The sequence below is a fragment of the Gopherus flavomarginatus genome, chromosome 2, assembly GCF_025201925.1.
Source record: "Gopherus flavomarginatus isolate rGopFla2 chromosome 2, rGopFla2.mat.asm, whole genome shotgun sequence".
Lineage (NCBI taxonomy): Eukaryota > Metazoa > Chordata > Testudines > Testudinidae > Gopherus > Gopherus flavomarginatus.
Genome location: NC_066618.1, coordinates 89,067,457 through 89,304,464, shown reverse-complemented (window position 1 = coordinate 89,304,464; position 237,008 = coordinate 89,067,457). Strand labels below are relative to the sequence as shown.

At 42.3% G+C, this 237,008-nt stretch overlaps 3 protein-coding genes across 16 annotated transcripts; 2 read left to right on the top strand and 1 right to left on the bottom strand.

The window, feature by feature from the left end:
- The first annotated feature begins 30,941 nt into the window (after positions 1 to 30,941).
- Positions 30,942 to 156,783, top strand: LRRFIP2 (LRR binding FLII interacting protein 2). Of its 12 annotated transcripts, XM_050937975.1 has the most exons (29): positions 30,942 to 31,395; positions 42,843 to 42,996; positions 66,513 to 66,599; positions 68,217 to 68,267; positions 72,463 to 72,516; positions 72,612 to 72,656; positions 82,039 to 82,107; positions 85,954 to 85,995; positions 87,673 to 87,735; positions 89,931 to 90,005; positions 92,599 to 92,649; positions 92,738 to 92,782; positions 97,633 to 97,680; positions 97,780 to 97,836; positions 104,611 to 104,679; positions 107,188 to 107,301; positions 109,857 to 109,901; positions 110,730 to 110,843; positions 111,348 to 111,419; positions 127,114 to 127,284; positions 127,876 to 127,968; positions 135,334 to 135,426; positions 139,595 to 139,696; positions 140,000 to 140,132; positions 141,744 to 141,793; positions 143,378 to 143,498; positions 146,363 to 146,442; positions 150,433 to 150,537; positions 156,481 to 156,783. In XM_050937975.1, the coding sequence occupies exons 2-29, from the start codon at positions 42,907 to 42,909 to the stop codon at positions 156,592 to 156,594; spliced, it is 2,253 nt and encodes a 750-aa protein (XP_050793932.1). In that variant the 5' UTR covers positions 30,942 to 31,395; positions 42,843 to 42,906; the 3' UTR covers positions 156,595 to 156,783. The 12 variants fall into 12 exon arrangements, with proteins under 12 accessions (XP_050793932.1, XP_050793933.1, XP_050793934.1 ...); XM_050937976.1 differs by lacking the exon at positions 97,780 to 97,836; XM_050937977.1 differs by lacking the exons at positions 68,217 to 68,267; positions 72,463 to 72,516.
- Positions 156,784 to 157,545: 762 nt separating this feature from the next.
- On the bottom strand, positions 157,546 to 195,153 carry MLH1 (mutL homolog 1). Of its 2 annotated transcripts, XM_050937973.1 has the most exons (19): positions 194,811 to 195,153; positions 192,822 to 192,912; positions 192,589 to 192,687; positions 190,620 to 190,693; positions 186,944 to 187,016; positions 185,342 to 185,433; positions 184,531 to 184,573; positions 181,753 to 181,841; positions 177,184 to 177,296; positions 175,417 to 175,510; positions 174,024 to 174,177; positions 172,259 to 172,620; positions 169,343 to 169,491; positions 165,152 to 165,260; positions 161,876 to 161,939; positions 160,788 to 160,952; positions 160,504 to 160,596; positions 159,746 to 159,859; positions 157,546 to 158,117 (listed from the first exon to the last, which is right to left on the bottom strand). In XM_050937973.1, the coding sequence occupies exons 1-19, from the start codon at positions 194,924 to 194,926 to the stop codon at positions 157,950 to 157,952; spliced, it is 2,262 nt and encodes a 753-aa protein (XP_050793930.1). In that variant the 5' UTR covers positions 194,927 to 195,153; the 3' UTR covers positions 157,546 to 157,949. The 2 variants fall into 2 exon arrangements, with proteins under 2 accessions (XP_050793930.1, XP_050793931.1); XM_050937974.1 differs by lacking the exons at positions 190,620 to 190,693; positions 192,589 to 192,687; positions 192,822 to 192,912; positions 194,811 to 195,153 and adding an exon at positions 187,509 to 187,616.
- A 10,622-nt stretch (positions 195,154 to 205,775) lies between these two features.
- On the top strand, positions 205,776 to 225,245 carry LOC127043861 (uncharacterized). Of its 2 annotated transcripts, XR_007772336.1 has the most exons (3): positions 205,776 to 206,330; positions 207,023 to 207,577; positions 225,233 to 225,245. XR_007772336.1 is itself a non-coding variant. In XM_050938083.1 (2 exons), the coding sequence occupies exons 1-2, from the start codon at positions 205,841 to 205,843 to the stop codon at positions 207,421 to 207,423; spliced, it is 891 nt and encodes a 296-aa protein (XP_050794040.1). In that variant the 5' UTR covers positions 205,776 to 205,840; the 3' UTR covers positions 207,424 to 207,611. The 2 variants fall into 2 exon arrangements, 1 of the variants encoding a protein (XP_050794040.1); XM_050938083.1 differs by lacking the exon at positions 225,233 to 225,245 and having other exon boundaries at positions 207,023 to 207,611.
- Positions 225,246 to 237,008: the final 11,763 nt, after the last annotated feature.

The window sequence follows — 237,008 nt, the reverse complement described above, 5'->3', positions numbered from 1 at the left end:
GTGTTCTGCAAGGCTGAGGTTATGGGGCAAGTGATCCTGCTTTTCCAAAATTTCAGCCCGTGAATGTCGACAGAAGCAATCTATGTAGAAGTCCAGTCTGTTGTTTTGACCTTCAGGAGGAGTCCATGCAGAATCCTTCTTTTTGTAGTGCTGGTAGGGAGGATTCTGTGGGTTAGTATGTTATTCAGAGGTGTGTTGGAAATATTTTTTGAGCCTGAGACGTCGAAAGTAAGATTCTAGGTCACCGCAGAACTGTATCATGTTTGTGGGTTTGGAGGGGAAAAAGGAGATGCCCTGAGATAGGATAGACTCTTCTGCCAGGCTAAGAGTATAGCTGGAAAGATTAACAATATTGTTAGGTGGGTTAAGCGAACTACTGTTGTGGCTCCTTGTGGCATGTAGCAGTTTAGATAGCTTAGTGTCCTTTTTCCTTTGTAGAGAAACAAAATTTGTGTTGTAAATGGCTTGTCTAGTTTTTGTAAAGTCTATTCATAAGGAAGTTTGTGTGGAAGGTTGTTTTTTTATGAGAGTATCCAGTTTTGAGAGCTCATTCTTAATCTTTCCCTGTTTGCAGTATAGGATGTTGATCAGGTGGTTTTGCAGTTTCTTTGAGAGTGTGTGGCACAGTCTCTCAGCATAGTCTGTGTGATATGTAGATTGTAATGGATTTTTTACCTTTAGTCCTTTCGGTACGATGTCCATCTGTTTGCATTTGGAAAGGAAGATGATGTCTGTAGGTATCTATATGAGTTTTTTCATGAAGTTGATGGATTTCCGCTCCATACAGCTAAATTCAATGCCTTGCATAATGACAAGTTTCAGAGTAGCAGCCGTGTTAGTCTGTATCTGTAAAAAGAACAGGAGTACTTGTGGCACCTTAGAGACTAACGAATTTATTTGAGCATAAGCTTTCATGGGCTACAGCCCACAATAGCTCATCTTAATTAATTAGCCTCTTAGAGTTGGTAGGGGAACTCCCACCTTTTCATGTTCTCTGTATGTATATATATATCTCCTCACTATATGTTCCATTCTGTGCATCCGATGAAGTGGGCTGTAGTCCACAAAAGCTTATGCTCAAATAAATTTGTTAGTCTCTAAAGTGCCACAAGTACTCCTGTTCTTTTTGTGGAAACAGACTAACACGGCTGTTACTCTGAAACCTGTCATTTAAATCACAGTGACTATAAATGATAGCATGCAGTGTTATATCCTTGTCAATCCAACAGGATACTGGTAATATCTTTTATTGAACTGACTTCTGTTGGTGAGAGAGACAAGCTTTTGAGCTACACACATAGCTCTTCTTCACATCTGAAACTTCAGAAACAAGTGTTACTGCTATGTTAATGGGCCATTTCACTTTGAATGGTCCCTTGAAATGTGTTAACTATTTATGCTAAACAATCTGTTCCATCTTATTCAGCTGTGACACTCTGAGTATATTTCCCAGATCCGAAGAAGAGCTGTGTGTAAGCTGTGTAAGGCCACGTCCAGACTAGAAATTAAAATCGATTTTAGATACGCAACTTCAGCTACGTGAATAACGTAGCTGAAGTCGAATTTCTAAAATCGAGGTACTCACCAGTCTGGACGGCGCTGCATCGATGTCCGCGGCTCTCCGTGTCGATTCCGGAACTCCGTTCGGATTGATGGAGTTCCGGAATCGATGTAAGCGCGCTCGGGGATCGATACACCGCGTCCAGACTAGACGCGATATATCGATCCCCGAGCAATCGATTTTAACCCGCCGATGCCGCGGGTTAGTCTGGACGAGGGCTAAGTCTCTTATTGGATCAGCTTCTGTTGGTGACAAAGATATAACGTCACCCAACTTGTCTCTCTAATATTCATGGACGTGAAGATAAGGGGGTGTGCTTGCAGAATTAGGGCCTAGATGTGCAGCTCCAGGTTTCATAATTGTCCTACTACTGCTGATAAGCTCATAACCACAGCATTCTTCTCATTTGCATACAGTTAAGAGGTAATCAATTTTTACAAAGAAAACGGAAACAGATTTGGAAATTTTAAGTCTAAACAAATACTTTACTGGTTTGGAATCTTAGGGTAAAATTTTCAAAAGTGCCTAATTGATTTAGGAGGCCACATCTCATTTTCAAAAGTCACTGTGGCCCATAGCCTAGAAGGTATTTAGATTTGAATCAATGGGAGTTAGGCACTTAAATCACTGAGGAACTTCTCAAATGTTACCCTTGAACTTTAGGAAACTGGCTAATTCCCAGTTCCCTAGGAACAAGTTAATTTCCAGGTTTGTGGGTGCACGGTGGCAGGAAGGTTTCCCTAATTCCAGTGGAGTGCATTCCAACTTGGCTTATCTTCCTGCTTCTAGAATCACAACCTCCCTCCCCTGGCTTTTGCTCCAATTGCAGCCCAACTCCACTTGCTGCTGAGTACCCACCCTGGCCTTGGAAATCTGTAGGTTGTGTTGGAAACTCAGGGTGGAGATAGGATAAAGAACTGGGATGGAAGCCAGCAGCAGGGTGAGGTGAGTAGCGAGCATGAGGCTGACACGTACAAGTTAGGAAAGGACATATCAGGGAGGTGAAAGAGGTCTCTTTTGCTTAGGAGAGAGAAATGAGACCCCTGTTTACTTGTAACTCATTAAGAATGTGACTTGTGCTTGGAAATTAGAGAAATTCACAAAGATACTAGTCAACCTTTAAATTGTGTTGTTGAGTGTGGATACTGCAACCTACATATTTTAGGTGTAAACTACACTGCAGTCTATATTAAGTGTAGCCCGTATACAATGTAGCTTATGTTGCAATTTATACTTTAACATAGTCAGGCTGGAACAGTCCAGATTGGTGCTCCGATAGTTCATATGCATATGCTTGTGTGTGTTGGAGCTAGAGAATCTGGGGGAAAATAGTGCTTCAAATCTCTCCAAGTGTAGGTAATGATCTTCATTTTTCTCCAGTGCCATGGGGCCAGCTCCTTTAGATTGGCATTTCTATCTCTACATTGCTATGTAGAACATGGAGAGCAGGGAACAGAATATCAGTTACAAGGAGGAGAGCAAAAGCTGACGTAGTGTCTTTAAAGCAGCATGATGAATACTACTGGCAGAATTATGAGTTACTTGCTCTCTCCTGTATAAGATGTCCTAAATATTTAGAGGATTTTGGAGGTAGAGAGTGGATTTAGTAGGATTGAAGGTTACAGAATAGAGAGTAAGAAGAATGAGATACTAAGAGCAAATGGAGAACAAGAAGTTATTTCCTGTATTGAGAAACTTGTTGCTGCAAAAAGTAGCACAGTGATTCATTGAAAGAAACTGTTTCTGAGTCAGTGTTGTACTGCTGCCCCAGTATTGTGATAGAGTGGTTATTAAAATATATTCTATGGCACTTTTCACAAGAGTAGGTATATTATCTGGCCATATTCCAGTTTGGATAATTACTTCATATTCTTTCAACTGGATAGTAGCCATCATTTTCTGTTCTTAATTGGAGTGTTCCTGTACACAGCTGAAGAGCTGCATGTTCCATGACAGAGAGGTTGTGTTTGAGTGAAGGGTGAAGTAATCCCTGTATGCTGCCTTGGATTAAAGATACTACATAAATGCCATCAATATTATAATTACTGTACTCTGAAGTTAATATAAAATGTATTTTTATACACAGCAACATGTCTAGTGTGTTACTTGAGCAATATAAAGTAATCCCACATAAAGCAATGATGTATAAAATACCTGAAAATATTCTATATTTGTGAAAAATAATACATATTGTCATGTCAATAGCCTTTCACGTAAAAGGCAGTACATTCTGCAGTGCCTGACTTACCGGTAGTTAAAGGATACTGCACTATGCACTAACAAAGGACTTGATCCAACGCCTACTGAAGTCAATAGGGAGTTGGCTCAGGCCAAATTCAGTATTTTCATGCTTTTCTAGGAGTTAGATTGTGAATTCCTTACCTCACTTCACAAATAGCTCCATTGAAATTACACTGTTTAATGTGGGCAAGGAGTTCACAATAAGTTTGTATCTCTCTCATCTACAGTATTTAACACAGTTAACGTAGGCCATTACAGCAGCATTTATATTTGCCTTAAAATAGCTCTAGTAAAGGCAAATACAGCTTTTACATTTATTGCTTCATCTGTGAAAGATAAATTAAAAAATCTCTGCAAGCAGTACTGCTCATGTCAGTTAATTAAGGGTACAATTCTGGTCCCATTCAAATCGGTCACAATTTGCCATGTACTTCAGTGGGAGCAGAATTGGACCACTAATGTACAAGTGACTCCCTTACTTTGGACTACATGGGAAAGTATGTTCCTAGTTCAGCAAAGTATTTAAGTATTTGCCAAACTTTAAACACAGTAATCCTATTTTGGGATACTCCTGTGCTTAAAGTTAGGCATGTGCTAACGTTAGTCTCTAGCTACACTTGCCTTTCTATAGCTGAATACTGAAAGAATTACTATTTCATTTACTACCTTGGCAACTAATGTAGGCAAAGAATTCACACAGGTGGCTTCCTGCCAGTCTAATTTGATTTTAAAAACACTATCTTGAACTTGAAACAACTTTCTGGAAGTCACAAGAAAGCCACTCATTGGGAGATTGATATAAATTATTAATATGGCTTTCAGCACTGTTTTCCAAACCCACAACTCCAATTACTTTCTGAAAAATGTATGAGTTTGCTAAAGGCTAGATCTTTCAAACCAATCTTCTGTTACAAATATGAAGTGACATAAGAAAAAGCAACACAGAATATGCAGCATTTCTGATAATTTTTTTATGCTATGAAAGTTTTTGGAGAAGATTTGCCATCAATAATATTTTAATTTTCATATCTCTTATTCTGAATGTTGTCAAAATAACTTCATCTCTTACAAAGTATCTCTAGTTTTTCTGCTGGATAATGTTAAAAATTGAAGTAATTACTCCAGGAAACAGGAAAAAAATGACAGTCCAAGACAACAAAAACAGAAACTAGATACTAAAATAGACTGTCCTAACAAAAAACAAACATTGACTGTTGACACCTTGCTTATATTGCAATCAATATTCTTTTCACACTTTGATAACTACAGTTCATGGAATGTTATACTTATTCTATACTCACAGTTCTAACTCCCAATCAGTGTACAATCAGTCATGCAGCTACTAAAACTGGGTTACTGTACCATATGTACATGCACAGAGGAGACAGCTATTTTCTGTTATTTTTTGGGGGCACTTTCTGCTTAGTAATATTGTACTTTGATGTGGTGGTGTTGTCATAAACAGATAGCTAAGGGTTAATGTCTCTTTCACCTGAAGCACCTGACCAGAGGACCAATCAGGAAACTGGATTTTTTCAACTTTGGGTGGAGGGAATTTAGTGTCTGAGTCTTTTGTCTGTCTGCCTGCTTTCTCTGAGCTTTGGAGAAGCAGTTTCTACTTTCTAGTCTTCTGTTTCTAAGTGTAAGGACAAAGAGATCAGATAGTAAGTTATATGGTTTCTTTCTTTGGTATTTGCATGAATATAAGTGCTGGAGTGCTTTGATTTGTATTCTTTTTGAATAAGGCTGTTTATTCAATATTCTTTTAAGCAATCGACCCTGTATTGTATCATCTTAATACAGAGAGACCAATTGTATGTATTTTTCTTTCTTTTTATATAAAGCTTTCTTTTAAGACCTGTTGAAGTTTTTCTTTACTTCAGGGAAATTGAGTCTGTACTCACCAGGGAATTGGTGGGAGGAAGAAATCAGGGGAGATCTGTGTGTTGGATTTGTTAGCCTGATTTTGCATTCCCTCTGGGTGAAGAGGAAAGTACTTTTTGTTCCAGGATTGGGAACGGAGAGGGGAAGTCACTCTGTGTAGTTTCACAGAGCTTGTGTCTGTGTATCTCTCCAGGAGCACCTGGAGGGGGGAAGGGAAAAAGGATTATTTCCCTTTGTTGTGAGACTCAAGGGATTTGGGTCTTGGGGTCCCCAGGGAAGGTTTTTCAGAGGGACCAGAGTGCCCCAAAACACTCTAATTTTTTGGGTGGTGGCAGCAGGTACCAGGTCCAAGCTGGTAACTAAGCTTGGAGGTTTTCATGCTAACCCCCATATTTTGGACGCTAAGGTCCAAATCTGGGACTAAGGTTATGATATGGTGTAGCAGTGGTGGGATATAGACAGAATCCAGAAGCCAGTAGGAATATTATATTTTTCTTTTCTCTGCTAAGGGCTTTTTAGCAGAGAGAAACAGTTGGTTTTAAAAGGGAACCAGAGAGAATTTTTTTTTTCTGCTCTCTCTGGCAGTTTGTGGCTTGCATGTTAAGCGAGAAGCCATTAAGAGACTGTTGAGGGTCTTTTGTCACACAATAGCACTCCCATTGAGAGTCATTACCAGCACTATATGAATGCAAATAAAGTGGTTTTTCAGGTTTACTTAACATTGAAAATTAGCTAAAGGCACTGTTGCTAGGCAGACTTCAGGAGGCAACAGAGAACCTGCAGTTCAGAAGATAAACACCGGAGGGCACCCCAACACAAGAAAACAGGAACCATGACTTCTAAGGCAAAAATTGAGGCCGAAGAACAAATCAAAGAAGCTGAACACAGGCGACAGATGGAGATGAAAGAAAAGGAAAAAAGCATGAAACTGGCAGCCTTCCAAAGAGAACAGGCAGCCCAAGAGGCAGCACACAAAAGAAAACTAGAAGAAGAAGAGGTGGCCTACCGAAGGAAACAAGCAGAAGAAGAGTTGGCCCACCGACGAGAAATGGAAAAACAACAAAAAGAGAATGAAGAGAAGGAAAAACAGAGAAAACATGAACTGGAGTTGGCAAAAGCTGGGCTGCCTGTGCCAGCCAACCCTAACAACCCGGCGCCAAATATTGCTCCACAGCACAGGAAATTTCCCACCTACAAGGCAGGTGATGACACCGAGGCCTTCTTGGAAAATTTTGAAAGAGCCTGTCTTGGGTACAGCATTCCCGAAGACCAGTACATGGTAGAATTAAGGTCACAGCTCAGTGGACCTTTAGCAGAGGTGGCAGCTGAAATGCCTAAGCAGCAAATGAATGACTATAAACTTTTTCAAACCAAGGCCAGATACAGGATGGGGATAACCCCAGATCATGCCCGTCGGCGCTTCAGAACCCAAAAGTGGAAACCAGAGGTGTCATTTCCCAAACACGCCTACTACATTGCAAAAAACTATGAGGCCTGGATAACAGGAAACAACATTCAAACCTTGGAAGAACTGCACCTCCTCATACAAATGGAGCAGTTCTTGGATGGTGTTCCTGAAGACATCACACGGTACATACAAGATGGAAATCCCAAAGATATCGCTGAGGCGGGGGAGATTGGAGCCAAATGGATGGAACTGGCAGAAAGCAAAAAAGCTACTGTCAAGGGGAACGATTACCCCAGGGGGCACACAGACCATAAACCCTACAACCGAGGACAGCCAAAGACCCCACATACAACCCAAGTCAAGCCACAGACGCCCTACTCTTCCACCTCACCAGTCTCCAGTAACTCACCTCGGCCCAGTGACCCATCAGATGGAAGATGCTTTAAGTGTAATGAACTGGGACATATCAAGGCCAACTGTCCCAAGAACACCATGCAAGTGCAATTCATTACACCACCATCACACCAAAGATCCCCAGGCCCGGATGCCTCTCAAATACCCTTGGAGCGAAGGGAAAATTTGAGAGTGGGCGGAAAGAAGGTTACTGCGTGGAGAGACACGGGGGCACAAGTGTCAGCTATCCACCAATCCTTCGTTGACCCCAAATTCATCAACCCAAAGGCCAAAGTTACAATTTACCCCTTCATGTCACAAGCTGTAGACTTGCCTACAGCTCAACTGCCTGTCCAGTACAAAGGCTGGTCAGGAATGTGGACTTTTGCCGTCTATGACAATTATCCTATCCCCATGCTACTGGGGGAAGACTTGGCCAACCAGGTGAGGCGGGCCAAGAGAGTGGGAATGGTTACACGTAGCCAAACCAGGCAAGCTTCCAGACCCATTCCTGTTCCTGAGCCGTCCACAGAGGCCCCGTCTGTGTTACCAGAGACCCAGACAGAGGTAGTGGACCCGGATTCCATGCCTACCACTGAAACAGCCACAGCATCTCCAGTCCCAGGCCCGGAACTGGAACAGCAACCAGCACCAGCAAGTGCAACCACATCTTCAAACTCAACGCCAGAGGGCGCCAGCGAGCCAGAACTGGCAGAAGCAAAAGACAGCCATACCCAAAAGGCTCAGCCAGAGCCTGAAATACCCTCAGGTGCACCAGCGGAGAGCGGTTCACCAGCAACGGAAACAACCCCATCACCTACATCGCTTCCAGAGGGACCAAGCCCAAGTCCACAGTCTGAGGAAGAACTGGTGACCCCAGCCTCAAGGGAACAGTTCCAGGCTGAGCAGGAAGCGGATGACAGCCTTCAGAAAGCTTGGGCGGCGGCACGGAGCACCCCACCGCCTCTCAGCTCTTCTAATCGATCCCGGTTTGTTATAAACCAAGGACTTTTATACAAGGAAATTCTTTCTGGTGGACACCGTGAAGAATGGCAGCCGCAAAAACAGTTGGTGGTTCCAACTAAGTACCGGGGGAAGCTCTTAAGCTTAGCCCATGATCATCCCAGTGGCCATGCTGGGGTGAACAGAACCAAGGACCGGTTGGGGAAGTCCTTCCACTGGGAGGGGATGGGCAAGGACGTTGCCAAGTATGTCCGGTCTTGTGAGGTATGCCAAAGAGTGGGAAAGCCTCAAGACCAGGTCAAGGCCCCTCTCCAGCCACTCCCCATAATTGAGGTCCCATTTCAGCGAGTAGCTGTGGATATTCTGGGCCCTTTCCCAAAAAAGACGCCCAGAGGAAAGCAGTACGTACTGACTTTAGTGGACTTTGCTACCCGATGGCCGGAAGCAGTAGCTCTAGGCAACACCCGGGCTAACACTGTGTGCCTGGCCTTAACAGACATCTTTGCCAGGGTAGGTTGGCCCTCCGACATCCTTACAGATTCAGGGTCTAATTTCCTGGCAGGGACCATGGAAAAACTGTGGGAAACTCATGGGGTGAATCACTTGGTTGCCACCCCGTACCACCATCAAACCAATGGCCTGGTGGAAAGGTTCAATGGAACTTTGGGGGCCATGATACGAAAATTCATCAACGAATTCTCCAATAATTGGGACCTAGTGTTGCAGCAGTTGCTGTTTGCCTACAGGGCTGTACCACATCCCAGTTTAGGGTTTTCACCGTTTGAACTTGTGTATGGTCACGAGGTTAAGGGGCCATTACAGTTGGTGAAGCAGCAATGGGAGGGGTTTACGCCTTCTCCAGGAACTAACATTCTGGACTTTGTAAGCAACCTACAAAGCACCCTCCGACACTCTTTAGCCCTTGCTAGAGAGAACCTAAAGGATGCTCAAGAAAAGCAAAAGGCCTGGTATGACAGACATGCCAGAGATCGGTCCTTCAAGGTAGCAGACCAGGTTATGGTCTTGAAGGCGCAACAGGCCCATAAGATGGAAGCATCATGGGAAGGGCCATTCACGGTCCAAGAGCGCCTGGGAGCTGTAAACTACCTCATAGCATTTCCCAATTCCTCACTAAAGCCTAAAGTGTACCATGTTAATTCTCTCAAGCCTTTCTATTCCAGAGACTTACAGGTTTGTCAGTTTACAGTCCAGGGAGATGATGCTGAGTGGCCTGACGGTGTCTACTACGACGGGAAAAAAGACGGTGGCGTGGAAGAGGTGAACCTCTCAACCACCCTGGAACGTCTGCAGCGGCAACAAATCAAGGAGCTGTGCACTAGCTTCGCCCCATTGTTCTCAGCCACCCCAGGACGGACTGAACGGGCATACCACTCCATTGATACAGGTAATGCTCACCCAATCAGAACCCCACCCTACCGAGTGTCTCCTCATGCCCAAGCTGCTATAGAACGGGAGATCCAGAACATGCTACAGATGGGTATAATCCGCCCATCTACCAGTGCATGGGCATCTCCAGTGGTTCTGGTACCCAAACCAGATGGGGAAATACGCTTTTGCGTGGACTACCGTAAGCTAAATGCTGTAACTCGTCCGGACAACTATCCAATGCCACGTACCGATGAGCTATTGGAGAAGTTGGGACGTGCCCAGTTCATCTCTACAATAGACTTAACCAAGGGGTACTGGCAAGTACCGCTAGATGAACCTGCCAAGGAGAGGTCAGCATTCGTCACCCATGCGGGGGTGTATAAATTCAATGTCCTTCCTTTCGGCCTTCGAAATGCACCCGCCACCTTCCAGAGGCTGGTAGATGGTCTACTAGCTGGACTGGGAGAATTTGCAGTTGCCTACCTCGATGATGTGGCCATTTTTTCAGACTCCTGGCCCGAACACCTGCTACACCTGGAAAAGGTCTTTGAGCGCATCAGGCAGGCCGGACTAACTGTTAAGGCCAAAAAGTGTCAAATAGGCCAAAACAGAGTGACTTACCTGGGGCACCAGGTGGGTCGAGGAACCATAAACCCCCTACAGGCCAAGGTGGATGCTATCCAAAAGTGGCCTGTCCCACAGTCCAAGAAGCAGGTCCAATCCTTCTTAGGCTTGGCTGGATACTACAGGCGATTTGTACCACATTACAGCCAAATCGCTGCCCCATTGACCGACCTGACCAAAAAGACCCAGCCAAATGCCGTTAAGTGGACTGATGAGTGTCAAAAGGCCTTTACCCAACTTAAGGCAACGCTCATGTCTGACCCTGTGCTCAGGGCCCCGGATTTTGACAAACCATTCCTGGTAACCACAGATGCATCTGAGCGTGGTATAGGAGCAGTGCTCATGCAGGAAGCAACCGATCACAACTTCCATCCTGTCGTGTTTCTCAGCAAGAAACTGTCTGAGAGGGAAAGTCACTGGTCAGTCAGTAAAAAGGAATGCTATGCCATTGTGTACGCCATGGAAAAGCTACGCCCATATGTTTGGGGACGGCGGTTCCAACTACATACTGACCATGCTGCACTAAAGTGGCTTCATACTGCCAAGGGGAACAACAACAAACTTCTTCGTTGAAGTTTAGCTCTCCAAGATTTTGATTTTAAAATTCAACACATCACAGGAGCTTCTAACAAAGTAGCTGATGCACTCTCCCGTGAGAGTTTCCCAGAATTCAGTAGTTAAAAAGTGTTCTTAAAATGTAGAAGTCTGTTAGTTATATACTTAGGAGTATATGTAAAGGTGTATGTGTTGTATTAATCTGTTTATTTTCAAGTTCTAGAAGGAAATCGCCGCCAGTGAGCTTCCCCACTGTCTGCAATTTGGGGGGCGTGTCATAAACAGATAGCTAAGGGTTAATGTCTCTTTCACCTGAAGCACCTGACCAGAGGACCAATCAGGAAACCGGATTTTTTCAACTTTGGGTGGAGGGAATTGAGTGTCTGAGTCTTTTGTCTGTCTGCCTGCTTTCTCTGAGCTTTGGAGAAGCAGTTTCTACTTTCTAGTCTTCTGTTTCTAAGTGTAAGGACAAAGAGATCAGATAGTAAGTTATATGGTTTCTTTTCTTTGGTATTTGCATGAATATAAGTGCTGGAGTGCTTTGATTTGTATTCTTTTTGAATAAGGCTGCTTATTCAATATTCTTTTAAGCAATCGACCCTGTATTGTATCATCTTAATACAGAGAGACCAATTGTATGTATTTTTCTTTCTTTTTATATAAAGCTTTCTTTTAAGACCTGTTGAAGTTTTTCTTTACTTCAGGGAAATTGAGTCTGTACTCACCAGGGAATTGGTGGGAGGAAGAAATCAGGGGAGATCTGTGTGTTGGATTTGTTAGCCTGATTTTGCATTCCCTCTGGGTGAAGAGGAAAGTACTTTTTGTTCCAGGATTGGGAACGGAGAGGGGAAGTCACTCTGTGTAGTTTCACAGAGCTTGTGTCTGTGTATCTCTCCAGGAGCACCTGGAGGGGGGAAGGGAAAAAGGATTATTTCCCTTTGTTGTGAGACTCAAGGGATTTGGGTCTTGGGGTCCCCAGGGAAGGTTTTTCAGAGGGACCAGAGTGCCCCAAAACACTCTAATTTTTTGGGTGGTGGCAGCAGGTACCAGGTCCAAGCTGGTAACTAAGCTTGGAGGTTTTCATGCTAACCCCCATATTTTGGACGCTAAGGTCCAAATCTGGGACTAAGGTTATGATAGGTGTACATCAGAAACAACTGCCTAAAATGTCTTATTGTTGTTATAAAGTAGAATTTCTAGAAACAAGGAAAACCTGCGTATTTACAGGGCTTCATCAGAATGCAGATGTCAATTAAGTCAATAGCAAAACTGTGTTCACAAGTGTGATTTGTTACACCAAGCAACTAGTAAACAAAAGTGAGGAATTTGAGAATGGGGGAAGGATTTTGAATCTTAGATTAGGTGGTATTTAGGAAAAAGACAGTTTGGTTAAATAGAAAATTTCCTTGCTGAGTAGGTTGTGGATCCTCTGGTCCTGAATCTTCACCACTTTGCAGTTTGTGTAGTCCTTTATATCTGTGTAAGTGAGTACAAAGTGAACATAGAACACTACACTTCTGACTTGGCAGTATTTAACTCCTCTACAAAAAGGGTATAAATGACCATGCAAGCTGCAAGGCTGTGGAAAATAAGACCCTCTGCATTCCAGCCATTTGGAAAGTAATTTGGTTTTTACTTCAGCATGAAGGCTATCTATGGCAAAAGGAATTCTAACATTGAAATTAAAACAGTTATGGCACTAATTGTACATGAAGCACACAAAATGAGAAACAGAATAGCAAGGAAATTGGGGAATTTCTTTTATATAATACTGTGGCTCAAAGATACATGCAAGCAAGATATGAAGGAATTTCAAATCCATCCTCACAGATGGGAAATTTTGTCAAGTGACTGTAACAAGTGGTGCCATTTCCTCCATCAGGACATCAAAGTCCATAACAGGAGTTTGTCTTACAACTTGAAGAGAAAAGAGTTGTAGGAAGCAAGCGGTTCCCAACCAAGATATATACATTTGCAATTCAGTCACATGAGACACTGCAAACTTTACATCATAGGCTGCAATTCCCACTGTCTCTCACAGACGAAAGGATGCCAACACCTCGTGGTGGCTGAGAAAGCTTTACTACTACAAAAAAAAGGGATTTTTATCATCAAAGCTAAAAGAAGACAGCATTTGTATTTTAGTTGGTTTTTTTAATATTATATCTAGGTGTTGTGACTGTAAACTACCACCAGATGCTGGTCTTTTAAAATAATGTAATTGTCTTACCTTGTCACTATTATAAATGCAAAATTATGTAAATGGAAACATAAGAATTTAAATATACTAATGGAATAAACTGTAAAAATATAGTAATTCAGCTCCCTTGTGAGTGTATATAGAGTGCACTGCTACCATATAATATTTAGCAATAACCTATAGCATACATTTCTGTACAATAAGGCTGACAATGTTTGCTGTGGAAACCACACCTTTACAATTTTATAATATATATTTAAATTCTCACCCAGAGTGCTGCATTAACATAGACTTGGGAAAGGGGGTGGGATGGATTTGCAGTGAATTTCCTTTTTTAAAAAAAGGAAAAATCAAAGAACAAAAAGGCTTAATTAATACCTATTTAAATAAAGGTCAGTAAGGGACCTGTGAGAAAAAAAAGGCTGCATTTGTGAAGATGTTCAGAGAACACCATATCTAAAAAGAATAGTGGAAGTTGCTAAGCATGCTGGAGATGATCCTAAGAACTACGAGAATATAGGCACCATCACTGGTTGCGAAGTAGATTGAAACGGGAGAAGAACTGTCAGGGAATTGCTCCCCCATACTGGAGAGGCATACTCCCTAACGTTTCTCAGACTTGGATAAATAGTGTACCCACCTCCTCCTTGATTAGTGCAGTTAGGACTCTCCTCTCCTGTTTCAATCTATCTTAATCACTGGAGCTGCATGTAGGAACTGAGGTGTGGATGGTCATGCCTAATGGTTACAGTCAGGGGGGGCCTAGAACCATGTTCAAGGTCAGATGCCAAGCCAAAGGTCAGAGCTAGAGACAGAGTCAGGTGCCAAACCAGAATCAGCATCAGGAGTAGGGTGTAGGAGCAAGGACCTAAAGTGAGCAGGAAAGCAGGAACTGAAAACTGACAGGGAAAAGGAGAACAGGAACAAGCTGGGAGGCAGAGCTCAGGAGTCCATAAGAGCAGCAAGCCAGGGTTTCCTCTAGTCCCTCTGGTCAAACTACTTCCTGTGCCTCTTTTTGGTTTCAGTAAAACTTCTCAGCCAATAAGTAGGGCTGGATGTCCCACCCACTCAGGAACTTCGTGGGCAGCCCTTTACAAGCTAGAGCTTTGCTGCCCCTCTTCTCCAGTCATACAGGTATGCTGATGGGTGGTGGCTGTGGTCAGAGCACTGACTGTGGGCTGGGTTGGAGGCCTGTGATGCTTCACACTGCATTGTCCCCCCGGCACTTTCTTGGACCCTGGGTCACCACCATAAAGAACAAAGCATATGGTGCCATAAGGCGCGCACCTCCTTTACTTCTGCAATGAAGTTAGCCAGTAATTAGATTCTACCTTAGCTAATAGCGAGGGTCTCTTGAGCAATTTGTTGCCAATATCTAATAGTTATGTATGTCTACAGGGGTAAGCAAGGGACCTGCGTCCAAAAGGACAAAGAACTTGTTGAATGGGTACAACTAGTGGGATTAGAATAGGTGGAGCTACACCAATGCCTAGAGATACTAAGCTTTGTACACAGAGATAGTAGGCTTTTCCTGTTGGGATGAGCTAGGAGACATGAAGTGAGCCCAAGGAGTGACTCTATGTAACTAAAGGGGCAATTCATTTAAAATGCCATTAGCACTCAGAGAGCACAGGGGCACTACCTGACTTTTAGCAAACAAGAGATGCACTTTTAACTCAGCTTCCCTATGTTCTTGCACAGGTGTTCAGGGAATGGACACAGGAATGGATGCTTGGGAAAATGTCTTTGGGAAAGTTGGGTCACAGCATCAGGCAGAACCCCAAGCTGGGAGTTATTCTTGTTAGTTTCTGATTACGCTGACTTCTTTTTATTCCTTGCTATAAATACTATCTCTTTAAAAGAAGATATTACTGCGACCTTTTTTCTATTACATTATTCCACGCTGACTTATTCCATACATTTAAACATCCCAATTGCTGAAGCTACAAAAGTATACTAACTGCTAGAGGTAGTGAGCTCAGTACATTGGGAGGAGCTAAAAAACTATCTTAGCCAAAGGAATTGTACAAATTAAATTAAAGGACAGTACATTTAAAACCACATCAGAGAAAATGCCAGTCTAAGCAGAATTCACTGCTGCAGAAAGTCAGAGTCATATTATGGCTGGATTTTAAAAAGATAGATATTTTTGACACAACAACATATGTAACTATTCAACTAAAATATGGGTAATCAAACTTTACATTTCAGGGTATAAAATCATCATGGGGGGGGACAGGAAGTATTTCCTCCTCTTACATCATTGTACAATTAGGAAGGTGCATTAAGGAGGATTTTCAGCTTCCTTTGAAGCATCAGGTATGAGACACTGATGGATGCAGACTAGATGAATGATTTATTTTCCTATATGTTGCAGTATACAGAATCTATTGTCAGCCCGCGCCACTTCCCACAGCCCCCATTGGGCTGGAGCGGCAAACCGCAGCCAGTGGGAGCTGCGACCGGCCGAACCTGCCAACGCGGCAGGTAAACAAACTAGTCCGGCCGCCACAGGCTTTCCCTGAACAAGTGGTGGACCGGCTTTGAAAACCACTGCACTAGAGGGTTTACAATCTGGTCCTTTAACTCTCTGCACATCTCTCATATTTACCCATCTGTAAAATACTTAACTAGTAGGGGTCCTACAACAATAAGGGCCTCAATCCTGCACTAAGCTCCAAGTATGAGAACCGTGGCAGACGCAAAGCACCCCCAGCAGATGCTTGGATCCACTGATGTGGAGCTCACTATAGGATTGGGACATAATTCATTAATGTCTGTAGTGTGCTTTGAGATGGTAGGTGTTATTTAAAGCACAAAATATTATTAATAAGCAACTAAGTAATGATACCCTGAAACTGTGATGCTGGGTAACTGTACCTATAGTCCTCCTCCATGGTCCACCCAGGGCAGCCACTTTTGGCTCACAGCCATCATCTCTCCTGGACCAAGAGACACATCTCTCTCCCTCCTGACCAAGGTTTTCCTAGGGTACACAGCTCCTGCTTTACACTTTGATATCCCCAGCAAGCCAGACTGCCTAAAGAGGCCAGCATCTGCACTTTGGTCATTGCCCTCAGAGAGAAAGCAATGTATTGCCTGCAGTTATAAGATACCACACAGCCCTTTCTAAGCAAGCATATTTATTCTTAAAGTAAAAGCATTACAGAGAAAACACACAGAATGCTTACCAGATGTCCCTGCAGCTCCATCTTCAGGCTCTGGTGGGTATCACTCCTTCAAGACCCATAACTAGATTTTCCCCTAGGTTACAAATTCATCCATTTTAGCTCCAGAATATATTGCAAGCAGATCAGCTGTTTTTTTTATAAGCTTGGGCCCTTGATCTTGCCCTTCTGTATCAGGTAATCAGCAGACAATGACCTTCTCCTCAGGGAATAGCCTTAAAAGGCTGGGTTTTTGCATAACTGCAGTTGGGGAATTTGCATTAACCTCCACCTAGGAATTCTCCAGGAAATCCATTTAACACTTATTAGCTTAAAAGTCTATACTTCTCTGGCACATTTTCAATATAGTCTTTTAAACTCCCAGGTCTCACATCTGTCACCTCTCCCTTCTAGAGGTTACATACAATAATACATAAACTTAATACAATAAGGTCTTTCAAGGATATTGCAGGAAATTGCCACATCTCTCACACACAGCTTCCTCAACGATCTTAGCACCCTGTTTAGTATGGACTTGGTGAAGGGGAGGTGATGTGGGTTCTAGAGATACCAGAGAGAAGGGAAGTCCTATTAGATCTTTTCACTTATGGACTCATTGCATAAGTGGTTCTCTGCTTATTCCAATCACAATGACAAAGTGGAGGAATAGTACAATACCCACATATGTACCCTACAATCACACCTAGCACTTGGGTTTGTTGGTGAGTTGCCCACCTAAGCAGATGGCTTTTAAATTTTCTGTTGTAATCCTAATGTTGGCTATGCTGATTTTCCCTCCTTTGCCTGCTCGCCCTCCTTCCCTCATCCTCTACCATCACCCCCCCGTCCCTGCCACAGGACCAAAAGGAAATGTTGGTTGTTTTTATTTTAAGTGACATTTAGTGTAGCGCCTTACATTATCACCTATACCCCCATTAAAACCACTATAAATCTCAAAACATTTTATATCAGTTGTAATGGTTATAATTTTGTACACTTCTGGGGATCTCTCATGCAGCCATTTCAAACTGGCATGAGACACTATCAAGATAGTATTACCATTCCATTCCCATTTCATTTCTCATTAGTTACTAGCATACTGAGTGCAGAAAAAACAATGAAGGCCAGAGAAAAATGCTGCAACCAGTCAATATTTCATAATCACAGTAGTATAAATATGCCTTTTATCACTTGTAAGGAGAGCACAACTTCCTTTTGGCTGAACTCAGATATAGGAACAGAAAATGCTTTTCTAACTGTTAGTTTGAATATATAAGCTGTCCGCTGTCACATTGCTATACAAGAACTCAAATTCTTGATTTTAAGAATATATTTTCTAACCTTCTATACTGAAAATGTTTCATGTAGTATTTTTCTTTTCCTGCTTGCCTTCCCCATGAGTGGTCTCACTGAGCAAAATTTGGCCCTTTATGCATTCATTCCTTTTATTATTCAGAAATCGATACTTAATTGTATACAGGTCCTCTCAGAGGTCCAGAGAGGCCTGGGCCACTTCCAGCTTTTGAGGCCCATAGCCATAATAAAAATAAAAAATGACACGTTAAAACAAAATAAGGCGCCAAAAAAAGAGTGAGACATAATTTGAATATTTTTTTACTTAACTAATGCTTTTCTAGCCTTTTTCTGTGCAAATGCTCTAATTATTGAGGAAAAAATCTAGCTTTCGTGCAATGTCACTGTTGATATTAAGCATGGCGAGCCCATAGTTGAACGATGATCGTTCTTAACCTACTTCAACACGTTGAAGGTGCATTCACCTGAAGCCACTGATGCAAGCAAACTGACAAAAATTGGAGGCCCCCTTTGAGCTTGAGGCCCAGGCCAAATGGCCCTTCTGGCCCCCCCTCTGATTGTATAGTTAAGTAGTACATGTTCAGCATCAGTGAAACAGGCACTTTTTTTTAGAACATAAAGAGAAGTAGTATTGGAAAATTACAAGCACCTTCTTTACAAGGTGCTTGAGATACATATATAGGGCCAAGGAATGCCCTCAGCACATTAACATCTGTGCAAATCACATGTATGCATGTGAGGACAGAATTTAGTCCTTAGAATATTATGTGCAGTATTCGAGAGCCAGCATAAATAATTTAAAGACAGATTCTCCATTCCCTATATCTTATATCATCATTTACACCTGGACTAAATGAGTGCAAAGAATGAGAAATAACTAAATAAGATGGAAGGCAGCAAAGGCCAGGTCTTGGATTCTGGAAATCGTGCAAAGTAAGGCAATGAATTTTAGTAAAAACCTAGATAAAATAAGGAACAACTAAAAAGAAGGGTGATCTGGTGGGGATCCCTTAAGCAAAGCCATAAGAATACACTTACTGAGACTACATTGATGTAAAATTACGAACAGTAATGACTGGAAATTAAAAAGCACTCTCAGGTCTGTCTTGAATTCAAAGGGACTTTTGATATTCACTTTGATGGAAGCAGCAGCAGACTCAAATCAGCAAGAGTTTAAGGTGCTCATAACCTACTCAAATCAGTCCAAAGGAAAGGAAAGTCTTAGGCCTGCCTCCACAAAGCACTGGAACGCCTAATTTTTAGGCACCTAGGAAATTACTGAAACAACAATGTAATTCATAGAGACTGAATTAGGTAACTAGGATACCTATAAAATGAATGAGGAGAGATAAGACCCTTAGAATGACAGGCACAAAAACAAGCATGCAAGATGAGGAGCTGCTTAAGCTAGCCTTTGTGAGTTACTACATCATAACCCTTACCCCTCTCACTGAGTTAGGCACCTAAGTCCAGGCTGCAGCAAGGTGCCCATCTCTGTTTGTGATCCATAAACAGGAACCCCTCTCTTGGAGTCAGACAGCTTAACTGCCTAAGGCATTTCTTGTAACAGGTGTTGGGGGGGGGGCCATGGGTTTATCCACCTTACAATTTTTAGCACACTGGTTAGAGTATTCACATGGGATGAGACCCAACTTCGATTCCCTCTTCAGGCAGAGGAGGAGAAAGAATTTGGAAAGGGGTCACCTCACCTTACAGGAGAGTGGTCTAAACTCTGAGTTAGTGGATATTCTGATGTGAGGATGGGCTCCCTCAGTTTCACCTGCTGAAGTTGTTCCACTGTGGCTTCATATTTAAAAAGTCATTGGGCTAGAGAGCAAGTGCAAGAAAGATTCTGAGCTGGATGTTGAGGTCATTCACCTGAGAGGTGGACGATCTGGGGTCCGTCCCCCTGCTCCAATGACTAGACTATTTAATTATTTCCACACCACAGAAGTGCTTCAGTAGGAGAGATTGAGAGAGGTCTCATAGCTTAGGGGCTACAGCACCCTCCTAACAAACATCAGTGTCCCCCATTTAAATACTTTCTCCCCCTCTACCTAAGAGAGGAATTGAACTTGGATTTCCCACATTCGGGGGGGCTTACCACCAGGCTGAAAGTTGGGAGTGGGGAGAGGGGTGCTGCTGCTACTAGCTCCTCCTCCAGCCAGATTTTGAATAAAACCAATTCTGGTAGATTGCCTCTGAGCATGCCTATTGGATCACACCCTACAGGCAAGACAGGTGTTTGCCTGCCTATCTTTCCCTGGTTTGTGGATCACATTGGGGCTTAGGCAGGAGATAGGAGTCTGGACACCTAGAATGAGGCAGCACTGCACATTTCCAGATGCACAAACTTAGGCACCTCAGGAACCTTTACTCTGAAAATGTAGCTGTCAAGGGAGTTTAGGCTCCTACAGAGTTCAGCAGCCGCCAAGCAAGAATTTTATGGATCAAAGCGTACCTTAAACTGGGACTTAGGTGCCAAAGTCTAGAGGGTATGTACCTAAGTATTTTTATGGCTCTGGCCCACAGGATGGATATCAGCAAGGACTTTTTCCCTCAAACATTTATTTAATGTGCAATAGTTTTCCAAAAGACTATAGAAACAAGTAGAATAAATGTATATATGAAAAACTGAAATGTATCTAAAGCTATTTATGTCATCTAATAATATATCATCAGCTGATTAGTAGTTTAGAAAAAGAATCTTCCTTTGTAGCTATTTGGTCCCTATTAATCCTCTCAATTTCAGGGTTGTCCTTCTTATAGGAACTTTCTCCCAGCAAGCCTTTCTGGGGATTGGTCCTTTAAAGCTGGCAGACACAAGCAGCTGCATCCCTAAAGTGGCTATTTTGCAACTAGCAACTCCTTACTGCATTCTCCCTTTCTTTCAGCTGGTATTTTTAACTCTAATTATGTTTTGCTTTTTGTATTTCTGAGGAGATATCACATTCTCATAGCACTGAAAATCTATCAAAGTTGGTGAACCATTGATCATCCCCATCCACCCTGTCCTACACAGAGTGTCCCTAATCTCAGTTCAAATGTTGAAAATATGGATATTTAAAATATATATCATAAATATATTGGAGTAAAGTAACAGAAATAAAGGGAGCACAGTTAACAGTTATGGCAGCCATACTGTAACATACACATACTTAATAGCCATCTTAAGTCAATCTGCCCCCGAAGCTCTCATATTTAAAGCAGGAATTACTGCCTGCTTTTTAAGTTGCTATGTTGGGATCATACTTTAGAAGCAACCCAGCTAAACGTCCTCTCCACAATATACAAAAGTAGGAAACACACAACAGCAGGCTTGATTGTTCTAAAAATGAACCTAGATGTCTCTTGTTATCAGGAGTTGGCAACTCTGGCATTACCTCCAGGAAATGAGACAACCGTTTGAACAGGAAGCCTTCATCTTACTTATGTTGATCAGCTGACAATTCAAATTATTTATAGCAGATTTTGAAACAAGGAAAGCAGTAAGGGGTAGTCAATGGAATACTATCACATCTTCCAAGAAGGAGTAACCACAGAGAGTGTACACATAATTGCTTAAAACATTGTTTGTCACTAGACATTATGCCTCTTTTTAAAAGGTTTGTAGTATTTAAGATTCATATGCTCTGTTTATTTAAATACTTAGGGATTATTTTTGCTACTTTGAAAGATACTTTAAATCAGTGATAGTTTAACCTTTTTCGGTTGATCTGAAGCAAAGACTAAAAATATTGCTCTCAACCCTACTTAAAGTTCAGATTCTCAGGTGGTGTAAATCAATATGGCAACATTCAAAATAGTAAAGCCATGCTGATATGACAAATGAGGATCTGACTCAAAGTGTAGTTCTACTCTGAAAACTAACTGTAAAAATAGCATTGTAGGGCTCTATGTTTAGTGTGTCTCAATTATTTTTATATCAGATGTGTTCTGTTTACAAGTAAAATGTTTTTACAGCTGCCAGACCTTTAAAAATCAGACTGGGCTCTAAGTCAAGCAGAGTTCTTTCCTTTTCATGCATCATCACCTGTAATAAAGGTTCTGCAGACCAAAATACATCCTAATTACACCTGTGTATTCTCTTTGTTTAAAAATTATGGCTTCAATGACAGATGTGAAACTCCATTGCCATTAACAGAGTTGCGTAAATAACCATATGGGCTTTTAGCTGGAAGTTGATAAACAAGTCTACACCAGAAATTTAATCCAACGTAGTCTCTTATTTGTGCTGGTTTTGCAGTGCTAGCCACAGTAAAAAGCATTAAAAATGTACCACTAAAGTTAGAAGATCTTTGAACAAGAAAGCAAGTTTGAATAAGAGTGTCATTTTTGCATAGCCACTGTCCAGAGCAGAATCATACTAAACATAGTAAAACCTCACTGTATATGTTGAGTCAGATCTGCTGACTTGTGTTGGCTTTAAGAATAAAAATCAGTAGAAATATTGTCACACAACTATAAAAAAACTAAGCTCCTTTTTCTTGCACCATCAAACTTTTTTACTGAAAGTTTCAATCAGTTACACATATGCAACTTCAATGAAGGCAATGGAATTGCAGAGGTGTCAGTGAGGCCATACATTTAAAAACAATGGTAATACATGCATTTAATTTAGGACATAATTTGGCTTACAGAACTCTTATTAATGCTGATGCATACTATGGAAAAAATGCACTTTACCACTCAAAACCCAGACTCTGTTTACATGGCTGGCACTTAGAAAAAACATCTTACAGACTAAACATTTGATACATGAATAATTGGGAAGATAGGCACGCAACCCCACATGCAATTAAAACAAGTCATTCTTTAGAGCAAAACTACACTTTAAGCAGAGGAATGTAAAAACTTGCCCTAACATTTTTTGTACTTTCCAGTTTAGAGGTGGAGAATTCTACAAACAGATACAACTTGAAATAAACACACACATTCATTGGATACAAAAGTTCCTGGGGCACTATAATTCAATACTCAGTTCAGTTAAAAGGAAACTGTCAACTTGAAAGCTAGTCAATAAAAATTGCTTAAAGTATTTTCAGGTACTAGACATATTTTTGAGTCCCTCTACCAAAACTTCTTGTATTTTGATTATACTTTCCTAGTTTTCTAATAATTCTTCTCTTCCCTGTAGTTGGGGTAAGCCCCTCAATAAACAGTTACAATGACTATGCATATTTCACAACAATGTAAATAAATTGAAAAAATAAATGTTTTTTCTTTTGTTTACCATTATAGGTTAACATATTATAGGTTAACATAGCATATTAACTTCAGTAGGTAAAATTTTACAGAGAAATTTATCTTAAGTTAAAAGTCCCTGTAAATATAAATGGAATGGGGAAAAGTGTTAGGAATAACCATGTGTATCACTTTTTTTTCTCTTGACCTCTAAATGTTGACATTTGTTTACTGTTACAATAGTGACAATCCCTAGCATTTAAAAATCACGGTTCAGGTTCCCAAAATCAAAAGACTAGATTAAAAAGTGAGATCATAAAATAATTGTTTTGGGGTCTTTTTATTTGACTTCTGGTGTTTGAGTCTTTAGGGGTCATGTTTTCCAGCAATTCTCTGAAAGTAAGGACAGAAACATCCTAATTAAAAAAAAAAGTTGCAATTCTTAGCTTCACATAATTTCAAGAGCTGTGACGGTCAGAAAATACCAAATGTTGCAGGACATGTATTAAAACAATGTGTTGACAATTCTGCTGTTGTCTTAGACCTTGGCCTATGTACCCTATTAGTAAATTTTACCTTCTAAAGCCCATCTTGCAAGGACTTTAACATATGCTTAACTTCTAACGTGTGAGTATCCAGTTGAAATCAACAGAATTACTCACATGCTTAAACTCCTACATACCTCTTAGTAGGAGCAGGGCATTTAATTGTAATGACCTGATTTTTCTGGTGTGCTGATTCTTCACAGTTTCAATTGGCTTTATTGATAATGTGAAAATCACTCCCAGAAGCATTTGAACGTGTACCAATGGTTCTAGCATGAAGAATGGCCAAGAGTGTTAGGAAGATGCAACTGATTTAGCCTCTGGGAGTTTTCAGCTTTTAATATTTCTCACAAGAAAAATGCATTTCAATCCTTGACAGATTTAAAAGTTAAATATTTTACTGTAGCCTTGCTCATATAATTTAACACTAAATGCATAAATGAAGTATCTACCTTACCTCCAGGGAATCTGCTGTAAATTAATGTCAGATGTATGCACTGTGAGAAGGAGACAAAGCACACATGACAAGAAACAACATGTAGCAGTCAGGTTGAGTAACCTGGACAATTTATTTAATGGGAAATCAACATATCCTCTTGTCTAAAGTGAGTTTTACACCTTTAAAAACTATGATTTATTTTGTTTTTAAAGTGAAATACATTAGACAACCAGATTCACTGCTGGAGCATGTGAGAGAAGATCCACTAAAATCAAAGGGCAATACATTAAGTTGGTTGAGAGTATTTTGTTAAGCAAAAAGTGTGTGCATTTCAGACTTATTTCTTGAGGAGAATTGTAGAGCAGTAGTTCATTTGTGAGATACAAAAAGGAGGGATTAAAGAAACAGTAGATCTCTCTTACGTGTGTGCTGATTATTAGTTTACTTACAAGTGCTCTGTAGGTACACCATCACTGGGTGGAAGTAATGTATATTATTTGGGCATATAAAATATCATAAGACTAAAATATAGTCATTATATTACACTGGGCTTACATTCATTTATGGGGCTAACGCTATCTCTAATAACAAGATCCACTAGACTTGCAATACATTCTAAAACTCACTTGTACTGAGAAGCCAGGTTAAACTGAGTTGTAATAAAATTCCTACATAAGTGTGATTATGGTCTGAAAAGCAACTATGAAATAAAAATCATGTACATACTCAACAGATCTGTGTGTTTAGACAAATCTGCTTCATTCTGAGAAAAAAATAAGCTGTTACTGCTTTTCACTCCTGCTAGTCCTGCAGACTTATTTGAGACGTATTCCTTAAAGAGATTTGTTACGGAACAGTAAGCTGGATTCTACTTTGACTCATGTATCATCAATAAAATTGTTAATCAAGTAGCAATTACAAAATCTCTTACTGTTGACACACAATGTAGAAAGAACGGCTTTGGACTTTCAGATACCAGGCTGCATACTTCTTCCAGTATTTGGTCTATGATTTTATTTTATATCTATAATATCTTTATCACAGCTTTTCACCTTGTGTGTAATCGCCTCCAACAGTTACTTCATACTCTCCAATGATTAGGATCCTACCAAATTCACAGTCCACTTTGTTCAATTTCACAGTTATAGGGTTTTAAAAATAGCAAATTTCATGATTTCAGCTATTTAAATCTGAAATGTTGTTGTAATTGTAGGAGTCCTGACCCAAAAAGGAGTTGGGGGGAGGTGTTGCAAGGTTATTGTAGCGGGGGGTTGTGGTACTGCTAGCCTTACTTCTGCGCTGCTGCTGGCATTGGCGCTGCCTTCAGAGCTGGGCAGCTGGAGAGCGGCAGCTGCTGGTTGGGAGCCCAGCTCTGAAGTCAGAGCTGATGCTAGCAGCAGTGCAGAAGTAAGAATGGCATAGTATAGTATTGCCTCCCTTACTTCTGTGCTGCTGCCTGCAGAGCTGGGCTTTCAGTAAGCAGCCGCCACTCTCTGGCCGCCCAGCTGTGAAGGCAGTGCAGAAGTAATACCGTGACATCCCCTCCTGCCCCAAAATAACTTGTGACCTGCCCTGCAACTCCCATTTTGGTCAGAATCCCCAGTTTGAGAAATGCTGGTCTCTCCTGTGAAATGTGTGTATTTTTACCCTATATTATACAGAAGACCAGATTTCACAGTCCATGATGTGTTTTTCATGGCCATGAATTTGGTAGGGTCCAACCAATGATCTATCCAGAAGGTTTTAGTAAGAATGTACTCTCCTGTCTGTATCCATCTGTTCTATCTTGTCTTAGATATAAGCTCTTTGGGGGAAGGACTATCTTCTTCTCTGTTTGTACAGCACATAGCACAATAGGGTCCTGATCTATGAGTAGGCCTCCTAGGTACTATGATAAGAGATTTTCAACACACTCCTCCATGATAGTCAGTGTGACTGCTATGCTATACCAGAACATATTTTTATTAAAATAATCTCAGCCCTGAGGAACTTCCAGTGTAAAAAGTGATATAGATAAAATGTGCTGGGTGACTCAGGGGAGAGAGCAAACTCTGTATTTTCCTATTCCCCATTCCTTACTGCTTCCCTTGTTTTACTCGTGTAATGTTGTATGAGAAGGCATTTGATGTGGCTTACTGTTTGTGGGTGGGTATGATGAAATAAGTGGTTAGAAGAGTTAATATAAAAAGAAAAGGAGGCCTGACAGACTGGATTGTAAGTTTGTTTCATGCATAGTGGAAGAAGAAGGCAGAGACGAGTGGGAGGACACAAAAAGGAGAAATGAATGGAGTTACATCAGGGATGAATTTAACCAATAATAGTGAATGTGTGACATCACAGTAACTTTCTCATCAATAAATTATAACATCAGAACTCAGAGCTAAAGCTTCACTGCAAGAAGATAAAAGCCAAAGTGAGGAGGACAGAGAACCCTCATCCAAAAACAAGTATTTTGATTAATAGGAAACAAGCCCCAAGCAAATGTATTTCTTTGTATGCTCTCTCTATTCAAAATTGCTTCACTGTGAAAATCTCTTTTTAAAACTTGTATACATGGGACCAGAACTTTATTGCAGGAAGCAGACACCAAGTAATAACTGAAATTGTTCCCACTAATCAAATTACAAGATTCCTACAGAATATGTTGTGCAGCGTGATCTTCTGTTAAAGCAGAATGCAGATTTCACTCTTTAAATGCTTAAACAGAGCAAAGCAGTTCAGTATAGCTTCCTCCCACAGGCAGTTCTTAGGGTCACAGCTAGGCTCTTCACATACATGTAGCGGTAGAAGTTCATATGGATTTTTTTTTTCCAAATTAGCTTTTTTTAACTTAAAATTTCTCCACTGGCAGTAGCAAAAGTAAGAGTGCTAGCATAGATGAGCCACCACCGTGTTATCTGGTGCTGTTCAGAACAGGCCTATATGACGTGATAGTTCAAAACACCAGCAGCAGCTGGCAGTTGGTCTACATTCAAATTCTCCCCAGTGGAGTTGAAACAATGGTACAGGAAAGTAGGAAATTTAAAAAAAAATGTTTAGTGTAGACAAGGCCTTAACTGGGCATGCGTTCACCTTGAAAATCTCTAATTTAAAAAAAAAAAGGGGGGGTGAGGGGAATTGATATGCTGTTTGACCTGCGAGTTTATTTCCAGTATTTTTCTTTCTTGAGTTTTTTACTAAATGAGATGACAAAAGACATTTAGAATATGGCACACTCTCTCTCTCTCAAAAAAAAAAATCCTTCCAGTATCTAGAATTCTTTCTGTGAAAAAGTCAACATATTTTAGAAAGTGTTCAGAATTTTGCTGAATCCCATTTCTTCTGTTTGGAATCACAGGGTCACACAGCTCCATACTCCTATCTCTCTAGAGATCCATCTTTCAAATTACCACAAAAATACAGGCAATATTAAACACAACATACAATTAAGCATGAGCATCCAGCAGTTTTTAGTGGGGGAAAATTGATAATAATTCAATAATATTGGAAGCTAGTTCAATGGCAATTTGAGAGGCTTTACAGACTCAAAGACCATTCTCTGTACAGTATTTTCAGCCTTTTCAAAACAGAGATTCAAACATGATATTTTCATTTGCATGCTTCTAATGAAATGTTTGTTAGAAAAGTGGCTATTCAGCCACCTATCAGTGAAATTGTATTATGAATTGGTATTGTTGCATGTCATACTGCTGCAGAATGTTTGCATACGATACTGTGTATTGCTTCTCAGAAAAGTAAACAATTGCCCCTTTTAAACCACAAAAATGCATGCCTGCTCTCAAGTGGACACACTTTTGACTGCATCATTAAAGAAAAATGTGCTGCCTATGATATGAAGAGAACAACATTACACAAATCCCAATACTTCATCATAAAAAAATGTACAAACACAAACGAAAACTTTTTTTCCCCTACATCTAGCAGTACATCGCCAGAGAAGCCATCCCACACAGAGCTAGAACATTTCAGAAGATTCCACATAGCCAGTCTAAACAGACCTAGAAAGAACTCATTAAAAATGATATTCTAGAAGTTAGAAGGTTGCTCTCACCAGCTAAACCAAACCAAAATACTCTTAATATTTTTATGAAGACTCCCACTAAACAATCATCAATTCCACAAAATCAGTAGGTGAATTTTTTTTACAGGAATCAACTTAAAAAAAGAGATTACGTATAATTTTCAGGACCAATCACTTTCTCTCTTGCTTTTACTTTGTGTTTGAGAGGACCTTTTTCCCCATGCATCAACATTTCTGCTTCACCCTGTAGTGAGATCACCATCTATTACCACAAAAACTAACATATTACAAATAAAGCATGATGATTGCACTGCATGATCAAGTGAGGAATGAGGGTGGGACAGGATCAGGCCATTTTTTTTCTTTAAAACTGATTATCTTTAATTATCAAAGAAAAAGGATGAAACATTAGTGAAACTTCTAAGGAGGTTACTCTTTAAGTATGTGTAAAAATTGTCTCCTTTGTAACAAAGTCTATCTTTCTGAATTAAGATTGTAACAGCTGATGGTAGATTTAAGGGTTGGCAAATATTGACTTTGTCACTGTCAAAGTTCCTTCACCCTGGCCCCTTCCTCATTCTACTCTTGTGTGGTGGTGTTTTTTTCTTTTTTTTCCCAGTGGTACAGGATTATGTTTCCACTGAGCGCTTTAGAGGTATTTGTAACTGAGGCCTTATCATTAGGACTGCCACTTAATTTACTTACCAATTCCTCACTTTTTCACCCATGTCTTTTTTCCATGCTGTCACTTACACATGGAATGCTGTCACAGAACTGATCCATTAAAGACCATTACCCTTTCTCCAGATCTCTCCTTACATCTTTCTGATGCCTATGAGAAATCGGCCAGTTAATGATAAGATGAAGGGCAGATGAGGATAGTAGATACTTAACCTATTTACAATAACAAAAACAGCTTGTATGTGTGTATGGACTTCATCTAAAGCCCATTAAAAGGGATGGAAAGATTCCCATTAACTTCAATGGGTGTTGGATCAGGCCCTATGTGTATATAAAAATGGTATATATTTGTGTTCCTTTTCCTCCTATCACCTACATGCCATAGTAGACAAGTAAACTCTTTGGGACATAGGTTTGTATAGTACCTAGAACATTAGCGCTCCACTTCACTCTTGTCTGGGGCTTCTGCAAACTGTTATATGATGTAAATACAAATGAGGGGCCTATACCCGGTATACACCAGCACTGTGACCCAAGAACCTCTGGATGCCACCTGGCAGAGGGCAATGGGGTGTCTAACCGTACAGGAACCCCCTGGATTCACTAAAAGAATGTCATGTAAGGTATCTACTGAAAGCCTGTGTCACATAACTATGGTGAGATGTATTATGGAGAATATTAGAGGACTTATGTTTATATACTACAAATTATGTTATCTAGGTGTGTAGGTCAAAACAGTAGAGTGACTTGAGCCAAACTCCTCCAGACAGACGCTGGGGGACCAATATATCATACAACAAGAGCCTATTAGCATGCTAAGTCAAATGCTAATGAAGAGCTGGTGAAGACTTGAGAAGGAAACTAATAGAATGAGGTAAACAGCAGGGAAGGGGGGACCCTACCTTGAGGTGAACATCAAAGGTCTGTTCTATTGGGGGGGCGCAAAGAGGCACTGGCATCCTTCACTTAGGAAGTAAACTGACAGTAGATGTGCTTAATGAGAAAGGGATCTCAACCAGGCTTGGCTGAAAATGCTGGCATGAACTTTGAGACAAGCTTCTATAGACAGGAGGATAACATGTTGGTTAAGCTTAGGTTTTAGAAAACATGTTATGATGATGATTTATATGTAACAATTTGTTCCCATCTCTTATTTTTTTTAATTTTGTTTATAGTTGAACTTAAGTGTTATGCCTTAAAGTGTAAACTGTGATACACTGTTCCTCAGAGAATAGAGGATTTGGGATTTTTGTTGGTATCAAGTGATCAGGAGCTATACACTACAGGGAGCTACACTGAAGGGACTCAGGGCTGGGGTGCACCTTTTGTCAACCAGCAAGGCAAAAACAGGGCCTGGTCCCTACAAGAGTGCTTGACAGTCTGGGTGTGGTAGGGAGCTAACCCTCAGCCAGCACAATCAAGATTCCCTCATACTGGAGGCAGGGAATAACAAGGTGACTCTCAGCACTGGCTGCCCTGAGAAATGTCACAAACATCCCAAAAACTGGCAGTGCTCTTGAGCAGGGCTGCTATTTAGAAGAAAAAGAATTCAAGGTTTGGGCAGTGAAAGAGGGAAGTGGGTACTGAAAACACCAGGACTGAATCAATTTTGCAGGGCGAGGTGAGGGGATACAGCCTTAAATAAAGCTGGGGGTACATTGTTCCGCCGGGATATTATGATAATCCAGATTAATTTATTCAACCTCGTATGACCGCCAAAGGCAGAAAAATTTACGAACCTACCTCTGCCTGCCACAGTTTTGACTCACATAGTCTATCGCTGATACTAATGACTAAGTCGGGGCTTGGCGCAGCCGGCATGTAACAGAGCCCTGCCGGGTTGGCGGATCCTACTGTCCCTTTCAGGGCGCTTGTGCAACCTCAGCTGGCTGATGAGTGGCGGGGACGAGGACATTCTGACAAGTTGCTGCCATGAGTGTCACTCTCCTTCGTTACGGGCGCGGAGGGAAAACACACACAGCTGGCCCCACGCTGGGTGTGCCTCCTCCCAGAACCGCCGGCCTCCGCCCAGCCCCCACTTCTTCCCGTGCGGGCTGGACACAGGAAAAGAGAGAGACACGCTCCCCTCCCGCACCGTACTGAACGACAGATAACTGGCCGTTGTCATAGAGGCCACGGCGATTCACGCTGCCAATAGTCTCCTCCACGGCTGAGCAGCAACACCTCGGCCGGCTCCTAGTGCCCTTAGCCGCCAACAGGAGCAGAGTCCGAGTGACACACTGCACCCACCTCCGCAATGGCAAGCAGTAAAGCATGTCCCTCGCCCTGCTACTTGTGCGCATGCGTCTGCGCCTTGTAGCGGTAGTGGCACCGCCCCGCCCCCGTGGATAGTAGTGAGGGGAGCGCGGCGCGCATGCGCGCGGTAGAACACCCAGAACCCGCTTCAGCCGCTACAACCGCAGCGCCGGTGTTCTACCGCTGGCGCAGCCCTGCAACCGCCACCTCGCGCTCCCCCTGCCCATGGAACCCTGAGACCGATTTGAAAATAACCGCTGTTCCTGTGGCCTGGCGATGTGCCTGTAACCGTCGGCGCGGGGGGCTGGGCATCGCCGCTCTCTCTTGTCTCTCGCTCGGGAAGAACAGCTCCTTACCAGGGGCCTGGGGTGCCCCGCCCGGCAGCACCGTGCTTACCCAGGGCGGCTCCTCGGTGTGCGCTCCGGCCCTCCCGCTTCCCCTGGAGCTCCTGGGAGCAATAGCCTGGGCTGGAGCCCGGACTAGCGCGGCGCTCGGCTCGCGGGTTGGGTATCAGGCGGCCCCCGGCCTTTTCTTCTCCCGGCGCTGCGGACCTGCCGTGGACTGTCCTAGGTAAGGGACCTGGAGCTCGTGACCCTGCCGGTCACAGAGAGGAATGCGGGGGGAGGGGAACCCGGAGCTCCCTCTCCTGTGGCGGAGGCGAAGGGATGGGGGCAGAGGGACCTGGACCCCTGACTCTGCGGGCGGAGAAGGGTGGTAATTGAAGACCTGAGAGGAAAAAGAAGGCAAATATTCAAATACCCCCGCTGCAGCCTGCAATAAATTATAATATTTATGTATTATAGATGTATATGGTATGTGTATTTGTATAGAGGGTGTTGGTAGATGTATCCTGCTTAGGTCTCATGTACTTATCTGTATTTATTGTGTGAGATCCCCAAGTGCTCTTCAGAGCCACATGCCCACTGATGGTTTCACAGGTGCGGTGGGAGGGGGCAGTGTCCTGTCCATGAGATACTGTCCTCAGTGTTGAGGTGCTGCGATTAAATTACTACTACTGTTTACATTTATTTCTCTCTCTGATAAACTGAGTAGGGAAGCCCTCTGTGCAGCACCGCTGAGATGGGTATTTCTGTGCACTTTACCACCACGCCCTGATTCATGGTTTCCCTTAGGGTGGGCACAAAGGGCTATTGCAGGGGTTCAGACAGTCTTCTCTGTTGTTCTTTGGGATCTCAGCTTTCATTTAAAAAGGAGTGCCATTTAGCTGTTATGGAAAACCTTAAAAATGTGACCACAGTGTAACTGATGCAGTGTCTGCCTGTATTTGCAGAGAGCTGGAATGAAAGGTCTGTTGTAAGGCTGCCCCATTCATTTAAATGATGATAGTTAGCATTGTTGACATTTCAAGTATTTCACGAAGTTTGAGAGGAGATCTGCACAATCTAATCTGATTGAGCAATTATTTTGGGTAGGCCTTTAACAACACGTGGTTGGGTTGAAGAGGAGCATATGCTTGTCTTCATTTTCCTAGGGGAGCAGGGCTTAGTTTCCAGCATTTTGGGAGGCTGTCTTAAATCTCTAACTCTCCTGTGAGGAGGTAAGTTAAATCACTTCCTAGCTGCTATTTTTATTTTTTACTGTCTACTGTACCTCTAAATAAAAAATTAAAATACCTTTTGAGCTAGCAGTTGAAGAGCAGTGGTAACAATATTATCTCCCTAATGCTTCACTGGCTAGTTGCATCATGTCAGAACTGATTAAAGGTGCTATAGAAATACAAGGTATCACTTGGGCCTTGTATCATTGTTTCTTCATTTCAGAAAGAGAATGCAGAATTAACAGGAATTGAGAGAAGCTCACTGATAGTGCCAGGTCTGATAATATTCTTGAGCTGGATCTAGGAGTAGTTAAGTATGAGGACTGAGGGAAGTTCTGTGACAGGTGCATCAGGCAAAATAGTGGTAGTGTCCATTCTAGAGCAATCTGGAATTGCTTCAAAGGAAAGAATTCATTTTCATCATGATTCTCTTTAGCCAATATATAGAAGATGACGTAGTGTTTTAATGTGAATTTTGGAAAATGTGATTCAGATAGGAAGCCAAGTCACTGAGATTTGGGTATGACAAAGGTCTTAAAAATAAACAGCAAAAACAGAACTCACAATTAATGTACAACTTGTGTCTGAACATTGCTAGATACAGACTCTTGAGAAGCTTGTAATTTGATAGGACACATTGCTGAACAGGTATTTTTTATAAGCAGAACCTCTGGAGAAGGAGAAAAACACAAAGGAGGTTTGATATAGTGGCTGATACTTGTAGTAAATGTTTAGTGTGGTGCAATTTGTTAAATAATAGTGCCACAATTCAAGCTTTGGTTTCTGTTGCCAAGCACAGGAAATTTTGGGGGAAAGTAAAGTAATCTAGTTGATTAATTTGAAGAATGTTGTTTTTAGTGGTTACAAAATTACACTTTAATGACTCCTAAAGAAAGGAATTCATACCTCTATTGTACAGTATTTACTGCAACATATATAAAATCCTCTTGAAACTAGATAACAGGTTAGTGTAAATGTATGTAATGGATAGTTAGTCTCTTTAAAACGCCCTTTAAAAATATAGATAATCATGTGCATTCAGTGTGATAAAATATTTCATATTAGTAGTGGTGCCTAGGTACTAGAGTGATAGGCAATTTTAAAATAACTTAGTTTTTGCTCTCGTGTATTAGGCATATATTGTATAATTAATGAAATAGTAGGGAAGTATGCGGGTGTGCTATACATACCAAACCCAAGATCCAACATTGTCTATGTTAAAAGATGCTGACAAATTCAAGTTATACTATTTTAAAAATATTTCATTTCCTAAGTGTCATTTTACAGAATGAACTACTGTGAGATTAAGTACTTCAGTTATCAAATGTTGAGGCTCTTAGTGTTTGTTTCTAATACATACTATTGTATAGTCAGATTCAGAATGTGAGCTGTTCATCATGCATTTTGTTTGTGGGTTTTTGTTCTTTGTTTTTTTTAATTTATTAGAAAATAGAGCCTTGGTCTGTAATAGCAATATGTATCTTCAGTGAATGAATCTTTCCCTTATGTCATTTGGTGAGAAGATAATTATTTTTAAAATGTGTGTGTGAAAAGATGGAGATGTTGTTATAATGCGGTTCACTTAGTTATGAAATAAAAATCTGATCTCGTATTAAATCTCACTTTGCTGTAAGAATGTAATTTTATTTTTGGTTTGGTTTTATGCATTTGTTTCAGTTTTCCCACTGTCTATCCCAAGCTGTAGTGCCTGTCCATAATTTAATACACAAACCTATTACCTTGAGCTAAGTCTGGTGTTGCTTTTAGAGTTCCAGAGCATTGGCAGTTCTGTTCTCCTGTATCTCCAGCATGTTTAGCTACTTTGGGTAGCACTGACTTTTGAAATTCCAGCTATTTTCTTCTGCTGCATCTCCCATCAAACCACAGATGCCTCAAATAGTGCCATGGTATTTTTTTTTGGGTTGAGTGGCACGAACAGCTTCAGAGCTCCAGGAATAAATCTAAGAGCCCGAAGTAAAAGATAAACTGTGATCTGCTGCTATGTTAATACCTTGTGGAGTATTGGTGCCTATAAAGTGCAACTCAGCAAGCCTCTCTCAAAGTATTTGTGCTTTGTAATCACATCTTATTTTATAAAGGATTTCACTGGGTGAAGTGATCCTCTATACCTTGTCTGGCATGACAGTGGCCACCTAGGTACCAATTCTTTAAGACGTCAATTACCGTACACCTCTCAGCACAAGAATACATTACTGCTGCTGTGTCTATGCCAGCATATTCATGCCTTTGTGGAGCTGTAAGATAACTGGCATATCAGGTTTGCTCGACAGTATGAGGGTGTCAGAGTACTAACTAATCAGTAACCACAAGTTAGAATCCAGCAAACAGCTCCAATAGGAGCTGGAGTTTCAGGTGTGGGCTGTGAATATTTTTAAGCCAGTTTTCCAAGGTTGAGTTTTTTAGGTCAGTGATGTAGATTCAACCTTATTCAGCCAAACACTCCACCTTTGTAGTCTCAACACCTACTGACCAATATTGTTGAGGCATTGTGACTTCCATACCCTTATCTAGACACCAGGCACTGGGCAAGCTTTAATCGGTGTATATCAGGTTTTATTAAGGCAACAAATCTACCACTATGAGCATATTTCATCTTGTCATTTGTTGTGTTATCCAGCACATACCAAGTATCCTTGGGTTCCTGATCAGCTGTCCAAAGACTAGCCTGGTTTCTCAGAGACTGGCATAGCACAAGGAAGCACTGGTACATAGATCTGAGCACAGAGTCTTGTGGTAGGAAACATGATTTAGGACAAGTGGTCTCAGGACCAGTGAGAGTGATGTATTAGACCTTCTTCCAGTGGGGCACATTGACCGTGAATTTCTTAGCCATTGACTTGAACGATGGGCTGAGGGGTCTCCTGCACTTTGTAACAAGAAAAGAAAGTATTAATTGGTGGTGATGTCTTCATCCTTTGTGGAAAGAGGCTCCGGTGGGCTTTTAACAGAGACCTCTGGTAGCTAAGTCCTGGAAAAGCTCAGGCACGTCAAATGTTAAGTGATCCTCATAGCACAATGCTAGCCCACAAAACGGATTTGTGTTTGTTTGTGTTTATAGCTCGCCATGCTTATACCATCATGCTGAGAATCTGGCTTTGGATCATCCCCAAAGTGTACCTCATTCTGTCCCAGTGCAGGTGCCCTCTCAGTAACAGTTTGATTACTGACAGGGTTAAAATTATTAGGTATGGTATATCCAGCCACGTGGCTTGAGTCCTGGCTGCATGAAAGCAATCTAGCAGAAGGACATGCAGCTTCAAGTGGGGGAAAAGTTGCAGTGTGGTACAGACAGCTCTCAGGGACCCCTTTATGTACCCCATTCTAAAGTTGTTTGACTCCATCTCTTCTTTTAGTCTTTTTCAAGGCACAGTAGCCAGCATTGCCACTTGGAGCATGCACTGCTAGCACTGAGCACAAGACCAGTGTGCATAGATGCTGGCTTCCATCTCTCACAATTTCTCTAACAATAGATACTGAGCTGTTTTCATTATTTCCACCTTGTATTTGGAATTGATTTTTTTCCCCCATAGGGCTCTAACCATGTGACAAATCACAATTCCAAATTCCAACCATGTTCCATTAAAATCAAGGAAACTAATCAGAGTAAGGTACCGTACTACTTGATGTAAAGATATCACATCTGTTCCTTTTGAGATTGCTGGATGAATGGCACTTTAGATATTGGGGGAAACCCTGAGCCACCACAGATCACTTATGATTCTCTGCTCCTACCCCGTCTGTTAATTATTTAAATTGTATTCATCCCATTTAGATTTGTCTGACAGGCCTTCTGAGACCCCCATGAAAACTTATAGCACTCTACAAGTAAAATATAATACTAGTAAAATGCACAGTATTGCAGCTCTACCACATAAATACAAGAATTAAATGTGAATCAGATTAATTTAACTGTGTAGTTCTTTGTCACAGAATAAGCAAAGAGCTATTGTTGGTTTATTTAAAAAAAAAAAGTCTCTACGCTTGATATTCTTTCTCCTCCTCTCAAGCCAAACTCACTGTTAGCATGTGTGGCTTGGACCTCACTGAAGTCAATAATTACACAGTTTACACCGGTGGTGAATTTGGTCCTATTATCTGTCATAGTATCAGAACAGGATTTTTCCTTTTAATTTTCAAGTTATCCCCTCTCCCTCCCTGCAACAATGGCAATGGCATTGTCTTATCTCCATGAGGATGTCTGTATGCGTAAACCAGAGTTACACTTTGATAAGCAACTTTGTATCTATATAGTATTTCCCATCTCCACTAGGGAAATACTGCAAATTAACTCTGGTTTACCTCCACTGGGGGTAGCAACTTTGAGAATCCTAGTGTAGATCAACCACCAGTTAACATCACATTTTAAGCACCAGAATAGTTAACCAAGCCCAGAGAAGGTCTAGTCAACAGGTACTTGAAATGCGGGTAGCTGCCTACACAAGGTTTCTGAAGATTGTTGTCACTGGTGGAACTGGACTAGTATAAGCAGTGGTGAGAAATCTTTGCAAGATTTCCCTTGTCTAGATAAGGCCAGAGAGTCAGTGGCAGAGTTGGGAACAGAACTCCACCAGTCCTGGCTCCCACACCTGTGCTTAAACTGTATTCAGCAGGATGGTTAAAAATTGATTCTTTTTTTTGTTAAAAGAAAAAAATTAAAAATTTGATTGTTTTACTTTTTAAAAACTGTCTAAAATGAAATATGAATTTAAAACAAACTGATATGGACTAAATTTATTATCTCTTAAAACTTTTAAATATAAATATGCTAAAACCATGACCCTCTGTTAAAAACTTTGAGTTAAAGGTTGCTTTTCTATATAAAGAAAGAATCAAGGGAAAATTTAACTTTTGAGGTTAAGCTTTATAAATATGGCACAATAGGACAGCCTAAGTAATTTAAGAGGCTCTCATTTTCAAAAGAGCAGGAACTTAAGCTCCAAGCACTTTCACTTAAGCATATTTGACAGTGTTCTTAGGCTGACCTGAAAAAATCAATTTAATTCACTTACAGTTAATCCATCTGTTTCATAAATCATTGTTATAAATATGAAACATATTTTGATCATGTTTTGTATTCAAAACATTTTAAGGTGATTTCGTTTAATTCCAGTTAAATCCTAATGCAGCTTGACACAAATGAGAAAAAAGTTTTCTAGTAATTAGGCAATGTATCATTCACCATTTTCTAACATATTAAAAGTATACAGTTAATAAGATGCTGAAAATATTAAGCTATACAATTGCTTAAATAAACATATCACTATAGCGTACCTCCTAGGTAGCAAAAAGATTTACTAAAGGCTCTGTTCAGTTGTAAATCAGCATGTTTTAATGATATCAACCAATAAGAATTCATCTTTCTTTAGAAAATAACTGAAGTACAAATGGAAAATTTGATTAAAATTAGTTTAAATCAAGAATTTCCACTTGGTGATTTAAATTGCTTGATTTAAATCAATCCACTCTGTCTTGCTTAGTTGACTTGCTTTGTTTGTTGTCACACTACTTTGGAACATCCCACACACTAGTTATTCTGCAAGAGTGGAAAGCTGGTGCATATGGTATCTGCGGAGAGAGAAAAAATACTTGCCTTGTAGTTCTTCTTCTTTAAAGCTATCATCGGAGTGTTACTCACCTTCTTCCCATCATAGTTTAGGCATCTTCTTATGAGGTAATGTTCTTTTACGTTTATGTGTCATACAGCGAAATGTGAGGTAATACACCTAGGAGCAAAGAATGTAGGTCACACAGGATCAGGGAACTATATTTTTGAAAGTAGTGACTCCAAAAGAAACTGTATGGGTCATGGTGGATAATCAACTGAACATGTGCTTCCTGTGTGGTGGGGTGGCTAAGAGAGCAAATGTGATCCTTGGATTTATAAGTGAGGGAAATATCACTGAAGTAGGGAGATGCTTTTACCACAAATACAGCATTGGTGAGATCACTGCTGCAATACTGTGCCGATTTCTGGTGTTGACACTTTAAAAATGATGTTGACAGTCAGAAAAAGTTCAGAAAAGACTTCCAAGAACATTTGAGTTCTGGAAAACCTGTGCTGCAGTAATAGACTAAAGAAGGTCAGTCTGTTTAGTTGAACCAGAGAAAGGAGACTTGATCACAGTCTAAGTACATGGAGAGAAGATTTCTGATGGTATAGGATCTTCAATTTAGTAGACAAAGTCATAACAAGATTCTGTGTCAGGAGAATGAAGCTAGATAAATTCAGATGGGGAATAAGGCAAACATTTCGAATAGTGAGGATAATTAACTATTGAAACCACTTAGGGATGTGGTGGGTTCTCTTTAGAGTTTTTAAATCAAGACTGAATGTCAAAAAGGCATGTGTTAGTGCAACCAAAAGTTATGGGCGTAAAGCAGGAATCATTTGGTGAAATTCTGTCATAGCTGTTATACAGGAAATGATTATAGTGGTTCTCTCTGGTCTTAAAATGTATGAATTTATGTATATAATTTTTTTTTGTTTATCCATAGAGGTGCTTGGTTATACAGACTCTCTCTGTATACATTCAAAACTAAGGTGTCAATGTAGGTTTCATATGAACATGTCTTTCTCAAAAAAAACCCCAAAATAAAATCAACACCACACCCAAACCTAGACAGGTGAAAGCATCAGTAGGCTGTACAGATCATGCACACCCTATGGTTCAAATGTTCTGCTTCCTGTTGTGTGGAGACCTTAGCAGTTCAAACGCTTGAACTGCTAGGCTTGCACTGGAAGCTTCATATGATGTGAAGAATGTGAAAATAGCACAGCTCTGCTCTCCAAGAATGAATGGTTCAACTTCTTTAAGATACTACTTTTTTGTGTCTTCTGCTTGGTACTTGAGATCCATATTGTTGCTGGTGGTTGTTATCCCAAAGCAAGAACTGTACTCGTATGGTATCCTGAAAATCCAGTGCTATATAGTGGGGTTTCTGTTGATCTTTTAGCACTCACGTTTGGATGAGACATTAAACAAAAATCACTCTGTTCAGATGGCATTTAAAGACCCTGTGGCATTCTTTGAAAAGAGTTAAGGCAAGTGATGGTTTTTCTGTTTATAGAATTCTCTCACTATCTAAATGCCTTGCCTGTATGTGGTGCCAACTCTGTACGCATAGATCCAGGCATCAGAACAGGTGGCACTGTTGGAGGTGATTAGTGGTGTGGCCTAAAATATGATGTTTGTATCCTGAGGGAACATCATGAAGAGAGCTTTTGCAGTATAGTCTGGAATCAGAAGATCATAGTATTTGGGACTGAGAGTAGGGTTCTTCCCCAGAGAAGTGGGGTGGAAGGTGTTTTTAGGTTGAGTGTTTATCATAAACAGATAAGAAAAGTTAATAGCACAGAAGTACTTTATATCTCTTTGACTGTAAAGGGTTAACAAGTTCAGTAAGCCTGGCTGTCACCTGACCTGACCAGAGGACCAATCAGAGGACAGGATACTTTCAAATCTTGAGGGAGGGAAGTTTTTGTGCTGTGCTGTTAGTTGTGGTTGTTGTTCACTGTGGGGCTCAGAGGGACCAGACGTGCAACCAGGTTTCTCTCCAATCTCCTTGATACAGGTTCGTATAGATTCCAAATAGTGAGTACGAGGTAGATAAAGTGAGTTAGGCTTATGTTTGTTTTCTTTATTTGCAATTGTGCATTCGGCTGGAAGAAGTTTTAATTGTGCATTTGGCTGGAAGAAGTTCCAATTTGTATTTTTGCTGAAAGGATTTTAATTTGTACTTGAATACTTAGGCTGGGAGGGTATTCCCAGTGTCTATAGCTGAAAAACCCTGTACCTAATTCATCTTAAATTTACAAAGATAATTTTTACTGTTTTTTCTTTCTTTAATTAAAAGCTTTTCTTGTTTAAGAACCTAATTGTTTGTTTATTCTGATGAGACTCCAGGGGGCTGGGTCTGGATTCACCAGGGAATTGGTGGGGAGAAAGGAGGGAAGAGGGAGAGAGAGGCTGATGACTCTCTGTGCCAGGATTACTTTCTCTCAGGATGAGTCTGGGAGGGGGAAGGAGAAGGAGGGAGGAAGTTGAATTGTCCTCTCTGTTTTGTGATTCAAGGAGTTTGAATCACACAGTGATCTTCCAGGGTAACCCAGGGAGGGGAAGCCTGGGAGAGGCAACGGTGAGGGAAAGGATTTACTTTCCTTGTATTAAGATCCAGAGGGTCTGGGTCTTGGGGGTCCCCGGGCAAGGTTTTGGGGGGACCAGAGTGTACCAGGCACTGGAATTCCTGGTTGGTGGCAGCGTTACAGGTACTGAGCTGGTAGTTGAGCTTAGAGGAATTCATGCTGGTACCCCATGTTTTGGACGCTAAGGTTCAGAGTGGGGAATTATACCATGACAAGTGTATACATGTAGATATATCAGGAGAGAATGTAAAGGAATAGAAAAAGAAATGAACAAAGTGATAACATGAAATAGTTGTAGGGAGAAGTTGATATTTGTGTTACCCTCTTATATGCCAAGCTAGTTATCTTTGAGGGGGCATTTGATGATACTTTTTCTGTTACTGGAATAGAAAAATGGTGTCTTGGCAAACTCTCTTCTCAGTAAATTACACCTCTACCCCGATATAATACAAATTCGGATATAAAGCGGTAAAGCAGTGCTCCAGGGGGACGGGGCTGCTCGTTCTGGAGGATCAAAGCAAATTCGATATAACACAGTTTCACCTATAACACGGTAAGAGTTTTTGGCTCCCGAGGACAGCGTTCTATTGGGATAGAAGTGTACATTCTAATGTTAAAGGCTTTGTGTGTTAGCTATTGAATGTGCTACCACTTCTATCTATATAATCACGGTGCTACTAGTATCTATTTTGTACAGCTGTTTTGAGAAACCTTGAGTGTGAATGTTGTTGTGCTATGTAGTTATCCTCCTTCTCCTTGCCCCTCTCACCCCCGCAAGGTTTTGTGAAAGCATTGTGGAAGTAAAAGCTCTATATGGGAGAGTATTAACATTTAATAAAGATTTTTCTTTCTGTTTTTGTTAAAATGGCAGAAGCATTTCAGGGCACGGAATAAATGGGGCAGAAAAGTTAAACATGTTGCCATTACAGATAAGGGTTCTTCTGTTGGTTGAGAGGAGCAGTTTGCTGTATTTGCTTTCCTGGCACTTGCAATCTTTATTTTGACAGATTGATCCCTCCCAGGTCACCCTATTTAAAACCTGAATATAGGTTTGAAGGTGGAATGCAGCTTTGCCAGTCAGCCTAGTAATGCCTATAATAAATGCTGTATATATAAAGTAGTCATTCAGGTGTTCTGAATTCTAAATGCATCAGAGCATTAAAGGGAAATTTCATTACATCTTTCATGTAATTTCAGTAAATCTGAATAACAGGAATTTTTAAAACAAAATGAATCTGTGCAAGTTCTATAGTCATGGTGTATACTATAGGATACTATTTATGCTGTGTACGGTACCATACAATAAAAAGTAAGTTTAAAATTCCTTCTCTAATCCTGCAACTCATAGAAGCAAAGCAGCTAAGAAATGTAATGCTCCACCCTCTTGAGCAAAGTTCATGTTATTTTATATTTCCCTATTACAATGATTTTATGATAGCTTTGACGTTTAACTTAAGGTCATCTCAGCAGTTCTAATAAAAAATATTTACTAAAGAACTTACAATTAAATATTTTGTGAGCCATTACTTCGCATATTAAATTTCTCCCACTTCAGAGCAAACTTTTTGACCAAAAAATCTTAAACTTTAAATATATAATTAGTAGGTGTCTGAGCTTTCCTCCCTTTAATCCCCATCCCAAACCCCGCCCCTCTGTCTGCTTGAAACAAAACAAGTGTTCTCTTTCTCTTACATCATCAGAGCAGCCATGATATCTGTCTTCTCATTCTGCCTTCTGGCTGCAATGAGGGGTGTGTGTATGTCTACTGGCCTACTTCTAGCCTGTTGTGAAGGGGGCACTTTTCTACTTTAGTCCCTAACCGTTTTTCACCACCTCCACCTCAGTGAATAGCTTCAATATTTGGATCTACTGTTGCTTATGACTCTTCCTAGCAGCAGTAGAATGACATTAATGTTTGTGAGAGCTTAAATACTGCCTATGGCATTCTGAATAGTAGTAGTGAAAAGTGACAAGATACTAACAATGGCAAGTTGCTGCTTGGCAAAACTGTGTGCATCAGCAAAGGTATTGGAGCTTCCTGCAGACTTAAGAATTCTGTAGAATGCAAACAGAATGTAGTCTTTATGACCATAAGGGCAGGATATTTTTCTAAAATGAAAGCTGAGATTCTGCAAGACCTGTGGTGACTTTCTGGTGAAATTCCCCTGTTCTTCTCCTTCCTCGGAAAAAAGCCAGAGAAATCTTACCATGGCAGGTAGACTTCTTAAGTGCTGAGTGTGTTACATATAAAGAATCAACAAATAAATCTGATAATATTTATGCTTTTTGTTTCAGATCTGAAAGTTGAGTTTTGACCAGTTCATTCTTGCAAAAGAAATCTAGAAACTAAAGAATAAAAATGGGGACTCCTGGATCGGGGAGGAAAAGAACTCCAGTAAAAGATAGATTCTCTGCAGAAGATGAAGCCTTGAGTCACATTGCCAGAGAGGTCTGTAAAAATTAAATTTATCTAACATATAAAGTACAAATGAAAATTGTTTAACTCAGAATGCAGCCATAAAAATTAACTGTTTAATGCATAGTTCTTAAAGTGGTAAGAATAACTAGTTGCAGGTATTTGACAATTGTTATAAAAATAGAAGTATTTAAATACGTAGTACCTTAAATAAAATGTTACAGTAATATATATTAGCTTAGTTTAAAAGTGTATTGTAGATCTTACTCATTTATTCTAAAGTAATTGGTTACATATTTTCCAAAGAAATGGCTGTTAGTCCAAAAATGTTTTGAAAATCTATATTCATCTCTCCTGTGATTTATACCATGCTTTAGGTTGTTTATGTTGAATTCTAGTGGATATTGCACATGAAATTCTGGGTTATAACTTTCAGGGGAAGTTCATAATTTTCAAAATTATTCAGGAATATAAATTAGGTTTAAAATTTTCTGGACCACAGTTGTTATCTGAAAATACCTTCATTCGTAGATGACTGGGAGGTACATATTTGCCAGAGGCAAGCAACTGGAAATTTGTAGGAGTCTTAAGAAAAAATTGATGCAGGGAGGAATTTGGTCCTACTAAGCATCAGATATTGGAGGTATATAAATAGAAGACTAGGATTTACTGACTGAAAATGGATCTAGTATGAAAGGAACTGGGATTTACTGGAAGGCAAAGACCCTAGTGCTCATAGTGCAGAAGGGAATAGAGAAAGATTGAGCCAGATTTTGAATTTAGTTACACCCATGCAATCCTGTTGACTTTAGTGGGTTTGCAGTGGTAATCTGAGGGCAGAATTTGATTATCTTTATACTGTGAAACCATAGTAAACAGAGGACATCTCCATTTAATCACATTTCATAAGATAAAATAGTTACAAAATCACAGTTTTTGACAATATAGTAGCAGTTCCTCACTATCAAATAGAGCCATGAAAGAGCTGAAGTAAAATAATGCTCCTAAACTTGTAGGGTAGTGAATGAGCATAATAGGAAAGCTCACAGTGATCTCTATATTTAGGTTGTCCAACACTTTCCGCTACAAAAGTTTCTGGCGACCTTGTTAAGAAAAGTTCTAATGCCTTCATTGTTCACAACAGACCTTAGAAATTTGGCAGAGAGAGTGTTTTGGAATCAGAAAATGCCTTTTCTTGGCCTCATGAAATTCAATTCAGGTTTGAGAGAGACTTTTTAAAATTGCTGTTTTCCCCTTTGTCCCTTGTCGTCACCATGTTAAAATAACTGAACATGAGCATTCTAAAAGGTTATGCTATTATCAAAGCAGCAGGAGGAAACTGACTAGGAATACCAGGAGAAGGCAACCTTTCTGGGAGGAGGGTAAAAAGAGCTAAGCTAGCCAGGCTCCTTAGACCTAGCACAGGGCCCTGGTACCCATTACCCCTTCTCGGGGGGCATCATGTGGAGAAGGATTCCACACTCTCCCCCCCTACCCCCAAGTGCTTGAGTTTGGCCAACAGTTTCCATGTGATTCATGTGCCACCTGAGATTCATATAGTCATAGAAATGTAGGAGTTGAAAGGATTACGTCCAATTCCCTTTGCTGAAGCAGGACCAGGTAAACCTAGACCATGGTTGATAGGTGTTTGTCCAACCTGTTCTTAAAAACCTCCAGTGATTGGCACTCTACCACCTCCCGTGGAAGCCTGTTCCAGAGCTCAACTACCCTAATATCTAACCTAACTATCCCATGCTGCAGATTAAGATCATTACTTCTTGATCTACCTTCAGTGGATATAGAGAACAAGTGATCTCCATCCTCTTTATAACAGCCCTTAACATGTTTAAAGACTGTTGTCGGGTCCCCCCTCAGTCTCTTTTCTCAAGACTAAACATTCCCAGGTTTTTGTTGTTAGGTATTTTTTTTGCAAACCCTCCCAGCTTGGGGTCATCTGCAAATATTATAAGCGCACATGCCACCGCATTGTCCAAGTCATTAGTGAAAATGTTGAATAGTACCAGACCCAAAACTAACCCTTGTGGGACCCCATTGCTTACACCTTCCCAGCAAATCATTGATAATTACTGTTTTGAGTATAGTCTTTCAACTGGCTAAGCACCCACCTTATTAATTTTATCTAGATTGCATTTCCCTAGTTTGCTTATGAGAATGTCATGTGGAACTGCACTAAAATCATGATATACTTAATCTTATTTAGGTGCCTAAATAAGAGCTGACTTCTTTTAGAGATCTGGCCCCATATGTGGAAAAACTGGTCCCACTTTGCAAACAGCTAGAGAAGATGTTCCTTTCTCTTAAGCTGTCCTGTGGTTTTGGAGGTGAGGTTCTGCACTCTTTCCCCACTGTCAGCTTGAAGTTGTGAGCACGGTTGGTCTATGGCAAATTCGCTGCCAAATTCTGTGGGACCCTGAATTTGATAGAATATTAATTCAGTTATTTTGGATTGCACTGGAGCTTCCAATTTCTATCTTATGGATTCTGTAGTGAAGATCACATCATTCTGTTTTTGTGACATTACAGTGTGTGGTCATGAAAATGGCTTACATGTGCCTGCCAATATCACAGGCTATAAGCAGAGGCATTTAGAAAGAAGACTAAATGCACGCCTTTTTAATTCAGTTGGGCTTGCAGGGATATAAGTCTACTGCTTCCCCTATTCACTAGGCCAGTAACCCTGTCAAAGAAGGAAATGAGCTTGATTTGGCATGATTTGTTTTTGACAAATCCATGGTGACTGTTCCTTGTAATCCTGTATTTGCTAAGGTGTTTGACAGCTGTTTAATAATTTATTCCAATATCTTTCCAAGTATTGAAGTTGGGACCTCACCTGTCCTCCATGAGCGCTCAAAAATAGTTGCTAACGGTTGTGAGATTTCTTCAGCTAATTCCTTAAGTGTCCTAGCATTCATTTCATAAAACCCTGCTGTCTTGAATATGTCCAAATAATCTAAATATTCTTTAACATTTTTTCTCTTCTGGCCTGTGTTCCTTCCCCCTTGTTAATATTAATTATGTTGAATATCTGGTCACTATTAAGCTTTTAATTGAAAACTGAAGCAAAACAGGCATTAAACACCTCAACCTTCTTGATGTCATCAGTGAGGCTAAGATTTTGTCATGGATTTATTTTATTTATTTTTTTAGTAAAAGTCACAGATAGGTCATAGGCAATAAAGAAAATTCAGGGAAGCCCATGACCTGTCCCTGGCTTTTACTAAAAATATCCATGACAAAATGAGGAGCTGCGGGGTCCCCACACAGACCCTGGCAGCTGTGGGTACCCTGTGAGGACCAGCTGTGGGAACTTCCTGGGGGCTCAGAGCTCCAGGGTCCCGTGCCACCAGCAGCTCAGAGCTGTGGGGTGCCTGCTGCTCGCACAGCTGGGAGCTTTGGGAAGGGACCCCGATGAATTCCATCACTTTGGCAGTCTCCATGACAAAATCGTAGCCTTACTTATAACTGATGACTAGGTCTGTCAATTGATCACAGTTAACGCCTGTGAGAGGGAGGCATCAGCAGTGGGGAGACTGAAACCCCAACCTGTAGCTCCATTGAGGGAGTGGGGGCACACAAAGCCTCAGCAGGCAACGGGGGAGGAGGCACAAAGCCCCGGCCAGCAGGTTGGCCAGAGAGAAGCCCCAGCGTATGTTTTAAAATATAAAAACATTCTAAATATTTAAATAAATGATGTTTTATTAATGTTTAACACTGTGATTAAAACTTTAATCACAATTAATTTTTTTTAATCACTTGACAGCCCTAGTTGTTAACTCTTTCCCTGCTAAGTAGAGGGCCTATACTTTACTTTGCCTTTTCTTGTCCCTAATGTATTTAAAAAACCTCTTCTTACTGCCTTTTCTTTCTCTTGCTAAGGGTAACACAGTTTGTTCCTTAGCCTTTCAGATTTTGTCCCTACATTCTTGTGCTATTCTTTTATACTCCTCATTAGCTTTTGTTCACGTTTATACTTTTTTAGAATTCCTTTTTGATTTTTAGGTCATTAAGAGCTCCTGTTGGAGCAACATTGACCTCTTCCTATTCTTCCTGTCTTTTCTTTGCATTGGAATAGTTTGCAGTTGTGCCTTTAATATTCTTGCCATGAGAAACTGCCAGCTCACCTGAACTCTTTTTTCCCTTAAATTTTTCTTCCATGGGACCCTACCTACCAGTTCTCTGTGTCTGTCAGTCTGCCTGTTTGAAGTCCATTATCCTTATTCTGCTGCTCTTACTCCTTCCTTTTCTTAGCATCATGGAAATCTATCATTTCATGGTCACTTTCACCCAAATTGCCTTCCACCTTCAGATTTGTTACCAATTCCTCCTTGTTAGTCACAATCAAGGCTGAAATGGCAATCCCTTTGGTTTCTTCCTCCACTTTCTGAAACAAAAAGTTGTCCCCAATACAGTCCAAGAACTTTTTGGAAATTTTATGTTCTGCTGTTGTTACCAGGTGATGTGTTTTGGATATTTCTGTTTGTCCTAGAAATGCCACCACCGCCTCTTCCTTCCTTGTTTGGTGCTCTGGAGTAGATCCCAATCATGACATACGTATACATATACATATAAATTTTTTTTTTACCTTTTTTATTTTTACCCAGAGACTTTCAACTGGTCTGCCTCTCACTTCCTTCTGGACCTCCAAACAGATGCATTTTACATCAAGAATATATACACCACCTTCTTACTTTTTATCCTGTCTGTCCTTCCTGATCAAGCCATAACCATCTATGCCAATATTCAAGTCACAGAACTTATCCCACCAAGTTTCGGTGATGCCAATTAAATTATAATTTATTTTACAGACTGATGCTCCAGTTCTTGTTTATTACCCATACTTCTTGCATTCATGTATAGACATCTAAGATGTTAAGCAGTTTCCCCCACTGACTTCCTTTTTATTACTCCTGTGACCGTATTATAATTTTCAACGTCACCCCAAACAACTATCCCTCTGTGAAGACCACTTTTTTATGCATACCTGTGGACTTTTGTCCCTGCCCACTTTGAACCTAGTTTAAAGCCCTGCTGACTAAGTTGGCAAGTCAGTGTGCGAAGATGCTCTTCCCCTTCTCGGTCAGGTGGACCTCATCTGTTTTCAGCAAACCTCTTTTTCCCGGAACAGTGGTCCATAGTTGAGGAAGCAGAAGTCCTGCTTTCACACCATCTCCAGGATACCTGTGACCCTTCCTGCTTCATGTCAAGGGCATGAAAGGGCAAAGCGCACCAACTACCATTCAGTTCCTTTCACTACCTCCTAATTCTTCCAGATCTCCCAGATTCAAATACTGTCTCTTGTTTGAGGGGGCCATGCTTTTAAAATGATGGTCAACTAAATGCCTAGCCTGCTTATAGGAGTTGTAAATCCTGTAGGCTTGACTACAGGTATATCTCACAGGCAAGTCCACGAAGCTGGCATCAGCTCCTAGATCTCAGGACGCCACTGTACATGACTTCCCAGTGTTGAAGTGATCAAGTGCTGGCTCGTGGACTCACGGGGCTTCATCTTCAGCTCTGACTTCTAAAATGACCAAACATAATAAAAGAACATCAAAGAAGGTAGAGGCCACGAGGAGTTCTTCCCTGTACTTCTTTACTTTCAAGACTTTGCAGTCCCATGTGGTTCCTGCCAATGCTGAATCCAAATGAGTTATCCGAAGTAGCTCCACAGAAAACTTTAACTGAAGAACTTAACTCTGTTAACCTCCAGCTCTTTAACGTTGGCACCAACGAAGGCTTTTTCAGCACCACAGACAACAGTAGTAATCTCTAGATATTCACCATGATGTCATGGCACAGTCTCTGTTGTTGATCCCTTGGTGCCATACTGCACTGACAGTCGTCCTAGTGCTGCACAAACCAGAATCTCCCTTGCTGTCCACATCTGTATTGCTGGTGGCACCAGGAGACACTCTGTCTATAGTGAAAAGGTGTTACCAGCAATGCCCACATGTATGGCACCAACTATGGAGTTGGCATGCTCCTTTTTCATTGTCCTCTTGGGTGGCTTCACATGATGGCTAGGGAATGGAACATTCCCATACGTACTCTCCCAGAAGGTCATCTCCACCTTCCTCAGTCCACTAAACAGGACATGGGCCATGGTTCCTGACACCATGGCCACCAGGCTCCGACCCTTTAATGCCCATACTAGGTGCCTTGATCTGCTCAGGGAAGATAGAACTACCCAGACAGGCCTTGTTACTCTAAGGCTTCTCCTTTTACAGCCATGGCGATGTCAGGTTGCAACCACCTGCTCAGACTTCCTCTGGCATGTCCTCATATTTAGGTAATGTCACAGTTCTTCTGGTTAATCTCTTTGGGCCCACTATGATTTCCTTATGCCCTAGTGATGCCGTGGTTCCCCTAAGTACCCTTAAACAATTTTAGGTGATTTCAGGACCTCCAGAAGACAGTCTCTAACTCCTTACAAATCCCAATGGAGGAGGTCAGGAATCTATCCATAAACTAATCAATAGCTTACGGTCTGCTTCTTCAGGGAAGATGGCCCTTCTCATGGACAAGGCCGTTATGGACCTTACACGAGTGATCTTACCGATAGTGTTTCCCACATCCAGCAAAGTGGATGAAAAATATCAAGTTCCATCTTACGGGGCTGAGTTCTCTTATATGCAGCCAGTATCATCGTCATTAACAGTGGCAGCTGCTAGTCAAAAGCTGTCAGGACAAAACCACTTCACAACACAGTGAACTTTCCAGACTTATTTATTGACCGTAAGTCGTACTCTTCTGCTAGCTTGCAGTTCTGTGTTGTTAATTACAAGGTCATAATGGCTAGGTATGACTCCCTTAATTATGAAAAGTTCACATCTTTGCCAACAGAGGCTGCCTCATGCAAAGGAGGAGTAACCGACACCAGCTTCCTGGCCTCACTGGAGTTACTGTTCAGTAACTACATCAGTAGTTATATAATGGACCTTATGGCTGCAAGGATCATTGGGCTTTCCTCATGAGGTACAATCTACAGTGTAAGCCTTTTGAGGGTTTGGAGTTACTCAGCTCTAAAACAGATTCATAGATTCTAGGACTGGAAGGGATCTCGAGAGGTCATCGAGTCCAGTCCCCTGCCCTCATGGCAGGGACCAAATACTATCTAGACCATCTCGGATAGACATTTATCTAAGCTACTCTGAAATATCTCCAGAGACGGAGATTCCACAACCTCCCTAAGCAATTTATTCCAGTGTTTAACCACCCTGACAGTTAGGAACTTTTCCCTAATGTCCAGTCTAAACCTCCCTTGCTGCAGTTTAAGCCCATTGCTTCTTGTTCTATCCTTAGGGGCTAAGGTGAACAAGTTTTCTCCTTCCTCATGACACCCTTTTGGATACCTGAACCTGCTATCATGTCCCCTCTGTCTTCTCTTTTCCAAACTAAAGAAACCCAATTCTTTCAGCCTTCCTTCATAGATCATGTTCTCTAGACCTTTAATCATTCTTGTTGCTCTTCTCTGGACCCTCTCCAATTTGTCCACATCTTTGTTGAAATGCAGTGCCTAGAACTGGACACAATAGTCCAGTTGAGGCCTAACCAGCGCAGAGTAGAGTGTAAGAATGACTTCTCGTGTCTTGCTCACAACATACCTGTTAATGCATCCCAGAATCACGTTTGCTTTTTTTCATATTTAGCTTGCAGTCCACTATAACCCCTAGATCCCTTTCTGCCATACTCCTTCCTAGACAGTCTCTTCCTATTTTATGTGTGTGAAACAGATTTTTCCTTCCTAAGTGGAGCACTTTGCATTTGTCTTTGTTAAACTTCATCCTGTTTACCTCAGACCATTTCTCCAATTTGTCCAGATCATTTTGAATTATGACCCTGTCCTCCAAAGCAGTTGTGCAGGACACTTGCTCGTGGATTCGGATGCCACTGTAAAGATGTGGAAATTGTGTGTGAGAGATGCTCAGATACTATGGTGAACATGAGGAAATGAAAAATCCTGTGTGTACTGTATGTTTTGGTTGGTGTACTGTAAATAAGACTGGACACCAACTGAAAGTGAGGATAAAAATATTGAACAGCTGCTCCATTTTCCAAACCAATCTCTATGCTGTGTGCTGAAGAGATGAGAGGGCTGGTGGGGAAAAATAAAATATAATGATGCAGTTAAAGGCTATCATATTGTGTGCATGCAAGGGGGAAGGATTAAGGTTGCATGGGCAACCTAAATTCTGGGATATCTTAACTTTTGAGTGCTTGACTTTGCCACTGAAATGCTTTCTTACCATGACTTTTTATGTAACTAGATCATATTAGTGCATGTGAACAGGAAGTACTAGAATGAATATGTAACTACCATTTTCAGAATTTTTTCCAAAATTGGTTAAACTTAATTTTAGAACACATTTCAGTATTAAGTTAGAGACTGTCAACTTACAGCCTTAAAAAAAAAAAAAAAAAAAAAAAAAAAAAAAGTTGTTTTAGCTATAGCTTCCAATGACTTTGCTGATAATTGTGGTTTTTCAGTCATATTTTCATGTTCTGTAAAAACCTTTGTTCTATTTTGCTGGATGAAAGATCTGCACAAACATGGGAAACTGACTTCTGCACAGAGAACAGTGAAACTAACTTATTAAAAATGGTGTAGAAGTAATTTGTGTAGTAAGTGAAGGCCCTGATAAAGGCCTGAGGCCTGAACTAAAATAATGGCCAAGACTTTGCTAACATAAAGCAAAGTGAAGCTGTGAGCCAGAGGCAGGCTCTGCTCACAGAAGCTGGCAAGGAAAGGGCTGATGCTGCAAGAAGAGACGTACCTAAAAGGTACTGAACACTAGAGATCAGAACATTCACATACTTGCACATTCCACACAGATAACAAGGAACAGACTGACCCATCCCAATGACAGGGGCAAAAGGGTAAAATGATGGATAGAGTTGTTTTGATCGAACCAACATGTACAAGGTGAGAGGTGGCACCTTACTGCGTAGAGGGGTTGTACCTTGCTACGTAGAAGGATTGTACCTCAATACGTCAGGAGTGATGTGTAACTTGTTTGTACCTGTGTATAAAAATGTATCCCTGGGGTGATGTCTTTGTCCGGCCGAGGAGGCAGTGGAAAGTCCCGCCACTGACTGAGCCGAGTCCATTGCCAAGAGGCACTTTCTCGTAGTATGCCCTGAGTTAGGCTAAGAAACCTACAGGGAACTGCAATTGTGTCCGAGCGCAATAAACCTGGCCGACGTGCCTTCGTACCTTACTAGACTCTGTGGTCATTGGGGGTTCTCTTCGGGTCTGCTGTGTCAGCTGTCTGCGCAGAGCTGGGGCAGCACACACAGGGAACACACGCACGCAGCCGAGTGATACCAACAAGGAGAGAGCAGAGCAGAGCACCACACCGGTAGTGCTTCTGACAACAACACACCTCTGACAACAATTTGTATTAAAATCTTGTATGATAGTGCCTTCTGCTGTCAGGTGGTTTAGCCCCTTTATTCATGCAGAACTATCAGGCTCTTATATAGTGCTTCAGAGAAAATACCATAGCCATCTTCATGCCCAGTATACAGGCTGTCATAGTCCATCTGTTAGCCAACTTAATTGAATGCAAGAAGACTGAGTTACTTTTTTAGCCCTTTCAAGGAGAACATTATTTTCCTACAGTATAATAGAACCAATTCAGCTTCAATAAAATTAGGTTATTTAAATGGATTGAAAACTTCTTTGAAAGTAACCATGTACTTATTTCTGAAATCTCTGCATGTTCTCTTTTGGTGCTTTAAGAGTCAAACTGTCTCACTAACCACAGCATGGTAGTTTTGATACTGTCCCTGACTGTTATCTAGGACTAGTTGGATATGGGCCCACTACAGAGTTTTCAAAAGGTGACTCAGTTGCCAAAGGGGAACCCATTGAATTGTCTAAGTACTTACTTGTTTCTGGTGAGACTTTCTATTCATACTTAAAGTACATCTTCCTTTTAGCTCATGTTATCCTATGCTTTGTATTGACATTATTAGAATGACTCTTCCCTAATTTCTGTGCAATCCATCTGTTAAATAAAAAACGTCGATCTACCGATTTTTCCGCAATGTCCATCTACAGTGTGCTTGGCACCAGATAGGATGTGGAGGTGTCCTCTTCAGCGCAAGGAGCAGCTTACATTCTGAGAAGGACCAACAAACAGACATTTGGTGATGAAAAGATGAAATTACAAATTGTTGGAATGATCAGCTTTTATCTATCTAGAGGACATCTTCCCGTCTCATTATTTTTTGCTACCTGATAAGCAGGACTACATACATTTTTTTTTTTTTGTCTTTCTAGGTTGCTAAGAATAGAGAGGACCCCTCCCCCCCCACCCCTCCCCCCAAGTAGAGCTTCGCTAATATGTGGGTTAAAAGTTGTTTTGTGCAATGGCCAGCATAGTTTAATGGTGGCAATGAAGGTCACAGTGCTTAAATACAGAGTACAAAATTTGATGTATAGGTACCCCAAAGGTCAAAGTTAGTTACTTGCTAATCGTGGGTCATTGATAGACTAGTCACTTTGATTTGTTAGTTTATAGTCAACTTTACATTCTGCTACTCATATATTAGAATAGTGCTACAGTGTCTGCAGATGCAGTGTAATGTTTACAGTCAAACCAGTTGTTTTAATTGAAATAACTTCAATATTTTTAAGTTATTAGGTTTTGTGAGAAATGTATTAAAATATATCGCCCATGATATTTGGCACTATAAGAACTTGAATGTGATTTTCAAAGTTCATTACAAAAGTGGATAATGCTATCCCCATTTTGCAGAAGGTAAAACTGGTACAACAAGATTAACTTGTGCAAGATTACACAATGAACCAAGACTACAGTGCTGATTGTTTGAGCCAAGTAGTCAACTTGTCTGTCTTCAGTTTTATAGGGGAGGTTAGTTGCACAGATTAAATGTCAAGGTAACATCAAATTACTTAGGATGCTTAAAATCTTACTGAAAATTAGAACTTTATGTTTTTATATCTCTTGAATTTTGGATATAATTTTTGTGGAAAAATCACTTTTTGGTCAGATTTTGACCTTTTTTAATAAGGAAAACTGGGCATTCTGGATATGAGAGTGTACATTTCCTAATTTTCTATCTTTAATAGTACAGTCTTTTGTCAGACTTTTTTAAATATGCACAGGCCCTCTTTAGATCTATTGATAGACTGATTACTGGTAATTGTTTGAATCCATTTGATTTCTCTAATGTGTGCAAGTCTGTGTTTGTTTGCATGCTGTGTTTACCGATAATTTACACAGTAGGGCTTTAAGTAAAAAAGTAACTGGCTGGATTATAAGATTTCCTGTACCTTTTTTCCTGCTTTGAAAAGTGTCTTGTCAATGCAGAGCTGGCACTGATATGAAACCATTTCAACTGAGTATGTAAAACATGTGAAATGTAGTCTTGGTGAGAGTTAATTAAAATCAAGGCATGGTATTTTTATATGGCAGGCAGTATAAATTAGTTACAATTAATTTGCCTCCTATTCCTTCACCATTTGATTACTATTTTTATCTTTAGCTGTAGTATAATCAAACTCTAAAAACATAATTATGCACCTATTCTTTTCTTTGGTTTTCATAAACTAATCTGGAAATAGTGACTCATCTGCAGTTGTCATGTAAATCTCACAGATTACAACATAAGGAATTTTTATAAAATGAGTGTTGTCATGACCAAAGCCAATAGATATTCCTTCACAACTATAGCACTTACTAGATTTTGAAAAGGCATTCTTTCAACTTTAACTAGTAGACTAAGTACTACGTTATTGGACTCAGCTTGTCTCCTTTCACCCTCTAACCCTGTGACTACCTGTTGTGAGGAATTTTCATCCTACTTGAGAACACTGAATAAATTTGTGACAGCCCTTCATCCAGGGTTCAATCCTTTAACACAGGGGTAGGCAACCTATAGCATGGGTGCCAAAGTCAGCGGGTGAGCTGATTTTCAGTGGCGCTCATACTGCCTGGGTCTTGGCCACCATTCCGGGGGGCTCTGCATGTTAATTTAATTTTAAGTGAAGCTTCTTAAACATTTTAAAAGCCTTGTTTACTTTACATACAATAGTTTAGTTATATATTATAGACTTATAGAAAGAGACCTTCTAAAAACGTTAAAATGTATTACAGGCACACACAACCTTAAATTAGAGTGAATAAATGAAGACTCGGCACACCACTGCTGAAAGGTTTCCGACCCCTGCTTTAGCATCTATGTACAACCCTTAAGGAAATAATACAATGGTATGGGCTGCACTATCAATAATAAATTGAAGAAGGACCGATTGGAGCCTGAATAAAAAGTAGCTGGTTTAAAATGAAGCCTAGAAAAGCCTAAGTGAAGTAAGAGGAGGCAGGTTCCTCAGTGAGATGGAAAATGCTACCACCCTCCTCAGTCAAGAGCAAATGTCTTTTGTGAGTTATGCTGGACTTGTTAAGGACTATAAAGAAAGCAGCAGTCACTGGAAGGGCCTCTCTTTAGCTCCAGCAAACAAGAAGGCTCAGTACGTGCCTGTGAGACCAAATCAAAACAGCCACAGTGGTTAGCATTCATTCCCTGTTGGCTGGACTATTGCATCTTTTTCTACTTTGATCTAGATAAGAAACTTAAAGAAGCTGCAACTAATGCACAACACAGCTGCCTGTCTCCTTAGCTAAATGTTTGACATCAGTGCTCCACAACCTGTGCTACATCTCTTGGATTTTTTAAAATAAGAAAACAATAGGAAAATGCAAAAAGAAAATGGTGGATAGGCAGTATTTATGGACAACCATAATAAATATGATTGATAAAAATAGATTGCCATGGCCATATGTGAAATAATGAGACACACAACCTTTTTATATATGGTGAAAATTTACTGCAAATTTAGCATTCACTTTAGCTAATATCATAGAACCATAGGGTTAGAAGGGACTGCAAGCTACCACATTTAGTTTAGCCCCCTGCCAAGTTGCAGAATTTGTTGTGTCTAAACCAGTGGTGGGCAACCTGCAGTTTTGGGACCACATGCTGCCCATGAGGGTAATCTTATTGCGGGCAACAAGACATTTTGCAGAGGTTCACCATCCACAGATGCAGCTTCCTTCAGCTCCCATTGGCCGAGAATGGCAAACCACGGCCACTGGAGCTTGTTGGCTGGCATTCCATCCCTTTGATCATCTTTGTCACTCACTTCTGGATCCTTTTCAGTTTCTCTAGATCCTTTCTATGCATTGTTGACCAAAATTGTACAACCATACTCCAGCTGAGGCCTAAACAGCACCAAATAGAGCAGTACTATCACCTCTTGTGACTTGCATGCTATGCCTCTGTTAATGAAACCTAAAATTACATTTGCTTTTTTTGCAGCAGTGTTGCATTGCTGACTAATGTTGAGATTGTGATCCACCACAGCTCCAAGATCCTTCTCAGCAGTTATGCTGCCCAGCCAGTTTTTCCCCATTCTGTGTTTGTGTGTTTGTTTTTTCTTCCCTAAGTATAGAACCTTACATTTTCCTTTGCTGAATTTTCATTTTGTTATCTATAGCCCAGTTTTCCAATTTATGAGGATCCCTCTGAATTTTAGCTCTATCCTTCAAAGTATTGCCACCCCCTCTCCCCCTACCACACGAGCTTCCTGCTGAACGCTTCTTGCTGTGGTCTGCAATATTCCATTGATTTAATGCCTCACTGAGGTCTCCATCAATAAAGCCGTTTGCTGCATGTGGTGCAATACATTACCATTGATGTTGAGGAAGAAAAAATGCCATGAGTACTAGTTCCTCTAGTGAACTACTTGGGTTTTTTAATTGATCACAGAGTCCCCCAGACTAGAGAGCTATATACATCATCCAGTGTGAGTTGCTGATAAAGAGGCAACTGAAGCGGATCGTACTCTAAATCATTGATTCTCAACGAGGGGTACATGTACCCCTGGGGGCACATACAGGTCTTCCGGGGAGAGGGAGTACATCAAGTCATCTAGATATTAGCCTAGTTTTACAATAGGCTACATAAAAAGCAGTAGTGAAGTTATTACTAACTAAAATTTCATACAGACAATGACTTGTTTATACTGCTCTATATACTATACACTGAAATGTAAGCACAATATTTATATTCCAATTGATCTGTTTTCTAATTATATGGTAAAAATGAGAACATAAGAAACTTTTCAGTAATACTGTGCTGTGACACTTCGTATTTTTGTTTGATTTTTGTAAGCAAGTAGTTTTTAAGTGAGGTGAAACCTGGGGGTATGCAGGACAAGTCAGACTCCTGAAAGGGTACAGTAGTCTGGAAAGGTCGAGAATCGCTGCTTTAAATAGTCCCAGTAGTGAAAGGTACAGGAAGTCTGTTCTCTCTGTGAAAGCTTGCAAGGGGGAATACCATTGCAGGGCTATAGTACTTAATTTTTGCCAGGGCTCTCAGCTTGGCTCCAGGTCAGTTCCCCACATAGGCACAGGAGCAGGGTGCAGAGATTAGAGGCAAAGGGAGCACAGTGCCCAGGTTAGGCGTGCAGAAGGGGGTTGAAGGTGCCCTCTGGATGCCCAGACAGTGCTTAATTTTTGTTGGGGCTGAGCCCCAGCACTTCTTTGAATACAAATAAGCACTTTGGAGCTATCCACCAGCCCTGAATTACTTAGTCTTAGATGTCTTCCTCAGGACAGCTGATTTTCTTTGAAATATTACTGTGTAAAAACTATTAAATCATTCACTGTTTCTGGCTTCAGTGAAGTGCGTTTCTCATTGTGTGACAAGAGACTAAGAAGGCTCCCTCAGAAGGTTCATTGGACGCAAAGATGGAATGCACAAACTGTGCAACTTGACTGTGAAGGGGAAATTTGTGCTTGAATTGTCTCCACCACTCCAGCAGTTGCACATCTTCATTCTTTGATAGCCTCAGAATAATATACTTTGACACTTTGTCACTTCCACGGTTGCTTTCCAAATCCTCAAACTGTGTATGTGACCATTTTGTCTCCATTGGTGATGGTGTCTGTGTAGCTGACGAAAGAAGCATAAGATTGTGATAACTTCTTTTCTCTCCTCTTCAGTGAAAACTTTCATCCCCTTCATTTGTTGGTGCAGGAAAATCGCTGATCTCTTCGTAGGCTTGATTTCAAACTTTTTAGTGAGACATGGCAAAGTTTTGAATTTGTGTAGATTTAGACTATTTACATCAGTGGTAGAGGATGGAGATACTTTTTCAGCCTTTCGTACCAAATGGGCACGACATGGAGAGTGGGCTTTGACTGCTCTAGCACATCTGATGCTTCCTTGAAGAGCTGCAGGAACTCTTATTAAGATGTTTAAGGTCTTTGTGGTCAATGCTATCAATGAGCTGAATATCCCCCTTTTCTGTAAAAACATCCTATGTTCTGTCCCACTGCTTCTCGATTGTCTTAAGTTTGAGTAGCTTGCTGTTCGATCATGTCTCTAGATTTTCTTTCAGAGACTTCTGTAGTCTGCTTTGAAGTCCAGATCTTCTGAAGTAAGTAATGAGGTTTTGGGTTGTGTGTATCAGTTGGTTTATTGCTTCCTCTTTCTGGTTTCCCGGTTTGGTAATGTGCTCAAGTATGGTATTATAATGTGTGCTGAATGAGAGAGCTATACCGACTTACCTTGCAGAAGCAGCTGCCTCCCTTGCCAACTGACCTGATACAGCAGGGGTAGGCAACCTATGGCACGCGTGCTGAAGGTGGCACGCGAGCTTATTTTCAATGGCACTCACACTGCCCAGGTCCCGGTCACCAGTCGGGGGGGGTGGGGGGAGGCTCTGCATTTTAATTTAATTTTAAATGAAGCTTCTTAAACATTTTAAAAACGTTAAAATGTATTACTGGCACGCGAACCTTAAATCACAGTGAATAAATGAAGACTTGGTACATCACTTCTGAAAGTTTGCCAGCCCCTGTGATACGGCAATACTGAAGTTACGTGAAGTTTCCTAAATTGCTTGGCTGCTTAAACTGTGGCAATAGGAGAATGGGGATTTTTGCAGCCTGCCTTCATCTATCATCTCCCCTTTCTATGTATATGGTGGCTGGGGATGGAGCGAATATTTAGCCTCTATGGGGAGGCAGACTTTGCTGGGTGTGTTGGTCTATATCACACATCTCTCTTTTTGGGGGAGGAGGACTTCGTGTCTCTTGGAAGTATACGCAGGAATTTCATTATATTCACATCCAATCCACTATGTGCAAACATGGTGAACAATATAACTGTATCCGTGAATATAGAGCAGATATCCATGGATTTGCAGGGCTCTAGCTATTGTCCAGGGATTTCTGGGAGCTAGGGATCAAGTTCCCGTGCTTCCACTTTCTCCGTCCCATAATGTAATGCTTTCCCCATTTTTTTTTTTTAAACTCCCACAGTCCCATGTACCTTTTTTCGGTCTCAGTCTCTTTGGCAGAAACATGGGCCCAGTATTGCTCAGTGCAATTATCATGAGCATTGCTAATACAGGACATACACTTCTTGTACATTTGAAGAACTTGAAGGAGTACTACTACAATAGGGAGTGTGATGAGGAAGATGCAGAGCGAGATTCCTTCAGGCATTCATGGAGCAGCTCCAGTTGGTGGATTGCTGCATCTGGGCCCGAGAAATGAGCACTGATTGGTGGGATTGCATCATAATTCATATTTGAGAAGACCAGCAGTAGCTGCAAAATTTTCAGATGCAAAAACCCACTTTCTGGATCTGTGCACCAAACTTATCTCACACCTTCAGCTCAGACACATCAAAATGAGCTGCATTGATTTTGGAGAAATGAGTGGCAATCACACTCTGGAAGTTTGTAATACCAGATTGCTATCGGTCAGTGGGGGAATCAGTTTGGAGTTGGGGCATGTGTCATCCAAGCATGTAGGGCCATTAAGTGCCTCCTGCCACACAGGGTTATGACTCTCGGTAATGTACAGAGAATAGTGGATAGATTTGCAGGAATGGAGTTCTCAAACCATGATGGAGAAATAGATGGTGCACACATCCCTATTCTGGCACTAGCATACCTTACTATTCAATACATCAACAAAGGGATTTTTTTTCATAGTTATGCCGGCAATAGTGATTCACCAAGGATGCTTCACTGATATTAATGTGGGCTAGTTAGGGAAGGGACATGATGCTTGTATATTTAAGGATACATGGCTTTTCAAAGAGCTGCATGCAGGAATAGTCTTCCCCAACTGGCGTGTTACCGTTTGTAATGTTGGAAATGCCAATAGTGGCTCTGGGGGACCCAGCCTACTCCTTGCTCGCCTGGCTCATGAAACCATACATTGGCCACCTTGACAGTACCAAAGAAAGATTCAACTATTGGCTTAACAGGTGCGAAAGAGCTGTGCTTTTGGTACATTGAAGGGTCGCTGGCATGATTTACTCAGATGAGATCCAGTTTAGTATCAACCAGCTGGTTTATTGGAATAGACTAAAGAGTGTTTCTTTACTCTGTCAAGCTTCCATCATAAGAGGTAGCAGCTTGTTGGCATCTGCTGCTGTTTGTTTCCTGTCCACTCCTGCTGGGACTAGTTATGATGGTCTCTTTAGCTGCTGGGACTCTGCCCCTCCACCCCTTTCTCCATCTCTTTGCTGGATTCTTGAAGCTTCTGAAGGAAGAGAGGGAGGGAGTCTCTTCACTACACCAGGCTGGGAGTTCGTCACCAGCAGCTGCCTGGCATAGCTGTAGCTTCTCTTATGTTCTGTTAGCAGCCTTTTCCAGAGCACAGTGTGTATTAAAAAATTCAAACAGAGACTAATTCCAAAACTTGTTCTAAAATTTAACTACAAAATTTATTTGAGCACAACTCAGATTAGGTATTCACTCTTGTGTGCCATTAAAATATGCAAAAATGCAAAAGACCAAAGGGTTACCTGTACTTAAGAGACTTTTAAAGGTCAATTCAAAAATCAGGCTTCAACCTATTTTTTTTATTTACTGATACCTGTAACAGTGACTTTTGTAATTGAGTAGAAAAAAATTTATTCCCTGTTTTTCTACATTGTTCACTTTATGCATTTGACAACACACAGCGTATAGGCAGTTTCTTTTGTTTATATTATTTTTTCCACACAGTAATAGGAGCGTTTAAAAAAAGAAGGAAATTGTTGCGTGTAAAAGCACAAAATTGGCAGAGGGATTCAAAGGCAAGTGAAATATCTGGAACTACAGTACTTCTAACACCTTTTTAAGATGATGTGATTTACAGTAGGCAATGTCCCTTTTTTGATTTCCAATTTCACTAGAAAAATCAAAGCATTTCCAGTTCATGTGATATTCCAATTCTTTCTGCTTAGATCCATGCAGATAAATATGTATTCTTAGAAATAACATGAGACACATAGCCAAATACAAGATATGAAAAATACTTTTTAAAAAAGAACATATCCCCATTTTCCTTTGCGGATGATTTCTTATATTAGCTTTCAGATGTTAAAAAGAGAGCCTTAAACATTTGCTTACATTTCTACACCACAGACTTACTTTGTTAGAACATTAATCCTTTAACTGTCTTTCTTAATAATGTTTCTGGATCACCATAATCTTGTGTGGGCCTATGTGGTTATAGGGTATTAAAGCGTGTTTGTGGATCACCTTTTAAAGCAAGAATAAGAGTTTCTTAATTAATCTAGTTATTTCGATGATTTGCGATTCATCCAGTTTCCTCAATGGTTTCCTGATGCTGATAAGTAAGGATAAGATTTTGTCACAGAGATCACAGATTCCGTGACAGAGAGCCTTCGTAACATTTTCTGCTTCAGGGGCCTTGAAGCTGTTTAGTTTCTCCCCGGGTGTCAGCCCCTACCCCTTATTTTTAGTAAAAACCCGGGTCATGGGCATCCATTAATTTATTTGTTTGCCCACAACCTGTCCAATTCTTTTTCTAAAAATAAGGGTGACAAAATCTTTACCTTACTGATGAGTTAAAGGGACAAATAATAAAAGTGCAGAACAAAATAATCCTTATGATAAGAAAATTGTTGAAGTGGTTGCAGATAGCCTGACCTGGTATACCAAAAGTAAACATGTTTGTTTTCAACTTCTAGAAAATTGGTGCAGAGAAATTAGACATTGAAAAGAAGTTGCCCTAGAGTAATCTTTCGTTGGTTTTATTTGGGAAACCATCCTATATAGTAGACTCTCTGTTTCTGTGTTGCATAACATTTTGGCTTTTGTTGTGTTTTTTTTTTTATATGTATGTATATTATGCTAGAACAAGACTCCACTGTGTCTTCGTTGCTCTCAGTTTATTTGCCACCTGCTGAAAGTCATCTACAAACACTGATGAGATTAGTATTCTTTCAAACTGTTTTTCATTATGACACAATAAAATGAGACATTAGATTGGTCTGATCTTAATAATAGGATTGCTCCAGTCCTTCCTTGCAGGCTTTTATCAGCAATTTAAATAGTTAACAATGCTGGCATTAAAATTTGGCTTCAGAACGGTCACACTCTTAGCATAGGGGTAGTTCATACTTAAGTTAGAACTGTTGTTTTGAGGCTGCCAGCAGACCAAGGCAGACTTCAATTTTATAGCCATAATGGCTAGAGACTTTTTTATAAAAGCTTACGCCAGGTCTACGTGAAATCTTGAGTTTGCCATAAGCTGAGGTGTGAATCTAGCCTGCTGTGAACTGACACTGTGAACCCTGCTGGTGTGCATTAACAATTTGCATTTGTTAATGCACATTAGCAGGGTCCGCAGGAACAGTTAGTCTTCAGCAGGCTAGTGCAGGGTAGATTCACATCCTGACTTGCCGTAAACTAAATGTTCATGTAGATAAGTCCTAAGATTTTGGATCACAAGGTGCAGCCAGTAGACAAAAGTAAAAGCTCCATTGAGCATACACTCAGCTTCAATGTTTAGTCATTTTGTAATAAATAGTTTACAGAACAAAATATCCTTGCTTTTTCATTGCCTGAATCATTGTGAACATTGCTTTGTTGTGTTTATCCCTTCACTTGCTGTCAGCCCCATTAGGCTGTTCCATGCTTTCTTTTTCACAATGGCTTTTGAGTTTGTGGATTCTAGTGGTGACATGACCACGGCCTTCAAGAGTATAGGCTTTTAAACTTGATTTCCTTGCGGTATCACCATGTTGGTCACTGACAATATTCAGTGATTGAATTAAAATCATAATTCTGACAAATGTTTATTCATTTTGCCTTCACTGCTAAAACCTGAAAGGATTGGGAGGTCTGCTTTAAACTCTTTATGATAGAGTTGGTTCTGAAGACCCATTTCACTAATACTGGTTTGAGGGTTTAGTACTAATGAGCTCTTTAACTCTTAATGAGCTTTTTAACTGTTACCCACTCAACAAAAGTGGCTGTGAATGTTTAACAAATGGAGTATTTATGTCTAAAAACCCTCTTAGATGCAGGAAACATCACCAGGAAAATGCATGATGAAATCGAAGACATTCTCTATTTGACCTTCCTGAAAAGGAACCAGGAGAAGTCTATCTGTTCAGTTTTGGTCTCTTTGCTGTCCCTTAAACAGTCTGAATTTTCATTGAGCTGTTTCATTCCATCTGGCTGCTATCTTGGTATTTCTTTCTCCAGTATAGGATTTATCTTTGTTCATCCTAGAGTCAGCAGGTTTCTGAAAGGCATTGTTCATATAGTTCTTCTGACACATGAGCCACATCCAATTCTGTCATGGGATTTGACTTTGCAGTAATGAGGCTTACGGAGCCTTCATCTGAACTCCTGTCTGACTTTTCTTTGAACTGTCACACTGTGAAAATGGTGTTCTTTCCAGCTTTATCGTCTGCATGGACGGTTAGTGAGATCCAAGCCTTGATGGCTGACCCTTACCCTCACCACAGTGTTCCCTTTCACAGTTTCATAAAGATAAAGTGGTCCTGTGTCCCCATCTTAAACTCCTTATTAAAGTGATCTAACTTCCATCTCAGACTATAAATTTATATTTTTCTCTAAACCTCATTGACATCCTGAGGATGTCAGGCGACACACTCTCTAGAATTGAAGAGAAGGCCCTTTAATTATATAAGTATTATCAATTTGCAAGTCTCCTTAAGAATTTCTGGCATGTGGATCCAGGGGTTAGTCTATCTCTTCAGAAGTTTGTCTGAACGGATTTAAGTAAACATACTAAGAAGAAGGAACAGTTATTCCCCTTGTAACTATAATTCTTCAGGTAACTGTAATTCTTCAGATTATAATTCATACTCACCCACCTTCTCCATTTCTTCAGAATCTTGATTCTTGAATTAGTGTGGAAGGAACTGAGTGGCCTTTGTGGCCTTGCCCCCTTTTCAATCTTCAGATTTTGGCAAGTCACATCAGAGTGTTTGCGCACATGATTTCATCAGCTGAAATTTATAAATTAGTGCTCTAGGGAACTGTCTTCTAAAAATGAGTTTCCATATAGGCAGTCGTCTCGAACCACGGTTACAGCTCTCTCCCGGTGAAGTCAGTATCTTGGAGAATCCATCCTCTAAATTTGCCACATGGATTTACAGCATTAAGAAGCTCTGAGAATAAGTTGCATGAACATAGAATATCTGGTATCTACAACTTTTAGACTAGTTGATTCAATAATAATCCATAAGATTTGAGATGTGTTGGGTGGTAGTACTGTCGCTGGGTTTCTGGCAGATGTCAGTTTCAGATGTAGAAGGAAGCTTGGAGTTGAGGGCACTGGGAAAGTTGATGGATACTTTCATGTATACCACTTTATACATCTGAACCCACATGGAGTAAAGGTCACCTAAACTCCATTTCCCAAAAATAACCCTGTCCTGCTCAGATCATATAGCTGCACTCAGCAACGTTCTCTCTTGGTGTTTCCTTTATAAATCACTTTTCTGATGTTTATAACCCACCCATAAAGAGAGGTGCACCATTTTTTTCTCACTTTGGCATTCTGAAAAGTTACATTTTGAGCCCTTAGCTTGGATACATTGTCAATTACACATTTAATCTTTATTAAAACATATATACGTCCCCTCTTTATTTAAAAGTGTATATAATTATCAAGCTTGCCGTGACTCTGTAAAGGTTTATCCAATAACAATTTACATCTTGTTTTTACACTTGCCTACATTTAGAAGAAGTTTAAAGTTTGACATTTAGGACAAAATGTTTAATGAACACAAAACTCATATTAATGTTAAAACCACACAAATTAGTGTGAAATGAGATTGTCCTGCATCTGATTACTGTTACAAATAGAGTGTCTTATCAGCAAAATAGTGACTACTGCATGGTAACTACTGGTATTTTTATGCCATTTGCAGGGCAAAGAGCTAACTGTTATACTGTAAAATCCCTTGGAAACTTTGAAGTTTTTTTAATTTTAAAGAGTAACTTTAATGTTAAATGGTATGGGAGAGGTGGGGAAAATTAGAGTGGGAATAAAATGTTAACCACAGATGAATTTAATTTGAGGCATTTCATATTTACCATTCCCTTCATGGAATGAATGATAGCTTTTATTATTCAGCTTTAAATTGTTAGTTATTTGTTAAATGCTACATTTTAATATATGAAGAAACTTAATTTTTATTACTAGAAATCCTAACCATATCATTAGTTGTCTGATGCAATTAGTTACTTATTTTCAGTTACTAATAAGTAATTAACTGTACATTAAACAATTAATGATATGTCTGGGATTTCTAGTGATGATAAACCTGGCATACAATACATGGCTTAATTATTAAAAAAAAAATTAAGAATAATTTTTTTCATGTTACTGTCTAACAATGTAAGAAATTTGAACTTGATTTCTACTCCTAAGCCTCTAGCTTCCTGAAGATCAATACATCATTCATTGACCCTTCTGGTTAAATCAGAAGTGGCATTAAGTGTCTGAAAAAAGACCCCGTTACTCATCTAGAATCATGCTACAGTGTATTGTCCATAAGGGTAAAGAATGAAATGGGGATTTAATTTAGGGCTCCAGCAGGGACACTCATCTTGTGCCTTTTCCTCCACTAATTTTACATTTTTCAATAATAGTTGACTTTGGTAATTTCCCCTAAAATATTAAGCTTTGTTTTTATAAATCCTTGCAAATGAGGTTTGGGCTTTGGCCTGTGGTGTGCATCTGTTGTAAGGTCTTTGAATTGTGTTTGTTATTGCTTATGTTTTGACTCAAAACATTGCTAACTTGGGCCTCTGGTTCTGCAAACACAGTTGTGCTTAACACTATGCATGTCAGCAGTCTTAATTGAAGGCATTAGAACTATTCATGTATATAAAATTAAAATCTGTTAGTGTTTGTAGGCTTAGGCCTTTACCAACACTTTGCTTTCTGTTTTAACTCTTTTGTCTGGCAGTGGTATCTTTAAAAATTCTGATATGTACTCTTTTTTTGTGGTTTTGTTCTTGCCCTTACAACTGCTGCTTGCTGTCAAATAGATTTTTTTTTCCAATATGTACAAGCTGTTCATTAGAATCAGGATCTGTTTTTGTGGGGAAACTATTGTATCAGGTATTCAAACACATTTTACAAAGCCAAGTGATTAAAAAGCTGCCTAACTTTTTATTACTTTCAATTAACTTATAGGCAGAAGCAAGGCTTGCAGCCAAACGGGCTGCTCGAGCAGAAGCAAGAGAGATACGTATGAGAGAACTGGAGCGACAACAGAAAGAGGTAATGTCAATTTTGCTATGCTTTATTATTTTGTACTAACCTTCTTAATGAATTGCCTAGTAATATGTTTCTTAAGAAAAGTTATTTAAAATGTTTCAGTATAGTGTAGCCATATGTCAGCATTTCCTGCATATGGTAGCCATTGCTATAGCTTTTTCCAGTGTAGTGCTGGAATTCAAATGAGTAACTTGCTCCATTCCTATCTCTGCACATGCATGGATAGCACTGCATGTATGTAGTCATAGTAAAATGTTAATTTCAAACTTCACTATTAACAAAGAATACTAAAGCAAAAAGGGGATCAGCTATTTAAATATGACTGTAACACTTTTGCTTACCATACGACTACAAAAATACCTTTTGAAACTTGTCTTTTCTAATTTGGCATGAGACTCCAGTCATTAGAATGTTTTTGTAATAAACAGCAGTTTTGTATAATATAACTTGAACAAATGCAATAAATTAATTGCTTAAAAACAAAACCGCTCAAAGACATGGACTGACCTAAATGTTTTCCTTTGAAAATGGATTGTTGTCCTTTTAACTTGGTAATTTATTTTCAGCAAACAGTACATAGCACAACAGCACTGCCCATATAAGTAACTCTGAATATACAAGAAGGCTATTTTAATGCTTTCATTAAAGGAACATCTTTAATTTGAAATCCAGGCAAATTTATAAAATCAATTAAAAAAAATTTAAAATACCAAACCTGCCCCGTGTCAGCTGACACTTCATATTGTTTTACAAGGACATTTTCTTGGTTTATAGATTTCTCCCCCCTTCCACACACTATTGCTATGGAAAACCCATTCTGTAAGCAAGGGTATCTGATTGCACCCAAAATGCTGTCTGTTGTTCAAAGTAAACAAACTGAATCTTATTTATAATATTCCTAGTTGTTACTTTTAAAAATAAATCACAGTTCTGTCTGATTTTTTTTCCAAGTTGACGGTGTTCTGTTAAAAATGAAAAGAACAATTCTACAGGCATGGTACCCGTCTGACTAATCTGTACAAGAGCGTTTGGACATAAGATTACAGTTAATTGAAAAGGTTTTTTAGCAGGACTCCATGTTTAGGATGAAAAAATGAAAAACACTAATGGGTATCATGGGAACACTAATTAAAAGTGATACAAAGACAGTAGTGAAATGTATACAGAAAGCTGCCTTTTCATTTAGCATACTTATGGGATTATATGCCTCTTGGCCCCAGTGAAGTGAATTGGAGTTTTCCCTTTGACTGCAACGAAACCAGGATTTCATCCCTCCCTCCCTGTCTGTTAAAGAATAAACACACTAGTTAGTTCTGTAGATTATTCTGATATTCTTGCATTTATAATAATAAAAATGACATTCACTTGAAATGAATGAATTAAAAAATGGCAGTCTCTCTTAAATTCTTCCATAGAGTTGAGAGTTTGACAGTTTGGGTATGATGGTATGGAGCGAATTAGAAATCAAGACAGAACTTCTTTTGTATTTGGCTTTAATTATTCTAATTGTGTTACCTAAAATAAATTTACAGATCTCATATTCTGTGATTTGTAAATTGTACAAGATGATGTAATCTGTGAGACCTGTTCTGTATTAATGTTTTTTTAAACATTTTGTAGCTTTCTCATCGCTCATATGATAGAAAATGGGGACGTATCCAAAAATGGATGGTAGGCCAGAACTGCCTGTTGTGCATGTTGTTTACGCTTTCAGAGCTAACATAGACTTGGAGGGAATAAATTTACTAATGGTTTGCAAAGCGTGAACACATTTTATGACGGATGGGAAAAAATCATTACATAAGGTCACATATAGGACACTGCACAGAGGCAAAAAACATTGGAAGTGTGCCATTTTCTCTTTCACAGTGGGTTTGTTTAAAGTTTATACAATTACTTTCAGAATGGAATTAAAGTAGCTTTATGTTGTCAAAGGCTTATTTTTAAAATTGTAAATGTTTCTACGTTAACTTATTTCCACATATTACTTTATCTTTTTTGTAGACCTGCCTTATTCTATATTCTTCCTTGATTAGACTGGCAGATGTTTCCTTCCACAGATGATCCAGGCTATCTTTCAGTGGCTAATACTTTCTTTAAACAAAACGTCAGTTTAAAATTGATTATACTGTACCTTCCAACTTTTCTTTCCATCTTTAAAAATAAGAGGGAGAGGCGGGCAGAGGCAGCTTACTCTTGCATTCTGGACTCCAAACTTCCAGTTGATTCCAATGGGACTTTGGGGTGAAAAAGAATGCAAGTCTGGTTCCTCTAAATGGGATGGCATGGAGATAAGAGTTGAATTATAGCACAGTGCTCCTCATTCTGTTTACTTTTATGCAGCTTTATAATTAGAGAACTGTTTTCACAAATTTGTAGGCCTATCTTTGCTTTTCTAAAAGCAAAATTCAGATATGATTTGTTTTATGAAAAGTTCTTAATATGTAATGACCTGTATTAAGAAGATTAAAGTAAACCAGGTTCAAATATAATTTAGCAGAATGTAACTTCGAAGTATTAAAAACAGCACCATAATCAAGGATATTGTCAGCAATTCTATAGAGAAGTCTTATAGTTTTCAGAGGGTTAAATGTTCACATTTTTATGCTAAACCTTACAAATTGAGTTTATGGCTAGAAGGAATGAATTTATTTATTTTTGTTCACTCCAGATTGCATGTAATCCATTTAACAAGAAAAACTGAAACGTGTCCAGGCATTTAACCTTTTAATATATTTCTTTAGAATACGTTCTGCGGTTTGTTTGTTTTCCTTAAAGGTGTAAGAGCATGAACTTTGTTTTTTATTTTTGGATTGATTGTAACCTATTAATAAAAATTGCCATGCTATTAATGTTCAAAGAGTACATTTCCAGATGCCATGTTGATTTTTTTTTTCCACTTTCCTATTTGTTACATGCTTAGTAGCACTGATCTAATGCATGAATGGGTTTTGCAGAGGAAAAGGAAGTTGCCTTTATCAAGTTAGAAGAAATATTTTTTAAAAATTTGATTGACATTTTAGAAGCTAAACAATTTTGTAGGCTAGGGATTTACTCTATTTGATGGTTACAATATTCCAACAATATCATTTGGCTTCTATGCATTGTAGTTCCAAAGTTGATTCACAAATTAAACATCACACTGACTTCATACTCTACTGAAATTGCAACTGAATCAGTCTGTTTACTTTTACTTTTACTTTTATCTTGTCAATCCTCCACAAACTGTTTGTTTATTTTAAAAGCAGTTATCTCAGGGTCCAAGTGCATATTATTCATTATACTTTAATGTATTTGTTAGGGTTTGTCTTCACTGGAGAGTTGACTTGAGATATAACTCTAGTGCAGGGGTCGGCAACCTTTCAGAAGTAGTGTGCTGAGTCTCAGTTTATTCACTCTAATTTAAGGTTTTGCGTGCCAGTAATACATTTTAACCTTTTTAGAAGGTCTCTGTCTATAAGTCTATAATATATAATTAAACTATGGTTGTATGTAAAGTAAATAAGGTTTCAGAATGTTTAAGAAGCTTTATTTAAAATTAAATTAAAATGTAGAGTCCCCCCAGACTGGTGGCCAGGACCCAGGCAGTGTGAGTGCCACTGAAAATCAGCTCGCGTGCCAACTTCGGCACCTGTGCCATAGGTTCCCTACCCCCGCTCTAGTGCAACCCCACCAGGAGTCTCATCTCTATATACACAAATCCTTCAATTGAATGTGGTGCTGCAATTAACGAGAGTTGCCTAACCTATCCAGGGGTAGTCTATACCCCTGGATTTAGAGTTAGCACAGCTCACCAGCTGCTCATACTCTGTGCAGCTCAAGTGTTGTTTTGCAGTGTACCCACTAACTTGAGTTAATTCCTCTCTAGTTAACCTAGCTCGATTATAGATAATCAGAATTAACTCTGTGGTGATGACATCGCCTTAAACACCATCAGTGTTTGTGTGCTGCCATACCAACTCTTTGTCATCTCTGGTCCCATGCTAGGGTGAGTGTGTTTAGATTTCCATTTTTGTTCCACTGTGTGATGGCCTGCCTTATCCTGAGAATTCAGTCTAGTCTCTCAAAGGAGGATCAGGTTGTCAACCGGTTGCTGGACACCCAGTTGCTACCTCCTGCCCAGTGATACTGGACCATCACTGTCTTGATGTTTTTTTGGTCTCTGCATTGACAGGCATTTGAGTGGATTTCATTCTCCCTTAGATTCTTGGCCATCTGCTTAACTTTCTGTTGCCTTTAAGCAGAATTCAGATCTGCCTAAATGCCTGCCTTGCTTTCGATCATAAGCCGGGCCTGACATCTTTGTTAGCCAAAGCATACATCCTAAACACCTACCCTTTTAAAATTGATAATCATACATGGTAGCTAGCAGAAATTATCACCAGCTTCAACAATCTGCCTGTAATGGACACTGCAGTGTTCACTAAGGTCTGTGATTGAGAGTGCTGACTACTTTACAGTTGCTTGCCATTTCTTGGTTATGTAGGCAGGATAGCCTTTTGTGATGGGTTATATAGAGGTAAAAATTGCCAAAGAGTGCCCAAGCACATGTCGGGTAATGCACTCTGGAATACATTACTGCAGTGCTCAGGGAAAAGAAATGTTGGCCAACAGTTGCACAGGCATAGTTGGGGGAGTTTTTTTGTATGTACCAAAATAAGTGTTATGAATTCTTAAGGAGGGCAACCATTTGCCAATCTTGGCTGCTTCCAGGGGCAGGCCACTGTTAGCCACAAAGGTTACTTATCATGTATTATACATTTTGAACCTGGACACATCATTTTTGGAGTCAACCATGTGGTTGAAAACTTGGTTAAAAGTGTAGTATAAATGAGGGACCCTAAGTCCCAAACTAATATCACTTCTATTACAATCTAAAAGGTGTTGCTGGAATGGACTCCTTTACCCTGTTGATAGGTGAGGTCTGACTGCTAGCACTTTATGACCTTTTGAGAGGTGGAAGACTAGAGAGGGCAAGAAAATTGTTTTGAAGGACTTGTATTTTTTTACAAGTGGGTCCAGTTCAAATGTGAAGTTTTATACTGAATGGTTTAAATTAAAACAGAATTTCGTAGTGTATTTATTCCCTGTAACTCAGTAGTTCTCAAACTTTAGTACTAGTGACCCTTTTCACCTAGCAAGCCTCTGAGTGTAACCACGACCTCTCCCCAAATTAAAATCAGTTTTTTTTACATGTTTAACACCATTATAAATGCTGGAGGCAAAGCGGGGTTTGGGTGGAGGCCAACAGCTCATGGTCCTCCTCCCCATGCAATAACCTCGTAACCCCCTGAGGAGTCCCGAGCCCCAGTTTGCAACCCCCTGCTGTAACTAAACATTTTTTATGTTTAAGATGCTTCTGGCAATTAAAACAATAGTTTTTCCCCCTCTTTTTTATTTTTTTCCCCAGTTTTCCCACAAAGGTTCCCTTATTTCCAGGTTATAGTAAACCCTCCCCAATTCTTCAGTAACTTTGGAATCAACTTTCACAATCTTGTTTTGATAAACTTCTCTAGAGTGTAATTCTTGGGTTTCTTTTGTTTGTTTTTAGTCTTTAGTGAGACTTTTCTACATTTATTCTAGATGTCATATTTCTACCCAACCAGCAAAAGACTGTCCATTTTTTACCTTTAATTAAATAATACGACACTTCAACTGCACTTTCTTAACATGGTGTGGTAGACATCTGCCTTAGAGTCAAAATGAAAGCAACGTTCATCTGACATGAATTGATTCATTTGCTTCAGTTGATTTTCCAAACTCTTATCTGTGTGGAAGATAAGTACTGCATGCTCTTCTGTTTGCTTGCTTTTATTTTGTTCATCTTTTTTTCATTAAATAACTTTTTACATTTCTTCTTTCTCAGGAAGATTCAGAGAGAGCCAGGTATTCTCTCCCGTCTAGTCGTCATTCCTATCTGGTTTGTGCTAATCTATAAACTCTCCCTTCTCCCTGTTAGGCTTTACTTTAACAAACAAACATTTAACTTCATTTTGCTTTCATTTTTCTTATCAGGGAGTGGATGACTTGGTGTCTGCTCGAAGTATTGGCAGTCATAGGGTTAGTACATAGTTTGTATGAACTTTGATGCTACATGCAACTTACCTGTTTTAATCAATATAAATGGGGTAGTGTGTTCACGTCAACATTTTAATTGTATCTTGTATCAATTTATTGGAATCTTTAATAAATCTTTAAAATCTCATGGTGTTTGTACTATGAGATACCTTGCCCCCCCGCCCCCAGGAAAAACCCTAAACACTTAAGCTCCTAAATTATAATACAAACATAAAATAATTAACTTACTGTGAGTTTGGAAATAAGCCCCAAAACATAAGCAGTTCAGATATTGATTACATAGAATAATTTTACTTCCATTGGAAGCAAACTAAAAAAAATTGCATACAGTAACTCCTCACTTTAAGTCGTCCTGGTTAATGTTGTTTCATTGTTACGTTGCTGATCAATTAGGGAACATGCTCATTTAAAGTTGTGCAATGCTTCACTCTTACGTTGTTTGGCTGCTTGCTTTCTCCACAGCTGGCAACGTCCCTATGTCCTGTCTTCTTCCCCCTCTCCTCCAGCACTGCCCACCCACTGGCAGACCCCACGGATCAGTGCCTTCCCCTTCCTCCTCCCCACACCCACGGCAATCAGCTGGCTTGTGGCGTTTCGGGGGGAGGAGCGAGGACTCGGTGTGCAGGCTTGTGGCGCAGCGTAGGAAGTAAAGGGGGAAAAGATGGGGAGAGAAGAGACAGGTCAAGGATGGGGACTTGGGGGAAGAGGAGGAGTAGGTGGGCTGAGGGTTGAGCCACCCCACCCCACCCCGGGTGCTAGCAGAGTAGAGGAAGCTGCCACTGCTGCACAGTGTGCTTCTCCTCGCCTACAGCACCTTCAGCCTCCTTGCCTGTCTCATCTCCAGTGCCAGTGGGCTGTGCACGTGTAGGGTAAGGCAGGGGCACCTCCCAACTATAGTACTGTACAGTATGTACCATATGTTTGTAAACACACAGCACGTGCACACTACTTTCTCCCCCTGCCCACATAGTATTAAATTGCTTGTTTAAAAGTATTTAAAATGTATATAATGCCTTTTGTCTGGCAAAAAAAAAAAAAAATTCCCTGGAACCTAACACCTCCCCCCCCATTTACATTAATTCTTATGGGGAAATTGGATTAGCTTAACATCGTTTCACATTTTTCAGGAACGTAACTACAATGTTAAGTGAGGAGTTATTGTACTTACTGTTAGCCAGGGTGGATTTGATGTAAATCAAATTGATTTAAATCAGTAGTAAGGAAGACTCGATTTAATCATGGATTTCTACATAAAAGTGCATTCTTCTTGGTTGTTATAACCTTAATACATATTCTTCCCAACTCAGAGGTGTATGTAGATTTCATTTTTAGAATGTACACACTATACATTTTCAAGTGATTTATTTTGAAAACTTTTCAGATTAGTTTTACCGCTATATCAGAAAATGAATGATTGATTATTTCATTTACCAAAGGTATTTGAAGCAGATGTTTATGAAGTCACTGGGGAGTGAACTATCTCCATTTCAACAGGTTAATCATTAATATTTGGAGGATTTTCTTGCCATGCTGTATTAGGAGGAGAACATCACCAGACAGACATGTAAATTGTTGTATTTAAGTAAAACAACATTATTTATGTAGTCTGGATTTTTCTTCAACAGCAAACAGACAATATTTTAACAAAACAAGCATATGAATTTTTGAATTTAATTAAACATTTAAGTTTTCCTTTGTTGCACTGTTTTGCATTTTGCATGCATGCCTGTTTTACCCACAGATAGAGGAACTTCATTAAAATATTCCCAAACTGGGTCTCTTTTACGGCCTGCTACCATTACAGGTTTTTCCTTCTAATGAGAGAATGGTATAGTAGGTCTCAGATCAGTGAAGGCTACACTCAGAAAGACCTCAAGACTTCTGGAATACAGGTCTGTCTCATCTTACGCAGGGGTTCTGTTCCGCGATTAGCGCGTAAAGCGAAAACCACGTATAGTCAAAATTACATTGAGTTGAATGGCGGCGGAATCGCCCGCACTGCAGAAACAGTATTTAAATTGTTATTTTTCTCTTTTTTTTGCTTTTGTTTTTGCCGACCGCATAAAGCTGAAATGGCGCATATTAAACGCATGTAAGAGGCGACAGACTTGTACGCTGCTCAAACAGTTTCGCTTTCGTTTCTACTGCCTGTCCCTCCCTTCTCACATTTGTTTCCAGATGTCTTATCCTTGTCCAGATCTATTTCACCCCCAACAATCTTCTATTCATTGAACTTTTTGAAACTGCACTTTTAGAGAGATGTAAGGAGCTGACTCTGTGTACACAAATTTGCAGAGGGAAAATAGGGTAGAGGTCTGTTATTTCTCACATCTATATATTATTTATGTATGCATTTAAAAACATTTTTGCCGTTAACAAGCATGTTATCTCTGGAGACACAAATCCACAGTTTGATAACACAAATCCACAGTTTGATAACTGCAAAACTAAGCATCTCTGATGGTATCTTCTAGACTGAGCACTGAGTCCCATTGGGTAGATAGAAAGATTAACCTAAGTAGTATATGCAGAAGCCCCTGGAGCCCCATAGGATTGCCCTATCCATGAACTATTGGAACTCATTTACAAAACTTTTCTTAAACATTGCATGAGTATATTGTCTCAGACTATAAAATTAGAATTGATAATCCCTATTCCATGATGAGATATCTTTGATCTATAATGTATCTTAATTAAAACTGTTCAGATAAGTGTTTTCCTCAAAAGGCATTTTATCAAAAAATCTGATTTAAATAAAAAAAATTTGATTTTTTTTAAAAAAAAAATTGATTTTTATCGATCCTAGTGTTAGCACATTTACAGTACAACTTTAAATAGAAAGTATTTAAAACTTAGGTCATGTCATTGTACTTGAGCGTCACATGTTCTTCTCCCAAACAAGTGCTGAGGATTATAAACTTGCATAGTCATGTACATGTATGTTATCAGTACATTAAAATAATTCAAGCTGTGTCTGTAGCTGCTGGCATTCATCAGCTGTGCACTGAGGTCAGTGACTTGCCTGCCTGGTATGAAGGTTGCGGATCTCTCGAGGCATCTGGACAGACTTATGTGCAGTGCTGGGGAGGAGCCGGTGGTCGTGGTACATGTAGGTACCAATGACATAGGGAAGGATAGGGAGAGATGTTCTGGAAGCCAAATTTAGGCTTCTAGGGAAGAGACTGAAATCCAGGACCTCTATGGTGGCATTCTCAGAAATGCTCCCAGTTCCACGCGCAGGGCCAGGTAGGCAGGCAGAGCTTCAGAGTCTCAATGCATGGATGAGACAATGGTGTAGAGAGGAGGGGTTTACGTTCATTAGGAACTGGGGAAACTTTTGGGATGAGGGGAGCCTATACAGGAGAGCGTGGCTCTGCCTAAACCAAAGTGGAACCAGACTGCTGGCACTAAACATTAAGAAGGTTGTAGAGCAGTTTTTAAACTAGGAGATGGGGGAAAGCCGACTGCTGCAGAGGAGCATGTGGATCGGACACAGACTTCTCTTAGGGGAGATGATAGGGAATCTCCAGGTTATAGTCAGGAACAGAGGATGGAAGAGGATAATGTAAAGGCCGGATCAGATGATAAACAGTCACATAAAAAAGAATCTGGCACATCAGAAAAGGGCAGACAAATAAACAGGGACAAGTTTTTAAAGTGCTTGTACACAAATGCTAGAAGTCTAAATAATAAGTTGGGTGAACTAGAGTGCCTTGTGATAAAGGAGGATATTGATATAATAGGCATCACAGAAACCTGGTGGACTGAGAGCAATCAATGGGACACAATCATTCCGGGGTACAAAATATATCGGAAGGACAGAACAAGTCGTGCAGAGGGAGGAGTGGCACTATATGTGAAAGAAAATGTAGATTCAAATGAAGTAAAAATCTTAAGCGAATCCACATGTTCCATAGACTCTCTATGGATAGAAATTTCATGCTTTACTGAAAATATAACATTAGGGATCTATTATCGACCTCCTGACCAGGACAATAATAGTGATAATGAAATGCTAAGGGAAATTAGAGATGCTATCAAAATTAAGAACCCAGTAATAGTGGGGGATTTCAATTATCCCCATATTGACTGGGAACATTTCACTTCAGGACGAAATGCAGAGATAAAATTTCTCGATACTTTAAATGACTGCTTCATGGAGCAGCTGGTATGGGAACCCACAAGAGGAGAGGCAACTCTAGATTTAATCCTGAGTGTAGCGCAGGAGCTGGTCCAAGAGGTAACTATAGCAAGACCGCCTGGAAATAGTGACCATAATACAATAGCATTCAACATCCCTGTGGAGGGAAGAACACCTCAACAGCCCAACACTTGTGGCATTTAATTTCAAAAGAGGGAACTATACAAAAATGAGGGGGTTAGTTAAACAAAAGTTAAAAGGTACAGTGACTAAAGTGAAATCCCTGCAAGTTGCACGGGCCCTTTTTAAAGACCCCATAATAGAGGCCCAACTTCAATGTATACCCCAAATTAAGAAACACAGTAAAAGAACTAAAGAAGAGCCGCCGTTGCTTAACAACCATGTAAAAGAAGCAGTGAGAGATAAAAAGACTTCCTTTAAAAAGTGGAAGTCAGATCCTAGTGAGACAAATAGAAAGGAGCACAAGCACTGCCAGCTTAAGTGCAAGAGTGTAATAAGAAAAGCCAAAGAGGAGTTTGAAGAACGGCTAGCCAAAAACTCCAAAGGTAATAACAAAATGTTTAAGTACATCAGAAGCAGGAAGCCTGCTAAACAACCAGTGGAGCCCCTTGACGATCAAAATACAAAAGGAGCGCTTAAAGACGATAAAGTCATTGCGGAGAAACTAAATGCATTCTTTGCTTCAGTCTTCACAGCTGAGGATGTTAGGGAGATTCCCAGACGTGAGCCAGCTTTTGTAGGTGACAAATCTGAGGAACTGTCACAGATTGAAGTGTCACTAGAGGAGGTTTTGGAATTAATTGATAAACTCAGCATTAACAAGTCACCAGGACCAGATGGCATTCACCCAAGAGTTCTGAAAGAACTCAAATGTGAAGTTGCGGAACTATTAACTAAGGTTTATAACCTGTCCTTTAACTCGGCTTCGGTACCCAGTGACTGGAAGTTAGCTAATGTAACACTAATATTTAAAAAGGGCTCTAAAGCTGATCCCGGCAATTACAGACCGGTAAGTCTAACATCCGTACCGGGCAAATGAGTCGAAACAATAGTTAAGAATAAAATTGTCAGGCACATAGAAAAACATAAACTGTTGAGCAATAGTCAACATGGCTTCTGTAAAGGGAAATCGTGTCTTACTGATCTATTAGAGTTCTTGGCAGGGGTCAACAAACGTGGACAAGGGGGATCCAGTGGACATAGTGTACTTAGATTTCCAGAAAGCCTTTGACAAGGTCCCTCACTAAACGCTTTTATGTAAATTAAGCTGTCATGGGATAAAAGGGAAGGTCCTTTTATGGATTGAGAACTGGTTAAAAGACAGGGAACAAAGGGTAGGAATTAATGGTAAATTCTCAGAATGGAGAGAGGTAACTAGTGGTGTTCCCCAAGGGTCAGTCCTAAGACCAATCCTATTCAATTTATTCATAAATGATTTGGAGAAAGGGATAAACAGTGAGGTGGCAAAGTTTGCAGATGATTCTAAACTGCTCAAGATAGTTAAGACCAAAGCAGATTGTGAAGAACTTCAAAAAGATCTCACAAAACTAAGTGATTGGGCAACAAAATGGCAAATGAAATGTATTGTGGATAAATGTAAAGTAATGCACATTGGAAAAAAAAACCCCAACTATACATACAATATGATGGGGGCTAATTTAGCTACAACGAGTCAGGAAAAAGATCTTGGAGTCATCGTGGATAGTTCTCTGAAGATGTCCACGCAGTGCGCAGAGGCCGTCAAAAAAGCAAACAGGATGTTAGGAATCATTAAAAAGGGGATAGAGAATAAGACTGAGAATATATTATTGCCCTTATATAAATCCATGGTATGCCCACATATCGAATACTGTGTACAGATGTGGTCTCCTCACCTCAAAAAAGATATTCTAACACTAGAAAAGGTTCAGAAAAGGGCAACTAAAATGATTAAGGGTTTGGAGAGGGTCCCATATGAGGAAAGATTAAAGAAGCTAGGCCTCTTCAGCTTGGAAAAGAGGAGACTAAAGGGGGATATGATAGAGGTATATAAAATCATGAGTGATGTGGAGAAAGTGGATAAGGAAAAGTTATTTACTTATTCCCATAATACAAGAACTAGGAGTCACCAAATAAAATTAATAGGTAGCAGGTTTAAAACAAATAAAAGGAAGTTCTTCTTCACACAGCGCACAGTCAACTTGTGGAACTTCTTACCTGAGGAGGTTGTGAAGGCTGGGACTATGACAATGTTTAAAAGGGAACTGGATAAATTCATGGTGGCTAAGTCCATAAATGGCTATTAGCCAGGAAGGGTAAAGAATGGTGTCCCTAGCCTCTGTGCATCATAGGATGGAGATGGATGGCAGGAGAGAGATCACTTGATCATTGCCTGTTAGCTTCACTCCCTCCGGGGCACCTGGTGTTGGCCACTGTCGGTAGACAGATACTGGGCTAGATTGACCTTTGGTCTGACCCGGTATGGCCGTTCTTATGTTCTTACGTTATGTTCTTATGATTCAAAGCTGCTCTTGATAATTGCTTAGAATTCTTTGTTTAGGTGGTACTACTTTTGAAAGAAAAGTAGATCTAAAAATGTTTCTCCTCGTTCCCTTGCCTCTTCCTTCTCTTCTCTTTGCTCCTTTTCTACCTTCTTTTTCTCCCAATTCCCCTCCTCTTCCTTTCTCATTCATTCTTTGTTTCCCTTCCACTTCCCTCTCATCTTCTCTTCCTCTACCCTAAGAGTTGCTTCCCTCTCCTAATTCTCTACACACTTCTTACCGCTCAAATCTACTTTTTGATCCTTGCATTTCTGTCTCCTCCTTTCCTATGGTGGCTTTTCTTTCACACTTAGGACCACACAGATCTCTCTATGTTCTGTTTTTGCACTCTTGCAGAAGTGGAGAACATTCCTTCTTATTTCTTCATCATTCACTTTTAGCCGCAGCCCACACACAAGAGATTTGCAAGCTATTCTGTTCACTGGCTTCAGACCTATAGAAAACAATTTTGTAGTGGTGATATGTGTGGCAGTTCACCAACATCTACAGCTCCTTTCCTTCAATCTGTTTCCATTTCTTTGACCATCCTTTCCTCCCAGTCTTATGACAGACTTCCCCCCCAGACTCAGACAAAAGCAGGAAAGGGGCAGTGTTGAGCGCTGAAATTCAATTCTCCACCAGAGCATTTTGTATCTTAAAGAAAACAAATGTTGAGCTTTTCTTATATCCAATAATACTGTGAAGATCCTTAAGTATGATTCATCTCAGTAGTAACATTTAAATAAATTATCTATTTGCTTTTCTGTTTTAATCACTCCAAAAGAGAGAAGAGTTCTAGAAAACTGAAAGAGGAACATTGTAATGTCAATATTAAGGGAGTGAAATTGCTAATTACAGACCAATGATTAATTTCAATCTCAATAAACTTTTTTTAAAGCATCTTACTGCGTGGATAGAACTGGAACATAAGAAATTGTCCATGTGAGTTTACAAAGAACAGATCTTGTCAGAGAAAGTTGAAATTTTTGAAAAATGATTAGAAGTTTACTACTGAGCAAGTGATAACTGTGTGGTAAATGGATTTTAGTCAAACATTTGATAAAGTATTTCTGCAATATACATTGTTATACTTGTTTTCCATCGATTACTTCTAATAGATGTATGTATGTATATGTGTAAATGTAATTACAGAAATTCTGCACAAAATAGCTTGGCAGAATTTGATTTTTACTTTTCATAATTTCAACAGAACTGTTTTTAAACTGTTTTTTTCTAGTTTTATCTATTTGTGTTCACACTTGCATAAAGTTATGACTTAAGCATATTTTGTATTTTATTTTAATTTTTACAGTTGCAGGAAATTATGGGAGAGGGTCAGAGTATGGAGGGGGTCAGACAATTATGTAATGATAGTAGATGTTGAGACTTAAACTAAAGGTTTCTAACGATTAAAACTCAAATAGCCAATATCACATGTCAAAATATACAAAGTAAATATCCCTAAAACAAAATCTAATTTCCCCAGCAGCATTTTTCTTTCTTTGCCTATCATTACATTTTTATTGATGGAAATATTTTTATTTATTTGTGTGTGTACAATGAAATAAATGTTTAGTTACACATTCCAATAAAAATCTAATCTCTTTCAAGCTTAAAAATAGTCAAGCTTGGTTCCTCAGTTAATGCAAACAACACTTTATTTATGAGGTTAATATTCAATATGCTTTTCTCTAAAGCAGACCATTTCTGACTCTTCTTTTTGGAATACAAACTTAAATCTTCTTGTTATCAGTAGAAGCTAGAAGATGACTAGTTACCAAATGTCAGAAAACAAAAACAAATCTTCTTTGCATTTATTATTTATATTATGATAGTGCTCATGTAGTCTACCCAGCCAGTCTCAGGTAGTGAGTCTCAGAGACTGGGTCTACATACTCATGGAGCTAAGGCTACCATGCTATTTAAGTGCTTTGCTAAATTGTGCCCTAAATGAAATTAATAGTGGCATATTTTACATTCAAAACCATTGAGAATGTTGGTCTCCTTTATATGTCTGGTCATGTTTTAAAGTTAATATTTGTAATATGGTATAACTTACCTTTTGCTATAAAATATCACTGGGACTTTTTATATGAAATTGCCGTAGAACTGTATTTATAGATTATAAGTAAGGCAAAGAAATTGAAGTACTTAATGAGAAAACAGAAGTGCTAGATGTTATGTTAATATAAGAAAAAAAACGTGCACATATAATAGATATGCAGGTCTTATTATTATGCTGTATTATTGAAAAGTGTATATGTATATGAATGTATTCCATGACAGAAAACATTAATAAATGCACCTACCCACACCAGAAATTAGAGAAACTAATCTGGTAGATAAGCATTAGCCTTTCTTCATCTTTTCCAAAGAGAAAATAATTTGCTGAAAGCAGTCATGTTTCTCATTCTTTAAGAAATAAAACACAATTAAAGAAAGCACAAACTAGTGGTTAGAAATCGCACATGAGATGGTGATTCATGGTACTTGTCAGTGGTGATCACACAACTCACTCTTAAATTATACTGTCATTCCTGGTGCATAAAATTAGCTTTATTATGCTGCTCACCATGCATAGAGTACAGATTTATATATATCTGTATGTTAAAAGCAGTTTATTTTGAATTTATATACTGTTATATATTTGAAATTCATAACCTTCTGCAATTTAATTCCTAAGAGTTCATCTTTGGATATCAGTGGGTCTCGTAGCAGCAGAACAAGCACCCCCAGGAGGAGAGATCTTGTGGTGTGTAACCTGGAAATGAGCATTTTTGACTTGTTCATGTAATGTAACATTTTGTGTGCCTACTTGATCAAAAATAGTAATAAAATACTGAACACTTATTTCAGCTAGAACACATTATTTTAATGGAAAACAGTAGTTACTGGAGTGTGTTGTTTGTATAATACACTTTCATTGGAAGAAAGCTGTATTTGAAGGCTCTAAGAAATCTGTGGCTTGAGTTTTATTTTGGCTCAGCAAACCAATGTGGGAACATTGTTGTGGGAAGAGGTGGTTTTTCAGGTCCTCAACAGAAATGTGTTGAGATGACAAAACTTGAAAACCACTGCCTTAAATTAAATGTAGATTCTCTGCTGCAGCTTTTGGCAGAAGACTGCTTCAAGCTTCAATTTGTAGATTGCTCAAGCCATATCTTTTTGGGGTAGATACTGCACTTTTAGTTCCGTGAGCTGGGCTGAAATAAGAAAATGAAGGATAACTATTATTTTAGCTTAGACAATTTTATCTGTAATGTTTATATGCAGATTTTAATGTCTTCTGAAGTTATTGGATTGTTGTTGAATTATGATTACAGTTCCGTATTATCACAGAGGTCGCGGTAGTCATGGAGTCTGTGACTTTCTGCAACCTCTGAGACTTCTGCAGCAATTAGTGTGGCTGACCCCTGCAGTGGTTCTGCAGTCAGCCACTCAGGCGGCCCCGCAGCCAGCCATAACAGCCACTGCTGGAGCGGCATCAGCCCTGGGGCCAGCTGCATGGGCTACTGCTCAGGTGGCCCTGGGCAGCTGGCCCCAGGGACTGCCCGAGCAACGGCCAATGTGGCTGGCTCTGGGGACTGCCTCTAGAGCAGTCCTGAGGTTGATGGGATCCGATGCAGCTAGGTGGCTCCTGGCAGTGGTCCCAGGGTGGCCGGAGCAGTGGCTGAACCCCTTGGGCTTCCCCCACAGCAGCAGCCTAAGTGGCAGCAGGCCCCTGGGGCTCTCCCCTTCCCAGCAGCTGCTGCTGCACAGACCCCCAACCCTCCAAAAAAGATTCAATCATGAATATTTATGGTATAAGTCATGGACAGGTCACGGGCAGAGACTTTTTGTTTCTTGCCCCTGACCTGTCCATGACTTTTACTAAAAATACCTGTGACTGAAATGTAACTGTAATCCCATATATGGGGTTTTGATGGCAACAGCACTCTTCAGTCTGATGTGTCTCCATGTGTTGCATTTAAAATCACAGTTTTTTAGTTAAAATAGTGCAACTTAAAAAGAAAACCAGACCTGAGTCTGGGTATGAAGACAGATATTCAGAGAATCAAATTAACAACCAAGAGATTATCCTTTTAAGTCTCCTCTTAGCAGTTTAAATTTCTTAATGGAAAAAAAACCAAACAAGTTTTGGCTTCAGTTATAGCATTAATAGTGTATAGAAAGGTTCTGACACCAGTTTCCATTTTTTTTTTTTAATTCCTGTTAGTCAGAAAAGTGACACTTAAATAACACCAGCATTCTCAACAGTTCTGCTTCCTATGAGTACTAAAAATCTGTATCTGCTTGCTTCATTGTCAAGAATAAATTCTTATTTCTGACAACATTGCAAAACCAACATCAATAGAAGGGGGACCTGGATGCTTTTGTGGCTTATGCATCACCAACAGATTGGCTAACTAAGTTACAGTTGTGGAATCTTGAAGAATTTATAACCCAGAAAGAACACAGATTTACTTTCACATCCCAAGACTAACACTTAAAGAATTTTTGTATCTGTAAGTTGAGCAAATTTGATGTCTGGTATTGTGAGACAGTAAGCATGGAACCCTACAACTACAATAATATTATTAGAGAGTCATTTTCCAGAGTGTTTCCACATTCTCATACAGATGTTGTAACAGAAGTTGTGTAAATATTTAAAGTTCTGATATTCAAGGAGTATGAAAAACTGGTCATGTAGGGCTGGCTGACTGTTGTCACAAATCATCTCACTTTTCAGTAGGACTGCCAAGTGATTAAAAAATTAGTTGCGCAATTAATCGCACTGTTAAACGATAATAGAATACCATGTATATAAATATTTGTGGATGTTTTCTACATTTTCAAATATATTTCAATTACAACACAGAATACAAAGTGTACAGTGCTCACTTTATATTTGTTTACAAATATTTTCACTGTAAAAAACAAAAGAAATAGTATATTTCAGTTCACCTAATACAAGTGCTGTAGTGCAATCTCTTTATGATGAAAGTTGAACTTACAAATGTAGAATTATGTACAAAAAATAACTGCATTCAAAAATAAAACAATGTAAAACTTTAGAACAAACAAGTCTACTCAGTCCTGCTGCAGCCAATCGCTCAGACAAACAAGTTTGGTAACAATTTGCAAGAGATAATGCTGCCCGCGTCTTGTTTAAAATGTCACCTGAAAGTGAGAACAGGTGTTTGCATGGCATGTTGTAGCTTGCATCGCAAGATACTTACATGCCAGATGCTCTAAAGATTCATATGGCCCTTCATGCTTCAACCACCATTCCAGGAGACATGCATCCATGCTGATGATGAGTTCTGCTTGATAATGATCCAAAGCAGAGCGGACCAACGAATGTTCATTTTCATCATCTGAGTCAGATGCCGCCAGCAGAAGGTTGTCTTTCTTTTTTGGTGGTTTGGGTTCTGTAGTTTCCGCATCAGAGTGTTGCTCTTTTAAGACTTCTGAATGCGTTTAAGTATGTTACTTAAATTTGTGACTGAACTCCTTGGGTTGAGTGCTGTATCTATCCTTAGAAATCTCACATTGGTACCTTCTTTGCGTTTTGTCAAATCTGCAGTGAAAGTGTTCTTAAAATGAACAACATATGCTGGGTCATCATCTGAGACTGCTATAAGATGAAATATATAGCAGAATGTGTATAAAACAGAACAAAAGACATACAGTTCTCCTCCGAGGAGTTCAGTCACAAATTTAATTAACTTTTTTTTTTAACAAGCATCATCAGTATGGAAGTATGTCCTCTGGGATGGTGGCCAAAGCATGAAGGGGCATATGAATGTTTAGCATATTGACATGTAAATGCTTTGCAACGCCGGCTACAAAAGTGCCATGTGAATGTCTGTTCTCACTTTCAGCTGACCTAAATAAGCATTCAATAGTATCTTCCATAAATGTGAACAAACTTGTTTGTCTTAGCAATTGGTTGAACAAGAAGTAGGACCGAATGGACTTGTAGGCTCTAAAGTTTTGCAGTTATGTAACAAACAAAAACAATCTACGTTTGTAAGTTACACTTTCATGACAGAGATTGAACTATAGTACTTGTAGGAGATTAATTGAAAAATACTAAATTTATTATTTTTACAGTGCAAATATTTGTAATAAAAAATAAGTGAGCACTGTACACTTTGTATTCTGTGTTGTAATAGAAATAAATATATTTGAAAACATCGAAAAATATTTAATAAATTCCAATTGATATTCTATTGTTTAACAGTGCTATTAATCATGATACATTTTTTTAATCGCAGTTAATTTTTTTGAATTAATGGCGTGCGTTAACTGCGTCTAATCGACAGCTCTACTTTTCAGAAATTTGCACATTTTTAGCAGTATGCTAAGAAATAGCTGTTCTAATTTCTAAAAAAAATCTATTTTCCCTCAAAAATGCCAGTTTGTGATGCATAATATTTCTTAGTGTGAATGTTGACTGTTGTACTCTGTAAATCTGTGATTCTCTTAATCCTCTTAATTTTTGACTACTGCTTTATTGATATAAACATTTGATTTTTATTTTTTTCTGTCCTGTTTTCCTGTTGTCTTGGCATTCTGAAATTCTTCTTTCTTTATTGTTGGTTTATACCTTTAGTGTGATGATGTGAAGGATAGATCTACAAGACATTCACTCTCAGTACGTAGATAATTTGCATGTCTCTATATGAATAACGGCTACTTTCAAACTTTTAAGAGACTTAATCACATTAATTTTGAATGATTGTGAGCTCTTAAAAAATTATCACTAAATTGATCTTGCCTACTGTGTTCTCCGTTAGGATATGATTACAAATGTAAATATTTTGGAAGGGTGCATGTATAACTACTTTTCTGACAAAAAGTGAAGGTATAGAATATACAATTTTAAATCTAAATAACTATCTGTATGTGTCATTCATTGTTAAATTACTTTCTGTTTTAAGGTAATATTATAATAGCATTATAATTACTGTTCTGAAGACCATGGTATTGGCATGGGGGTCCTTTAAAGTCTTTTCTACTTATCTCTGCCATTTTAAATATATTACTTCCGTTTAACTTGGCATACAAATTAGACTGAGGAAACATACATTTTTGAAAACTAGTATACTCTTATTGTGCATGAAAATATACTACTTTATCATAGCTGCTAATGCTCTGATCTTGCAACTTGTTCCACTTAGGCAGAACCCTGCACCCATACTGGCTGCTGCATGATCCTAAAATAGTGGGGTGAACTGCCAGCTCATATACACTAGGACTTGCAAAGTTGCTTATATCAGTGGGATAGATGTGGTATTTGGAATGGTGGGAAATCCTGTGTTTTATTAAAAAAAAAAAAAAAAAAAAGTACATAGAATATACACAGGAGAGGTGTTCTGATGACTGGAAGGCATGTTATACATCAGTTAGGGGCAAATAATCCTGAGGCAAATAATACAGAGGAGGTTCACACACAACAGAGCCCTGCTGTCAGGGCTTGCCATTGTGCAGCAAGGATTTGTGGCCAAGACTAGTTGATCTGTTGCTAGGTGCAATCCAAATGGTTCAGCACCTACCCCGCAGCTGTATTAGCATAAATATTACAGTGGCCATGTCAGCTTTTAGGCTGGAGCCAGCTCAGAGACCTGTCCAGGAAGGATTTCTTCCACTTCTCATTGCAGAGCGTGCTGAGATTTTGCACTGTGTCTGAGACTTGGGCTGTAAGTAATTCATGCCCCTTGATTCAGACTCTCTGTAAATGGAGGAAGAAAAGATTTATCTGTTACATTTGGGTCACAAAATCATAAGGGCTAGATTCAACAACCCCAAAAAATCTTAAATTCTCAAAACACAGGGATCAGGGACTGTTCAGATCCCTTTAAGCAGAGATAGGAATCAAACATTTTTGTTACTAACATGAATCTGTAAACAAACAAACTAAATTAACACCCATAAACTTTGAATAAACCATGAGATTAAGTAGGTGAAAGGAATAAACTATTAATATTCTTTTATCTTTAAGCTTATTTTTTCAAATTAGCACATTTTACTTTTTTGAGAACTACTGTGAATATTGAACACTGGTTGTCTTTACTGGATAACTCAAGACCGATGAAGTTGCAGTCACACTCATCTGACCCTTCGTCTGGGTTTAGTGATATGAGCAACCTGCATCTGGTATTTTAGCCCAATCCCCATTCCTCTAACTAGGTAGGTCAGTGTTTTCTATGGCCATGCTCCTCCAGAATGGTGAGCGTTTTGTTAAGAATTGTATGTTCCTTCTTTTATTATGCTCTGGTGTTGAAGATGCTGTTGTTGGTTAGTATTTACTTGCTAAATTTTTTACTTATAGAATCCTGCTTACAGTGACTTTCACGGAATAAAGAAGTCTTCTAGTTCCCATAAAGATCTCTTGGTTAGTGTTCTCATGCAATATTTGTTATGAATATACTAAATAAGTATAGAGCGTCCTTTACAAGTAAATTCTATATATGTTTACTATACTGGGGCTATGCATGTCTTGGTTATAGTAAAAGAAATTTAGGTGACATATGTGATGGTATGGGCCAAATTCAGAGCAGAATTTGGCCCATATCATATCTGATTTGATTGCAACTCCAGTCATGTCAGCAGAATTATGTGTGTACTACTCAGAGCAGAATTTCAATCATATACAAAGAGGTCTTTGCTAAGCTTTTGGAAATATTTGCAATAGTAATACTTCTGTGGATGAAAATTTATTTTCAGTTTTTTTCATTTGATTTCATTTCATTTGCTCTGAGGGGACAGAGGAACCTACTTCATATCTACCGCTGATTCTATCAGTAGTGAGTACAGATATTCCCAGAGTTACGTAAACCTGATGTATGCAAATCTGTGCTTATGGAAAAAGTTCTATAAACTAAAAATAGGAGTGTTTTTTTGTGTGTAATGGTCGGATATATGTTTCCAACTTGCGCAAAATTCGAATTACGCAAGGCGTTCCGGAACGGAACATTTGTGTAAGTCGGGGAGTGTCTTTAGCTTAAATTCTGTTGTGCAGGTTAAGTTTGCCATAAACATTTGACACCATATCAGTGACTTTTTTGAAAAAGGTGTTGGGAATATTGTGATCTCCAGAAAGCGGTTGTAGAATGTCCAAGTGTACATTTAAAAAATAAGATATTGACAGGAAATATTTAATTAAAAAATACATATATTTAGGATGGTATTTTCGAAAGGTCCCAGCCTGATAAATGAGTCATTGATTAAATGAGCACAGAGTTAGGCCACCTTTGAAAAATCACACCTTGAATCTATACTTTTCTCTCACTACTGAAATATTTTCTTATTTTCACAGCACTGTATAGTTTCTGCCACATTTTTTAAAATGCCACTCTTTCCAAAGAGCCACAATTTGCTACATCCCAATACATGTGCCCTTGCACGCTGTCTTTGTGCGTGCATGCACAGAGATATAGCCAGTTTGGCAAAGGGGTGTGCATATATTGTTCTTTACTTCCCACTGAGTTGCACTGATTGCAGTGAAAATATTGATCAGTGCTTTTTGATCCTTTTAAACACACACACTTTTATAGTTAAGAAAGTAGGGGGCTAAGGGTTTAGCTGATCGCCATATTTGGGGTCGGGAAGGAATTTTCCTCCAGGGCAGATTGGCAGGGGCCCTGGAGGTTTTTCGCCTTCCCCTGCAGCATGGGGCATGGGTCGCTTGCTGGTGGATTCTCTGCAGCTTGAGGTCTTCAAACCAATTTTGAGGATTTCAATAACTCGGTCCTGGGTTAGGGGTTGTTATAAAATTGGATGGGTGGGGTTCTGTGGCCTGCCTTGTGCAGGAGGTCAGACTAGATGATCATATTGGTCCCTTCTGACCTATGAGTCTATGAGTCTATAAGTTCCACAATATAGATAATCAGAAATGTAATCAATAAGCTTTCAGTGTGTTTTTCTCTGAGAACAGCGGTGTAAGAAAGATAGTCAGGCCCCGATCCGTCACACACTTAACACGTTTAACTCCACTAGTGAGTGTCAGTGAGACTATTCACAGTTGTAAAGTTAAGCATATGTAAAGTATGTGCTTATGTGTTTGTCGGATTGGTGCCTGGTTTATTAAATATTTTCACTAGTGTTTTGAAGATATAGTGAAGATACTGACTATTACATACTAATGAATTCTCTCTACTTTCAAATTCTGATTCAACAAATTATCTAATGGAAACTGATAAACAAATAAGCATAAATGTGTTCTGATTTATTATTATTTGACATTGTCAAGTTTTTGAAGTAATAATTAGTTCCTTGTCAGGTTTTTCAAGGACATTCCTTGGTTTTGCGTGGGGCAAAAAACAAACCCATATTTTCTTCTCCTGGCTGGATGAGGCATTTTCAAAATGTTGTCATTTTCCATATTTTTTTTAAAGAGTACTCTTTTAAAAAAAACAACTGTGTGCCATTTTTCCTTCAGAAAATTGCACCAATTTTGAGCCCTGGCCCTAAAAAAATGAGAGAGAACTTTTTTAATGTCTGTTTACAAGTTTGGGGATGTCTGGGCATCATTATGGTTTAATTCTTGTTCACAATAACTTTATGTACAATTTTTTTTATTTTTTACAGAGTGGATTTTACCATGACCAAAGAAATTATAGCAGCCTTAGACATAGCAAACCAATCTCTTCCTACCATACTCGGGTCTGTCTGTACTTTGGTTTCTGCATAATTATTATGCATGTATTTTTCCTCTTAAGATTCTGGAGTATTAAAACTAATATTAGCATAACTTGGAATGCTTGCTTAGTTTTTAACATTGCTGCTCAGATAAATTTGTGAGGGACTGTTCTCTGTCACTGTGGAGCTTGATGAATAACATAGAAGCAGTTTTGTTTCCTGCATGTTTTGAGATAATTCATAACCTAAACCACTTAAAATTGATTACTGTATGTTTGATTTTAAATTGAGTTTTAAATTTACTTATATTCTTTTCAAGGCAAGCTTTAACTGAATTGCCCTGGCAGACTAGGGAAATCATTCAGAATAATGAGAGGCCAAAAGTTCAATTTTTTACAATTTTCTGTAAAATAATTATTTATTTTGATTTGTGAAATGTGCCTAAATTAAATAACCTTTCTGTTATTGTAAGCTCTTATAATTAGTCTATTTTACTTGATCCAACCTCTTTACAGCTTCATAAATATAAATTGGTACTAAAAATAAAACTTTTCTGCTCATCTTTCCTTATCTTGGAAAAACATTTAGTCCTCAAGTTCATAACTAGCCCAACAGACTTTCCCAAGATGTGGCACTTCTTGTGCTACTTTGAGTGGTTGCAGACGTGTATTCCACTAAAGTATGTGTGCACCAAAGGTAAAAATTGAAGAAGTTAAAAAAGCGTTGCAGAAGATGAAAAACAACAAGGCACCTTATTTTGATGGCATTCATCCTGAGATGCTTAAATATGGAGGCGAAGACCTGGAATCTCATTTGCCAGGGGTCCAGAATCATTTCCTGATCACATCAGCAGGAATTTCTCCAAAAATTGTGAATAGTCTCTGAAGATCAGTTTGCTGAGGTCCATCTTGGCTATTGACCTATTTGTAATGAGATAACAAGAAGTGCTATCAATTTTGCTCTCAAGTGGGTCTCAGTCCAGGCTCCTTAACTGATGCCTTCCACCTGAATTGGGGATTGGCACTGATGTATTCCTTTTTCCCCAATCCCACTTGTTTCTCAGCTTATTCTCAAACCAAAGCTGGATCATTCCAAACTAAGCAGTTCCTTTGTGGGACCTTAATGTTGTGCTGGCTGCCCTTATGGGTTCTCCATTTGAGCTCCCTGGCAACTTGTTGTCCCTCTCTCCTGCGCCTTTCATGTTTTCACATCTGCAGGAAGAGTAAGTGAGCTGCAGGCTTTAATGGCAGATCCAACCATTTACTCTGTTTTTCAAGGACTAAGTAGTCCCAGCGCTGCATTCTAAATTTTTGTGTAAAGTGGTTTCACATTAACCAAATAACTGGTATTTCTTTCCTAAGCCGCCACATTGAAGTGCAGAAGAGAAGCACCTTCATTCGTTGGCTATGAGATGATGTGCCTCTCTTTTAATTTGGAGAGGACTAAACCATTTATTTGTTCTACTTTTCTGTCTCCTATGCAGACAGGATGAAGGATCATGTGGTCTCCACACAGACTATTTCCAGATAACTTCCTGTATTATAACAGCATATGCAGTAGCTCAGGCTCCACAAAGACTATGGGCTCATTCAACTAGGGTTTAAGCAACATCAGTCACATTTATCAGTGATGTTTTGATATTGAGCATTTGCACCTAGTTTCCTGTGTATGTACTTTTACCAAATGCTATCCTAGTATAATTGCATTTACATCAGATGCAAACTTGAGGAAGGCAGTTCTGCAGTTTTTCTTTAAGTAGATTTTAAGCCCACTTCCCACTGATATAGCTTGTGAATCACTTGAGTGGGATATACGACTGAACCAATCAAAGATGAAAAGATGGTTACCTGTCTGGATGATAACTGTTGGTCTTTGAACTCTGTATGCAGATGTGTATTCCACAACTCACCCATGGTGCCTTCTGTATAAGAGTCTCATCTCTTGATGTTTGTTGTGAAGGAACTAGTATGATCAGGTGACACTGCTATTTAAATAACCAGGGGAGGGGCTTAGGCTATGAGCACCACCCCTATGGGTACTGTTAGGCAAAGTTCTTCGAATTCTGTTCATGGGGCGTGCACACACTTGAGTGGAATAAGTATCTGACTCACATCTCAAACAGCTAGTATATAGATAGATAGCTGTCTTTTCTTTAGTAGCAGTACTCTGAAACCAGGAACTTTTAACACATGTCCTGTACAGAACATAGCATGATAAGGCCCAGATCAATGATGGGGGACTATAAGTGTTATCATAATGCAAATAATAAACTTCTGGTCCACCAACAGAGGATAACAATTTCTGTCTATTGTAGACTTTGTTCAGATTTATATCCGTAACCAAGGGGAGAAATTGCAAGATCGAGCTATCCAGTCCTCTGTTCCATGCTTTTTTTTTCCTGCCACTTTTTTACCATAGAAATACTAATTCTTTTCAATTAGCATATTATAAATTTCCGTATGTCAAGATGTATGGTTTCTTTAAAATGGTATCGTACTAGATCTAAGTTTTACCTGTTTCATTAGATTCCGAGAGCTTTGTTGCAAATCTAAAACAATGGATTTAAATCTTTCCTTGTACTGCAGCCAAAATTATTGTGTTTTTCCCCCCATCACAGTCCTCCTCTTCTCTCTACAGTGGTGCTTTGGCAACTACTAAGACCTATAGGGTTAGTACAGTGTAAAAAAGCTTTTTGGCTAACTTTTGATATGTTAATAGTTTTATTAAAAATAAAAGTAGTTATGCTTTTTTTATAGGTGTCTCCTACTGTAAACAGGAGCTTGATAAGAAGTGCTAGTTTGGTTCGTATGAGTCAATTTGCATGGTTGCCTTAAACCTGCATTCAGATGACTGTAGTTTGAGAGAACTGCATATGCATTCATGCTGTATTTTAAAATAAAGCTAATGCTTGCATGGCTCTGATAATGTGAAATGTATAGGAATACAGAAGATGTTCTGAAAGGTGACTTCCACAAGATTTTTTTTAAATTGGGCTTGCAGCTCATTTCTTTATCAAGGGAGGCTGGAGTGCAGGAGACTTCTTCTGCTTGTTTTTTACTTTAGAAATATCAGGGATATCAAACATCATCTGTTCTGGTTTTGCTAGGGAGTATTAGGGATGTTAATTGCCAACTTACCCTCTCAATTTAAGGAGCAATGCTGTTGCTTTTTTAACAAAAGCTTTCTTTATCCAAAATGTTAATTAATCATTGCAGTTAAGTTATTGGTAAAAAGAAAATTTAAACCCTGATACTCTTCTTTTCCCAATAGGTTAACTTTCAGTTTTTGCTCTTTTGATGTCACATTTCATTAGTTCTAGTGATTTTTTTTCATCTTACTGCCTAGTGTAGAATAGCAAGAACAGCGTAGCTGAAGTCAACTTATCTTAGTTCAACTCACCTCGTATCCTCACGGCGCGGGGTTGTTTGCCACAGCTCCCCCATCGAATTTGCTTCCTCCTCTTGCCGAGCTGGAATTCAGCAGTCAATGGTAGAGTGATAGGGGATCAATTTTATCTATGCTACACACGATCTATGCTACATGCGATAAATGGATCCCCAATAGATCGATCGCTACCCACCGATGCAGCGGGTAGTGTAGACATACCCTCAGTCATAACTTTATTTTTATGAAATAAAAAAACAAGATATTTGTGATCAGTAGAAAAATATTCAATAATTCAAAAAACTCAGATTGATATTCATGTTAAGATCTATATTTTTGTAAGTGCTCTATAAGTATAGACTGTTCATGAAACTAAAGTTGAATTTATGGCGAAATAAATATAATCACATTAATAATTCAAGTACTGTTGTTGTGCAAATTAGTAAAATGAAATATTTGAAAATTCTTTTGTATGCTGGATCTGCCACATCAAGTTTCAGAGCTTTTCTCAAGATAAGGGATTTCAAGTCTTAGGTGCTGAAGAGTCTGTTTTTAATCCCTCCCACTCTTGGCTATGTCTGTACTTAAACTGCTGCAGTGAGGTAGCTGCAGCTGTGCTGCTGTAGTGCTTCCGTGTAGATGAGGGGTGGGCAAACTTTTTGGCCCGAGGGCCACATTGGGGTTTCAAAACTGTATGGAGGGCCGGTAGGGAAGGCTGTTCCTCCCCAAACAGCCTGGCCACTGCCCCCATCTGACCCCTCGCACTTCCCACCTCCTGACTGCCCCTCTCAGAACCCCCGACCCATCCAATCCCCTTGTTCCTTGTCCCCTAACTGCCCCCTGGGACCCCACCCCCATCCAACCCCTCCCCGCTCCCTATCCCCTGACTGCCCCGACACCTGGGACTCCCATGCTTATCCAACTCCCCAGCCCCCTTACCATGCCACTCAGAGTAGCATGTGTGGCCACCGCGCTGCCTGGCTGGAGCCAGACATGCTGCAGCTCTGCCCTCCAGGAGCGCGCAGCCCTGATGCCCAGAGCGCTGCCTGCATGGCTGTGAGGGAAGGGGGACAGCAGGGGAAAGGCTGGGGGCTGCCCTCCCTGGCCAAGAGTTCAAGAACTGGGCAGGATGGTCCCGTGGGCCGTAGTTCTCCCACCTCTGGTGTAGATATTCACTGCAGCGAGAGGAGGATTCTCCTGGCGCTGTAGGTAAGCCACCTTCCTGAGAGGCAGTAGCTAGGTCAATGGAAGAATTCTTTCATCATCCTATTTCTGCCTACATGGACACTTAAGCCCAGGTCTACCCTATAAATTTACATTGATATAACTACATCGTTCAAGGGTATGAAAAATCCACAGGTACTTCACCTCCATGAGAAGTGGCTATGTTGACAGGAGAAGCCCTCCAATTGACATAGCATGGTCTGCACAGGGCGATAGGTCAGTATAACTATGTCTGAGTGACTTAGTACCCCGAACAACATAGTTATATTGACCTAACCCCCTGTCTAGACAGCAGTGTTAATGGAAGCAGACACACAATTCTCGTGAATTAATCATGAGTCATGATTTCTAAGAAAAAAAAAATCCTGACATTTGAGAGTTCTATCCAGAGATCTTGAGTCAGGATTAATTTTAGTTAGAAATTGCTGTAGTGGATAGAGCTGAGGCCTGGAGGCTGACATTGCAGGTGGTGGGAGGGATCTGTATTGATTGTAGGTTCTGAGCAGATGGGGTGAGTGCTGAACTGATAGCAGTGGGGGTTGATGGGGATCGAGGGCTGAACTGATGGGATGGTGGTGAGGGAACTGAACTGAGGGGGAGCTAAATTGGGGGGGGGGTTGGGTGGAGACAGAACTGATGAGTGATTAGAGGATAGGATTAATTGCTGGCAGGAGATGGGCAGAAGTGGGGGTGAGAGCTCCTGCTGCAGGGGCCAAAATCAACTTATCTAGTACATGTAGTGAGCAACGCTAATTGTCACATGCACGCACTCGGGGGATGGGCAGGGGAAGTTCAAAAATCGAGAGACCTAAGAAACACAATATAATCTTTTTTAAAAAATCTCATGATTTTTGATCTCTTGAAATTGTCATTACAGTAACTCCTCGGTTAACGTTGTACTTATGTTCCTGAAAAATGCGACTTTAAGTGAAACGATGTTAAGTGAATCCAGTTTCCCCATAAGAATTAATCTAAATGGGGGAAGGGTTTAGGTTCCAGAGAAATTTTTGTCACCAGACCAGACAGACACACACACACAAGTTTTAAACAAACAATGCTGTATACAGCAATGATGATTGTGAAGCTTGGTTGAGGTGGTGAAGTCAGAGAGTGGGATATTTCCCAAGGGATGCCTCACTGCTAAATGATGAACTCTGCTGAGCCCCCAAGGGTTAACACGTTGTTAATGTAGCCTTACACTCTACAAGGCAGCACAAATGGAGGGAGGGGAGACAGCATGGCAGACAGAAACACACCATGTGTGTGAGAGGGAGAAATGTGCATTGCCCCTTTAAGTACACTGATCCCACTCTAAGTACATTGCCTTTTTAAGTAGATCAGCAAATTGAGACAGCAGCTGCTGTCAGCAAGCTCCCTCTGTCGTGAGCCCTGTCATGTCCCCCCTGCTCTATGGAGATGGGGTAAGGGAGGAGCGGGAGCAGTGGGGAGAGGGACACCCTGACATTAGCCCCTCTCTCCTCCTCTTCCCCACCCTCCCCCGCACACCAAGCAGGAGGTTCCCGGGAGCAGCTCCAAGGCGGAGGGCAGGAACAGCATGTGGCAGTGGAGGGAGCAGAACTGCTGGCAATTGATAGCCTGCTGGGTGGCTGCTGCACAAGGAACTTAAGGGAGGAGGTGGGGGGGCAGTTGCCAGTCCACCCTGGTCCCAAGCCCCCACCAGCTAGCTCCAACGAGCTGTTATTTCTGCAAGCAGTGGACAAAGCAGGCAGCTGCCAAACAACTTTATAAGGGAGCATTGCACAACTGTAAAGGAGCATGTTCTCTAATTGATCAGCAACATAACGTTAACTGGGACGATTTTAAGTGAGGAGTTACTGTACTGCAGGAGAGCTTCTTTTGTCAGCATAACTACCGCCTCTTGTGGAGGTTGATTATCTGTGCCAATGGGAGAAGCCTTCTTGTAGGCATAGATAGCATCTTCGGTGAAGCACTCATCTAGTTTTTGTTCAAGCTGAGTGAAATTCAGAAAGATAAACAGCATAAATATTAAATTGCACTTTAAATTTTCAGTTTTAATCTTTTTGTTAAACATAGTTAAGGTAGAGTGACCAGACATCCCAATATTTGCTTGTTTGTCCCGCGTCCCGACTGATGTTAGGTCAGGACACTGCACAAACAAGCAAAGGCTACTGCACCCCCTTCTTCCCCCATTGGATCCCTCCCCAAATCCCCGCCTCTTCCCCAGGCACTGGAGGGAGGCCTGGAAGACGGAGGAGAGTGCAGGGCCAAGGTGAGTGAGAGTCCTGTCCGGCCCCGAGCGCAGACAGGACTCGGGCGGGGCGGTACCTGGAGGAGGAGCAGGGAGGCGGCCCATGGGGCCAGGCGGCGGCTGTTCTCCACACCTGGGCAGCGGGACTTGGGAGCAGCTGCTGCTGCAGCTCCCACTGCCGCGGCGGGAGGAAGCGGCTGCTGGCCAAGCATGTGGCGCTCGGCAGCTGTGGCTTTGGCGCCCAGGGTGCGAACCCCCGGAGCCCGGGCCTGCTGCGGGGACCCAGCGCGCACACTGCGCCCAGCTCCTGGCCAGTTGCGTCTGGGCTGGCTGTCCAGCTGGTGCAATCCCGCGGGCGGCCCTGGGGTGGAGTCAGCAACAGCCCCGTTCATTCCCCTGTGGGATCTGAGCGGGATGGGGGGGCTGGGGCCTGCTGCCCCCACTCCAGGGCTGCCTACAGGATTGCCACCAGTTGATGCAGGGGTGGTGGTGAGTGGTCTGCCTCCCCTCCCATTGCCCCTCCCCCCCCGTCCTGATATTTCAGTTTTGACATCTGATCACCCTAAGTTAAGGTTTAAAATACTATTTAAAAATGCATGCATGATGGGAGGAAGTGATGACAAAAAGGAAATACAAGTTTGGCCCTACCCTCTTTCAAAAAGTACAGCCTTTAGTGGAAAATGCATGGAAACTGAATATCATAAGGGTGAAGTTGGCTTGCACAGTAGTAGAATTATCTTGCATGACTTGAGGTCGTCACGTTTTAATTACTTTGACACTAGATATAAACGATCCATTTCCTTTATTTCCCAGGCATCATTGTGTGGTGATGGATTATATAGCTCATATAACTCTCATGCTGTAAGTCTAATTAGCATCTTTTCTGAAAACATTTGTGTTACTAATGTAAAGATTACTGAAAAGTATAAAAACTTACAACTTCATAATTTCTGTCTGTAGCCATCTGAATATAGTAGTTATTCTTCAAGAGCAAGCTCAGCTCGAAGTAGTCCTGTGGTGAGCCCTCTTGCATGATTGTGTGTTTTTTTTCTTATTTGACTAATTCACAATAATCATGAGCATTTGTACTGTAGGTCACTCTAGTGATAAATACATGAGCTATAGATATTTGTTTCTGCTTCAGAAAAATTAAATCAACTAATAAAATTTTAACAAAAACGAGAATATTTACTCAAACAGTTCAACTGTAGAAGTTGCTGTACAAGGTTTTCCTTCCTTAAAAAGGTTTAAAGTTGAAAATGAATGATATACTTTTTTTAAATCTTGAAAAAGAGTACATATATAGAACTCCATCACTGTTACCAGATGTTACTTTAAAAAGTTCAGCTAGAAGCATGAAGACAGTCTTGCCAAATATTAACATTAATATAATAGCTGAAGCATGGGAGTGACAGAGTCATTACATTTCTATTGAGAGCAACATTTCATAAAGAAGAAAACTGTGGCGTGGCTTGGTGCCTGCATCTTGTGAGAAGTAGGTATCCCATTTCTCTGGTTTACCCATATTAGAAATTGAGAGAGAGAGGTCCTATGCATCAGAAAGGAAATAGGCTGGTGGCACCTGACAGTTGCAGATAAACTGGTAGCTGTCTTCTCAGAGGAAAAATGGATGAGTTCATTGCCAGTGAGATCATAAATGTTTCCCTATCAACCATAACAACTTTCTGTGGTGTATTTGGTATGTCACAGCTTCATGTGCTAGAACATAATCTGACATAGTTTAGTACAGATTGGAATGAAATTGGGCTTGATGCAGGAAGGTACAGTGTGTATTATCTGTTGCCTTTTGTAGATCACAGTTGCAAATATAAACAAATACCTTGGCCTTTACAAAAATTGCATCTAATATTTAACACTAAGGGTTTCTTCCATAATTGAGGACTGGGAAAAGGCTTCCAATTAAACCAGGCTTAAAACATAGCTGCTAGAAAAAGTACTACTTCCTTTGCTAGAGCCAAGGGGTAGGGGGGAGAGAATTGTGGTGTTTGTTTTTTTGGCAGGTACTCAGATCATAGAATCATAGAATATCAGGGTTGGAAGGGACCTCAGGAGGTCATCTAGTCTAACCCCCTGCTCAAAGCAGGACCAATTCCCAACTAAATCATCCCAGCCAGGGCTTCGTCGAGCCTGACCTTAAAAACCGCTAAGGAAGGAGATTCCACCCCCTCCCTAGGTAACCCATTCCAGTGCTTCACCACCCTCCTAGTGAGAATTTTTTTTTTCCTAATATCCAACCTAAACCTCCCCCATTGCAACTTGAGACCATTATTCTTTGTTTTGTCATTTGATACCACTGAGAACTGTCTAGATCAGGGGTAGGCAACCTAAGGCACACATGCCGAAGGCGGCACGCAAGCTGATTTTCAGTGGCACTCACACTGCCTGGGTCCTGGCCACCGGTCTGGGGGGGCCTGTGTTTTGTTTTAATTTTAAATGAAGCTTCTTAAACATTTTATAAACCTTACTTACTTTACATACAATAGTTTAGTTATATATTATAGACTTATGGAAAGAGACCTTCTAAAAACATTAAAATGTATTACTGGCACATGACACCTTAAAATAAAGTGAATAAATGAAGACTCGGCACACCACTCCTGAAAGGCTGCCGATCCCTGATCTAGATCCATCCTCTTTGGAACCCCCTTTCAGGTAGTTGAAAGCAGCTATCAAATCCTCCCTCATTCTCTTCTGCTGCAGACTAAACAATCCCAGCTCCCTCGGCCTCTCCTCATAAGTCATTTTTGTTGCCCTCCGCTGGACTCTTTCGAATTTTTCCACATCTATCTTATAGTGTGGGGCCCAAACTGGACACAGTACTCCTGATGAGGCCTCACTAGTGCCGAATAGAGGGGAGTGATCATGTCCCTCGATCTGCTGGTAATGCCCCTATTTATACAGCCCAAAATGTTGTTAGCCTTCTTAGCAACAAGGGCACACTGTTGACTCATATCCAGCTTCTCGTCCACTGTAACCCCTAGGTCCTTTTCTGCAGAATTGTTGACTAGCCATTCGGTCCCTAATCTGTAGCAGTGCATGGGATTCTTCCGTCCTAAGTGCAGGACTCTGCACTTGTCCTTGTTGAACCTCATCAGATTTCTTTTGGCCCAATCCTCCAATTTGTCTAGGTCCCTCTGTATCCTATCCCTACCCTCTAGTGTATCTACCACTCCTCCCAGTTTAGTGTCATCTGCAAACTTGCTAAGTTATGCAACTTCAGCTACGTGAATAACTTAAGTTTCCTTTGGAGGGGTTTCCCTCCAGTTCTGTCCCAGCACTAGGGCATGCTGTGGTCTCCTGGCTTCAAAGCCTGTGAAGTCTGCAACAAGTGTATGCCCAGAAGCGATCCTCACACTTTGTGTTTGAAGTGTCTGGGGGAGAGCCATCAAAAGGATTGCTGTAGGATCTGCAGGGGGGTTTGCCCCAGGACACTGAAAAATAGAGATCAGCACCTGAAGCGGCACTCAGGCCCCAGTTCGACCCTGGGTCGGTGGACCCGGCGCCGAGTACCCTCTCCTCAGTACACAGAGCCCTGGAACTGTCGGCACAGGGATTAGTGCCAAGTAAAGACAAGGACTCTCAGTACCATCATGGCTCTGCTCGTGGCTCACATGCTGCAGGCAGGCAGCAGTCTCAATCGCCAGTGCCGAAGAAGAAGAGGTGGCCGGATGGGGGTTGTTCCCCCCACCACAGCTAGACCCATGGAGCTGGCTGTTGTGAGACCCAAGTCGGGCCACACTACTTTGTCCCCACTGCCAGAGATGGTCGCGTCAACTCCTGCCCCCGTGGAAGGACAGTCGGATCTGAACCCTTCTTGCTTGCCGAGGCTGAGTCAACAGCTATGTCTCCCGTCGACCCTAGCGGTGTTTGAGGCAGCCCGGGACCTGCTCCAACTTATGGCACTGTTCTCCCCGCTGAGACGGGATAGGTCACCGGCACCGGTCGCTCCCTCAGCACTGCCAAGGGGAAAGCCTGCAATGATGTCCCGGCAGTCTCCATCCCCGGTGCACCGCTCCCCAGCACCAGAACAGCATCAGCAGCCTTGTCGGTCCCTGAGCCCTTGGCGTGGACCCTCCGTGCCTCAAAATATCACTCTTCCATGGTCCTCCTTTTTGGAGACCTTGGAGTCAGAGTTGGACTCCTTTCGATCTCGTAGGATCAGAAGTAGACTGTCCAGGTCATCAAGAGACTGACACCCTTACCCAGCACCATGGCCCATGCAGTGGTGGCCCCTGGCACAGTGGCTGTTTTGAACTTACTGGGCCTTTCACCAAGGCCAAGGCTGGAGCCAAGGGTCACATTCCAGGGCAGCATCAGTGCCTTGGCCACTTTTGTACTCCCCCCAGCACCATCAGCATCGACAGGATTGGGAGTAGCTCCATCGCTCCTTGCCGTCACCATCCCAGCCCCTACGCCAGCCTCAGTGGTATCAGCTCCGATGACCTCGGCACCCACAGCCCCGACACCATTGGTTCCAGTTTTGACAACTTTGGCACTGGCAGCCTCGGCATCAACGCATACAGCTCCGGCACTGAGGGGCACTGCACTGCTTGTGTCGGCTCCAGCCCAGGATCTCCAAGTGCCACAGGACACTGTGGGTGTGGAGGGAAGAGAGCAGCCATTCCTTGAGGGGGTCTCTTCCTTTCTCTCTTTGGGTGAAGCGCTGGCGGGCACTTCGGTAGCCCCAGCCCTGCAGGACAACAGGGTCCTACAGCAATTGCTGAAGAGGGATGCCCAGGGCCTGGGCATTCAGGCAGAGGAGGTGGTGGAGGATTCAGATCCAATGGTGGGTATCCTCGCCGCCTCCAGACTGGCAAGTATTGCCCTACCTCTCATAAAGACCATTGCGGACACCACAAAAGCCTTTCGGCAGACTCCAGCTTCGTTGCACCCTACAGCTAAGCGCAATGAAAGACATTATTTTGTGCCATCCAGGTGCTACGATCACTTGTATACCCAGCCTTCATCAGATTCCCTGGTCATGGACGCTGCTAACTAACGCGAGTGCCAGGGCTACCAAGTCCCACCCCCCCCAAAGAATCAGAGGCAAAATGACTCAGCCTTTTTGAGAGAGAGGTCTACTCCACTGGTGGCTTGCAGCTCCGCGTTTCTTATCAGCAGGCCATTGTCAGCAGCTGCTACTACTACAATACATATAGGGCAATGGCAAAGTTCACAAAACTGCTGCTGCAGGACTCCCATGCCAAATTCTCGGCCCTGGTTGAGGAGGGCAAGTTCATTTCTCGAGTCTCACTGCAGGTTGCTCTGAGCAGGGCTGATGTAGCCACTTGGGTGATGGCTACTGGGGTTGCCATGAGAAGGGTTTCATGGCTCCAGGTCTCAGGTCTGCCATATGAGTTTGCACAGCGTCATGTCTCTGCCTCGCCCAGTCCTCAACTCCCTCCAGTGGTGGCTGGACCCACAGGTATTGTGTGCAGGGGTCTCCTTCACCTGTCTTTAGCCATCCCACTCACTCGTGACGGACGCATTAGCTTTGGACTGGGGAGCACATCTAAGAGACCTCAGGACACAAGGCCTCTGGTTTTAGGTGGCACTTACACTCCATCTCAATATCAGAGCTGAGAGCATGCCAGACTTTCCAAGACCACTTGACAGGGAGCTGTGTATCAGTTATGACAGACAACACCTGGCTGTTCTATATCAACAAACAGGAGGGTGCATGCTCCTCCCCCCTGTGTCAGGAAGCCCTCAGGCTGTGCGACTTCTTGCGTAGTTCATTCCATACACCTGCAAGCATCATACCTCCTGGGAGTACAGAATAAGTTGTCGGATGGTCTCAGCAGGTCATTTTGTGGCTATAAGTTGTTCCTATGCCCAGATGTCACAAACTCCATCTTCCAATGGTGGGGCTTTCCCTAGATGTACCTGTTCACCCTATGATGCAACAGGAAATGCCGGCAGTTTTGCTCCTTCCTGAATCTCAGCCCGGGCTCCATCGTGGATGTGTTCCTCCTCCCATGAGAAGGCCGTCTCCTCTGTGCCTTCCCACCCATCCATCTCATTCACAAGGTGCTTCTCAAGATACAAAAGGAAGAGGCTTCAGTGGTATTGATAGCTCCAGCCTGGTCTTGCTAACACTGGTACACATTTCTTGTGGAAATGTCCCTGGATGCCCCGGCACCTTGCCGCTCCTCCCAGACTTAATAACTCAGGATCACTGCTGTCTCCAGGACCTGAATCTCGAGTCATTGCACCTCACAGCGTGGAAGCTCCATGGCTGAATCCCCTGGAGCTCTCCTGCTTGGACCCGGCTAGACAAGTCCTCCTTGGCAGTAGGAAACCCTCCAGCAGGACTACCTACTTTGCCAAGTGGAAGAGATTCTCAGTCTGGTCAGCACAGCATCATTTGTCCCCGACGCTCGCCTCTATACCATTCATACTGGACTACCTTCTCCATCTCAAGCAGCAGGAACTGTCCATATGATCAATAAGGGTTCACTTGGCCACTATCTCTGCCTTCCATCCAGGCCCAGAGGGCCAGTTGGTCTTTGCTAACCCTATGATCAGCCTTTTTCTGAAAGGCCTTGACAGGTTATATCTGCACGTTCAATAACCATCCCCGACCTGGGACCTCAGTCTGATCCTTTCCAAAGAGATGGGTCCACCCTTTGAACCGCTGGCGACTTGTTGCCTGCTCTATCTGTCATGCATGGTGGCATTTCTGGTAGCAATAACCTCAGTCAGGAAGGTGTCTGAGCTCGAGGCCCTAACATCTTAGTCCCCTTTACACTGTGTTCTATAAGGACAAGGTTCAGCTGAGGTCACATCAGCTTTCCTCCTTAAGGTTATCTCCCAATTTCACATCAACTAGGACATCTTCCTCCTAGTGTTCTGTCCTAAGCCGCACTCAAACAGCAGGGAGCAGAGGCTTCACTCATTAGATATCCACAGTGCACTGGCCTTTTACATTGAAAGAATTAAACTGTTTAGGAAGTTCATTCAACTGTTTGTGGTAGTGGCAGACAGGATGAAGGGTCTTCCAGTCTCCACCCAATGAATTTCCTTGTGGATCACGTCCTGCAGCCGTGAATGGTATAACTTGGCAGAGGTGCCTGCCCGTCCGTTCACAGTGCACTTCACTAAGGTGCAGGCTTCTTCAGCAGTGTTCCTGGCACAAGTTCTGACCCAGGAAATAAGCAGAAGTCCTGCATACATATTTCACTGTGCATTATGCGATTTACTCAGCAGGCCAGAGATGATGCGGCCTTTGGTAAAGCAGTGCTCCAGTCAGTGAACAACTCCAATCCCACCTCCTGAACTTAGCCTTGGGAGTCACCTGATTGGAATTGACACGAACAAGCACTTGAAGAAGAAAAAACAGTTACTCACCTTCTCATAACTGTTGTTCTTTGAGATGTGGTTTTCATGTCCATTACAATACCCTGCCTCCTACCCATCTGTCAGAGTACCCAGCAAGAAGGAATTGAGGGGGTAGCAGGTGAGTAGGGCCCTATGTTGAGCACCATGATGGCGCCACTCTAGGGGGTGCCCGAACCAACCCAATGGATACTGCTATGGGAAAAATCTTCCAGCTGCCATGGTGCATGCACACACTTGATTAAAATGGACATGAACAACACATCTCGAAGGATAACAGTTATGAGAAGGTAACTGTTTGTTTTTTCTTTAAATTTGTGTTTTATGTACTCTGTATCATTCCCTGATATTCTGTGAATTACTTATTTCAAGATAGAAATTGTTTGGACTGCAGTCAATCAGCTGTAAATACATGCATTTTAATTTTTGTAGTTTACAGACAATGAAACAGGGAGTACCACATCCTCTAATCATGCCATCCGAGGGCGGAGTGATAGCATGGTGAGCCAGGTTGCATGCAATTGTCTGATGCTATTGGTGATACCTTAACTTTATTTAAGATCCCTAATTACTTAATTTATTATAGCATATACTGTTCCACAGATATGAAGGGCTGCTTGTGAGAGAAGGAAAGTAGACACCTCTGTTCACTTACAACTTGTGTGCACCCATTTGTTGTGTGTACACTGAGTTGTGTTTTCTTGGAATCCATTATATTACTTGGGCAGAGTTGTATGACATCTCTATATATGTCTTATAATGCAGCTCAAATAAGACAGTTGACCTTACTTGTACTGGGTGAATGTTTTTGAATTACTTTTTAAGCTAATTCAATTTTTAAAGAAATATAATTATAGGCAGAACTAGTAGAGCCACCTATACGAAACATTTGCTAAACATTACTTCCCATTATAAGACCCTGTTTTCAGTTGCTTATAACTTTGCCAAATTTTAACTTTTCTGGCTGAAATTTTCCATGCCAGATATCTGCATCTCACTGAATATTTTTTGAAAATTTCAGCGAAACTGGTTCCGATGTTTCAGAGAATGAGATTAGGGGAAAATACATGGATTTAAAACAAAAACTTTTTTTGTTGAGAAGCTCTAGAATAGGGGTGAGCAAAATACGTCCCGGGGGCCGGGTCTGGCCTGTCTAACATTTCTGTCCAGCCTCCTCTGCTCCTCTGAGATCTCCGAGTCTGGGCCACTAAAGGTCCCGTGGCACAGTGGGACGTTCAGGAAGGCTGCCTGCCTGCCCGCCTGCCCTGGCCCCATACCGCTCCTGGAGGTGGCCAACTGTTGCTGGCACGCCTCTGTGTGCTGCCCCCTCCCCCAGCACTATCTTCCTAGCTCTCATTGGCTGGAAACCGTGCCTGTAGCAACCAGCCACAGCCGCTTTAGGGAGAGCATGGGGCCACGGTATGCAGTCAGCCTGCCTGAGCCCTGCTGCGCCACCAATTGGGATCCACCTGTTTGTAGCACCTCCCGTCCAGAGACTGCACCTCGCATCCCCTCCCGAACCCCAACCCCCTGTAATTTAGATATCTTCAGTCATATCAGCACTCTTTTATGCACATGTAACGTTCATAGCTTTGACCACATCTCCAGCTCTGAGATAAAATGATTAGCATCAGGAAACGCTTAATAAAGGGATACTTTCCATTGAACATAGTACATTTGGGCCGCTGCTACCCAGAGCCAGCACCCTGTGCCGGCAGCAACTCTGGCATTACTGTACTACCCCCAGTCCCGCCCACAGGGACAGTTGCAGGTGAGCCTGGTGCCCACCTCAGTGAGCGGGACTGGGGATGGTACTGGGACTGGGGGTTCTCATTCTGGAGCAGTTGCTGGTGCAGGGTACTGGCTTCTGGGAGTGGCAGCCCAACATGCTGCTGCTTTTGCCACTGCAGTTCCCAATAGAGCCCTGCAGCTTTACAGATATGGATGTGGATATAAATTTGTATCCGTGCAGGGCTCTGTCCACCAGATTATAATGTGGATAATTATAACTTGTTCTAATCCACACTTTGTTCTGTTACCAGGCTCTGTTTATTTTTGCAGATACTTTGTACTTAAATTTGTACTTAATGATCAGTTTTCCGAGCTGTACTTGTGATTAGAAAGCTTACTCTTTACTGTTATAAAGCTCTTTTTTTTTTAACTGTGATTGGGGAAAGGATCTCAGATAGTGTTAAATTGCAATTGTCATTCATTATCCATTTTATCTGGCACAATGTTGGTGCCAAAACTCATTTTAAATTGAAATGGAAAGGTGAAAGTCATAAATGTTAACTGTTTCAGAGGAAGATATCAGTAGCCTTAGCGCACGTCCAGACTAACCCGCGGCATCGGCAGGTTAAAATCGATTGCTCGGGGATTGATATATCGCGTCTAGTCTGGACGCGATGTATCGATCCCCGAGCGCGCTTACATCGATTCCGGAACTCCATCAACCCAAACGGAGTTCCGGAATCGACACGGAGAGCAGCGGACATCGATGCCGCGCCATCCAGACGGGTGAGTACCTCGATTTTAGAAATTCGACTTCAGCTACGTTATTCCCGTAGCTGAAGTTGCGTATCTAAAATCGATTTTAATACCTAGTGTGGACGTGGCCTTAGAAATGCTGTAAATCATAATTTAAGAATGCGATCAAACTGTTGAATTGTCACAGGGAAAGTAGTAGTAGATCTGAGACACATTCTTTTTTGACAAAAACAAATGTATTGGTATTGTGCACTTAAAACTAATATACATGTGTAAGTCTTTCAGTAGGAACATTTAAATTACCAAAAACAGTAAGAAGAGGAATTCAGTCGTTGTATCATTATTAAACTTAAGAAATGCCAAGAGCAAATTGCAGTAGTTGATATTTTAAATTTGATTTCTATTGAAATATAATTGTACCTTATAGTGGAAAGGGCTTTTGTTATCTTCATTCAGTGAAAATGTTTTCCATTCTACCCTTAATTCATCTTTCCTTTTTCCTTTTTTAATCTGGCTTTGAAGTCAACTGATTTTTCTGATCAAAATGAAACTGCAGCCGATTATTTTTGTCGTTCCAATCGCAGAGGGAGCATTGTTTCTGATGTGGACGATGCCAGTATCCCAGATTTAAATAGTGTGAGTGTAATGCATATTATGATATTGTAATGAATACAATTAGCTACTAATGATGTTTTCTTGCTTTACTGAAAAAAATAACTGCCTGAAAAAGGAAAAAACCTCAGAACAGTAGAATTTAGTCAATAGTGAATTAGTTTTGTAGCTGTTTCTTAAACTAACTGCCAGTTTCTTTCTTAGAAAATAACATAAACAAATCTCTTATCTCTTGGAATGCTATTTTTTAATACAGTTCAGAAAATTATTTTGTACTTTGCCTGAGATATACATGAATTTATAATGATCTAATTGTATATTATCATGTACTGGAATCATTAACAGTTGAGGCATCCATTTGTATGAGTGCTATGCATACCTGAAAAAAAGCTTTGTGTAAGCTTGAAAGCTCCTCTCTCTCACCAACAGAAGTTGGTCCAATAAAAGGCATTACCTCACCCACCTTGTGTCTCTAATATCCTGGGACCAACATGGCTACAGCAACACTGCATGCTATAAATACGTAAGGAATGTATAATATTCAAGTGTCCTTTATATAATAAGCCTAAAAACCTTTGAGAGTAAACTCTGGTTTTAGTCTGAAATAACAAGTTACTGTGCAAAACTGGCACTCTTTTGTTCCACAAATCTTATTTGCGGAGTGTTTTCAAAGAGTATCTGCTTGCTTTAGTGACAGCAAAAAAACAAACAAAAAAGTTTGGGGTGCTGGTAGCCATCCCATGGCCACACAGTTATGGGAGTGTAAGCTGGATTCTACTCGTTTTCATGTATTGACAGAATTATCTTAATTCCAATTGCAGGGCCACATTCTACCATCAGGTTTGAGAGTAGCAGCCATGTTAGTCTGTATCCGCAAAAAGAACAGGAGTACTTGTGGCACTTTAGACTAATAAATGTATTTGAGCATAAACTTTCATGGGCTACAGCATCCGATGAAGTGGGCTGTAGCCCACGAAAGCTTATGTTCAAATAAATTTGTTAGTCTCTAAGGTGCCACAAGTACTCCCATTCTACCATCAGTTTCTTCTGTTTAACTGAGCAAAGATTTTGGTGCCAAAAATCCCTCCTTTTTCTAGTAGACTGTCCCAATCATTCAGATACAGTAAACAGCTAGTCCCCCCCAATACTAAATTTACAATTACTTGTAAGAGTAGAACCACACTTCAAGTTAGCAAAATATTTTTTTCTGTTCAGATGAAAAAAATGTAGTGGCAGTATTATTATTGTCACCACCATGTATGTTATTCGCCATCAATGTATGCAGCTATATGTTCAGAGCATGAGTAGATGTCGTTTGCAATGTGCGTTCTGTTTCAAATTGAAATTTAAGCTTGTAATTTTTTTAATTTACTTTTATGGATATTAGCATTCTCTGTTACAAGGATGTGACAATGTATTGAGAGTGGTTAATTGCATTATTTTCTTGTTTACTAGAATTGCTGTTATGTGAATGGATTCTTAATTCTTGTTTTTATGGTAGCAATAAAAATTACATAATAAAAATTTTCTAATTGATATTCTATAGGGAAGATTGGGTTCAAAGGGAGTTTTAAGTTACAACTCTTTGAGACACAGCTCTTATCAGATAATCAATCAGTAGATTGTCTTAATCATGACTGTCTGCTTCAGGTAGTAACATATGTTGCACTGGCAGCTCTAAAGATGAAACCAGGAAAGAACATGAGACATGGAGAACTGATGTCTTCAAAATTGTATGAACTTTGCTTCTGCTGTGATGCAAATCCTCGTAACTCTTCTCTATTAGTTTAGGGCAAAAAGAATTAGATATTTGTGTTGAAGACAATTATTGGATAAGTTGTTCTGGAGGAGCTACTTATACTTATTAAAAATCTATAGATTTGTAATGTCTTAGGCTTTCATTTCATTTGGATTTTTAACTGAAGAAAATGTTGAGATAAGTCTGAGTAATAAAATTAACACATTCACACAAAAGTTTAATACATCTTGATTCCTATAACAGATGTGTATGTTTCTGGTCAAGCTTGATTAATTAAAATATTGAATGAAATAAATAGTAAGGTATTGTAAATAATTAGCCCTCTTCAACCTCAGTTATTTGTCTTGATGTGACTGCCAGTTCTAACAAATGGTGTGGTGTATTGTGACGTGAATGTGTTTTCTGGTGACTAGATTAAGACACTCAAACTGATTTCACTTGTGATCTAAACCAGATTTCCAAACAGGTTAGTGTTTGCTATTTTGCTTACCATCGCAATCATTGCTATGCTGAGATTTATAATACTGAAAATAATTTCTGTTCTCAGTTATTTAATATTAACAAAGGTTTTTACCTGAAAGGGTATCTAAAATTTCTGAAGTTTTATTTTTAATTATAACCATTAATTTCTGTGTAAATGCTACAATTAAAATAAGAACTTTTAAATTTTAGGCCTAACAGTTAAGTTTTGAAGCCTTGTACATAATCCACAGGATTACAACAAATGGTTTACATCTCATTATGCTTGGTGAACACAAAGGTGTTACAGCTGTTCAGTCACAAAATGAATAATTATAATAACTTTTTTTCCTCTTTCCAGCTGGAAGAGAAGTGTGACAAACCGTATTCTGAAATTTACACAAGGGTATGTTTGTTAAAAGATTGAAAGTCAATTTTCTTGCTTTAATTATAGTCCATTTTGAAACATCTCCAAAAGTTTATATGCCATATGTTTTAGTGGTGTTTGTATTCTAATACTTAGACAGTTAATTGCAAAACGACACTTGTAAAGCTCTGTGTAAAGCCTAGCTAACATTCCTGTTCCTGTCACTTTATTTCCCATTGGAAAGGAGTGTCTCTTAAGGGAGCTATTTAATTTATACAGTTCATCCCCATATGTCAGGAAATGTTGAGCAAAGAGATTGAATTTGAAGGGGACAGGACTAGAAAAACTCAGATTTTTTTTTTAACTGCTGTTGCAGACATTGCTCCAAGTCCTTGTGTGGGAGGGATTAAAATGACTATTAAAGGTGTGGAAACTTTGAGATCGTTCCAGCACTACAAGCCCACTAGCAAGATGTACCTAAGTACAGAACTTCAAATTTCTGTAGGATATAAGTAAAATTATGATGATTGATAAGCTACTTATCCTAGTTTTTCTCTTCACTGTTACATCACCTCAACCAAAGTGTTTTGTAAACATTTCATCAGCAAAACAGATCATATATCATAGCAAACCCAAGATATAAACTAGATCTGGAAATTAACCTTGGTCAAAAGTATGATATAATAGAACCTGAATTTTAAGTCAGGTATAAAACAGGATTTTTTAAATGTATGTTTTCAGTGTTTTAATTGTCAAGTAATTTATTATGAGAAATGTGAGAGAGATCACGAAGTGGGATGCTACCACCTCAGAAAATATCACAGTATGAATCCTGATATAGTTTATTCTTTTTTTTTTTTTTTTAAGCCGGCATCTCGCAATTCAGCAAGTACAACTCCTCTGAGTGGGAATTCATCCAGACGAGGAAGTGGGGATACAAGCAGTTTGGTGGATCCTGATGTTTCATTAAGTGAATTACGGGTAAACTGTGTTACTGATTTGAAAAAGCAAGAGGGTTTATGTTTAATATGATGGGGCAATAGAGAGGGAGATGGGATTTCTGTTTGACACAGACAAATAAAATATGATGTATCATTTTAATGACAGTGAGGAAATATAGATGCATGTTATAGCAATGTTATTACTTACATATGTAAATGTTTGTGGTACTGGAAGCTGAGTACTGAAACAAATTTTATTTTAATAATAGAAATTGTTGGATAGATTTAAGAAATGCTACTGAGTAATTTTGAATACTAGTAGTTTTCAAACAATGGTTGCATAACAAAATAGTCAGAATTTTTCACAGATTTGAGGAGCATTTTCAATTTCTATGTGTTTAAAAATGTTTTGTATATTTTATTTTGCACTCTTTGGCATTTGACTGAAAATTATGCAAAGCTAAAGTCCTGCTTTCTTCGCAAAATTTTCAACTGTAAACTGTTTTCCGTTTTTTATGCAATGGTTCGTTCCTATGTCCTGCAGGATATCTATGATCTTAAGGACCAGATACAAGATGTAGAAGGGAGATACATACAGGGACTTAAAGAACTAAAGGTATAAGGGCTCACCATCCCAAGCATGCATTTTATATGGACATATGTTGGTAATGGAGATTTTATCAGTTCCACTAACTGCACATAGCTTTACTAACTAGATTTTTTAAAATATTTCTCTGAAGCATGTGCTTAACCTGCGATGCATAGGATGGATCAGATTTTTGTATGTGTGAATTACTAAAATATACTATTTCCCTGTAGATTCAAAGTTATTTATTAGTCTCACATTAAAATAGCATTACCATTTTCCCATCAAGTGCCAATAAGATGAAAACTAATATTTTAATGGAAAATAAATGCACATTAAAAATCCATACAATGTGTGAAAAAAAGACAGAAATGGGATGTAGTTCTGACAAACAAAATAATTTAACCAAGGAAATTGTCAAGAATTAAACTTATACATTTCAGAAAATGTTAGTGAAAAATCCAAAAATATTTTTTAAAAATACACTGTCTCATGTGTATTAGATTCAGGAGTAGATGAGTCTTTTATGGCCTATTGATAGACTAGTATCAAGTGAGAGAGGTGGATTTTTTTAGTATCCTTTGTTTGCACTCTAGTCTTCTTTTGCTATCATATACAAAAGATTCTCATTGTCCTAGTCCTTTGTCATAGTTAGCAATATGTTGCTTAATATTTAAAGTACGATTACTTTCCCATTTGGTTTACTTATAATTGACATTCTTGTCTTTGTTTTCTGTCCAATTTATTTAAGAAATAACTTACAATTAATTTACATTCTGAAGCCTTCCTCCCCTTTTCTCGGCTGTGCCCAGAAGAAACTGGATGTAGAGGAGAATTTGATCTGTCTCTTTCAGCATATTCTTATCCAGATGCCTGTGTTCAAATTTCTTGTGAATAGTAATATTTAAATATGAAGAGCTCTTAATTGTAATTATTTCTGATGCATGCACACACACTTACACCCATTTAAGATGCTCTTAATGATCAAGTAGAATTCTAACCTTACCTAATTTGCATTTTACAGCGATTGTTTTGTTTAGTAGCCTTCTTGTGGGGGGATTTGAAGAGAATCTGTAATATATTCTGATAAAAGGGAAGTCAAACACATTTTAAAGTCAGCATTTCATTTTTCTACACTAGCTCATCTCCCTTTCAGAGAATGAATGCATAAGCGATCAGAACAGCTAGTTTAAGGTTATGAAGTACATCATTTGTATCTCCTTGATGTTAGTGTATTAATAGGCCTCATAGTAAAATGGTCAAAATCCTTTTTTTTTTTTTTTTTTTTTCCTGTAGCCTATTGAATCCTTGATGCAGTCTTATGAATTTCCTTAATGGTGGCAGAGCTAGAGGATATCTGTCTTTAAGAACTTATGTTACTGTAGATGCAGATGTCAAAAATTCTGTAATGACTGTATAACTACAGGCTCAAATATAAATATTGAGTTCTTATTTAACTGTCAAAATATTTATTATTTTACAAGTCCTCTATTTTCTTGATCTTGTCAAAACACTTTGCATCCACAGGCCTTTATCATTTAACAACTTGAAAAAAATACCTTCTTTTGTTAACTCTGCATTGCACCTGAAAGAATATTTTCAAAATGGACTTAATGCTAATAAACATGAAGTACTTTGTGCATGCTTGTCTGCGTCTCACAAGTGATGTTATGAATCGTTAGGAATGTTTTATTTGCAGATAATGTGGTGATTGCTTTTCACTTACCATATAGCACAAGCTATCAAAAGAAATTAACATTCTAGAAGCTCTGCTTGGCTGACATCAGATTTAAAAAGTGGATTGCTGTTATTACTATTGTAATTTTAAAAGAATCCTTAAGGGCTCTAATTTTAAGATACTTAAGCACTAGTCCAGTATTATAATTTTTTAAAGGATTTTTTCCAGTGGCATGATCATACTCAGAGCTGACATGAGTTGCAGGTCACCAAAACAAGAAGTCAATATATTTATTATATACGTTCTAAATATTCTCATAAGTATTTGGAAATCATTGCATCTATAGTCAAGAACTTCTTAAGTTTGATCCTATTTCTTATAAATGTCCTTCCCCTGATGTGTGCTATTATTACTGGGTCCTTTTTAAGCTTTGGCTCAGTGGCACTACATATTTTTTCCCCTTTCAAGACTCAGGAAATGTCATCTTGAGAAATTCTCCACTGCACCATATTCTCTGTTTACTCTGCCTCCACTTGTAAGGTAATGTTTCTCTGTAGCTCTCTTCCTCCTCCTAACAGGGAAATTATTTTTTTTCTTGATCTCTGCCTAGTAGTTTTCTGTTGGGCACTTTTCAGAGCTGCCTGGAAATCATACCAGCTTTGCATTTCCCGCAAGTGCTTTTCCAGTAGTCGAGGAGTAATGACCTGGCAGCCAACCACTTTCCTGTTCCTAAGGCTAGTGTTCACCCTTCAAGATCTCTAGGATAGCTGAGAAATATACAGATTAAAAAAATTGTGCAAGGGATAGAAAATGTCCAGATTGAGGTTCCACTCAGTTTAACTGAGTTATTTGTGGCTTCTGCCACCAGTGCCATCTGTCCTCAACTCAGTCTGAAGGGAATCCTTCCATCTTTTTCAGGCTTTCTGACTTTTGGACTTAGCTCTACAAGTGTGCCCTCTTCAGGTCAGCCTGACTAATTTATATAGCCTCTTCACTTTAGATTCCCAGCTAAAATTTGAGGTGACTTTATTCCTGAGTTGCCTGTAGATTATTTCCATTTTCCAGCCCATTGCCCCTAGAATTCAAAGTGTCACCTTCCAGAATTCTTCCAAGTCAGTTTTATCTCTGAACCTGACCAATAGATCTATGATACTGATACTTCTGCAGAATCTGCTGCCTGTAGAAGCCATCATCTGTGTTTCTTCTCTGGAGAAAGGGGAACAGTTTTTTCTTAAGATGTTTTATGGCCTCTAAGAAAGAGAGTGGCTTTTGTCCAGTGAAGGACTTGATTCTCGCAGTCAGGAAAAGACGGTTACTTACCTTTGTAACTGTTGTTCTTCGAGATGTGTTGCTCATATCCATTCCAGTTAGGTGTGCGCGCGCCGCGTGCACGTTCGTCGGGAAAACTTTTACCCTAGCAACCCAGTCGGGTCGGCTGGGCGCCCCCTGGAGTGGCGCCGCCATGGCGCCCAATATATATCCCAGCCGACCCGGCCACCCTTCAGTTCCTTCTTGCCGGCTACTCCGACAGTGGGGAAGGAGGGTGGGTTTGGAATGGATATGAGCAACACATCTCGAAGAACAACAGTTACAAAGGTAAGTAACCGTCTTTTCTTCTTCGAGTGATTGCTCATATGCATTCCAGTTAGGTGATTCCCAAGCCTTACCTAGGCGGTGGGGTCGGAGCGAGATGTGGCGGTATTTAAAACTGCTACGCCAAAGGCCGCATCATCTCTAGATTGTCTGACTAACGCATAGTGATCGGTGAAAGTGTGTACCGATGACCAGGTCGCCGCACGACATATCTCCTGAATAGGCACGTGCGCCAGGAAGGCCGCTGATGTCGCCTGGGCTCTTGTGGAGTGTGCTGTGAGGTGGCCAGATGGGACACGAGCCAAGTCGTAGCATGTGCGGATGCAAGCAGTCACCCAGGAGGAGATCCTCTGAGAGGATATAGGTTGTCCCCTCATGCGTTCTGCAATCGCTACGAAAAGCTGAGGGGACTTCCGAAACCCCTTGGTTCTCTCGATGTAGAAGGCAAGCGCTCTACGTACATCCAAGGAGTGTAGATGTTGCTCCCGCCGAGAAGAGTGTGGTTTCGGAAAGAAGACGGGAAGGAAGATGTCCTGGTTGGTATGAAAGGTGGACACCACCTTAGGGAGGAACGCCGGGTGGGGTCGTAGATGTACCTTGTCCTTATGGAAGACGGTGTAAGGTGGGTCCACTGTGAGAGCTTTCAGCTCTGAGACCCGTCTGGCCGATGTAATGGCCACCAGGAAAGCTGTCTTCCATGATAGGTGTGTGAGCGAGCATGTCGCCAGTGGCTCGAATGGTGGGAGCATGAGCCTGTTCAGGACTAAGTTAAGGTCCCACGTAGGGGCAGGGCGGCGTACAGGCGGGTATAGTCGCTCCAGTCCTTTAAGAAATCTGGCGACTAGCGGATGAGAAAATATGGAGCGGCCACCTTCACCTGGCCGGAAGGCTGAAATGGCCGCTAAGTGCACCTTTAAGGAGGAAGTTGCCAGGTCCTGCTGTTTAAGGTACCAGAGGTAGTCGAGGATTGTGGAAACTGGGGACTGCGTGGGGTTCACCCCTTGGGAAGCGCACCAGCAAGAGAAGCGTTTCCATTTGGCCCTGTACGTAGAGCGAGTGGAGGGCTTCCTGCTGTTAAGCAGTATATGTTGGACCGGCGTAGAGCAGCTGAGCTCTGCCGAGCTCAGCCATGTAGGAGCCACGCCGTGAGATGAAGGGCTCGCAGGTCCGGGTGGTGAAGCGTGCCATGATCCTGGGTAATTAGGTCTGGATGGAGAGGAAGGTGAATTGGGGGGTCCACAGATAGGTTCATCAAGGTGGTGAACCAGTGTTGTCTGGGCCACGCAGGTGCGATCAGTATCAGGTGAGCCTTGTCTCTGCGCAACTTCAAGAGGACCTTGTGCACCAGGGGGAACGGAGGGAAGGCATACAGGAGATGGCGGGTCCACGGCAGGAGAAATGCATCCGTGATCGACCCCGGGGAGAGACCTTGAAAGGAGCAAAACTCCTGGCACTTCCTGTTGGACCTGGTTGCAAAGAGGTCTATGCGGGGAAACCCCCACCTCTGGAAGATGGAATGGATGACGTCTGGTCTGATCGACCATTCGTGGCAGAGAAAGGATCGGCTGAGGTTGTCCGCCAGCGTGTTCTCGACCCCTGGGAGAAAGGATGCCACTGGGTCTATCGAGTGGGCTATACAGAAGTCCCAGAGTCGAATGGCCTCTTGGCACAGTGGAGATGACCGGGTTCCCCCCTGTTTGTTGATATAATACATGGCCGTTGTGTTGTCCGTGAGTACGGAAACACAACGGCCTTGGAGGTGACGGAGAAATGCCTGGCAGGCAAGGCGGACTGCCCTTAGCTCCCGGACATTTATGTGGAGTGACAGCTCGAGGGTCGACCACAGGCCCTGGGTGCGCAGGTTTCCTAAGTGAGCTCCCCAACCCAGGGATGACGCATCGGTTGTTAGAGTCACCGATGGCTGTTGCGGATGGAATGGCATCCCCGCGCATACCAACGATGGGGTCAGCCACCAGTCGAGGGAGCGGAGAGGATCGGGGGGCACCGTCACTAACACATCCGGGTGGTCTCTGCTTGGTCGGTATACTGAGTGAAGCCACGTTTGGAGGGGCCTCATTCTGAGTCTGGCATGCTTTGTCACGTACGTGCAAGCGGCCATGTGACCGAGGAGTGTGAGACATGTCCGAGCCGAGGTGAGAGGGGATGCTTGCAAGCTCCGGATGATCGCCCCGATCGCCTGGAAACGAGGTTGAGGTAAGAAGGCCCTGGCCTGAATAGAGTCCAGGGTCGCACCTATGAAGTCCAACCTCTGTGTTGGAACTAGGTTGGACTTCTCGATGTTGACCAGCAGTCCCAGTCGGGAAAAGAGGTCCGTGGCAGCCTCTACATGTCGTCGTACCTGCGACTGGGAGGAACCTTTCAGGAGCCAGTCGTCTAGGTACGGGAAGACGTGGATTTTCCGCCGACGGAGGTAGGCGGCCACGACGGCCATGCACTTGGTGAACACCCTCGGGGCTGTCGAGAGACCGAATGGTAGAACCGTGAACTGGAAGTGTTGATGTGTGACCGTGAAGCGGAGGTACTTCCTGTGCGGTGGGAAGATGGCAATATGGAAGTACGCGTCTTTCATGTCGAGGGCGGCGTACCAGTCTCCAGGATCCAGGGATGGGATAATGGTTCCCAGGGAGATCATACGGAACTTCAACTTGAGCATCCACTTGTTGAGGCCCCGAAGGTCTAGGATGGGTCTGAGACCTCCCTTGGATTTGGGGATCAGGAAATAACGGGAGTAGAATCCCTTGCCTCTCTCGGCTAGAGGTACTTCCTCTATGGCCCCCGCCGCCAGGAGGGAGCGAACCTCCTGTAGAAGGGTTTGCTCGTGAGAGGGGTCCCTGAAGAGGGACTGGGAAGGGGGGCGGGAAGGGGGTGAAGAAGCAAATTGTAGATGGTATCCATGCTTCACTGTGCGTAGCACCCAACGGTCTGACGTTACTTGGGACCACGCTGGGAGGAAGCGGGAGAGGCGGTTGTAGAAAGTAGGGAAAGGATCCTGAATTGAGACTGATAAGCCGTCCCCGGGCGCACCTTCAAAAACCGGACTTGGGGCCCGGTTGCGACTTGGAAGGCCCTTGGTTCTGGCCTCCCTGGGAGCTGGGTTGGCGTCTGCGTCCCCCGCGTCCACGCCGTCTATTGAGGTCTTGCCTCTGACGGGGTGGGAAGTATGGGCGCCGTGTTTGGGGCCTGAAGGGTCTGCGCTGGGTGGACGGGGTATGCATCCCTAATGAGCGAATAATGACCCTATTGTCTTTTAGGTTTTGCAATTTTGAGTCCGTCTTCTCAGAGAACAAGCCTTTCCCGTCAAAGGGTAGGTCTTGGATCGTGTATTGCAGCTCCGGAGGTAGTGTGGATGCTTGAAGCCAAGAGATGCGCCGCATTGTTACTCCGGACGCAATGGTTCTGGCTGCCGAATCAGCTGCATCGAGGGAGGCCTGGAGGGTAGTCCTGGCCACCTTCTTACCTTCCTCCAGGAATGCATTGAATTCTGGGCGTGAGTCGTGGGGGAGCAGTTCCGCGAACTTGCCCACCTCCACCCATATGTTGTGGTTATAACGCCCTAAAAGGGCCTGCTGGTTGGCCACACGGAGTTGCAAGGCCCCTGCTGAGTAGACCTTGCGACCCATGAGGTCCATGCGCTTGGCCTCTTTGGACTTGGGGGCCGGTGCCTGTTGTCCATGACGCTCCCTGTCATTGACCGACTGGGCCACGAGGGATGAGGGGGGAGGGTGTACATAGAGGTATTCGTACCCCCGAGAGGGTACCATGTACTTCCTCTCCACTCCCTTAGCTGTCGGAGGGATGGAGGCCGGTGACTGCCACAGGTTTTCGGTGGTAGATTGAATAGTCCGTATAAACGGCAGAGCTACCCGGGTAGGGGCATCTGCCGATAGTATGCTCACCACCGGGTCCTGAACCTCCGAGACTTCCTCCACGGGGAGGTTGATATTAAGTGCTACCCTACGGAGGAGGTCCTGGTGGGCCCTGAGATCTATTGGTGGAGGTCCCGATGTTGAAGTCCCCGCCACTGCCTCGTCTGGCGAGGAGGAGGAGGAGACACCGGGGATGATGTCCTCCTGTGCGGTGTCTCGCTGTTCCTCTGTTTCCAGCTCGTGACAGCCCGGTGAGTCTGGACGTGGCTGTTTGTCCGACTCAATCGCGGGAGGTCGGGAAACAGTGGCCTCTGGCACCCGATGCTCTGCGGTAGCGGGACGCGGCTGAGGTAGGGGGGCACCCTGGGTCTGTTGGTAAGCCCATGGTGTCCAGAAGCCCCACTGTTGGGCACTCGTGTCCTGTGTATGTGGGTCTTGAAACTCGCCCAGCGGTACTTCAGGTTCGTAATAACTACCCGCATGGGAGGATGCCGACGTGGCTCTTGATGGCCACGGTGGTGCTGCAAAGGTCGGTGCCGCGGTGCCGACCGACCTCACACCTCTGGATACTGGCGACCGGTGCTGGTATTGGTGGGGAGAGCGAGACCGGGACCTGCGACCGGCTCGGTGCCGGGAGGTCGACCGGGATCGCGAGCGCCGTTGTCTGGATCTGCTCCTGTAGGCGCGGTGCTCCCTGCGGTGCCGTGAGCTGGATCGGTGCCGGGAGTACTCAGTTGACGCACGTGACGTCGACCGGTGCCGGGAGCCTGACCGGTGCCGGGAGCCGGAGCGGTGCCTGGAGCCGGAGCGGTGCCGGGAGCGTGAGCGGTACCGAGGTGATCGGTGCCGAGAGCTCGACCGGTGCCTGGGTGATCGCCGACGAGGTGATCGGTGCCGGGAGCCCGATCGGTACCGGGATCGGGATCGAGATCGGGACCGACGCCGTGAGTCTGAACGTCGTCTTGAAGCTGAGCGTCTGCCGGATCGCGACCTAGAGCGGTGCCGGTCTGTTACACTGACCGAAGCTGGTCTGGTCAGGGTCGGCTTGCCCATAGAACACAGGACCCGCACCGGCGGTGCCGGGGGTAAGGGCATGGGTGCCTCCGTAATGGCGATCAGCTCCCTCGCCGCGGCAAATGTCTCCGGGGTAGTAGGTGTAGAGAGCTCTACCACTGCGTGTACCGGGGAGCTACCAGGTGCCGGACTCGACGGACCTCTCGGGGCCGGAGTCGACGGTACCGGTTTGGGCGGTGCTGCGGCTGGTATCGGTGCCGGGCCATCCGCTGTCTTCGCAGGGTCTGGCTGCGGGGCGGCTGATGGCGAGACGGTTTGTGCCTTCGCCGCCTTTGGTCTCGGGGAGGTGGAGCGGCCTTGGCTCGGCTTCGGTGCCGCCTTCTTGGAGGAGGTACTCGGTGCCGCGGTGCCCTTGCTCACCGGCTTGCTTGCGCTCTGAGCCGAGGGCGAAGGTGTCAAGGCCGCTTCCATTAGGAGCTGTCTTAATCTAATGTCCCGCTCCTTTTTGGTCCTTGGCTTAAAGGACTTGCAGATTGAGCACTTAGCAGTTAAGTGCGACTCCCCTAGGCATTTTAAGCAGGAGTCATGAGGGTCTCCCACAGGCATAGGTTTATGGCAAGCCGCACAGGGCTTGAAACCTGATGAGCCGGGCATGGGCTCCGGCTCCCCGTGTGGGGGGAGGGGAGGGGGGGGTACCCCGATCCCCTCGTTACCACTAAAAACTAAACTAAAGCACTAAACTACTAACTATTGACAACTATAAACTATCTATATACAATGAGTAACTATATACCACGAAAGCTAAATGAGCTGCTAGGGAGTGTGGAGTTCAGCGAAGCCGCGCTCCACAGTTCCAACGACCGACACGGGCGGTAAGAAGGAACTGAAGGGTGGCCGGGTCGGCTGGGATATATATTGGGCGCCATGGCGGCGCCACTCCAGGGGGCGCCCAGCCGACCCGACTGGGTTGCTGGGGTAAAAGTTTTCCCGACGAACGTGCACGCGGCGCGCGCACACCTAACTGGAATGCATATGAGCAATCACTCGAAGAAGAAGGTGAAATTCTGGATAGAACCCATAGCATTGACTCGGGAGATATCAACAGAGGGCTATGTGTTTTCAGTTAATCTCAAGGTCTACTTCCCATTTGTAGTAACGTCTTTGAGATTGTCATCAGCTCCCAGAGTATTTCACATCTCATATAATTTGGATGATGTACTGATATATTTCCCCAGTAAGGGAAATGCCCTATGACTCTCTTCAGACCACCAGATTAATTCAATAACATGAGTTTGTGACCAACTTGATGTAGAGATCTTGCCACCCCAGAATCTATTTCAGAAGATCAAGTCTGATTCTTCCTGTGTTTTAAGCCCATTAAATATCAGCCCTCTAGTGTCTGCAACTTCTGGTGATCTTCTGTGCAGATGTAGTCCGTTGAGCCATAATATATCTTTGAGTCCTTTGCACTTCATCCTGGCAACTGAAACTAGCAATACAGGAGTATGAACAAGCTGATTGGGCTATGTTATCCATTTCATAGCTCACTCAAGTGGCATGTTTCCTTCCTTGTGCATAACCATATAGGCAAGCCGCTCCGCTACTGTGCTGAGACGAGAAATCACTTAGTCCAGTGATCTTAAGGATAAACTCATTCCATTTCACCTTTTGAAACTGAGAGTGCAGAGGGATATTGTCAAGTTTCTCCTTCCAAAAATTGTACCATCTCCAAAATATCTCTACATATAGAAAAAAGTACAGTTTCACCCTCACTTATTGCAACACACACGGAGGCATTACTTGCAAAAAAAAAAAAAAAAATCCCAAAAAATAAAACCTGTGTGTAAACACACACACACACACACACACACACACACAGAGAGAGAGAGAGAGAGAGAAGTCTTAAGAAGTCCTACAGTTCTGGAAAACCACACACACACACTCTCTCTCTCTCTCTCTCTCTCTCCTGGAAAATCTGGGCTGTTTTATTTGGGCCTCAAATGTCATGGTGAAGATGAACCACCAAAACAGACTGGTTGAGTTTAAAAGATCTCGTCCTGTGAGAATAGAAACAGAGTTAAAAAATTTTCAGCTTCTAATCCAGAAATGGTTGGTTAAACAGACACTTTTCAAATCAACTCAACAAACAGGTTCTTTTATCTTATTCCAGACATTGGCATCAACCACCTTCGAAGATGGGTATTTTTTTTCCTTTCCATTGGATGGGTCTTCAACTGTACCATTGCCAACAGAGAAAGTATAATTTAAAATATCTGGGAGGACTGTGCCATAGTAAGTCTTGTAATCAGACCACTGGGAGCTGCCAGTTATGAAGGACTTTGTTCATCAAAGTCCTCGTGAAGATTGCTCTTCCTAGCTGGAACTTCAAAACTGAAGCCTTGTATCATCTGATTACTCCAGAGAACTAGTAGATTTCGTCATTATATCAAGAAAGCTGTGTACGTTCCGTATATATAAAATAATGTGAAATATATGGTTTTCCTGGTATGATCAAAGGACAATAAACACCTTTTAGGCCACTGTAGAAGGAATACTAATGTCTCAGTTGTCCAGTTTTCAAAGGGGCCTGTGCCTCAGTTATTTTAAACCAGGTGTCTGTTCTAAAAACAATCCATTTTCTCTTTTTTGTCTGAAAAGTCCCCTCTTCAACCTCTTCTCTGCAGATTTTCTTGTCTCTAACTAAAAATTAACCTATTGTACAATGGAATTCAAATTTGGTCCTCCAAGCTCTCACCAAGTCTTTCTGTTGGCACCTGCCTTTTCCTCATGATGAGCAAATTTCTTTCTTTTTTTTTTTTTTCAGCAGTCACCTCAACTAGAAAAATACGTCAACAAAGGGACCCCTTTTATTATAGACCTGTAGTTGCAGTTTTTTCCAGAGATAATTTGTGGTTTTTATATCACTCTGGAATTTGTCCCCAGTAGAGTATCCTTCTACTTTAACATGAGAACATAAGGAGGAACATACTGGTTCAGACCAATGGTCCAGCTAGTCTGCCAGATGCTTCAGAGGGAATAAACAGAACAGGGCAATTATCAAGTGATCCATCCCTGGTCATTCAGTCCCATCTTCTGGCAGTCAGAAGTTTAGAGACACTCAAAGCATAGGATTGCATCCCTAATCATCTTGGCTAATAACCGCTGATAGACCTGGATAAACTCATGGAGGATAGTTCTTTTTTGAAGCCAGTTATACTTTTGGCTTTTGCAACATCCCCTGACTGTGAGTTCCACAGGTTGGCTGTATGTTGTGTGAAGAAGTACTTTTGTTTCTTTTATGCCTGTTAATTTCTTTAGGTGTGACTCCTGGTTCTTGTATTATGTGAAGGGTTAAATAACACTTCCCTATTCACTTTCTCCACACCATTCATGATTTTATAGATCTCTATGATATGCTCCCTAAGGCATCTCTTTTCAAAACTGAACAGTCCCAGCCTTTTTAATCTCTCCTCATATGGTAGATTCTGTACCCTTAATTGTTTTTGTTGCCCTTTTCAGTACTATTTTCCAATTCTAATGTGCATCTTTTGAGGTGGAGTGACCAAAGAGCATGCATTATTCAAGGTATGGGCGTAGCATGGATTTATATAGTGACTCATTTTCTTTCTTATCTATCCTTTTCCTAATGATTCTTCATATTCAGCTTTTTTGATTGCTGCTGCACTTTAAGCAGATGTTTTCAGAGAACTATCTGCAATCACTCCTATCTATCTTGAGTGGTAACTGCTAATTTTGATCCCTTCATTTTGTGTTTATAGTTGGGATTATGTTTTCCAGTGTGCATTACTTTTGCATTTATCACCAATTAACTTCATCTGCCATTTCGTTGCCCAGTCACCTAGTTTTGTGAGATCGCTTTGTAACTCTTTGTAATCAGATTTCGATTTTAACTACTTTGAGTAATGTAGTGTCATCTGCAAATGTTGCTACCTCACTGTTTACCCCTTTTTCCAGGTGATTTATTAATGTTGAACAGCACTTGTCCAGTACAGATCCTTTGGGGACCCTACTATTTGATTTTCTCCACCATGAAAAATTACCATTTGTTCCTACCCTTTGTTTCCTATCTTTTAACCTGTTGTTGATCCATTAGAGCAGGCGTCCCCAACCTTTTCTGTGGGACGGGCGCCGGACGACTAGCCGTCAAGGACCGTGGCCGCTAGACAAGCAGTCACCGAAATGCCGCTGTGAAGTGTCAATGTCAAGAGGTGCTGCCGCCGAAATGCCGCCATGAAGCAGCGTCATCAAGAGGCGTCACTGCCAAAATCCCACCGAATTTTGGCAGAATTTCGGCGGTAGCGCTTCTTGATGTTGCGGCATTTCTGCGGCTGCTTGTCTGGCGGCCAGTGGGCGGGTACACATGGATACCCCGGTGGGCGCCATGTTGGGGATCCCTGCATTAGAGGACCTTCCCTCTTATGCCATGACTGCCTACTTTGCTAAGACCCTTTGGTGAGGGACCTTACCAAAGGCTTTCTGAAAGACCAAGTATACTATATCCATTATAGCACCATGGTCCATGTATTTGACACCCTTAGAGAATTCTAATAGATTTGGCAAAGCATGATTTCCCTTTACAAAATCGTGTTGACTCTTCCCCAACATATTGTGTTAATCTATGATAATTCTTGATAATTTTTGATAATTCTTTACTGTAGTTTCAACCAATTTGCCTGGTGATGAAGTTTAGGCTTACTGCCTTGTAGTTGCTAGGATCACCTTCGGAGCCTTTGTTAAAAATTGGCATTATGTTAACTATCCACCAGTCATCTGATTTAAGCGACAGGTAACATACCACAGTTAGTAGTTCTGTGATTTCATATTTGAGTTCCTCAGAACTCTTTTGTAAATACTGTCTGGTCCTGGTGACTTCTTATTGTTTAATTTATCAGTTTATTCCCAAATCATCTTCATTGGTGCCTCAATCTTGGACAGTTCCTCAGATTTGTCACCTAAAAAAATGGTTCAGGTGTAGGAACCTTCCTCGCATCCCCTGCAGTGACGACTGATGCAAGGATTTCATTTAGTTTCTCCTCAGCCTTGTTTTCCTTGAGTGCTCCTTTAGTGTCTCAGTTATCCTGTGATTCCACTGATTGTTTGGGCTTCTTGCTTCTGATGTACTAAAAACATTTTTGCTCTTAGTTTTTGTCTTTTGCTAGTTGGTCTTCATATTCTTTTTTGGCCTGCCTAATTATATTTTTACACTTTGTATTTTCCGCAGTAGGATTTGACTTCCAGTTTTTTAAAATATGTCGTTTTATCTCTAGCTTCCTCTTGTACCTTTCTTTTGTTGGTTCTCTTACTGTTTCGGTGTGGTTTTTGGGGTGGTGGTGGGGTTACATATTGTGTGAGCCTCTATCGTGTTTTTCAGAAGTTTCCTTGCAGCTTGCAGCTATTTCACTCTTGTCTGTTCCTTTTAATTTCCATTTAAGCTCCCTCCCCTGCCCACCTCCGCTGCCCCAATTCTGCACACCCTTTGGAAATACTAAGGGCCATAAAACTTTATTTGATCTTACTGTGGAATGGCATAAAACTAATGTTCTTTTCATGGGCAAAAACACACTTTAAGGCTTATAAATTTATCACTCAGGGACTCAATGCACACTCAGCTAGAAGAACAACCACTTCATAAGCAGAATTGATGAGAGCTACTGTTGATGAGATCTGCAAGGCAGACACTTAATTTTCAGCAATTAATGCTTTCACCATTCATTGCAGAATTGTCATAGTGACCTAAGCAGAAGTTGTGTTTATGCTGCTCTTAATCTAAAATTAGAAATTCCTTTGTATATAGTTGTATAAAGCTTTTATCTGTATTTTATTTTTTGTTTTGTCCCACTCTGACTTTAATATCTGATTACTCTTTGCTACTTCCCAGAGTATGGAGACGCATGAAAAATTTCCTTACCTGTAATTTTTATTTGTTATGGTTTTCCATCTTCTGATTATATATGTCTTCCACTTTGAAGATATCAGTTATTTTCTGATGGAACATAGAACAAATGAATGCTTTTTCATCATGTTCATAAACCATCATATTCTGCAATTTTAGTCTATTAATTTAGCCATGCACGATTATTCTGGGACCCTAGCTACCAATTTCTTCCAAATACTGTCATTCTAATTCAGTACTGCTTCTGTAACTTTTTGTCCTGGGAAGGGTGCATGAGATACAGTGTTTCTCCAGCACAGGGCTTCTGGATCCTGGAAGAGGGAAGAGGAGGTATTAGTCGACATAATTAGATGAAAAGGAAGCTTTGGGCTGTAAGGAATAGTTTCCCAATAGTGAAAATGTGTTAGATTATGGAATAGTCTCCTTCAGAAAGTGGAATTGGTGGAAACGTCATCAGTTCCAACTTTGAAAAATAGACAACAGAACACTGGAGAATGTATAGTAGGGAAACAGTCCTACACTGGCAAGAAGATGGATATGATATCTAACAGGTCTTTTGCACCTCTGATTTGTTTGATTCTATGATACTGAGATTTTGCACTTTAAAATTATCTTGTATTGAGATCACTGCATATTTCAAGGATACAGGCAGGCTAATAGTTTCACTATTATGTGAATAATTGATATTTGCTACTGTGCTTGAAAATTGTGTTTACATGATTGATTTTTACCCTCAGGACAGAGAAGAATTGGGTAAGAGTGGTTGAGTAAATGCATAGTAGACTGTGCACATGCACCTTCTTTTGAGTTGAAGACTTTATGTAGACAAATTAGTATCAAGTATATGAATCAAAACTGTGGAGTTCTCTAAAAAGTAAATGAGATGCATATGCCACAACTGGTAAAAGAGCTAAGCAGTTAGAGGCACAAAAACTTCTCTTTAAACATTGATTTCTCCAAAACCACAGGGGATGATTACTAAAATGTCTGTGACCATATTAAAACTTAGGTTCTGAGCTATAAAACGAAAAGTGCTTTTCAGTGATGGTGGTGGTGTTGATGTATTAAAGTATCTTAATTTTATCCTGCCAAAATAAACTTACCAGTTAAAATTACTCTTAATCATTGAGATATTTTTCTTTCATATTGTTAGGTGATTTACTTAGTTAATCATTTGAGCGCTTATCAATTTTGTAATTTTACTGAATTCCTAAAAATGTTTACACTTGCAAACACTGAACAAATGTTGTGGCTGTGACACAAACTGACAGAAAAAAGAAAATGCATAGATTAGGGGGATATAGCTCCTACAACTTCCAAAGTTAGACATGTTAGTAAGATTCTAAGTTCCTGGGGTGGCACAGGAAAAAATGCAGGTGAAAAGTAATTCTGTAATTTGATGCATACATTTGCAACAATTTTGCAGTGCAATTAACACTATAAACTAAATAATAGAAGCTTACTGTAATTTAATTTATATTTCTACAGAAAGACCTCAAACAGTACTTAGTAAATTAAAATGTTGGTATGATTTATTTCAAAATAAATATAAGCTCTTCAGTATTATGTCCACGTTTAGCATTTATACTGATTCATCAAACAGTTAAATTAATACTAATTTTTCTAAAATCTGTGCAGGATTCTCTATCTGAAGTTGAAGAGAAGTATAAGAAAGCTATGGTTTCTAATGCTCAGCTAGATAATGAGAAAAACAATTTGATTTATCAAGTGGATACGCTAAAGGATGTTATTGAGGAAAGGGAAGAGCAGATGTCAGAGTTCTATAGGGAAAATGAAGAGAAGTCAAAGGTACTGATATTTTGTGTATTAAACTGTATTATAAAAATCTGAATTTTTTAATGAAAATAGAGCCTGATGGTCAGTAGCTACCTTCAATATTGAGATTATTTTTTAAGCAGGTATGACAGAGAAGCCATATCATGATTGAAAATTAAGACCCGGAACGTTCTGTTGACGTGTGTCTGTGTGTCTGTTGGGAGGGAATAATTATTTTGTCAGTCACTTAGATTCCTTCTTCCCGCAAAGGTCCAGGCCCCAAATTTTTCAATATGAGGTAGAAAATATAATACAAAAAGAGCATTGTGCAGATTCAGTAATTAGTGAGCTTCTCACCAGCTCATTGCACTTACACCTCATTGGTGGGTTGCCCATATTGCCAGCTAGTAGGTTTAGTCGTTTAGCTACGTAGTGTCTGGAAAATTATTCAAACCCTGAACCTGTAAATTCTAACTGTTAAGGAGTCTGAACTGCAAGAGGAAATCATTGCTAATATTGCTATTTACTGATGTTCATAATATGTTTGTTTTAATTTATATAGAAAATGTATATGTCAAACCCTCAACAAGCATGCACTGCTTAACTGATATTTGTTTAATATAGGAATTGGAAAGGCAGAAACACATGTGCAATGTTCTACAATATAAGATGGATGAACTTAAAGAGGGCCTTCGTCAGAGAGATGAACTAATAGAGGTTTGTACACATTCAACGTCATATGACTTTACTTATGGAAATATGTGAGGGAGAAGTAAATAAGGAAGTGTTGTTGTTTATTCCTTCTCATAACACAAGAACTAGGGGTCACCATATGAAATTAATAGGCAGCATATTTAAAACAAACAAAAGGAAGTATTTCTTCAGACAACGCACAGTCAACCTGTGGAATTCTTTACCAGAGGATGTTCTGAAGGCCAAGACTATAACAGGGTTTAAAAAAGAACTAGATAAATTCCTGGACGATAGGTCCATCAATGGCTATTAGCTAGGATGGGCAGGGATGGTGTCTCTAGCCTCTGTTTGCCAGAATGTGAGAATGGGCGACAAGGAATGGACCACTTGATGATTACCTATTCCGTCCATTCCCTCTGGGGCACCCAGCATTGACCACAGTCAGAAGACGGGATACCGGGCTAGGTGGACCTTTGGTCTGACCCAGTATGGCCGTTCTTATGTTCTTCTGTTTTGATGTAGATAGACTATATCAAGTTTGGATATGTGTGTATTTCCCGTATACAAAATAGACACAAATATCAGCTTATATTTCTTGAGCAACAATAAGTCCAGTTGTAGTGACAGGAACATAAACTTATCCAATCAGTATTTTATGAGTTACTATTCTATCTTAATTTTTATGAATTTATTTAGAAGTTAGAAATGTTCCTATGAAATTTACACAAATTTATATTGAATATGGTAAAATACTTCAAAAAAAAATCTAATTACTGGGTCTCAGACCAATATTTTCTTTTTGTGAACACAAGTCTAATGCCTCTATTCGCAAAACAGGGGTTCATAGACTGGCAGTTTTCCATAGCTTGAACTCCTGCTCTGCTATCATACCCACATGCATCTGATGAAGTGGGTATTCACCCACGAAAGTTCATGCTCCAATATGTCTGTTAGTCTATAAGGTGCCACAGGACTCTTTGCCGCTTTTACAGATCCAGACTAACACGGCTGCCCCTCTGATACTTGACCCAAATATTGGGCTGTCGTCCCAATCCCAGACACCAGCCTCAAATGAATTAAACTTCCTTTGCTTTCCCAAAAACGTTTGTTTTACAGTTTATTTAAAAAGAGAATGAGGGGGGCGGGAGTTTCAGTGTTTGTGAATGACCTATAATTAGGTTTGCATTGTGGCTTTTATGTTTGTGCAGGTGTACATGAATGTATTGTTTTCAGCTGGCATGGTACTGGCTCTCAAAATCAGTGCCAACTTCTTGTCTGCAAACCCCATATTGAATTGTAGGTCCAAGGAATGTCAGTTTCTAGCCCTTTTAATTAGATACACCAATCAAGGCTATAACATTTGAAAGTTCTTCATTTCTCCTCTTCTCCCCTAAGTTCCTCCACTACCCTACCAGTTCCCTGGGTCAGTCTTCTGAGTTTCACAGGACCTAAAGACTTTTGAGAAGACCCTTGATCAGTAGTGGGAGGATATGGTACTGATGGGGGTGCAGCTTATGGTGCTAAGACTGATGTATGCAGCCAATATGACCTCTGGCTAGGAGAACTGGTAGTTCTTCGAGTGCTTGCTCTTGTCTATTCCATTGTAGATGTATGTGCTCGCCACATACACAGGTGCTGGACTTTTTTCCGTCAGTGGTATGTGTAGGGGACTGGTCTGGCACCCTCTGGAGTGGTGCACATATGCTGTGGTATATGGGGTGCTGTTGGCTCCCTCCTGGCGCCGGTCCCGGTCCCCTATACCAGCTAAAAGCAAAAGAAGCACCCAGGGAGAGGCATTCCCCTACCTCCCGTGCGGCAAAGGGAAAGTCTGGGGAGGAGTATAGACCCTTGCAAGGCAATAAGTCTCTGGAACCTAGCCAGACACTGACATTGCCAGCTAGACCAACCAGCCCTCCTAGGGACCCACCACCCACCCCAGGTAGTGGCAGAGGTCCCCTGCACCTGGAAGTCTTGTCCATACTGGAGGCCTTTACTGGTGCCCCTGATGCCTTGTCAAGACGTGGCCAGCTCCAGGGGGAAGCCAGCACTGGGATCTGTACCATGTTCCCCGTCAGTGCAGCATTGCTCCCTAGCAACACAGCAGTTGATGTCGAAGTGACGATTCCCAGTGAGGCACTTCTGACCTGGCCAGACCGACTGAAGTTCCTGGCCCTATTTACAGGACTCTCAGCAACTGTCCCCCATGGGATGGCGCCGCTCACCCAATGGCCAATACAGGGCCACAACGCACCACTGGTTCCCAGAATGACACCGGTCTCCAGACAGGAGATATCACTCCCCGGGGCAAAGGACGCCATTGGAGTCATGGTGTGGATGATTCCTGGTGCTGAGGCATAGATCGCCAGACACGCAGCACCAATCACCTTGGTTGAGGCAGCGCTCCTCGCCACCCCGCTCTTGGTCATTGAACTCACAGCACTGATCCCAGAGTTCTAGGTGTCGATTGCCAGATGCCCGTTGCTGATCCACTGAACTCCACCACCGGGCCCCAAGCAGACAGCTCCAGGACTCAGAGCTTCAGTACCGGGCCCCCTGCCACAAGCGTCATGGAAGCAAGCAGGAAGAGGACTTCAGGGCCACGTCGGCACCGCAGTTGTCCTCGAGACAAGACCATTCCTCCTCCTCCTCCTCCTCGGCGCTTGGTCCTTTGGGCCAGATGTCCTCGGCCAAGCCTGGGCAGCTCCCCCAGGGCCAATGGCCTATCCTATGGCAACTCTGGAATCCATCGAGGGTTCTCCAGGGACCCTCATGCAACGATCTGTATCGGGGCGTCAGAGAGAAGGTCGGCTACCGTTTCCCGCCTGCTCCCAGATTTGGATGCAGGGCCCGAGCAAGGTGCCCACGAGCTTCCCCTAGCCACAGTGGAGGTCACCTTTCCTCCTGCCCTCGCCTCCTCGTCATCCTTACCAGATCCACAGATAGTGCCACAGGGCACACCAGGAGCTGCTAAAAAGGCAGCGAGCCTAGGGTTAGAGGCAGAGGAGTTGGCACAACCCACTGATGGGCTGTTTGACATCTTGGCTGCAGTGGCCCCGTCCAGGGTGGCACTCCCCGGGCGTGATAGGGTGGTAAAGCTTGTAAAAACATTGTGGCAAACCCTATCCTCCCTCCCATCCATCTCCAAGCAGGCAGAGAGGAATTATTATGTCCCTGTGAAGGGGTTTGAATATTTGTACTCCCACCCGTCCCCCCTAGTGGTCTCGGCGGCCAATGAAAGAGATAGATAAGGGCAACCAGGCCCACCTTCCAAAAATAAGGATGGCAAGAGGATTGACTTATTCGGAAGAAAGGTTTACTCATCTGCTAGCCTACAACTCTGAGGGGCAAACCATCAGGTCCTACTTAGAAGGTATGATTTTAATATTTGGCAGTCAATCTCCAAATTTGAAGACTCGTTGCTTGAAGTCCAGACTAGAGTTCCTTGCCATCCTGGATGAGGGGAAAATGGTGGCAAAGGCTTCCCTCCAGGCTGACTCTGATGTGGTGGATTTGGCTGCAAGATCCATGGCCATGGCAATGAGGCGGGCATTGTGATTGATGTCCTCTAGGCTGGTGACAAAGGCCTAGCTTTTGCTCCAAGACCTCTCTTTTGGTGGCTGGGCCTATTCATAGAACAAACAGACACACAATTACATGGGCTTAAGGACTTTAGGGCTACCCTACACTCCTTAGGCCTCTACGTGCTGGCCCCCGCTAGAAAGGGGTTCAACACGAACAACCTCATAGATCTAGCAGTCAAGCCAGACCGGAAACCTATCACAAGAAGGGCAAGGCCAATAAGCACGGTCAGGGTCAACAATTCAGCTCTGCCTCCCAGTCCAGGCTCTTTCCGCTACCCCAAGGGTAAGAAGTCGGCATTTTCAGGTTGCGCCCAAGGGCGACATCCCAGTCTACAGACAGACCATCCCTCTCTTTGTTTTCAAACTGCCTTCCTTCCTCCCTCTCTGCTTGAGCTGCAATAACAATGAACTGCTGGGTCCTCAGCATAGTGGCAGTGGGGTACACCCTACAGTTTATTTAAAACCCCTCCCTCCCATTCCCTCTTCCCCATCCCTTTTCATGGACCCTTCTCACGAGCGACTTCTCACCCAAGAGGTACAAGCTCTCCTGTGAGTCGGGACCATAGCAGAAGTCCCCACATGTCAGAAAAGGAAAGAGTTTTATCCCGGTATTTTCTCATGCCAAAGGTGGTCTCTGACATATTTTGGATCTGCAAGGTGTCAACAAGTATCTCAAGAAGTTAAGGTTTCGCAGGGTCTCCCTGGCCTCCATCTTCCTTCTCTGGATCCGGGAGACTGGTTTGCCATCCTCTATTTGAAGGACGCCTACTTTCACATATCAGTATTCCACGGGCACAAACGTTTTTTCTTCATTTCACACCACCCTCCTTCCAATGCTGCCCTAGGCCCAGCAGAGGCCCAAGAGCTCAGGGAGGAGGCAGGGGCTCTGCCATGGGAGAGCCTAACTGTCCTCAGCGCATGGCAGCCAGAAACCCGTGGGCCTGCTGCCGAGGCTCCCCCTCCACCAAGTGATATGAGCCTCTATAGGGAGGAGGTGGGGCCAGAACGGAGCTGCGATGGCTGAGGGCTCCTTTCCGCCCCTTTCACTGGCAGGAGCCCTCCTCAGCTGGTGGCCAGCTGGCCAAGAGGAGCAAGTGGGCAGGGGGTAGGGGTAGTGGGAAGGGAGAAGGCAGCCCTGGGCCCACTGGCTGAGAGGAGCAGGGCTGGGCTGGGTGGAGAGGAACCAGCGCCACGGCCACTTGGCCGCAGCACACAAGTCGAGTACCGGGCCAGCGCACAGCACCCTCTTTGGCGGGCCACCCTCGGCAGCCACCCTGGTTGCCCACCCCAAAGTCCTGCCCTGTTGGCAGTGCCCCTTATACCATAGTGGATGTGCCCCACTCCAGAAGGCCCCAGAGTTGGTCCCCTATGCATACCACTGAGGGAAAAACTTCCGGCACCAGTGCATGTGGCAAGCGCACACATCTACAATGGAATGGACATGAGCAACACGTCTCGAACACCAGTTACAAAAAAAGGTAACTGTCTTTTCACAGCATGTAGTGGACTAAGCACTGAGATCAAAGATCTCCTGCAAATTCTAATCCTGGTTCTGACACTTACTCCCTCTGTGTCCTTAGTTGGGTCGCTAAACCTTTCAGGTTGAGCTTTTTTATCTAGAATACTTAACTGCCTCACAGGATATGGGTTATTAACATTTGTAAAGTGCAACAGCATATAAATGCTTATATTCACCAGATGTATATGGACACTTCACAAAATGGGGGCCAAAGGGCACCCACACTTGCAGGTTTAGACAGTTCATTGCAATACTTTTCTAAATGTTGGTATTATGCACATAACCCAACACAACCGATGGGGTTCCCTTGATCAGCAGAAGGGTGATTTTACACAGACACCACCTCCACTCACAGATACAAAATGAGTTGATTTGTTGGGATATAAAAGAATTACTCTCTAATCATCCCCAAAATTCTCAGGCTAGCCCAGGGACATGATTATAGGAGCATGATTATAACAGATTGGGATCGGTTATATTTTGAGGGCATAAGAAAAATTTTAGTAGGCCCACCAAAAATGCTAAGGCCACCTCTGACCACAGTAGTACAGGGGACGTGGTGGTTAGGTTCTGAAGTCAGCCCGTAAGGCGAAAATCGCATATAGTCAAATGCTCATTGAGTGGAATGGTGGGCGGAATCACCCGCACTACAGGTACAGTATTTAAATTATTTTTTTTGTTTGTTTTGCCGAGTATGTATAGTTAAAATCGCATAAGTTAAATGCGCTTATGATGCGACTCCACTGTACATTACCTAGAATTATTTGACAGGCATTTCATTGCTGGATGCTTTATCTTGTCTAAATAGACAATTCTTTCTTTCTTTCTTTCTTTTTTCCTTTTCTTTCTTTCTGTTGTTTTCCATTTTATAACATGAGGTGATAAACATAATACTCTGTCAACACACACAAGTGTAAAAGTTAGAAAATGTTCTCTGAGTTACAGAAGTACTTTTTGCAATATTTCTTAGATTGCTTTAGAAATAGTGGTTGTGTTTTCTTGAGCATTAATGTCTAATATGTTTACTGTTATTACATATTTTCTGATATAATGGTTTTCAACATGTGGCCACAGAACCCTGGGGGTCTGCAGACTGTCTAAGATTTCCAAAGGGGTCCACACCTCCATTTGAAATATTTTAGAGGTCCACAAATGAAAAAAGGTTGAAAAACACTGCTCTAATACAAATACCTCATGAGCTGAAATTGAAATTTTTACACGAATTCACATATTGCCTTTAACACTACAGTTAACTTTATACGTTTCCTGGGCCAAAAATAACCTCTAAATCTTGCAGTGTGACTGTTCTAAAAAAGATACAGAACACTTATTCATAGTCTGAGATACTATGTTCTAGAGTTTCCATGTTTTGAAAGCAGAATGCATAAATAATACACCTTTTCAAAGGAACATGCTCTTTCTTCCTGATCATCCTGTTTGTATTCTGTTTGCTGCATACCTGACCTCCGACTTGGGATGTATTACATTTTCCCAAACATATTACAACCAGAATATACTTGTTTTGCGCTGGTACAGATGTTACTCTCAACTTTCTATAGCTAGCATCCAATACATTGCAAACATTTTGATATTGGACAATTGTTATGTTTATACCTTTTTCTGTTATGGTGAATGAGGCTGCAAGGGTAAGTCAGAGGCTAGGAAATGTAAAAGTCAGTGTTTTAACCTGTTTTCTAGTATCTTGCATCAATGCTGTATTTTAATTAAATTTCATTAATTTTGTGGCATTGAACTTTTTTAATGTATTGCATTTGTCATAATTTATAAGAATTAACATAAAAAGGGGTTACATTAATTTATGCCTAGGCCTGTGGTTCCAGTCTCATCTTTAATAACCCGAATAACTTTTCAGTCCATAGAGAAAAGAACTTTTAAAAAAAGTCACGACCATGTGATACTTGACAATCTCTGCTGAAGAGCTATCATGAAGATATTTTTTTCTCTAGAAAGGATATTACTTCCAAATTATATGAAAACTGCTATCATGGAAATGCACAGATACAGCTGATACATTATCAAAAAGTTATTTTATATATTGCCTGCTCCATATAACATTAGTGTATAAATAAAGTTAATTACAATATCCTTGTGTGATTGAAAGAGGAAGGTGTCATATTAGCCTAAGATGCCATCTATGTTTTTAAATTCTCATCCTTATAGACTCTTTGGTTGATTTTTTACTATTTAGTTTCCTTTATCTGTTTTTTGTTTCCTTTACTAGTCTGTCTTTTTCCTCTTTTATTCTTTTCCTCCTCCCATTTACTACAGGAGAATCAACGCATGCAGCAGAAAATAGACTCCATAACCAGAGAGGTGTTTGACCTCCAGGAGACAATTATTTGGAAAGATAAAAAAATTGGGGTATGAAACTAATATGGGGGGAAAAGGGATCATTGATTTAGAAATAGACTGGTATTGTTAGAGGATTCTGGACAGTCCAAAGAAATGAAGGCCGTGTATATTTTAGCCATTTAAACACAGTTGCAATCTGATATTTGTAACATAGGCTCCCCACTGGAACAGAGAAATGAGCTTCACTTCGTATTGCTGAATTTACATATACAGTGGGTGAAAGGGATAAATTACAAATTTTATCTTTCTAAGAAATTGGTTAAGAACATAGGCGTGGCCATACTAAGATAAAATCGTAGGAGCCATCTGGTCAGTTGTCATACATCTAGCAGGAGCCAGTGCCTAATACTTCAAGCAGAAAATGAAAAACACATAACCACCTGTTCAGTTTTGAAAATATGGCTTACTACACTCATTCTGAATGTTGAATTTACAGCATTATATATGCATTAAGCAACTTGTTATGCGTTTTATATTAAGAAAGAAGAAATCTAAGCGCTCATAACACTTCAAGACTTGTTAGCCATCTATTCGAAAAAGCAGTGTTTTTTTTTAAATAAAATCACTCTTATAAAATCATATTTTTTCAAGTAGTCTAGCTATATGTCATACCCACATCTCAGGATTGGTTTTGTGGACGTATGCCTCACAATACATTAGAAGCATGCAGATGTTTAATATGATTACATACCACGTGTCTGTCATTCATTTAAGCACTCCAGGGTTTTCACTTTGAAAGCACTGGAAAGAATAAAATATTAAACAAAATATACTATAGATTAAATGCTGTAAAGTGTATTACAAACAACAAAAGAGGAAAGAAGATTGAGTAGCTTGAAGCGCCTAAATAATATGGTGATTGGTGGTGTATAAAATAGAACTGTATTAATTAAACTTATTAAATAGAAGACTTCAGTTTGTCATGCATACAATGCCTTAACTTTTAAGAATTGTGTTTTACCTGTAGCCAGGGCTTGAAAAATCTACCTGTTCATGGCAAATATGAAAATTGCCTATGTGGATGTAGAGACCAGTGACATTTACGTCTACAGAATCTAAAGCATAACTTTTTTAAAACAAGAGTTTTTAGCCTTTGTGTCTCAAAATTAAGTCCAATCCCACCCTACCACTTGTAAAGGAGAATGAACCTTCTTCCTCTCTCTTTGCCTCCCCTGTGATCCTATAACACTTTATTTTCCATGACTTCATCTTTGTCTCTGCTTTCATTTTTTGTTATCTTCCCCGGTGATAAGCTGTAGTGGATTTGTCAAGACTGATCTGTTTCACTGTATCCCATCTTAAGACTCCTTAAGAGCAGCTGTACAGTGCACTATATTTTGTAAGTTATTAGAATTTTATTTTGGTTCTAAGAAGTTGTTTGCAAGGCTGATGCAAACCGGAAATCTGGTTCACAAGCAGAATAGAAACAGCATGTCAGTTTCAAGTCTATTTTTCAAAGTGCTCTCAAATTCACAGGCACATTCAAGTAGGATTGCAACTCAATATGTCAGTTTGAGGGCTGAGGTAGAATTTATCAAATCATTTATTCAGGGTCTCCCTCCCCCCTCCCCCTCGTGAATTGCTTTTATTATTCGAAGTGCTCCAAAGTGCACCTGTGTAGGCAGATTGCCTTGAAAATAGCTATGCCACACCAGGCTCTGGGATAGACTTTGTGGGGCAAATTTGGGAATATTTGGTCAAGGGAATTCTGAGGCAAAGTTTCCTCCTCCAAAGTGACCTGCTTTTAATTAATAAATTGCTCTACAATACACTTGCAGAGCTCAGTTGTCCTGAGAAATATTTTGATAGTAAGAGGGGCTGTGGAAGTAGTTTTGCAAATTTGGTGTTATATGGTTGGTGGGGTAAGTGGAATACAACCAACCCTGCCTCTGTTACTAAAGCTATTGGTAATGAATATTCCCAGTTTTTATTGCCAACCCCATGGGGTAATGGGTAGGCAGAGTTATGGTTGTGTTCCTGTGTTGTGTGAGAAATGTAACAGAGCTCATTTTCAACATTTGTGGTTTTTGTTTTTTCTTGCAATGCTAATCTTCTTATGCCCTGTGTGCAGGGAGACCTTAACTCTGAATTTCCTGTTTTTGTCAGTGATTTGGGTTTTGAGAATTAAACTCTCATGTTCTGTAAAGTCCACAAGGAGTCCTGGGAAGTGTGGAGTGCCTACAACCCTAACTCCATGTTTAAGGACTCTTTTGCACTTGAATAACTAAATTGAGATATGTAACAAGGTATGTTTAAAAATATATATTAAATGGAAATTTGATAATTTTACAGTTTAATAGAATACACCATAAACATTGTTTAGTCCTTTAAAATGCAAGGATTGTAGCTTTGAGTACATGCAGTGGCACTGTGGCTAGTAGGCATCAGGTAAACTTTTCAAGCCCTAATTTAAAGCATTTACAGAGTTTAAAAAATAAAGGCTTAACTTCGTTTATAATTTTAGTTGTAGAAATCTAGTGTGCCTGAGGAAACAGTAGATAAGTAATAAAATGATTTTTTTTTTTAAAAATCCTATATCCATCAGAGGGTAGCTGCTAGACCACTCCTATATCTTTAGTGAGCATTGGTTAAAATTAAATTTTCCATCTATGAAACCCAGTTCAACTGCATGTTTCATTTATTCCAGTTGAAATAAAGAAATAAACAGAATAGTGCATTATAAAATATTGTTCTTTCCCCAGAAACTATAAATAATTAAAATACAACATACAGTAGAACATCAGAGTTACAAACACCAGAGTTAAACTGAGCACTCAATCACACACCTCATTTGGAACCAGACATACACAGATGAGGCAGCAGCGAAGACTCCCACCCAAAAAATAAAATAAATACAGAACTGTGCTAAACGTAAACTATTATCCAGAAGAAAAATGCTGCCTTCCCCTTTATTTTATAGTAAAGATTCAAAGCTGTATTAAGTCAGTGTTCATTTGTAAACTTTTGAAAGAACAACCATAATGTTTTGTTCAAAGTTATGAACAACCTCTATTTCTGAGATGCTCATAACTTTGAGGTTCTATTGTAGTAAATTTGAGAAGTGGAGAACATACAATGTGAAGCTGTTTACCTTCATTTCTTCCTTTATATCAGTCTATTCCTAAAGATTCATGCATGACAAAACCTTTTGTTAGATGAGTTTTCTTGGCAAACGTGTGTTTACATTTGTGCAATTGTCTCTTATCTGGGATTATTTATAATGCAGTTGTCGCATATTCAGGATTATTTATAGTGCATGTAGTAATTAACTTAAATAGAATATTGTAGTGCTGCCTAATTTGCTGAGAATGTCTGGCTTAACTCTGGGTAATGTAGCTCTATGAGATTGTTGTGTTTTCTGTTGTGACCCCGGTTGTGTTAATGTAGTGGTGTTAGTTTTGTGTTTCTAAAAATGTTTGTTAATAACCAAATGGCTAAAATTTTTATTCAAGTAAAAGAGAAGCAGATAAGTAAAAATGGATAAAAGGAACTAAAATATACAGACCTTGATTGTAAGATTTCTACTTCATGCATCTGTAGAAGTCAGAGTAGTTAGTGTAATGGATGTGGTATTCTACGGTTTCTACTAATTAAATCCCCAAGCATTTTGGTCTGTGAGAAAGTTATGGAGTCTTGACTGTTCAGTAGTAGTATGGTGGCCTGTTTAGTGGTAGTATACAATTTTTAGTAAATAAATGTATATTTGGACTGAAATAGATGTTTCTCCTAAAGCCAGAGGCAGGTTTTTATTAAACTTAAGGTATTTTGACAAACACTTTGGTTATCACTAAGCTGGTCCCACGATGAGGGTTTTCTAGAATAGTTCAGCTAGACACAAATACTATGCAGAAAAGTCCATGCAGAGATTGCCTTAAAATGGACACATCTGGAAGGACTGTATTCATTTTGGTAAACAGTGTAATGAATCAAATGGTTGGATTGTATAGAGTCTGCCAAGCCTACTGTAGGTAGGTTGTTTTATGACAAGCATGCAGCACTGAGGCAAACATATGACTGTAAAAGGTAGCTATTGAAGTTGTACATATTATTTTGTATCCTACTTCTCCTTTCTTTACTTTTATTCAGCTTGCCTTACTTGTATAAAATCTCTCTACGGCCTATCATATTGTGCTCTCTCTCTGTGCCATTCTTTTTCTTGATATCTGCCTGTACCCAGGCCCTAGAAAGACAGAAAGAGTACTTTGATTCCGTTAAGCATGAGCGAGATGAGCTCAGAGATGAGTTGGCTGACCTGAAGGAAACAGTGAAGACAGGACAGGTATGTCAGTAGCAGTAGTATACAATAATACAAATACAGAAATGGGGGATCAACCATAGTCAACACAAAACAGAAAGCAGTATGTTACTACTCCAGTACATTCAAATAAAGGTTTGACTCTGGTAATGACATCAGTAATACTGCTTGGTCCAAATATGGACCCAAACCCCCAATCCTCACATAAGTTAAATGGAACATTTCCATTTGGTGTAACTGTTTCAGTCAAGTTGAAAACCCTTCAGAAAATCTAACTGGATAGAAAAGGTTTCTTTTGTATGAGTGAAATTCCTTTTATTTTTTCAGAAACACGGGTTAGTTATAATCCCAGATGGTACTCCAAATGGTAACGTAAACCATGAACCAGTGGTTGGTACAATAGCAGTTGTATCGCAGGAAGCTGCTCAAGTCTTGGAATCTGCAGGAGAAGGACCACTAGGTAAAAATATATTAAATATATGACTTTTATAGATTTTACTGGATTTTTGTTTCCCCCAGTATTCACATCCAAAATTGTGACTTTAGAGCTATACACAATATTTCCATTACTTATAAAATATGTGCCACTGCCAATCTGAATGCCCCTATCTTTGTCTAACTAACCTAACAGCATATTTGTTGACTATATTTTAAAAAAAAAAAAAATTGCAGATGCGATGAGGACATCTGCAGTTGGTTAATTCTCATGGTCCAGTCTCCATTTTATTGTTTTTGAGGTAACTTTAGAGTGAGCTAAGAAAACTAGGAAATAATTGGATAAAAATGCAGGATTAGTAAAGTGCTCTAACACATTTTCTTTGTTATGAAATAAATGTTTCTTTAAAAACATGAACTATTTAAAGAGCCCAGTTGTGAAAGAAGTCATACATACAAGAAATAGGAGTGTATATTGTGTCCTGTCATTTCCTTTGAAATATTTTTATGCTGTCTTCATGCAAATTGATTGTATCTCTCAACTGCTTAAAATAGAAAAGTTTGCTCTAGTTCCAGTTAGCACAGTCAAACAACTACTGTGTGTGGACAAAGTTAGGGTTCTGTTCCCAGGCTCCTAGTTAATTTTGTTTTCCTAGCTAAACTGCACAAATTGTTTTTTCATTACTTAGTACACAAGGAAACATCCTTATGTGTTGGTACACATAGTATATACATTTTAAATGGAAGACTACATGTTTTTTGTTTTAAACCATTTATTTAATAAATAGTCCTGATATTGCCCAGTCATGTTGAAATGGACAGAAAGAATTGTTAATACTCTTATTTGGTACTTCTGACACACTGTTGCTTTGTTTACATTATTTTTTAAATAATTCTCTAAGAAACTGAGAACTTGCCAGACCTATTCTAATTTTAGTACTAACCGAGTGGGAGGGTATGTTCTAGTGGTTAATGATCTTCTGGATGAGTTAATTTATTTTAGCTTCAGTTTAGGCTATTAACCAAGCTACTGTTTGTATTCTAGTAACACAATATGATAGGTACTCTACAGACCTAGGGGGAGACAGTCCCTTCCTTGAAGTGCTTGCAATCTGAAAGATAAGACAGAAATAAAGGGCTGGGGAAAGAAGTACACATACAGGTAAAATGGTTATAGCAGTAACTAGCCATGTCTTAGTATTTTTACTAAAGTGAGTATTTTTAGGAAGTGGGAGATGGTTTTGTTTTATTAAATGTATAAATTATCCCCAGTTGTCCCTCAGCCATTCATTAACTACCAGGAATTGCCTATCTCAGATGTCTTTATTGCTGCTAAACTTTTTATATATTAAAAAGTAAAGAAAATAATTACCTTTTTATATGTTACAAGGATATATTTGAACTGCATGTTGCTGTGAATATAGTGATGTTTGAAGTATTGACGTTTGCTACCCTTTAGGCAAGTACAATAAACCATAAGAACTTAAATCATCATTTTCAGTGTGTCATTAAATTCACAGCATTTGCTCAGTTTAAAAATATTTTTATTTTTAAGCTTAATGAAAATTAAAAAACATTAAATTTTTGGTTTTAAATCCATCTGTTTTTTAATTGAGATCTTCTTTGGTTCTTTTAGATGTTCGGCTACGAAAACTGGCTGGGGAAAAGGAGGAATTATTGTCACAGGTAGAGATGTGGTTTTTTTTTATTCTGTAAAGGGATAGGTTAGGTTTAAAAAAGTGTGGCTGAAAAAATGTTAGTACATTAATAAATAAAAAGCTGCTAAACCTGTATGTAAAACAAACTAAACCAAAATATTAGCTTTAATAAAACTTCCATCTTTGTTGATGGTCAGCCAAAAACTACTAAGCTCCTCCCATTGGTGCCCTGAACAGCATGAACTTGGTCTTATGTAATAGCTGGGGTGGAGGATTCTTCAAGCTGTCTCCCTTATGATTGTTCTGAGTGGTCCTAATTGGAAGTATATATGGATCTTTGTGAAGGTGCTTCCTACCTCTCCTTTTTTATACTAACATTGTGCTGTATGATTGACTCATTTGCCTCTTACCATTACAGATCATCATTGATCAGTGATGGTTATATGAAATGAAGTAGCTATTTATTCATTCTTTCTCTTATTTCTTTTTATAAAAGCAAGAAGAAGTTACTAAAATCTTACAAAGTTTGGGAGTCATTTTTGAACAGTACCAGTATGGCTGACTCGAGAGAGAGCAGAAGCCAGGGTCGTTATGTGCTCTGAGAGATCTGTCCAGGACAAGAGTACTCAAACTTTTCCATACCATAGAGTTTCTCATGGATAATCTGTCCTCCCATGTTGTGATTCTTCCAGTTTATCATCACAACATTCCTGTGATAACTACAGTTAGTTAAAACGAAAAATATTATGAATATTAGCTTTTAATGCAGTTTAGCAGCTAGAAAAGAGGAGGTAGTTGGTGACTAGCAAGAGACCAGTGGACCACCAGCAGGTGTTCCTCAGACTAATAAGCCACAGACCACAGTTTGTGAATTTGTGGTCTAGGGGAAGGCACGGAATATAGCTGCACAGGACACAGAACTAGCCATTCTTATCAGGCTTTGTTTTCATTGAGAGTGTACCAGATACCTTATTTTTAATATTCAGATGAATATCAAATAACTAGATGTTTTGGGCTCAAGCCAAATACTGGCTAGACCATAAAAATACAATCACTTTTTAGAGCATGGTAGTTGTAAAAATCATTCTGTTTTGAGGTGGCTCATGTAAACTCCTGTTTGTGAGATTCAAACTCCCTACACCATTCCACTCAGCTGTGGAGGAGTTTTCCAATAGTGTAGAGCAAAGATAAGAGCTCTTACCTTCTTTATCAGCCCCCTACTATAGGGGTCATGGCTGGGCATTTCTTACATACTGATGAGCCCTGACTTCCGGAAATACCTATAGGAACTGCTGGCATGTAACACAAAGTTAAGCTGCTTTTGAGACTACTCTACCTCTGCACAGGTGACCAGTTGGGCAGCCAGCTCTTCTGGGAATGAGGGAAGAGGTACATCATAATGCTGGCTTTGCCCTGGTATGCCTTTGAATATCCTGAGATCTGAGCCATAGTTTTTGTAAACTTTTAGAAATGTAAAATGTGCATGAAAAATTCCATACACAGAGCTCAATTGGCATCTTATGCTGAGAATCATAATGAAGGGGAAAATGTTTTGTGGTCACAATGTAACTTCTAGTAGATTACTCTTCACAATATAATATTTTAATTTCAGATTAGGAAACTGAAGCTGCAACTGGAAGAGGAACGACAGAAAAACTCTAAAAATGATGGCACAAATCCAGATATGATAGGATTAGAGAATGGTTCTGATTTGCAGTTAATTGAAATGCAGAGTAAGTGTATATTTATTTATATTTTTATATATACACACACACATGATTTTAAAATTATTTTTGTTGGCAAACTTCTCAGTACATTCCTCAATATACAATAGTTAATACAAGGTCTGTGATTACTTTTGGAGCTTAATAAAATTTCTGACAAGTTAATTTTTCTTAGTTGACAACTTTGCCTAACTCTGATATAAATATTTGCCAAATTTCATTATTAGATAGAATTTCACCTGAATTATTTTGCTAGTATTTTCCCCTGGTTTCTTATCGTGTTGAAGCTTGATCCACTAACTCAGTCTGAAAGACCCTCTGTCACTATCTGCAGCAAACAAAATTTATTAAAATCCTGCCCAACATTCATTTTCACTTCATACAAACTGACCAGGCTAGCTTGAGTCTGAGCAAGCAAACTGTTTCTCCCTTGCTGTCAGCACCTATATGGAGCTGCTAGTCATCGACAGGACAGTCATTTGAGATGTGCCAAAGCTATCTTAAGCAGAGCTGTGGTTGTGTCAGTTGGCAATTTCTGAGCTGTACCACCAAAAATGATGTGCAAACCTGTAGGAAATTTTCTTTTCTTTCTCATATTTGTCTTGTCAAGCAAATTAAAGCTTTATTCTGCTTTTTGGTCAAATGTTTTTTCAGATCTCTGTGCTCAACCTCCAGAATTTATATTTACATTGGGATTCTTATCCTCAAACCAGTCTTAATATAGTGATTCTGCTTTTCAAGGAGATAATCTGTTGGTGGTGAGATGGTTTGTTGATGTTACCAATTATTTTGATTGTCCATGGTCTGTCTGAAATGCACATTTTAAAGTGTCTATATCTTGTGGTTATTAAGTGATTAATGCTGGCTTGGTGTCTTCAGTCTCTTATAATGGGTCTGTTATGTTGTCATATGTGAAAGATAGGATCATTATTCTAGCTTCTTTATTCTCCAAGAGAAGAGAATCTATAAAGAATATTTCCACCACAAAAGAGTCCTGGATATAGTAGTGTTCTTTGAGCAGTGGTCCCTCTGTTTCACACCTGGGCTATGCATGTGCACCATGCACCTAAGTCTGGAATTTTTTAGTAAGCAGTGTCCATCCATAGCATTTGTTCTGCTCTGAACCAAAAGTATAAGGAACAGTGCAACACACCTCCCATTCCTTCTTGTTGCTATGAAGTCTGAGGGAGTTTTCTGTCCTCTCAGCTCCTTTTGCTACTGTGTCATTTCTGTAAATATACTGTAATTCGTTTGCTATACTAGAGTCTAAAAAGAAGAAGAATACTAAAAACAGAGTTAGATAGTTGTTCCCCCTTTTTCCGCATTCCGCAAAATATCCCCCTCTGCCCCGCCCAGGAAGGCTGAGATTGTCCCAAGTTCAAAACTTGTGTTTCCTGCCCTAGCTCTTTTTCTGTGAGCAATCAACATCAGTGCGCCTCTGGGCGAGTTTCGTATCTCAGCCATGTATAGTATTTGCTGCTTCTTCCCCCCAGAATTCAGAGGGTCAGGAAAAGAAAAGGTGATGGGACCCCAATCAGATCCAGGCTGGGAAGATCCCCCTGTACAGCAGCCTCATCGGACAGGAAGTATCCCTCTGAGCACAAACTTGGGAGTTGAAGCCAAGAATTCTAAGCTGAAGAGAAGGCTTCTGATGAGAGTAAGATGCATGGTCATAAGTATAGGGATAAACTGTCTTCATCCAAAACTGCTCCGAAGAGAGAGCATCACTCCCTGACCCCACCAAAGACAGGAGAGCCTATGCGCACAGACACTAAAAATTTAGGTCTGAGTAAATCTTCTTAGCAAGAGAAAGTGACACGTAAGGATACGGATCTGCCTGTTCTGGTACCGGTTCCGATGTCCAATGCACAGGTCAAACGTTCTCCAGAACTGATGCACTGCCTATACCAACACAGCCCCAGAAGGATCCGACTTCTACTGTGACCAGGGAAGCTCCAGATCCAATGGCAGCACCAATGTACTCACCATCCACCTCCAGGTGGTCTGAGACCTATGTCTCCCTATCCTCATATTCATTTGCTTTCTCTTTCTGTCTGACACACACACACCATCTCTATTCAGAGACGTTACTTCAAAAGAGGGAGGCTATTCTTCGTCTCCTATCTGCAAGTCTCTGTACAAAATCATTGGTACTGTTATGTACTGGTGGTGATCTGTTTTTTTCTTACAATGAGTCAAAAGCTCCTCAGGAGACTCTGTGGTACCAAGCAAAGATGGCCCTGCACAGAAACCCTAGAACATCAGGGTTATGTCTTCTGGCCAGGCATGATTTGCCAAGGGACAGGTGGTAGCCTGTGCCATGGGTAGAGATACGTAGGGCAGCTACCTGAAGCTCCTTGCACACCTTCAGAAGACGTTACACTTTGGCCCAATCTTCCGTTACAGATACAGCTATGGGGACAGCAGTATTAGCTATCACATCTGCATCCTTGCAACCACCTGTTTGAACACTGGTTGTTAATCTCTCACCTGTGGAATACAGGTAGGGACTATCACTTGAAGAAGAAACGGAGGTTACTTACCTGTAACTGGATGTTCTTTGAGCTGTGTGGTCCCTATCTCTTTTCCATTATCTGCTCTGTCATGGATTATCTGGATTTGGAGCATTAGGAGAGCTACAGCATGTGTGGACCAGTGGGGCACTGCTTACTAAAAAAATTCCAGACTCAAGTGCATGGTGCGCATATGTACCCACATGTGGAATATGGGACCACACATCTCAAAGAACCTCCAGTTACAGGTAAGTAACCTCTATTTCTCAATGGAGTCATATTTTAATTCAAATGAATTTAAAATAGGAATTGCTTATTAGTGACACTTTAAGAAATTCATTAATGTCTGATTTTATTTAGGAGATGCCAACAGACAAATAAGTGAATACAAATTTAAGCTTTCAAAAGCTGAACAAGATATAACTACCATGGAACAAAACGTAAGTGTATCTGTCTTTAGATTTTTTTATATAGTAAATTTAAGTAAGTCAGAGATTTTTATGCATAGTATACTCTAATTATGAGATCATTTTTCTCAGATGTAGATTCCAAAATTGATTCTTCATATCTGTTGTGTGATTCACCATAATGACTTTACCAGCAGCACTAAATTCATACTTATGTTACCATTTTCTTACAAATCAATACTACTTCATAACCTCACCACATTTTTTACTGTGTAAACTGGATTGCTTTCTTAAATTATTATCTGTGCAAAAGGTACCCTTGACTTAGGGAGATAAAGAAAATTAGATAGTCTTATGTAGTAAACAAGCAGCAAAGAGTCCTATGGCACCTTATAGACTAATAGACGTTTTGGAGTATGAGCTTTCGTGGGTGAATACCCACTTCGTCAGATGCATGTAGTGGAAATTCCCTCAGATCCCACTGAGGAATACACTAAGAAACTGCAACATCTACTCAGGACACTCCCTACACTAACACCGGAACAAATCAACATACCCTTAGAGCCCCAACCAGGGTTATTCTATCTACTACCCAAGATCCACAAACCCGGAAATCCTGGACGCCCCATCATCTCAGGCATTGGCACTCTCACTGAAGGACTGTCTGGGTATGTGGACTCTCTACTCAGACCCTATGCCACCAGCACTCCCAGCTATCTCCGTGACACCATTGATTTCCTGAGGAAACTACAATGCATTAGTGACCTTCCAGAAAACACCATCCTAGCCACCATGGATGTAGAGGCTCTCTACACAAACATCCCACACACACATGGAATACAAGCTGTCAGGAACAGTATCCCTGATGATGCTACAGCACAACTGGCTGCTGAGCTCTGTGCCTTTATCCTCACACACAAATTTGATGACAATATATATCTCCAGATCAGTGGCACCGCTATGGGCACCCGCATGGCCCCACAGTATGCCAATATTTTTATGGCTGACCTGGAACAACGCTTCCTCAGCTCTCGTCCACTCATGCCCCTTCTCTACCTATGCTACATTGATGACATCTTCATCATCTGGACCCATGGGAAGGAGTCTCTGGAAAAATTCCACCACGATTTCAACAGCTTCCACCCCACCATCAACCTCAGCCTGGACCAATCTACATGGGAGGTCCACTTCCTAGACCCCACGGTGCAAATAAGTGATGGTCACATTACCACCACCCTATACTGAAAACCTACCGACCGCTATGCCTACCTTCATGCCTCCAGCTTCCATCCCAGGCACATCACACGATCCATTGTCTACAGCCAAGCACTGCTCTAACCCCTCAGACAGAGATCAACACCTACAAAATCTCCACCAAGCATTCTCAAAACTACAATACCCGCACGAGGAAATAAGGAAACAGATCAACAGAGCCAGAGGTGTACCCAGAAGCCTCCTACTGCAAGACAAACCCAAGAAAGAAACCAACAGGACTCCACTGGCCATCACATACAGTCCCCAGCTAAAACCTCTCCAACGCATCATCAGGGACCTACAACCCATCCTGGACAATGATCCCATACTTTCACAGGCCTTGGGTGGCAGGCCAGTCCTCGCCCACAGGCAACCTGCCAACCTGAAACATATTCTCACCAGTAACTACACACTGCACCATAGTAACTCTAGCTCAGGAACCAATCCATGCAACAAACCTCGATGCCAACTCTGCCCACACATCTACAGCAGCGACACTATCACAGGACCTAACCAGATCAGCCACACCATCACCAGTTCATTCACCTGCACGTCCACCAATGTAATATACGCCATCATATGCCAGCAATGCCCCTCTGCTATGTACATTGGCCAAACTGGACAATCGCTACGGAAAAGGATAAACAGACACAAATCAGATATTAGGAATGGCAGTATACAAAAACCTGTAGGAGAACACTTCAACCTTCCTGGCCACACTATAGCAGACCTTAAGGTGGCCATCCTCCAGCAAAAAAACTTCAGGACCAGACTTCAAAGAGAAACTGCTGAGCTTCAGTTCATCTGCAAATTTGACACCATCAGCTCAGGATTAAACAAAGACTGTGAATGGCTTGCCAATTACAGAACCAGTTTCTCCTCCCTTGGTTTTCACACCTCAACTGCTAGAACAGGGCCTCAACCTCCCTGATTGAACTACCTCATTATCTCTAGCTTGCCTGCATATATATACCTGCCCCTGGAAATTTCCACTACATGCATCTGACGAAGTGGGTATTCACCCACGAAAGCTCATGCTCCAAAACGTCTGTTAGTCTATACGGTGCCACAGGACTCTTTGCTGCTTTTACAGATCCAGACTAACACGGCTACCCCTCTGATACTTGTAGTAAACAAGGCAGTAATTTACTTGAGAAACTCCTCTGAGTTTCCATAGTTTATAAATAGCAAAATAAGTGAATGCTCTGAGAGCGAATTAGGCCTTGGCTACACTTGAGAGTTACAGTGCAATAAAGCCACCCAGAGCGCTGTACCTCACTCCCCGCCCACACTGGCAAGGCACGTACAGCGCTGTTTCTCTGTGGCTACAGTGCTGCCGGTATTCCACCTCCCTGAGAGGAATAACAGCTGTTGTGTAGTGGTTGAGATGCTGCTGCTCCAGTGTAAACGGGGAGTAATGTTATTACGCAGTGATTGACCTCCGGAAACTCTCCATAATCCTTCTAAGTGAAGCTTCCTCTCTTGATTTTGTTGTGAACTCCAGATGGGGAAGTGCCCTTTCAAAGCTCCGTTTTGGGGGCTGCTTATCAAAAAACCAAACACAGCTACTGTTTGCTTTGAATGAGTGAGAGGCAGGCGTGGGGGCTCTGTTTGGAGTGCCAACAGCTAATGTTTGCTTGAAGAGAGAGGCAGTGTGGGCTGGAGGGGGGTCTGTTTCAGCGAGTGGCTTCTTATCAGGTCTATGAGAACAAAACAAATAGCTGCTGTTTGCTTTCAGTGAGTGAGAGAGGGGTGGGAGAGGGATTGGAACTTACAAGGCAGCATGCTGACACACACACTTTCCTCCACTCCCTGTCACACTCCACCCCATCCCCACCCCGCTTTTGAAAAGCATGTTGCAGCCACTTGAATGCTGGGATAGCTGCCCATAATGCACCGCTCCCAGTGCCGCTGCAAATGTGGCCACGACAGTGCACTGTCAGCTTACAGTGTGGACAGATTGCAGTGCTTTCCCTACTCAGCTGTACAAAGACAGGTTTAACTCACGGCGCTGTACCGCTGCTAGTGTAGCCATACTCTTAGAGTATGTTTCAGTAAAAGGGGATTACTTCAGCACTTGGCAAATAATTGAGTTACACTGTGCAATTCTGTAAATGCTTTTTATCACTATGCTATGTTTGATTTCATTACTCTGTGAACTGTTGTAGAACATTAACAGGTCATAACTCTTGCATTCTAACTAGAGAGTGGTGAGTGAGCTTTAAAGCTAGGGTTCCTATTCACATTTTGTTTGGTGCTCCATCCCCCTTTGTTACAGAGCTGGGCTTGGACTCATGACCTCTCACATCATACCCTGACCCACTGCTGTGTCTCACCTCTCATTTCCACTGCCTCTGTTTCCCAGTTTACTTTCCCTTACTTCTATCTTCTTCTCCCAGTTTTCCCACTCTCCCTGCTGCCAGTGCTCTTCCATTCTCTTCAATCCACTCCCTGCTGTCTCTCCCTGAAGAGTGACACAGTGGGGTCTTCTCTGGTGTTTCTACCTTCCATGAGTCTCCCTTCTTTCTGGTCCCTGTTCTTTAAACCCCGATGTTTCCCTTTCTCTGCAATCTCAGCTGCTTCTGCACATTAACACTCACCATCTTCTCTCTTGCTAAGGGTGCCACAGATAATGCAGGGAACAGTGCTGCGGAGTGCCACATAGAGAGGAGAAGGACAGACAGGTGGGTAGCCCATCCTATTATAAAGCAGTCACAGTCTTTTTTTTTTTTTCCCCTGTTTGTTTTTGGTGGTTTACTTGGTTTGCAGATTGGAAGACTTGAAGGACAGGTGACAAGATATAAATCTGCAGCAGAGAATGCAGAAAAAGTGGAAGATGAACTCAAAGCAGAAAAGAGGAAACTTCAGCGAGAGGTAATAAACTCCATTTTCCTTTCAAAGTAAACATGATGGAGTTTTCATTAGTAAAACCAAATGCCTATGAACATTTAATCTTTGTAGCTGTTATGGGACTAATTCTTTGAGCAGTCTGTTGGCTTTCAACAAGGGGTAAGAACTACAAATGATCATATATAGAGAACTTTTTCTTCAGTATGATGTCTCATGCACCTGAGGTTGGCCCAATGTATTTCACGAACATTTCTTTTCTGACTGCAGCTGGCAGAGGAGTTCTGCAGGATCTGCAAGCATTTCACTAGCAATTATCTTGGCTTACAGCAATGCTCTCCTGTTCTGTAGCAGCCTCTCCTCTGAACCCTTTTCTCTAAGTTCTTGGACATGCTCCTTATAATACTTTTTTTTTTATCATCCTCCTCATTGCGTTGGTTCCTTGAATGAGTTGTGTTCACTTCCATTGTTGCCACCTTTTTATCTTTGCTGTCAAATTGGAGCCAACCTGAGAGCACTGGTAAATAGTTTCTTATCCGTGCATTGAGAGCCTGTTTTTTTATTGTTTTCCCCTGCAGTTGAAGCAACAAGATACTTGACCTCCTGAGCTTCTGAAGCCCTGGTCTTCATTGAGGCCTTGACTTACTCCACCTTTGTTTGCACTTTGTTCCCAGTCTGGAGCATGTTACATTGTGATCATCATTGCGCTCTCTCTGACTCACTAAGTACTGTCGTCTTCCAGTTTCAGACCGTGACTCTTTGAGATACAATTCCAAACTGTATAATGTTTTGTTCTTTAGTTACTACTTTTAAGGTATGGTAGAAAGGCGGCCACCTAATAACTTCAAAAAGCTTCTGGACTGTAATTGAGCCCTGTTACTCAGCAGCAGGCACTATTACTGCATTGTCTGGCAATGACCAGGGTGAGAGGTATCACCCTGGAATATTAGGTCTCAGAGTATGTCTGCACTGCACCTGGGAGCATGGACCCAGCGAGTTGGGCAGGCTTGGACTTGGGTGGCTAGCCCAAGGTGCCACCCCTGCCACATCCACACTACTACATTTAGCACACTAGCTTGTGTGAAGCTAGCAAGAGTCTGTCTACCTGTGCTGGGAGTCTTGCTCCTACCTACAGTGTAGACACTTTTTGGGATCTAGCGATCAGAGGACTTCCAGGAAGTTTCTCTGGATCATCATCAGCCTGTTCCTGGAAGATCTGATTGAAGTGTTAAAGGCTCGATTTCAGAGCAAAGACCGTGTGTCTAAACTAAACTTCAACCTTTGCCTGAATGCTTCACGCTTTATATGTTCTGCCAAAGCTCCTCCTCATTGGAGGCATTATGTCTGCCGAAGCACCTGGTAGAAATCAACCAGTTCAGTTTACCTCTCTGAGTTGTCTGTGTGGGTAACTGAGCCAATGGATTCTAAGATGTAGCAGCAGTAGAGGAGGATACTCTTTAGTTTACTTTAAGGGTCTCAGCTATTTCCAGCTCTGTCCTGAACTTCCTATGTAACTTGGGGAAAGTCATTTAAACACTCAGTGCATTTATTCCCTATCTGTAATTGGAGAAAATTGAGAGATTAAATCCATTAGTGTTTGTAAAGTGCTTAAATAGGAGAGAGTCCATCTATTTACCTCTTAACATGAAGATGTTCTTTGAGTAGATACAGCCATGTATTCCACTCAGATGTGTGTGTGCCCAGCACACCGGCACCAGATAATTTTACTTAGTACCTGTAGAGGGGTGACGATTGTCGCTATTGCCCCTCCTTTGACTATATGAGATGGCACCACCCCACCTGCCCGTTCCCTCTTGGCGCCTGTGGCTGGAGTTAGAGCTCTGTGTGGTTTTTATTTCAAATTCCTCTTTTTAGTGACTGTCTGATTGTATATAGTTAAATTAGTAGCTGTAGGTAGGTTAGTTACGTTTTCCCTGGTGATGTCCTCATTAGTATTTAAACTTTGTCCATCGTGTATGGGGGCGATCCCCAACAACGATCCCCACATACACTGCTTGCTGTGTCTAGGCAAAGCCCACGTCAAGGAGCAGTGTTTGCTTTGCAGATTACTCATGAAATGGACTCAAGTAGCAAGGAGTCTTCATCTGAAGCAGCACCTGCTCAAACACACCATGCAGCCTACTTTGGCACCAAGGCCCTCCTCAGATTGGAGATTGCCCTCAGGTGTGAGAAGTGCTGCTGCTTAGCATCCGGAGCTAGTGCCTCTCCAAAGAGGCTGAGCAGTCATTCCCTGTTGAGTGTGTGGAGGAAGAGGCCACTGGGAGCTGCAGGGGGCTGCGCCTGCGGATGATCAACGTCCACAAAATGTCTCACGGCCTGCAATCGTATTACCCTGATGGGCTGCAGGTTGCCCATCACTAGTCTACACCACTCCAGGCACTGGAAGTGACAGAGACATGCACTTTGCTGGAAGTACCATTTTCACCACTGGCACCACCCCTCGTCATTCTGGGCTACGAACAAGTCAGTCCAGCTGCTTGCACCCTCAGGGATGGCCGCACAGCCATCCCCTGAAGCCCAGGATCCCTTGGTGTCCAAGTTCAGATCTTTCTCTTCCTGTTCCTTGGATGAGGGCCCTTCATGGAGTGCTGTTGGTACTAGGACTGGTGTTCATCTCGTGCTCAGGCTGGAGACCCCTGGCCTGGCCACCAATGCCCTATTTATACCAGTGGCCTCCATGGGACTCTCCTCAGTCATGGAAGTCCTGCTCCTCAGCCTACCTGAAGCTGAGATCACCAGCCCATCTGGGGTAGTGACCATCGATCGGCCACAGATCCAGGCACTGGTGAGGCTTTACCTTGGAGCCTCCCGAATTGTCTCGCCCAGGCTGGTCAGCCCTGGACCAAGATCTGGCTCAGGCACACTCAACTGCCTTATCCTCATCCCCGAACAATTCTGTGGTGCCATGCTCTTCCTTCCCTTCCGTACTGGAGAATTTCAAGGCATATTGGGACCTGTTGCGGTGGCTGCCTCCCTGAGTATTCAAGCAGAGTTCCTGTAGGTGAACATCCACAAGTTAGTGGATATCCTGCAGCTGTCTGCCCCGGGGAGAGTCATTCCCCCTGTTAACATTGTGCTCTATGAGCCTACTAACATCCTCTGGAGCATACTAGCTATAGTACCACCTGCTGCTAAGCACATGGAAAAGTGCTGCTTGTTCCTGTTCAGGGATTTGCAGGTTTGTTTTTTTTATTTCCATCCAGCCCCAAGCTCCTTGGTGGTAACAGCTGTGAATGAGAGCCCAATGGGGCAGGTGTAAGTCCACTCCCAAAGAGAAGGACTCTAAGAGCATTGACCTGATGGGAAGGAAGATATCCACCTCCTCTTTCTTGCAGATGCAAATTGCTAATCAGCAAGCATTGCTGTCTGAGTACAACTTTGTCAACTGGATGGCTGTGTCCAAATCTGCAGACCAGCTGACCAAGGCCTTGAGGGAGAAATCTTGGGCATTTGTCACCGAAGGCTACTTGGTGGCTAAAATGGCTTTGCAGTCTGTGCTGGATATGACTAATTCTTCAGCCAGAGTGATGGTTTCTGCAGTGACCATGAGGAAGTCGTCCTGGCTGCAGAATTCTTGCATTACTCCCGATGTCTAGCAGGCCATTGAAGATTTGCCCATCACTGGTCAGGAGCTATTCTTGGATAAAACCAACAAGATTCTGCACTCCTTTGAGGACTCTGCGGCTACTCTTTGGTCCTTGGCAATGTATACAATGGTGGTGCAGAGATTCAATCACGGCATTCAACAGCAACTGTGGTATCATTTGCAGTGCACGTTTGGGCAGCCTCTCTCTCCCTCAAGACAGCGAGACTACCCCAGAAAGGGCATAGATCCCTCAGAAGGAATACGGACTTCAGGTATAGGTTTCCTTTAATGTTGGCTATATCTCCACATGTGGAATAAGCGAGAGCAGCTGAATCTGGCACTGATATTATAGATATGTATAGCTCTGATCATCAGGCCTTCATACAAAGATATAGCAGAAATTGAGGATCTATCACCTGTAAGTGGAGGCAAATCTAATGAATGCCAAAGAAACTAAAACAGTCCTTAGTTTCCTCAGGTCTTTTGGCTCTGTCTTTAATCCAACCTTCTATCACTATGACAGAGGGAGCAACTGATGAGTATCTTCTAAGAATCCAATGTGTTCAGGTGTGGACATTTTATAGTCAGAGTGCCTTGTCTCTTTTGGCCTAGAAGCCCTTACCATGAGCAATGAAAACCTCCAAGTTTTACAAGTTCCTGAGCCTGTAGTCAGCCTGCCAATCTCATCCTTGAAGGATATTCCAGTGGGAGGAAGACTTAATTTTCTTTTTAATCTTACCACCGCCCTGACAGGGCCCTGCACCCAGTGAGAATCTCTTCCCTGGCTGGAGGCGCCTTTTTAATTTTTACTCACCTGGCGGCGCTCCAGCTCTTCAGTGGCACTTTGGTGGCGGGTCCTTCACTTGCTTTGGGTCTTCGGCAGCACTTCGGTGGTGGGTCTTTCAGTGCTGCCAAAGATTTGGAGTGAAGGACCTGCCGCCGAAGTGCTGCTGAAGACTTGGAGCACCGCCCGGTGAGTACAAGCCCCATGTGTTTTTTTTTAAGTCATCCCTGCCGGGGCCCCGTTGAAAATGTTCGAATTGGGCCCTGCACTTCCTAAAGCTGACCCTGCACCTTGAGTTCCCTTAGACACATGGTTCCTCAGCAGGACTGCAACTCAGAATGCCCATGAGTCTAATACCACCAGAAAGAAATGTTACAGGAAATCTAAACCCTCCTGGCTACAAAAGAAAAGTGATAGAAGAAAAAGACTATATTCAGGTATTTCATTATGTTTAAAATGCATGGATCTGAGCCCTCCTCTCAGAGGTCAAATTCTTAATGTGCGTTTTCTCAGAGTTAAGAATGTCATCTCTAGGAATCATGCCTCTTTCAAAGTGTCTGGCTACATGCTCTGGACCTGACAATTACCTACTGTCTACCTACGGGGAGACAGATAAAGCACAGGATAATTCTCAGAGTTGTTAAGAGGGAGATGGCAAAGACAAATTTTGGGTATTGCTTTTATTCTGCTGTCCACACTGCATATATTTCAGAAATTTTTAGAAGAAACCTCACCTTTTCTGCAAAGTGAAATGGGTCCCCCTAACCTGGACCAGTTGGGTGATCAAGAGCTATGCTGTGGCAGGAATCAAAGGATCAGTCTCTACCATCATGGGAATAGTAGAACCTTTAGTGTTCAAGATAAACTACTCAGTCCCATGTCCTTCCAGACAATTGTAGGCAGTGCAAAGCTTTCTTTGTTAGGAGGGAGTACAGAGTTCTACCATACTGAGCTGATCATTCTGTCAAAATTTTGGGGGAGCAAACTCTCCCTCTATAGTGTTCAAGTGCACAGGGACTCCTCCATACCAGTACAGTGTGGAAATGTACCACTATGCAAATCTCCAATGCCTACTGCATAGGGAGCCAACTAAGATTGCATTAAACTATGCTAGCCAATGGGCTGGAATAAGAGCTGCTGTACAAGGCATGAGGATTCCTACCCCTGCCATCTCAGATGTCTGCTCATCAGCTGGCTCAGTTATTGAGGACGACGCAGAACTTTGCCCCAAGGGAGTAGTTGTAATATGAAGCTCTGGGTGCTCAGCTGCTCAGAAATGAATATACATCTTTAAAGTATTTCTAGATTATGCTAATATCAGCAATTGAGTGAGTTCTGCTTCCTTTGGATACAATGTAACAACTGCATAGTTAGCATTCAGCCAGGTTCCATTTTTCTTGACCTGACAGTCTTATAAAGAACATAATCAAGACTTTCAACAGAGAAAATTGGGTTGTGATCCTAAACAAAAAGCTCATCTTAGTTTTAATGTTCTGGTGTGAGTAGCACAAATTAAAACAGTAGAAACCCAGCTGCAATTATTCTGAAATAGAATGTAACTTTCTCTTTTCCTTTTTAGTTAAGAACAGCATTGGATAAGATAGAAGAGATGGAGATGACCAATAGCCATTTGGTAAAAAGGCTGGAGAAAATGAAAGCAAACAGGACTGCTGCGCTTCTATCTCAACAGTAGAAGAATGTTTTTAGAAAATGGAACAAATTGTGCACTGCTCCTTAAAATAACTAGCCCTTAGCTTGTTTTAATACAGACTTTCATTGGCACAAACTATTTGAACACTGCGCTGTTCAGTAATATTTTAGTTGCAGAATTAAATGGCATACCTTTTGTAATTTATGAGAGAATGAAAAATCTGAATTCCTATCTGAATGATGGTGATTTTTATTTAGCAGTTTAATTGTAGAGTCCAAGCTGGAGCACAATGTGGTATGATTGACTTACTAGAAAACATTTTTTTTCACAACTGTGGAATCAAGTTTACTTAAACTTTTTTTCAGCTGCTTTAATGATGCTTGAAGACAACTGCATGAATTCAAGAGGACACTGTATTAGAAATTAACAAATATATTTGCTCAAGACATCACAGCACAAGTGCCTTCTATATGGTGCAACAAACTTCAGCTATGTTAGAGCTAACCTTTGAAAGCAGATAACATTTATTTTAAGAGTTTTTTTTTTGGGGGGGGGTCTGTGTTCCTTAACGTTTATAAATTTTGATGGAAAGGTGCATTTTTGTAATATTTAAATTTATATAAAAATAAAATAGGGACTATTATTAAACTTGCTTTTTTGCATGGGTGATAGTACAGCTCAGTTCTGGGTTATTTTGCCAAGGAAACTGGGACTTAAACAGCAGTTGCTATACAAACCTCTTCCTTGGTTAAAGTGTGGAATGAAACTTTAGGGTGGAAGGAGGGGTGAGGAAATGTCTGAGGAGTTCATTAAATGGACACTGTACTGGCCAGAAATGAGTGTTTGTTTTTTAATATACAAACTTAAAGCTGTTTCAGGAGCTATGCTTTGTTTAGACATTTAAACCAAGCTGATCACTTTGTTACCTGCAACATTCTGTAAGGTGGTCTAGTAAACATTCCTGATCTTGGAGGGCATTAAATGTACTTACACTTGCTATTTCAAAACTTTAATTGAGTTTTAAGTACAGATAAAAAGTGGGTTTAACTTTTAGAGCTGTGAGCTTAATTTTGATAATGTAAACAGCCACTTATTTTTTCTAAAGGCTCTAGCCTACACCTCTTCACAGCTGTTTATCAGGAAATCTGCTGCATTCTGAGTGAAAGGGAAGCTTTCAATATGGCTGGAAAGTTTCACTATAGCAAAGTCTCTCATGTAACTTACAGTGAAATAGTGCAGCGAAGAGCTACAGTAGTTGAATATAGACAGTTTCATTTATGAAATACTCTTTGCTGAAAGGCAGTGTGACACACTCCTTTCTTCCCTTATGGTCATCCAGCTTTATCCCCCGGTATGTAACAATGGGATACACCAGGGAGTTCATCCAACTGAAATATTCAACACCTCTCAAAAACTTTATAAAGGTCTGGCAGATTAGCAAGCTGCAAAATGTTGCCATCTTCTGTGAAGTGTCTGGGAGGCAAAAGGTGGGTCCTAAAAGCTTTGTAAATAATATGTTCCACAGTCCATTTCCATGATGATGAACCAGATCCAAGCTCTTCAGTCTGAAAGAGAAGTTTAGTTTTAAAAAACAAGTACTCTTAAAACGAATTTTATAGATTTGATACGTTTTTTCAAACCTTGACTTTTTCCTGCTTAAACAGCTGTAGTTGGGAGTGCTAAATCAGTTACTTTAGTCTTTGCAAATTAGTTCAGTATCTTGATAAATAAAAGCATCCCCTAGTCAGCTTTCACATAACCACAGCCCCTCACTACCATTAAGAGAATTGTATTAGCTCTAAATTAAGCTAGAGAAAACGTTGAGTCAAAATACCTTTCAAAAATTTCCAGTGCAGGGTTTGGGTGTAAAAATAAAACCAGTCTATCACGCTTCATATAAAGTGCTCACCTTGAAAGGCTCCTTCTGCAACAGAGGTGTTTACCTACCCTGTTCTTAACCTCCAACGGGATTCCACAACCACCTCAGGTAACCTCTTTCACTGCTTAACCTTTCCTTAGGTTTGATATTAGGAAAAACATTCTAAGCCCATTACTACTTGTCCTACTCTCTCTTCACATGGAGAACTCATCACCATCCTTATAACCAGGGCTTTGAAGTGGAGTCTGGAGCTGGAGCACAGCTCCAAAGCCCCTACTTATAATAGTCCTTCAAATACTTCAAGATTTATAATCCCCCCACTCAGCCTTTTCTTCTAGTTTAAACAAGCCAAATTTAACCTTTCCTCCTAGGTCCTGTTTCTAAACTTTCTTGTGGTGCTGTCCTCTGGATGATCCAGTTAGTCCACATCCCTAAGTGGGGTACCAAAACTTGATACAATACTCCAGCTGATAACTCCCACTGTCAGGTAGAGCAGAATAATTATTTCCTGTTTTATATAGAAATGTTAATACATCCAAGAATGACACTTGGTATTAAAACAATTCATGGGGGTTGCGGGGGGGGGGGGGGGGGGATTGCGTGCAAGAATGCACCACTTTTTCCACAAATTCTGGGCCCAAATGGATTAGGCTGTCTTGTAGTTCAGCTCAATGTCTTAACAGCTGGAGATGCCTTAGTTCTCTGGTTTGAGAAACTGTGAAATTACAGGTGCTATTAATATTGCTTTTGCATTATTCAGAGGAAACTCACCACATGGTTAATCAGCTTTTGGCAAGTGCTCAGTTGATACTGATTTGGGCACTCTGAAAGAGTAATTAGGTATTTAAGAGAGTCAACTTGAATGTACACTTTTTGAAGGTACACCTCTACCCTGATATAATGCTGTCCTCAGGAGCCAAAAAATCTTACCACGTTATATCAAACTTGCTTTGATCTGCTGGAGTGCGCCCCGCAGAGCACTGCTTTACCACATTATATCAAACTCGTGTTATGTCAAGGTAGAGGTGTACATGAACCAGGTAGTCTTTGGGAGAAATCATCCTGTATGGAAGCTGTGGGGCAATGTTTTCTAAGCACAGGGGAATTTCTTATTAAATAACTTTTCGCCTTGTAAAAGCAGCCTTGTCTAAAGGATAAGCCTGTATACTCTTTCAGAACACTTCTGCACTGTTATTCAGTTCACCTGATTCCACAGAGTAGGAGACTAGTCATGAAAGCCATCTTTAAAGGTTTTTACAGTTCAACACAAGTGATTTACTCAGGTGATTGCAGCAGCATATGCAGTTACTGTACCTGCTGGCTAGTCAAGTCCGATTCCTCCATAATATACTGCTTTCTAATGGAGTAAAACATGGCACATTCTTTACTGAGGCTTTCAAAACATTCTTTTTCTTCATCCCAGTTTACCTGTCACAACAGAAATTTGATGAGAGCAAACAGTTGTTTCAGTATCTGAAATAGTAGTTTTGAAGGAACATTACTGCTACCTACCAGTCTATAGAGTTAACTTAATTCCCGGTTATTTAAGAGGATACCATCTTGGCGGTGTAAGGTTAGGATACAGAGAAAGCAAGGAATAGTCTAAAAGTCTGCCTATCTTTGAAAAGTAAAATTTTTTTTTCACGTTTCTAAACATTCATTTTAATTTCTTATATAGTGAATATTTAGATAGGAATGGACTTAAGCAATCGGTGCAGTGTTCCTTTTAGAAGAGAAAGTTTAGACCACTGCCCACATGTCAGCATCTGTATTACTATTATGTGATAATTACTACACTGGCAGATATTTAAAAATACCGTGTGTGGTCATTTGAGGCAGGAATGTTGGCAGTTGTACTTCTGCACCAACTGCTTCTGTCAGAACAGGGTCTATGACATTATATATGAACTCTTCTCCCCACATCAATTTCTGGTGAATTTCTTAGTGGTTGAATTATTGCATGCCTGCCTATTAGTAACTTCATTTTAGAGAACATCTAAAAATCACATTTCCTAATAAATGACAATGATGAAAAGAAGGTAAAGTTTGCAGACTAGTTAGCTTCCCCCTACCTCTGTGGCTAAGCGAAGGATAAACATAGGTAGTCCCTCCAATGGTGGAACGTAGTTGTCTATCAGGAGTGGTAATCCAGTAAGGTTTCCATCCTGTAAGCATAACATTTTCTTTACATGGTAAAATACCTAAGGTCTTATAAAAATGTACAGTAAGTGACTATTTCAGGTTAGTACTAGCCTTAAAGCAAATCCAAAATATTAAATACAGTTTCCTATTGTGCATTACCAACACTTAAGTTATACAAATAACCGTATGACATAGAAGCAATAGCAGTAATCACCTCATCAATTTCAAGAGAGAAATAGTCTTTCAGCATTTCAGTCTTCTTTTTTAGAAACTCAACAATGTATTCAGCAAGTCCTTCCTTTGGGCCATCATCTTCTGTCCAACCACTTTCAGGGTTCTCCAAGGCTAGCATAGCTAGATCATACAGCGGAGCTGACTCCTGTAAGTGACCACGAAGTACAATACAATCATCACTACCACCCAGACACTTCAACCCTTCAAAATCCAGATGTTCCTCATGCAGTCAATTTTACTTTTTTTCCCTGAAAATACAGAAGAATCTTTACAGCAAGCCCTTCGCTAAAGCCCATTGCAAAATACTGTGGCATATTTCAGTACTTCCCAATATATTTCTGATGAAGACAGAGCAAAACAGAAGATATGTTTTAACACACAATCTAGTGCATCAACAAAGAAGCTGTTTAAGGAACAGAATCTGACACTGATAATAAGCAACCACTATCACAACTTGCAGCAACTGTGGAATCATCACAATCTGCTACTTCATGTAAGTGCAAAGGAGATTAAACATATAAAGGGAATGCATTTTTTTAAAAAGTCATTTAACAGAGATCCACATTCATATCTGAAGTTTGACCTAGTCAGCAGTATAAACCAAGATACTTTATATAGAACATAAATTACCAAAAAACTACATCAAAGTTGCAAAATCAAGCACCAACAGTTAGGAAATGCTAAAATTAAGGTTGCCTGTGTACCCTTAATTCAGCCCCCTAGTGCATGTGTGTCGGAATGGACCCGTTCTGGGGATGAATCGGGGGTGAAGGAGACATTTGTTTGTAGGGCCCCAGCCTCATATGTTGCAGAAGTTGAAAGTAATATAGTGAATAAGGCAGAGAGTTGCAGGAAGAGAAAAGATGATTAAGGCAGTTGAAGGCTGACCAGGAGAATTCCAGCTCTGTGTCTGCCCAAGAGTTCTTATGTGATGCACTTAGACCAACTTTTTACACGTGGTCATTAATTGTGTGTGCTACCAGGCCCACATATGTGAGGTTAAAATTTTTATATCAGATCATTCTCTCCAAAACATGTATGTAAGAGTTGAAGGGAAGTTCTACTTACTGACAACCTCAGAACTCCAAAATTTGCGAAGTCATAAAGAAGAATCTGGTAGAAGAGTTCTTGGCTGAATGAGAGGAAGAGAGTTAATTTATTATTGAAATGACCATTTCTGTCTAATTTTGTGTCATGTGCATATTCTCCACTTTGTAATGGCAGAATCATGCGGGGAAAAAACATGATACTTAGGAGAGAGAAATAAACATCCTATCGGAAACAGCAATAAGAATGGATTGTCCTTTAATAAAACTGTGATTTTGGCAATACATTTAACCAAGCCTCCATCAGCCGGCTTTCCTTATTAACTGAACCATCAGCTGCCCAGGGCTGACAGACAGAGCCCCAGCTGCCCATTCTCCAGTTTAGCTAGATTTTTGGTTATCTGATCTGCCCTAGTCCCAATTAGATCAGATAAATGAGGTTTCATTGTATAGTTTTTTGGCCCCCCACCCAACAGAGAAAAAAAGTCACTGAAATGTTGTAACCAGCAATAGCACCACCAGGCACATATGATACACAAATAAATGTGAGCCTGTTTCTTAGTGTTAGCAGTCTCCACAATACTGGTGCAAAAGCTTAAAATACTCTTAACATGCAGCTATTATACATTTGTTCCTATTTATCATACATTAAACCTTCATATTCATTTGCCACAGGTTACAAGTCAAAGAAATGCTGAGGAGGAACAGGGGAGGCGGTACTAGCCACAGATCTGGTAACAAATAGGAACAATACACATGTACTGTTTAAGATACAGTGACTAACAGCCTTATAAAAACAAGGGAGGAATGCTTTTGTTCCTTCAAATAAGTGTCAGTAAAATCTATACACACCCTCTACAGACCTTCAAGATGATGGGAGTGGGGATCTTAGGGTATGTCTACACTGGCAAGTTTCTGCACAAGTTATACCACTGGAATCAAACCACTGTTGCGTGTCCACATTGTGCTCCTTGTGATGGTGGAGCGCATCCACATTAGCAGCTCTTACAAAGGCAAAGAGAGCACTGCATTGTGGTAGCTATTCCACTGTGCAATTGGCTGCAGGGTGCTTTGGGAAGGGTTTGCAATACCTCATGGGACACGCACAGCATCACATGATGCAGGTTTACCAATCCCACTGTTTCATGGGCATCCTTCTACATTTTCAACTGGATGGGGGTAGACTGTGACACGGAGTTGGTGTTGGTGTATGTGTGTGGGGGGGAGGAGAGACTGTGTTTTGGAGGATAGAGTGTGTCAGCATGCTGTCTTTAAGTTCAGACAGCAGCAGGAAGCCACCAGTCCTGAGGCAGAGGGAGGGGGAAACACCATCAGCCTCCGCCTCCCTCCCCAGCTCTCTGCACAGCATTCTCCCTCCACCTGCCTCTGTTCAACAGCATGAGCATTCCACATTAATGGTTTGCTTTGTGTCCCAGATAGATCAGCACAGCATACAAGAGCTGTCAGAAACAGAGCTTTGAAAGGGGAACGGCGCATGAGCAGAGCAGCCACTTGGATTACAGGACACTTCTGGAAGCTAATTGATTGCTTTGTGCACTGTAATATGCTTACACTACTAATACAGCGCTGGAGCCTCTGTGCTTTAAGGCTTATGACTCTCAAGGTGATTTTTTTTTGCAACGCTGCAACTGAGGAATTTCTGCGCACTAAGGGCTTGGCTACACGTGCAAGTTACGGCGCAATAAAGCAGCCCTGGGCGCCCTAGCTCACTCCTGTCCGCGCTGGCAAGGCACGTAGAGTGCTCTGACTCCACAGCTACAGCACTGCTGGTACTCCACCTCAGCGAGAAGAATAACGTTTGCTGTGCCCCGCAGTGTGGACGAGGTGTTGCATTACTGCAGTCTGATCAGCCTCCGGAAACGTCCCATAATTCCCTTAAGTCAAGTGGCCACTCTTGCCATTGTTTTGTAAGCACTGTAGGAATGTGGATATGCCCTTTGAAAACTCCGTTTCTGACAAACGGCTGCTTATCTGCCCCGCAACAAAGCAACCATTGCTGTGGAATGTTGTGAGAGAAAGAGGTAGCATGCTGACATCCTCTCAGCCCCCCAAAACCCACTCTCTCTCTCCCCCCTCACACACACACAACACACTCCCTTGACACACTCCACTCCACCCCACCCCCCATTTGAAAAGCACATTGCAACCAGCTGCATGCTGGGATAGCTACCACAATGCACTGCTCTCTGTGACCATTGCAAGAGTTGCTAATGTGGCCATGCTAGTGAGCCTGTAGCTGTCAGTGTGGACAGATTGTAGCGCTTTTCCTACTGCACTCTACGAAGGCTGGTTTAACTCAAAGCGCTCTACATCTGCAAGTGTAGCCATGCCCTAAGTGTGTACACTTTGGGAGTTACACCGCAGAAAGCTGCTTTACTGCACAGTAACTTACCAGTGTAGACAAAGCCTTAGCTGCAGAATTAACCTTATTAGAGCCTGTTAGAGCTCTAGTACACCGATGTGTTAGGATTTCATGGCTTGTCTACATAAACATTTAGTTCAGCCGTGTAGTGCTTTAATTACCCATGTGGAGCCTGCTGATGCAGATTAACAGTTCGTTAATGCACTCAAATCTCCCATTTCAACGAGGACTAGACCAAAGCACTCTAACAAATACCACGTATAATCAGATCGGCACACTGCAGGGTAGATTTACACCGTATCTTGCCAAGAACTAAATGTTGGTGTAGACAAACCCTTAATCTCTCACCTGTGTGGTGCTAGTCTGGGAGAAAAGGACTGATTCTGTGCTGATAAAAGACAGTACATAACTTGACACCTCAAGGCAGTTGGGCCTAGATTTGGCAGTTGTTTTTTATAGGTTTACACATACGATTTGCATTGTCCCTATATTCTGCAGGCTCTGTAATCAGGCACAGAACTGATTTTAGAAGTATTAGCTTCTTTGACGTTTCAATAATTTAGCTATTCAAATGAATGGTATATTTAAGTGTGATGTAGAATCAAACTCCTTTCATCCTCTGGGTTTTTAGTCAGTGGGACACAACACGGTAAAGTGCATTTTAATTACATAGCAGCAGCCTATAAATTTTGCAGGATCAATACAAAAAATTAAGATAGATTAAAAATTTGAGGCCTTTAACACTTGAGTGCTCTTCAAATCACCAATTTGGCTAGATTTCAAAAGCAGCATTCACCATGCCTTTGTACCTCATTTCTATTATTTCTTTCATTCTTATTTTTCACTGCTCAGTTGTGTTCACCAGTTATTTTAACTGTTGACAACACATCTAACAGTATGAATCAGTGTGTTTACCTGAGTTGTGTGGTATTGAGAAGATACAGCTTTGTCTGGTATTGTGCCAGGGCCCACTGTGGACTAACACAACCAACAAACGAGTGATCACGTAGCATCTCCTGAAGACCTGGAATAATACATCTAACAACATGAGGTCATATAAATTCCCCTGAGCCCAGATCTGCAATAGTCTGCATAGTATCTTGATTATTCAAGTTGTGAAAATCTCAAACTACTACTTGAATCACACTTCAGTCCAAAATAAACAAGTACTAAAAACTATCAAGGAAATTCTAAACACTCCAATAGTTTGATCCTAAAATAGATAAACACAATGTATGAATGAGAAAGTTTATATTTCATTCAAACCATGAGTGAAAACAATTTGTAAAAATCTTGAATATTTTACTTGGATTTTATCATGTTTTACTGGAGAAGTTCCTGGCTGGAAAAGATTAATAAATACCAAACATGCCTAAAAGAAAGTTGGTGATGCAAAAGAAACCCTCCAGAGTAAAATCAGATTTAAGAATTGACCCTGCTGTCGTTCCTATTCAGGCTATACTCCCCACTGATACCAAGTATATATGCAGATCAGAGTTCTTAGCTTTTTATTTGCTTTCCCAGAAGAAATTTCTGTCCTCATTGTTTAGAAAAAGGGAGCTTATAATAAAAAGTGAGACTCTTCAAATGAAGCTCTGTTCCACCCATTCTATTAAAAAGGCCTACTATTACATTCTTCTAGCTTCTTCCCAAGGGTAACACAAAATGGAACAGTTGCTCAAATTCTGACTGCTAACATTCTGGGAAGTTTTTTGGTGACTACAGAATAGCTGCAATTGCAATGCCTTCATATGTAAGTACTGAGCGGGTGAACTAGATACATCAGGATATGGAATTTTGCATTCAGTACTAACAGCCACTGAGGAGTTTCAAGGAGAACATCATTAAACCTTTTGATTGCTAGGAGTCAAGATTTCTTAGCCTTAGCAGCCAATGTAGGTACCTGTAGATGCAGGCCTACTTAACTGTGGAATTTCCCTGTATCTTGTTACCAACCAATTAAAATTAACTAGACAAAAAGTGTCATGCCATATGATTTCCAATACTTAGACCAGCTTAATAGGATTGGAATGTTTGAATGGATGCCACTCCTATTGCAGTTAAATCTCACTAATAAAAAAGGATTGTGCTGTGCAGAAGATGCAGAGTGAAACACCATCTGAGACGAAACTGCCCTAAGAATTTGCAAGCTGGGAACAGTATTGTACCTGTCACAGTGAAATCCTTATATAAGTAAGGGCATGGCTACACTTGCGAGTTAGAACGCATTAAAACAGCCCAGTGCACTCTCACAACCCATCCACGCTGGCAAGGCACGTGAAGCGCTCTGACTCCGTGGCTAGAGCGCTCCTGGTACTCCACCTCGGCGAGAGGAATAACATTTGATGTGCCCCTGCTGGAGCGCCCCAGTGTCAGTATGGACGCCCTGGTCTGTTAATGCGCTCTAATTGGCCTCTAGCAGTGTCTCACAATGCCTGTTCTAGCCACTCTGCTCATCAGTTTGAACTCTACTGCCCTGTCCTCAGGTGACCAACCATAAGACCCGCCCTTTATATTCTCTGGGAATTTTGAAAATCCCCTTCCTGTTTGTTCAGCCAGGCGTGAAGTGCTCTCAGCGAATCTTTCCAGGTGACCATGCCTTTACGCACCAGGCGATCCCCAGTATGGAGCAATGGCAAGGTGCTGGACCTCATCAGTGTTTGGGGGGAGGAAGCTGTCCAGTTCCAGCTGCACTCCAGCCATAGGAATTACAATACCTTCGGGCAGATATCAAGGGATATGATAGAAAGGGGCCAGGACTGAGACACACTGCAGTGCGGGATTAAAGTGAAGGACTGCACAATGCCTACCGTAAATCGCGTGAGGCTAACAGCTGCTCCAGTGCTGCCCCCACGACCTGCCGTTTTTACAAAGAACTGGATGTGATATTTGGGGGTGACCCTACCTGCACTTCAGAACCCAGTCCAACAAGGCATGTTCAAATTCAGCCTCCAGGTGTTGAGCCTCCAAGGGTCCATGACTGAGTGAATCTTTCACCTTTCCCTTCACAAATATTATGGAGGGTACAGCACGCGGATAAAACTGGGGGGATGTTGTCATCGGCCAGGTCCAGCTTCCCATACAGACAGTGCCAGCACCTTTTAAATGGCCAAAAGCGCACTCCACAGTCATTCTGCACTGACTCAGCCTGTTGTTGAACCGCTCCTTGCTGCTGTCAAGGCTCCCTGTGTAGGGTTTCCTGAGCCTCGGCATTAAAGGGTAAGCGAGGTCTCCAAGGATCACAATGGGCATTTCGACTTCCCCTACAGTGATCTTCTGGTCTGAGAAAGAAGTCCCGGCTTGCAGCTTCCTGAACAGGCCAGTGTTCCAAAAGATGCATGCATCATGCACCTTTCCGGGCCAGCCTGCGTTAATGTCAATGAAATGCCCACGGTGATCCACAAGCACCTGGAGAACCATAAAGAAATAGCCCTTCTGATTAATGTACTCGAAGGCTAGGTGGGCTGGTGCCAGAATTGGAATATGCGTCCCATCTATCGCCTCTCCAGAGTTAGGGAAACCCATTTGTGCAAAGCCAGCCACAACGTCATGCACATTACTTAGAGTCACGGTTTTTCTGAGCAGGATTAATGGTCCTGCAAACGTGCATCAACACGATTCCAGCAGTCGACTTCCCCACTCCAAAGTGATTAGCAACCGATTGGTCACTGTCTGGAGTTGCCAGCTTCCAGATTGCAATAGCCACCCACTTCTCCACCAGCAGGGCAGCGCTCAGTCTCATATTCTTGTGCCACAGGCTGGGGGTGAGCTCATCACACAGTCCCATGAAGGTGGATTTTCTCATCCGAAAGTTCTGCGGCCACTGCTCATCATGCCAGACTTGCATGACGATGTGATCCCACTACTCAGTGCTTCTTTCATGAGCCCAAAAATGCCGTTCCACGGTGGTGAGCATGTCCATGAATACCACACGCAATCTCGTATCGTATGCGTTACTAGAGTCGATATCGTCGGAGTCCTCACTGTCACTTTGGATCTTAAGGAATAACTCGACTGCCAAACGTGATGTGCTGGCGAGACTCGTCAGCATATTCCTCAGCAGTTCGGGCTACATTCCCACAGACTGAAAGGTAAGACAGAGCGCGCAATACAAAAAACGCTGAAAGATGTCGCCAATTGTGGACGGAAGCAAAGGGATTGCTCAGATGCGAAGCGATGCATCCGGGGAGTTTAGACAGGACTCAGAATGCCCTGCACCTCCTGCCCTCTTCCCACAAGTCACAGTGCCAGAATAGGAAGAGATGCTCTGTGGGATAGCTGCCCACAATGCACTGCTTCCAATGCTGCTGCAAGTGCCGCAAATGTGGCCTCGCCAGCGTGCTTGCAGCTGTCAATGTGGACAGACTGCAGCACTTTCCCTACTGCACTCTCCGAAGGCTGGTTTAACTCAAAGCGCTCTACATTTGCAAGTGTAAGCATGCCCTAAGTGACACAGGGAAAGTGGTTCCCCTTTCCTCATTCAAATAAAAATGCCATGCACAAGCTACAGCAATTTAATTAATCTGTCCCATCATTGTTTCCATTATAAATCTATTTAAAGAAAGAAAAAATATGTCTTGTTTTACAGAAGTTCCATTGTTTAAGAAACCTCACTTTGTCCCTGTATCCAGAGCAAACAAACACAGAACCTTGGTATTTAGACTGCAATTTTGCAGGCTGTTCTTCTATGGGGTAAGTTATTACCTGTATTTGGAATGGAAAAAAGTCTTACATGTTAGTGCATTTTGTTTAGTAATGTGGTTTAATATGCAGGCTCACGAAAGGCTAAACCAGCCCTTAGATATGAAGTGCGCACCTCTCTTGTTTAAGTGGAAAATGTCTGCAGAAGCTGGTTGTCATGGTTTTAAAAACTTAATACAAATTTTGCTCAGACAGTTGGATTAATTCAATACTGCTCTGGTTTAGCAGGTCAATCTGCAAGCTAAGAAACATGAACAAGATACATAGCAAGATCCCCAGCAAACTTTCTTTTGTAACAGAAACAGGATTCTTGTACCACTTTTATAAAATTATCTTAAGTAATCCAAGCAATCCTGTTTAACTGTCAGAAGAATAACCATCTTGAGGAACAAGTGGCTTGCATACTTGCATGTGCTTGGCTACTAATTTCCTCTTGCAGAGTCAATACACTGGTTAGGTTAATAATCCTTCTCTTAGGGGTACAAGCAGCAGTCATTCCCTTTCTAGTATCATCTTCTTCCATTTCCACATCAGAGCCTGTCCACTGTCTCTTTCTGCAATACAGAGACAAAGAGGAAATATTTTCTATTCTCATTAGAATAATATACAAGTATATACTCAGCAGTGAAGTGTGGTAACCCTACATTAAACAGCAATCAGGAAACCCAGCTAGCTCCAAAAAGTTTCTAAGGAAAGATTGTTTTGTTTAATTTCCAAAGCACTGTTTGACAAAACAGGGCAACTGTCAAAGCTATTTAGGGATCCTTATTACTAATCACATTGGACAAATCAACTGTTTAAAGGCCCAACTCAGCACCCGTCAAATTCAACAGGAGTTAGACCAGGCCCTAAAGGAGGTATCACAAAAGATCCTGCCTGTTCCTTAACTACATTTGAGTTTGTTCAATATAATGAAAAATAATCTCTCCCCCTGGTAGCTCTGGACAAATTGTCAGAGCAGCTCCAGTTGACCAGCACTACCAGGGCTTCCCCTGACTGGCTGCTCCGGGGATCCTCTTTTAAGAGCTTTGCATATAGTTAAATAGCCTCAGGTTAGATGATCTTTTCCAGAGAATGCGTGCAAGACTGGAGAAGGAACACTGTGTAACCTCCCTGCACATTGAGTTTCCCCCTGTACTTAATCCTCCATAGGTGAACATAATGGATTACGATTCATACAAGATCGCCTTAAATAAAACATACCGTATTTACTTTTCACCATTTACACTGTTAGTTTCCATTATATTCATCTCTTACCTTGGAGAATGGTCATTGTCACTTTCTGATTCTCCAGCAGAAACACAAGGATTGTGTTATTGTTTAATAAAGAGTTTAATTCCTCTGTGAAAGTTCAAGACAATATTTGTTCATATTTGGTTTTACAGCTTTCCTGATCCCGTTTTCTTAAAAAAAAAAAAAAAACAAAACCCCAAACTTGACAGCACACCTGCATAAACAGCAGGATGAATTGATTTAAATCACTTATTTTAACCATGATTCAAATCAACAACCAGAAAACCTTGATTTGAATAATCAATAGTAATTGTTTTGCATTTGTACATTTTAGTTATTTTCACAAAGAAAAGCTGATTCTCATTGGTTGATAACTATTAAATCATGTTGATTTGCAACTAATTACACTAAAATTGGTGCTGCTTTTTGCTAACCAAGAGGATGCACTATACCTATTACATTTATTTAAGCAACTATAAAACGTAACTTACATTTATTCAGAGTCTAAATTTGATTATCTTTTATGGTGAGTGATACTTCTCTTATTTACTAGATATTAGTTTGTTTTACTTGCCATTTGTATCAAACTATTTGGATGGAAATTCAATTATAAATGCACAAAAACAGCATTTAATTTTTCTTAAATGTGCTGGATGAAAAAGTCTGTTTCTTATAAAACTAATGAATTTACTAAACAAAAGTAGTATCAACTGTGGTAAGACGAGGCCCTGAAACATAAACCCTTATCAGAGGCCTAGTATGAGGCCTGAACTAAAGTAATGGTCAAGACTTTGCTAACATAAAGCAAAGTTAAGCTGTGAGTCAGAGGCAGGCCCTGCTCACAGAAGCTAGCAAGGAAAGGGCTGATACTGCTAAAAGAGTCATACCTAAAAGGTACTGGAGACCAGATATCAGAACATTCACATACTTGTACACTCCACTCAGATAATAAGGAACAGGCTGGCCCATCCCAATGACAGGGCCAAAAGGGTAATATGATGGATAGAGTTGTTTTGTTCGAACCAACATGTACAAGGTGAGAGGCAGCACCTTACTACGTAGAGGGGTTGTACCTTGCTACATAGAGGGGTTGCGTCTCAATACATCAGGAGTGATGTGTAACTTGTTTGTACCTGTGTATAAGAATGCATCCCTGGGGCGGTGTCTCTGTCCGGCCTAGGGGGCAGTGGAAAGTCCCTCCACTAACTGAGCCGAGTCTATTGTCAGGGAGCACGTAAGTACTAGCTAGCCACAACTTAGCAGCACCTTGGACTTCTATGCCAGGGAGCTGGAGATGGTGTTTCTCTTTGACAATAAACCTAGCCGATGTGCCTTCATACCTTACTAGAGTCTGTGGTCATTGGGGATTCTCTCGGGGTCTGCTGTGTCAGCTATCTGCGCAGAGCTGGGACAGCACATAGAGGGAACACACGCACGCAGCCGACTGATATCAACATTGAACAGAGCAGAGCACCACACCGGTAGCATCTGACATCATCAACTATAGCCAGTGAACTGAACTAACTGCTTCTCATCACTATATCCATCAAGATTTTAAAACTAGCAGATCTCATCCTCTCACATCTAGTTTTTATTCATAGACTGAAAGAGGGAAAAGAGCTCTCCTGATTTTTCAAATGCAACTGGTTTCTTAGCTTCAAATGAACTACTTGTTGAACTAAACTAGTTGAACAAACTAAAATTGAGCAAATACTGTTTAGACCTGCAGAAAATTTTACTGTTGTCAAAAGCTTGTTTAGCACTTCAACAACTCTGATTCCAGGTGCTTAGCAAGTGACTACCACTAGTTAAGTGGTCTGACTTTCTTTAAAAACTTGGCAACAAGCAGGCACTGCTAAATTTTTTTTTGTATTTAATTTAAAAAGATCATCATTTCAGGCCTTAACATAGGTTGTCAATTTAAAATGTAATTTTCAATGGGTTTACTTCTTAAAATTAAAGATTTAATATAAACGTAAAAAATCTGATTTAAATTAAAAAAGAATTTTTTAAAAAATTTAAACATCAATTTTTATCCATTCTGATAAAAAGACAACAATACAACTATCTAGCATAGATCATCTTTACCTAGTAGGGACTGTTTCAGGAGTCAGCCTTCCACTTTCCTTCTGCCCCTCTGGTGTCATCACTGAATCCCTCTGTGCAGCAACCACTGTATCAAAGTCACTGAGATCTTCCATTTCAGTATCCTGCTGTCTGGATCTGCCATCAGAAACTTCTGTACCACCGTCTAGGGTCAGCGCTGTATGCCCTGTACTCAAGGGTTTGTTTATAGGCTGAAGGAAAGCATCTAGCTTCTGGTCTCGGGAATCTGTGCGGACCATCTGGTGGGCATAGACTTTATCACCTGTTCCTTTAGCTGTGAAAGAGGAGCTTGCTACTGATTTAACAACCTCAGTGGAAGAGCATTCAACTCCTGGGATCAAAGTCTTCATTGCAAAAATGGGGGAGGGAGAGGAGGGGAGAAATTCAGCATCGTCAGGAGATTGTACATGCCTATTTACCCTTATATATTTGGCCCCTTAAATATCATTTAAGCCCAATTTAAGGCCTTAAATGGGGCCTGGGCCCCTCTGCATTGGGTGAATTTCACCTGAATGAAATCTTTATGGTTAAGAAATTCTTAATCTTTAAATGTTCTGAAGATGCAATCCCGTGTGTATTATAAAAAATACGCACATGAAAAAGAATTAAAATTATTATTCTATAGATACTATTTTACAATAGTCTACTTACATAAGAATTATAATCATAGAAATATAATCCAATCACTTTTTAAACATGTTTTTATTTGCTTGTTTATTATAATAAACAGAGTTTTATCCCTAGCAATGCTATACTATATTTGGTATTAGTCCTGCCTGGTATTAGAAAAAAACCCCTAATCTATATGTGTGTGTTTATTAGGTCATATAGTTATTTTGTATTTACCTAAATACAATATTTTGAAACTAACAAATTTATGCAAAACCAAAAATTGGTAGTGTTAAATAAATATATAATTCTACTTATTAAATAAGTTGGTATTTAATTATAAACCTAAATATTAAATTGAACAAATGTATAACAGTAAATCCATTAATTTAATATACTGTAAAAGATTAAACATGAATAAGAGTCCATTTTAAAGTCACCCTTCGGTCTTAAAATATCTTATCTTGTTATTTATAAACCCAAGATAACTGACTGAAAGATAAACAAAAATGTTTTTCCTTATATTTTTTTCAGTTTGTTTTCATTGTGCTTTTGACAGCACTTTGTGTATAATCATTTCCATTGTTTATATAGGTCTTTCATGCAGAAACAAGACAAAAAAAACAAAAAACAATGGCAAGGAGACTTAAAGTCAACGTACCTGAAATTAACTTTTAACTTCCTTCCTCCCCCCACTCCCCGCCAACTGACTAGATTTGAATTAGATAGTGTCACTTTAAAAAATAAATGTTGGCTAACACACTTCATAAATGGACAGCACAGCTCTCAAGAGACAATCCACAGTACAATAGGAGTATCTGGCCCAGACTAGATTCTAATCTTGAACTTAGAATACTTGCTATCACAGGCTATCAACACAGTGAAGACTTGTCATCTTTTAATAGTTATATTCTCACCTGTAAAAGCAGCAGAGAATCCTGTGGCACCTTATAGACTAACAGACGTTTTGGAGCATGAGCTTTCGTGGGTGAATACCCACTTCTTGCATCTGAAGAAGTGGGTATTCACCCACGAAAGCTCATGCTCCAAAACGTCTGTTAGTCTATAAGGTGCCACAGGATTCTTTGCTGCTTTTACAGATCCAGACTAACACGGCTACCCCTCTGATAATTCTCACCTGGGTGAAGTACATCCTTGAAGAGTTAGAGCCCAGTAATTTGCTCTCTATATGTTGCTGCACACACTCTAGGATACTGTCTTCATGAAGAAAATGGACTTCATGCTTTGTAGGATGCACATTCACATCTACATTCTGAGGGGCTATTTCCAGGCTGCAAAACATTTTAAAGGAAAACTAACCTAAAAATATTCCACTGATGGAGGAGTGTGTGAATATGCTCAGCACAAGATGCATCAGAACTGAGGTCATAAGTCTACCCTAGGCAGCAAAAATGGGCCTGCAAAACTAATGGTATTGCAGTTGGAGTCTTACTTGTTTTGATACTTAGATATCTATTAAATACTAAGAGGCTTGATTCAAAACCCATTTCTTTCCATTTACTTTGGATCAGCCCATTAATGAACTAATTTTATTATATGATATTTTTAAAAGATGTTTTGAAGCTAACTAACTTTTTCAGTGGACATATGTAACACTCACCACTAGCCACCTCTTTATGACAAGGCCTGGCATATAGAAGCCCCTCACTGGGCTAACGCAGCTGCTGAAGGTCACTCCAGAACTTTGGTGGTTTCTCTGTCAGGTAACTCACCTATCCGGCCAGGTCACAGTCCTTAGTCACACTTGTCCCAACTAAAGTTCAATACTATCTTTCAACAAAAACAAAAAAATTTCATCCTCTCTGCGACTCTTCAACCAGTCTTTGGTTCTCCAAGGTCTTTTCCAGGCCTGCATTCCTGAAAAGCTTGCTTCACTAAGGACCGTCCAAGAGACTTCTGCCTCCCTGCTATCTCTTAGCAAGAAGAGAGGCAGATAGATTGAGTTTTGGATAGAACAAATGAGTGTTCCCTATTGCTCTTGCTGTGGAAAAGGTCAGAGAGCCTGATTTTTAGTGCTGAAAACCCACAAATCCAACAGACTGCAGCTGGAGTTGTGTATGCTCAACACTTCTGAAAAATCAAACCTTTTCTTTAGTGTTTTGGATTTGCTAGTCTATAAAGGATGAAAGAAACACACTTTCAGTTACCACGTGCTTGGGACTAAATGGTTCCATGCTGTAGCTTAAAGCCCACCTTAGCTTTGTTCATCCCTTTTATCTAGCTATTGATGACTCTGACTCTGGCTAGCCCTACAAGACAGGCATTAGAGGTTAAGGGCTTGTCTACACTACTGCTTAAGTCAATGTAACTTAGGTCACTCAAAGGGGTGAAAAAACATCGCTGAGTGATGTAAGTTAAATAGATATAAAGCACTGTCTACACTGTGCAATGTCAGCGGGAGACGCTGTCCTGTCAACACAGCACATCTTCACCAGATGTGCTACATTAGCGCAGTTGCACCAATGCAGCAGGATGGTAAAGACAAGCCCTAAGACTTTTTATTACTCTACCTTAAGTACAGGAATGGATGTGTACTTTTCGGCAAATAAGCAGCATATACAGTTTCTATAGCTTTCCGCAAAGCAGTTGACTCCACCAGTCGATCTGGAATGAAGGGGGACAACCATGGGAAAGCATTCTGTGACACTCTGTCCAAACTGCACATTTAAACACACTATATGGTGCATAAGTTCTCCCTTGTACCCAAAACTTCATGCTGTACAAGAGTCTGAAGTTTTTTTCCCAGTAACATCTATTACATTGTGTCTAAGCACTGATACAAATCTACGGTAGTTAAAAATTGCTCCATAAGGTATTTTGCTCACTTTCCATTTACTATTCCATCCTTGCTCTTCCCTAGTTCTCTTAGGATATGGTCAGTTTCCCTTCCTTTTTTCCCCCCTTCATATAATTTGTTTAACCTACGTTACAAACAACAACAACATTTTCAAGATTATTTCAGTTTTAATAATCAGACTTCCTTTTCATCATTCAATGTAGTCAGGGTCTAAGTTTCACTTTCTAATTCTCAAGCAGTAGCATATTCAGCTGTGTGCTGGGAAGGCCTAAATGGGATCCCACAAGTTAAAGGCAAACACATGAAATACTTTTCACTTCAGTGACCTTCATGCAGCAGGTCATCAAATGTTATGAGTTCCCTAAAGCTTTCTTCTAAAAGCAATCTTCTTGATGACCATACACATGACTTTATGAGAGGATCAACACAAGAGTTACAAGAGTTCTGACCTTTTTGCAATGTGATGTTTTTGGAGAACACTGGCAGAGCTAATCTTATGAGAAACTAGCCTGCAGCACAAACAAGGGTACTCAGATAAAGCAGTTGTCACTTAGCCTGGATGACATTCTGTCCATATTCAGGTGCAAAGAGATAAGAAAGCTATCTTCCCTTAGTGACCAGAACAAGGAACAGTTTAATCCTTGTGCGAGACAGGAATAAAACCTATTCCCCTGCTCTGGCCAGGGCTGGGTTAAGATATAGGCACTGTAGGCCTATGTTTAAGTCACCAGTTCCTAGAATCACATGATAATATCAGAATTTCTTCTTTTTTTTAAAAGTAAGTTTATGGGTAGAAGTAAAGCCTCAAAACATGATTTGAGCAACTGACACAGTGATAGAAACAATAATTCAGAACTGCCCCATGCCTCTTAATGCAGTGTTAATGCCACAATCCATTACCCTAGGTGGCCCTGCCAACATTATCCCAGAAGAGGATTCTGTGTATGACAGGAGGAAAAAAGTGCAGTAGGCCTAATCTGCCCTCTCACTCCAGCAGATAAACTTCAGTTCAGGAATAAGTATTTAGGGAAGCCTCCCTGTTGCTGTGAGGGGCAGGGGAATAGGGGGCAGAAGGGACACCTAAGGGAGGAAGGCCCCTGCTCCCACTCCTGGGAAAAGGAGGTGGCCCCATGCCTCTACCTGTCTGGGTGGAGAAGGTTATGGCAAGTAGGGGTAGGGAGAGCCACAGAGAACTCTTATCATGGTACGTACGAATTACCGTAGGCTGGACCTGGCTCTCTATAACACTCCAGACCACAAAACACTGCAGACAGGTAAACATTTGGTTTGACTTCAACTTCCCTGCTTACTACAAGATCTCACCAATGACAGAATTTAGCCCTTATGTGATTTTCAAAAAGGTGCACGTTCAAAGCTTTGATGCTGCTGTTCTTTAGAAAGAAATGGATGTACAATCTGCTAAAAATTTTGCAAAAAGAAACAAAGCATATACAAACTATACAAGTTTCTTTGCACTTACGATTTATGAAGAGTAAAAACATGCATTTCTTCACTGAGTAGTTTGCATTCGTTATGTAGCCTTTCATTTTAAAGGCCAGCTTTCCATCTTCACAGCCCACTTCTATCAGTTCTCTATAGACAGTTTTTATTTTGAAAGAGAATACATGAAAATATGCAGTGCTGTGCAAAGGTTTTATTGACATGCATTTAAGATAGTTACATTACCAGCAAGTAGAAATACACCATTATGAATCTGGTTATATAGAGAGACAAGGTGGGTAAGGTAATATCTTTTATTGGACCAACTTCTTTTGGCGAGAGAGAACTTTCAAGCTTACACAGAACTATTCTTCAAGTCTGGGAAATGTATTCAGAGTGTCAAAGCTAAACATAAGGCGGAGCAGACTGTTTAGAAAGTGTAGTCAGATATCCACCCCAACACACCACCAAATTCATGCTCCATTTTATCCTCACCCATAACAATTTTACATTCAACACCACACACTTTGTCCAAACCATGGGAACAGCCACGGGTACTAGGATGGCTACCCAATATACTAACCTCTTCATGGGCCACCTTGAGGAAAAATTTCTGGACAAATGCACCACAAATCCAATGATACACCTCAGATACGTAGATGATATTTTTATCCTGTGGAGAGATGACCTAAACTCCCTCAGATTTCCATCTCAACAACTACTACCCATTCACTAAACTCCCACAATAGCATCAATTTCCTGGAAAACATGATCCACTTCAACAATGGAACCCTACAGAAAACTATATACAAGAAACACACAGATCATCATACTCACCTTCACAGATCCAGTAAACACTCCAAACACACCAAAAATCTGTTATCTGCAGCCAGGCACACAGAGACCACAGAATATACACCTTGACAGGCTTAGAACCGCCTTCACCAAACAAGGACACTCCAACAGAGAAGCAAATTCCATCACAGAATGGGCCCAATAGCTTGAGAAAACCTGCTTCATTACAGAAATAAACCCCTCTCTGACTGCACATCCCTAGTTGTCACCTCACACCCCATACTGAAACCCATATAGGGTATCAAACAATAACAACCCATATTCTATGAGGACCATGTAAAGAAATAAATCTTTCCTGAAATCCCTCTTTTGCACTTCAAACAACTCCTCAACCTCATCATCAGAAGCAAGTTCCACACAGACCATGACACACCAACTCAAAGCAGCACCAGACCCTGTCAGAACAACAGATGCAAAACCTGTAGACATATCTCCAATGCTATAATGATCTACATCTTCCACAATATACCTTTCAAGATCCATGGGTCCTGCACATTCCTTTCACAACGTGTGGTATATCATCCAATGCACTAAATGCCCCAATAGTTAAGAGCCCTGCGTGGATACAAAATTTAGATCCACAGATATCCACATCCATGGACATAAATCAGTATCTGCAGAGCTGCAGGGGTCTACCAGGAACCAACAGTGGCAAAAGCAGAGCTCCCAGGAGCCAGTGCCCTGTGCTGGCAGCTCCTCCAGCATGGCTGTACCGCCTCAACCATGCCCACTGCACTAGCATGACCAGGGACAGCTAACGGTGAGTCTGGTGCCCACCCAAGTGGATGGGAGGAACTGCCAGCACACGGCGCTGGCTCCTGGAAGCAGCAGCCTGCCAGGCTGCTGTTTTTGCTGCTGTGGTTCCCAGTAGAGCCCTGCAGCTCTGCAGATACCGATTTGCGTCGCAGATATAAATTTTGTATCCACGCAGGTCTCTACCAGTAGCAACTATGTCAGTGAAACCAGACAATCACTACATTCTCAAATGAATTCTCACAGAATAATGATAAAAGACAACCACCGCATCACCTGTGGGAGAACAGTTTTCACAAAATGATCACTATCTCTGTCCTCTCAGTCCTTAGTCTCAAAGGAAATCTGTACAACACATTCAAAAGATGAGCCTGAGAGCTTAAATTCATAACTTTTAGTGTCTAGCAAAAACATGGTCTCAACAGAGACAATGAATTTATAGCTTATTACAACAATCTATAACCCACTCACACCCCACACAACTGCAATCCTCACCCCCTTCCTTTTGCCCTTGTGACTGGAGGGGTGTTACTGAGCCACTTCAGCTTGAATGGTCCTTTGAAATACGTGTTAACTCCTTACACTAATCAATCTGTTCCATCTTGTATTTAACTGTGACACTCCGAGTACCTTTCGAAGACCTGAAGAAGACTTCTGTGTAAGCTCAAAAGCTTGTCTCACAATAGAAGTTGGTCCAACAAGAGATTACCTCACTCACCTTGTCTTTCTAATATCCTGGGACCAACATGGCTACAACTCTGCTATGACAACAGTGCAGATGTTTTGTTTCTGTGATAATTACCGAATATGAGAAACCTTTTAAAGAGTTTTAAATTTTTTTGTTGGCACATAAAACTGTTACTCATACAAATAACGAAGCCAAGTAGCCTTATTTGCCATGTACCCTCAAACTGATAGTAAAATTAGAAAGAAAAATTTCAAAGCCTCTACAAATTATCCAGAGTAGCTTTTCAATAAATTAACATGCCACACAGCCACAGGATATTGGACTATCAAGGACTAGGAATGACTGTTACATCATCACTGGCAACCATGAATTTCAGTACTCTCAAGGTTTAAGGCACATGTTACTAGCATTGAGAGACCAAGAGAGACTTTAAAATTGTCACTGGCTCCATAAGTGATTATTATTACTTTTCCTGAAATTATGACCTACATACCTTTTCAATCTCCACTTTTACCTGATCTGCATTAAGGAGTGGGATGCTGGTAGAGAGTGGAGGGTGCTTAACATTTCCCCTGGTCAGTGCAGACAGGTCTTAACTATATTAGTCTCCATCACAGTTTGTAAAACTCTTGTAAGCCCAGTTAGATCCTATTTACATTGGCCAAGGAAATCCTATTAAGCCTAGGTAATTTATCAGTATAACTCCCTAGAAAGGAGTTAATGTGATTTTTGAAGTCACACAGTCAGTTCCATTCCTTAGCTGTAACTTCTAATGTTAGTAACAGAATCAAACTGACCTTCCTATCAGTGTTGGCAGGAGCCCAACAGTGTTGGCAGCAAAACATTCTGCAAAACTGTTCTATGAAATGTATGCAGTTAAGCATTTTATGGGAGTGATTCTTCCTACAACTACTGTTGAGATTTTCTGGCGTAGGAGATATTTTTATAACCCCTTTCTTGTGATTTGTTCAATGAAAGCTCTCATTCGAATTTACAGTCACTGTACAAAAATCAAATTTAAGATTTCAGCAAAGCATATTTAAAGGAATTACTAGTTCTAACAAGTAAGATGTAAAAGAAGGAAATACTGAGATTCACCAGTGTAGGAGGTGGCTACGCACTTCTAGAAGATATTGGGCCAAACTGTCCTCTAGATCAGTGTTTAGAAGATTCCCTCCAGGTACAGACAGTTCCCTTTCTGCACATTGAGGGGAAGATCAGACACTTATGTGGCAATATTCCTAATTCCCCTGACCCTGTTTTTGGATACATGAAAGACCCTTCCGTGAGTTAGAGAGAGCTGTGCAATGTGCATCATTCTTTCCCAGAGGTGTCACTAGCTATTCTGGGGCCCTATGCAGTGCCACCATGGGAAAGGGGGGCAGCCCTCCGTGGGGGAGGAAGTTGGGACTAGCTTTGGGGGGAAGAGGGGAACTGCTCCCCAGTACTCAGCGGTGGAGCGGCTGGGGCCAAGTTGCTGCACTTCCTACCACTGGTGAGTGCAGGCCCAGCCCTGCAGCACTCCTCAGAGAAGTGGTGGCAAGAGCAGGAGTGGGAAGAGGCGGGGCTGAGGAAGAGGCAGAGTGGGAAGAATCAGGGTAGGGCAGAGCAGGTGTGGGGGCTTTGGGGAAGGGTGGAGTCGGGGCGGGGCAGGGCAGGGGCCCTGGGGAAGAGGTGAAGCTGGGGCTGGAGCAGCACACAGCTGCGCAGGGCACCAGGAAACTGGATGACAGTCCTGTTCTTTCCCCATCTTCATTAAACCTGAAGGGAATTTGCTGAAGAGTTAATACAGTCTAAGGCCTCTTCACTGTGGAACTCTTCTTGGGAAGCTCAGTGGCTACTAAAGATATGTCCATACAGCAAACAAACACCCCTGGCTGGCCTGTACCAGGCAACTCAGGCTAGCAGACCTAGGGCTGCAGGACTGCTTCATTGCTGTGTAGATTTCGGGCTGGAGTCTAGACTCTAGGATCCTCCCACCTTTCTGGGTACTAGAGCCCGAGCCCGAGCCCGATCCCCAGCCCGAGCCCAGCAGTCTATACAGCAATGAAACAGCCCCAGCCAGAGCCCCATGAGCCCGAGTCAGCCATCACAAGCCAGCTGCAGATTTTTCTCGGCTGTGCAGTAAAACCCTACATTATTTTATCTTAACTTAAATAGTGTAGTATGCTGATTCAATAACTACATTTATTTGCACCATACTACTATGAAATACTCTGATCATCACAGAGATTTGCGGTCTTTTTATTTATTTATTTTATATAGAGCTACAAAATAAGATTTCATTTAAAAACAACTTTATGGTCAACATACCTGCTAACAGCATTTCCAAAAATGGACCTAATATTGTCCACTGTTGTGGCATTAGATAGAGTTCTAACATCTGCCACTGTATCACCTTGCTAAAAATAAAAGAGAAAAGAAATTAGTGTCACTGTGTTTACAAATACAATTATTATTGAAGTTTTAGAAATCGAGTCAATAACAACTGCAAGACATTTTCTATTGAGGTTGCAAAAAAGTATGGGACACAAACTCAGTTTTTGTTTTGCCTGAAGTTTTTTTTTTGGGAGAGGAGGGGGTTGGTCGTTTTTTGCTTTTTTAAAAAGTCTGTAGATATTTATGCAAAGACGAGATTAAGTCAAGTGTACACTAGAAACTTTTTCTGGCTTAACATGATTGGATAGGCATATGCTGGCAAAACCCTTAGGGTACACAGATATACCAGCAAGAAAGTGCTTAGTAGGCATAGCTTATTTCACTTGCCTAACCAGTACAAAGGCACTTTGTCAGTATAAACTGCAGCTATCCTAGGAGAGTATTGCACGTATAACTATAACGGCAACATTGAAGTGCCTGAATGTGTGGTGGCAAGATATGGGGATAGTGGGCAACAGCTCCAGGTGCAAGTTTGAAGAGTGACATGAGTTGTCTATTCATGAGAAAACTTCTATCGAATGCAAGAAATGTGGTTTATTCATTTGCCAAACACACAATATTTTAACAGCATTAAAGTCTTTAGGTAAGTGTGACAAAGTTCTGTCCTTGACTCCGTGGGTCCTGCGTTTCCTGGCGGATTTCACTAGCCTCAGAGGCTCACTGTGACTCTCCACAGCAGCTTCCACTCAATATCTCCTTCACCGTTACCTCAGGGCCTCCTTCCTTACACCTAATATGGATTTGTACTGCTTCGTTCCTCCAACAGCGCCGCTCCCTCCTATAGCTCCTGATACCCACACCTCACTGACTAACCGGGAGGCTTTTAACTAGTTCCAGCCAGCCCTTGATTGGCTTCAGGTGTCCCAATCAATGTAGCTATCTCCACTGCTTTCTAGAAGGCTCTCAATTGGCTCCAGGTGTCTTGATTAACCTGGAGCAACTGCCATTTTGTTACCATGGTACCAGGGATTTGTTTAGTCTGGGACTAACATACCTGTTCCTCACTACTTTACTATAGCCATCTGGCCTTGCCCCATCACATAACATTTTCAAACAGGTAACTTTTTCAAAAGGTGACCTAGGTACTTAGAAGCTTAAATCCCACTGAAAGTCAAGCCTTATTGAAAGTGATGGGAGTTAGGCTTCTACGTGCCTATATGACTTTTTAAAAAAGGGTTTGGGGCTCCTAAGTCACTTAGGTGCTTTTGGTTACTTTTTATTTTGCTTGAAAATGATAGAGAGAGAAGCATAAGTGCTTGGTCCAAAATAGCCTGAATTTGATGACCTTCTGGGCATGCTGTAAAAAAGAAAGGCGAGAGCATGTTTCCAAGACAACGCAGTTCTGGAAAGGAGCTTTTCAGTCATTGGCTAGCTAGCTGGCTAACTAACCTAGCTAGGCTAACCAAGTTGAGTTTTGCTCTTATCTGAATGTTTGCTTTTTAAACACTGTTGGTGCTATGTTGTAACATTAATTGTCCAGGTAACTACAGCCTTTATTCAAGGGTCTCTCTCATTATTTAAATATAAATAAAAATAAGCTAAAGGAAAGCTATATTTGGAAGCAAATCCTGAGAGATCTGCTGGCTGATAATTAAAAATCAATCAAGAACAAAGATATTTTAGAAGCAGCTGAAGCAATTGAAAACTAAGAGTTTATTAATAAAGAAGTATTGGGCAGGACCTCAATGTTACGAAGTTTCTGTTAGTGTTCATTATAGATTGATTTTCTTTTCTCCTTTGCATCACTATTGGAAAGAAAAGGATCTTATCTACAGTAGGGATTTTTATTTTTTAAACAAAACTTTACACCACCACCAGTGGTAGCAGTGTTGGAAGCCCCACTATACATGGCAGCTACTTTCAGCATCATATCAACATGGTCTGTCTTTGGCTACACTTCCAGCTAAACCATGGTCAGCATCAGTTCAGCTGTACGCATTACTGATGATAACGTTCAGCAAAAAGTAAGTTCCATGGTATAGACAATGCTTATTTGGGAAAAAGTTCACTACAAAAACCTGACTCCAATTTGGATAAAAAGACATCTAGTTTCTAGCAGTTAAAGCACGATACCCTCTTATTTTAAATTTAAGAAGCAGTAAAATTTAAGACTTCTTGTTTTAGGGATTTGTAACAATAAATGAGAATTCCTAAAGAAATAACTGCAAAAAAACATGCAAACCCCAGTAATAGGGAAAGCCGTCAAACAAGGGGGTGACATAGAAACTGCAAGACTGGATTAGACCCACAGTCCACTTAGTCCAATATCGTGTCTCCTAAAGTGGCCAACACCACTTCACAGGGAGATTCAAGAGACCCCATAGCAGGCAGGTGTGGGATAATCTATCCCCGCCCCATGTCTCATCCTAACTCTTTAGAGATTGGTTTACGCCCTGAAGTATCTCAGAAAACAAAATAAATAAGTGTTAACTTTGTGAGCTCAAGGAAAAATCTGAACTATTGATGATCAGCTTTTATCTGGATTTATTATTTTAAACTGATGTGTAGTTTATCCAGATTACAGAAAAACAAATTCTCTTACATGCAAAGAAAACCACCTCACAGACTATTCCCATTACAAAATCCATGGCAAAAGGCCAGGCCCTTTATTTAATTGATGTAAGCATGTGAAGTTACAAAGGTTCTACATACCTTTTTAACTGAAAAACTGATGCCTGAGTTGTGGATGGCATACCTGAAAAACAAGTACAAAACGAAACTGCAGTACACGAAAGAATAAATGACAAGTTGTCCCTCCATACTCTACTAAAGCAGTTAACAAGCAAGTCCATGTGAACAAATAACTACATTTCTTATTATACAGCAACAGTTTCTTTAGTTGAAAAGAAATTCAGTTCAAACCAACTGCCACATGGAAATTGTAACAGTTTGCTATTACCTGACCCACCCAAACCACATGAAATTTAAAGATCAACCTAGATTACTCCACATATAGGAAATTATGATAGGTTCTTTTTAGAAATTATCAGTTTACCACTTCTAGGCAAAGTTAAAGCATTCCAGTGTCAGATTGCCCGGTATTATGAGGAACAGCAAAAGTTCCATCTCACCCTTAGTGATTTTTCCGTACAATGAAATAAACTCTCCGTTTCTGGGAAAGGGAGAAGAAAATTGGTAGACTTATTCAGTTATCCCTGGGGAGGTGAGAATTCCAATGCATTTAATCACAATTGGCCAAATCATAAGGTCCTTGCTTAGTTTTCACTCTGACCTGGCTTTAATGGAAGTTCACTCTTGTAAGGATCTCACAATTTGATCTAATGGCATTTTTGTCAATATGACAGTCTGACACCACCATGAAAGTAATGTCCATGGTTTCTAGTGTTATTTTGGGTTTCTAATTTATCAAACAGATATAAAATGGGATTGTCCTACATTAACCAACACAGAAATGCAACCCAACAGATAAAATAAGCTGGAGTTCTTCATTTCAGTACTTTACCTGCTAACGACTTCTAATATTTTTGCATACTCTTCACCTGGATTTTTTAAGGCTTTCCTCCTTGTAGTTACATTGTAAAAAAGATCCTCAACCTGCACTAAAAAAAAGTGTCACTATTTAAAAAATATATATATAAAAAATACATACTGAAATAAGGCTTAAAAAAATTATTTCATTTGAATCAATCTTCTTGATATAAAATCACCTAAATGGTCTGGACATCTTTTAATTTATGAACACTCAAATTCTATGTTCCAACTGTACTCTAGCTGCTTAGTTTCACCTAACAAAATGCCATTCTAGAGAAAGATAGTGAAGTATCACAAAACTTTTGATAACTGTATGTTTCACAAGCAGGCACAAACTTCACTAGTGTTTGGTCCTCTGATCAAATGACACTCAAAGAAGAGTTCTCAGGTAAAAATCCTGACATTGCAGTTGACAATTATAGACACAGTGTATTTTAGTGTAATGCAAATTAAGTAACGAGATCCAATACTACAGTCCCTTGTGTAAATTTAGGACCAACTGAAATAATGAACATCTGAGGTTTTCACTAAAATAGCAAATTAACATTAAACGTACTGTTGGACTCCTAGAGGCACAAATATTAGGGGGAAGTTCAGTTTCCTGTTTTTAGATTATAAGAGTTGCTACCACTAGTATTGTTATTAATTATTTGTATTAACATAGCGCTTGCAAGCCCTCAGCATGGACCAGACACCTTTGCATAAGACACTGTACAAACACAGAACATACTCCCTGCCTCAAAGAATTTAAAATCTAAGTGTAAAACAAGAGACAAAAGATGGACAGACAGTTGGCAGAGTACAAGGAAACAATGAGACAATATAAGTCAGAATGATAGGCAGTGGTCTCACCACACTAGCACTTCAATTGTTGTAAAGTATTTTATAAGCATCTCTATAGGCATCTCAGAAAAAGAGTTCTGAAGTGGGTTTTGGAGGAGGATAATGAGGTAGCTTTACATATGCTTTTCACGGGAGCTCCTCCCAAGTGTGAGCAGCATGGGAAAAAACACTAACTCTTCTCTTCCCATACTGCTACAACTACTGCACAATATTGATCTGTGTTTTATGTACCGATTCTTTATTTAGGTGATTACATCAACTAACACACTAGACCTAACACTGGATTTGGAAGCAAGTGTCCCATTAAGTTTATGATGCAATTCAGTATTGCATGGTTTTAAATATGATGTTAGCATCACTCTCCCAACGCTTACATGTAAAGTCCAAACATAACAAAATTAAATATTTCTCCCACGTCACTACACAGTGCCATCACCTAGAGAGGAAGAGGATTTTGTGTAATTTGCCCTACAGTCTTTGGACAGATTCCACAGAGCACTTATGCTGTTGTAAAATACTCCACAAGTCACAAAAACTGTATGACAATTATAAAATACATTTTTAGTTGACAAGGCTGTAGACGTGCAGGCCAGAAAGACAACTAACCTAAATCCTTTGGCGGGCATGAATCATCTTCTTATTCTGTGTTTACCTAGCATAGTAGGGTACTGGTCCATGATCTGTGCTAGGGCTATGGTAATACAGATAACCAATAATCACCACCACCTACCGTGATCTGAGTCCCCTGGTTTCCAGCACAAGGTTTGGGAGGCGCTTTCAGTTTCCCATCACAATAGCTTGCTCTAATAAAAAACAAAATAAATAGTTGTCAGACCCAGATGTGGCTGAGGTCCGGGGGGGGTAAGATGGGGGAATCAGACATGAATCTTGTGAAAAATCGGGCAGGGCCAAGGGGGTTTCAGGAAATAAGCCAGTCTAGTCAGGGTTGAGGTTTTTTTGTTTTTTCAGGTTGATCCAAGTTTTATTTTTCATTTTTTGAACTTTTATGTCACTGACATATTTACATGAATATAAAACATATATCTGAGAATTTTATGATACACGGAACATTAGGCTCTGATATCAGTCTTGAATGAGAACTTAAGTATTCTAAAAACTTGAAGAGGAAATAAAATGGATGCGAAAAGAATTATTAATTTGCATGATTAATCAAGGTTATATGTGGTTTAATTTATTTTTATTTATACTGGTTGCAATTTTCCCCCCCTTTTCTTATGGACGAGTAAGAGTCACAATTGTACTCAATTCTCTTATGTATTTGCAATCACTCTCACCTGCTCAGGTAATAAAACACAATCTTCCAACCCCATCCTACAGCAGAGGATTGTAACTCATTCCTTTTTGTTTGAGGTTCAGCTATTTCCTTTTTAAGGACCCTAGGACAGTGCTGTCAGCAAGGGACAAGTTAGATGAGCAGACCTGCCTTACAAATATACTATCTTACAAACACATATGCGCAATTTATTCATTGCACTATTGGAGTATTATAGTTAGGATCTTTGAACAATGTAATTGCTTTAGTGAGTTATACAGATTAATCCGTTTATATAGTACATGCTTCTAGTTCCTGCCTATGTATTGTATAGTTAGTATAAGCCAAAGTTATTTCCTGTTAAAGAGAAAATACAGTTGTTCTAAGTTATATCAAAAACTTTATCTCTAACAGCAGAAGAAATTCTCACATAAAAGATTTTCCTTAACTGTCCCATTTTTGTATTCCTGGAACAATATTCACAACACTGTTTGCAAAAACAAAAAGATGAAAAACTGCTATACTTTCATTACTGTAAAAAAAAAAAAAAGTGAACAAACAACATGACTTCCCTCTAGTGGGCAAATATTTTTCTTCAAAATTCCCATACATTTTAACAAACTTTAGGATACGGAGGACAGCCAATATACATCTCTTTCCAGGCACAGAATTTAGATAACTATTATCACTTTATTAAATTAAAAACCTACCTAATTCTAAACACTTGGCATGTAAAAATGCCTATGTTAACTGGAGATTATATTACTGTAATGTGCTCTCCCCAGGGCTACACCTTGGAGGCTGAGACCAATACAAAATATCACAGCACTTTTACTAACTGGCATTCAATTTAGGTACATCATCAGACCAGTGCTCTGTGACGTACACTGGCTTCCAATAAGCTTCAGGGTGGAATTCAAGGTATCCTAAATGGTTTGGGACCAGGTTACCTGAGAATTCACCTCTCCCCCCATCCCACAGTTAAGAGCAGGTAAGGGACTTGGGCAGAAGCTCTTTCATCATAAACAAAAGGGGACTGGTGGCAGGGCATTCTCTGTACTGAGTCCTCAGTTGTAGAGCCTGCTCCCGTTTGGTTTGCCAGAGCCCAGATTTATGAACCTCCCAAATGTGTTGCAAAGGCCATCTTTCTCCCCTCTTGATTAAGGTTGCTGAGGAGTGTGGGGGCCAAGGTGTACATATTTATAGACAGTCCTTTGTTGTGATTTTTAACTGATGGGGCAATGGCTCAAAGCACTAGATGGGTGCCTATAGGTTGTTTTTTTAGTTAACTGGAGAACAGTTAGCTATTTGAAGATGTCATAATTATTAAAAACAAATACGTCAACAAAAGGATTAATGCTGCGATGTTATAGCCATGTTTATCCCATGATATTAGAGAGATAAGGTGGATGAGGTAATATTTTTTATTGGACCAGCTTCTGTTGTTGGTGAGAGACAAGCTTTCGATCTTACACAAAGCTTTTCTTCAGGTCTTCTAGTTTTCCGAACTTGAAGAAGAACTTTGTGTAAACTCAAAAGCTTGCCTCTCACCAACAACAGAAGTTGGTCCAATAAAAGATATTATCTCACCTACCTTGTTTCTCTCAGAAAAGGGTTAATCAGTTTATATAAGATAAAGCAAGACGTAACCTAGAAAAGGGAAAAAAATCAAATCTGAACAAGAAACCACCTGTCTTAACCCATGAGGTTCCCCGACTACCCTCAAATATAATGTTGTAATTAGAGACTGCATCATAACTGATATGCACAAAGGAATCTGCTCAGTGTGGACAGATTCTTCAGAAAGTTTAGCTGGTAAAATCTAAGAACTCTCTAGTGAGCATATGCAAATTATAAATTTTCAAAGGCTTATAACTTGGCCAAATTTGGGTAGGTTTTCATCAGAATGGCAAAAGGCTCATTACAAAGGCCACTTCCCTCCAAATTTGAATTCCTTGCTCCAAAGCATGGGGTCACTAAAGCTTATCAAAGAAAAGGTTGCCAGAATTTTTTTTAACATGGACAAAACAATATATTTTTCCTAGCCTCATTCTCAGAACAGATGAACCATTTTGGATAAAATTTCTCCAAGTAATTTAGTCTGAGCCAGATATCCAGCATGGTAAATTTCAGCCCAAGTGGTTAAGTGAAAACATGGTCTTATAATAGGAAATATCAAGTAACCAGTTCTACCTATATCATTTTATCAGAAGGTGAAAAATAGACAAGAAAGTTTGCCCTAGATTGGTCTCTAAAATAGAAATCTTATATGAAGGTTCAAAAATATTATGTTAAATTAGCTAAACCCAGCAACTTTACCTACCTCTGTAGTTTAAACCAGTGGTTCTCAAACTTATTTGACTGCACCCCTTTGTTGTCTGTAGTAGTTTACTTACGCCCCTGTCCCGCCATACAATTTTTACCGATTAAAAAAAAAAAAAATCAACAAGCAACTCTCACTAAATATCAGAAACAGTAAGGTATTGATACAAACAGAACCAACAATCCACTGTAATAAGAGCAAAAGCAAAATTGTGATTGTGACCAGTGCTTACAATTAAGTGTGCACACGTCATAGCAAACAGATTAACGTACAGATGGCAACGACTTTGTATAATACTTTGCAAGCTTAACAGAAATCTGTAAAAATGTACAGCAACATCTGAGGACCCTGTATGTCTGGAGGAATCAGCTTTGCTAGTTATTCATTGCTGTGGATAAAATGTGCGTCATACATTTCCCCCCCCCTCCCAAAGCTTCTCACGCCTCCCAGTTTGAGAACCCCTGGTCTGAATAAAGAGCACTCAACCCACAACTGTGCTTCTGCCTGTATCTTTGCTCTCACTTCCTTGTACTATCCCCATGCTTGTCATCTCTGGTCCTACTACAGCTTCCTCCACAATGCTCCATTTTATTCTTCTTCCATTTGAACTCTGCACTTTTTTGTAGCCACCCATATGTCTGAAACGCCCTCCTTTTTCCTCTGTCCTGAATGCCCATGCCCTCCTCTTAAAATCATCCCTTCCATGACTTTATCTGTATCCAAAATACTATCCATATTATTAACAACTCTGAAAAGAGAATGTTTATTACACACAACACAAACTTTTTAGAGAGTGAATACACAGCATACCTGTATGCACACTTTGCATCAGCAGTTTTAGTTGTGACAGTAACATGGGCAACATGACTTATGCTAGCCAATGCCTATAAAGAGAAAAAATGAACTTTTATAAACCTCACTCAAGGAAATATTAAGTTTGGAATTGATACTTCTACAGTGGTAGCCATTAAAATATAGACATTAACCATTTGCAAGTAATTTGTGTTACTGTGATATTCCCTATTTGTTAATTACTTGCAAGCAGTATATGTCAACATTTTAATAGCAAACACTGGATAGACTAAGTATTAACACAGAACCAGTGATGCTGGTATAATTAAAGGCTTGACAGTTCTTAATCAATGTACTATTTTCCTTTAAAGGATTCTACTCCGGAATAGCATTTTAACTTCTTGATTTTCTTTTTTAAACAGAAACTGAAATACTTTAAAAAAAAAAAAAGAAAAAAAAAGAAAAAACCTCAAAAATTAAGGGCTGAAGAGCTCCCAACCTACATCTCAGGGTTCTTGATGGGAGATCTCCACCCAAACAGAAAAGACAGGCCTTAAAATTCACAACATTATTTAAAATTTAAAGTTATTTCTATTTGTCTTAATACATCATAAAGCAAAAATTCATTCCCATCCCTCTCCCTTTTCAGGTTACCTTGAAAATAACCCAGGAATGTGTTTTGAAACAAATACACTTACAACATATTTATATATTTGCATTAGGACAGGATGTGCTTTTTCTTTGATTGCTTTCAAAACTTCTAATTTTATTATTTTGTGTGAGATTGAAAGACATGGCTAAACCCTAGATCTTCCAAAGAGCCGGGATGATCAAGGAACTAGGAAGAGCTAATTACAGTTAAGTGGTGATAAAAAGGCCTATCACTTTTGTTAAAGAGATAACTATTACATTTTGCAGGCAGTTGGCAAAGGGGAAGAACTCCCTGTGAATCTATTTAAACACACACTGCTCATGAGAGTGGATCTCAAAGGGAGCCAGTTTTAAATTAGAGCCAAAAGGAGAAGCCTAACTTGCTTGCAACTTCACAGTGTGGGTCAAGGGATAGCAGGGCATGTGGCTGTCTCCCTCCCTCCCAGTTTGCAGAGCTCTGGGAGCTCTAAGATCTCAGAGATAACAGGGTGCAAATTGTAATTATTAGTCCTTCCTTTGCACAGAAGCTTTTAGCTGTATTAACAAAACCACTGTATCTCTTTTTAGTAATGCATTTCCTGTACAACCTGCTTTTATTTTGCATATTTCCTCAGTTTTGTTTTAGTCTTATACTGAGTGTAAATACACACTAAGCCTATGATGGCAATTTTAAGGGTGTAACTACTTCTTGTTCCTTCTGAAGGCACGTGGCTACAACACATCCTCCACAAAAGAAGCAGTAGCAGGGGAACTTACCAGGCAGGGTCATAGGCACAAAAGGGGAGAGGGAGTGATTCAGACTTAACAGCACTTAATGCATCTATCTCCAACTTGGTTCCCCTACAGAGCCACATGTAAAATTCTGCCACCCCAGATACAATTATCCTGCTGGAGGTACTGTAATCTTCTGCCAGGAGGCCAAGCACCTCTGCAAAACAGTCAGCTTCACTACCACCAGCTCTAGGATCTCAGTCAGCAGTTCTAATTGCTCCACAGCTTGGGTCTTATTCCAACAATCTCCTCCTCTTTACTCTCCCCGACCCAAACTGCTCCATCTCTTCTGGGGGAGAACCAACATGCTCCCTAGTGCTCCAATATCAATGGCGAAAGAGGACCAGAGTGACCCCAAAAACTTCCTGGCTTCCACATCACTCATCCTCTCCTTGCACTCTACCTCCACCCTAAACACTCCCCCACATGCACACCAACTCCAGCGTCAAGATGGAGTCTCATAAGGAACTCTCATCTTTTATAAATGACTTCAGGAATCAGAAATTAATTACACTCCTTTACAACAGCGTAGTGGCAATGAACAAGCTGTTAACCATGAACTCACCTCTCCCCTAAACCCATATGTAGAAATACTAGCCAGATCTTCAAATTTTTGCAATTTGCTTGTAGTGAATCTCTCACACACAATATCCAAATCTTCTTTCTATATGAGAAAGACAGACACGCATTAACATTTCATTTCTATTTCCACAATTTCTTAAGGCAGGGAAAATTTTATCATGAATGTCTCAAAACAAAGTCCACACCAACCTGTACCTGTCCAGTAGGTTTACTTACCCTGATTCCACACCCATTATCTTGGATCTGAATGAGTTTCAGCCCTCCCTCCTTAACAATCACCTGGATGCTGGTAGATTTGGCATCCAAACTGCAAAAAGCAAAGCATCTCTCAGTGTCCAGTTAAGTGACATATACTTCCAAAGAAATCTAGTCTGCAATTATACTGCAATTTATATTACACCCCTTTCCTCCTTTTTCTCATAACAATTACTGAACAGCTAACTGCAATGCGTCTAACCTTTCAGCATGGCTGTTATGAGGGTTTTTGGGGTCATGGCATCAGTCTCTCTTATTTTTCTTTCCCTCCCTTCTGGAGCCAGGTCACCAAAATGCAAAGACACCAGGAGCCAGTTCCTTTGTTTCTGACTGATACCATGCAATAAACCTTGCAGCCCAAAGCTTCGCTTAAGGGGCGATGGTGTATTTTTACACAGTTTTAATGCTGTAGAGGCTTGTTAGTCTATTTTCTCTAATCCCAGCAGCACACTGGGGGTGTGATGCCCACAGGCACTGAGGAGTTAAATTAGGGTTGCCAGGTGTCCAGTTCATCCAGTCAAAAAGGGAACCTGGCAGCTGCAGTCAGCAGTGCTGACCAGGCCATTAAAAGTATGGTTGGCAGCACAGCAGGGCTAAGGCAGGCTCCCTGGCTCCGCACAGCTCCCAGAAGTAGCAGCATATCCTCTCTCCGGCTCCTACAAGTAGGGGCAGCCAGGAGGCTCCGCACTTTGTTTCCGCCCCAAGCGCCTACTCTGCAGCTCCCACTGGCCTGGAGCTGCGGCCAATGGGAGCTGCAGGGACAGCACATGTGGATGAGGCAGTGCACAAAGCTGCCTGGCCATACCTCCGCATAGGAGCCAGAGGGGGAACATACCACTGCTTCCAGTAAGCGCTGCCCAGAGTCTGCACCCCAACCTCCTCCCATGCCCCAACCCTCATCCCCCTCCTGCCCTCCGAACCATCCTGGAGCACCCTCCCCCATCCTAAACCCCTCATCCTAGCCCTACCCCAGAGCCTGCACCCCCAACCGGAGCCCTCACCCACACCCATGCTCCAACCTCCTGCCCCAGCACTGATCCCCCTCCCACCCTTCAAACCCCTCAACCCCAGTGCAGCGCCCTCTCATGTAGCCCAAATTCCTGATTCCCTGGCCCCCCACCAGAGCCTGCATCCCCAGCTGGAGCCCTCACTCCCCCACACACATCCCAATCCCAGAGTCCCTCCTGCACCCTGAACCCCTCATTTCTGACCCCACCCTGGAACTCACAGCCCCAGCCCAGAGCCCGTATCCCCTCCCACACCCCAACCCCCTGCCTCAGCCAGGAACCCCCTCCCATACTCCAAACCCCTCTGCTCTGCCCCCAGCCTGGGGCCTACTCCTGCACCCCAAACCCCTCATCCCCAGCCCCACCAGAGCCCACATCTCCACCCTAGATCCAATTCCCCCTCCTGCACCCCAATCCCCTGCCTGAGCCTACAGTCCCCCCTACTCCAAATCCCTCAGCCCCATCCCACAGCCCCCGCCCTGTGAAAGTGAGCGAGTGAGGGTGGGGAGAGAGAGCAACGGGGGGGGGCATGGACTGAGTAGGGGGCGAGGCCTCGGGGCGGAGCTGCGGGGGTTTGTGTGAGCCGGCGGTTGGCAGCCCGGGGTGAAGGGCAGCGAAGGAGAACACCAGGGGTGGCCTTTCCCGCCCCCAAGAGCGGCCCTTCCCCTCTGCCCTCAGGGCAGCCGCTGGGCACGTTCACAGCCACCCCCACCTCCACCTTCCGTGGCGAGACGGGGGCACCGCCGTGATGCGCCCTGCGGCACTGGAGTGGGCGCCAGGCGGACCGACCCCGACCCCTCCCCCAGGCGGTCGGCAGCCGCTCGGGCTCCGCTGCGCTAAACTGCCACCTGCCCCCTCCCGCGCGCACGAAGGGCCCTGCCCCCTGCCGCGTGCGCAGCGCCGGGGTGCATGGGGCAGGGGCCCCCAGGCCCGGCCGCGTTACCAGTTCTCCAGCATCTCCTTGATGGCGTTGGCCGGCCTCTGGATGACCTCGCCGGCCGCGATGCGGTTCACCACGACCTCGTCCAGCCGCCGGATCACGCCAGCCATCAGCGCCATGGGGCGGACCCCGGCCGGGGGAGATGCGGAGGGGCTGGGATGTCTGAGCGGGGAAAGGGAGCCCCCCACCAGACCCTGGCGGGGATCCTAGCGCGAGCCCTGCCCCCCTCGCTCCAGCGGGCGCGCGGCACCGCAGGGTCGTGAACCCAGCAGACTCGCGCCGATCAGTTGAGGGAGAGAGTCTGGGAAGCTGCCGATTGGAAGGCGCGGGTGTCAATCGGCGCGGGCGGGTCCTCAGCTGTGTGGCCGAGAACTACTACTCCCATCGTTCCCTGCCCGCACCCTGGGGGCGGGGAGTGGTGGGGGAGGAGGGCGGTGGTTACATGTGCACGCGAACGAGCTCGTTCGTACTGGCTGATTCCTGCGTTGCTGCCTGCTATATAGGAGGCTGCCAGACCGGGCTGCGAATGTTCTGTGTGGCGCAGAGAGTTGTGGGGAATGTAGTTGTAGGAGCTGTCGGGGGCCCCGAACAGCAGCTCCGCACTGGAGGCGGGGCCCGGGTTGTTCCACCTGACGCTGCAGACCAGGGGGTCCCTGATTAGAGGCTCACGCGTGGTGGTCGCAGCGAGACTGGAGACCCCGCCCGGCCGGGCACTGTGGGGGGGTCCCGCCTCCAGTGACTGGCCACGGTACTTCCCTACCGACACCCTGGTGGCCGTTCCGTGCTTGGCGTCATGGGAGACCTGGCTCTGGCCACGAGGCGTCTCCCCCTGACTGGCCATGACACAGTCCTGGGTGGCTCCCATAGGTGGCCCTGGCCCGCTAAGTCCTTTCCGCTTGGTGCTGCCGTGCCTGTGGCAATGAGGGATGCAACAGCTGGACTCGTGCATCTTCCAGGAACAGTGGACAGGGATGGGGAATGGCTGGCGTGTCCCGTCTGCCAGTGGTGTTCGGGGAAGCACGTGTTAGCTGCCACTTTGTAACCAAATGAGCCCGCTACGCGGGTTGCGTGCGGGAAGAGGTGTGGGAAAGGCAGATCAACCCCCTGTGATGAGTGGCACCGCTTTGCTTTCTAGCCTGTATGTGGCATAGGACGTGGTAAAGCGCGGCAAACCATTTGCCAAGGGAGAATTTGTGAAACAGTATTGTAGGGAGCGGATTGTGTGTCCTGATGAGAAGAAACTCAGCAGTGTTAGCTCATCAGTCACAACCACAGGAGAGTGCATACTGGAGATTGGTACCAAGTAAGCAGGTTTACACTTTCTCTCTCTCCTGTGATTGTAGCCATCGTTGATCTTTGTGATGCTGTGAAAACCTTGATATAGACAAGGAGATTTCCTTGGGTCCTCAAGTTTAAAAGAGCACAACGAAAGCCATGATATATTAGAGGCAGTTTCAGGTGCAATTAATATTACTTCTGAGGGAATTCTGTGCCAAAAAAAATAAAAATTCTGCACACAATATTTTTAAAATTCTGCAAACGTTATTTGTTGATAAATAAATGTGGAGGCTCCAGCATGGCAGTGGGGCGCGCAGGCCACTGGCACCACAGAAATGGGAGATCACCGTGCAGCTCCCTCCTCTACTCTCACACACACTTAGCAGTGAGGCTGCACCTGCCCCTGACGCACTACAAGGGCCAGACCTGCCCCAGAAACATCCTGGGGTCATGCCCCTCCACTCCAGATGCACCAGGTGTGGGGCAGGCAGGCTCAGCCCAGCAGGATCCAAGTGTGGTGGGGCTTAGTCTGGGAGGATCCAGGTGTGGAGTGAAAGGGTTCTGTATGGGGCAATCTGGGTGCGGGGGGGCATCTTGATGCACAAGGGCTTGGGTGGGGGGAGATTCCAGGTGCAGAGAAAATGGAAATCTGCAAGTGGGTCCAGATGAAGGTGGTTAAGGTTCAGCAGGGTGGGTCTGGGTGTAGGGGGATGGGTCTCAGCAGGGGGGGGTCTGGCTGTTGAGGGGGCTCAGCAGGGGGTCTGGGTGCTGGGGAAGGAGTTGGGTGGAGTGCAGCTGGTGGGGGGATCCTTAGAGTGGCCCAGGTGAAGGGGGTTGGGGCACATCGAGGTGGAGGTTGAGTGTGGTCTCAGTGGAATGGTGGTCTGGGTGCAGGGGGTGGGAGTCTGGATGCGGGGGGGGGGGCTTAGTGGAGGTCTGGATGAAGGAGGAGTGGGGCTTAGTGGGAGGTGGGGTCTGAAGTCAGATGCGTTCCGGATGCAGGGGATAAAACTCAGTAGGGTAGGGTTCTGGGTGTGGCAGAATGAGGCTCAGCGGGGAGGTCTGGATGCACCAGGTATAACAGGTTCCCCCTGGAGTGCCACCTGGAACTGGGCTCCCTTTTACACTGCACTTCTGTGACAAGCTACAAAGCCTACCAGCCTGCACTTTCACCAGCATACCTACAGGTAGAAACACACCCAGCTGCAGTTACAAGCAGGCTGTCTGACCACCGCCTGCGTGGGAAAGCTACTCCCAGCTCCTTAGGCACACACGCCCTCTGGTGTATGAACCCAAAATTATATCGTCTTGCACCGCACAGGGAACTGTACAGCGTAAGCTCATAAAGTTCACCCCCTCTCTCAGTGTGGAGAAGAATATGCAACAGCCTTTTGCCCCTTAGTTATGATTTCCACACACTAGTTTAGATAAAGCAGAAATAAGTTCAACTACTAAAAATAAGTGATTATAAGTGATAGCAAAGGCTCAAAGCAGATTACCTAGCAAATAAACAAAAAACACAAATGAAACTTAATATACTAACTAGATTGGGCATGAATAGCAGTTTCTCACCCCAAGAGATGGTACAAGCAGGCTGCAGATTCTTAAGGATAAACTGCACCTACTTTACAGCTTGTAACCCCCAGGCTTTTGCCTCTTCTACTTTCAGTCTCATCTAGGCCTTTGAGAATAAACTGCAATCACTGCAGAAGCATATGAATTAAGTCAACCTAAACATGGGATGCTAATTATTACCTTGATATCACAAGAAATCAGAGCAGTAGTGAGGCATGAACAGCAGAGTTTCCTCTGCCAGGAAAAGTGACATTGTACCAATTGTAAGAATCTATGGGAGGTCTCTTACAGAACTGAGCTTGAAGTGTGGAAAAATACAGTTAAAAGGATAAAACAAGAGTTTCTTTCTGACTATAAGCTAGGCAGATAACCAGGCATATGACTGAGTTACAGCATGAAGATACTTGAGAGCTTCAGCAAAAAGTGTAATCCTTTTATTGTTGTGAAGGTCATGAAGTCTGGGCAGCTTTGCAGTTTAAATTTCCAGTGTCAATTGCCTTCTTTGAGGTTGGCATTTCCAATCCCTGAAAATCCCCAGCATCGGTCAACTTTGGGGGCTGCATCTCCTGCTTTTTCAATGGCCCCCAAATAATCTTGAATTGAACATTAGTCAGAAACTCTGAACATTTCACCTCTGTCCTACAGGTTTACTGTCAGAGGGCATGAAAGATATGAGGAGCTTCCTTACTCTTTGTCCAATTAGCTAGAAGGAGATAACTGAAAGAATGTAAACAGAGGCTGAATGTCCTTGGTTCACAGGTCTCTCAATAGACTTCTGTATTTCTTTTAGAGACAACTTGATAAACATATAAAATGTGTTGATCATTCCCTTTTTAACCCTTTGTCCTCTGAAACCAGGGCAATTAGTCCTACAATAGCCATAAACCTCATATATATCTACAGTATTCTGAAAAAAATTCTATAAATACTTTCAGATACAGGACAATGCAGTATTTCAGTTTCTATTACTGAAATTGTGTTATTAAAGGCATGCTATATATTTTAAATGGTGGAGCAACACCTTCAAAAAACAGGACAAATACTATGAAAACCACCTATCTTTACTTTGAAAAACTGTTCCTCTGAGGGCTTGTCAACATGAGGACAGTGACTGGCATAGCTATAGCAGAACAAACTATGGCAGAATAGTGTCTGCAGGGGATTTATTCTGGCATAGCTATAACAGAATAGTAGGACTGTCAAATGATTAAAAAAATTAATCACAATCGCAATGTTAATAATAGAATCCATTTATATAAATATTTTTGGATGTTTTCTACATTTTCAAATATTGATTTCAATTACAACACAGAATACAAAGTGTACAGTGCTCACTTTATATTTATTTCTGATTACAAGTTTTTGCACTGTAAAAAAAACCAAAGAAATAGTATTTTTCAATTTTCCTAATACAAGTGCTGTAGTGCAATGTCTTTATCATGAAAGTTGAACTTACAAATGTAGAATTATGTAAAAAAACTGCATTCAAAAATAAACAATGTAAAATTTTAGAGCCTTCAAGTCCACTCATTCCCACTTCTTGTTCAGCCAATTGCTCAGACAAACAAGTTCTTTTACATTTACAGGAGATAATGCTGCCCGCTGCTTGTTTACAATGTCACCTGAAAGTGAGAACAGGTGTTCTTAAGGCACTGTTGTAGCCAGTGTCACAAGTCCAGGTGCACCAAAGATTCATATGTCCCTTCCTGCTTCAACCACCATTCTGGGGGACATGCATCCATGCTGATGATGGGTTCTGCTCGATAACAATCCAAAGCAGTGCTGACCGACGCATGTTCATTTTCATTATCTGAGTCAGATGCCACCAGTAGAAGGTTGATTTTCTTTTTTGGTGGTTTGGGTTCTGTAGTGTTGCTCTTTTAAGACTTCTGAAAGCATGCTCCACACCTTCTCCCTCTCAGATTTTGGAAGGCACTTCAGATTCTTAAACCTGGGGTTGAGTGCTGTAGTTATCTTTAGAAATCTCACATTGGTACCTTCTTTGCGTTTTGTTAAATCTGCAGTGATAGTGTTCTTAAAATGAACAACATGCGCTGGATCATCATTCAAGACTGCTATAACATGAAATATAAGCAGAATATGGGTAAAACAGAGCAGGGGACATACAATTCTCCCCCAAGGAGTTCAGTCACAAATTTAATTAACACATTATTTTTTTAACAAGCGTCATCAGCATGGAAACTTGTCCTCTCAAATGGTGGCAGAAGCATAAAGAGGCATGCAAATGTTTAGCATACCTGGCACATAAATACCTTGCAATGTCAGCTACAAAAGTGCCATGCAAATGCTTGTTCTCACTTTCAGGTGACATTGTTCTGACGTTGCACACCATAATGTTTTATGGAAATATGTTTATGAGTGTAAATATGATGTAATTAAAATACACTTTATGCAAAAGTCTCTTGTAAGGTATCATTACAAAGTTTATAATCTACTGAGTGTGTTCATCCTATTTGTATGAATGTATCATTCTTGTATCTGAAACTAGGAATATGAAATGTAACTCTGACGTCCTATGGTAATTATATAAAGTGTGGGCCATTAATGGTGGTTTGGAATCTTGATGGCTCCCATTAACCAGGACAATTGGTTGTAAATGGCTCTGCTTACTTGTAAGTCTTCCTGTATATGTGTGTGCCAGCAAGTGGGTGATGAAGTCTTACAGTGACATGTGATCATGTCACCTGAACTGGAATCCATCTTTAACCTGGTGCTTTTCCATTTAGAAGGAGGGGTGGGAACCCAGAGAAAGACAAAGGATTCCTGCCTTGTGCCAAAGATATATAAGGGGGTGGAACAGAAAAAGGGGTCCCAGTCATGTGGAATACCCTGCTTTTCACCTAAGATGCCTGATGGAACTAACAAGGCTTGTACCAGGGGAAAGGATTGGGCCCCGACTAGGAAGGAGTCTAGTCTGTGAAAGAAGATCATTGGAACATCTCTGAGGGTGAGATTTACCTGTATTCAGCTTTTTAATGTATTAGGCTTAGACTTATGTGTTTTATTTTATTTTGCTTGGTAACTTACTTTGTTCTGTCTGTTATTACTTGGAACCACTGACTTAAATCCTACTTTTTATACTTAAGAAAATTACTTTTGTTTATTAATTAACTCAGAGTAAGTGATTAATACCTGGGGGAGCAAACAACTGTGCATATCTCTTTATCAGTGTTATAGAGGGTGGACAATTTATGAGTTTACCCTGTATAAGCTTTATACAGAGTAAAACAGATTTATTTGGGGTTTGGATCCCATTGGGAGCTGGGTATCTGGATGCTGGAGATAGGAAACCTGCTGAGCAGTTTTGGTTGAAGTCTGCAGCTTTGGGGGTGTGGACCTGACCTGGGTCTGGGTTGCAGCAGACTAACATGTCCGGCTCAAAAGGCAGGGTTCTGGAGTCCCAAGCTGGCAGTGGAAAATGGGCTCAGAGGTAATTCCAGCACATCAGGTGACAGTCCCAAGGGGGTCTCTGTGACCAATCCCATCACAGTTGTAAACAAGAAAAGGGCAGCATTATCTCCTCTAAATGTAAACAAACTTGTTTGTCTTAGTGTTTGGGTGAAGAAGAAGTAGGACTGAGTGGACGTGTAGGCTATGAAGTTTTACATTGTTTTGTTTTTGAGTGCAGTTATGTAAAAAAAATATACAATAGTAAGTTGCACATTCACAGCAAAGAGATTGCACTACAGTACTTGTACGAGGTGAATTGAAAAATACTATTTCTTTTATCATTTTACAGTGCAAATATTTGTAATAAAAAATAATATATACTTTGAATTCAGTTACAACACAGAATACAATATATATGAAAATGTAGAAGAACATCCAAAATATTTAATAAATTTCAACTGGTATTCTATTGTTTAACCGTGTGATTAAAACTGCAATTAATCACGATTAATTTTTTTAATCACAATTTTTTTTGAGTTAATCGCGTGAGTTAACTGCAATTAATCAACAGCCCTAGAGAATAATTTATTCTGTTGTAACTTTGTCTGTTAACTTCCATGTGCAGACAAGCCCAAAGACAGGAAAGCTGATCCAAACACTATATACAGTTTTGTTTTATTTATAGCTTTGGGCATTTACATTTTGAAGGATCAGTTTTTGCCAGTAAATAATCTCCTATAAGACTTTTTTTTTTCCTGGTTTGCAGTGCATTGTTTCAGTGTTCTAAAATATGCAACACTAAGTTCTGAGGAAAAGTAAGTGAATGGAACTCATGACCACAAGATATCAATGAGGCCAAGAGCTTAGTAGTGTTCAAAATCTATCTAGGTTACATCTGACTCCCATCACCATAATATTTGAGTGCCCTACGAATATTAATGAATTCATCTTCACAGCTGTGTGCCAGTGACATAGGAAAGAAGAGGTTACTTACATGTACAGTAACTGTAGTTCTTCGAGCTATTTTGTCCCTACGGACTTCACTTCAGGTGTGCTGGCACCTGTGCACTTCTCTTCAGAGATTTTTGTTAGCAGAATCCATGCTTGCACCCTATACTCCTCGTGCTCCAGTCCTAGGGCACAAAAGGGAGGGTGGACCTGCTGCTTCTCCAGTTCCTTCTCAACTGATCGGGGCAAGGATTCAAAAGTAGAGGGGAAGGAGGGCAGGTAGTGGAGCTCCATGGGGACAAAACACTGTGAAGAACTCCAGTTACTGTGCAGGTAAGTAACCTGACATTTCTTCAAATAGCTGTTCCTACGGATGCTCCATTTTAGGTGACTCCTATGCAGTGCCCAAGCTACTATGGCGAGTGCAGAGGAGATGGGGCTAGCATTGTGCATAGTTCTGGGAAAGAGTGCATAGATGACCATGTTTACAAATGTCTGCAATGGGTATGTTTTTAAGCCGGGCCATAGAGGTAGATTGTGCCCTAGTGGAATAGGCTGTCACCCTAGCCGGGAGAATGCACTTCAGAAGCTTTGTAACATGCGCAAATGCCCCAAGACCCATTTTGATACTTTTTGGGTGGAAATGAGATGTCCTTTAATTCTCTCTGTAAAAGAGATAAAAAGTCTAGGAGAAGCTCTGAAGGGCTTTTGAGGAAAAAAACAAGATTTCTTCTTACATTCAGAGTGTGAAGACTAGCTTCTTCCCTTAAAGTGTGAGGTTAGGGGTAGAAGACTGGCACTGAATGTCCTGGGTGATGTGGAAGTCTGATGAGCCTTTGTCCAGGAAACCAGGATGGGGATCTGGGTTCATCTCGGTAATACACCATGTCAGGTGGATCTGCCACAAGAGCTCCTAACTCTCCTACCCTTCTAGCTGAAGTGATGGCTAACAAGGAAAGAGGCTTTGAAGGATAAATGGAGTAGAGAGTAGTTTGCTACAGGCTCAAAGGGTGGTTTCCTCAACAAGTTGAGAACAAAATTAAGGTCCCAAAGCAGAGCAGGCTCTCTGACATGAAGAAAAAGGGTGGTCAAACTTTAATGACCCAGAAGTTGTGCGAATACTAAAAATCCCTCAACAGGTAAGTGAACAGCTGTAATAACAGCTAGGTGGACTTTGATGGAGCTCAGTGACAACCTCAGGGTTTTAAAACTCAGCAGGTATGCCAGTATGTTAGTGAGGTATGACTTAGAACGAGATAATACCCACAGAGTGCACCAGGAATGCAATTGCTTCCACTTTTACAAGTAAGTCTTTCTTTGGGAGGGTTTTCTACTATTCAACAGCTCATTCTGTCCTTAGGAAAAAAATCAGTTTCTGTGCCTGAGAGCCATTGAGGAGCTAGGCTTCGAGATGTAGTGTTAAGAGACTGGGGTTAATTATTGTCCCTAATTCTTGGGTTAGAAGGTCTGCTACAGAGACAGGCAAATCAGGTCCTGCCTACCTCAGCTAAGCTGGTGCTATAAGGATGATTACTGATTTCTCTGGCTTTACTTTTTTCAGAACCTTTAGGTGCAACTGTGTTGAAGGATAGGCATATAACAAGGTTCAGGCCCAAGGAGTGAGGAAAGCGCCTTCTAAAGAGCTGCAGCTGCATCATGCCCTTGAACAGAACTGCCAGGATTTCACATTAGACAGTGTTGCAAAGAGGTCTATCTCCAGGAAGCCCTAGGTGAGAAATTTTTAATTGGATAGGATTGCTCAGCTCCTATTCATGGTCCTGGCAAAAATTCCTGTCAATGAGTCTGCTATGATGTTCTGCAGACCTGGTAGATGTGCCACTGAGATGTCAGTTTGGTGGGTTATACACCAGTTCCAAAGTTTTATTGCCTCAGTGCACAGGAATTGAGTTCTTGCTCCTCCTTGACAGTTTATATTATATCATGACTCTGACTGAGTGACCCTTAACCTTGAGTAGATTGAAATGAGAACAGACTCCTAAGGAGTCCATCTGCCCTGTGCTGTGAGGTCCTGGAGATGAACTCTCCAGCTTACTAGAGAAGTGTTTGTGGTGATGGTCTCTGTGAGGGGTGAATGCAAGAAAGGGACTCTCCCACAAACCTTGTGGGGATCCTTCCACCAGCTGAGAGAATCAAGAAATCTCTGATGGACAGACACCTGCTTGGACAGATTGTGCTTGTTGGGAGCATAGACTGTTCTGAGCTAGACTTGGAGACACTGGGAATGCTGTCTGGAATGAGGTGTTACTATGTACAGGCTGCCATATAGCCCAGAAGCTGCAAGCAGGCCTCTGCTGTGGACTGTGGACCTGGATGTTGTGCGGAGATGAGGTTGGACATAGTGACAAACGTGCCCGTGGGTAAGTTAGCCCTGGAGGTTGTGGAGTCCAGCATGGCTCCAATGAAATTGAGGCTTCAGGCAGGTGTCAAAGTAGGCTTTTCTGTTTTGAGCCACAGCCCCAGAGAGTGGAAGAGAGCTAGGGCCTTGTTAGTGCTGACTGTACCTCTGGGATGGAATAACCTTTGAGGAGCCAGTTGTTCAGATAGAGGAAAATGACTATTCTCATTTGCCACTGTTGTCAGTTGGGTGTGTGTGTGTGTTCTCTCTGTATGCTGTTGCAGCCCTGTGCAGATAACCAGTGCAGCAGACCTTGATAGCACTACCCAGAAAGACCACAGACTTGGGTCGATGGTGAAGGCACTAGGCCAGGTTCATTGTTGATGAAGCACGATCCTAGTGCCCTGGCTCCTGGGTTACAAGTACACTAACACATGTATGCTCATGACTATGGACGAGCTGAGTTAGCAGCGGGAGTTTCTGCTGCCCCCTAGGTGGACAAAAGTGCCCCTCCCATGATTTCTCTTGTATGTATTGATACAAACAAGTTACATATTACACTTCTGAGGTGGTTAGTTACGAACCCTACACCTTGTATCTGCTGGTTTGAACAAAACATCTCCATTTATTATTCTGTCCTCTCCTCATCTTACTCAGGATCAGCGAGTTCCAGTACCATCTCCAGGAATGTGTTTACATGAATATTCAGTCCGTAGTTCTTAGGAGTACCTGTGTTTTAGCAAGACTTGCTGTGCCTTTGCTACATTCATGTATCAGACTGTGAACTTGTAAGCAAGTGACGGTGGTTCAGGCCTCAGGTCTTTCACCAGCCCCAGTGCTTGAGACTCTCTCTACATTCCCCAGATTTTTGGTTTTTTATGGGGAGGATATTTACCCATCATCAGGGAAAAGCATAATGCATGGATTAAAGATGACAAAGAGGTTAAACGCTATTATATATCCACCTTACATTACAATCCACACATTCATGCCCCATCCGTCCCTTGGTCTGCACATTCCCTGATACAATCGGTGGACAGTTTTCTTTTTCCAGTTGTGCTAGTCCCATATAGTGGGCCTGGGAATGTTAGGTCCAGGGCTTTAGTTGAGTTTTAGAGTTGTTCTGAAATACTGGAATAGGCACTATTACAGTCTATGCCACAGTGCTGTGTAAATGAGGAGTATAACAGAAATTTCAGGTAGTGACATCACAAATGAGGGCTTCATCTGTAAGTTTCTTGTAGTTAGGGCTCAGCTACACTTGCAAGTTAGAGCACATTAAAGCAGCCCCAGGTGCCCTAACTCATGAGGCGTCCACACTGGCAAGGCGCGTAGAGCGCCCAGACTCTGTGGCTGGAGCGCCCCTGGTAATCCACCTCCACAAGAGGCATAACGCTTCTGCGCCCTGGCTGGAGTGCCACGGCGCCAGTGTGACCATGCGTCCACGCACCAGGCGATCCCCAGTATGGAGCAATGGCGAGGTGCTGGACCTCATCAGTGTTTGGGGGAGGAAGCTGTCCAGTCCCAGCTGCACTTCAGCCGTAGGAATTACGATATCTTTGGGCAGATATTAAGGGCCATGATAGAAAGGGGCCATGACTGGAACACACTGCAGTGCAGGGTTAAAGTGAAAGAGCTGTGGAATGCCTACCACAAAGCCCATGAGGCAAACTACCGCTCTAGTGGTGCCCCCACGACCTGCCATTTTTACAAAGAGCTGGACACGATACTTGGGAGTGACCCCACCTCCACTCCAAAGATCACCATGGACACTTCAGAGCCCAGTTCAACAAGGCAAGAGGAGGAGTACAGTGGGAGTGAGGGTGCTGAGGAGGAGGGAGACAACCCAGCATCCCTAGATGCATGCAACCAGAAGCTGCTCTCAAGCCAGGAGGAGGGTAGCCAGTCACAGTGGACGGTTCTTGGGGAAGAAAAAACACCAGAGGAGGTGCCTGGTAAGCAGCTTTTATTTTGGGAAGGAAGTTGTTCGGTGCGGGCTATTGGGGCAAGGAGGGTTAGGGCTGCATACATGTCTAGATGCAGAAGAGGGCGTTGACATGCTCTCTCATATTGTAGTAATCGGCCTCAGTGGATCTCTTCAAACATTTCATGCAGAAGCTGGACAATCAACTTGCGCAGGTTCCTTGGCAGAGCTACTGTGCTCCTTGTCCCAGTAAGGGTAACAGGTCCATGCTACTGTGCTGTGACAGGCGGGGGGGTAATGGTAATGGTGTAATCCACCATTGCTGCACACAAGCATCCTGCACATGTGCCAGGGCAGAAGCCACATTTTAGTAGAAGACCCTCCCTTGCTTCCCAGGTCACCCTCAGCACGAACCTATCTTCCAGGACAAACTCATCCTGTGTAAAACGTGGGGAGAGTGTTCAGTACAGGGGGCCCCTGCAGCTGTTGGCTCTCCCCAAGGCACAGAACACCAGAGGACAGTACGGCTGTGAAACAATCAGTGCCCCTTGACCCTGTCCTTACTCACCATTTTGGCATTCCTGTGGGTTATGTGCGCTCACTTGGAAACGGGCAATTTCTGCTATTGTGTACACTGTGCTTGTCTTTAAGTATGGCCAAATCATTGCTCTGCCTAGTGTGAACGATGCTGCCTCTGTTAAGTGTTTCATTTTGGCTTTACAGATGTAACCTTGAGATCCCAGCCGTCCTTGTTATCAAAGGCCAAAAGACTCCAAAGAATCAGGAAGCATCTACAAAGAAGCAAAGAGGACATGCTGCATGAGGTCATGCAGCAGTCCTTTAATGAAAATCAAAAAGTGCACAAGTGGCAGGAGAGTGAAAGGAGGGTCCGTCAGCAGAATGCAGATCGCCAGCACCAAAGCACAGAGTGGCTGCTAAGCATCATGGAGCGCCAACTGGACTCGATCCAGGCTCTCATAGCAATGCAGACAGGGCACTTCTACGCCCACCCTCCCTTCTGCCCTTGTTCCAAAACTCTTTCCCTTGTGCCCCCATGTCACCTCCAACCCACTTTCCCCAAAATCCAGGTTCTTATCACCACCAGCTGCCTTCAACACTTGTAGCTTCACCACCAAGCCCTGAAAACTACTACCATTACCCACTGCACTCAACCCCCATTGCCATGCAGTGTAGCCATCCTGAAGTGCAACACTCATTGCATGGCACTCCAGACAGGAAGGCTGAGTATGATAACAGGACATATGCAAATTTGTGATTGTCCTGTTCCCCACCCGACCCCTTGCTCTTTCTGTTTCCCAAGCAATATGTTTCTTTTCAATAAAGGAATTTTTTAGCTTTGAAAACATTCTTTATTATTGCATAAAGTTAAAGATATCTTAGCCCAGGAAAACAACAGGCAGTGCAAGTCAGTGCATCTACGCAGGAGCGGCGCCAGGGTTTTTGGCGCCCTAGGCAGGGGTCCTTCCGCGCTCCCGGTCGTTGGCGGCAATTCTGCGGTGGGGGAGGGTCCTTCCGCGCTCCCGGTCTTCTGGGCAGTTCGGCGGTGGGTCCCAGAGCTAGTGAAGGACCCGCCACAGAATTGCTGATGATGACCCAGAGCGTGGAAGGACCCCCCGCCGCCGAATTGACTCTGAGGGCGGCCAAATGCTGCCCTCCCAAATCCTGGTGCCCTAGGCGACTGCCTAGGTTGCCTAAATGGAAGCGCTGGCCCTGCATCTACGTAGCAAACACAGATCCCTACTAACACTGGAACCACTGCACTTCACTCCCATGCAGGGCACCAAACATTACTGGTGACTTTCAGCCTCAGATTGCTCCCTCAAGACATCCCTAATCCTTGCAGCCTCACGCTGTGCCCCTCTAATAGCTCTGTTCTCTGGCTGTTCAAATTCAGCCTCCAGGTGTTGAACCTCTGAGGTCCATGCCTGAGTGAATCTTTCACCCTTCCCTTCACAAATGTTATGGAGGGTACAGCACACGGATATAACGGTGGGGATGTTGTAATTGGCTAGGTCCAGCTTCCCATACAGACAGTGCCAGTGGCCCTTTAAATGGCCAAAAGCACACTCTACAGTCATTCTGCACTGACTCAGCCTGTTGTTGAACCGTTCCTTGCTGCTGTCAAGGCTCCCTTTGTAGAGTTTCATGAACCAAGGCATTAAAGGGTAAGCGAGGTCTCCAAGGATCACAATGGGCATGTTGCTTTCCCCTACAGTGATATTCTGGTCTGGGAAGAAAGTGCCAGCTTGCAGCTTCCTGAACAGGCCTATGTTCCAAAAGATGCATGTGTCATGCACCTTTCCAGACCAGCCTGCATGAATGTCAATGAAATGCCCACAGTGATCCACAAGCACCTGGAGAACCATAGAGAAATACCCCTTCCGATTTATATACTCGGAGGCTAGGTGGGCTGGTGTCAGAATTGGAATATGCGTCCCATCTATTGCCCCTCCGCAGTTAGGGAAACTCATTTGTGCAAAGCCAGCCACAATGTCATGCACGTTACCGAGAGTCACAGTTCTGAGAAGGATGCGATTAATGGCCTTGCAAACTTGCATCAACATGATTCCAACCGTCGACTTTCCCACTCCAAACTTGTTAGCGACCGATCGGTAGCTGTCTGGAGTTGCCAGCTTCTGGACTGCAATAGCCACCCGCTTCTCCACTGGCAGGGCAGTTCTCAATCTTGTGTCCTCGTGTCACAGGGTTGGGGCAAGCTCATAACACAGTCCCATGGAAGTGGCTTTTCTTATCCGAAAATTCTGCAGCCAGTGCTCAACCCAGACTTGCATAACGATGTGATCCCACCACTCAATGCTTGTTTCCCAAGCCCAAAAGCGGCATTCCACTGGGGTGAGCATGTCTGTGAATGTCACAAACTATCTCATGTCGTAAGCGTTATGCGAGTCGACATCATCGTCGGACTCCTCACTATCAGTTTGTAGGTTAAGAAGTAACTCAACTGAAATTCGTGACATGCTGGTGAGACCCATCAGCATATTCCTCAGCTGTTTGGGATCCATTCCCACAGACTGAAAGGGAAGACAAAGCATGCAGTACAAAAAACGCTGAAAGATGGCACCAAATGTGAACAGAAGCCCTGGGATTACTGAAATGCAAAGTGATGCATCATGGGGCGTTGGGCCAGGACCCAGAATGCTCTGCACCCCTCACCTCCCACCCCCATCCCACAAGCCACAGTGCCAGAATGGGAAAAGGTGCTCTGTGCGATAGCTGCCCATAATGTACTGCTCCCAGTGCCCCTGCAAGTACACAAATGTGGCCATGCCAGTGCGCTTGCAGCTGACACTGTGAACACACTGCAGCGCTTTCCCTGCTGTGATCTACGAGGGCTGGTTTAATGCACAGCGCTGTACATCTGCAAGTGTAGCCATGCCCTTAGTTACTACACAGTATTGTCCATCCATGTTATAGGTTACCCTTACTGTTGGTTGTCTCCATCAGGTAAGCTTGGCTGAATAGGAGACAGGAGCAGCTAACTTCTGTGTTCTAATGGATCATCCTGAATCATTGTGGCCACACACTGGAGTTGAGATGTCAACAACATTTCTGGCATAACAAGCCATGTGCAGTGCTTTCTAGGTTTGCATTGCTCTATGATACACCAGTAATTGATGTAGATCTAGTTTTTTCTTGTAGATGCTGTCTTTCAGATAACCTGCTGAATGGACAGTAACCAATTTATCAAATATTGTGTCAGGATTCAATATTGGTAACGAGACACTGAACAAGATTGTTTTGAATAATGTGCCTCAGTTAGCATGTGGTATCACTAACTCCAAATTATGACTGGTTCAACTAAGAGAGAATTTGTCTACACGTTTTTTACCATGTAACTTCCATAAGCATTACAAATAATTTCTTTACCAATTTGTTTTTTCCTTGCCTTCATATTATTTGCTGCAAATAGTTTCTTAATATTTTATTTGTGTTTGGTTAAACAGTTCAGCAATGTCATGCACATTATAGGTGATATACTGTTTCTTCAGTAGCCAGGACCTTAATACCGTGAATTACAGGTTCAGAGACAGTTTCCATTGCCTGGTGGTCAAATATATATATATACACATATTATCCTCATTACAAATTGATAGTCCAGATTTAGATAATCTTGAAATGTAACCATAATTCCACTTAGATTTTGGAGTCTCCTATTTTGAGAAATAGATGAAGCTACTTAGCCTGTGTGACAAAGTGAGAATGTTCTTAACGTTTTCTCTGAATACTGTGTGGATACCTCAGTTTCTCCTATGCCTTTCTTAAGTATCTAGGTGGTGGGATAAGGGTGTGTGATTGTTGCAGAGCCCAGAGGGCCAGTGAGATGGTGTCTGCACAGAGAATGGTCAACACCCTGTCTCCTGGCAACTGATGGCCTGGGTCCCTCCCCTGCAAAGATGCCAACCGAAGGTGTTGGAGAACAAAGAGATCAGGTGGCCTCCTGGCCTGGGAAAGAGACAAAGGCCAGAGGAGGGGCTGGAGGGAGTTTCAGTTTGCAGCTGGCTGGGGAAACAGAGGAAGCCCCAGGGCTGGAGTCTAAGCTCCCTGCCCCACAAGATGGACCTGACTGAGGGGGTCCTGTTGTCTGTACCTACAAGCTCTGTTTTGGACTGTTCCTGTTGTCTAATAAACCTTCTGTTTTACTGGCTGGCTGAGAGTCACGGTGAATCGCAGGAAGTGGGAGGTGCAGGACCCTGACTTCCCCACACTCCATGACAGTGTTGGAGGGCACAACAGTTGGGGTTCGTTTGCCCAGTGTGCGTATCCCCAATGACCACACCAGAGTGGAGAAGCAAGTCTCTTTTATTGGAATTCAAATAAGGTGCCGGGAGATATACAAATCTCAAATCCTGCACACCCCGTTATCTTTTGCCATGTCTTATATACCCTACTTGTTTACAAAGATGTTCACAGGTGCCACAATTGATCATTTACAATTCATTAAGTACCGGATCCTTTAATTAACTACATCCTTTACCCACACTACAGACCCTCCTTTTGATCGATTACATTTTATACCATAAACAAAAGTACAAAAGAAAATGATAAATGATTACATGTACTCATGCTAGCTTCAAAGGAACATATTGATTAATCTAAGGGGCAATTCGAGGGCGATGGCAGGCCTGAGAATGTAAACTTTTAACCCCACGCCATATTGCCAGTTACTTGGGGCCGTGCCCCTCCCAACAATCCCCCCTTTGAGAATACTCAAAGGCCTTCCGTTGAGTTTTCTCATATTAATTACTTAGAACAAGGTTGAAAGGTAGGCCACCCGATGTTGGCAGCGAGACTGCCCGAAGGGGGTACATTTCTGTTGGCTGACGGAGGGCAGAAAGACAACTTTTACAACAAGGCACTCCTATCTGCAGACCACAGCAGAAGAGCAAACCAATCGCTATCACCACTAGCAGGGAGTTAAAAATGCTTTTAAGCCACCCAAACCAATTACCAAAACCCCAAGAACCCCACCAATCATTGTCACTATTTTGTGTTATGTGAGTGACAATGTCACGCAACTTAGCCAGTCTATTTTCAATACTTTGGCTGTGATTAGAAAGGTTAAAGAAACAGAGACCCTTAAATTCCTCACAGCCATGATTATGCCTTAAGAGGAGGTTGTCTATTGCAGCGCGATTTTGGAGCACCCCTTCTCGGACCCCTGTGAGTTCCGAGGTCAAGTCAGAGATTAAAGTGGAAGTTAGGTTAATGGACTTGGCGAGGGCACAGGCCACTTTAGCAAACTGGAGCTCTGCATCTAAGGCCAGGCCTGGGACTCTGACCAATGAAGTAGCAAGGGCTATGGCCTGAGATTTAGACACTAGATTTACCTTAGAATCACATGTTTCATCCAGAGGCAGGCCACGCCGAGCCCTCCGGGCTCGGGTAGGCCCAGGTGTCTCTAAAACTAGAGCATGGCCAGGGACAACCCCCATGGTTAATCGTCCGAGAGAACAAGGGCCTCCCGAACTGTTAGATGGGACATAGGTAAATGCGGTTAGTCCACAGAGCAAAAACCACCCACGGGGAAGGTATAAGTGTGCATACAAATAAGAAGTCGGGGTTGGAAAAACAGAACAAATCATCTCATGGTTGGTTAAATTAGTACCAACCTTTTGTGCCCCTACAATAGTAAAACAGCAAGATGCATTTGAGGACACGGCCATCAGTCTAATTTGAAGGCGATGCTGATTTGTATAGGGCTTAGGATTTGAGATAGAGCCAAACTGAGACAGCTGCCCAGCTGTCAACTTAACATTGAAAGTAGCAAGTTCAGTATATTTGTGAATTTCTTGCAAGGGCATAGCCACCCCCACAAAACAAGTAGTAAATACAGACCCTAAAGTGTAACCACTCCCTAGACAAAAGGTGGGAAGAATTAGAGGCTGTGACAGCTAAAAGGGCCCACCAGTTATTTTCTGGGGAGCGGAAGGATAAAGGGGCCAGCTGTCCAGAAACAGTAAACACCCATACAAATATTATAAACATGGCCAAATTAGAGTTATTTGCGTTTAAATAATAACTTGAGTCCCAAATCTTCCGATGCTCCGATTCCGGTAGGCTGAACCGTCCACTGCTCGGGGTCTGGATTCTGCGGTGGAGGTACAGCTTTTAGTCGGGAGTAGTGAATCCAGCTCTTGTGTCCCTCTACTTTAGCCGCCATGTGGGAAACCAGTAAGACGAGATAGGGTCCCTTCCACTTTTCCTGGAGGGGTTCGTCCTTTCAGGTACGGACGAGGACGAAGTCACCAGGCTGTAGGGAATGGACAGGTGCATCCAAAGGGAGTGGCTGAGAGTCCCTCACGTACCTGTGAAGGGAACATAAAACAGCAGACAGAGAACACATATACTGAGACAAATATCCACACCCAACCTCCTATTCCCCTAGCAGGATCGGGGTACCATTCATAGGCCATGCCCTTCCAAACATAATCTCGAAGGGGCTCAGACCAGTTCTACCCTTAGGAGTTCTACCCTTAGGAGGCCTTCTTGTTCTCGCCAGGGTTTCAGGAGGTTGATATGGTACCGCTGGGTTTTCCTCTGGCGGTCAGGCTGGTTAATCTCATAGGTGACCGGCCCGACCTTCCGAATCACCTCATATGGCCCCTGCCACTGGGCCAGTAGTTTTGATTCATTGGAGGGCAAGAGAAGCAGCACCTGGTCGCCGGGTTGGAACTCGCGAACTTGGGCCTCTAGGTTATATGTCTGGGCCTGAGCTTCCTGCGTCGCCTTCAAATTCTCTTGAGCTAGAATTCCAGCTTGTGCGAGATGCCTCTGAAGCTGGAGAACATACTGCAGAAGGCCCTGAGCTGGTGATGGGGTCTGCTCCCAGATCTCCCTCATGAGGTCCAGGAGTCCCCTCAGATGCCGGCCATACAATAGCTCGAAGGGGGAGAATTTTGTGAAGGCTTGGGGTACCTCACGGACAGCCAGGAGCAACGATGGGATCAACTGGTCCCATCGACGCAGGTCTTGGGGAGAACTTGCACAGCATGTCTTTCAGGGTGCGGTTGAACTGCTCCACTAGGCCATCGGTTTGCGGGTGATACATGGAGGTGCATAGCTGCTTAATCCCGAGGAGTCTACACACCTGCCGCAGCAACCAGGAGGTAAAGTTGGTGCCCTGGTCGGTGAGGATCTCCCGGGGCAGGCCCACATGGGCAAAGACCTTGACGAACTCATCCGCAATGGTCTTGGTGATGATGCTCTGGAGCGGGACAACTTCGGAGAAGCGGGTAGCGTAGTCCACAATGACCAGGATGTATAGAAACTCAGCCCGGCTTCTTGGTAGGGGTCCCACCAAATCCATTGCCACCCGCTCAAACGATGTTTCCATAATGGGCATGAGGATTAGGGGGGCCGGGGCCGTCCATGAGGGAGTGGCCAGCTGGCATTCCGGAGAGGAGCTACAATAGTTCGCACCTCCTGGTGCACCCCAGGCCAGAAAAACCGGGACAGAATTCGGGCGAGGGTCTTTTCCTGGCTAAAGTGCCGGGCTGCTGGGATGTCACAGGCGAGTCTTATCACTGCTTGTTGGTGGCACCGAGGCACCAGCAGTTGTGTCTGGACCTCCCCAGTGCGGGAGTCTCGATTCACCCGATAGAGGTGGTCGTGTCGTAGCTCGAAATGGGGCCATACCTTGGCCCAGGCCGGATCAATCAGAGCGCCGTCTACCGCGGCCAGCTGTTCATACGCCCGACCCAGGGTGGGGTCCTCCCTCTGGTCCCGGCAGAAGTCCGTGTCAATTTTGAGGACATCCGCAGACATTAGTGGGGGTTCTTCCGACGCTCCTTCCTGGCTCCCAGGTCCCGCCTCTTCGGCCTCCTCTGCAGGGCCCTCGCGGCAGTCCCCTTCCAAGGCCGGGGTGACTTCGGGGCTTTCCTGCACATGCGACCTCAGGACGCCCGGGAACTCTGGCCAGTCCCGCCCCAAGATCATGGGGTAGGCGAGTCGCGGGGCCAAGCTGACCACCATGGTTCGGGTGACTCCATCTACGGTAAGTGGGACTCGGGCACTGGCAGAAGGTCCAACATCACCATGTATGCATTACAACTGGATGGTTCCCAGCCGAGGGTCTTCTGGGAAGCCTAGGCTTTGGCGGACTAGAGTCTGACCGCAGCCAGAGTCAACCAGGGCCCGCGTCTAGCAGTCCCCGACAACTACAGGCACGGTGACTTTGGTTGCCTGCGGCGGTCAGGCACGGTTTTCTCTGGTGTAAACATGCCCAAAGCTGCAGTCCATCTCAGTGCAGTCCCGTTGGAGGTGCCAATGCTTCCCACAGGAGAAACAGGGCCCAATTTCGGGTCGTCCGGGCCGGACCGAACCTCCCCTCTGGCTCGTAGGGGGACCCTGCTGGGAACGGCCAGTCCTGGTCTCGGGGCCCATAGGGGTTTGTCGAGGGGGGCCCTCGGGACGTCTATACCGTGGCTCCTGACTCCGCGGGGGATTCCGTGGTTCCACCCGGGTGCTCACCCATCTTTCGGGATTGGGGCGCTCAAGCCCTGGAGGGTGGCCCCGCGTAACCGGCCCGACCGGGGTCTCTGCTGCAAGGAAGTTCTCCATGAGGGTGACGGCGGCTGCTACTGTTGGGGGTCGGTGCCGGAGGACCCAAGTCCTTCCCCGTGACGGGAGGATGTGGAGGAACTGCTCCAAGATGATTTGCTCAGTGAGCTCTTTGGGGTTCAGTCTGTCGGGTTGTAGCCACCGCTTACACAGGTCTCTCAGCTCCTGAGCCACCAGCCGGGGCCGGGCGCCCGCGTTGTAAGTCAGACTCCGGAACCGCTGCCAGAAGGTTTCCGGACTGACGTCCAAGGCGTCTAAGATCACTGCCTTCACCCGGGTACAGTCCCTGGCATCCTCTGTGGATAACCCCCGGTACACTGTTTGGGCTGTCCCCGTCAAGTATGGGGCTAGGAGGGTGGCCCACTGGTCTGGTACCCAGCCAGCAATGTGTGCCATCCTCTCGAAAGTCATCAAAAAGGCTTCGAGGTCATCCAGCGGTCCCATCTTGGTCAGCCTTACGGGCGGGGTTAGTTGAGGAGCCCCATCCGTGCCTCCCGGCTAGAGCTCTGTGGGCCGGAGCAGCGCCGTTACCAGCTGCTGCAAACTTTGTTGCTGGAACTCTTGGTTCTGCACCATCAGGTCCTGGATCAGCTGCTGCTGCTGGGCTCCCAGCTGCTCGACAAGCTGTTGTTGCTTTTGGAGCTGGGTGGCCTGCTGCTGCTGTTGCTGTTGCTGCTGCAGCTGGGCGGCCTGCTGTCGCTCCTGGCTCTCCGTCAGGAATGTGAAGAGCTTGGCCAAATCCATGTCTCCTGTGGGGGATGGCTCTCCCTCAGACCCTTTCTCACAGGAGTCAAGGGCTCGTGCCCACATTCTGGGCAGAGTCCCCACTTCTGGTGCCATGTGTAGTGTGGCTTTGCTACGGTTTGTCCCTCAGCGGGGCTGTGGGGTATCCCACTGCCTCGCTCTAGTTCGCCGGCCGTTGACTCTGCGGTCGTGGGGAATAACGCAGACTCAGTTAGGGGCTCCGGCCCTTGGAGCGGGGGCTGAGCCAATAGTCAAATGGTGGCCCAGGCCCTAGGTCAGGGTGGGGCCGCAAACAAACAGCCAGAGACTCAGGCCCTTTGGCAGGGTCTGAGTCAGCAGTTCAAAAGCAGCCCAGGCCCTAGCTCAGGGCGAGGCAGCAAGCAAACAGTCAGGCACTCAGGCCCTTAAGCAGGGGCTGAGTCAATAGTTCTGTCGTGGAATTGTCCTAACCTCTCCAGGCCAGGAAAAGGGCAAGGGGGAGCCTGTCACCCAAGGAGTGGGTGGGGGGGGGGGACACAGGCCCTCCCTCTCCACTGCGTCCCAGCCCAGGGCCCTAGCAGCGGCAAAGACTCGCTGTTGTCAGTGGAGATCCTGGCCGTAACACACTGACATAGGTTCAGGCAGTGCTGCAGCCAGACTGGGGTCAGCTGCCCCAGGGCTACTTCCACACTCCCCCTCGTAGGGTACCTGGGTTGTGCTAGTGTCCTTGGCTGGCTCGAACACCATCGGTTCCTCGGGGTACGCAGCAAAGGGCAGGCTCGGCTCCTCCTCGGGGTAGCTGGCACGGGGCAGGCTCGGCTCCTCCTCGGGGTAGCGAGCAAGGGGCAGGCTTGGCCAGTCGTCCTCGGGGTAGCAAGCGCGGGGTAGGCTCGGCCAGTCCTCCTCGGGGTAGCGAGCAAGGGGTAGGCTCGGCCAGTCCTCCTCGGGGTAGCGAGCAAGGGGTAGGCTCGGCCAGTCCTCCTCGGGGTAGCGAGCAAGGGGTAGGCTCGGCTGGCCGGGCACGAGCTCAGGCCAGCTGCAGCCTGCTGCTCTCTCCCAAGAGGGAGCTCGGTCGCAGACGTCTGGTCTCTGCGGTGGCTGGTCCTCCAGTGAGCTCTGCAGGTGAGCTTTTATACTTCCGGGTCTGCGCCATGACCTCTGATGGGTGGGTGCAGGACCCAGTGGCTCTGCCCACATTGGTGTTAGGGGAGGCTCGTCTGTTAGCGGGACTGTGGGATATCCCACTGCCTCGCTACAATAACATAAAAGAAAAGAGTATAAAAAGTAAACCAAACTTAATTTTAAATGCAGGTCTATGCAAATACATTGAGAGTATTAAACTTCTATGACACTCGGCTGTATTTAGGAGACAAAGGTTAGCTTTAACATTTTTGCGACATAACCAGACATAGTATATATTGTAATATATTTTAAACCATTTTTGTTATAACATTCTTATAACTATATCTTATTATTTAATGCATAAACAACTATAAAAACCCAAACAAGAAATTGACATTTTGTTAATATTACCTTTGCATTAATGTTGAGGTTTCCTCTTGCAATTTTCTCTTTGAATAAAAACCCCATGATTAATAAAAGAGAAATTGTTTTTTTTTTTTGCAGTTGCATTATTTGTTTAGGCAAAAATATACATATGTGTGTGTGTGTGTGTGTGTGTGTATACATAAATGAGGCCTTTATGAGGTTTGCAAAATTAATTGGTTATTAATAATATTATTATGGTTATACCCCAACCTTAATACTAAAATAATGTGGTACCACTTACATTTGAAAAAAAAATAAAATTGATTTTTGTTGCAACAAAATAAAAACCAAAAAAAGTCATGTGACACATACACCATACAAGGACACAGGACAACATACATGACAAATTTACAATTAAAGATGAATGGTGCCAGAATTGTATTCATAAATATACAAGATAAGGCATTAAGAGCTCAAAATTATTAAGGCAAGGTATTTTAGAAAACAGACAAGTAGACAAAAGAGTTAAACATGTAAATAAGCAAGTATTTACCTTTTTATTTAAAACTTTTAATAAGAATAATTACAAATTATTTGTCCACTTGGCTATATTAATTTAGTAACTGAAGGCATTTTCTTACTTTATATGACTTTATTTTAAAAACCGGCTATATGGAAACAAGGATGTGGTTAGGTCAGTCAGTGGTTAGGATTAGAAACCTGAATTTCTGTTGCTAGGCAACCATAACTTCAAGATAGGAGTATTTCCAGCTGTTGCACTCCTGAAGGCTTAAAAATAATTAATTTGCTGGACTTTAATTAAAGTTTTTACTTTATTTTCTCTGTTTGTTGCGTTGCTTTGTTTTCAGTTGCTTCATTTTTTTTAGCCACGGTGATTTTTGTAATAACTGTAACATTTAATTTTTAAAACAAAGAAAGGGCAGAAGTAAGAACGGGGTTGGGGGAGGGAAGAGCAACCTAGGATGGGAGGGAGACCTGAGCCAAGAGACATTCATTACTTTTATCAAGTTATCTTCAAGGACAGGCAGCAGCAGCAAGTTTAGCAAACTCAGAGAAGATATAAAGGAAAACTTAACTGGTATGTAAAATATTTGAGTAAGAAGGTTATAGTATTAGCTCTGAGCAAGGAGTGGGGCTCCGTGGGTTAAAGCAGTTGGGAACCCATAACCCCTGGTTTTTATCCTGGCTCTGAGAGGAGAGTGGGGGTCATTATCAGCTCTTCCGAAACCTGAATTCCCCTGAGCTCTGTTATTTTTGTCTGCATGCCAAATGGATTGCAGGAGTGTCCTTGCCTACTGCAGTTAACTGTTTCTGGACAATTCTGTGTGTTACTGCATTAATTCTAGGTGTTAAACCGCTCATTCTTGATTTTTGACTTTGAAATTCTTTTTTTATCCACTCCCCTGTGATCATGTTGCAGCTCCTATCTCCTAATGTGCTCTATGAACTGTTCCATTTTGTCCTTCATCTGATTTACCAGTTCAGTGACAGTATTGTTTGCTGCTTCTCGCTCCTGTGCACTTACTTCTCTTGTTCTAACAGGAACCAATCTAGGTCTTAGTTTAGGATTTTCCAGAACCTGGCTCTTATCCTACAGGGATGGTTGCAATGTGGTGGTCCCTGCCCATGGGTTGTTAGGTGGCTGGTCTGGGTCATTCCACATGTCCCCATTGCAACACCCATTCCAATCATCCCATGTTCCATCTTTTCATTTTGCTAGGGCTGTCTTTTTCCATTTCCATCCCCATTCTTCAGGCACTATATAAGTACCCAAAGTCTGCTGTTGCCCCACAAGATTTATAATGGGGGATGGCACTTCTCTTTTTTGCAGATTCTCTACAGCTGTTTCCTGTGTTTTTCCAGTGTTTTGTTGCTTCTGTTGTTTCTTCTCACCTTCTTTTGTTTCTGTTACTTGCCCCGCCAATTTTATGGTGTGTTGTCTTAACCATTTATAGACTCATAGACTCATAGACTCATAGGTCAGAAGGGACCAATCTGATCATCTAGTCTGACCTCCTGCACAAGGCAGGCCACAGAACCCCACCCATCCAATTTTATACAACCCCTATCCCAGGACCGAGTTATTGAAATCCTCAAAAATGGTTTGAAGACCTCAAGCTGCAGAGACACCACCAGTAAGCGACCCGTGCCCCACGCTGCAGGGGAAGGCGAAAAACCTCCAGGGCACCTGCCAATCCGCCCTGGAGGAAAATTCCTTCCCGACCCCAAATATGGCGATCAGCTAAACCCTGAGCATGTGGGCATTTAACAGTCCTGGTTATAGTTTGCAATATTATACATTTCTTACTATTATTATTATTTTTCAGGGGTACTGTCTCTGTCCTAGCCTTATATATTCCATTCCCTGTTTCTTCCTCACTTTGTTTTTTAAACTCATATGGGCCACTTTTTTTTGTTACCCAGTGTGTTCAAACCTTAACTCTGTGAGGATATCTAGGGAGGGAATTAGGTGGTTCCCTAGCTTGGAGTTTTCTGTCACGTGCGGAGATATAGGAAGAAGGGGACACACATCATTACTCAAATGGGGCTCTGGGTGATCACTCACTACTTCCCACCAGCCAACACAGATGTAATGAGGTTAAGTGGTGTCCGCATAAAGAAATTAAAACTACTGATTATTCCTCTAGAAAGACTTTTAATGACTTACGGCTATAAATGCAACACAGACAAACTAGGAAAAGAAAAATTAAAGATCGGCAGTGAATAAGGATTAATATAAATGACAAATTATATTGCAAACAAGCACAAGTACAAGTAATGTTATGTCTTAGCTACTTATTACTATAAAAGCATGTCCTTAACATTGGCAGTTTTTACTGATGACAGGCATGAGTACATGCAAAGCTATTATTACTCATTTAACTAGTAACCTTACAAGTACTATTCCTACCCTTAATAAACACAAGTACAAAGATACTATACATTGATTAATAACTTACTACTATTTCTAAACAACTTAACACTAGTATTAAGCTTTTACTACTATTTTTAATACTTCAGCATTAATATAATCTGAGATCAAATTAACCCGACACTGCCATTCTTAATACTATAGTACAACTTGAGATCAAATCAGCTCAAGCAACCCAGACTGCTTTACTCTCTTATCTTATTCTGCATGCAACCAGACTATTTTACTTTAAAGCCTTACCCTACTGAGAATATGTTGCCCTTTAGTCGACCGCTCTTTGCACTGGCCAGGTACAGATAGTCGGTGTGATTAAGGTTTCCTTGGTTTAGGGGGTGTAGGTCAGACCGATCAAAGAGAATAACCTCTTAGACCTAGACACACACACAAACCCACCTGAGGCTCTACACATTTAATCTTATCTGCCTGCCATGTTTTGAAGCATGTCAACCAATTAGGGAAGGTGGAATTTTATTGTGATTATTGTGGTTGTTTTGACAGCCAATTGTTTTAGTTTTGTAAGTTATGCACAAGGAGATAACTTATTTCCATATAGCCCACTGTCTCAACTGTGGTTTTCTAATAGCCAATTGGTGCTTTAGTTTTCTAGGTTACAAGGATATAATTTATCTCTAAATAGGCTATTGTCTTGATTGTGGGTAAGTTTATTTTGATAACCTATGGCTGAAGGCCTAGCCCCTCAAAACCACATAGGAATCAGTTCTTTGGCTGCAGCATCTCTTAACTGCAAGTTTCAAAGGTGGTCTTAATAGGTCATGCCCATAGGTACGGCTTATTTTACCATATAGGAGTCAGCATAAAATGTTGTCTGGTTGCAGGTGTCTTTTGACCACAAGTTGCAGCTTAATTTTGCAAAGCTTGCTCTTTAAAGCTACCAGTCATTTTAGGCCTAACATTGGCAATACTGTTGTTCATTTTAAGCTTGACAACACTCTTGTTCAAATTAGTCACATCATGTTAGGTTGCAACCCCTACAGCAGACAGCTTGCCACTTACCAAATCAGCAGTTGGGGTCACCAATGTTGTCTGTTGGGTGTGTGTGTGTGTGTTTTCTCAGTATACAGTCCCAGCCCCACGGAGATAACTGGTTCAGCAGACCTCAACAGCACCACCCAGAAAGACCACAGACTCGGTTCAGTGGTAAAGGCGCTTCCACAGGGCCGACAAGGGGGTGGGGAAGCCGGTACAAATTACTGGGGCCCGGCTTCCCCAGCTTCGTTGGCCCTGTTTAGCCAGTCTGCCCTTGTTGAGGGGCCCGAAATTTTTTTTTCCACTGGGCCTGAACCTGCTCTCAGCAGCCCTGGGTGCTTGGCCAGGTTTAATGTTGACGAAACACAATCCTAGTGCCCTGGCTCCTTGGTTACAAGTACACTACCACATTTATGTTCATGACAATGGACCAGTTGAGTCAGCAGCGGGAGTTTCTGCTGCCCTCTAGGGTGGACAAAGGTGTCCCTCCCATGATTTCTCTTTGATACATGGATATGAACAAGTTACATGTTACACTCCTGATGCGGTTAGTTACCAACCCTACACCTTGTACCTGCTGGTTTGAACAAAACATTCATTATTCATTCATTATGCTGTCCTCCCATTCTTGTCTTTCTTGGGGTCAGTGTGTTCCTGTAACATCTCCGAGGAATGTGTGTACATAAATATCCAGTAATTAGGAGTGCCTGTGTTTTAGCAAGGCTTGCTGTACCTTTGCCAAGTTCATGTACCAGACAGTAAACTTGTAAGCAAGTGTCTGCTTTATGACAGGGCCTGACTTTGGCTCACAGCATGGCCTGACTTTGCTGACTGTGGTTCAGGCCTCAAATCTTGCACCAGGCCCAGTGCTCTAGGCTCTCATTCTCTCTCCTACAGCCACAGGTAGGCTGTGACAACAAAGAGGACCTCTGTAATGGAAAGGCCAAAGGGAAGAACAGTGCTAACAGTGGCCATTGTCAATGATGAACTGCAGGAAGCATCTGTGAGCTGGATGCATTGCTATATGAGAATATACATCCTGAAGGTTGAGGTCCACAAACCAGTCACCTGAATCAAATGACAATATTATTGCTATTAGGGTTCCCATCCTGAATGTGTGTGTGGATGCATGTATTCCGATTCCTGAGGTCCCTGATTGGTCTCCATCTTCCTTTTGTCTTGGGTATCCAGAAGTACCTGCAGTAGAACTGGTTCCCCATGAAAGAGAGGGGAACTGGTTCAGTCACCCCCAGGAGCAAGAGGAATTGTACCTCCTGTCTTGAGAGACCCTCATGAGAAGAACCCCTGAAAAGTGAAGGGGAAGGGGACATGGAACGGATGGACCTGAAGTGAATGGCATAGCCTAATGTAATGACTTCTAGTATCTATCTGTCTGATGTGATGTACTCTCTAGAAGGTTATGATCCCTGTGGGGTGGAGGAGGAGGTGAGATTGTGGAATGATCCTTGACTGAAGGGTCAAAACAGCTGGTTAGAAGAAGTTGCTGACTGGGAGGTGACAGTAGATTATGGGCCCTTCTTGAGGAATCTAGGCCTCTTCTTACATGGTTCTCCAGTTCTTTGGAAGGTTTGGTACTGGGCAGGATGAAACCATTGTGCTGTCTGTGACCTTCTGAATTTTCTCTTCATTGCAGAGATGTAGGTGCCCAGGGACTGGAGGATCGCTCAAGAATCCTTTGATAAGTGAAGGGATTCAGCTGTGGCCCTGCTGAAGAGCTTGGAGCCCTCAAAGATCCTCTATTGTATTCTGGACTTCCCTTAGGAGTCCAGAGAACTGCAGCCAGGAAGGGCGGTGCATAATTATGGCAGCTGCCATAGAACAAAAAGTTGTGTTCACTGCATCCAGTGAGCCTTGCAAAGAGGCTTTGGCAATCATCTGACCTTCAGTCATGAAAGCCTGGAACTGGTCCTTCTGGTCTTGTGGCACATAATAAAATGAGATAACTTGTTGTAATTTGTGTAGTCATACTTTGCCACTTGGCCATGGTAGTTAACTATCTTGAATTGTAATGTGGCCAAGAAGGACCAAGGCTTGAACTCCTTTTCCTGAGGAGCAGATCTGGAGTGATGTTGTCTGTTTCTCTCCTTTATGGCATTGAGCCCCAGCAAATTTGGAGTGGGCTGGGAGAAGAGGTGTTGCAGGTATACAGTATTTCTTGTCCACCCTCTTGCAAATAGATGAGATAGTGACTGGTGTTTTCCATACTGTTCAAGCAGGTGACATTTATAGGTTAGGCTATTTTGCCATGTGGAGAGATATGTAGGATATCTGCTAGGGCATGCTGTGGTTCCTGCACCTCTTCAAAGGGGACCTGCAGTGATTCAGCTATCCTCTTCATAAGTTCTTGGAAGACTTTGAAGTTATCTGCATAGGATGGGAGTTCTTGTTCTTCTAGAAGGTCCTCTTGAAGAGGGGGGTGGACCCTCTCGTACCAGACGTTGCCCCTTGGTGGAACCTTTTGCATGAGGGTATCCTATAGAACTGGCCTCTGTGTAGGATCCAAGGATTCCAGGAAGGCCTAAGGGAAGGGGGAGGGAGCCCAAGGGTGCTCCTGCCAGAGAAGTTGTTAAATCAGTCATTGTCTGGTTCATGGGATCTCTTCCTTGGGAGACATCTCAGGTAGGGAAGTAGTGAAATTTTGGATGGACATCTGAGTCTGAGGAGGTATCGTCTCCTGTTCCTATAGAGACTGGAGCAGGAGGAGCTGGGGGGCTAAAGATATCTGCACCAGTGGCTGTGCTAATATCAGCCATGCTTTTGGTACTGGCTGCGATGCCTTCACCTGAAGGTGTGGAAGCACCTGGGAGGTATGGTAGTATCTGCAGAAGATCCCTCTTGATACTTAGTAGAGGGGATTCAAGTTCTTCCAACACTCAAAGATCCTCTTGCAAAATAAATCTAATTGGTATTGGCAAAGCAGGATACTGAGTGGTGGTTGCGATGCAACTGGCAGTACCAGGGATGGTACAGCTGGACCATCTGTATGGTCCTTATGCCCTGGACCTACAGAAGTGGGTGCTGGGGTCAGGACCAAAGATAGTGTCTTTGAGTAGTCTCTGTGCCTGGAGGACTCCAAGGGGCATACCAATGTCAGTGCCAAGTGGGGCTGTTTGTGAGAGACTTCCTGATGTGCACCATGCTGGAGGTCTTCTTTGATGGTATGTGAAACTTGGTACTGGAGGATGTAGGAACCTCAGCAGTACCCGTAGTGGGACATGAGGTCTCCTTGCTACCTGATTTGTGGGGAGACGTTTCCCTTTTCTTAGTGTCTCTATAGGGAAATCTTGGTCATTTCTTAGAAGACTTCAGGGTCTCTGAAGCTGTCCTTAGGCTTCCAGTCATTGGAGCAGTAGAAGTCACCAGTGCACTCATGCTGTCTGAGCTGATATATGGTGGGGAGATCAGGGGCAGAAGTGGTAGCTGATCACAGGGAATGGTCCATGAGGAATAGCTTAAGTCTGTCTTCCCTCAACTTCCTAGATCTGCTCTTAAAATCAGTGCAGATCTTGCACTTAGACGGAATGTAGGACTCTCCAAGATAGTGGAGGAAGCTGGAATGTCCCTTGCTGAGGGGAAAAGTTCTATTACAGGTTGGGGAGACTTTGAAGACTGGGGCTTTGGGTATACCCCAAAACAGAGAAGGCTGTAGACAAAGACAGGCCAAGATCGGAAGGGTGGGGCAACCGTGGGGGAAAACAGGGGAGACCTGAAAAGCATACAATGTGTGGGGAAATTAATAAAATGACAAAGTAAAAAGGTAAGAATAAAACAATAAGCTAGCCAAAACTAGGAAGCTAATGGATACCACAGCACTCTGTCTCTTGCTGCAGGTGGTCGAGAAGGAACAGGAGTTCCATTGGGTCCGCCCTCTTCTACATGTCCTCAGATCAGAGCACAAGGAAGTAGGGCACAACTGCACCATTACCCAAACTCTATGATTGAAAGCGCACAGATGTGTGCACACCTAAAGTGGAGAACCAACTATTCAAAGAAGTATTATTATGCCCATTTTATTGACAGGGCGCTGAAGCACACAGATGGAGGGAGTGATTTGTCCACAGTCACACAGGCAATATGTGACAAAGCTGGGAATCAAAGCCAGTTCTCCTAAGTTTCAGCACTTTGCCTTAATTACAAGGTCATTTTATCACTCCAAAATGTGGACATTTATTTATAGGCATGAGAACATCTATAGTTTTATTCCTTAGGATAAAAAAAACTCTGTATCAGAATATAAGTCAGTGGGTGGTGAGTCTTCATTTGTTCACTCTAATTTAAGGTTGTTCGTGCCAGTAATATATTTTAATGTTTTTAGAATGTCTCTTTTTATAAGTCTATAATATATAACTAAACTATTGTTGTATGTAAAGTAAATAAGGTTTTTAAAATGTTTAAGAAGCTTCATTTAAAATTAAATCAAAATGCAGAGCCCCCTGGACCGGTGGCCAGGACCTTGGCAGTGGGAGTGCCGCTGAAAATCAGCTAGCGTGCCGCCTTTGTCACACACGCCCTAGGTTGCCTACCCCTGATATAAGTCAATAACTAAGTGATGACTGTGAGGGTGAATTTTTCCTTATGAGCAGATTATTCCATAATTTCCCACTACCGTTCTGCTCACCTCTTCTTTGGAAGCATCTGGCACTGGTCACTCTCACAGGCAGGATACTGAACTAGACAGATCTCAGATCTGACCCAGGATGGCTATTTCCATGTTCCTGAATTAGCATTAGGAATTAATGGGCCAACTTTATCCCTGGTGCATCTCCATTCTGCCATTATGTCATTCCAAAGTGTTTAGAATTGCCAAACCATGTTTAACAATTATACCTTTTTCTCCATCATGGTTCCAGCATTTGTCACTATCTTTAATTGAAAGCAACATGGTCCACTGGACAGGGCACTGGAGTTAGAGACTGAAATCCTGGGTTCTGTCCACATCTTTGCAACTGACTTGCCAAGTGAGCTTGGGTAAGTCACTTAATTTCTCTGTACCTCAATTTCAGAGTCTTGTGGTGCTGGACAGATGTGCTAGAAGTTTTGTGACAGATCAGTTGTCGCAGGAAATGGCTTGAACTGCAGCTGGAGAAATCTATATTTTGTACAACTGCACAAACCACACCAATGTTTGCCTAACATTGACAAATTTGTCATGGAACTGAGACAGATGTCCATGGTACACCAGTACTGTGTTGCACATCCCTGAGCTAAAGAAATTATAATTTCATCAGTCCTACTTTCTGCTCACCCAGATAGGGGCCTCTGATGACTGGAGAGGAGATAACATATAGTCCTAGGATTCTGGTTTGTGAGTCTTCAGAAGCAGGATCTAAAGATGACAGGAGTCTTGGAATTGGCAAATATGTTTCACCTGCAAATACTCACTTTGGAAATGTTTTTATATTTTGTGTCTTTATCTGGCTGTTCCTACTGGTGATGCTGGATCCAAATAGCCAAGTTCCCTGATGCACTATCAGAGGGACAGACCTGCAGAAGTTTTCCTGCTGTGACCTTATTGCATATTGGCAAAGGGTGTAACTAGGAGACCAAAAGGGCTATAAACTGTACATGCAAAAGCCTTGTGGGCCACAGATTATTGGCAAGTATTGTAATTGGCAGAGCTGTGACAAGGAGAGGGATATTGACAGGAAGTGCACAACTGAGCTAAACCTTGACCACTCTGAACTTATTTACTGACAGATCCTGGGCTTTATTAACCATATTTGCTATACTGATTGTCCCTAGAGGAGAAAAATTAAACATAAATCCCTCAGTATCCCCCCTGTTGTGTGACTTGGGCTTTGAGGAGGAAGAATACGATAGAGATATTCCAGTTGCCCCATCCTCTCCAGCAGAGTGGGGCTCATTTTGTTTGCAGTTACTAGCTTGTAGAAAAAGCATGTATGATTTTGTTGTTGATTTAACTCAAATGCCTTATAAATAGTTGACAGGCTATATTTGTTAAAGATTCAACAAACAGGGTCCGAACCAATTCCCCCACCCTTCCCCCACCCTGGCATTGCCTACATAAAAAATGTAAATCTCTCATTCTAGGAATGGTGCAGCAACACTTATGAGTAGCCACATTGCCAGTGCTAAGAAAGACAGGGTTCAGAAGTTTTGTGTGGGTTGTTTTGTTTGGGGGCAGGGGTTGTTTTTTGATTTACCACCATGTCATGCAGGGCCAGCTCCAGGGTTTTTGCCACCCCAAGCAGCAAAAAAAAGAGGTCATGATCTGCAGCTCTACTGCCACCGCTTTGGTCTTCAGCAGCAATTCAGCGGCTGTTCCTTTGCTCCGAGAGGGAGTGAGGGACCCGTCGCTGATTTGCCGCTGAAGACCCGGATCAGCTGCCCCTCACTGTTGGCCACCCCAAGCAGCTGCTTGCTGGGCTGTTGCCTGGAGCCGGCCCTGATGTCATGATAAACTATTCAGAGCTCTGTTTGGAATGTCTTAATGAATAGGAGCAGTCAGGGTCAGTGCAACCATTTAGGCGATCTAGGCAGTTGCCTAGGGTGCTAGGATTTGGGGGGCACCATTTTCTTTGGCAGCGACCACGGCGGCTGGATCTTTGGCCGCCCCAGTTGCCACCGGCATTTAGGCGGAGGGAGCTGGGGCACAGGAGCACGGGGAGGGCCGCCTGCAGCAAGTAAGGGGGGAGGGGGTGGCACACAGGGGAACTCCCTGCCCCAGCTCACCCCTGCCCTGCCTCCTCCCCGAGCACGCCATGGCCACTTCACTTCTCCCGCCTCCCAGGCTTGCAGTGCCTAAACTGATTAGCGCCGCAAGCCTGAGAGGCAGGAGAAGTGAAGCAGCCACAGTGTGCTCGGGGTGCTCGTGCTCGTGCGTGGAGCAGGGGTGAGCTGGGGCAGAGGGGGTGCCTCGGGGCGGAGGGTGGGGGGTAGGGAGCTGCCGCAAGGGGGGCACCTCAGGGCGGAGGGGGGGAGCTGCCGTGGGGGGGTTGCCTAAGGGTGGGGGCGCGGGGAAGGGGGAGGGCACAAGGTGGAAGTTTCACCTACGGCACGAAACATCCTTGCACCAGCCCTGAGAGCAGTGATTGACATGACTTGGGGCAGGATGCATTTTTCCTTGCAGTGCCGGACACATGATGAGCTGGACCTGCTCAGAGCCAGTTTTCGTAACACGGTGCTAAAACTGTTTGGGCCCTGCCTATGCTAGCACTTTTACACTCTTGCTTTCATTAATGCAGCCACACTGTTGCTGACCGTTCTAATGCAAACAAGGCCTAAGTGGGCACAAACTGCACTTAGAGCCAATCACACCACTAAGTTGTTACAGATTCAGTTAAAAGTTATAGATTGTGCCCATGTTTTAATTGGTTAGTTTGGTTTTTAAACTCAGGCACAGGTTGTCAAGAACTGTCCATTCTGTTCTCATAGGGCCAAATTTCTGAGGACTTTGATCAGGCGAAACTCTCATTCAGTTTGTCCTCAACATTCTCACCTATACCTACCACTCCTTGTTTGTCACGGAATTTTTTTTCTAGAATTTCAGATGACTGCAGTTAGCACTCAACAGCCTTTTGGAAAGGTACCACTCTGCCCCACGCATCTGAGAGAATGCACAAGGCTACATACCTTTTTACATCCAGTTCACTGATTCCACTTCCCACAAAAGATCAAGTTCGTTTTTCTCTTTCCTGAGGATGCAGTGGTACCAACTCTCAGAATTTTATTGGGAGTTTCATTAAAGTTTTACTTAAAACCCCACCTCCTGGAAAAAGTTGGTTATGTGAGAAACCTCAGGTTTTTTTTTAATGTAAGTTTTTAGCTCTTATGATTGCAGAGAAAGCTTGAAAATGTGAAGCAAATGCACCTAAAATATCAGAAACCAGAAGATAAATAAATAACATAAAAATACCCACATTTATTATTTTTAAAAAATCATATGATATTTAGGTCAATTTCATGAATTCTGGGGCCCTAGCTCACGATTTTTGAACTGCTGGGCTTGACAATACTGGGACTGTCTATGGACTTTAGAGAGAAATCAAAATAAATACAAAATCTCAGTTGTCAGCTGTATCGGTTCCATGGTAAGTGAGCAAGATGTCAGATAATCAGGCTCAATCTATTTACTGAGTGAAAATAAAGTCAGCATAATACAGAGAGCTCCACACATTACCACACTGGAGAACAGTCTTTCAGTGGTTACACCTTCACTCTGTTCCAAATTATGCTTATATTTATATTCCTCTTGTTTATGACAGGTAGAAGATTCACCAATTTTACACATCTTTTCTTATCTAGGTTTTGTATATAACATTCCAGCTGGCAGCAGACTATAGAAACATCTACGCTAACTGTACCTAGCACACAATTAATATTTGGCAAACCTTAATAACATTCCAGATTTCACTAGACCATAGAGACACATGCACTAACTGTACCTGCACACAGTTCATATTTTACAAATCTCAACAGCTCATACATCTTGCATCTGACAAATTCTGCAAATAAAAAGAACAAAGGTTACAACAATTTAACTGCTAGTAAATTTCCACAATAAAGCTTAGCATGACTACAAAACATTCAGGGAAATTTTAACTAGCTCAAGACACTAACGGACTAAATGTGGGTGAGCCCAAAACTATACAAATGCTAAGAGATACCAAAATGGTATAAAGTAAAGTGGAAAAAGATTCTTATTCTGGAATAGGATTTTCCAAACAAGGAGTTATACCAGTATAATTATAGTGGTAAAATTATACCTGTATAATTAGGCTGGTAAATTTCCCTATGTAGATTTGTCCTGTGTTTCTTATAGCAACCAGGTTTCTTTGTTCTCTCCCTCAGGTAAGGCTGGCCAGTCTCCAGAGGGTTGTAAGTTATAGAATTATACATCACTTTCCTTTTTCTTCTTCCATTCTATTTGGGGCATTTACTATTGCTCCCCACTTCTATTGCCTGCTGAGGATTGTCAATAACTCATCTCCAATCAGTTGCTTTGCTGCAGGGTTTGGGCATATCTGCTTTTAGCACTTCCAGTTTTACTTAGTATGCAGGATCATTAACTTTTTGTTTGTCTTCAGAGCCCATTACATATCAATAGTGTGATGGGTTGGACCCCCCTGTCCGGTATGCCACCTGAGGTACTGGGGTTTCACTGAGCCTCTCCTGCTCCACCAGCCTGGATTCCCTCTTCCTATTTTGCTGAATTAGGCTCTACAGCCCTTGCAGCACATACACACACACAGGTAGGGCCACACCCAGCTGCAAACACAGACTGAAGTCAGCTCTGTATGAGATGACTCACTCAGCACTCATGTGCATGCCCCTTTTGGGAGATAAACCCAAAATAATACTGTCTTGCACTGTATAGAAAAATCTGCACAGCGCAAGCTCATAAAAATTCGCCCAGTTACTCAGTGTGAAGAGAAAGATGCACAGCTCTGCAGTTAGAAATTGCATAAACTGGGTTTAATAATACACAAAACAAATTTGTATTAACTATGAAAGGCAGATTTTAAGTGGTTAAAGGGATAGCAAACAGAACAAAGCAGATTACTAAGCAAATAAAAACCACAAACTAAGCTTGTTTCACTAAAGAAATTGGCTACAACTAGTAATTTCTCAATCTAAATATTGTCACAGGCAGATTACAGAGAGTCTTAAAGGCCAACAGCACTGGCCTGCAGCTTGAAACTTCAGGTATTTCCACTCATAGACTGGACGTCCTTCCAGTCTGGGCTCAACCCTTCTCCCCTCAGTTCAGTTCTTGCTTCCGGGTGTTTTTCAGTGTCTCTTTGGGGGAGTGGGGTGGGAAAGAGAGGAGAACCATGATGGTGTCACTCCCCTGCCTTATATGGCTTTCCTGTATGGCAGGAACCCTTTGTCTTCCAGTGGAAAAACACTGCATCCCAGCGGTGGGGGAGGTCCAGTACCAGGTGACTCAAACCCATGTCTCTGCAGGGTTGTAGCAGCCATTACTCATAGCTGTCTGAGAAATCCACAGGAAGATAAAGCTCTTTCACAGTCCATTGTCTTTGCTAATGGGCCATCAGCCTTGTCTGGCTTTTTCATTGTTGTACCTGAAGGACTAGTTGTGGGTGACGCCCAAAGTAGCACATTTGAAATACAGATACGTGGACAATATTCCTAATTTCAGATACAGAAATGATACAGATATACAAATTGGATAATCACATTCAGTAAATCATAACCTTTCCAATGATATCTTACATGAGCCACCTTGCATAAAGTATATCATTAGCACATGGAGTGTAACGTCACAAATAGTAACACCAGTTATAGAAGGCTACGTGTTTATACCAACTCTGCCCTGTTCAAGTCACTCACACGGACAGTGCATGAAAATGAAGGTTCTACACACATCAAAACTGCTCTGAATTAATCTTGAACAGGATTTTATCCAAATAGAAAATCAGGGCTTGTCTTTGCAGGGGAAGAAGCCCACAGTAGCTGGTGTGCACTAGTTCTCTGCCCAAACTCCCCATGTGGACACACTTACTGTGCACTCACCTTGGAAGTGTATTAAGCTAAACCACCTGAGGGCACTATTAGTGTGCTGTAAGAGTGTTCACATGGGGAGCTGGTTCATAGTAGTTAGTGCACTTTAAATTCACCCCCTCGCTCACTGCGCACTAACTTCCTGGTTTAGACAAGCTCTCAGATTAGGGTGACCAGATGTCCCATTTTTAAAGGAACAGTCTCGTATTTAAGCATTCCTGCAGGTGTCCCAATTTCTTCTTAAAAACAGGCAAATCGTCCTGTATTTTCTGTCTCCCCCACATCAGTACTAGCCAGATACCTGCTCACCAGCTGCCCTCTGTGAAAGCAGAATGAATTATATGGTAAAAATAAGAATGGATTAAAGAAATGCTGTATGTACCTTTAAGCAGAAATAAATGTTGAAATACAGGTGTCAGGAAAAGAAACATTAAGGCATAAACAATGAGCCCACTTAAGCTAATGGTGAAACATTAACAGGAGATTGGTAAAAATTAGTAAGGAAATTAACTATGCATGTCTAGCCCAGGTAAACTTATCAGATTCTGCTTCCTTTGTTGTCTTGTTAAGTTCATGCCCTTTTATCTGTATAAATAAGATAGTTTGTGTCTTGCATAGTGCTCACATCATGTGGGTGTTATTAGCAGAGAGCTGTGCTAATAAAACAGAATGGTCTGACAAACTGTGAGTCCCAAGTCTAACTTTAACACCTCCCACCAGCAGTGAGTCAGGGCGGGGGTGGGTCCAGTGGCCGACAATGGGGGTGGGTGTGCAAGGCTGGTGGTGGGGACAAGATGCAGTGTGCAGGGTCAGTCACTCCCCCTGCTGGTCCATCAGTGCAGCCCCCTCTGCGTGCTGGCTCTCAGTCAGCAAGCCCGCACCCCTCCCCTCATCCTGTTTCAGGCTGGCACTCGTTGCGCACTGCAAACTGCAGTGGCTGGTGAGTGCAGGCAGGCACCAGGTGGTGGCCGGTTACGTGTCGCCTCTGCTGCCTACCCATTGGTCCTTTTTGTGCTCCCACTCTAGCTGTCCTCTCCCTGCTTTGCTTCTTCACCGCCCCTAGCCCCGCTGCTCTTCTGTATTCCCTCCACTGGAGCGTGTCCTGCTTCCAATACTGTGTGGAGAACCACCCCCTGGTCAGAGTGCTCCGCTCACCAGCAGTCTGGCCGGCAGGCTCCTTCCTTCTCCCACTTCCCCTGGCTGGGCTGGTGCCCTGGGAAAGCCCAAGACCCTCTGGCCTGAGATGCTGGCAAGGAGGAGCTGAGCCCTGCATGTGCCAAAGCCCCACACAGCGCTGGCATGGGGAAGCCTCTCCGCCAATCAGCTAAGCTCTGGAGTGTGGGTGGGAAAGAGTGATTTCCAGCCTGTTCATGCCCCGAATCTGCAGGCTCCAAAGCAGCCCCTGGGGCAAGGACTTAGCACTTTCTTCACACACATACACACACCTGCCCTGGGTCCTGCCCCCCGGGATCACGGGGCTGCTCTGTCCCCTAGTCACTCTCCCCTGCTGAGCCACCTCTCTGGCCAGGTTGGCTGAAGTCCCTGCAGTCAGGTTCTCTGGGCCCTGGTGCACAATTCATCCTTAGAGCTTAACTCCTTCCTGCCTGCGCTGTAGCCAGGACCGGCGCTAGGGTTTCTCGCGCCCTAGGCGCACGGCCATTTCGCCGCCCCCTGCGCTGATCCCACGGCTCCGGTGGAGCTGCCACAGTCATTCCTGTGGAGGGTCCGTTGGTCCATGGCTCTGGTGGAGCTGCTGCAGGCATGCCTGCGGGCGGTCCACCGGAGCCGCGCGAGCAGCCGACCGTCCGCAGGCATGACTGCGGCAGCTCCACTGGAGCCGCCTGCCGCCCACCCCGGCAAAATGCCGGCCCCCCGAATAATCCTGGCGCCCTAGGCGATTGCCTAGTCTGCCTAAATGGTAGCGCCGGCCCTGGCTGTAGCCAGGAGGACAGGAGTCATCTGGATTATGTTGGTGGCCAGCAGCAGCCTGAAGGTGTTAGCTGCCTTTTGACACTGTGCAGACAGGAAGGGACAAGCTACTTCCAGCTTTTTTTGCGGGGCAGGGAGAGGAGAGGAAGAGATGAGCTCTGTAAAGACACAGGCCAGGTTCCCCCATGGCCCCCAGGGCTGGAAGTAGCTCCCTCCCTTCCCTCCTGCACAATGCTGAAAGGCTGCTGGTCATATTCTGGTGTGAACTCTGGCAGAAATCTGGGGAGGAGGGCATGTGACCCTGCATGCCCCCCCACCCCGGTTGGCTCGGGAAGACATGGCGCTAGGTACCAGTAGAGGTGGGTCCATCCCAGGGGCCCAACCAGGTTTGGAGGGCAGAGAGCGCCAGGCAGGGTGGGTTGGGTTGGTCCTTCCCCCCACCCCATGTAAGAGAGATGTACGGGAATGTGTGTGTGTGACCTCTCCCCCCTGTATGTGTGTGTGTGGGGGGGGTAGGGGTGTGTGTGTCACCCTCCCTGTGTGAACCCTAGAGCTTTAAAGATAAGAAGGTAAATAAAAAGAATCCAACTATGTAGTATTCTTTTTAACTGGCTCAGCCAACTTGATGTTAATTTGAACATTTGTCCTGTATAGTTCAGATTGTCATTGACCTTGCCTGAATATGAGTAATTTTTACCAGGAGTCCTATATTCAAATTAAGGAAATATGGTCACTCTACCTAAGATCATCTTGAGCAAGGGATACTAAAAACTGACTAAGAATTTCAGGACATGGCAGCCCAAAAAACCCCCAGATTGCCCCATCTGGACATTATTTGTAAAACTCTGTTTGAGGGTATAATACTGGTGAGTTTGTGAATGACTTTAACTTTGGGTACTGAAAGTGTTGGTCTACATTAGGTGGGTGTTCTTCCTTTGTTCCCATCTATATGTGGTTCCTGGGACAAAGGCCCAATGCAATCAGTAGGAGTCTTTCTATGGATGTCACAGGGCTTTGGATCAGGTTCCAAGTCAGGAATGTGAAAGTTGGTATTCAGATAAGAAAGGGAGATGAGAATACTATTAAATATATATAACTATGGGCCCAATTCTCCACTGCTTTGTATCTTGTGCAGTCAGGTATACTTCTGTAAAGTGGGTGTGAAATTCTACCATTCTGATCTGGTAGCACTTTACATAGGTGTAGATGCTGGAAGTGTAGTATCCCTATGGGCTTATCTACAGTGGGGTTTTGTTGTTGTTTTTGCTTTGATGTAGCCTGTGACGGTGCACAACTCACTGCTGCGGCACCTCCTGCTGGTTGTCTCAGGGAATTAGCTCTTTTCCAGCCTGGGCACCCCTCTGCAGGCTGGTGTCCCACTGTTGCTGCCCCCTGTGTCCCTCCCAGACCCAGTGCCCCTTTACCAGGGGCTGCCCCCTGGCAATACCCCCACCAGTCTCTATGGGTCTCCTCTCTCTGGGAAATCTCCAATGCTCTAATCCCCACCTTGCCTCAGTCTGGACTACTGCCAGTCATCACCAAGCCCCCACTCCCTGGGGCAGACTGCAGTGTAAAAGCCACTCATCATAGGCAAGGGGGTTCAAACCTGCTACCTTCCTCTGCCTCCTAGTACCTCTATGGGCCTTGGACCAGGCCCTGCAGCCTGGAGCTCCCCTGGATCTTCCCAGCCCTACTTCATTCCCAGTACCTTTTCTGCAAGTAACCAGGCCCTGCTCTCTCCCAGTCTAGAGAGAGATTTCTGGGCCTCTGGCTCATAGCCTTTTTATACAGGCCAGCTGTAGCCTGATTTGGGCGTGGCCCAGCTGCAAGCAGCCCATCTTAACAGCTCTCAGCCACGACCTTCTCCCAGGGCTTACTTTAACCCTTTTTCCGCTGGAGTGGGGGGAGCTGCTGCACTACATAGCCACGTTGAGGTGAGCTGAACTGGTGCAAGGCCCTACTGTAAACGTGTTGCATCAGTGTAAAATGTGACTTACAACCATACAACTTACTCCAGATTGACACTTGGTAAGATGCACTGGTATCACTTTTTATGTAAGTACAGTGTGGCTGCACTAGAGGTTTCCTCCAGTGTATCTACCGCAGTGCAAAAATTCCCCATGTAGGTAAGTCCTTATATCTAGACAATTAGGCCTTGTCTGCCTAAGAAATTTGCTAGTTTAACTAAAATTATTTTTAAAATCTATTTAGTTAACTGAGTGCAAAGCCCTGTGTGGACACTTAAGGTTGGTCTATGTTATAAAGTTAGGCTGACTTAATTACATTGCTTGGGCTGTGAAAAATTTCCTGGCACGTGATGTAGTTAAGCTCACCTAAGGCCCGGTGTAGACGGCACTAGGTTTATGGAAGAATTCTTCCATGGACCTAATTACCTGCCCTTGAAGAAGTGGATTTACTACAACGGAAGAACTCTTTCTCTTGCTGTAGTAACTGTCTATGCTACAGGGGCACAGCTGTGGTGTTTCTAGTGCAGACACAGCCTTAGGGCTGGTCTACGCTGGGAGGGGGATCGATCTAAGATACACAACTTCAGCTATGCTATTCGTGTAGCTGAAGTCGAAGTATCTTAGTTCGACTTACCTGACTGTCCTCACAGCGGCGAGTCGACTGCCTCGGCTCCCCCTTTGACACTGCTGACTCCTGCTGCCGAGGTGGAGTATAGGCATCGATTCGCGGATTGATTTATCGCATCTAGACGAGACGCAATAAATTGATCACCGATAGATCGATTACTGCCCGCCGATCCAGCGGGTAGTATAGACGTACCTTTAGTTCAGTTTAAAAGTGGCTTATTTTGGTTTAGATTAAACCTGTTCCCAGCTGATTTATGCTAAACTGAAATAAGATTGGTTTAAACTGAAATAAGCACATCCACACATGCTTTTGCACTGGCTTAAGTAAACCAGTTTAAAATCATGCCTTTAGTTAAACAATGCAAGTTTCTCATGAAGCCAAGTCCTTACGGTTTTATTACCCATACCTTTACTTTGCAAGGACTGA

Excerpts from the sequence above, each read along its gene's own strand:
- LOC127043861 (XM_050938083.1), top strand. The coding sequence starts at position 205,841 with ATGGAGCAATGGCGAGGTGCTGGACCTCATCAGTGTTTGGGGGAGGAA. Across the intron at positions 206,331-207,022 it reads AACACCAGAGGAGGTGCCTG|ATGTAACCTTGAGATCCCAG; the intron begins GTAAGCAGCTTT and ends TTGGCTTTACAG.
- LRRFIP2 (XM_050937975.1), top strand. The coding sequence starts at position 42,907 with ATGGGGACTCCTGGATCGGGGAGGAAAAGAACTCCAGTAAAAGATAGA. Across the intron at positions 109,902-110,729 it reads ATTCTGAAATTTACACAAGG|CCGGCATCTCGCAATTCAGC; the intron begins GTATGTTTGTTA and ends TTTTTTTTTAAG. Across the intron at positions 150,538-156,480 it reads AGAGGAAACTTCAGCGAGAG|TTAAGAACAGCATTGGATAA; the intron begins GTAATAAACTCC and ends TTTCCTTTTTAG.
- MLH1 (XM_050937973.1), bottom strand. The coding sequence starts at position 194,926 with ATGGCGCTGATGGCTGGCGTGATCCGGCGGCTGGACGAGGTCGTGGTG. Across the intron at positions 190,694-192,588 it reads CATATGGGTTTAGGGGAGAG|GCATTGGCTAGCATAAGTCA; the intron begins GTGAGTTCATGG and ends TTCTCTTTATAG. Across the intron at positions 159,860-160,503 it reads TCCTTCGCTTAGCCACAGAG|GTAAACTGGGATGAAGAAAA; the intron begins GTAGGGGGAAGC and ends CTGTTGTGACAG.